General features: G+C 37.6%; 3 protein-coding genes and 2 long non-coding RNA genes across 7 annotated transcripts in view; 2 read left to right on the top strand and 3 right to left on the bottom strand.

Moving 5' to 3' along the window:
* The window catches only part of PARP4 (poly(ADP-ribose) polymerase family member 4), a 130169-nt gene extending 32161 nt beyond the window's left edge, over window positions 1–98008 (top strand). The window contains exons 13-29 of the mRNA XM_037799895.1: window positions 2155–2319; window positions 2970–3016; window positions 7438–7516; window positions 24953–25090; window positions 39278–39473; window positions 41697–41764; window positions 42382–42569; window positions 45855–45954; window positions 46507–46677; window positions 46954–47034; window positions 48861–48941; window positions 50625–50720; window positions 52991–53131; window positions 87226–88569; window positions 89626–89725; window positions 94944–95076; window positions 97621–98008. Coding sequence (XP_037655823.1) covers window positions 2155–2319; window positions 2970–3016; window positions 7438–7516; window positions 24953–25090; window positions 39278–39473; window positions 41697–41764; window positions 42382–42569; window positions 45855–45954; window positions 46507–46677; window positions 46954–47034; window positions 48861–48941; window positions 50625–50720; window positions 52991–53131; window positions 87226–88569; window positions 89626–89725; window positions 94944–95076; window positions 97621–97816 — 3324 coding nt within the window. The 3' untranslated portion in view covers window positions 97817–98008. The remainder of the gene's footprint in view (window positions 1–2154; window positions 2320–2969; window positions 3017–7437; window positions 7517–24952; window positions 25091–39277; window positions 39474–41696; window positions 41765–42381; window positions 42570–45854; window positions 45955–46506; window positions 46678–46953; window positions 47035–48860; window positions 48942–50624; window positions 50721–52990; window positions 53132–87225; window positions 88570–89625; window positions 89726–94943; window positions 95077–97620) is intronic.
* Window positions 98009–104772: 6764 nt separating this feature from the next.
* MPHOSPH8 (M-phase phosphoprotein 8) lies at window positions 104773–171124 on the top strand. 2 transcript variants are annotated; one of them, XM_037799952.1, is made up of 14 exons: window positions 104773–105101; window positions 133372–133527; window positions 145317–146162; window positions 147008–147107; window positions 148759–148968; window positions 157856–157981; window positions 158059–158147; window positions 160410–160550; window positions 161052–161138; window positions 164025–164179; window positions 165847–166001; window positions 167810–167937; window positions 168657–168740; window positions 169270–171124. In XM_037799952.1, exons 1-14 carry the CDS (start codon window positions 104880–104882, stop codon window positions 169309–169311), a joined length of 2541 nt encoding a protein of 846 aa, XP_037655880.1. In that variant the 5' UTR covers window positions 104773–104879; the 3' UTR covers window positions 169312–171124. The 2 variants fall into 2 exon arrangements, with proteins under 2 accessions (XP_037655880.1, XP_037655879.1); XM_037799951.1 differs by having other exon boundaries at window positions 148711–148968.
* On the bottom strand, window positions 140310–163090 carry LOC119506953. Of its 2 annotated transcripts, none has more exons than XR_005211079.1 (3): window positions 157388–163090; window positions 142669–142845; window positions 140310–141191 (listed from the first exon to the last, which is right to left on the bottom strand). It is a non-coding gene; the product is annotated as an uncharacterized LOC119506953 (long non-coding RNA). The 2 variants fall into 2 exon arrangements; XR_005211078.1 differs by lacking the exon at window positions 157388–163090 and adding an exon at window positions 148898–150373.
* On the bottom strand, window positions 165595–177541 carry LOC119506952. Its single transcript, XR_005211077.1, has 3 exons — window positions 173239–177541; window positions 172476–172592; window positions 165595–171271 (listed from the first exon to the last, which is right to left on the bottom strand). It is a non-coding gene; the product is annotated as an uncharacterized LOC119506952 (long non-coding RNA).
* A 13930-nt stretch (window positions 177542–191471) lies between these two features.
* Window positions 191472–261475, bottom strand: PSPC1 (paraspeckle component 1). The gene is made up of 9 exons (XM_037799953.1): window positions 260939–261475; window positions 254786–255087; window positions 236878–236973; window positions 233311–233507; window positions 230222–230306; window positions 217741–217846; window positions 201203–201260; window positions 197520–197689; window positions 191472–195572 (listed from the first exon to the last, which is right to left on the bottom strand). Exons 1-9 carry the CDS (start codon window positions 261308–261310, stop codon window positions 195387–195389), a joined length of 1572 nt encoding a protein of 523 aa, XP_037655881.1. The 5' UTR covers window positions 261311–261475; the 3' UTR covers window positions 191472–195386.
* Window positions 261476–288358: the final 26883 nt, after the last annotated feature.

Below are 288358 nucleotides of genomic sequence, written 5' to 3'. Positions count from 1 at the left end.
ACCAGGCCCCAAAATGCCCACTACAATTTCCTGCGATCTCCAAAATGCCAAAACAATAGCCACTCGCTGTCATTCTAGACCACCCATCTGCAGTATTGACACCACTAACTACCCCTTTCTTCATTTTAACAATTAAACCAATATTAGTACCTATGCCAGATGGTAGTGGTTTAAAAATAACATTATCCCACATTGTTTACACAATCTAGTATGGATACCAAACTAAATAAGTATGAGGTATGATGGAGTAATAGAGACATGAATTTAATGTAATAATGGCACAACAAGGCAATGGATAAGTCAGCTTTGCTGGGTCAGGGAGCCTTCCCAGGGACAAAGACACATGATCAGTAGGAATTCTTCAGGTAAAGTAAGAAGTAAGGGCATTGGAAACAGAGGGAACACACATACACAAGCTGTAGAAGACCTGAAACAGCACAGTTCCTTGGGAAAATGGAAGTATTTTGCGCTGGTACTCCATGGATAAGACTTGCCCTTGGGGTAGCAATAAAAGGTTGGAGCTGCCTAAGGGACAACATGGGCTGGGAAGGCCAGGTGGGTGACTGTGGAAATCTAGGCAGGAGATACAAGGAAGGCCTGAAGTAAGGTAGTGACACTGGAAATGGAGAGGTTGTAGCAGATGTGAAGGATGCTATGGAGATAGAATGTACAACTGGTTGAAAACTGGAGGATATGTGTAGCAGTGAGAAAGGAGTCAAGAATGATGCTTGGTTAGTTCTGGCTTGGGAAACCAGAGCTTGTTCACTGCTTCAAGGCAGGGATTTGGGAGGAGCAGATTCTATGTGGGCATGGAGGTCATGGAGTGGAAGGAGATAAGTAATCTGAGGTAGAACATTGTGGACATGTGGCCCTGAGGCAGCTGGCTGTATGGTCAGTAGCTCAAGAAAGAGATCAGAATAGGAGGTGGACATCTGGGAGTTACCGTGGGAGGCTCTGTGATGACCTGGTGACAGAGATCGGGCATGATCCAAAGATGCTATCCTGAAACCTTTAAGTTTTGGGTGGTAGAGGAGAAGTGAAAAAGGACCTGAGCTGCCATAGCTAGGGAAAGTTCCCTAACAATCGTATCACTTCTTTAAGGCTAATTAAAATAATTTTTTTTTCTCTAAGATTCCTTGGGTTAAGGCAAAATAAACAGTGTGTAATTGACTAGAATCAAATTTATATTATTCCACTTTGGGTATATACATTAATTAATCATTTAATTTATTGTGGAGTCATGTTGAAAAGAACAGGATGAGATGTTCATTAAAATAAATCAATAATTAAATATAAAAATATAAAAAATCAGACACAACTTATTACGTGCTATGTCTAAAACTGACCTCATTACCTTCTGCTCCAAACTGCTTCTTCCTCTTGTACTCCTTGTCTAGTAATGGCTTCACCATTTACCCAGTCAGCCAAGGGAGAAATCTGGGAGTCATCCTTCTCTTCTTCCTTTGCCTTCCTCCATTTTCCATATCCTGTTAATCAACTGTTAAATTTTTCTGCTAAATATCTTTGGAATCTGCCCAATGTCACCACCTCTCCATAGCCATTACTCTAATGTAGTAGCCATCAGCTAGTCCCTTGACTCACTGGAATGGAAGGCATGGAAGGCCCTCCAAGACCTGGCCCTGCTTAATTCTGCAGTCGTCTCACACCACTTTCTTCGTCTCAGTTAATATTCCAAAAAGCCCGAGAGATATTTATTTTTCTCCCAAACATATGCCATTTGCTATCTCTCTGCCCTTTGTTCCTCTGATTAGAATGCTCTAATCCATTTGTTTACTTGATTTTTTTAAATGTCTTTTATAAAATCAAGCTAAGATGAGCCATTTGTGTGGGGACTCTGCTGTCAACACTCACAGTCAGGGCAGATGGGAAGCCATTGGGGTGGGGCGTGCTTGGGTGTCACTCCCCAGTCAGGATGCGGTTCTGTACCAAGAGGCCTCTGCCTCCCTCTCCCGTAGATGTCAAGCCCTCCAGGGTCTCCTTTAGCACAAGAAACCTTTGTCTTCCAGATTCTGTTATCATGTTCTAAGGAAGAATTGGGAGATTGTGACTCAAGTAGTTTTTGTAATAGGAATGATAAGTGCATAGAATGAATGTGCTTTTGAGTTACAAGCTAACTAATAATGTTTGTTTCAGGACGTTTTCACTGTAAGTGTTGGAAACTTACCCCCTAAGGCTAAGGTTCTTATCAAAATTACCTACATCACTGAGCTCAGCATGCAAGGTCCTCTTGCTGTCTTCTTCATGCCAGGCACTGTCGCACCCTGGCAACAGGACAAAGCCCTGAATGAGAACATCCAGGTTAGTATGCCTAAGATCTGAGGAGGCCTTTCTTAGGATTTATGTATAGGGGAGAAAAAATACCTAAAATAATTTAATGTTCATGGCATAAAGTAAATTTTACTGATGTTTATAGTATTTAAATAGATTTAATGCTTGTAAAATGAATGGAATAAAAGACAGATACACTCAATAGGCCAATATTTTTATTCTATTCAGTCATAGAGTAAGAATTAAGAATTTAGGTAAGCAAAGAGAATGCTAACTAGTTAAAAGAAAAAAATAAAAGCCATCCTGAATTCCTTCACCCAGAGATAACTACTGGTTATCTTTCTAGAGTTCTTAATATTTATATATTTATAAAAAGTTTGTGCATATGTGTATTTTATATATATGTCTTATATGTATATATCTTACATATATACACAGATGTACACATGTGCACACACACATACATATATATATAGTTGAAAATCTTTGTCAAAATGGTCATAAATTATCCTCCATATCAGTTGTATTTTAGAAGTTAGTGTGTTTCTGAATGTATATCAACTGAAACCAGCTGTATTGTTGTGGCTGTCAGTTGGGGCTCTGGTTAGATTACATTCAGCATAGAGTCTCATTGTGAAACTTAATAAATTTTTACTTATATATATATTTTCTTTTAACAGGATATGGTAGAGAAGATATGTATAAAGGAAATAGGATCAAAGGAAAGGTTAGTATCTAAAATAGAAAACCTGTCAACTAATCATTCAGTGGACATTACCATCATGGTTTAAATTTTCATTTAAAACTATTTGAAAAAGCACAGGTAGAAATCTAAGACATTAGACTAAAAGATAATGTTCTCGAGAACCCAAGATACTGGCTAGGTAAAACCCGGGACCGACTGCGGATACAATAGTGAGAACCGCGCAGTGAAGCACGGCAGGAGCAGGCTCTCCCAACAACTTGGTATCTGGCATGGAGGATAGCACCACCCACACCCACTGCTGATTGTCTCAGGGCCAGGGGGACAGAGGGGAGCCAAAAGGAGAAAGAAACCGCGCCCCTTGCAGCCATCTCCCCGGCAGGCTGGGAACGCGCCTGCCTGGGGCTGGACCCACAACCCAGAGCCACACCAAGAAACCCAGTGTGACGGAGTGATTCCCGCAGCACTGAGCACATGCCACAATATTGGCCATGGACAGTGGCCTTTAGGGCACCCACAGCTAATTGTCCCAGAGCTGGGAAGGCGGAGCTGTGCAAAGAGGGGAAAATTAACACGCCCCATTCAACCATCTTTACAGAAGGCTGGGAACGCCACTGCACGGCCCGGTGGCCCAGGGCTTCCCTGGAGGGCTGGCACACACTTGTGATGTGGCACAGCCTTCCCTCGGCAGGGGTCCCGGAAGAGCAAGGCTCAGAGGGGGGACTTACTCAGAAATCCCAGGGTCCCTACGCCAGTGCCAGGGACTTGTGGGTCAGTGGCAGAGACGATCTGTGGTGGGACTGACTGAAGGCTTGTACTCTTGCAACAGCCTTAAATCTCTGGGAACACCTAGGAGGTTTGATTATTATTAAAGCTGCCCTGCCTCCCTAACCGCTCAGACACACGCCCCACATTCAGAGTGGACAGCACCAACAACACACCCAAACTTGGTGTACCAATTGAACCCCACAAGAATCTGACACCCACACACCACAAAGACAAAGCTGGGGAGAACTGACTTGAGGGGAATAGGTGACTTGTGGATGCCATCTGCTGGTTAGTTAGAGAAAGTGTGTGCCACCAAACTGTAGATCTGACAAATTAGAGATTGGTATTTTATAGACCCTGAAAGAACCCTATCAAGTGAAGCAAATGCCAAGAGGCCAAAAACAACAGAAAATCTTAAAGCATATGATAAAACCAGATGATATGAGACCCCAAACCCAAACACCCAAATCAAAAGATCAGAAGAGACACAATACTTGGTACAATTAATCAAAGAACTAAAGTCAAAAAATGAGAGCATGGCACGGGATATAAAGGACATAAAGAAGAACTTAGAAGAGCATAAAGTACCCCACCTCGATGGTTGCTAACATGACCACGGACATAGGGGACTGGTGGTTTGATGGGTTGAGCCCTCTACCATAGGTTTTACCCTTGGGAAGACGGTTGCTGCAAAGGAGAGGCTAGGCCTCCCTATAATTGTGCCTAAGAGCCTCCTCCCAAATGCCTCTTTGTTGCTCAGATGTGGCCCTCTGTCTCTAGCTAAGCCAACTTGAAAGGTGAAATCACTGCCCTCCGCCCTACGTGGGATCAGACACCCAGGGGAGTGAATCTCCCTGGCAACGTGGAATATGACTCCCGGGGAGGAATGTAGACCTGGCATCGTGGGACGGAGAACATCTTCTTGACCAAAAGGGGGATGTGAAAGGAAATGAAATAAGCTTCAGTGGCAGAGAGATTCCAAAAAGAGCCGAGAGGTCACTCTGGTGGGCACTCTTACGCACAATTTAGACAACCCTTTTTAGGTTCTAAAGAATTGGGGTGGCTGGTGGTGGATACCTGAAACTATCAAACTACAACCCAGAACCCATGAATCTAGAAGACAATTGTATAAAAATGTAGCTTATGAGGGGTGACAATGGGATTGGGAAAGCCATAAGGACCACACTCCCCTTTGTCTAGTTTATGGATGGATGAGTAGAAAAATACGGGAAGGAAACAAATAAACAAACAGACAAAGGTACCCAGTGTTCTTTTTTACTTCAATTGCTCTTTTTCACTTTAATTATTATTATTGTTATTTTTGTGTGTGTGCTAATGAAGGTGTCAGGGATTGATTTAGGTGATGAATGTACCACTATGTAATGATACTGTGAACAATCGAATGTACAATTTGTTTTGTATGACTGCGTGGTATGTGAATATATCTCAATAAAATGAAGATAAAAAAAGAAGAGCATGAAGAAATTGCAAGAGTAAATAAAAAAAATTGATCTATGGAAATAAAAGAAACTGTTGGGCAAATTAAAAAGACATTAGACACTCATAACACAAGATTAGAGAAAGTTGAACAACAACTCAGTGTCCTCGAGGACCACAGAACAGAAAATGAAAGAACAAAAGAAAGAATGGAGACAAAAATCGAAAAGGATCTCAGGGATACGATAGATAAAATAAAACGTCCAAATTTAAGACTCATCAGTGTCCCAGAAGGGGTAGAGAACGGTAAAGGTCTAGAAAGAGTATTCAAAGAAATTGTTGGGGAAAACTTCCCAAACCTTCTGCACAATGTAAATACACAAAGCATAAATGCCCAGCGAACTCCAAATAGAATAAATCCAAATAAACCCACTCCAAGCATATTCTGATCAGACTCTCAAATACTGAAAAGAAAGAGCAAGTTCTGAAAGCAGCAAGACAAAAGCAATTCACCACATAGAAAGGAAACAACATAAGACTAAGTAATGACTACTCAGCGGCCACCATGGAGGCGAGAAGGCAGTGGCATGATGTATTTAAAACTCTGAGAGAGAAAAATTTCCAACCAAGAATACTTTATTCAGCAAAAGTCTCCTTCAGATTTGAGAGAGAGCTTAAATTTTTCACAGACCAAAAAATGCTGAGATTTTGCTAATAAAAGACCTGCGCTACTTGAGATACTAAAGGGAGCCCTACCAACAGAGAAACAAAGAAAGGAGAGAGAGAGAGAAATTTGGCAGATGTGTGAAACATTGCATCTCGGGTCACAGGGGCTCACGTTCTTCTCTGGTGATTGCGGATCTTTCTCCGGAGTGGACCATGTGCTGGGACTTAAAACAAGACTCAATAAATTTTAAAAAAAAATTGAATTTATTCAGGGCACGTTCTCTGACCACAATGGAATACAATAGAGGTTGGTGGCCATCGGAGACTTGGAGGATTCACAGACACCTGGAGGGTAAAAATTAGGGGGAGATGAAGACACTCCCAGATAATCAAAAGCTGAGGGACTTCAACACCAGTAGATCAGTCGTATAAGAAATGCTAAAGGGAATTGAGCAGGCTGAAAGGAAGGGACACTAAACAATTGACTGAAACCACATGAAGAAGATTTCCAGTAAAGGTCGCATGGTAAATATAAATACCAATGCTACTGTATTTTTGATTTGTAACTCCACTGTTTACTTCCTACAGTATCTAAAGTACATAAACTGTAAAGATAAATCAGTGGTTTTGGACTCAATGTAAAATATGTAATTTTTGACAAGAACTACATAAAGGTGGGGGAATGGAGGAGTAAAGGAACATAGTTTATGTGTCCTGTTGAAGTTAAGTTGGTATCAAAGACAAACAAGACTTAAGAGGTTAAATTTAAGCCCCACAATAAACACAAAGAAAGTATCAGAGAATATGATCATAGAATGAAAAGTGTAGAATGGGTTACTAGAAGTGGGTGAAGGGGCAATGGGAAGTTAAGAAAGGAGTGTAGTGTTTCTGTTTGGGGTGAAGGGAAATTTCTAGTAATGGATGGTGGGAAGGTGATAGCATTTCAACATTCTAAATGTGATTAATCCCACTAATGGAATTCTAGGGAGGGGTTGGAATGGGAAGATTTAGGCTGTATATATGTTTCCACGAGTGAAAAAAAAAAAAAAAAAAGACTTCTAAATAGACAATGACAATTAAATGCCAAGGATGATCCTGGATGGGATCTGAGGATGGAGGAGAGGAGGCTCAAAGGGACACAGTTGGGACATAAGAAAAAAAAAAGGAAATATAGAATGTAAGCTTTGTATCAATGTTCAATTTCTTGAACTTCTTAGCTGCGCTTAATGGGAATGCATAAAAGAATGTTCTTGTTCATAGGAAATGTATATGTGAATTACATTGTTTGTTCAAGGATGCGTGCAGCCTGCTCTCATATGTTCAGAAGACAGAGCAATATGTGATGGGTGATAGATAGGGAGGAAGGGAGGGAGGGAGGAAGGGCAAGAAAGAAATGGTAGTGTGACAGGATGTTAAAGTTGGTGGATCGGAGTATCAGTGGAGGGGGGTCGGGGTATGCTGGAATTCTGTGTATGGGGTTTGTATTGTTTTTGCAACTGTTCCTGTAAGTTTGAATTTATTTCAAAATAAAATTTGAAAAAAAAAAAAGATAATGTTCTCTTCATTTTTTTTAGCTTCTCCTTGAGTCTGTCTATTGAGATGCCATATGTGATTGGATTCATTTCTAGTGATACACATAAACTGAAACAAAAGGTTAGTAAATCTTTTTATTTTTTCAGAACTCATTTAAAAATTAATTTTATTTTATCAAAGTCATACGTGCACGTGGTTTAAAAAGTCAACTAATCCTGACAACAGCTTCTAAAAAGGAGCAAGTTCTGCTGTGCCCCTGCCCATCCTCCTGACAAGCCCCCAGAGACACTGAACCACTGCAGAATATTTTAGTTGTTTTTTCTGATACTTGTTCCAGGTTTTAAATGAAGGTTGTACTGTCTCTTGATTCACCTGTTTCAGAAATTGTGTTTTGACTTCCTAGTACGGTGGATGAAAAGTTAGCTCTCTTACCCCCTCCATTCACCTCACTTGCCCTTTTTCTCTCCCCTTTGTTCCAAAAGAATTTTATCACAATTTTTAGTTAAATCAATAGTCAATGTTTAATTTATTATGACTATGTGAATACTGTTTACCACTGAGCTGAGAAATGTATTCTGATTACATTTTTTTTTTTACATCTTTATGTATTATTTCCTGATGGGGGCAGGAATGTTACTTTTTTCGATAGCTCAGTTTCTAAGAATCAGTCCATATTTCTTTTCTTTTCTTTTTTTTTTTTTAATCTTCATTTTATTGAGATATATTCACATACCACGCAGTCATACAAAACAAATCGTACTTTCGATTGTTTACAGTACCATTACATAGTGGTACATTCATCACCCAAATCAATCCCTGACACCTTCATTAGCACACACACAAAAATAACAAGAATAATAATTAGAGTGAAAAAGAGCAATTGAAGTAAAAAAGAACACTGGGTAACTTTGTCTGTTTGTTTCCTTCCCCTATTTTTCTACTCATCCATCCATAAACTAGACAAAGTGGAGTGTGGTCCTTATGGCTTTCCCAATCCCATTGTCACCCCTCATAAGCTACATTTTTATACAACTGTCTTCGAGATTCATGGGTTCTGGGTTGTAGTTTGATAGTTTCAGGTATCCACCACCAGCTACCCCAATTCTTTAGAACCTAAAAAGGGATGTCTAAAGGGTGCATAAGAGTGCCCACCAGAGTGACCTCTCGGCTCCTTTTGGAATCTCTCTGCCACTGAAGCTTATTTCATTTCCTTTCACATCCCCCTTTTGGTCAAGAAGATGTTCTCCGTCCCACGATGCCAGGTCTGCATTCCTCCCCGGGAGTCATATTCCACGTTGACAGGGAGATTCACTCCCCTGGGTGTCTGATCCCACGTAGGGGGGAGGGCAGTGATTTCACCTTTCAAGTTGGCTTAGCTAGAGAGACAGGGCCACATCTGAGCAACAAAGAGGCATTCGGGAGGAGGCTCTTAGGCACAACCATAGGGAGGCCTAGCCTCTCCTTTGCAGCAACCGTCTTCCCAAGGGTAAGACCTGTGGTAGAGGGCTCAACCCATCCAACCACCAGTCCCCTATGTCTGTGGTCATGTTAGCAACCATGGAGGTGGGGTAGGTGAATACCCCTGCATTCTCCACAGGCTCCTCAAGGGGGCACTACATCTTTTTTTTTTCCTTGTTTTTCTTTTTTTTTTTTTTTAACTTTCCCTTCTATTTTTTTTTTTTAATCATCATTTTATTGAGATATATTCACATACCACGCAGTCATACAAAACAAATTGTACTTTCGATTGTTTACAGTACCATTACATAGTTGTACATTCATCACCTAAATCAATCCCTGACACCTTCATTAGCACACACACAAAAATAACAAGAATAATAATTAGAGTGAAAAAGAGCAATTGAAGTAAAAAAGAACACTGGGTACCTTTTCCTGTTTGTTTCCTTCCCCTACTTTTCTACACATCCATCCATAAACTAGACAAAGTGGAGTTTGGTCCTTATGGCATTCCCAATCCCATTGTCACCCCTCATAAGCTACATTTTTATACAACTGTCTTCGAGATTCATGGGTTCTGGGTTGTAGTTTAATAGTTTCAGGTATCCACCACCAGCTACCCCAATTCTTTAGAACCTAAAAAAGGTTGTCTAAAGTGTGCGTAAGAGTGCCCACCAGAGTGATCTCTCGGCTCGTTTTGGAATCTCTCTGCCACTGAAGCTTATTTCATTTCCTTTCACATCCCCCTTTTGGTCAAGAAGATGTTCTCCATCCCACGATGCCGGGTCTACATTCCTCCCCGGAAGTCATATTCCACGTTGCCAGGGAGATTCACTCCCCTGGGTGTCTGATCCCACGTAGGGGGAAGGGCAGTGATTTCACCTTTCAAGTTGGCTTAGCCAGAGAGAGAGGGCCACATCTGAGCAACAAAGAGGCATTCAGGAGGAGACTCTTAGGCACAAATATAGGGAGGCCTAGCCTCTCCTTTGCAGCAACCGTCTTCCCAAGGGTAAAACTTATGGTACAGGGCTCAACCCATCAAACCACCAGTCCCCTATGTCTGTGGTCATGTTAGCAACCATGGAGGTGGGGTAGGCGAATACCCCTGCATTCTCCACAGGCTCCTCAAGGGGGCACTACATCTTTTTTTTTTTCCTTGTTTGTCTTTTTTCTTTTTTTTTTTTTAACTTTCCCTTCTTTTTTAAATCAACTGTATGAAAAAAAAGTTAAAAAGAAAACAAACATACAATAAAAGAACATTTCAAAGAGACCATAACAAGGGAGTAAGAAAGACAACTAACCTAAGATAACTGCTTAACTTCCAACATGTTCCTACTTTACCCCAAGAAAGTTACCTAATATAGCAACATTTCTGTGAACTTACTCCTACTATATCCATCAGAAATTAACAGACCATAGTCATTCCTGGGCATCCCCAGAACGTTAAATAGCTTATCTGTTCTTCTTGGATTATTGTTCCCCCTTCCTTAATTGCTCTCTATTGCTAGTTCCCCTACATTCTACATTATAAACCATTTGTTTTACATTTTTCAAAGTTCACATTAGTGGTAGCATATAATATTTCTCTTTTTGTGCCTGGCTTATTTCGCTCAGCATTATGTCTTCAAGGTTCATCCATGTTGTCATATGTTTCACGAGATCGTTCCTTCTTACTGCCGCGTTGTATTCCATCATGTGTATAGACCACATTTTATTTATCCACTCATCTGTTGAAGGACATTTGGGTTGTTTCCATCTCTTGGCAATTGTGAATAATGCTGCTATGAACATTGGCGTGCAGATATCTGTTCGTGTCACTGCTATCCGATCTTCCAGGTATATACCGAGAAGTGCAATCGCTGGATCGAATGGTAACTCTATATCTAGTTTTCTAAGGAACTGCCAGACTGACTTCCAGAGCGGCTGAACCATTATACAGTCCCACCAACAATGAATAAGAGTTCCAATTTCTCCACATCCCCTCCAGCATTTGTAGTTTCCTGTTTGTTTAATGGCAGCCACTCTAACCGGTGTTAGATGGTATCTCATTGTGGTCTTAATTTGCATCTCTCTAATAGCTAGTGAAGCTGAACATTTTTTCATGTGTTTCTTGGCCATTTGTATTTCCTCTTCAGGGAACTGTCTTTTCATATCTTTTGCCCATTTTATAATTGGGCCGACTGTACTATTGTCATTGAGTTGTAGGATTTCTTTATATATGCAAGATATCAGTCTTTTGTCAGATACATGGTTTCCAAAAATTTTTTCCCATTGAGTTGGCTGCCTCTTTACCTTTTTGAGAAATTCCTTTGAGGTGCAGAAACTTCTAAGCTTGAGGAGTTCCCATTTATCTATTTTCTCTTTTGTTGCTTGTGCTTTGGGTGTAAAGTCTAGGAAGTGGCCGCCTAATACAAGGTCTTGAAGATGTTTTCCTACATTATCTTCTAGGAGTTTTATGGTACTTTCTTTTATATTGAGATCTTTGGTCCATTTTGAGTTAATTTTTGTGTAGGGGGTGAGGTAGGGGTCCTCTTTCATTCTTTTGGATATGGATATCCAACTCTCCCAGCCCCATTTGTTGAAAAGACCATTATGACTCAGTTCAGTGACTTTGGGGGCCTTATCAGAGATCAGTCGGCCATAGATCTGAGGGTCTATCTCCGAATTCTCAATTCGATTCCATTGATCTATATGTCTATCTTTGTGCCAGTACCATGCTGTTTTGGCAACTGTGGCTTTATAATAAGCTTCAAAGTTAGGGAGTGTAAGTCCTCCCACTTCGTTTTTCTTTTTTAGAGTGTCTTTGGCAATTCGAGGCATCTTCCCTTTCCAAATAAATTTGATAACTAGCTTTTCCAAGTCTGCAAAGTAGGTTGTTGGAATTTTGATTGGGATTGCATTGAATCTGTAGATGAGTTTGGGTAGAATTGACATCTTAATGACATTTAGTCTTCCTATCCATGAACATGGAATATTTTTCCATCTTTTAAGGTCCCCTTCTATTTCTTTTAGTAGAGTTATGTAGTTTTCTTTGTATAGGTCTTTTACATCTTTGGTTAAGTTTATTCCTAGGTACTTGATTTTTTTAGTTGCTATTGAAAATGGTATCTTTTTCTTGAGTGTCTCTTCAGTTTGTTCATTTCCAGCATATAGAAACATTACTGACTTATGTGCATTAACCTTGTATCCCGCTACTTTGCTAAATTTGTTTATTAGCTCTAGTAGCTGTATCGTCGATTTCTCAGGGTTTTCTAGATATAAGATCATATCATCTGCAAACAATGACAGTTTTACTTCTTCTTTTCCAATTTGGATGCCTTTTATTTCTTTGTCTTGCCAGATTGCCCTGACTAGCACTTCCAGCACAATGTTGAATAACAGTGGTGATAGCGGGCATCCTTGTCTTGTTCCTGATCTAAGAGGGAAGGCTTTCAGTCTCTCACCATTGAGTACTATGCTGGCTGTGGGTTTTTCATATATGCTCTTTATCATGTTGAGGAAGTTTCCTTCAATTCCTACCTTTTGAAGTGTTTTTATCAAAAAGGGATGTTGGATTTTGTCAAATGCTTTTTCAGCATCTATTGAGATGATCAATTGATTTTTCCCTTTTGACTTGTTAATGTGTTGTAATACATTGATTGATTTTCTTATGTTGAACCATCCTTGCATGCCTGGAATGAACCCCACTTGGTCATGGTGTATGATTTTTTTAATGTGTCTTTGGATTCGATTTCCAAGTATTTTGTTGAGGATTTTTGCATCTATATTCATTAGGGAGATTGGCCGGTAGTTTTCCTTTTTTGTAGCATCTTTGCCTGGTTTGGGTATTAGATTGATGTTAGCTTCATAAAATGAGTTAGGTAGTGTTCCATTTTCTTCAATGTTTTGAAAGAGTTTGAGTAAGATTGGTGTCAGTTCTTTCTGGAAAGTTTGGTAGAATTCCCCTGTGAAGCCATCTGGCCCTGGGCATTTATTTGTGGGAAGATTTTGATGACTGATTGGATCTCTTTGCTTGTGATGGGTTGGTTGAGATCTTCTATTTCTTCTCTGGTCAGTCTAGGTTGTTCATATGTTTCCAGGAAATTGTCCATTTCCTCTACATTATCCAGTTTGTTGCCATACAGTTGTTCATAGTATCCTCTTATACTTTTTTTAATTTCTTCAGGGTCTGCAGTTATGTCACCTTTTTCATTCATTATTTTGTTGATATGGGTCTTCTCTCTTTTTGATTTTGTCAGTCTAGCTAGGGGCTTGTCAATCTTGTTGATCTTCTCAAAGAACCAACTTTTGGTGATATTTATCCTCTCTATTGTTTTTTTTGTTCTCTGTGTCATTTATTTCTGCTTTAATCCTTGTTATTTCTTTTCTTCTACTTGGTTTAGGATTGGTTTGCTGTTCATTTTCTAGCTTCTTCAGTTGATCCATTAGTTCTTTGATTTTGGCTCTTTCTTCCTTTTTAATATATGCATTTAGTGCTATAAATTTCCCCCTTAGCACTGCTTTTGCTGCATCCCATAGGTTTTGTTATGTTGTGTTCTCATTTTCATTCGTCTCTATATATTTAGCAATTTCTCTTGCTATTTCTTCTTTAACCCACTGATTGTTTAGGAGTGTGTTGTTTAACCTCCAGGTATTTGTGAATTTTCTAAGTCTCTGATGGTTATTGACTTCTAATTGTATTCCATTGTGGTCAGAGAATGTGCTTTGAATAATTTCAATCTTTTTAAATTTATTGAGGCTTGTTTTATGTCCCAGCATATGATCTATTCTGGAGTAAGTTCCATGAGCACTGGAAAAGTATGTGTATCCTGGTGATTTGGGATGTAATGTCCTGTATATGTCTGTTAAATCTAATTCATTTATCAGATTGTTTAGGTTTTCAATTTCCTTATTGGTCTTCTGTCTGGTTGATCTATCTATAGGAGAGAGTGATGTGTTGAAGTCTCCCACAATTATTGTGGAAACATCAATTGCTTCCTTTAGTTTTGGCAGTGTTTCTCTCATGTATTTTGTGGCACCTTGATTGGGTGCATAGACATTTACGATTGTTATTTCTTCTTGCTGAATTGCCCCTTTTATTAGTACGTAGTGGCCTTCTTTGTCTCTCAAAACACCCCTGCATTTGAAGTCTATTTTATCTGAGATTAATATTGCTACACCTGCTTTCTTTTGGCTGTAGCTTGCATGAAATATTTTTTTCCATCCTTTCACTTTCAGTTTCTTTGTGTCCCTGTGTCTAAGATGAGTCTCTTGTATGCAACATATTGATGGTTCATTTTTTTTTTTTTTTTTTAATGTGAACAATACAGGCATTTATATAAAGAGTTATATTAGGTTGCTTAAAGAATATTGAACATCACCTAAAAATCATTGTACAAAAAGAGAAAAAGGAACATAAAACTTAAAGAGTTGTTCTCTCTTTACATCACATCTAACAAAAGCCTATAAAGCAGACATAAACAATGGAAGATGAACCCAATCTATTTAAAATTGATAACTATTTCCCTAACTTCTTAGCATTCGAGCCCCATAGTTCTCTAAGATGTATTGTGGTTCAAGTTAATCAATAAAGTTTTTATTTTTTTTTTTTAAATCATCATTTTATTGAGATATATTCACATACCACGCAGTCATACAAAACAAATTGTACTTTCGATTGTTTACAGTACCATTACATAGTTGTACATTCATCACCTAAATCAATCCCTGACACCTTCATTAGCACACACACAAAAATAACAAGAATAATAATTAGAGTGAAAAAGAGCAATTGAAGTAAAAAAGAACACTGGGTACCTTTGTCTGTTTGTTTCCTTCCCCTACTTTTCTACACATCCATCCATAAACTAGACAAAGTGGTGTTTGGTCCTTATGGCTTTCCCAATCCCATTGTCACCCCTCATAAGCTACATTTTTATACAACTATCTTCGAGATTCATGGGTTCTGGGTTGTAGTTTGATAGTTTCAGGTATCCACCACCAGCTACCCCAATTCTTTAGAACCTAAAAAGGGTTGTCTAAAGTGTGCATAAGAGTGCCCACCAGAGTGACCTCTCGGCTCCTTTTGGAATCTCTCTGCCACTGAAGCTTATTTCATTTCCTTTCACATCCCCCTTTTGGTCAAGAAGATGTTCTCCGTCCCACGGTGCCAGGTCTACATTCCTCCCCGGGAGTCATATTCCACGTTGCCAGGGAGATTCACTCACCGGGGTGTCTGATCCCACGTAGGGGGGAGGGCAGTGATTTCACCAGAGAGAGAGGGCCACATCTGAGCAACAAAGAGGCATTCAGGAGGAGACTCTTAGGCACAAATACAGGGAGGCCTAGCCTCTCCTTTGCAGCAACCGTCTTCCCAAGGGTAAAACTTATGGTAGAGGGCTCAACCCATCAAACCACCAGTCCCCTATGTCTGTGGTCATGTTATGCAACATATTGATGGTTCATTTTTTTTGATCCATTCTGCGAATCTATATCTTTTAATTGGGGAGTTTAATCCATTTACATTCAACGTTATAACTGTGAAGGCATTTCTTGAATCAGCCATCTTATCCTTTGGTTTATGTTTGTCATATTTTTCCCCTCTGTCTATTAATATCCTTTATTGTACCCATACCGAATCTCTTTAGTACTGAACCTTTCTCCAAGTCTCTCTGTCCTTTCTTTGTTTCTCTGTCTGTAGGGCTCCCTTGAGTATCTCCAGTAGGGCAGGTCTCTTGTTAGCAAATTCTCTCAGCATTTGTTTGTCTGTGAAAAATTTAAGCTCTCCCTCAAATTTGAAGGAGAGCTTTGCTGGATAAAGTATTCTTGGCTGGAAATTTTTCTCACTCAGAATTTTAAATATATCGTGCCACTGCCTTCTTGCCTCCATGGTGGCTGCTGAGTAGTCACTACTTAGTCTTATGCTGTTTCCTTTGTATGTGGTGAATTGCTTTTCTCTTGCTGCTTTCAGAACTTGCTCCTTCTCTTCTGTGTTTGACAGTGTGATCAGTATATGTCTCGGTGTGGGTTTATTTGGATTTATTCTATTTGGGGTTCGCTGAGCATTTATGATTTGTGTATTTATGTTGTTTAGAAGATTTGGGAAGTTTTCCCCAACAATTTCTTTGAATACTCTTCCTAGACCTTTACCCTTTTCTTCCCCTTCTGGGACACCAATGAGTCTTATATTTGGACGTTTCATATTATCTATCATATCCCTGAGGTCCATTTAGATTTTTTCAATTTTTTTCCCCATTCTTTCTTTTATGCTTTCATTTTCCATTCTGTCATCTTCGAGGTCACTGATTCGTTCTTCAACTTCCTCTAGTCTTGTACTATGAGTGTCCAGAATCTTTTTAATTTGGTCAACAGTTTCTTTAATTTCCATAAGATCATCCATTTTTTTATTTAGTCTTGCAATGTCTTCTTTATGCTCTTCTAGGGTCTTCTTGATTTCCTTTGTCTCCCGTACTATGGTCTCATTGTTCATCTTTAGTTCTTTGAGTAGCTGCTCTAGGTGCTGTGTCTCTTCTGGTATTTTGATTTGGGTGCTTGGGCTTGGGTTATCCATATCGTCTGGTTTTTTCATATGCTTTATAATTTTCTGTTGTTTTTGGCCTCGTGGCATTTGCTGAACTTGATAGGGTTCTTTTAGGATTTGTAGGCCAATTGAAGTCCTTATCTCTAATTTATCAGGTCTACAGCTTCGTGGAGTACACTTTCTCTAACTAACCAGCAGGTGGCGTCCACGAGCCACCTGTTCTCCACAAGCCAGTTCTCCCCCGCTCAACCTTTTTGGTGAGTGGGGGAGTGAGTCTTGTGGGGTCCAATTGGTGTACCAAGCTTGCGTGTGTAGTTGGTGTTGCCTGCCCTGTATATGGGGCGTGTTTCTGGGCAGTCAGGGAGGGGGGGATGGCTCTAACAATCAAATCTCCCTGGTGATCCTAGAGTTTTAAAGCTGCTGCAATAGTCTAATCTTTCAGTTCAGTCTTGCCACAGTTTGTCTCTGCCACTGACCCACAAGTCCTTGGTATTGGCGTATGGCTCCTGAGACTTTCAAGTGGGCCCCTCTTCCAGGCCGTGCACCCCGGGTCCTCTGTTGAGGGATGACTGTGCTATGTCACAGGTGAGTGCTGTCCCCCCAGGGCAGTTCTGGGCTGCTGGGCTGTGTAGGGAGGCTCCCAGTCTGCTGAAATGATGGCTGAATGGGGCTTTGTTAATTCACACTGCTCTTCCTTCCCAACTCTGGGACAATCAGCTGAGGTTGCAGGGAAGGCTAATGTCCACGCCCAGTTTTGTGGTGTGTGCCTGTTATTTGAAGCACTTCCATCACACTGGGTTGTCTGGGGCAGTTCTGGGCTATGGGGCTGGCGATGGGCAGGAGTGTTTCCTATCCACCAGGATGATGGCTGTGAGCGGACACCTCCCTTTTCTTGGGAAGTTGTGGTGTTTAGTGAGTTTTCTCAGCCACTGGATTATTGCGTTTTGTCTCAGAGCTCTCCTAGTTCTGCTCTTGACTTGACCTGCCCAAATAGCAAGTCTTTGAAGCTTTCTGTATTGGGCTTCTTAGAGTAATTGTTTTAGAAAAAGAAAAAAGGTTTAAAAAAAAAAAAAAAACGGGCCCTCCTCAGAGATCTAATGGGTTATTGAAATGCTAAGAGACAAAGCAACCAGGGCCATTAAGGAAAGGTCCACAGGGCAGAGAGATCAGCTTTTCTTCGGGATTTGCATATGCGCCTCAGGGCCTGTGCTGGGGCCTGAGCTCTGCCCTTCCCCTTTCTATGTTCACCAGAACTCCAAAAATACTCCGCTTTTATTTTGGAGTTTTTCGTGTTGTTTTTTTTCTATGCCTGTCTCCTCTCTGCTGGGCTGGCTGCTCTCAGATTCTCTGGTGTCTGGTCTCCGTCTATCTATGGTTGGAGTTTGGATCAGCAGAATGAGTTTCCGATAAGGGCTGCCACTGCAGTTCTCCCTTCTCCTTCCCGGAGCTGACAGCCCCTCCTCCCACGGGACTGAGCCTGGCAGGGAGGGGCGCGGGTCCCCTGGCCGCAAAAACTTACAGATTTCGCTGATCTCAGCAGTTCCACGTTTTCATGAGTGTTGTATGAAGTATGCCCAACGTCAGATTGCTCTGTGGTGTCCAGTCCACGCAGTTCCTGGCTTTCTACCTACTTTCCTGGAGGAGTAACTAAAACGTACAGCTCACCAGTCTGCCATGTTGCCCCGCCTCCCATATTTCTTTTCATAAGCTCTAACACCTTGGTACAAACCCCTCCCAATACTATCCTTCACATTATCCATGACGGCTTTTTTCCGCAGTAGAACTCCCTCCCTTTTGCCTTTCTGCTCTAGCTTGGCCTGCTCACTGTATGGCTGGTTCTCCCAGGCACTCTCCACTGTTCTTTGTTGGGTTTGTGTGTGTACGTGTTTAACCCTTTCTTTTGTTTTATTCCCTCAAATTGACAGAGCACAGTTTCCATTAACTTCCCGAGTAAGAGTCCATGGGAGAAAATGTCTGAAAATATCTTTATTCTACATGCTACACTTGATCATTTGGTGGGGTATAGAATTCTGGTTTGGAAATTATTTTCTTGCAGGATATTCAAGCGTTGTCCTCCAGCTTCCAGTGTTACTTTTGAGAAATTCAATGATAATTTGTATCTCCCATTCTTTGTATGTGGTCTGTTTAGTTTTGTTTTGTTTCTTAAAGTTCTGTGAGAATTTCAGATCTTCTCTGTATCCCTGGTTTTCTGAAATTTCACAGTAATATGAAATTTGTTCACTGTGAATGATTTGTGGCCTTTAGTTCTGGGAAATTTTATTATATTTAAAAAAATAAGTTTCTTGCTTCTTTTTTATCTTTCTGCAGTCACTTTCAGTCAGATGCCCCCTGGATTGGGCCTCTTATTTTCTTATATTTTCTCTCCTATTGTGTATTTTATTGTCTTTTTCTTCTACATTCTGGGTGATTTTTCTTAAATTCTAACCATTCTATTGAAATTTTAATTTTAGTTCTCATGTTTTTTATTTGTAAGAGCTCTTTATTGTTCTAAAAGTATTACTCTTTATGGTGTGTTTTTGTGTTTTCCTGGGTGCAATAACTTCTTTCTTTTGTCTCTCTGAAAATAATAATAATTTATTTCTTCTGTTCCCTGCATTATGTCTTTTTCTTTGAATTCCTTTTTTCTGTTTTATTGTTTGTTTGTTTGTTTGTTTGTTTCATCTCCATATTTCATGTTAGAGGCTTTACTGCTAAATGTCTGGATGATCTTCTATGTGTTCATATTTAAGACTGAGGTGTGAAAAAGCCAATTAGGGGAGAACCTAAGATGGCGGCTAGGAGAGATAGGACAAAAAACACCTCTGTGAAAAATACTAGACAGAAGCAAGAAAGTGACCCAGAACACCAGTTCCAGCGATGCACCAGCTGGACAAGGTCTGCTAAATCCACAAGGACCGTGCATTTGGTGAAACCAGGAGGCTGCGTTCTGAAACGAGTGAGTGAGCCTGCTGAATGTCTGGCAGCCACACTGCAGTGTGGGGAAACCGTGGGTTGGTGTTTGGAGGTGGACTAGTTCTTTTTTTAAAAAAAAACAAAAGCAGCTGCAGATGTGGCAGCGAGAACCACACAGCGAAGCTCATCAGGAAAGGGCTGTGTGAACGCCTCAATAGCTGGCATGGAAGATAGCCCTTCGCACACCCACTGCTAGTTGTCTCAGAGCAAGGAGGGCAGAGGTTAGCCAAAAGGGGAAAAAAACCATGTACCTTGCAGCCATCTTTGTGGTGGGCTGGGAACGCTCCTGCCTGGTGCCAGAGCCACAGCCCAGAGCCGCACCAAGGGACCCAGTGTGACAGGAAGTGTTTCTAGCAACACTGTGCACATGCCACAATATCGTCTGTGGACAGTGGCCTTTAGGGCACCCACAGCTAATTGTCCCAGAGCTGGGAAGGCGGAGCTGTGCGAAAAGGGGGAAATTAACATGCCCCATTCAGCCATGTTTACAGAAGGCTGGGATCACCCCTGCATGGCCTGGCATCCCAGGACTTCCCTTGAGGGATGGCGCACACTTGTGATGTAGCACAGCCTTCCCTCAGCAGAGGGCCTAGAAGGGCACGGCTGAGAAGGGGGACCCACTCGTAAATCTCAGGGCCCCTACTCCAATGCCAAGGACTTGGGGTCAGCAGCAGAGACAATCTGTGGCGAGACTGAAATGAAGGTTTAAACTCTTGCAACAGCGTTAAATCTCCAGGAACACATGGGAGGTTTGATTATTAAAGCTGTCCTGTCTCCCTAACTGCTCAGACACACGCCCCACACTCAGGGCAGACAGCACCACAACACACCCAAAATTGGTGCACCAATTGAACCCCACAAGAACCAGACGCCCACACACCACAAAGACAAAGCTAGGGAGAACTGACTTGAGGGGAATAGGTGACTCACAGACTCCATCTCCTGGTTAGAGAAAGTGTATGACACCAAGCTGTAGATCTGACAAATTAGAGACTGGTGTCTGAATAATCCTTCATATCCTAAAAGAACCCTATCAAATAAAGCAAATGCCAAGAGGCCAAAAACAACAGAAAATTTTAAAGCATATGAAAAAACCAGATGATATGGATAATCCAAACCCAAACACCCAAATCAGAAGATCAGAGGAGAAACAGTACTTGGAGCAGTTAATCAAAGAACTAAAGACAACAGGAGCATAGCACAGGATATAAAGGACATGAAGAAGAGCATGGCACAGGGTATAAAGGACATGAAGAAGACCCTAGAAGAGCTTAAAAGAAGAAATTGCAAGAGTAAATAAAAAAAATAGATGATCTTATGGAAATAAAAGAAACTGTTGGCCAAATTAAAAAGATTCTGGATACTCATAGTACAAGACTAGAGGAAGCTGAACAATGACTCAGTAACCTCGAGAACTACAGAATGGAAAATGAAAGAACAAAAGAAAGAATGGGGAAAAAAATCAAAAAAATCAAAATGCATCTCAGGGATACGATAGATAAAATAAAACGTCCAAATTTAAGACTCATCGGTGTCCCAGAAGGGGAAGAGAAGGGTAAAGGTCTAGAAAGAGTATTCAAAGAAATTGTTGGGGAAAACTTCCCAAACCTTCTACACAATATAAATACACAAAGTATAAATGCCCAGCGAACTCCAAATAGAATAAATTCGAATAAACCCACTCCAAGACATATTCTAATCAGACTGTCAAGTACTGAAGAGAAGGAGCAAGTTCTGAAAGCAGCAAGAGAAAAGCAATTCACCACATAGAAAGGAAACAACATAAGACTAAGTAGTCACTACTCAGCAGCCACCATGGAGGGGAGAAGGCAGTGGCATGACATATTTAAAATTCTGAGAGAGAACAATTTCCAACCAAGAATACTTTATCCAGCAAAAGTCTCCTTCAGATTTGAGAGACAGCTTAAATTTTTCACAGACCAAAAAATGCTGAGAGATTTTGCTAATAAAAGACCTGCCCTACTTCAGACACTAAAGGGAGCCCTACCAACAGAGAAACAAAGAAGAGAGAGAAGGAAATTTGGCAGACGTGTGGAGCATTGCATGTCGGGTCACCGGGGCGCACGTTCTTCTCTGGTGATCGCGGATCTTTCTCCGGAGTGGACCATGTGCTGGGACATAAAACAAGCCTCAATAAATTAAAAAAAAATTTGTATTTATTCGGGGCACGTTCTCTGACCACAATGGAATACAAATAGAAGCTGGTGGCCATCGGAGACTTGGAGGATTCACAGACACCTGGAGGGTAAAAATTAGAGGGAGATGAAGACATTCCCAGATAATCAAAAGCTGAGGGACTTCAACACCAGTAGATCAGTCCTATAAGACATGCTAAAGGGAATTGAGCAGGCTGAAAGGAAAGGACACTAAACAATTGACTGAAACCACATGAAGAAATAAAGATTTCCAGTAAAGATCATATGGTAAATATAAATACCAATGCTACTGTATTTTTTATTTGTAACTCCACTATTTACTTCCTACATGATCTAAAATACATAAACTGTAATGATAAATCAGTGGTTTTGGACTCAATGTAAAATATGTAATTTTTGACAAGAACTACATAAAGGTGGGGGAATGGAGGAGTAAAGGAACATAGTTTATGTGTCCTATTGAAGTTAAGTTTGGTATCAAAGAAAAACAAGATTGTTACAGACTTAAGAGGTTAAATTTAAGCCCCACGATAAACACAAAGAAAGTATCAGAGAATATGATCATAGAGATGAAAAGTGTAGTATAGGTTACGAGAAGTGGGGGAAGGGGCAATGGGGAGTTAATAAGAAAGGAGTATAATGTTTCTGTTTGGGGTGAAGGGAAATTTCTAGTAATGGATGGTGGGAAGGTGATGGCATTGCAACATTGTGAATGTGATTAGTCCCACTAAATGGAATGCTTGGGAGGGGTTGGAATGGGAAGATTTATGCTGTATGTATGTTTCCACAATTGAAAAAAAGGCAGTCTAAATAGATAATGACAATTAAATGTCATAGATGATCCTGGATGAGATCTAAGAATAGAGGAGAAAAGGCTCAAAAGGACACAATTGGGACGTAAGAAAAAAATGAAATATAGAATGTAAGCTTTATATCAATGTTAAATTTCTTGAATTTCTTAACTACACTTAATGGAATTACATAAATCACTATTCTTGTTCATAGGAAATGTATATGTGAATTATATTATTTGTTCAAAGATGTATGCAACTTGCTCTCATATGTTCAGAAGACAGAGCAATAGATAATGGATGATAGGGAGGGAGGGATAGAAAGAAACAGTAAAGTAACAAAATATTAAAGTTGGTAGATCGGGGTATTGGTGGAGGGGGGTTGGGGTATGCTGGAGTTCTGTGTATGGGGTTTGTATTATTTTTGCAACTGTTACTGTAAGTCTGAATTTATTTCAAAATGAAAATTAAAAAAAAAAAGTGCCGATTAGAATCTCTGAAGTGGGATGACCAAAGGCCTACCCTAGGAGGTCACTAGGTTTCTTTGTGAGTATTGTATTGGTGTTTGATACCTTCTGTGGTTTTTCAGAACACTTCTACAGGTGTTATGAAACACAGCTGGGGAGGATGACTAAGGACCCCATGTTTTAGATGCCGCCTGTCACCAAGTTCCCTGTTTGCAGCCCTGTACTCTATTCTGCCCCGCATTCCTGAGTCTGCATCCTATTTTGTTGAAATTCTCTAAGTAACTAATCTCCCATTTGTTTTAGTGAGAGGACAGGGAATAAATAGTTCTAGCTGCTTGGCTGCTAAGGTGGGGAGGGGACCTAGGGGTTCTTACAGCCTATACATAGTTGATTAGCCAGTACCTCTGTCTTTTGCAGTATGGGTGCCTCCACTCTGTGAGGCTTCCCAGGTTGCTGCAGGGCCTGCTTGTGGCTATCCCCTCTACAGGTGCTCAGATAGTAGCTTCCTCCACTCTGGCCAAGTAAGTTACTATGCCTGTATCATCAACTTTCCATCTTCCTAAATTTTGTTGACATGTCTCATCTGCCATTGTTTTTTTCCCTGTTCTCAACATTTTTATGTATTCATACCTTTTTTTATTGCTTTCCTTTCACTATAGGGAGGTTTTGGATTTTTCTAGGAAGTGGAAATAAACACACGTGTTTAATCCATCCCCAAAAAGAAGCCCCAATATCAGTTAGCTTTTGCTGTATAACAAACAAGCTCAAAACTTTGTGGCTTAAAACAACATGCATTTGTTGTTTCTCATAGTTCCGTGGATTGGCTGGTCTGGGCCAGGTTGGCTGGGACTGGATGATCTAGGATAGCCTCACCTGCTCTTGGGCTGGTGTCAGCTGGGATGATGGCCAAATGCCTCACATCATCCTGCAGGTTAGCTCAGGTTCATTCATAAAGTGGTGGAAGAATTCCCAGTAGCAACAAGAAAGGACAAGCCTCATTACACAAACACACTTTTCAAGCCTCTGTTTCTATCATATTAGCTAATGGCCAAAGTAAGTCACATTGCCAACTCCATATTCAGGGGTAGAGAAATAGACACCACCTCTTGATGCGAAGAGCTGCAAAGTCTCATTGCAAAGGGGCAAGCATACTGGGATAAGAGAAATTTGTGGCCGTTCTGCAACCTGCCACATTCTCTTTATTATTTTCTAGCTTATCATCTACATTTTCAGTTACTCCAAATTATGAAAATAAAATTTAAAAAATATTTATTATGGTGATATGTATACACAACACAAAATTTTAACCACTTTCATGTGTACAATTCAGTGATATTAATTACAATCACAGTATTGCACTACTGTGTACTCATTAAGCAATGACTCCCCATTCCCCTAGGCCCATGGTAACCTAATCTATTTTCTGTCCCTATGAATTTGCTTGTTCTAGATATTTCATGTAAGTGGAATCATAGTAGTTGTCCTTTTGTTTCTGGCTTATTCACTTAGCACAATGTTTTCAAGGTTCATCCTGCTATAGCATGTATCAGAACTTCATTCTTTTTACAGCTGAATAGTATTCCAATTGTATATATCACATTTTGTATATCCATTCATCTGTTGATAGATACTTGGGTTGTTTCCACCTTTCAGCTTTTATGAATAGTGCTTCTATGAACATTGGAGTACAAGCATCTGTTTGTGTCCCTGTTTTCTGTTCTTTTGAGTATATACCTGCAAATGGAATTGCTGAATAAAAACATAATTTACAAATAGGATATACATAGTTCTAAGATTTATATTTAATTTTCTATTTTACTGTTGTAGGTTATGATTATATGGTGTGCTTTCTGCTATATTCAGATAAGTTTAAGTATACAGAGCTATATGTTTGGATCCAGCATTGGAGACTGTCTCAAACTGAGTCTTTCTTCCTAAATTTGGTTGTGTAACTCAACCTTAGAATTTCAGGAGGGTAACTGATGTGGTAGCACTTTTAAAGTTACATTTCATAATTTTGTAATTTATTTATGACTACACTGTTGATTGTTAAGGTAATTATGCAAAAAAAATAGGGTTTTCAACTTTGATAGGTAAGTGCAAATTGATAAAATAATATTATACCATTTATTTTATTGTCACTGATGTTGGTTTGTTTGTTTATTTTGTAGAGCACAGACTGCAAAGCTGTAATTAGCACTGTGGAAGGTAGTTCCATAGACAGCAGTGGATTTTCTCTGCACATCAGTTTGTTGGATGCGTATCTCCCAAGAATGTGGGTTGAAAAACATCCAGAAAAAGAAAGCGAGGTATGATGCTTTTTAAACTTAGAAGTAGGAGAGAGTGCTGAAAAACTGTTTCAGAATAAATAGGTTATTTAAATTTGGAACAATTGAGACTCCTGAAAAACTAGCATTACAGAATGAACTCTCATCACCCCAAGATTCAACAACTAAAAATACTTATGCTATCAAGTTAAACAAACTTCTGAGGTTTTTTTTTGTTTTTTTAATTCAATTTTATTGAGATATATTCACATACCATACATACCATGCAGTCATACAAATCATACAATGAGTTGTTCACAATACCATTATATAGTTGTGTGTTCATTACCAAAATTAATTTTTGAACATTTTCATTACCACACAAACAAAAATAAGAAGAATAAAAATTAAAAGCGAAAAAGAACAATTAAAGTAAAAAAGAACACTGGGTGCCTTTTTTTTTCCCCCATTTTTCTTTTTTTTTTTTTTTTTTTTTTTTTTTCAATTTGTATCTGTTGTGCTTTATTTCTTAAAAAAAAAGGGCTGAAGCAAATACAGCAAAATATTAAGATATTAATATTTTAAAAGACTGAGTATAGGTTTTAGGAAGTTTTTACATTATATGCTTTTCTGCATTTTTTTTTTTTTTTTAAATCATCATTTTATTGAGATATATTCACATACCACGCAGTCATACAAAACAAATTGTACTTTCGATTGTTTACAGTACCATTACATAGTTGTACATTCATCACCTAAATCAATCCCTGACACCTTCATTAGCACACACACAAAAATAACAAGAATAATAATTAGAGTGAAAAAGAGCAATTGAAGTAAAAAAGAACACTGGGTACCTTTGTCTGTCTGTTTCCCTCCCCTACTTTTCTACACATCCATCCATAAACTAGACAAAGTGGTGTTTGGTCCTTATGGCTTTCCCAATCCCATTGTCACCCCTCATAAGCTACATTTTTATACAACTGTCTTCGAGATTCATGGGTTCTGGGTTGTAGTTTGATAGTTTCAGGTATCCACCACCAGCTACCCCAATTCTTTAGAACCTAAAAAGGGTTGTCTAAAGTGTGCATAAGAGTGCCCACCAGAGTGACCTCTCGGCTCCTTTTGGAATCTCTCTGCCACTGAAGCTTATTTCATTTCCTTTCACATCCCCCTTTTGGTCAAGAAGATGTTCTCCGTCCCACGGTGCCAGGTCTACATTCCTCCCTGGGAGTCATATTCCACGTTGCCAGGGAGATTCACTTCCCTGGGTGTCTGATCCCACGTAGCGGGGAGGGCAGTGATTTCACCTTTCAAGTTGGCTTAGCCAGAGAGAGAGGGCCACATCTGAGCAACAAAGAGGCATTCAGGAGGAGACTCTTAGGCACAAATACAGGGAGGCTTAGCCTCTCCTTTGCAGCAACCGTCTTCCCAAGGGTAAAACTTATGGTAGAGGGCTCAACCCATCAAACCACCAGTCCCCTATGTCTGTGGTCATGTTAGCAACCATGGAGGTGGGGTAGGCGAATACCCCTGCATTCTCCACAGGCTCCTCAAGGGGGCACTACATCTTTTTTTTTTTTTTTTTCCCCTTTTTTTTCTTTTTTCTTTTTTTTTTTTTTTTTTTTTTTTTTAACTTTCCCTTCTTTTTTCAAATCACCTGTATGAAAAAAAAAGTTAAAAAGAAAACAAACATACAATAAAAGAGCATTTCAAAGAGACCATAGCAAGGGAGTAAGAAAAAGACAACTAACCTAAGATAACTGCTTAACTTCCAACATGTTCCTACTTTACCCCAAGAAAGTTACATAATATAGCAACATTTCAGTGAACTTGTTCCTACTACAACCATCAGAAATTAACAGACCATAGTCATTTCTAGGCATCCCCAGAACGTTAAATAGCTTATCTGTTCTTCCTGGATTATTGTTCCCCCTTCCTTAATTGCTCTCTACTGCTAGTTCCCCTACATTCTACATTATAAACCATTTGTTTTACATTTTTCAAAGTTCACATTAGTGGTAGCATATAATATTTCTCTTTTTGTGCCTGGCTTATTTCGCTCAGCATTATGTCTTCAAGGTTCATCCATGTTGTCATATGTTTCACCAGATCGTTCCTTCTTACTGCCGCGTAGTATTCCATCGTGTGTATATACCACATTTTATTTATCCACTCATCTGTTGAAGGACATTTGGGTTGTTTCCATCTCTTGGCAATTGTGAATAATGCTGCTATGAACATTGGCGTGCAGATATCTGTTCGTGTCACTGCTTTCCGATCTTCCGGGTATATACCGAGGAGTGCAATCGCTGGATCGAATGGTAGCTCTATATCTAGTTTTCTAAGGAACTGCCAGACTGACTTCCAGAGTGGCTGAACCATTATACAGTCCCACCAACAATGAATAAGAGTTCCAATTTCTCCACATCCTCTCCAGCATTTGTAGTTTCCTGTTTGTTTAATGGCAGCCATTCTAACCGGTGTTAGATGGTATCTCATTGTGGTCTTAATTTGCATCTCTCTAATAGCTAGTGAAGCTGAACATTTTTTCATGTGTTTCTTGGTCATTTGTATTTCCTCTTCAGAGAACTGTCTTTTCATATCTTTTGCCCATTTTATAATTGGGCTGTCTGTACTATTGTCATTGAGTTGTAGGATTTCTTTGTATATGCAAGATATCAGTCTTTTGTCAGATACATGGTTTCCAAAAATTTTTTCCCATTGAGTTGGCTGCCTCTTTACCTTTTTGAGAAATTCCTTTGAGGTGCAGAAACTTCTAAGCTTGAGGAGTTCCCATTTATCTATTTTCTCTTTTGTTGCTTGTGCTTTGGGTGTAAAGTCTAGGAAGTGGCCTCCTAATACAAGGTCTTGAAGATGTTTTCCTACATTATCTTCTAGGAGTTTTATGGTACTTTCTTTTATATTGAGATCTTTGGTCCATTTTGAGTTAATTTTTGTGTAGGGGGTGAGGTAGGGGTCCTCTTTCATTCTTTTGGATATGGATATCCAACTCTCCCAGCCCCATTTGTTGAAAAGACCATTATGGCTCAGTTCGGTGACTTTGGGGGCCTTATCAAAGATCAGTCGGCCATAGATCTGAGGGTCTATCTCTGAATTCTCAATTCGATTCCATTGATCTATATGTCTATCTTTGTGCCAGTACCATGCTGTCTTGGCAACTGTGGCTTTATAATAAGCTTCAAAGTCAGGGAGTGTAAGTCCTCCCACTTGGTTTTTCTTTTTTAGAGTGTCTTTAGCAATTCGAGGCATCTTCCCTTTCCAAATAAATTTGATAACTAGCTTTTCCAAGTCTGCAAAGTAGGTTGTTGGAATTTTGATTGGGATTGCATTGAATCTGTAGATGAGTTTGGGTAGAATTGACATCTTAATGACATTTAGCCTTCCTATCCATGAACATGGAATATTTTTCCATCTTTTAAGGTCCCCTTCTATTTCTTTTAGTAGAGTTATGTAGTTTTCTTTGTATAGGTCTTTTACATCTTTGGTTAAGTTGATTCCTAGGTACTTGATTTTTTTAGTTGCTATTGAAAATGGTATCTTTTTCTTGAGTGTCTCTTCAGTTTGTTCATTTCTAGCATATAGAAACATTACTGACTTATGTGCATTAATCTTGTATCCCGCTACTTTGCTAAATTTGTTTATTAGCTCTAGTAGGTGTATCGTTGATTTCTCAGGGTTTTCTACATATAAGATCATATCATCTGCAAACAATGACAGTTTTACTTCTTCTTTTCCAATTTGGATGCCTTTTATTTCTTTGTCTTGCCGGATTGCCCTGGCTAGCACTTCCAGCACAATGTTGAATAACAGTGGTGACAGCGGGCATCCTTGTCTTGTTCCTGATCTTAGAGGGAAGGCTTTCAGTCTCTCACCATTGAGTACTATGCTGGCTGTGGGTTTTTCATATATGCTCTTTATCATGTTGAGGAAGTTTCCTTCAATTCCTACCTTTTGAAGTGTTTTTATCAAAAAGGGATGTTGGATTTTGTCAAATGCTTTTTCAGCATCTATTGAGATGATCAATTGATTTTTCCCTTTCGAGTTTTTAATGTGTTGTAATACATTGATTGTTTTTCTGATGTTGAACCATCCTTGCACGCCTGGAATGAACCCCACTTGGTCATGGTGTATGATTTTTTTAATGTGTCTTTGGATTCGATTTGCAAGTATTTTGTTGAGGATTTTTGCATCTATATTCATTAGGGAGATTGGCCGGTAGTTTTCCTTTTTTGTAGCATCTTTGCCTGGTTTTGGTATTAGATTGATGTTAGCTTCATAAAATGAGTTAGGTAGTGTTCCATTTTTTTCAATGTTTTGAAAGAGTTTGAGTAAGATTGGTGTCAGTTCTTTCTGGAAAGTTTGGTAGAATTCCCCTGTGAAGCCATCTGGCCCTGGGCATTTATTTGTGGGAAGATTTTTGATGACTGATTGGATCTCTTTGCTTGTGATGGGTTGGTTGAGATCTTCTATTTCTTCTCTGGTCAGTCTAGGTTGTTCATATGTTTCCAGGAAATTGTCCATTTCCTCTACATTATCCAGTTTGTTGCCATACAGTTGTTCATAGTATCCTCTTATACTTTTTTTAATTTCTTCAGGGTCTGCAGTTATGTCACCTTTTTCATTCATTATTTTGTTGATATGGGTCTTCTCTCTTTTTGATTTTGTCAGTCTAGCTAGGGGCTTGTCAATCTTGTTGATCTTCTCAAAGAACCAACTTTTGGTGATATTTATCCTTTCTATTGTTTTTTTGTTCTCTATGTCATTTATTTCTGCTTTAATCTTTGTTATTTCTTTTCTTCTACTTGGTTTAGGATTGGTTTGCTGTTCATTTTCTAGCTTCTTCAGTTGATCCATTAGTTCTTTGATTTTGGCTCTTTCTTCCTTTTTAATATATGCGTTTAGTGCTATAAATTTCCCCCTTAGCACTGCTTTTGCTGCATCCCATAGGTTTTGGTATGTTGTGTTCTCATTTTCATTCGTCTCTATATATTTAGCAATTTCTCTTGCTATTTCTTCTTTAACCCACTGATTGTTTAGGAGTGTGTTGTTTAACCTCCAGGTATTTGTGAATTTTCTAAGTCTCTGATGGTTATTGACTTCTAATTGTATTCCATTGTGGTCAGTGAATGTGCTTTGAATGATTTCAATCTTTTTAAATTTATTGAGGCTTGTTTTATGTCCCAGCATATGATCTATTCTGGAGAAAGTTCCGTGAGCACTAGAAAAGTATGTGTATCCTGGTGATTTGGGATGTAATGTCCTGTAGATGTCTGTTAAATCTAATTCATTTATCAGATTGTTTAGGTTTTCAATTTCCTTATTGGTCTTCTGTCTGGTTGATCTATCTATAGGAGAGAGTGATGTGTTGAAGTCTCCCACAATTATTGTGGAAACATCAATTGCTTCCTTTAGTTTTGCCAATGTTTCTCTCATGTATTTTGTGGCACCTTGATTGGGTGCATAGACATTTACGATTGTTATTTCTTCTTGCTGAATTGCCCCTTTTATTAGTATGTAGTGGCCTTCTTTGTCTCTCAAAACATCCCTGCATTTGAAGTCTATTTTATCTGAGATTAATATTGCTACACCTGCTTTCTTTTGGCTGTAGCTTGCATGAAATATTTTTTTCCATCCTTTCACTTTCAATTTCTTTGTGTCCCTGTGTCTAAGATGAGTCTCTTGTATGCAACATATTGATGGTTCATTTTTTTTGATCCATTCTGCGAATCTATATCTTTTAATTGGGGAGTTTAATCCATTTACATTCAACGTTAAAACCGTGAAGGCATTTCTTGAATCGGCCATCTTATCCTTTGGATTATGTTTGCCATATTTTTCCCTCTCTCTATTAATATCCTTTATTGTACCCATACCGAATCTCTTTAGTACTGAACCTTTCTCCAAGTCTCTCTGTCCTGTCTTTGTTTCTCTGTCTGTAGGGCTCCCTTTAGTATCTCCAGTAGGGCAGGTCTCTTGTTAGCAAATTCTCTCAGCATTTGTTTGTCTGTGAAAAATTTAAGCTCTCCCTCAAATTTGAAGGAGAGCTTTGCTGGATAAAGTATTCTTGGCTGGAAATTCCTCTCTCTCAGAATTTTAAATATATCGTGCCACTGCCTTCTCGCCTCCATGGTGGCTGCTGAGTAGTCACTACTTAGTCTTATGCTGTTTCCTTTGTATGTGGTGAATTGCTTTTCTCTTGCTGCTTTCAGAACTTGCTCCTTCTCTTCTATGTTTGACAGTGTGATCAGTATATGTCTCGGAGTGGGTTTATTTGGATTTATTCTATTTGGAGTTCGCTGAGCTTTTATGATTTGTGTATTTATGTTGTTTAGAAGATTTGGGAAGTTTTCCCCAACAATTTCTTTGAATACTCTTCCTAGACCTTTACCCTTTTCTTCCCCTTCTGGGACACCAATGAGTCTTATATTCGGACGCTTCATATTATCTATCATATCCCTGAGGTCCATTTCGAGTTTTTCAATTTTTTTCCCCATTCTTTCTTTTATGCTTTCATTTTCCATTCTGTCATCTTCCAGGTCACTGATTCGTTGTTCAACTTCCTCTAGTCTTGTACTATGAGTGTCCAGAATCTTTTTAATTTGGTCAACAGTTTCTTTAATTTCCATAAGATCATCCATTTTTTTATTTAGTCTTGCAATGTCTTCTTTATGCTCTTCTAGGGTCTTCTTGATTTCCTTCATATCCCGTACTAGGGTCTCATTGTTCATCTTTAGTTCTTTGAGTAGCTGCTCTAGGTGTGTCTCTTCTGGTCTTTTGATTTGGGTGCTTGGGCTTGGGTTATCCATATCGTCTGGTTTTTTCATATGCTTTATAATTTTCTGTTGTTTTTGGCCTCGTGGCATTTGCTGTCCTTGATAGGGTTCTTTTAGGGATTTGTAGACCAGTTGAAGTCCTTATCTCTAATTTATCAGATCTACAGCTTCGTGGAGTACACTTTCTCTAACTAACCAGCAGGTGGCGTCCACGAGCCACCTGTTCTCCACAAGCCAGATCTCCCCTGCTTAGCCTTTTTGGTGAGTGGGGGAGTGAGTCTTGTGGGGCCCAATTGGTGTCCCAAGCTTGCGTGTGTAGTTGGTGTTGCCTGCCCTGTATGTGGGGCGTGTTTCTGGGCAGTCGGGGAGGGGGGGTGGCCCTAACAATCAAATCTCCCTGATGATCCTAGAGTTTTAAAGCTACTGCAATAGTCTAATCCTTCAGTTCAGTCCTGCCACAGTTTGTCTCTGCCACTGACCCACAAGTCTTTGGTATTGGCGTATGGCTCCTGAGACTTGCAAGTGGGCCCCTCTTCCAGGCTGTGCACCCCGGGTCCTCTGTTGAGGGATGACTGTGCTATGTCACAGGTGAGTGCCGTCCCCCCAGGGCAGTTCTGGGCTGCTGGGCTGTGTTGGGAGGCTCCCAGTCTGCTCAAATGATGGCTGAATGGGGCTCTGTTAATTCACACTGCTCCCCCTTCCCAGCTCTGGGACATTCAGCTGAGGTTGCAGGGAAGGCTAATGTCCACGCCCAGTTTTGTGGTGTGTGCCTGTTATTTGAAGCACTTCCGTCACACTGGGTTGTCTGGGGCAGCTCTGGGCTATGGGGCTGGCGATGGGCAGGAGTGTTTCCTGTCCACCAGGATGGTGGCTGTGAGCGGACACCCCCCTTTTCTTGGGAAGTTGTGTTGTTTAGTGAATTTTCTCAGCCACTGGATTATTGCCTTTTGTCTCAGAGCTCTCTTATTTCTGCTCTTGACTTGACGTGCCCAAATTTCAATTCTTTGAAGCTTTCTGTATTGAGCTTCTTAGAGTAATTGTTTTAGAAAAAGCAAAAAGGATTTAAAAAAAAAAAAAAAAAAAAAAAAAAAACGGCCCTCCTCAGAGATCTAATGGGTTATTGAAATGCTAATAGACAAAGCAACCAGGGCCATTAAGGAAAGGTGCCCTGGGCAGAGAGATCAGCCTTGCTTCGGGATTTGCATATGCGCCTCAAGGCCTGATCTCCGCCCTTCCCCTTTCTGTGTTCACCAGAACTCCAAAAATCCTCTGCTTTTACTTTGGAGCTTCTCGTGTTGTTTTCCTTCTATGCCCGTCTCCTCTCTGCTGGGCTGGCTGCTCTCAGAGTCTCTGGTGTCTGGCCTCAGTCTATCTATGGTTGGAGTTTGAATCAGTAGAATGAGTTTCCGATGAGAGCAGCCACTGCAATTCTCCCTTCTCCTTCCTGGAGCTGACAGCCCCTCCTCCCCCGGGACTGAGCCTGGCAGGGAGGGGCGCGGGTCCCCTGGCCGCAAAAACTTACAGATTTCGCTGATCTCAGCAGTTCCACGTTTTCATGAGTGTTGTATGAAGTATGCCCAAAGACAGATTGCTCTGTGGTGTCCAGTCCACGCAGTTCCTGGCTTTTTACCTACTTTCCTGGAGGAGTAACTAAAACATACAGCTCACCAGTCTGCCATCTTGCCCCGCCTCCCCCCCATTTTTCTACTCATCCATCCATACACTGGACAAAGGGGACTGTGATCCGTATGGCTTTCCCAATCACATTGTCACCCCTCATAAGCTACATTTTTATACAATCATCTTCAAGATTCAAGGGTTCTGGGTTGTAGTTTAATAGTGTAGGTATTTACTTCTAGCTATTCCAATTCATCAGAACCTAAAGTTGTCTATATTTTGCGTAAGAGTGCCCACCAGAGTGACCTCTCGGCTCCTTTTGGAATCTCTCAGCCACTGAAGCTTATTTCATTTCATTTCATTTCACATCTCCCTTTTGGTCAAGAAGATGTTCTCCATCCCACGATGCCAGGTCCAGATTCCTCCCTGGGAGTCATATTCCACATTGCTAGGAAGATTTACTCCACTGGGTGTCAGATCCCATGTAGGGTGGAGGGCAGTGATTTCACCTGCCAAGTTGGCTTAGCTAGAGAGAGAGCCACATCTGAGCAACAAAGAGGCATTCAGGAGGAGACTCTTTTTTTTTTTTTTTTTTTTTTTTTAATATTTATTTTATTGAGATATATTCACATAGCATGCAGTCATACAAAACAAATCGTACATTCGATTGTTCACGGTACCATTACATAATTGTGTATTCATCACCAAAATCAATCCCTGACACCTTCATTACCACACACACAAAAATAAGAAGAATAATAATTAAAGTGAAAAAGAGCAAGATAACTTATAATCATTTTATGTATAACTTCACATTAAATATGGTTATTTTGATATAATTTTCCTGAGGCACTGCCATTTTGTAGTTAAAACAAGGGTCTTTTGAGGATTTACTGAGACAATCTGATGAAAAGATATTTTGCTTGATCTTCAAAAGTAGGTATTCTTTTAAAATATAAAGCACAACATAGTTAACCACTAACTATTAAGATTTATTGTATTAAAAGAATAGAGATAACAGTTATAAATTAGACATTTCTACCATCTTATCAAAAAGAGGAAGGATAGAAATCTGGAGTTTGGTTAGTTCGTCTAACTTTCAAAAATCATGAGTTCCTCAATGTACCAGAAGTGGTGCTTTCCAACAACTTCTGCTCTTATAAATGTATCATTTTTTTTCACTCAGCTGTCTTCAAAAATGATATTTTCTTTATTCTTTTTTGTATTTTGTGATTTTTATTGCCAGAAAGATAATAGAAAGTTATGTTGACAAGTTTCTATAAATTGTTCTTTATTGATTGCATGAGCCTGTAATCTTTTTTAAATTTGCATTTGTTTTCCAATCCAAGCCTTCATCATTTTACATTCTATTCTTTCCTCCAATGCTCCCCTTGTCTACTTTTTACTAAGGTTAAAAGGTGTAGCCCTTTTTTTTCTCTGTGAAGTTTCCTATTTATAGCTCTCAACTGCTTTGTTGGCTCTGTTTTGTTTTTTTTTTTTTTAATCTTCATTTTATTGAGATATATTCACATACCACGCAGTCATACAAAACAAATCGTACTTTCGATTGTTTACAGTACCATTACATAGTGGTACATTCATCACCCAAATCAATCCCTGACACCTTCATTAGCACACACACAAAAATAACAAGAATAATAATTAGAGTGAAAAAGAGCAATTGAAGTAAAAAAGAACACTGGGTACCTTTGTCTGTTTGTTTCCTTCCCCTATTTTTCTACTCATCCATCCATAAACTAGACAAAGTGGAGTGTGGTCCTTATGGCTTTCCCAATCCCATTGTCACCCCTCATAAGCTACATTTTTATACAACTGTCTTCGAGATTCATGGGTTCTGGGTTGTAGTTTGATAGTTTCAGGTCTCCACCACCAGCTACCCCAATTCTTTAGAACCTAAAAAGGGATGTCTAAAGTGTGCGTAAGAGTGCCCACCAGAGTGACCTCTCGGCTCCTTTTGGAATCTCTCTGCCACTGAAGCTTATTTCATTTCCTTTCACATCCCCCTTTTGGTCAAGAAGATGTTCTCCATCCCACGATGCCAGGTCTACATTCCTCCCCGGGAGTCATATTCCACGTTGCCAGGGAGATTCACTCCCCTGGGTATCTGATCCCACGTAGGGGGGAGGGCAGTGATTTCACCTTTCAAGTTGGCTTAGCTAGAGAGACAGGGCCACATCTGAGCAACAAAGAGGCATTCGGGAGGAGGCTCTTGAGGCATAATTATAGGCAGGCCTAGCCTCTCCTTTGCAGCAACAGTCTTCCCAAGGGCAAGTCCTGTGGTAGAGGGTTCAGCCCATCAAACCACCAGACGCCTATGTCCGTAAGCAGATCAGCAACCATAGAGGTAGGGAAGCCCAACACCCCTGCATTCTCCCCCAGCTCCTCAGGGGGGGGGTCTGCATATTTTTTTCATTGTCTTTTTTTTTTTTAATTAACTCTTTTTTTTTAATTAACTATTAACTATATAAAAAAATTAAAAAAAAAAAACATACAATAAAAAAACATTTCAAACAAACCATAACAAGGGAGTAAGAAAAAGACCACTAACCTAAAATAACTACTTTACTTCCAACATATTCCTGCTCTACCCCAAGAAAATAACCTAACATAGCAACATTTCTGTGAACTTGTTCCTACCATACCCATCAGAAATTGACAAACCATAGTCATTGCCAGAACGTTAATTTTACCCATGATTGAAGCTGTTTCTTTATTCATTTTACTCTGAAGGACTACGTCTTAGGTGAAAGTTATGACTAACCAGATTAAAACTGTACCTACATCCTGTATTTTAAGGTCTAAGTTTAACTGGTCAATATTTAAATGGATTAGAGGTATGAGTGCATAAAGTGTGATGGGCTTTTATTCCCCACTCTTTTACATCTCCCCACCCTTTTAGCCTTTATTCTTTCAGCCCCTCTTTCTCTTTTCCATATTTTTTTGGTTTGTATGTGGTTTCTCAGTTAATACATAGCTAATAGCTCTTACTTTTCTTATGTTTTTAACTGTTTAGGTCTATCTGGATGTAAGGGTAAAAACTCATTTGATGGAAATACTTTTGTATATTTAAAGACCCAATTGCTCCTCTGGAGCTCATACGTTCAAGAATGATTAATCTGTGTAATAAACTGATTACTACAGTCGTTACAAAAAAAAAAAAAATGTCTCATGCAACTGTGGAGATGCATAAGACCAAGTTCCATAGGGCAGGATGCACAAATCCAAATTCTGTAGGGCAGGCCGCGAACTGGCAACTCTGATGAAGGTGTTCGATGAACTCCTTGGGAAATGCTTCACTGCTAGCCGAAGAGAAGTGAAGGTCCTCTCTCTTTCTCCCTTAAAAATCTTCCACTGATTGGATTAAATCCTGCTGATTGAATTCTCTCATTGTGGAAGACACCCCCTTGTTTGTTGATGTAATCAGTCACGGATACAGTCAATTGACTGATGATTTAATAAACCAGCCACAAATGTCCCTGTAGTAACAGGCCAGTTCCTGCTTGACCAAATACCTGGTCATCATCACCTTGCCAAGTTGACACATGAACCTAACCAGCACTTAAAGATCAATGTATTATATACTGTGTGCTTTTTAGATGTTAGTGCTGTGAAGGCAAAAATGCTTTCTACATTGGTGTTGCTAACTTACTGGACACCAATGAATGTGAGCTGTGTGCTGAATGTAGACTAAGAGGTATCCTTTACTTTTAGCGTGTTAAGTGTGTTTGTGCAGGTTTACTTGAAATCCTTTCTGTATAAATCAATTCATTAGGTTTTTCTGCTGCATTGGCTGTGATTTTAGTAAAAAACATGACTTTGCAAGCTCTGCAATTTCTTCTTCATGTCATATCTCTCCTACCGAGATGGTGTCCCACTGCTCTAGCTCAGTATGAGTAAGAGGTAGCAAACAGCTTTCATGGTCATCTGTCTGGCTTTGGTTTAGTAAAATGTTTGGTATAACATTACTGGCCAGAAAACATGTATGTCATATCTCTAGATAGAATAAAAAACTTAATTCCCAAGGTGTATCTTTGAAAAAAATTTTAAATCAAAATAAAAATCTGTACTGAGTTTCTAAAAAAAAATAAAAGGTGTGTAGGACCTTAGTCCCATCCCTAACATACTCTAGCAGCTTCTTGAGAATGGGTGGATGTACATTGGAAGCAAATAACTTGTTCTCTAGGTATCATAGGTCCACAGATCGAGGGGAATTGTGCTCCAGGACAGACCACACCCATACCGATTTTGATGACACTTTGTACTAAGCATTGTTTCTGAAAGGCTTTGGGGATATCATGATGGGATGAATATACGTTGCATATAGAAAGAACATGTTTTTGGGGGGTCCAGAGGGTGGAGTGTGGTGGTTTGAAGCTGTATGTACCCTAGAAAAACATGTTCTTAAGTTTAATCTATTCCTGTGGGTATGAACCCATCATAAGTAGGACTTTTTGATAAGGTTACTTTAGTTAAGGGGTGGCCCACTTCAATCAGGATGGACCTTAATAGGATTAAGGACTAATCCTTAGTCCTTTAAAGAGGAACAAAATTCAGACAGAGAAGAAGTCACAGAGGGAGTGGCCAGAAACTGGACATCAATGGAATCTGGAAGAAAAGGGAAAGATCCAGTGCCTTGTCTTGGGACAAACTAAGAACCAAGGATCGCGGGCAGCGAGTCCTAAAAGGCCACAGTCTTCGGGAAGAAAGCATAGCCTTGATGCCACCTTGACTTGTACTTTTTCCCAGCCTCAAACCGTGAGGGAATAAATTCCCATTGTTCAAGCCAAAAAAAAAAAAAAAAAAAAAAAAAAAAAAGGTGTGTAGGAGTATTTTAGTAATCACAATAGCATCTACATTCCTTTTAGTGTTGTGGGTGAGTGGATGAGTGGGTGGCTGTGTGTTGGAGGGACAGGCTATATAGTCAATTCTTCTTACAATGTTGGTACACATGCAGATTTTCAGACCATTCTGTTAATTCTTGACCTTTCAGGAGTTTATGATCTCCCCACTGGAAACTCCAGCTCTAACATTATATTTTTTATTTGAACTCTTAGTAGACCATGTTGTTGTTGAGTAAATCTTATACTTTTTGTTTTTATAGTATTGTTTTACCTTACTAGACAGCTTTTGAATTTTACGTATTTTACGAATAGATGTTTCCAATAAAAATTATACATTTTTGGCAAGTTCTGCAAATCTTACCTATATGTATATATATTTTTTGCTTTGTACCTTAGATGTATACGTGGGTATAAATTACATCATCTTTCAAATGCCACAGTGGAACACGGTATTTAAAGAATGTGAAAATTGATGGACCCTTTTTTGTAAAGCAAATAAGCACATTTTAATTTATCTTTCTGTAAACAAGGGTTTTCATATACTGGCTATGCTTTAATGAACTATATATGAGTATACATATATGTTTATGTATATGATATATATGTATACTCATACACATATATATACCCTGGTCTGCCTTCATTGAGGCTTATGGGCTTTTCTTTTCCAGCCATTACCACTGGCAGTGCACATTACTTATCAGAGTTTAAAATCGCAGCGACAGCATTTTGCCTATACCCAGGTGGCTCCTTACCAGTTTTTAGGAGGCCACTCTTTTCTTAATATCCCAATTACATCTCCTTAATTTTTGTCCACCATTGAGAAAGATTGTGGGGTAGGTTTTTAGATTGAAATTTTTTGGTTTCTTGATACATAATGTAGTACAAATCTAAACATGTCAGACCTGTTTAAAGTGATAAGCAGGATTAATGAGATTTTTTTCTCCTTTTAGGCTTGCATGCTTGTCTTTCAGCCAGATTTCAATGTCACCCTCCCTGAAATAGCTGCAAAGAGTGAAATGATCATTTGTCTTGATTGCTCCAATTCTATGGAGGGTGCAACATTCGTGCAAGCCAAGCAGATTGCCTTATATTCCCTGACCCTGGTGGATAAGAAGCAAAAAGTAAACATCATCAAATTTGGTACAGGTGGGTGCTCTGCAGCTCTAGGCCAAAGGGTGCTTCCTCCTTGATAGTATCACACTCACGTGTAGTGATACTGTGAGTGTTGGTAGACCAGAACTCACCTCTGGAGTGAGAGGTAGCAAAGGTGAGGTTTAAGAACAAGAACTCTGGAGCCAGATAGCCTGGGCCAACTCCCACCTCTCCTGCTTCCTGGTTATATGTGACACTGTGGGCAAGTTACTTGAACTTTTTGTGCCTTTTCTTCATCTGTAAAATGAGAATAATGATCCCTACCCCATAGGGTTATTGTGATGGTTGAGTTAATGTGTGTAAAGTGCTTTAAACAGTGCCTATGACATGGGAAGAACTACATAAATATTACTATTTTTATTTCTACTAGCTGAACCAATTATTATTATTACTGTTAACTGGACCAAAAGCAAGTATAAGGGTCTTAAGGATAAGAACAGAATATTTGAAATCAGTGTTGTCCCAGAAAGTCTATAAGGAATCATCTCAGGAAACATGAAGTCAGCACAATTAGGAGAAAGATAATCCCATCTTCCAGGCGGGGCCTCAGTGACATCCCAGCCAGCAGGTGAAGGCACTCCGGGAATGAGAGAAGGAACACAGAGTGGCATGCGGGGACACCCCATGTCCTATTGATTCTGGTATTCTGGGTCATTCAACAGAAGGTCTGTCCAACTTGATGACTGAGTGGGGGTCTACCTGCTGGTGGGGGGAGAGGTCAAATGAGCTAGAGCGAGAGGAGTACAGAGTACATGTGTGAAAGATGTGCCCTTTTTCAGTGATCATGCTGCCTGTGCTGTTTGGGACATGTCTGTACCTACTTTACGTAAGAGAGAGAGAGGTTCTGGAACTGAGGTCTACACATTTAATTTGACACATAACTTTTTTTTTCATCTAGAAGACAAAATTTTTTTAGTAAAACCTGTCATCACTTATTCTTTCATGAGTAAGTCTGCTTGATCAAACTTCCAGGCTTAATACACATGAACTTTGAAGTTACAAGGGAAAATTCCAGATTGCCAATTAATGGAATTTACCCTGTGTTCACCCAACATCCCTGCATCAAATGGAAGAATCACTGACTTGCTTTTAATCTAAATTAGTTTTTTAACCTTTTAAAGTAATCAACCAGATGGCAGGGGTGTTGGGGAAATAATTTTCTAACACTTATCATGTAAATTCAAATTTTGAGATTCCTTTTGTGGAGTAAATCAGCCTCTTCTCTATTTACAAGGTTATTTCTGAGTTACAAAATTATCCTCCCCCGCCACATGTTTTTTGTCTTTCCTGTATTCCCCCATTCAATCTTGACTGCCACATCAGACAAACAGAAAACTCCAAGATCTTTTTTCTTGCATCTATAGTAGAAACCTTAGAAGGAGAGACTCAAGATTTGCATAATAAAGTGTATATTTTGAATACACTAGAATTTTTAATTTATAAGAATACTGTAGGGAATTTTGTATTCGTTCAAGTTATCAAGCATAGTTAATTTTCTATAAAATAAGGTGTTCCTTAGAGTTGAGAGGTCATTCTGGAGGTTACTCTTATGAAAACTTCAGCCAGATATTACAAATTGCCATGGTATGTCAAGCCCCAACCAACAGTATTCCTGAAAACTCTAAAGAAAGCCCAGGGCTTTATCTAAGACTCTATAAAAATTTTACTTATTAAGCTTATTTTCCAGAAACTTAAAACCTCCAGATTGTTCCTATGCCAGATAAGCCCTGAAACTTAGAGGTGCCAGTCTCTCCCAGAACTTCAACCAGCTGCATTCCCCTACCCCATAATGTTGACACCCCTTTTCAACATGAAGAAGTTAGGATTGGCATTGTCCAAATATCCCTGAAGACTGAAAAAAAAACAATCAAATGAAAGGGAGGAGTTGTAACAGAGAAGTTAGGATTTAACAAATAATTATGACTACTGAATCATTATATAGATATTTCTTTTTAGTTTCTAGTGTATTTGAACAGCCAGAAAGAAACACCTGAAATTGTGGAACTATAACTTGTACTTAACTTTGAAATTTGCTCTATAACTACCTGTTAAGCCGTATTTTGAAATTTATCAAATTTATGTATATATGTTATATTTCATAATAAAAATTTAAAAAAAAACACGATAACAGTAAAAAAATAAGTACCAGTAGCATTTGTTAATGGTTAATATAGTGAATACTTCATGGCATCACCTCATGCCAATCTTATCACGCAGGTTACAAGGAATTATTTTCTCATCCTAAGTTCATCACAAGTAGTGACATGCCGAAAGAGTTCATTATGGTGAGTAACAAAGCCTTCCTTGTCTTCTGAGTCTTCTACCAAGTTTCCATGGTCCTGCCCAGGACATGTTTCCTGTGAGGCCACCATCAGAACAGCACTAATTCTTCAGTTTTCACATGTTTGTGGGCTCGTTCTGTTCATTAATAAAAGTAATATGCACTCATTAAAGAAAAATTAGAAATTAAAACGGGTACGAAGAAAATATCACCCACAGTCACAGCACCTAAATGCAACCACCATTCATAGTTTGGGGATGCTTTCTTTTTATCTTTTCTTCTTCTTCTTAAAATGGGGCAAGCTGAGAATAATCAGTCACTGCCTCAGTTTAGGCTGGTAAACTCAGTGGTGCTTTTTATATTATATATGTAGTAGTTCCTTAAAAACTATAAAGAAGTAATTAAGTGCAAAGTGATAATATTATAGTTACCATGTGACATGAAAGTAAACTAAAAGGATATAAGTATAGTTGTTCCACAAAGGTATAATTAGAAAAATAATCTTTTCATCGACAGTATCTCTAAACTAGCATTGGAAGACATGTGCTTTAGTAAATGACTTCCATTAATGGTGAACATACTCAAAAAGGAGTGAATAATCTTTTGCTTCCTTTCCTCCAGTCTGCTACACCTACCATGGGAAATACCGACTTCTGGAAAACACTCCGCTATTTAAATTTGCTATCCCCTTCTCAGGGGTTACGCAACATTCTCCTCGTATCTGATGGACATGTCCAGAATGAGGGCCTTACCCTCCAGCTTGTAAGCAGAAATGTTCAGCACACCAGGCTGTTCACCTGTGGGGTTGGGTAAGTGTCAGAGATTTAGTCACATGGGGAGACGATGGGCAAAAATGGCAGCCTGCAGGTAACTATTTTTTGTTGACCTGCATGGGATCTTTGCAAGTTTTGAGAGTGATACTATTTTATAGAAGATGTGTAGCACAGAGGTGATGAGCAAGGGCTTGGAGGCCATACTGTCTGGGTTTCAAAACCTGAATCAGTCACTTACTAGCTATGACCTTGGGCAGGTGGCATAACCTCTCATCTGTTAAATGAATATAATAATAGAAATACCTGCCCCCTGGGATTGTTGTGAGGATCAAGCGAGCTAAAATATGAAACACTTACAACAGAATTGGCACATGGTGAGTACCAAGTAAATGTTAGATGTTATTATTTTGCACCAAAATCTAAATTTCCAATTTGTCTTGAGAAATCAGTACATACCCCCTCACATGGCTGTTTCAACAGCAGCTCAGGGGAGGCAGCGCTGACCAGTGTGATGTAGTCCTCGTCCAGTTTGCCTGGCTCATTCCCATCACCGTCCTGGCTGCTGTGAGCATTTGAATTCTCATACTGATCAAAAGCAGTAGGTTCTCTGCCTGATGCACTCAAATGACCAATTCCCGAGACACTGGGGTTTCAAAAAGAGAAAGAATTTATTGCTACGCACAAAGCAAGAGATCTGATGGCCCATCGGCCTAAAAATCTGTGTCCCTGAACTGCAATAACTCCAATAGTTTTATAATACCAAAAGATGGGTAGGTTTTAAGATAATGAGCACAATGGCTAACAAAATAGTTTTGGAATTGGGATGGGTTAGTTCTGAGCTGACTCAGGGTCCTTCGTTAATAAACATTAGGAGCTGTCTTTTAGTGATTGTAAGACTCCGAAGTTGAAAAACAGGATAAGGGGTTATAAGTGAGGGTCAGTCACAAGATTTTTACAATCACAAGATAAAGGCAATACAATTGTACAATCATTATTAATGATCAAAACAGCTGGATTGCAGTTCAGTAATTTCAGGTTTTCCCCCCTGGCTGTTCTAATGTAGTAGAAAGTAAAGAGAAATATCTATATAATCACCTCCACAATTACAGTTTGCTTTTTTCTGATTGCATTGAGGAAGGTTGTACAAATATAAGGAAACCACTGAACAAAAGACTGATGTTTGCATAGAGCTTGCTGAACTGTGCTTGCCTGGGAACTGCCCTGAGTACTTCCTGTACACAGTTACTTTTCCATTGAATGAGTCCAGGTTCCTCTGTTGTGTTCTGAGGCACAGTACGGCAGCCATCTCATCCCTCCTGTGCCCTCCCCTCAGCACTTCCGTGTGGTAGGGATAGGAATTCCACAGGAATGACAGGGCAGCTGTACCATCCTGGGTTGAGTGGCCTTCTCTCAGCACCCTTGAACCTGACTCTAGGTTCTATCCCCCAGGACTCTGGGCACCCTCAGAGGCTCCTTGCTGCCTGCCCCAAGGGCCCTTTCTCTTTTGTCTTCTCCTCATCATCATTACAGCTCCAATTCCTGTTCTCGGTCATCCAAGATCTATGGAGCATTACAATTACAGACCAAGTGAAATGTCTCCAGCCTCGTGTAGGCTCCACCAGGAATCTTTAATGACAGGACTTTCCTTGTGAGCTTACGGTCCCTAGCCCTGGACAGGAATCGTCCTCTCCTTTTCATTAGCCTGAGCTGGTGCTCTAGTAAATCCTTCCTAAATGCCCTCCCTCCACCAGCAGTCCCGCTCCAGACTGCTCACTGCACATAAGCAACCTGCTTCAACTCCAGAGGGCCAAGCCCCTGCTCATGATCAAGGCTCAGGTGCCTTAGCCAGTCGATCACTGATTGAGTCCTTATTCCCTGAGTGCATATCACATGAAGGACACTGTGCTGGCTGATGGAGTACATTAAAGGTGATTCCATTTTCATCGGTGCCAGGAAATTAACAGGGTGTCATGACAGAGGGTAAATGGGGTTGGCGGGATGAGGTCCATTAGGACCCTGGCATCAGTCACCCTCCCCTGAGGGATTTGTGCTGGTTAACAAGACCAAGCCTGAGGGAGCTGTAATTGTCATTGATTTTCTGCAAAGTTTTTATGATCTTATAAATGTTGCTGCCTTGTTTTATACATACACATCTATATTTACAAATTCTAGATCTTCCGGAGTAGAGACTGTTCATTCTACCTCATTCCTTTTATAATAGCTTGTCCTCTGAAGTCACACAGTGGGAGCACAAAAGACATTCTAACCACGGTAGCACAGCATTGTGAATTGAATTAATGCCACTGAATTGTATACTTGAAGCTGGTTAAAATGGGAAATTTTGTGATGTATGTATGTCACCAGAATAAAATTTATTTTAAAAAGGGACAGAGGCTGAACCCGCCCTCAGAATCCTAAAAAAATAATAATGATAAAAAAAGAAGCCAGTGCTTCAAGTCCTATAACTGCAAGGAAATGAATTCTGCCAACAATAACAACAAAAAAAGACATTCTAACCAACCTGACTAACTGATCATATCTATAAAATGAAAATAAACTGTCTTGAGGATTTTCAGATCATTGCCAGTTACTTTTGAGTAGTAAAGACAAATCCAGCCTTTATCAATAGCCCAAAAAATAATTTCAGAAATAACTTTCTTAAACACTCTTCCTAAAAAGTAATATGTCATTCTTCAATATTTCAGGAGGAAATCCTCTATAAAATAGTTGTAGAATTATTATTGAAACTTAATAGGACCCTTGTCATTTAAACATAAAAGGTTTTCTTTGCTTGAGTGAGAGTTACTTCTTTTCTATCTTGTGCTATCTAGATGTGATGTAGCAGATTTTGAGATGTAGACTTTATTAGCTGAATTTGCTGGTTCTTGGCCTTTGGAATAGGGTAACTTTGACATTCCCCGGGAGAAGATTGATATCTTTATCAGCATTCTGATCCCTTTTGGGGGTATTTCAGTCATCCACTCCCTCCTTAGTAAATCCAAATTCAAAGATTTCTTCTGTTTTCTAGTATTTCTATCACCAGAGATAAATATGTCCTCTGATATGTGGGAGCTTATATTACCCAAACATTCAGATGTTTCACACTGTTAGGCATTTTCTCTCTTTAACCTCAGATACAGAAGAGTAAATTTGTCTTCATGTCATGTCTCCTTTGTTGAGTTGTTTTTTTCTTTAAGGTATTTTTTCATTTGTGTAACATATATATCCTCTATTGAGTTTTGAGCTTTGCCAACATTATTAACATACACTTCAGATTTTTTCCTAAAATTTCTTGAAAATTAAAACGTGAAATGCCATCAGTTCTACAGCAAATCGTCACATCTTAAGGACTTTGTCCCAGTGTGGTGCCGGAGTATTTGAATATTTTAACTTGAAATCCAAACATAGTTGGAGAAAGCAGGTATGTCTTTTAAACATCTTATCTCTATTCTTATGTTTATATGTAGAAACGTAGTCTTCTTACATGTCTAGTGACAGTAACCTCTGTGTTTTCATTAATGGAATAGGAAAACCTACCAAAGGTCTGTGCACCTGCCCTTCGTTACCCTTCCTCTTGCACCTAGCAGGAACACAGTAAACAATGAGTTCGTTCTAGCTAATAATTTTGATTTCCGATCTATAAAGTGTCATGGACTTCATAAAAAGTATTATGTATATATTTCGCTAGTATTAATTTTTGTAACTGGAATCTACCACATACCTAGAGTTGCATATTAGCTAGTGAAATAATTTTAGGATGCTTTATAAATTTAAATTATGTCATAGTGCTATTTTTTGAAAATTCTACTTAAAATGTTTTTTGAAAAGTATCCAGCAGCAGGAAGTGGAAAAAAACAAAAAACAACAAAATCTCAAATGATGGAATGTAAAATGAATTTTAAGTGGTGTGATATCACAAGAACTCTATTTTCTGAATGCAAAGATGGAAAGAGAAGTAATGCCTCTTTTATAGGTAGAGGATCAAGTGACTCGATCCCGATCTCCGAGTTGCCACTCTGTCTCCGTCAAATGGCAACAACTAAGTACAAACTCCCCTGAGCCCATGCAGGCCCCGGCCCAGGTGAGGTCCTTGTTCCACAATGACCGGCTCCTCGTCTACGGATTTATTCCTCACTGTACACAGGTAGGAACAACACAGGTTGTGTTACTGTGGGAAGAGTAATGTATTATGCTAATAATTTTCTTTCCCCCCTTTTTTTTTTCTTCTTTCTTCCTCCTACTCCTCCAAATCATAATTTACTGGCAAATTTTCTCCTTCTGGGAGCAAAGTTGGTGGTTCGCCAGGGATGCCTGAGAGCCTTTTCATTTCCATTTCAAAGGGGAGAGGAAATCACTGGTAAACTAATGCCTGCACCCTGGAATAGAACCATTAATAAGGAGTTACTTTTTCTCATTTCAGGCAACTCTGTGTGCATTAATTCAAGAGAAAGAATTTTGTACAATGGTGTCAACTACTGAACTTCAGAAGACAACTGGAACTGTAAGAGTCGAAACTTAAAATAGGGGTTCATTGTTCCAAAGTCATAATTTTATATATTAATATATAACCTTTCATGGACTTACTTCCTTTTTCATTGTTTTACTGTGTTGAAGTTTCAGTCTGCAATATGGAGGATTGTTATCTGTACAAATGAGGATACTGTCCCTCAGTTTCTAAAGTTGTTCACATGGGTTCTTGAGTCTGAGTGTATCCAAAGATGGGCTTCAGTAGGTGTGGCTTACTGCAATTAAATATGGCATTTTATGCATGAAAATTTTTTTAGGAAGATTCTCAAAGATGGCCATGTCTCAGTGGAAGTTAAGTGCCATTGGTCCACCTGTGTGTGTGTTTGGTCCACCTGTGTGTGTGTTTTTATTTTTTTAAATATTAAGTAGAACAGCACTGGATGAAGAGTAAAGCATTATCACATGCTGAGGATATGTTTGTTTTTCCATTTTTTGATTAAAATTAAATTATTGCCAAAAAGTTTGTGGTATTTGTATTGGTACTGACTCCACTATAGTTTGACTTTGAAAATTCTTAATCTACATATGCAGTGTATGTAGCATGCTATTAATAGGAGTATTTGTGTGACCAGATAAAACATTTCCCAGACATTGCTGAAGTTTTATTTTAGAAAATCATATGGCTTACTTTTTGACACTGAATCAATAATTGTTGACTTATTACTTGCTAATGATTTATATAGAGAACTTAAGGGAATTGCTATATTGCTTTGAAAATTGAATCTAAGGAGGAAATAGAGTAAAAAGATTTTATCTGAGAAGAAGTCTTTTTCCATAAGATCACGGTGCTTATAGTTGTGCTTCCTCTGTGAATTGTGGCCTTAGCAATAACAAAATTACAAGAGCTGGAATTATCATTGAAAGCAGGTATTGCCATTTAATATTAGGTCCGTTTCATCATCATTTGAGAGAAAACCCCTTGTCGTGTTTGCTGCTCTTGCCCTTCAGAGTGGATGACAGGTTAACATCAGGCATTACAGGGCCAAGCTGGTTCTTTCTACAGTAGTAAAATGGCTTTAAAATTTTGAAACAGATTGAATTGGCAAAATGGTCTTTTATAGAAATGGCAAAACTATAGGGACAGAAGACAGATAAGTAGTTGACAGAGGCTGGAGGTTGGGGAGAGGGTTTTGACTGCAGAGGAGTACAAGAGAACTTTTTAGGATAAAGGACATGTTCTGTTTCTGTATTTCATTAGTGGTCACACAATTGTATGTGTATTAGTCAGGGTTCTTCAGGGAAACAGGAGATTTTGGTAAACATGAGATTTTATGAAAGTGTCTCATGTAACTGTGGGGATGCACATGTCCAAATTATGTAGGACAGGCTGCAAGCTGGCAACTTCAATGAAGGTTTTCAATGAATTCCCCAGGAGAAGCTGGCTGGCTGAAGTAGAGATGAAAATTCTCTCTTCTGACTTCTGAAGTCATCATGTCTCCCTTTAAAGCTTTCAGCTGATTGGATGAAATGTCTCTCATTGCTGAAGACACTCTCCTTGGTTAATTGTAGATGTAATCAGCCATATGCAATCAATTTACTGATGATTTAAGTCTACAAAATGTCCTTACAGTAACAGTTAGGCCAGTGCTTACTTGACCAGACAATTGTGCACTATCACTTGGCCAATAGACACATGAACTTCACCATCACAGTATGTGTTTGTAAAACTCATCAAACTGTACACTTAAAAAGGATGAATTTTACTGTACATAAATTATATCTCAGATTTTAAACAGGTGTGTATGTGAGTCTTTCCTTGGAAGCCCTTTAACTCTTCTTTCCTTTGTTTCTTACACCCAGATGATTCACAAGCTGACAGCACGAGCTTTCATCAGGGACTATGAAGATGGCATTCTCCACAAAAATGAAACTAATCATGAGGTTTGTGCTTTCTGTAGTAAAGACCAGTATGCATTGTTCTCCATTATTCTTAAGTTGATTTGTCCCCGAAAATGGAAAGTTGGGACAGCTGGATGGAGATGATGAATGTGGCTGTCGGGGAGGACTCATGGTTGTGTCTGTGACACCCTATCTGGGTAGCAAGCTGCTCAATAAATGTTTGCTGAATGAATTAACTAAAGAAAGAATGTCAGTGGTTGCCTGAGGATTCTGTGTTAATTTCGTCCATCAGAAGAGGCCAGGGAGAGGAAAGAACAGTTACCAAGTGTCTTTAGTAGAAAGTGTTTCATTTGTACAATGTTGTGTCCTATGTTGTTGGTTTTAGTGTTCCTGCTTTACCAATGAAGAAACTCAGGGACAGAAGGGGCAGGTGACCCGCCTAAGGACACTCGGCAGAGCTAGAGCTCATCTTGTGCCTCCTCACTGTCCTAAGGAGGCCGTGTTGGAGGGTCCCTTTCAGCCCACCCATGCAACTCCCCACTCATCTCTCATGAGCTGTGATTTTCTTTTTAAAACTTTTATTGTGGTAACATACATATATAATAAAATTTCCCATTTTAACCACTTTTGAGTATAGAACTTAGTGGTATTAATTATATTCACAACATTCTGCTACCCTCCCCACCCTCCATTACCAAACTTTTTCATCACCCCAAATGGAAACTCTGTATCCATTAAGCAGTAACTCCTTATTTCCGCCTCTCCCAGCCCCTGGTAATCTCTAATCTACTTTCTGTATCCATGAATTTGCATATTCTAGTTATTTTATGTAAGTTCATATGACATTTGTCATTTTGTGTCTGACTCATTTCATTCAACATGATGTTTTCAGGGTTCATCCATGTAATCATATGCATCAGAACTTCATTTCTGTTTATGGTTGAATAGTGTTCCATTTTATAGATAGATCACATTCTGTTTATCCATTACTCTGTTGATGGACATCTGGGTTTGTTTCTACCTTTTGGCAATTATGAATAATTCTGCTGCAAGCATTGGCTTACAAGTATCTGTTCAAGTCCCTGCTTTCAAGTCTTTGGCTATGGGCTGTGGTATTAAATAAGGTGGGGAGCATAAGTACTTGATGCCATCCCAAAAGGAGGCATCAGTGTGCCATTTGGGGGGCCTGGATACCCTGCACACTGTCAGCCGAGTGATGAACTGCCTCATGCTTTTCACTGCACTCCTGAGTGCCCTGATTTGCAGTCTTGGTGTCCATCTTTCTGAAGGTCCCTTTTGTCTCTGAGAGCAACATAGCCCAGCACCAACTAATCCTGAATAGGCCCCTACATCGCAACAAGCCTTGGGTTCCTCACCTTTAAAGTGGGAATCAGAATGTCTACCCTCTGATGGTCTGTAAAAGAATGAGAAAGCTTACCATATCTGAGACTTCTTTGTGAACTACAAAGAGCTATATAAACATGAATTATTTTTCTTATGACTTAGCTAGTCGGTTGATCCCATTTTGCAGGAAATAGTCACCTACTTAAGATATTTAGACAGGACAATTGAGTCTATTTAATATGAAGTACTAATTATAAAATGATTTACTTGTCATAGAAAAAAGCTTTTTAGATTATCTGTTACTTTTTAAATTGACCATATATGGCTAAATAAAGTAAAAATTACATTGGGCATGATTTCATTTGTTTTTTTCTATCCTAGATGAAGAAGCAAATCTTGAAGTCTCTGATTATTAAGATCAGTAAAGAAAACTCTCTCATAACACAATTTACAAGCTTTGTGGCTGTTGAGAAAAGGGTATGTATTGTTAATCATGGTTAAATTATTGTATTTACTACACAATAATCTGTTCTGATTATTAATCTGCTCTTCACAGGAAAAAGAGTCTTAAACACAGGTTTTTCACATTGGTGTGTTGTAGCAAGTTGAGAGCACATGAGTTTTAGTGTCAATCAGACCTGAGCTTCAATCTGATTAAGCCTTAAATAGTAAAAGAAGTATAGCTTAGATTAAACCATTGCTCATTACTATTATTATGGCTTTAATATAGAATAACATTTAAAATGACAATTATAAAAGAATTGATGTTTTTTATAATGTTATAAAGTATAGTGTTTACAGAGCCCTACATTTATTTAATAGATGAATTTTTGTCAAGTTCATATCAATATCCCTGTTTATTTCCATTCTAAACTGTAAGTTTCATTATAAGGGGAGAAAAAAGACTTTGAGTAAACCTGTGAAAAACAAAAGTGGCCAGACTAGGGTCAGCCTTGCTGGGAATTGTAAAACTGCATACAAATAATTATATGCATAATAGGAATTTCAGTCCCCAAAGAAGATTCATTTTAATGCACTATCCCAATGCTAAGATATTTTTATCCAGTAGAAATTTCTCATAAGGACCAATTCTCTCATTCCACACTTAAAATCTGCAGAACTTTGCCTCCATTCCTGTGACCTTAGAATTTGGAAGTTGATAGAGTGGGATTGTACTAACGTACTTGCCAGGCAACTTCTTGTTCTAACTGTTCTCTGGGGTGGTATCGTGTTCTCTGAGTGAGGATTGTATTCTGTCCTAGCAGGACGAAGCACGTAACTCCTGCAAAACCAGTAGGCTGCCATGCACAGACAACTACCCACATCATCCTGCCTCCCCAACACCTTTTCCAGGGGTTCAGATAGGAACTAAACGTGCTAAAGTAGAAGTCAAACTGGTTGGTGGCCTTCACCATACCCAGTTCACAGATGTGTTTTATTTGTTCTGACAGTGTTTTAAAAAACTGTTTATAGTTACTTACATTTATGGAAGATTGTTCCCAAAGATCTAGATTTCTTAATCCTCTTGAAAAATCCAATGACCTGGTACTACTGCATCACCATTTTCATATGGCGGGACTGAGTAGCAGCTCCCTCTCCAACATCACAAGAGTTTGTTGGGTTACATATCCCTGGTCATTTCACTTCCATTTCACTTATTTTGCTCCTTGCCCGTAACTGAAGTCCTCTGAGTTTTTAATGCCTCTCAGGAGCTTATAGAACAGTGGTTGGACTACCCCAGAAGGAAGCTAGTGATACTTGCACTGGAAGCTGTTCCTCTTTCCACACAAGCCTGCAGTGCCCGTCCAATGAGGCCAGTCCCATGAGGTCAGCAGCTCCTTTTCCACCTTGTGACTCAGGCATCACAGTGGTTCCTGAAGGCAAGCAGCATTTTCACTATTCCATCTCAGAGAAATTCAATGCTTTGTTAGATAACTTCTCTCTTCAGTTATCTACAGTTCACAAGACTGAGCCCCAAACAAAGGATTCTTACTTTTTTTTACAATGTAGATGTAGTACAATGGTTAAGAACAAAGGCCTTGAAGTCAGATAGACCCAGACTTGAATCTAATTAGGCCAGTTACTGGCTTTGTGTAAGTCACATAGCCTCAGTTTTCTCCTCTGTAAAACAGGGCTAAAAACAGTGCCCATTTCCATGACTTGTGAGGAGTGGGGGTAGAGGAGATGCCAGAGGGTGCATCCACTGAGCCAGAGCCCATATTCACAAAGGGCTGCAGTGTTTGAATGTATGATGATCTCTCCAGGTGAGTGATCTATGTTGTTATTTTTGGTGTTAGAACTATTAATTAGTTACATGTGTATTTTTAAGATATACTACAATTTGGTCATTTCTCATCTTTTATTAATCCAAGATCCTCAAAAAATAGAAAAGACCTGTGCTTTCCTTACCTTCATGAGGCCCATCTTCCTTTGTATGGTTAAGAGGAAAATCCATATGAGGGTCTTAGCCATGCTTGGCACCCAGGAAGTTGCCAGCAAATAGGAAAGTCACCCTACTGAATGTATCTATATCCTCCCCCTCTTTCTCACTCATGCCCCGGACACACGTGAGATACACATGTGTACATACATGTATAGATACACACAAACATATTCCATGTACATATGTAACGTGTAGATACACACAAACATATTTCAACCGAACGCTTACAAGGCTTTACAATGTATAGTAATCATTTAAGTTAATAATGTCTGTTTTGGTTTAACCCAATTGTGGTTCAATATAGGATGGTTATGAATCGCCTTTTCCTAATAATCCAAACATCCTGGAACTTATTGCAAAAGAAGATGTGGATTTTCTGCCATACATGAGTTGGCAGGAGGAGCAACCAGATGCCAGCATAACACAGGCAGATGCTAATTACCAAGTAAGCTGATATTGTGTTTTCATATTTTCATGATGGTGAGGGGAACCCTTTGCCACAATAACACCGTATGACTTGTATATACAGAAATTGTTGTCACTCAAATGATGAAAAATATTTGCACATTTATAAAAATGCCATTGCATTACTAAGAAAACCACTATAATACATACATTTTGATAACCTTAGTGTAGCTGCAAGATATAACAAGAGAACGCGTGGTTATGCTTCATTCATAGATAGGAAGTTAAAGTAGTGTACTCTAGGTAATTTCATAAGTTTGTCATGAAATTAGTGATTAAAGTCCCATTTAATAATCTAAACTTAGCACAAATATTTCTTAAAGTTTATAATGCTTTATACTGAGGAACCTGAAGCCAGAATATAGTAGAGATTGAGAAATGTGATTTAAATGAAAATTGAAAAGCAAAGGAACAAAACAGTACAATAGTAGAGAAGTAAAATACCCCAAATTTTGGAATTTAGAATCTAAAGGAAAAATTTTCTGGAGAGGCATTTTAAGAAAATAAAATGCATGTGATACTCATTTTCCTTAAACCATCTTAAAGTTACTATGTTAGTTAAGAATATAAAAACACATTATATATCATTTGCTTTGCTCATAAAATCGGAGTTAGTATATTTTGAGATGATGTTTTAGTTTTCTAGGTTGCTGAAGCAAATACCATGAAATGTTGGGTTAAACAATGGGAATTTATTCTCCCATGGTTTTGAGACCAGGAAAATGTCCAATTCAAGGCATCATCAAGACAATGCTGATGCTTTCTCCCTGAAGACTGTGGCATTCTGGGGCTGGCTGCTGGCAGTCCTTGGTTCTGTCACATTTTAGGCACAACAGTGGCATGTCATGGTTTCTTCTTTCTCTTCCCCAAGAGTACATCTTGGGGATTGACAAAGGAAGGAAAGGGGTGTGGCTGAGTTCTGGGTTCCGTTTTGGTTTCTTGGTTCCTGTGGCTTTCTCTTGCTCTGCCTGAATTTCATTCTCTTATGAAAGACTTTGGTAATAATAGGATTAAGACCCATTCTGACTGAGGTTGGTTACAGCTTAATTGAAGTAACCTTATCAAAAGGTCCTACTTAAAATGGGTTCACATCCACAGGAATGGATTAAGCTTAAGAACATGTTTTTCTGTGGTACATACAGCTCCAAACCACCACAGATGGTAAATTAAAAATAAAGTTTCCTCAACCCTTTACTCAGGTATTTTGTGTTTTGTTTTGTTTTTTTTAATGTTATCGTTATTGTCTTTAAAGAAAGGGAGGAAATAATAACCTCAGAAAATCGTATTTCCTTGTATTTTCTGGACTCCCTCCCCTGGTCCCGTTGGATAGCAGAGAAGTCATAGCCATCGGAGAACAACTGCTGTACAGGGCTGGAGAGTATGCATGGCACAGCCAAACACCTTAAGTTATGCTTGGAGTGAGCCCAGGCATAAAGAAACCAAAACTACATTGCAAGGCTACCGGCAAAGAGGTCTTTGAATGGTGTTTCCAAAAGCTGAAAGAGATGTAGACATTCAATAAATTAAACCCAAAGACAATGATGAACTGGGAAAAAAAATTTGCAAAAGAGATAGGTTATTTATCCTTGTATATAATGAGCAAATTCTTAAGAAAAAAAACCCAGTAATTCAGTAAAAAACCTGGCAAATGGTTTGATCATTTGCAAGGAAATCATATGTCTTTTAAACACCTGAAAATATGCTGAACCTCACTGTGGCTAGAAGAAATGCAAATTGAAACTGTAGTGAAATTACTTTTTTTTTTTTAATCTGTCAGATTCATGAAGATTTAAAAAGGAAGGTAACTGAAAGGCAGTGAAATAGGGTGGTGAAGAACACAGGTGCTGCGACCAGAAGGCTGGAGTTTGAATCCTAGCTGTAACCTTCAGCCCTCAGTCCTCCAAGGCTTTATGCTCTAAAATGGGGATAATAATAAAACTTACTCGAGCGGGTCATTATGAAGAGTAAATGCATAAAATACTTAGAACATGCTTAGTTCTTGGTTAAGTATTCAGTAAATGGTAGCTATCATTAGTGACAGCAGGGGTGATGGGAGAATATGTCAGTACAGCCTCTGAAAGAGGGGCCTGGCACATCTCTGCAGCTATGGAAAGGAATGAGCTGGAGATGCAGGATAAGGGTGAAGATGAGAGTTACTGCTTAATGGATACAGAGTTTCAGTTGAGACTGATGAAAAGTTTGGGTAATGGATGGTGGTTATGGTAGCACAGCATTGTGAATGTAATTAATGCCACCAAATTTAATTTTTTGAAAAACAACATTTTTAAAAGAATGAGGTGTCCCTGTATGTACTTTTAATGGAAGATGCCAAAGATTTATTAAGCAAGAAAAGCAAGGTAGAATTAGAGGTTACCAGGGGTAGTGGGGGGAAAAAACAAAAATGAAAGGATATAATTTCCCTATTTATTCATGTCCTTATTTTTAAATTTCACTATGGATAGACTCCTTTGAGAAATACACTAGAAACTGAGAACAGTGGTTATCTCCTGGAAGGGCAACTGAGTGGCCAGAAGGTTTTGAGGGATGCTTGAGTTTTCACTGTGTACCCTTTCATATGTTTTGAATTCTCTACCATGTGCAAAAAAAAAAAACAAATAAACTTTAAAAAAACACAGGCAAAGAGTTTGGGGAAGTCAGGTAAGAGTAAGAGGTGCATGGTGCTCATGTTGGTAAGTTTAGCCAGTATCCAGGGTGGCCCAGCAGTCTTTGCCAAAGACAGTTGATGTGTTGAAGCATCAGTGGGAGGCTCCAGGTGTCAGTGTGAGTCTTCTGGGTCTGCCTGAGAGTACATCTTGGGGATTGACAAAGGAAGGAAAGGGGTATGGCTGAGGGGAGCTGGCCTGTGCCATGTTTGAAAAAGGAAAAAAAAAAAAAAACCTCTGATGTACAACTTTTAATCAACAGTTATCATTGAAACAAGAGCCTTGTTGTCCTCAAATATATATACATATATTTATTTTACATATGTGTTACAAACTATTTTGAATTAGTCAAGTTGGATTTCAAATTTGGGTCTGGGTGGGGGTCAAGCGAGACATATTGGGAAATGAAGACAGTAATGCATAAGGAAAGGGAGCTTATTACAGGTCCCAGAGAGGGGAGGGTGCCATGAGTGGTCAACAGGAAGCACGATCGGCGCAGATGGCTCAACCTGCAGCTGGGGAGCACACAAGCAGAGTGACAGGGACCCCTGGACTGGTGCCTTTATTGTAGTCAGGGATGGAGGTCACTAGATTTCCTGCAGGAGTCAAGGATTGGTCAGTTTAAAGCAAATGCACTTGAAAAGGAAAAGGGACTGGGGGCCAGACACAGTGGGGTTGGGGAGCCTATCATTTGGGACCAGGTGTGGTTTCGGGTGAGCTTATGTAGGTGGTGGCCACAAAGGCGGGTTTGAGCTCTGGGGGAGTTTATGCCCCATGGCTGGAAAGCTGTTCATTGACAAGGCCAAAGGTCAGTGTCTTAGCCTAAGTGGGAGATATGCTGAGCCAGTACACAAAAGTTTTGATAGTTGTGACACAAACACACACTTCCACAAATACACAGAAAAGGTCTGGAGCAATCTATGCCAGAGATTAGATAGGAGATTCTGTGTGATTTTTATTTTCCTCTTTATGCCTGACTGTATTTTCTAATTTTTTCATAGTGCCTAAGTATTTACATATAATTTTGAAGTCATTTTTAAAGTTCGTTCAAAAATCATTTGGGTTTGCCTATATTGCAATATCAAATTACTTCATACTATCTTTGCAAATATTTTGGACCCTAATACTTCCAGATCCAAACACAGCAGGTGAAAAATATTCATTACAAATTAATTTGATGACTTGATAGTTTATTTTAGCTAGAGTAATTTTTTGGAGGACCATCTAATTTAGCAAAACTATTACAGCATCCTGACCATCCTCAGGACTTAGTGTACTTACCAAATGTGGCAAGTAAAGAATTCCTCATGAAATTAGTTCAGTTCAGTAACAGATTTGGCAAGAGAGCACAGACAGAAGACTGGAGATCTGAGAGCCATCCTGGCTTTGCCCAACTCCCTTAAATGTGAGGAATCTCAGTTTTCTTATTTATGAAATGAAACCCTCATTGCTGTTCTCTTTCCCTCTGTGACCCACACATGATAGGTGATGTTCACATACTCAGCATTCTCTTAGGTCGAGTTCCTGGTACACTAAACTTCAATCCACTCCATTTTGTCCCACTCATGGAAGTGTATTCAAAACAAGTGAGACAAACATCAAGGACTGGCAGTTTGATGTGCTGAGCCCTCTATCATGGGATTTGCCCTTCTGAAGCTCATTACTGCAAAGGAGAGGCTAAACCTGCTTATAATTGTGCCGAAGAGTCTCCCCCTGAGTACCTCTTTGTTGCTCAGATGTGGCCCTCTCTCTCTCTAACTGAGCCACCTTGGCAGGTGAACTCACTACCCTCCCCACTATGTGGGGCCTGACTCCCAGGGGTGTAAATCTCCCTGGCAACGCAGGATATGACTCCCGGGGATGAACCTGGACTAGACATTATGGGATTGAGAACATCTTGACCAAAAGGGGGATGCAAAGTGAAACAAAGTTTCAGTGGCTGAGAGATTTCAAATAGAGTCGAGAGGTCACTCTGGTGGGCATTCTTATGCACTATATAGATAACCCTTTTTAGGTTTTAATGTACTGGAATAGCTAGAAGTAAATACCTGAAATTATCAAACTGCAACCCAGTAGCCTTGATTCTTGAAGATGATTGTATAGCAATGTAACTTACAAGGGGTGGCAATGTGATTGTGAAAGCCTTGTGGATCACACTCCCTTTATCCAGTGTATGGATGCATGAGTAGAAAAATGGAGACAAAAACCTAAACGAAAAATAGGGTGGCATGGATGATTTGGGTGTTCTTCTTTACTTTTATTTTTGTTCTTATTTTCACTTTTTCTGGTACAAGGAAAATGTTCAAAAAATAGATTGGGGTGATGAATGCACAACTATATGATGGTACTGTGAACAGTCAATTATATACTTTGGATGACTGTATGGTATGTGAATATATCTCAATAAAATTGAATTTAAAAAAAAGTGAGAGGCAGAGATTTTACAAAACTACTTCTGATCCAATTATTTTAATATATATATTTTTTACTGAGATCATTCACATACCATACAACTATCCAAAGATCCAAAGTATACAATCAATTGCCCGTGGTACCATCATACAGCTGTGCATCCATCAACACAGTTTTTTTTTTCCAACTTTTAGAACATTTTCATTACTCCAGAAAAGGAATAAAGACAAAAAAAGGAAACTCAAATCCTCCCATACCCCTAACCATGCCCCCCTCTATTATTGATTCATAGTATAGGTATAGTACATTTGTTACTATTGATGAAAGAATGTTAAAATACTACTAACTGTAGTATATAGTTTTCAATGGGTATGTATTTTTTCCTATATGCCTCTCTATTATTAACTTCTAGTTATAGTGTCATACGTTTGTTCTAGTTCATGAAAGAGATTTCTAATATTGTATAGTTAAACATGGACATTGTCCACCGCAAGATTCACTGTTTAAGACATTCCCGTCTTTTAACCTCCAACTTTCCTTCTGGTGACACACGTGACTCTGAGCTTACCATTTCCACCACCTTCACACACCTTTCAGCACTGTTTGTTATTCTCACAACCATGCTACCATTACCCCTGTCCATTTCCAAACATTTAAGTTCATCCTAGTTGAACATTCTGCTCATAATGAGCAACTGCTCCCTATTCTTTAGCCTCGTTCTATATCCTGGTAACTTATATTTCATGTCTATGAGTTTACATATTATAATTAGTTCATATCAGTGAGACCCTGCAATATTTACCTTTATGTGTCTGACTTATTTCACTCAGTATAGTGCCCTCAAGGTTTCTTCATCAACTCATTTCGTTTAGGATGGATTTGTTCACACACCATATATTCCGTCCTAAGTAAACAATTGTTGGTTCCCTGTATAGTCACGTCTTTATGTATTCAGCACCATGGCCACTATCTATATGAGGACATCTCCATTTCTTCCACAAAGCAGGAGAAGGGTCAAAGAAGGCAGCGAGACAAAAGAAAAAGAAAACAGAAAGAGAGCGAGAGAGAAAAAAAAAATTGACAACTAGAAAGCAACAAAAGGAAAGATAGCATTAACCTAAAGTAGAATAAGGAGTCTGACAACATCACCAATGCCAGGAGTCTCCTACCCTTCCCCTATTTCCCACCCTCCCATGTGCATTTAGCTTTGGTATATTGCCTTTGTTATATTAAAGGAAGCATAATACAATGGTTCCATAAATTATAGTCTCTAGTTTACATTGATTGTATTTTCCCCCAATCCCACCCTATTTTTAACACCTTGCAGTGTTGACATTCATTTTTTCTACCTCATGTAAAAACATATTTGTACCTTTTATTACAATCGTTGAGCACCCTAGGTTTCCCTGAGTTACGCAGTCCCAGTCTTTATCCTTCATCTTTTGTTCTGGTGTCCCACATGGTCCTAACCTTCCTCTTTCAACCATATTCACAGTCATCTTTGTGTGGTGTACTTACATTGCTGTGCTACTATCTCCCAAAATTGTTTTCCAAACCTCTCACTCCTATCTTTTCCTTTCTGTCTGCAGTGCTTCCTTTAGTGTTTCCTGTAGAGCAGATACCTTGTTCACAAACTCTCTCATTGTCTGTTTGTCAGAGAATATTTTAAGCTCTCCCTCATATTTGAAGGATGGTTTTGCCGGATATAGGATTCTTGGTTGGTGGTTTTTCTCTTACAGGATCTTAAATATATCACCCCACTTCCTTCTTTCCTCCATGGTTTCTATTGAGAAATCTATACATAGTCTTATCAAGCTTCCTTTGTATGTGATGAATCGCTTTTCTCTTGCTGCTTTCAGGATTCCCTCTTTATCTTTGACATTTGATAATCTGATTGTTAAGTGTCTTGGTGTAGACCTATTCAGATCTATTCTTTTTGGGGTATGCTGTGCTTCTTGGATCCGTAATTTTATGTCTTTCATAAGAGATGGGAAATTTTCATTGATTATTTCCTCTATTATTGCTTCTGCCCCGTTTTCCTTCTCTTCTTCTTCTGGGACACCAATGACACATACATTCTTGCTTTTTGTTTTGTCCTTAAGTTCCCAGAGACGTTGCTCATATTTTTCCATTCTTTTCTCTATCTGTTCTTTTGTGTGTAGGCTTTCAGGCGCCTTGTTCTCCAGTTCCTAAGTGTTTTCTTCTGCTTCTTGAGATCTGCTGTTGTATGTTTCCATTGTGTTTTTCATCTCTTGTGTTGTGCCTTTCATTTCCATAGATTCTGCCATTTGGATTTTTGAACTTTCAATTTCTACGTTATGTATGCCCAGTGTTTTCATTATACAGTTCATCTCTTTTGCCATATCTTCCCTAAACTTTTTGAATTGACTTATTATTAGTTGTTTCAATTCCTGTATCTCAGTTAAAGTGTAAGTTTGTTCCTCTGACTGGGCCATAACTTCATTTTTCTTAGTGTAGGTTGTCGTTTTCTGTTCTCTAGGCATGGTTTCCTTGGTTACCCCAATCAGGTTTTCCCAGACCAGAATGGGCTCAGGTCCAGAAGGAAGAAATATTCAGTATCCAGTTTCCCTGAGGGTATCTTAGAAAATTGATACACCCTGTGATGCCTCAGGTCACTGTGCTTTTCTGCCCAGCAGGTGGCACCTGTCAGCCTGTAACTTCAGACTGGTGTAGGGAGGTGTGGCCCGTGGCTGTTTTTCCCCAGGCTCTGGGGTCTGGTTCTGAATGGAGGGCAGATAGTAGAGCTCGGCCCCACCCCTTTCCTCTTAGGAACGATAACCCCCCTATGGAGAGATCATTAGCATTTGAATAGACTCTGCCTGTGCTGTCTCCACCCTTGTCTGGATCAGAGTACTGGGAACTGCAAATGGCTGAGGCTTTCTCCACTGAGCTGAAACAGGGACAGAAAGCCCCCTTCAGGGCCAGTCCGCATTCACCTTCCAGCTCTCCAAGGTCAGTTGTCACCCAAAGCCTCTGTTTGCTTGTTGCGGATTCATAGCTCATAGCAAGCAGTCCACGCTTGTTAATTAAAACCCCAGTTGGAGCTCAGCTGAGCTATATTCACTTGTTGGGAGAGAGCTTCTCTCTAGCACCACGAGGCTTTGCAGCTCGGGCTGTGGGGGGAGGGGGATCCCGGCTCGGATCCACAGTTTTTACTTACAAATTTTATGCTGTGATCTCGGGCATTCCTCCCAATTCAGGTTGATGTATGATGAGTGGATGGTCACGTTTGTCCCCCTGCAGTTATTCCAGATTATTTACTAGTTGTTCCTGGTAGTTTATTAGTTGTTCCAGGGGTACTAACTAGCTTCCACTCCTCTCTATGCCGCTATCTTAGATCCTTCCTCTCTGATCTAATTTTTATGTAAATTATTTGAAAATTTCAATATTTAACTGTTGTTAGGAGGAAATTGAGTGCCACAACCCCTCATACTGATGTACTGTGACACTGAGGTTGGAGCCCTTCTAGCACACTCATGTGTTTCCCTGTCTTGAGAGACTGCATTGTTCCTTAGTGGAGGATGATGGTGTAGGCATATGGCTAAACAAAATTAAAGAGTGTGAACTTGAAAGGAAAGATGAGGAAAATGAGTAATTTTGGTAAATAGAAGAAGCATGCTGGGAAGCATGGAGCATATTTTTGTTTATTTACTAAAATTCTTTCTTGAATAGTCACATGGTTCAAAACCCAAAGAGTATAAAAGGGGAGATGGTAAATCCTTGCCAACTTAGCCACCTAGTTCTACTCCCCAGAGAGAGATAAACTTAGAACTCAACTCTTGGGTTCAAAGAAACCAGAAGCTGATGGCTTGGAAAATTATGGGCTTCCAGGGGGTGGAATCCCAGAAGCTACAGCCCAATGTGAGGATGTAACCAAACATGGAACCCAGCCACCATTTCAGTACAAGCCAAGATTGGAGATGGAGTTATGCAGAAAGGATTTGTGGAAAGTCCTATTGTCTGACGGCTTTGACCCCTGTGTGCTTCATGCGAAGCCAACGGAATTTTTGCGAGATCTTTATAGACAGCGCCATTGCCAGTCTGGACTGGAGGAGACAGACAAGGAACAAATTGAAGGAAAAATTTCTTCAAAGACAGAGCCATGGAGGTTGAGGTCTGGAGTCAAGAGGTCTCGGGCTGGGAGAGCAGAGCAGCCCACATGCATGGAAAGGGTGAGTTTGCCCTGGAGGTCGAGGGCAGGACTTCCGCCTCGATGCTCAGGAAATGTTCTGCAACCCCAAGCCCCAAAGTGGGTGGAGCACATTCCCAGGGAGTTGAGGAGAGCCTGGCTGCCACCACACTGTTCTGAAGGGGTTGAGCGTGTGCCCCGGAGAAGGAAGGGAATCTAGGTGCTGCCCCAGTGTTTGAGGAGGATGGGGCCGAGAAGGTGGTCTCCCGAATGTGTGGATATGTTGGAGCACTCACCCAAGCATTTGGAGAGGAAAGGGCTGCCACAAAGGCCCTTAGGAAGGGTTATATTCCCGCTTTCTCAAGCCCCAAGGATGCAACGTCATTCTGTAAATGACTCTCAGACTTTGAAATCTAATGGAGTTTGTCCTGTGGGTTTTAGGAACTGTTTTGGTCCTTTTAACCCTGTTTTCCTTACTGTTTCTCCTTATGGCAATGGGAATGTTTATACTATGAATGTCCCTCCTTTGTGTATTGGAAGCACATAACTTGTTCACAGATCCACAGCTAAAGGAAAATTATGCTTAGGACCAACCACGCCTATAATTGATTTTGATGGGATCTTGTACTTAACTTTTGTTACTGAAATGATTTAAGTTTCTGTGATATTGTTGTGGGATGAATGTATTTTGTGTATGGAAAGATAATGTCATTTTGGGGTCAAGGGGGTGGAATGTGCCGGTTTGTATGTATTATGTCCCCCAAACGCCATTATCTTTGATGTAATCTTGTGTGGGCAGATCTATCAGTGTTGATTAGATTGTAATTCTTTGAGTGTTTCCATGGAATGTGCCCCACCCAACTGTGGGTGATAACTCTGATGAGATATTTCCATGGAGACATGGCCCCACCCATTCAGGGTGGGCCTTGATCAGTGGAGCCATATAAATGGGCTGACAAACAGAAGGAACTCAGTGCAGCTGTGAGTGACATTTTGAAGAGGAGCTATAGTCAAGAGGGACACTTTGAAGAAAGCACAGGAGACGTAGATGAGAGAGAGTTTGAAGACGGCCGTTGAAAGCAGATACTTGCTCCGGAGAAGCTGAGAGAGGACAAATATCCCAAGTGCAACTAAGAGTGACATTTTTGAGGAACTGCAGCCTAGAGAGGAACATCCTGGGAGAAAGCCATTTTGAAACCAGAACTTTGGAGCAGACGCCAGCCACGTGCCTTCCCAGCTAAGAGAGGTTTTCCGGACACCATTGGCCATCCTCCAGTGAAGGTACCTGATTGCTGATGTGTTACCTTGGACACTTTATGGCCTTAAGACTGTAACTGTGTAACCAAATAAACCCACTTTTATAAAAACCAATCCGTCTCTGGTGTTTTGCATTCCGGCAGCATTAGCAAACTAGAACACATCCATTATAACTGATTCCTTGTGTTATCTTTCCAGAGATAGCTTATACATATATGAGCTGAATGTATATTTTTCTCATCTGTACACAGATATTAATAGACTATACACTTCTTTATTGTATGGCTGAATAGCATTATATTATTTGGATGTACTAGAATTTATTTAACATAGCCCCTTATCTATGGACATTTGGTTTATTTCCTATCTATATCAAACAGGGCTATAGTGAGTAGCCTTGTATATTTATTTTCCATGTGTTAGTATATTTAAAGGATATATTTCTTAAGTTAGACTTAAAATGTCAGCGGGTGTGTGCGTAGTAAATTTTAAATGGCTGTTTTAGTTTGCTAAAGATGCTGAAATGCAATATAACATAAAATGGGCTGGCTTTTAACAATGGAGATTTATTGGTTTACAAGCTTACAGTTCTGAAGCCATGAAAATGTCCAAATCAAAGCATCATCAAGATGATACCTGAATTCCTCATCATTGGGCAAGGCACATGGCAGTGGCTACTGGTCTCTCCCTTCTCTTCCGGGTTTCCTTGCTTCCAGCTTCTAGATTCAGTGGCTTCCTCTGTTTCTGTGGCTTCCTCTCTCAGCTTCTGATGCATTTTTCTGTGTCTTTGTCTCTGTCTTTCATTCTTTTATAAAGGATTCCAATAAGAGGATTAAGACCACCTGGGGCACATCTCAACTGAAATAACCTAATCAAAAGGTCCCACCCACAATAGGACCACTGACAGGAATGGATTAGCTTTAAGAACATGACCTGGGGATCCGTAAAGCCTCCAAACCATCACAGTAGCTCAGGGCTTTCTGCTTCTGACCATAAAGGAGCATCATCATGCACTGTGGGATTGGATTTATGCTTTTGCCTTAGACAGTTAAAAAATATGTGACAAGAAATACTTGACTGAACAAAATATATGAAACAATGGTTTTTAGGTACTGGGCAACAGATAGCGCAGGAAAATGAGTCTGAGAGAAGAGAAACAAATGGGGTGAGCCCAAGGATTGCTCTGGCTTACTGCCTGGAAAGAAGGTGAACCCAAACAGAGCCTGGCATCTCTGAGTTAAGGACACAAGGTTTGGATCAGGGAGGAAAACATGTCTAAGTTTAGCAAGGCAGAGTATAGGAGTGGAGAGAGCTGCACAGCCAACAATGCTCCAGAGAGCTGCAGAGGGTTTCTTTCCAGTTTTCAGTTAAATACTGATCAGTGCATTTGTGTATGGAAACTACTGGAGGTCATAGAAAGAACTACCAGAAAGCAGCAAGTGGAACAGTTCTGGTCAGGAAGCATATTAGTTTTCTATTGCTACCAAAACAAATACTACAAACTTAGCAGCTTAAAATAATACAATTTTATCATCTCATGGTTGTGTACCTCAGAAGTCCACTGGGCTCAGCTGGTTTCTCTGCTCTATGTTTCACAATGCTGAAATCAAGTTATTGGTGGGTTGCATTCCTTTTGTTGTTGTTGTTGAGATTGTACACAAACCATACAATTACCCAAAGATCCAAAGTGTACAATCAATTGCCCACAGTACCATCATACAGCTGTGTATCCATCAACACAATTAATTTTTTTTCAATTTTTAGAACACTTTCATTACTCCTGAAAAGAAATAAAGACAAAAAAAGGAAACTCAAATCCTCCTATCACCCAAACTACACCCCCTCCATTATTGAGTCATAGTATTGGTATAGTACATTTGTTACTATTGATGAAAGAATGTTAAAATACTAGTAACTATAATACATAACTTGCAATAGGTATATATTTTTTCCTGTATGCCCCTCTATTATTAACTTCTAATCATATATTTGCTCTAGTTCATGAGAGAGATTTCTAATATTTGTACTGTTAATCACAGATATTGTCCACCATAAGATTCACTGTTTAAGACATTCCCATCTTTTAACCTCCAACTTTCCTTCTGGTGACATATGTGACTTTTGAGCTTAGCCTTTCCACCAAATTCACAGACCATTCAGCACTATCAGTTATTCTCACAACGTGCTACCATTACCTCTGTCCACTTCCAAATGTTTAAGTTCACCCTAGTTGAACATTCTGCTCGTAATAAGCAACTAGTCCCCATTCTCTAGCGCTGTTCTATATCCTGGTAACTTATATTTCATGTCATATCAGTGAGACCCTGCAATATTTGTCCTTGTGTGTCTGTCTTATTTCACTCAATATAGTGCCCTCAAAGGTTCTTCATCAACCCATTTTAAAAAAATCAATGTTGTTCACACAGGATACATTCTGTCCTAAGTAAACAATCAATGGTTCCCTGTATAGTCAAGTATTTATGTATTCACCACCATCACCACTATCTATATAAGGACATCTCCATTTCTTCCACAAAGAAGGAGGAAGAAACAAAGAAGGTAGAGAGACAAAAAAAAAAAAAGAGAGAGAGAGAGAGATTGAAAAACATGACAGCTAGGAAGCAACAAAAGGAAAAATAGCATTAAATCAAAGTAGAATAAAGAGTCAGACCAATTCCAAGAGTCCCATACCTGTCCCCTATGTCCCCCTCCCCCCATATGCATTTAGCTTTGATATATTGCCTTTGTTACATTAAAGGAAGCATAATACAACGTTTCTGTTAATTATAGTCTCTAGTTTCCATTGATTCTATTTTCTCCTCAATCCCACCCTAATTTTAACACCTTGCAATGTTGACATTCATTTGTTCTACCTCATGTAAAAACATATTTGTACCTTTTAACACAATCATTGAACACCCTAGGTTTCACTGAGTTATACAGTCCGTCTTTATCTTTCCTCTTTCCTTCTGGTGTCCCACATGCTCCTAACCTTCCCCTTTCAACCATACTCGCAGTCATCGTTGTTCAGTGTACTTGCATTGCTGTGCTACTATCTCCCAAAACTGTTTTCCAAACCTCTCACTCCTGTCTTTTCCTTTCTGTCTGCAGTGCTCCCTTTAGTGTTTCCTGTAGAGAAGATATCTTGTTCACAAACGCCGTCATTGTCTGTTTGTCAGAGAATATTTTAAGCTCTCCCTCATATTTGAAGGACATTTTGCTGGGTATAGGATTCTTGGTTGGTGGTTTTTCTCTTTCAGTATCTTAAATATGTCATACCACTTCCTTCTTGCCTCCATGGTTTCTATTGAGAAATCTGCATATAATCTTATCAAGCTTCCTTTGTATGTGATGGATCACTTTTCTCTTGCTGCTTTCAGGATTCTCTCTCTGTCTTTGATGTTTGATAATCTGGTTATGAAGTGTCTTGGCGTAGGCCTATTCAGATCTATTCTGTTTTGGGCACGCTGCACTTCTTGGTTCTGTCATTTTGTATCTTTTCTAAGAGATGGGAAATTTTCATTATTTCCTCTATTATTGCTTCTGCCCCTTTTCCCTTCTCTTCTTCTGGGACACCAGTGACATGTACGTTCATGTGCTTTGTGTTGTCATTCAATTCCCTGAGATGTTGCTCATATTTTTCCATTCTTCTCTCTATCTGTTCTTCTGTGTATAGGCTTTCAGTTGTCTTGTTCTCCAGTTCCTGGGTGTTTTCTTCTGCCTCTTGAGATCTGCTGTTGTGTGACTCCATTGTGTCTTTCATCTCTTGTGTTGTGCCTTTCATTTCCATAGATTCTGCCACTTGTTTTTTCAAACTTTCAATTTCTGCCTTATGTACTCTGAGTGTTTTCATTAGACGGTTCATCTCTTTTGCCATATCTCCCCTAAACTTTTTGAATTGACTTATTATTAGTTGTTTCAATTCCTGTATCTCAGTTGAAGTGTAAGTTTGTTCCTTTGACCGGGCCATAACTTCATTTTTCTTAGTGTAGGTTGTTGTTTTCTGTTGTCTAGGCATGGTTTCCTTGGTTACCCCAATCAGTTTTTCCCAGACCAGAATGAGCTCAGATTTCAGAAGGAAGAAATAGTATCAGGTCTCCCTGAGGGTGTGTCTTAGAAGATTGATACACACCTTGAGGCCTCAAGCCACTGTGCTTTTCTGTCCAGCAGGCGGCATCTGTCAGCCATTCACTCCAGACTGGTGTAGGGAGATGTGGCCTTACCTGTTTTTCCCCAGGTTCTGGGGTCTGGTTGTAATGGAAGGCAGGTAGTAGAGCTTGGCACTACCTCTTGACTCTTAGGGAGGATACCATGGGGAGGTATCATTTGCATTCGAGTAGTCTTTCTGACTCTGCTACCTCCATCCCTGTCTGGGTCAGAGTGCTGGGAAATGAAAATGGCTGAGGCTTTCTCCACTGAGCCTAAAAAGGGGCACAAAGACCCCCTTCGGGGCCAGTCCATGGCCACACTCAGGTTCACCCATTGGCCAGAGATGGCACCAGATCCTCTGGACTCCCCTTCCCTCCTGGAGAGGTCCTCCGGCTCTCCAAGGTCAGTTGTCAGCATAAGCCTCTGTCTGCTTCTTGGGGATTCATAGCTTGTATTGAGCAGTCAACATTTGTTAATTAAAACCTCAGTTGGAACTGAGTTGAGGTATATTCACTTGTTCAGAGAGTGCTGCTCTCTAGCACAGTGAGGCTTTGCAGTTTGGGCTGCCATGGGGGAGGGGCTCTCAGCTTGGGTCCACAGTTTTTAGTTACAGATTTTATGCTGTGATCTCGGGCATTCTTCCCAATCCAGGTTGGTGTATGATGTGTGGATGGTCAGTCACATTTGTCCCCCAGCAGTTATTCCAGATTATTTACCAGTTGTTCCTGGTTGTTTATTAGTTGTTCCAGGGGAACTAACTAGCTTCTACTCCTCTCTATGCCACTGTCTTCTAAAGTGTGCATTCCTTTTTGAAGGTTCAATGGATGAATCCACTTCCATGCTCATTTAGGTTGATGGCAGAATTCAGTTCCATGCAGTTATAAGACAATACTCCCTGTTTCTTTGCTGGGTGTCAGGCAGTGGTTATTCTCAACTCCCAAACCTCTTTCCTCCATCTTCAAAGCTAGCAGTAGCAGTTCAAATCCTTATCATTCTTTGAATCCTATCTTCCTCTTTTGTCTGTTCTCTCTTATGTTTCTTTCTTCTGTCACATCCCTCTGTCTTCCTCTTCTGCACTTAAGGGGTTATGAAATTACATTGGACCCACATGGATAATCCAGGATACTCTCACAATCTTAAATCAACTGATTAGTAACTTTAATTCCATCTGTAAAGTCCTTTCATTGCAGTACCTTGAGTAGTATTTGATTTAATAAATGGAACAAGAATCTTCTAATGCTAGCTTTAGAATTATGCCTATCATGAAAGGAATAAAAATAAGAGCAGAAATAATTTAAACAACTAGTCAGGAAAAAATAGAGAAAACATAAATTACCAATAGCAGAAATTAAAAGGGAGCATCACTACAGATCCTACATAAGTTATAAGAGTAATAAGGAAATATTATGAACAACTTTATGCCAATAAATTTGACAACTTAAGTGAAATAGACAAATTCTTTGAAAAACACAAACTACCAGAACTCACTTTAGAAAAATAGAAAATCTGAACATCCATATATTTGTTAAATAATGGAATTTGTAATTAAAACCCTTCCAATAAAAGAAAACACCAGTGAAGGCTTCCAAGATGGTGAATTAGGAGAGACAGAGCAGGATTTTCTGTCTCTCCTAATTTCTGTGAAAAACACTAAATAAAGGACAGAACATGCTCCAGAACAGCAGTTCCAGGGTCCTGCCACCTGAGCAATGACTTCTACACCCATACTGAATGCCTACTTGGAGAAATCGAGTGGCTGCATTCAAGATGGGTGATGTGCAGCCTGTAACACCACTGAGCCGGTTGACAGCATGGAGGGAAGTGAGTCTATTCTCAATAGCAATTGAAAAAATCAAGTACCTAGGAATAAACTTAACCAAGGCTGTAAAGGCCTCTATACATAAAATTACATAACTCTACTAAATTAAATAGAAGGTAACCTAAAGAGATGGGGAGATATTCCATGTTCATGGATAGGAAGGCAAAACATAGTTCAGATCTCAATTCTACCCAAACTGATTTACAGATTTAATGCAATTCACATCAAAATTCCAACAATCTACTTTGCAGACTTGGAAAAGCTAATCATGAAAATTTATTTGGAGGGGAAAGATGCTTCAAATTGCTAAAAATATTCTGAAAAAGAAAAACTAAGTGCAAGGACTTACACTGCCTGATTTGAAGCCTACTATAAAGCCACAGTAATCAAAACAGCATGATATTGGCACAAAGATAGAATTTGATCAATGGAATCAAATTGAGAATTCCAAAATAGACCCCAGATCTATGGTCGACTGATTTTTTTCTGTCATATTTTAAGTGATCAAATATAACATATATACATAAAAGTGATAACTCTCCAAGTGCAATTTAACAAGTAGTTAGCAAATTTCAAAGAATATTATAGGTTACAATTCCACAGTTTCAGTTATTTCCTTATTATGAAATCTAACATATATTCAAAAAAGTGATATCTTTCAAAGTATGTTTTAACTGGTAGATATATAGGATATTGCTAAAGTGATTATGAGTTATAGTACCTAGTTTCAGTTATTTCCTTATTGTGAAATCTAACATATATACACAAAGATATAGCTTTCAAATTACAATTTAACTACTAGCTATATAACAAATTGCAAAGGATACTATGGGGTACAGTTCCACCATTTCAATTTTTTCCTTCTAACTATTCTAATGCCCTAGCAACTAAGGAAAAATTCCATCTTGTCTGTTGCCACCCCTTCCTCTAGTTTAATCACTTTCCTGATCTTTAGGGATGTCTAGGCAGTGTCCACCCTAACCTGTTCATGTTGAAAAGGGGTGTCAACTTTATAAGCAAAGGGGACACATCTAGTTGATGTTCTTGAAGAGACTCTTCCTCTGGGTTTCGGGGCTTAGCTGGCGTAGGGGCATTCTGAAGAATTTAAGTTTCTGATGAATAAGCATAGTGAGTGAAACTTTTGTAGAGTATGGTATTCCTATTAATTATAGTCCCTAGTATGCAAAGTTTAGATTTTTCCCATGAACCTTCCATTGTCAACTCTCTGTGCCAATGCCATACCTTAGAACTATATCATGCAAGCACCTGTCTATATTTGTGGCACTGATCTGTGGGAAACATGCCTTTAAACAACCCCTTTCATTCCTGTTCGCCTTCAATACAGCTCTGATACTTATAATCCCATTAACAATCACCACCCCTATTTATTATTACACCTTTGAATTCACCATCATTAACATATCTGAACATATTAGACTATCATTCCCCTCACTAGCTTCTGTCTTTCACTAGGTCCCCATATTCATACATTATAGGACATTGATTTTACATTGTTCAGATAGTTCATAGAAGTGTTAACATATAATATCTCTCCTTTTGCATCTCAGTTATTTCACTCAGAATTATATCTTCGAGGTTCATCCATGTTGCCATGTTTCAAGACCTTGTTGCTTCTTACTGCTGCATAGTATTCCATCGTATGTGTGTACCACATTTTGTTTATCCACTCATCTGTTGAAGGACACTTGCGTTTGTTTCCCTCTCTTGGCAATTGTGAACAGTGCTGCTGTGAACATTGGTGTACAAATGTCTGTTCATGTCACTGCTTTCAAATCTTCTGGTTATATACCAAGAAGTAGAATTGCCGGATGATAGGGTAGTTCAATATCCAGTTTTCTGAGAAACAGCCAAACTTTCTTCCAGAGTGGCTGTAACGTTATACAGTCCCACCAGCAATGAATAAGAGTTCCAATTTCAAAACATCCTCCCCATCATTTGTAGTTTCTTGTTTCTTGGATGGCAGCCATTCTTATTGGTGTGAGATGATATTTCACTGTGGTCTTGATTTGCATCTCTGTAATAGCTAGTGAAGATGAACATTTTTTCATGTGACTTTTAACCACTTGTATTTCCTCTTTGGAGAAATGTCTTTTCATATATTTTTTTTGTTTGCCCATTTTATAATTGGGCTGTCTGTACTACTGTCATTCATTTGTAGGATTTCTTTATATATGCTAGGTATCAGCTTTTGTCAGATACATGGTTTTCAAAAATTTTTTACCATTGAGTTGGCTGCCTCTTCACCTTTTTGACAAATTCTTTTGAAGTACAGAAACTTCTAAGCTTGAGGAATTCCCATTTATCTATTTTTTCTTTTGTTGCTTGTGCTTTGGGTGCAAGGTCTAGGAAGTGGCCACCTAATACAAGCTCTTGAAGATGTTTCCCTACATTATTTTCTAGGAGTTTTATGGTACTGTCTTTGATATTGAGGTCTTTGATCCACTTCAAGTTAATTTTTGTGTAGGGTGTGAGGTAGGGGTCCTCTTTCATCATTTTGGATATGGATATCCAACTCTCCCAGCACCATTTGTTGAAAAGACTGTTAGGAACCAGTTCAGTGGCTTTGGGGGCCTTATCAAAGATCAGTCGGCCGTAGATCTGGAATCTATCTCCGAATTCTCAATTTGATTCCATTGATCACTATGTCTGTCTTGTGCCAATACCATGCTGTTTTGACAATTGTGGCTTTATAATAAGCTTCAAAGTCAGGGAGTGTAAGTCATCCCACTTCATTTTTCCTTTTTAGAGTATTTTTAGCAATTCAAGGCATCTCTCCTTTCCAAATAAATTTGATAACTAGCTTTTCCAAGTCTGCAAAGTAGGTTGTTGGAATTTTGATTGGGATTGCATTGAATCTGTGGATGAGTTTGGGTGAAATTGACATCTTAATGACATTTAGCCTTCCTATCCATGAACATTGAATATTTTTCCATCTTTTAAGGTCCCCTTCTATTTATTTCTGTAGAGTTGTGTAGTTTTCTTTGTATAGATCTTTCAATCTTTGGTTAAGTTTATTTGTAGGTACTTGATTTTTTTAGTTGCTATTGAAATGGTATCTTTTCCTTGAGTGTCTCTTCACTTTGTTCATTTCTAGCATATAGAAACATTACTGACTTATGTGGATTAACCTTGTATCCTGCTACTTTCTTAATTTGTTTATCAGCTCTAGTAGCTGTATCATTGATTTCTCAGGGTTTTCCAGATATAAGATCATATCATCTGAAAATAATGACAGTTTTACTTCTTCCTTTCCAATTTGGATGCCTTTTATTTCTTTGTCTTGCCGGATTGCCCTGGCTAGCACTTCTAGCACAATGTTGAATAACAGAGGTGACAGCAAGCATCCTTATCTTGTTCCTGATCTTAGAGGGAAGGCTTTCAGTCTCTCACCATTGAGTACTATGCTGGCTGTGGGTTTTTCATATATGCTCTTTATCATATCGAGGAACTTTCCTTCAATTTCTACCTTTTGAAGTATTTTTATCAAAAATGGATGTTGGATTTTGTCAAATGCTTTTTCACGTCTATTGAAATGATCATTTGATTTTTCTCTTTTTATTTGTTAATGTGCTGTAATACCTTAATTGATTTTCTTATGTTGAACCATCCTTGCATGCCTGGAATGAACTCCACTGGGTCATGGTGTATGATTTTTTAATGTGTCTTTCAATTCAATTTGCAAGTATTTTGTTGAGAATTTTTGCATCTATATTCATTAGGAGATTGGCCTGTAGTTTTCCTTTTTTTATAGCGTTTTTGCCTGGTTTTGGTATTAGATTGATGTTAGCTTCATAAAATGTGTTAGGTAGTGTTCCATTTTCTACGATGTTTTGAAAGAGGTTAAATAAGATTGGTGTCAGTTCTTTTTGGAAAGTTTGGTAGAATTCCCCTATGAAGCCATCTGGCCCTGGGGATTTATTTGTGGTAAGCTTTTTGATGACTGATTGGATCTCTTTGCTTGTGATGGGTTGATTGAGGTCTTCTATTTCTTCTCTGGTCAGTCTAGGTTGTTCATATGTTTCCAGGAAATTGTCCATTTCCTCTACATTATCCAGTTTGTTGGCATATGGTTCATAATTTTTTAAATTTCTTTGGGATCCACAGTAATGTCACCTTTCTCATTCATTTTTTTTTTATGGGTCTTCTCTCTTTTTGATTTTGTCAGTCTAGCTAGGGGCTTCTCAATCTTGTTGATCTTCTCAAAGAACCAACTTTTGATGTCATTTATTCTCTCTATTGTTTTTTTGTTCTCTATGTCATTTATTTCTGCTTTAATCCTTGTTATTTCTTTTCTTCTACTTCGTTTAGCATTGGTTTGCTGTTCATTTTCTAGCTTCTTCAGTTGATCCATTAGTTCTTTGATTTTGGCTCTTTCTTCCTTTTTAATGTATGCATTTAGTGCTATAAATATCCCCCTCAGTACCACTTTTGCTACATCCCATAGGTTTTGATATGTTGTGTTCTCATTTTCATTCTTCTCTATGTATTAACAATTTCTCTTGCTATTTCTTCTTTAAGCCACTGATTGTTTAGGAGCATATTGTTTAACCTCCAGTTATTTGTGAATTTTCTAAGTCTCTGACAGTTATTGACTTCTACTTGTATTCCATTGTGGTCAGAGAATGTGCTTTGAATAATTTCAATTTTTTTAAATGTATTGAGGCTTGTTTTATGTCCCAGCATATGATCGATTCTTGAGAAAGTTCTATGAGCACTAGAGAAGAATGTGTATCCTGGTGATTTGGGATGTAATGTTCTATATATGTCTGTTAAATCCAATTCATTTATCAGATTGTTTAGGCTTTCAGTTTCCTTATTGTTCTTCTGTCTGGTTGGTCTATCTATAGGAGAGAGTGATGTGTTGAAGTCTCCCACAGTTATTGAGGAAACATCAATTGCTTCCTTTAGTTTTGTCATTGTTTGTCTCATGTATTTTGTGGCACCTTAATTGGGTGCATAAACATTTATGATTATTATTTCTTCTTGTTGAATTGCCCCTTTTATTAGTATGTAGTGGCCTTCTTTGTCTCTCATAACATCCTTGCATTTAAAGTCTATTTTATCTGAGATTAATATTGCTACTCCTGCTTTCTTTTGACTGTAGCTTGCATGAAATATTTTTTTCCATCCTTGCACTTCCAATTTCTTTGTGTCCCCATGTCTAAGATGAGTGTCTTGTATGCAACATATTGATGGTTCTTCTTTTTTTTTTTTAATCCATTCTGCCAATCTATATCTTTTAATTGGGGAATTTAATCCATTTACATTCAGTGTTGTTACTGTGAAGGCATTTCTTGAATCAGCCATCTTATCCTTTGGTTTATGTTTGTCAGATATATTTTTCCCTCTCTTTCCTAATGTCCTCATTGTACCCATACTGAATCTCTTTAGTACTGAAACTTTCTCCATATCTCTCCTTTCTTTGTTTCTCTGTTGGTAGAGCTCCCTTTAGTATCTCAATAGTGCGGGTCTCTTGTTAGCAAATTCTCTCAGCATTTGTTTGCCTGTGAAAATTTTAAGCTGAAGAAGAGCTTTGCTGGATAAAGTATTCTTGGTTGGAAATTTTTCTCTCTCAGAATTGTAAATATGTCCTGCCACTGCCTTCTCACCTCCATGGTGGTTGCTGAGTAGTCACTACTTAGTCTTATGCTGTTTCCTTTGTTAAGTGGTGAATTGGTTTTCTCTTGCTGCTTTCAGAACTTGCTCCTTCTCTTCAGTATTTGACAATCTCATCAGAATATGTCTCAGAATGGGTTTATTTGGATTTATTCTATTTGGAGTTTGCTGTACTTTCATGATTTTTGCGTTTATGGTGTTTAGAAGATTTGGGAAGTTTTCCCCAACAATTTCTTTTAATATTCTTCCTAGACCTTTACCCTTCTCTTCCTCTTCTGGAACACCAATGAGTCTTATATTTGCACATTTTATATTATCTATCATATCCCTGAGGTCCGTTTTCATTTTTTCAATTTTTTCCCCATTCTTTCTTTTGTTCTCTCATTTCCATTCTGTCATCCTCAAGGTTACTGATTTGCTGTGCAGCTTCCTCTAGTCTTGTACTATGAGTAGCCAGAAATTTGGTTGACAGTTTCTTTTATTTCCATAAAATCATCTATTTTTTTATTTACTCTTGCAGTTTCTTATTTATGCTCTTCTAGGGTCTTCTTCATGTCCTTTATATCCTGTGCCATGCTCTCATTGTTTGTCTTTAGTTCTTTGATTAATTGCTCCAAGTACTGTGTCTCCTATGGTCTTTTGATTTGGGTGTTTGGGTTTGGGTTATCCATATTATCTGTTTTTTTTCATATACTTTAAAATTTTCTGTTGTTTTTGGCCTCTTGGCATTTGCTTAACTTGATAGGGTTCTTTTAGGATATGTAGGCCAATTCAAACAGTTTTCTCTAATTTGTCAGATCTACAACTTCATGGAGTACGCTTTAACTAACCAGCAGGTGGCATCCGCAAGCCACCTATTCCCTTCAAGCCAATTCTCTCCAACTTCGTCTTTGTGGTGAGTGGGAGTGGGAGTCTTGTGGGATCCAATTGGTGCACCAAGTTTGTGTGTGTAGTTGGTGCTGCCTGCCCTGAATATGTGGTGTGTGTCTGAGCAACTGGTTAGAGAGGGAGGGTGGCTTTAATAATCAAATCTCCCAGGTGTTCCTGGAAATTTAAAGCTGTTGCAATAGTCTAATCCTTCAGTTCAGTCTCGCCACATTTTGTCTCTGCCACTGAACCACATGTCCTTGGTATTGGCATATGATCCCTGGGAATTACGAGTGGGTCCCTCTTCCAAGCCATGCCCTCCTAGGTCCTCTGCTGAGGGAAGACTGTGCTACGTCACATTTTAGCGCTGTCCCCCAAGAAAAGTTCTGGGCCACAGGGCTGTGTAGTGGCTTTCCCAGTCTGTTGAAAGGATGGCTGAATGGGACATGTAATTTCCCCTTTTCACACAGCTCCACCTTCCCAGCTCCAGGACAATTAGCTGCAGCAAGCAAAGGGCTATTGTCCATGCCCAGCATTGTGGTGTGGGTGCGTGTTGTTGGAAACACTTCCAGTCACACTGGGTTGTTTGGAGAAGCTCTGGGCTGTGGCGCTGGCACTGGGCAGGAGTGTTCCCAGCCCTCTGGGATGATGTTGTAAGGGAACGCCTTCCTTTACTTGGGAAGTTGTGGTGTTTAGAGAATTATCTCAGCCACTGGACTTATTGCTTTGTCTCTCAGAGCTATCTTAGCTCTGCTAAGAAAAAGAAGGGCCCTCCTTGCATATCTAATGGGTATTGAAATGCTAAGAGACAAGGAGATTAGGGCCATTAAGGAACAATCAAGAAAGCAGAGACAAGGAACCTCACCCTCTGAATTTGCCTATGAGCCTGATTCTGTTTGAGCCCTGCCCTTCTCCGTTTTATGTTCACAAGAACTCCAAAAAGTCTCTGCTTTTTTTTTGTTTGTTTGTTTTTGGTTTTGGTTTTGGTTTTGCTATCCCTATCTCCTCTCCACCAGGCTGACTGCTCCCAGATTCTCTGGTGTCTGGTCTCAGTCTATCTATGTTTGGACTTTCATTTAGAAATATGAGTTTTCAATCAGAGCTGCAACTGCAGTTCTCCCTCCTCATTACCAGCACTGATGGCCCCTCCTCCCATAGGACTGAGCCTGGCAGGAAGGGGCATGGGTTCCCTGGCTGCAAGAACTTACAGATTTTGCTGATCTCAGCTGTTCCACACGTTCGTGAGTGTTGTATGAAGTATGCCCAAAGTCAAATTGCTCTGCGGTGTCCAGTTCACGCAGTTCCTGGCTTTCTATCTACTGCCCTGGAGGAGTAACTAAAACCTACACCTCACCACTCTGCCATCTTGCCCCTGTGTATAGACTTTTGATGACTGATTCTATCTCTTTGCTTGTGATTGGTTTGTTGAGGTCTTCTGTTTTTTCTTGGGTCCATCTAGATTGTTTATGTGTTTCCAGGAAATTTTCCATTTCCTCTAAATTGCCCATTTCCTCTAAATTGTCTAGGTTGTTGGCATACAGTTGTTCATAGTATGCTCTTAAGATATATATATTTTTAATTTCCATGGGATCTGTAGCAATTAACCCTTCTCATTTCTGATTCTGTTTATTTGGGTCTTCTCTCTTTTAAACTTTGTCAGTCTAGCTAAGGGTCTGTCCATCTTTTTGATCTTCTCAGAGAACCAACTTTTGGTTTTATTTATTCTCTATTGTTTTTTTGTTCTCCAGCTCATTTATTTCTGCTTTAATCTTTTTTATTTCTTTTTGTCTACTTGCTTTAGGGTTAGTTTGTTGATCATTCTCTAGCCTTTTCAGTTGTTCAGTTAGGTCTCTAGTTTTAGCTCTTTCTTGCTTTTTGATAGAGCTATAAATTTCCCTCCCAGCACTGCCTTCGCTGCATCACACAGGTTTTGATATGTTGTGTTCTCATTTTCATTTGTTTGTAGATATTTACCAATTTCTCTCGCAATTTCTTTTGACCCACTGGTTGTTTAGGAGTGTGTTGTTTAACCTCCATATATTTGTAAAAGATCTGGTTCCTTGGTGGTGGTTGATTTCCAGTTGCATTCCATTATGGTCAGAGAATGTGCTTTGAACAATTTCAGTCTTTTAAAATTTATTAAGACTTGTTTTGTGCCTCAACATATGATCTATCCTGGAAAACACTAGAGAAGAATGTGTGTTCTGATATTTTTGGATGTAACGATCTATATCAGTTAAGTCTAATTCATTTATCATGTTGTTTAGGTTCTCAGTTTCCTTATTGGTCCTCTGTCTAGTTGTTCTATCTATAGAAGATAGTGGTGTATTGGAATCTCCCACTATTGTTGTAGATGTGTCTAGCATGCAAGGTTTATTTTATCTGATATTAGTATAGCTACCCCAGCTTTCTTTTGATTGCAGTTTGTTTGGAATATTGTTTTCCATCCTTTCACTTTCTGTCTCTTTGTGTCACAGGGTCTGAGATGAGTCTCTTGTCAACAGCATATTGCTGGCTTATATTTTTAAAACCATTCTTCCAGTCTGTATACTTTAATTGGAGAGTTTAATCCATTCACATTCAAAGTTATTACTTTGAAGGCAGTTCTTGAACCAGCCATCTTATCCTTTGGTTTTTAGTTGTTAGATCTATTTTTCTTCCCCTCTCTGTGTTTTTCCTTTATTTTACCCTTACTAAAAACTCTTCACTGCTGTGCTCTTCTCCACACCTCCCTTTCTGTTCTTTTTTTCTCAGCTGGTAGAGCTCCTTTTAGTATTTCTTGCAGGGCACGTCTCTTGTTAACAGATTCTCTCAGCGTTTGTGAGAATTTTAAACTCTCCCTCAATTTTGAAAGAGAGCTTTGCTGGATAAAGAATTCTTGGTTGGCAATCTTTCTCTTTCAGAATCTGAAATACGTCATACCACTGCCTTCTTGCCTCCATTGTGACTGCCAAGTAGTCAGTACCTTATCTTATGTTGTTTCCCTTGTATGTGGTGAATTGCTTCTCTTGCTGCTTTCAGAAGTCTCTTCTTCTCTTCAGCATTTGACAATCTAAGCAGTATATGTCTTGGAGTAGGTTTATTTGGATTTATTCTTTTTGGAGTTTGTTGGGCATCTTTAATTTGGATATTTATGTCATTTAGAAGGGTTGGGAAATTTTCCCCAACAATTTCTTTGCATATACCTTGTGCAGTTTGAATATATTATGTCCCCCAGATGCCATTCTCTTTGATTTAATCTTGTGTGGGCAGATGTTATCAGTGTTGATTAGAATTCTTTGAGTGTTTCTTTGGAGATATGCCCCACCCAGCTGTGGGTGATGACTCTGATTGGATAATTTCCATGGAGGTGTTGCTCCACCCATTCAGGGTGGGTCTAAGTTGAGTCACTGGAGCCATATAAATGAGCTGATGGACAGAGGGAACTCAGTGCAGCTGTGAGTGATGTTTTGAAGAGGAGCTACAGCCAAGAGGGACACTTTGAAGAAATCACAGGAGCTGCAGATGAGAGATAGTTTGAAGATGGCTGTTGAAAGCAGACCCTTGCTCTGGAGAAGCTAAGAGAGGACAAATACCCCAAGTGCAACTAAGAGTGACATTTTTGAGGAACTGCAGCCTAGAGAGGAACGTCCTTGGAGAAAGCCATTTTGAAACCAGAACTTTGGAGCAGACGCCAGCCACATGCCTTCCCAGCTAACCAAATAAACCCCCTTTTATAAAAGCCAATCCATTTCTGGTGTTTTGCTTGCCAGCAGCATTAGCAAACTACAATGTACCTCCTAGCTCTTTACTCTTCTGTTCCCTTTCAGGAACACCAATGATTCTTGTATTTGTGTGCTTCACATTGTCCATGATTTCCCTGAGATCCATTTCAAATTTTTCAATCTTTTTCACCATTCATTCTTTTGCGCTTTCACTTCCCATCACCCTGTCTTCGAGATTGCTAATTCATTCCTCTGCTTCTTCAAATCTGGTGTACATGTCTCAAGAATATTTTTAATTTGATTAACACTATCTTTTATTTCCATAAGATCTGCTATTTTTTTATTTACTCTTGCAAATTCTTCTTTATCCTTTTCTAGGGTCTTTATATCCTTTACGTCCTGAGCCATTACATTGATATTTGTGAGTGCTTCTTTGATTAATACTCCCAAATTATGTGTCTCTTCTGGCTTTTTAATTTGTTGATTTCACTTGTCCATATCTTCTATATCCTTGAAGTGCTTGATAATATTCTGCTGGCTTTGGAGCATTTGCTTGTCTTGATAGAGTTATTTTGGGAAGTGAATATATATGAGTATATATGATTTGGTTTTCTGGAGTGTGGTTTCCCAAGTCTACCAGCAGGTGGCACTCTTGAGGCACAGCATGCTGGAGTGCAGTTTCCCTAGCCTGCCAGCAGGTGGCACTCTCAAGTAGGTCATTCCCCAACTTCTGTGCAGTGGGCAGAGTTTAAACTGAGTGGGGAACCAATCAGTGCACCGGATCTTCGTGTGCTCTGGTGAATCCAGGTCCTGGGGCTGCAAGGTGGGCCCCAAGCAGATACACAGAGAGCTTGATCATGGGCACACCGCAGCTGGGAAGTGGGCCCTGCCTGCTGGTTGTCGGCCTGCCCTGCACCCACGAGTGTCTGGGGTGTGGGGGGGCTCCCAATTGTCAATATGGCTCCTCTGCCTTCCCAGCTTCTCAGTGCTGCACCCTGCCCACCACCACCCATACTTTTGTTGAGCAAGAGCAATTGTAGCCCACTGGGTTCCCTCATGGGAGCTCCCCACTGTCAAGTTGTGGTGCTCACTCCCTTGGCGGGCAGCAGTTTTGCTGCTACCAGCCTGGGTGGGGGGGGTGCATTGGAGGAGGTGCTGTCTGTTTGGAAATGAACTCACCCTGTTCCTTGAGCTGCCTTCTCTCCTCCATTTTTGTCAGGTATCCCCTCCATGAACTGTGGGGAACCCTCTATGGCCAGTCACACCCTGGAACCACAGTCCCTGGTGTTTCCTCCAGCCCCTTTCTAGTTACTCTGTTGGAGGAGAAGCCCATCCACCCCACCTACTCCACCATCTTGCTGGAAGTCAACTGATTTTTGTTAAGGCCCCAAAACCCACTAAATTAGGACATAACAGCCTCTTCAACAAATGGGGCTGGGAGAATTGGATATCTATTTCTAAAAGAATGAAAAAGGACCCCTACCTCACACCCTATACAAAAATTAATCCAGCATGGATCAAAGACCTCAGAGACTGCACCATAAAACTCCTAGAAGATAATGTAGGGAAACATCTTCAAGACCTAGTATTAGGAAGTTGCTTCTTAGACCTTACACCTGAAGCACAAGCAACAAAGGAAAAATAGATAAATGGGAACTCCTCAGAATTAAAAGCTTCTGTACCTCAAAGGAATTTGTCAAAGAGACAGCCAATTCAATTGGAGAATACATTTGGAAGCCATCTATCTGATAAGAGACTGATATCTTGTATCTATAAAGAAATCTTACAACTCAACAACAGTAGTACAAACAGCCCAATTGTAAAATGGGCCAAAGATATGAAAAGACATATCTCTGAAGAGGAAATACAAATGACTAAAAAACACATGAAAAAATATTCAGCTTTGCCAGTTATTAGGGAGATGCAAATCAAGACCACAATGAGGTATCATTTCACACCAATAAGAATGGCTGCCATTAAACAAACAGGAAACTACAAATGCTGGAGAGGATGTGGAGAAATTGGAAATCTTATTCATTGCTGGTGGGACTGTATAATGGTTCAGCCACTCGGAATAGTTTGGCGGTTCCTAAGAAAACTAGGTATTGACTTACCCTATGATACAGCAGTTTCACTTCTTGGTATTTACCCAGAGGACCTGAAAGCAGTGACAAGAACAGATATCTGTACACCAATGTTCATAGCAGCATTACTCACAATTGCCAAGAGATGGAAGCAACCTAAATGTCCACTATCAGATGAGTGGATAAACAAAATATGGTAGGTACATTTGATGGAATACTATGCAGCAGTAAGAAGGAACGAGGTCATGAAGCATTTAACATGGATGAACCTTGAAGACATGATGTTGAGTGAAATAAGTCAGTTACAAAAGCAGAGACATTGTATGTTACCACTAATATGAAATCTGTGAAAAATGTTAAACAACAATATTATTTTAGGGATCTAGAGACAGACAGCAGCAAGTAAAGGGGGAATGATAATCTAATAAGAGCAGATAAGATATTGAGGGTAATCTTAATGATATGGGAATGCTCATGAATGACTATGATCATTTGTCCTGCATATTTTAGTGCAGTTAAATAACATTTTAGGTTTTTCTTTGGTTGGTTGGTTGTCGTGTTTAGATGTGCATTTCCTACTCAGAGATTATACTCTTTAAAATTTTCCCTTTATTTCTTTAAATAGTTGTGTGGTTTCATGTTTACATTTAAATTTTTCATCCATTTGGAATTTGTCCTGCTATAAGATAAGAAGTATGGAACCAACTTTATTAGTTTCCAGTTTGTTCCCCACTTTTCCCAACACCATTTATTGAATAATTCTTTTTTTCCTCCCATTGATTTGAAATGTAACATATATCATCTATTAAATTCCCACATGCTTTATGGTCTATTGCTGAACCTTCCATTGATCTGTTGGTTTTAATTATTACAGTTGTATAAAAATCTGATAGGTCTTGTGCATCAGTATTGCCCTTTTTCCAATATGCTTGTCTAATTCCAGAAGAAAATAATTTTTTGAATCAGGTAAGCATTATTTTAAAGATATTATTTCTTAATTTGTGTTTTGTCATATACCCTGCGAATGTTCACTATTTAAATGTATACTTGAAACTTGGCTGAGTTGGAAAAGGGCTACTCCTTTTTTTAACAGCTCATTTACTTTGGTATGATTAGGTTCTAATTATTTACAAAAGTATTAACCTGACTCTCAAGGACTTGTCATCCATTTAAGACTTTTTTTTTAGAAGGATTATAAGAGAATTTATTAATTTCTTTTTTTTTACATTTTATTTTGAAATAAATTCAAAGTTATAGAACAGTTGCAAAAACAATACAAACCCCAAACACAGAACTCCAGCATTCCCTGACCCCCCCAATACCCCAATCCACTAACTTTAACATGTTGTCACACCGCTATTTCTTTCCCTTCCTCCCTCCCTCCCTCCCTCTCTCCCTATCTATCATTCATCATCTATTGCTCTGTCTTCTGAACATGTAAGAGCTAGCTGCACACATCCTTGAACAAACACTATAATTCAGATATACAATTCCCATGAACAAGAACATTCTTTTATGCAATCCCATTAAGCACAGCTAAGAAGTACAAGAGATTCAACAATGATACAAAGCTTACATTCTATATTTCCTTTTCCTTATGTCTCAACTGTGTCCCTTTGAGCCTCCTGTCCTGCATTCTCAGATCCCATCCAGGGTCATCCTTGGCATTCAATTGTCATCTATTTAGACTGCCTTTTTTTTTTTTTCCTCAATTGTGGAAACATATATACAGCCTAAATCTTCCCATTCCACCCCCTCCCTAGCATTCCATTAGTGGGATTAATCACATTTAGAATGTTGTAATGCTATCACCTTCCCACCATCCATTACTAGAAATTTCCCTTCCCCTCAAACAGCAATCCTACACTCACTTCTTAACTCCCCATTGCCCCTTCCTCCATTTCTCTTGACCCATACTCTACTTTTCATCTCTATAGTCATATTCTCTGATAATTTCTTTGTGTTTACTGTGGGGCTTAAAATTAAACCCTTGAATCCATAACAATCTTGTGTTTTTTTTTTGATACCAACTTAATTTCAATAGGACACATAAACTATGTACCTATACTTCTCCATTCCCCCACCTTTATATAGTTCTTGTCAAAAATTACATGTTTTACATTGAGTTCAAAACCACTGATTTGTCATTAGAGTTTGTGTATTTTATATCCTGTAGGAAGTAAATAGTGGAGTTACAATTCAAAAATTATTGACTTCTATTTGTATTCCATTGTGGTCAGAGATTGTGCTTTGAATATGTTCAGTTGTGTTTTTGTTTTTGTTTCTGTTTTTGTTTTTTGATTTATTGATGCTTTTTTATGTCCCAGCATTTGGTCCATTCTGGAGAAAGATCCGTGATCACTAGAGAAAAATGAGTGTCCTGGTGCTTTGGGATGTAGGTTCTATATATGTCTGTTAAAATTCTATATGTCTCTCTCTCCTTTCTTTGTTTCTCTGTCGGTAGGGCCCCCTTTAGTATCTGAAGTAGGGCAGGACTTTTATTAGCAAAATCTCTCAGCATTTGTTTGTCTGTGAAAAATTTCAGCTCTCCCTCAATTTGAAGGAGAGTTTTGCTGGATAAAGTATTCTTGGTTGGAAATTTTTCTCTCTCAGAGTTTTAAATATGTTGTGCCACTGCCTTCTCGCTTCCATGGTGGCCGCTGAGTAGTCACAACTTAGTCTTATGTTGTTTCCTTTGTATGTGGTGAATTACTTTTCTCTTACTGCTTTCAGAACTTCCTTCTTCTCTTCAGTATTTGAGAGTCTGATCAGAATCTGTCTTGGAATAGGTTTATTTGGATTTATTCTATTTGGAGTTCACTAGGCATTTATGCTTTGTGTATTTATATTGTGTAGAAGGTTGGGGAAGTTTTCCCCAACAATTTCTTTGAATACTCTTTCTAGGCCTTTACCCTTCTCTTCCCCTTCTGGGACACCAATGAGTCTTAAATTTGGACGTTTTATTTTATCTATCATATCCCTGAGATCCTTTTCGATTTTTTTGATTTTTTTCTCCATTCTTTTTTTTGTTCTTTCATTTTCTGTTCTGTGGAGCTCTAGGACACTGAGTCGTTGTTCAGCTTCCTCTAATCTTGTATTATGAGTATCCAGAGTCTTTTTAATTTGGCCAAGAATTTCTTTTATTTCCATAAGATCTTCTTTTTTTATTTAATCTTGCAATTTCTTCTTTATGCTCTTCTAGGGTCCTCTTTATGTCTCTTTTATCCTGTTCCATGGTCTTCTTCATGTCTTTTATATCCTGTGCCATGTTTTCATTCCTCAATTGTGATTGCTTGATTAATTGTGCCAAGCACTGTGTCTCTTCTGATGTTTTGATTTGGGTGTTTGGGATCAGGTTCTCCATATTGTCTGGTTTTATCATATGCATTAAGATTTTCTGTTGTTTTTGGCCTCTTGGCATTTGCTTTACTTGATAGGGTTCTTTCAAGTTGTAAAAAAAAAAAAAAAAAAAAAAATCTAATTTTTCAGAAATACAAGTTGGTGGCGTACGCTTTCTCCAGCTAACCAGCAGATGGCATCTGCAAGTCACCTATACCCCTCAAGTCAGTTCTCCCCAACTCTGTCTCTGTGGTGTGTGGGGAGATGATTTTTGTGGGGTTCAGCTGGCGAACTCAGTTTGGGTTTGTTGTTGGAGCCATCCGCCCTGAATGTGGTGCGTGTGTCTGGGTGGTCAGGGAGGCAGGGCTGCTTTAATATTCAAACCTCCCAGGTGTTCCCGGAGATTCAAGGCTGTTGCAAGAGTCTAAGCCTTCATTTCAGTTTTGTCCCAGCTTTTCTCTGTCGCTGACCCACAAACCATCAGCATTGATGTAGCGTCCCTGGGTTTTCCAAGCGGGCCCCCTTTCTCAGCTGTGATCTTCCAGGACCTCTGCTGAGGGAAGGCTGTGCTATGTCACTAGTGTGCATTGTCCCTCAAGGGAAGCCCCGGGCTGCCGGGCCTTGCAGGGGCACTCTCTGCTTGATGCAAAGATTAGCCTACAATTCTTGACTGGTGTAAGTTCTGACTGAAAGGCAGGTAGTAGAGCTGGGCCCCACCCCTTTCCTCTTAAAGAAGATGGACTCTATAGGGGGAGGTTATTAGCATTTCAGTGGTCTCTCTCTGCCTGTGCCACACCCCTGTCTGGGTCACAGAACTGGGAACTGAGAATGGCCCAGGCTTTCTCCACTGAGTCAAGAAAGGAACAGAGCTAGTCCGAGGCAACCCTCCAGCTCTCCAAGGTCAGTTGTCACCCAAAGCCTCTGTCTACTTGTTGGGGATTCGTACCTTGTAGTGAGCAGTTCACACTCGCTAATTAAAACCCCAGTTGGAGCTCAGCTGAGCTATATTAGCTTGCTGGGAGAAAGCTTCTCTCTGGCAGCACGAGGCTTTGTAGCTCGGGCTGTGGGGGAGGGGTCTCCTGATTTGGATCCGCAGTTCTTACTTACAGATTTTATGCTGTGATCTCAGGCATTCCTCCCAATTCAAGTTGGTGTATGATGAGTGGACGGTCACGTCTGTCCCCCTGCAGTTATTCCGGTTTATTTACTAGTTGTTTCTGGTTTTCTTTAGTTGTTCCAGGGGGACTACTTAGCTTCCACTCCTCTCTATGCCGCCATCTTAGATCCTCTCCTCCCATTTAAAACTTTTATATGCAACTTTTATGAAACTTTTATATGCAGTTTTTTAAGGTTTACATGCAACTTTGAAAGGGACACTCTTTATATTTTGATTCAAATCATAGTAACATAAGCATCGTTTCCTTTTTGTTTTGCATATTGTTCATAATCTGGTTTAAATATATCTTCATTTAGTTACTTTAAAACTTTTGAAATGCCTTTTCCATTTTCTCATTTTCATAATACTTCTGTAAAGCAGTATAAAAGGCTAAAATAATTTATCTCAAATTATTAGTTTATTTTATGGCTAATTTACACTTTTGGTACTGCTAATTGTAAAATCTTGAGCCAGTCACTTTACTTGAATGGTCCTCATTTTCCTCATATGTGAAATGAAGGGGTGCTTAAAATTCTGTGATAATAAGAACAAAGAGAGATTATGATCTTTATGTACCAAGTACCTGATGGATTTATTGCTGATATTTTCTCTAGATCTCAGATTCCATGTCTATAAAATGAGGGAGTTATACTTAAATGAACTTAAAGGTCTCTCTGGTTTTATTTTCAATGTACCTACCCATGTTAATTATTTATTCTTGGGCTTATCCTCTGGAATAAACAGTTGCTTAATGATTGCGAAGTCTTAAGCATGTTTGTTTGATTATTAGTTTTATTCTGCATTTTTCCTTACATTATAATTTTCCTTTTTGGGCAGTCTGTTTCAGCATCCTCTGAATTGAGTGAAGAATTGCAACATAAACTTTTGTCTAAAAAAAAAAAATTGAAATCATCTAAGCTGGAGTTTCCTGAAATGGCGGAGTTGGATTCGCAACTACCAGTACAACCTTTAACATTCACTTATGGATTTGGAAATGTGGGAAAGCCATTGGATTTAAGTCAGATGGATCCATTTAAAGAAACAGAAATTAGACAACATAGTATATCCTTTTTACCAAAGAAGGCTGTTTCCAAGCATTCTCGTTTGTTTGGTGCTGCAGCCCCTTGTATACCCTGCCTAGTTGCCCCCCAGGTTGATTCTGATTCCTTCTTTCCTCCCCATTTACCTCCTCAGAGCACTCTTTCTGGTTCTCTTGCTACTCCCAAGCAGTTTGGTCCATCTAAATATGACCAAGACCTTGAGACGGGCAGTTGTATTGATGTCTCCCTTGAGTCGGATTCTCCTCTCAGGCTGCCTATCCAGAACCCAGTTGTTGGAGACGCTGGTGGTTTTGGTTCTTTAGCTGCCTCATTTGGCTCCAAACAGTCTAAAACAGCTGAAGACAAGGTCAGCCACAGTTGTGCTGGTTCCAATGTGTTGCACTCTTTTCCCAGTCTGTTCTCCCAGAGCCCACCTGTTGGACCTCTCCCTGGTTCTGCTTCTTTACCTGCGTCGTTTGGCTCGAGGCAGTCTGAAATTTGTCTGGAAGGAAAGGTCACCAGTTGTGCTGGTTCCCACGTGATGCACTCTCCTCCCATGTTCTTCTCCCAGAGTCCACCCATTGGATCCCTCCCTGGTTCTGCTTTTTCAGCTACCTTGTTTGGCTCCCAGGGGTCTGAAATTTGTCTAGAAGAAAAGGTCAGCAGTTGTGCTGATTCCCGTGTGTTGGCCTTTCCTCACAGGCAAATTCCTACAACTCTTCCTGCCAGGAGTTTTGGCTTTGCTCATCCTTCTGCTACCCCCTCATTTCATTTACAGAATTCCCCGGTTCCTTTAAGCACCAGTTACAAGCCGCAAATAGCTTTATTTGCGCTTGCCCACGATGACCCAGGAGATTCTTCCCCATCAAATATTTCTGTCAGAAGTGAATCATTAGATTCTCTCCAGCATGGTATTCGTACTGCCTTATATCATGAAAGCTCTTCTGAAACAGAAAGTGATGATGAGAGACAAGTATCTCTTGCAAGTCGTTTTTTAAAAAGGGAGGTGATTGAAGCTGACACAACAAGAAGTGACTTTCCCTCAAGCTTTCAGGCACAAAAAGATGAAGATGACATAGTCTGCAAACAAAGTTGGATGAACTTTGTGCCTTGGACTGAGCTCTTCAGTTTACAAACCGAGGTATTGATCTTTCTCTTTAAGTCTGTAGTTAGTTAGCTTCATAGTTTAGAACAGTTTGATTCAAAGTAGCTGGCCAGGGATCTGTTATTACCAGACCATGGTAAGGCCGAAACTTGCGCCAAAATGTAAAACACAGTGCTTCCTTCAATTGAAAAACTCTTGTACCAAAAAAAAAGTGTGGACCCCAGAGTGAGACTGTCGGAGTTTAAATCTTGGCTCTACTGCTTATTAGCTGTGTGATTTTGAATAAGTTACTTAACCTTTCTGTGCCCCAGTGTCCTCATCTGCAAAGTGGGTATAATAATAGACCCTAAGCAAAAAGTTGCTGAAAGAGTCAAAGAAGAGTACCTGGCACTAGTTCATTCAGGTTGGCACATATTATTACTGTTATTTTTTTAATTGTTGTTATAGATCCTTTAACCTGTGCACCTGCCTAAGTCTGCATCCTCCTTTCTGCTTCCTATCCTAGTTCCCCTAAGACCTGGAGTCTGTCTCTATCTGCTTCAAGGTTAGAGTTCTCATGTTCAGGCTTACCACATGATGAAGATCAGCCTTTAAAGCAGTGACTCCTAGCAGGGGTGGACAGGGGATGGTGGAAACAGGGAATGTGTCAATGTAGTTTTACAGAGCATGTTCAATATGACAATTTTATATTTCTTGAAACTGTCATTTTCAAGTTTCAGACTTGAAAGGGTAAAATGTTTATGTTAAACAAAAGGAATCATTATATTTAAGAAACATTGGTTCAAAGCATTGTTAGAACAAAAAAAAATGTGTAGTACCATTATTCAAACTCTCTATACATGAACTTCATTCAGCTTTTTTAAATAAACACTGCTAGGTACTTAGTGTGCAGCTTAGTGTTTACGAGATTCAAAACAATTCTGCATCATTACTCTATGAAGAACTTTGATTCCACAGTAATAAAAGTTTTAGAAATGCTTTAATTAACTGAATTGAAAAGAATGAAAACTTATTTTATTTCTTATGTAATGCAATCCCAATAATGGAACTTAAATTTGTTTTTTATTTTGTTTTGATTTTTTACTTTCATAGGATGGCTTCTGGAAACTTACGTCAGAACTGGGATTTATATTAAACCTTAATACAAAAATTTTAAATAGCTTTCTTGAAGCAAAAGGCATTCAGTCTCTAGGTAAGTCACTATCTTTCCAGCATGCATTGAATGGAATGCTCTAAATTGTTATAAATTAATTTATAAATAGTACTAATGTAATAACTATGTAGGTTATGTGTAAATGGAGTTGTATTTGTTAACCAACAAAGGAAACAAGGGATTAGTTTATAGTCATATCTTTACCGCTAATTAAGGTATTAACTGCACAAATTTATTAGCATTCCTAGTCCTAACTACTCTGAGAAACAACTCCCCAAATATCAGTAGCTTAACTCAATAAAAGATCATCTTCTTTGTCACATTACAAATATTAATCAACAGGGAAGCTGTACTCCATGAAAAATTTAGAAACCCAGGCTCATTCCATATTGTGTGTCTATGGTCTTCAACATGTGGCTTTAAAATTACCCTGGTGAAAAATAAAAGGAAGAAGAAGGAAAAAATATTACACTGACATCATCCACCTGGATGACAGGAAGAAAAGTGAGAAAATGTGGCAAGAACTAGTCACTTAGTCTCACTCGGATACAAAAGGGCTGGGAAATGTCGTTTAGCTTTGTGCTCAGGAAGAGAAAACAGGTTTGAAGAGTGCCTTAGTTTGCCAGAGCTTGTCTTAGAATGTTAAACACTTCAATTATTCAGGTATGGTAAAGTCAGGTTTAGAGACAAGGAGAGGAGAGGTTTTAAAACAGGTTAGATTTATTGGTTACAATTCCCAGAGAAGTACACTGCACACCATGCAGGGCCACCGGGAGTACAACCAGACACAGGGCAACTGCAAGGGGGAAGTGAGAGAACGAAGAGAGACTGTGGGCTGCAGGCTTTATTAGAGTCTAGGGTTGGTGTTAGCAGTTGGGCAATCAAGTATCTGATTGATGGCTGTTTGGATTTGAGACACTCGTGTAACTGGGCAGGGGCCTCTAGACACTGGAGTGAGGAGAACTTAGGGTACCTTATCCCAGGGGAGCAACTAGAGGGGGAGCCCTAAAAGTTGGGCTGATGTGGTGGCAAAACATCAAAAAGGTGTTTTGAACTTGAGAAGAGTAATACAGAGCTGCTGTAACAAAGTACAACAGACTGGTTGGCTTAAATAACAGGAATTTATTATCCCACAGTTTTGGAGGCTGGAAGTCCAAAATCAAGCTGTTGGCAGGATCATGCTTTCTCTGAAGTCTTTGGTGTTCTGGTGGTGGCTTGCCAGCGATCTGTAACTCAATCTCTCCCTCCCTCACATGGCCGACTCTCTCCCCATCTGTCTCCTCTTGACTGTGTTCAAATTTCCTCTGCTTGTACAGACTCCAGTCGTATTGGATTAAGGCCCACTCCAATTCAGTTTTGTCTCACCTTAACTAACAACATCTTCAAACATCCTGTTTACAGATGAGTTCACATCCACAGGACTTGGGGTTAGGACTTGAATATGTCCTTGTGCAGGGCATGATTCAATCCATAACAATGCACATCTTGCCAGCATCTGCCAGGGAAAGCCATTCAGCCTCTGTGGATCTTGGTTTCTTCTTAAGACTGTGAAGAGAATGGATGAGGGGGTCTTGGACATCCAACAAGTGGCCTGAAGTCCAAACACTGCCCCTGGATTAAGAGATTTTTTTAATAAAATAAACTTTCTTAAAAGACTACACAGTATTCATAGATGAATTGAATAGCAGAGTTTAACTACCCTGCCACCACATCTAAATTTTCACACTTTTCACATTCCGGGCTAGGTGGTTTAGCAGATTTTTAACCTGCCTGACCTGCACTAGACTAAAACGGAATGGTGAAAATATGGATGAGGAGAGGGTTCTTGTTCCTGGAATGGTGGAAGAGCTTGTACCTGACTAACTCTCCTGCTGATAACAGTTACAGACTCGGGACAAAATATTAAATAAACAATTGTTTGAAGACCTGGAGAGTAACCATAAATAGGCAAAAACTCAAGGGGACAAATCCTTGAAAGAAGGGAAGCAACCTAGGTGAGCTCCACATTTATCCAGCTGCTCGTGCAAAGACACATCTCGGTTCACAAAGAGAAACTGTCTTAATGGATTGAGGACAAGGGGTCAGAGTTCCAGGCTGCCAAAGTGACTGGAAATAGAGCATGGAAATCATAGAAAGGAGGGAGCCAGAGTGGGGTGCTCTGAAATCTGTATACAAATTCCCCTTAGATTTTTAGCTCACCCCTAACCTATGCATGCACAGACTGGGACTTAAAGAATTAAAGAAAAAAGCATCATAGGGGAAGCTAAAGAGCTGAGCAGAGATTTCCGCTGAACCTTGACTTCATGTTGAGTGAAATAAGCCAGACACATATCACATGATTTCTCTTATATGAAATACTTGGAATAAGCAAATTCAGAGAGACAGAAAGCATATTAGTGGTTACCAGAGGGTGGGAAGGGGAAGGGAATGGGGAGTTACTGTTATTGTATGAGTTTTGGTTTCAGATGATGGACATAATCTGGAAATAGATCATGGTGAAAGTTGCACAGTATTGTCAAAGTAATTAATGTCAATGAATTTTCCACTTAAAATGGTTAAGTGATTTTTATGTCATGTATATTTTACCCCAACTGAAAATAAAAAAATTATTTTTAAAAAAGCCAGGTATATACCATGGGAATGTAAATCCAAAAATTATAATGGTGTTTTCCCTTGAAGAGAGGGAGGGAATTGGATTGGAGTCACTGTACAGGGGAAGAGCTTCAACTTTATAACTCATTTCTTTTAAAGAAACAAGAGAAATTTGAAACAGATGTAGGAAAATGTTAAGAGTTGACAAGCTTGGTGATGGATAATTATATTCATCATGTTATCATCTCTACTTTTCTGTATGCTTAAAATATTTAATAATCAAGAAAATAAGATAAATTAGAAACCCGCTACTTAATAAGTCAAGCCCTCAATCTTAAGGCTTGCTCTTGTGAAACTTATGGCTGTAAAGGCTAAGCCCACCTACAATTATGCCTAGGAGTCACCTGCAGAGAACCTCTTTTGTTGTTCAGATGTGGACTTTCTCTCTCTAAGCCCAACTCTGCAAATAAATTCATCACCCTCTCCTACACTTGAGACACAGATCCCAGAAATGAGCCTGACCCTGGCATCAAGGGCTTGAGAGTGCCTTTTTGACCAAAAGGGGGAAAATAAAGGCAACAAAATAAGGTTCTGTGGCTAAGAGATTTCAAATAGAGTTGAGAGGCTATCCTGGAGGTTACTCCTATGCAGGCTTCAGCTAGATGTGCCAAATGGCCACAGTATGACAAGCACAAATCAACAGTAGTCCTGAAAACCCTAAAGAATACCCTGGTCCCTATCTAAATAAAAGTTTCACTCACTAAGTTTATTCTTCAGAAACTTAAATCCTCCAGAGTGTTCCTATAAGTCTCAAAACCCAGAGGCAACAGTGTCTTCTAGAATATTAACCAGATGTGTCCCCTTTCCCATAATGTCAACATCCCCTTTTCTACATGATCAAGTTAGAGTGGTCACTCCTAGACATCCCTGAAGATCAGGAAAGTGATTAGAGGAAGGCATAGCAACAGAAAAGATGGAATTTAACAAAGGATTACAAATACTGAATCTTTATATAATTTTACTTGTTAAATTGTACTTTGAAAGTTTTCACCTTTCTGTATATATATTTCATAGTAAGGAAATAACTGAAATTGTGGAACTGTAACCCATAACATTCTTTGAAATTTCCTATATAACTACTTGTTAAATCATACTTTGATACTTACCACCTTTCTATATACATGTTATATTTCACAATAAGGAAATAACTGGGAAGAAAAGAAAACAAGACATTAAGTGGTTATATTGTGGTGATACAAACAATGCTGCATATCTAGCATTTTACAAGGACATAAAAATGATTTATCTAGGAGACTGTCAGGTGGCTCTAATGATACTGAAGATAGGTATGAAAAGTTTGAATAAAATTAGTTTCAGTAGTTCAAAACTAATCTTTTATATAAAGTGATTTTTAATATGTGACTTGCATTATTTTTTAAAATATAAAATCACGTTAATTTCTAGGTTCAATATACCTAAACATTCATTTACAATTTTGGAATCTCATAATAGAGAATATACCTTCATTTGGATAAATAGCACTGGTTACCAGAGGTACTCATTAGAGATAATTTGATGCACTGGTATAATTGGCCCTATCTGTTGTTTATCTGTTGTATATGTAGAGTTTACTCTTCTGAGCTATTTGTAGCAGAAGCCTAGTGTTCCAGTTTGCTAATGCTGCCATTATGCAAAATACCAGAAATGGATTGGCTTTTATAAAGGGGGTTTATTTGGTTACAAATCTACAGTCCTAAGGCCATAAAAGTGTTCAAATTAAGGCATCAACAAGAGGATATCTTTACTGAAGAATGGCCAATGGCATCTGGAAAACCTCTGTTAGCTGGGAAGGCACGTGGCTGCCTTCAGCTGGCCTTTTCTCCCGGGTTGTGGTTCAAAATAGCTTTCTCCAAAATGTCACTGGGCTTCTATCTTCGCTCCTCTCTCTCAGCTCCTGTGCATCCTTGCTTCTTTCTCCTGGGGCATTTCTCTCTAAGTATCTAGGGGTCCTCTCTTAGCTTCTCTGGGGCAAACTCTTGGTTTTATCCCTTAGCTTAGCATCTTCAAATGTCCTTCTGTGCACATCTCCAAGCATCTCTAAGTATCTCTGTCACTCCCAAGCATCAGTGTCAGTGCCTGTTTTGGCTTCTGAGCTCTCTTAAGTACTCCAGTGAAGCAATCAAGACCCACCCTGAATGGGCAAGGTCCACACCTCCATGGAAATAACCCAATTAAAGGTTCCACTCTAATCAACAGACTAGAAAGTCTGCCCCCACAAGATTGCATTAAATAACATGGCTTTTGTGGAGGACATAATAGATTCAAACCAGCACACCTGGAAACTGAATTTTGTCCTCATACTTCATGCCCATCTGTTTATTGAAGATGGTAGGGACACAGCTCTGGAGATCGTTCTATTTGCTAACAACCATCAGGATAATATAAGGCACATGCTCCAATTTTCCTCATTTGTTATTTAAATAGCAGGACCTTGAAGAATATTATATAGAGTTTTATGTCTGCTAATGTATTATTTTCATAGTATTCTAATTCTTAAAATAGAACTTTTATAAATGGGTACAGTTTGAGATGCAGAGTTTCCAACAGACATAAAGGAGTTGTGGGTTTTTTTGTTTCTTTGTTTTTGTTTGTTTTTTCATTTTAGGTATAAAAGGAAGAGAACTTCTCCTGTGCCTGATTGCCACATTGCTGGTTCTACAGTTTTTTCGCACCAGGTTGGAACGAGAAGGAATAGTCTTCAAATCACTGATGAAATTGGATGACACTTCCAATTCCAGGTGGCTTTAACTGCTAGTGTTAAATAACCCAGTTATATTTCCAATCATTGCTTAAATAAATCTCTTTTAGTTTCCTAGCTGCTGAAGCAAATACCATTCAATGGGTTGGGTTAAACAACAGCTCACAGTTTTGAGGCTAGGAGAAGTCCAAACTCAAGGTGTCATCAAAGAGATGCCTCAAAAAGCTATGGCATTCTGGGACTGGCTGCTGGCAGCCCTTGGTTCTTGGCTTTATAAGTACAAAGAGAATTTTTTCACAAGTAACATCTTGACCACAATCTTCTGTGGTAGACAGGGCAGACACAGTGGTTGTGCATTTGGGGTTGTACAGGATCCTTGGGCTCAGGGAGTTGCAGTGTAGCTTATACTGGATCCCAGATCTTCTGGCTCCTGGTTTAGTAATCTTTTCACCATAGTGTGTTTATTTTGTGTGCTTCAGGAAGATCCACCATTAGATTGTTGGGACCAGCCTGCTTCCAACAATTGCAGGGCCTAGAACAGGAATATAAAGGGGGTGGGGAACAGTGATGGGAAGGAAGTTAATACATTATGAGTATGGGGTTTCTGTTTGGAGTGATGGGAAAGTTCTGGAAATGAGTGATGGTGAGGGCACTGCAACATTGTGAATGTGATTAATCCCACTGAATGGTATGCTTGGGAATGGTTGGGATGGGAAAATTTATGTTGTATATATGTTTCCACTATTTGAAAGAAAAAGAGTGACTAAAGAGACAATGACAAATAAATGCAATACATGATCCTAGACTGGATCTAATAATGGAGGAGAAAAGGCTCAAAAGGACATTATTGGGACATTTGAAAAACTGAAATATAGAATTCCTTGAACTTTATAATTGTACTTAAGGTGGTTACATAAGGGAATATCCTTGTTCTTAGGAAAAGTACAGGGAAATGTTATGTGTTCGAGGAGAATAATGTATAAAACCTACTCTCAAATGCTTAGTAAATAGATGATAATGATAGACTGATAATTATTTACAGTTTTTAAAAGTCTTTATTCCTTAGAGACACTCTCACATTTCAAGATGAAATGAAAATAAAAAAACACCTATTTTTACCTTTTCAAAAAAGGCTAAATTCTCCATTCCCAACAGCATCAAACATAGAATAGGTACACAGAAAATCCTTGATTGAGCATTTCACTATGTATAAATTATGCCTCAATTTTAAAAAGCAGCATTTTCTCTTTAATTTTCCAAAATAACTACTTGAGAAGGAATGAAATTTATTAAATTAATATTAACTTAAATACTTTGAGCAATCAGTGGATGGGACTGAAAAATTAGTATTTAATAGGCGCAATGGAAGAGGTACTGCTTCCATTTAGATCTTTTCCAACTCTGATAGCCTTTAGAACAAGTATCATATAAATTTAGCTTTGTACCAGTCTTTTGAATTTCAATACCACAAAGTATTAAACCAAGATTTTAAAAAATAATGAAATATATTCAATTACATTGCTTACCATTATTGTTTCTATTATTGTGAGAGCAAAATGGTTTCTTTGTTGTTTTAATAAATAAAATTATTTTAAATATTTTCATTTCCTCTTTATTGTATATTTTAAACGTTTACTTTTTTTTCTTTTATGCTCTAATACGTAACATTAAAGCAGTAGCACATGTGTATAATTTAAACGGGAGTGTATGACAAACTTTCCCCACTAATGGGATGGTCAACTGGATTAAAGCAAGGCCAGTTATTAGTGAGAATATTTAAAATCAGTTTGGGTTTCAGTAGTTACTAACTAAAAGAGATTAATAAAATCTCATACTATCATCATAATTGAGGAAATTGAGGCTCCCAGTGTTGAATGAAAGTTGTACAGTATCACACAGGCAGTATTTAGAATTAGGATTTGAACCCAGCTCTTAACTACCATACTACTCTGATGGCTTGTTCCCAGTTCACAAGGGGAAAAAGTTAGGAAGATGGAGAGAATTTTCAAAATTTTAGTTTCCTCCCACAGAATTTCCTTTAAAACTTTGGTGTATGTTACCATTTGTTCACTGACAATTTGTAGCAGATAACAAAACACATGAGGAAGCAGCAAATTAATATTAATGAAAAATCTCAGAAACAGTCAATCTAGAATATTTAACAGCATATTGTGGACACAGAGTCGAAGTTATGTTTTTATGTTGGTGCCCATTTTACTGGTTTTTCCTAATCTACATGATAAAATTAAATATATGTCAGTTTCATGGGTTACTTTCAGGTATTCTAGAAGTAACTAATCAAATTGAGAATTCCTGGTATAGGAATTCTAGAATGGATAGGATTGAGATTGAGAGGAGTGGGAAGCAGCCAATAAACAACTATATAGAAGCAAGAAACTAGAGTTGTTCCAGAGTGAGCAAGGAAGCCTGTGAAACAGTAGGTGCTGGGAAGTTAACGTGTCAACACAGTATTCTGGTGTCTTAATTTTGACAGAATCATTGCATCTGATAATGTGCTGGATTTGTTACATTTCATATGTAAATTATATTTGAAATTGATGGCAACTTTTATTTTTTAATCTAGGAATATTCCCTGGGCTTTTGAGAAAATACAGAAAGCAAGTGAATGGGTAAGAAGAACTGAAGGACAATACCCATCTATCTGTCAACGGTTTGAACTGGGGAAGGACTGGGACTCTGCTACTAAGCAGCTTTTGGGAATTCAACCCATAAACAGCACTTCTCCTCTTCACAGAGTTCCTAATTACAGTGAAGGCTGACTTGAATGAAATTATGCTTTAAACTTTTCTTCATGCTTTTATGTATAAAATAATCAAATCCTAACAGATATCTTCAATGAAATTTAACTGGTTTATCCAATGTATTAGTTACCTTAAAGTAAATAGACACAGAATGGATTATTTTGATGAACTAACCAGCAAAAATAAAAGACAAATAACAATATTCTAAAATTTTTGTGTTCGAATGTTTTAAGGTGGTTAGAGACACATCTGGATGGTCCTGGAGGTTTATTTCTTTCTCTTCCAGGAATCTAGCAGAGAGCTGGTCAGCTGCACTGAGCCAGCTGAGACAAGATCTTTGGCTGATGTCAGCATCCCTAGCAGCAAGCCTTTTCCCAGGCCCTGTGTATCCAGACCACCGCCCTCCCAAAACATCAGTTCTCCAGTCTTATTGGAACTTTTTTAGCCCTTATACTCCTCTAACTTTTCCCTCCCAGCCCCTCCCATTTGCACTTCCTGTCCCCTTATCTCCGATTCCACAATCAATCACTTCACTTTTGTTAGACACCTTAATTCTCTTTCACCTGTCTTTACATCCCACTTGCCAGTCAAAATCTCAGCTCTCATTGAATCCATCTGTGCATTTTACTCCATGCCTACAGGCAGGCTAAACAAATACTGTTAGAGAAAATCTTGCAAATAGGCAGATTGGTGACACCTGGCTTTACAGTCACCACCAACTTCAACTGGGTTCTCAAAGCTGCCTGCCAATCTGAAATTTCCCAAGTCAGCTCTCATTTTCAACCTCTACGGTAGTTACTGAACACATTCTTCTCTCTCTTTCTGCCTATAAGCCTCAACCTCCCCTCTCTCTTTCAGCAGATGATCTCACTTCCTTTTCATCAAGAAAACAGAAGACATCAGGTGAGCACACCCTTAGCCTCCACAAGAATGCAAACTGTGCCTGTGCAAACCCTGTGCTTCCCGGGCCTCTCTTACAGTGGGAGAGGTAGGCCTCCATCTAGCCTTCCATTTGTGTTCTGTGTCCCACCCATCTTCAGATAACTCAGGAAGTCAGTATTCTATCTCTCATTATCCCCCTCAATTTATCTCGAATGTCCTTCTTTTATACTAGCTTCTTCCCATTGACATTTAAACAGACTCCAGCACTCCCATCTGAAAAGCAAAAACAAACAAGGCTCCCTCAACCTCATCTTCCCTTTAGCTACCACTAAATTTCATTCATAACCTCTCCAAATGTCTCCATATTGGCTTATTTTACTGTCTCACTCCTCAATCTACTCTATCATTGTTTCACAATTCCATCTCTCCCCAGCAGTATTCCAAACTCGCATTCATCCAGTAAACATTTTTTCATCCTTCTATTTCCATACCTGTCAGTGGCGCTTTCCATATTGTTAATTACTTGTTCTTTTTAAAAAGTTTTATTAAAGTTTAATATACACACAGAAGTGTACATAGTGTGAGTATACAAACTGATGACTTTTCACAAATGGAACACATGCAATTGGCAACCAAGCCGAGAAATAGCATGCTACACCAGAAGGTCCACTCATGTTTCCTTCCAGCCACCCCCACTCCCCACCCCCATGCCCGTTTACTTTTGCCTGTTTTCGTACTTGATATTAGTGGAATCATATACTGTATACTCTTGTGTCTGGCATCTTTGGCTTAACATTATTTTTCTGACATTCGACCATATTGTTGTGTTGTAGATGACTCATCCAATGCAGTTATTCCACTGTGTGGATATGCCACAATTTATCCATTCTACTTTTGATGGACTTCTGGGTCATTTTCAGTTGGGATTATTGTGAATAGTACTATTAGTATTCTAGTGTAGAGAATGCATGTCTTTCGACGCACACATTTTTATACATGACTACATCCATCTTGGTGTCTGCTTATTTTCTTGCTGCCTGTTTAGTCACTCCTCTTCAAGTTCCTTTGCAGTTCCATCTTCCTCTGCCATTCCCAAGTCCTCTTCTAATTCCATATTCATTTCCTTGTATCCTCATTCCTTCATGGCTGTAATTATCATTTACAGGCTGATTGTTTTCTAGCCTGTACCTCAAGCTCAGATCTCACTCTTGAGATCCTCTTGAATCATTTTGGCCCTTTGTTGCTTCCTAAGTGCATCAAAACTGGGCTTGTGATCTCTTCCAAAACTGCTTTACTGACTTCTGGGAAGATAGTGGAATAGGTGAGGCAGAGCAAACTTCTCCTCCATGAAAAAACTAGAGAAAAGGCAGAAACCACCTGGATAATGATTAGTGTTAGCAATGGATGATGGACGCACAACTTGTGAATGTAATAAACACCATTGAACTGAGTATTTGAAAGTGGATAAAATGGGAAATTTCAGGTTGTGTATAAGTTACCAGAAAAAAGAAAAACACATAGGACTGTATGACACAAAATGTGAACCCCAATGTAAACTATGTGCTATGGTTAACAGTATAATTGTAATAATAATGTTTCACCCATTGTAACAAAGTTACTACACTAATGCAAACTGTTAATAATAGAGAAAACTGTGTGTGTCAGAGGGGGTGGTATACTTCTTGCATGATTTTTCTGTAAAACTTCAACAGCTCTAATAAGAAGAAGAAGAAGACGAAATTATCAAGAAAGTGAAAAGACAACCTATAGAAGAAAATATTTGGAAGCTATGTATCTGATAAGAATTTAATATCCAGAATCTATAAAGAACTCCTACAACTCAACAACAGAGAGACAAAAACCCAACTAAAAATGGGTCAAGGACTTGGACAGACATTTTCCAAAGATACATAAATGGCCGGTAAGCACTTGAAAAGATGCTCAACATCATTAGCCATTAGGGAAATGCAAATTAAAACCACAATGAGACACCAGTTCACATCCACGAGAATGACTATTAAAAAAAAAACAAAAAACAGAAAATAACAAGTGTTGGTGAAGAGAAATCAGAAGCTTCATGCATTTCTGGTGGGTATGCAAAATGGTACTAGCATTACCATATGATTGGGTTCTCCCACTTCTAAGTATATGCCCAAACAAACTGAGAGCAGGAACTCAAACAGATACCTACACACTGATGTTCAGAGCTGCATTATTCACAAGAGCTAAAAGGTGGAAACAACTCAAATGTCCATCAACAAATGAACCGATAAACAAAATGTAGCATGTCCATACAAGGAATATTATTCAACTATAAAAAGGAATGAAGTTCCCATACATGCCACAACATGGCTGAACCTTGAAGACATCATGTTGAGCAAAATAAGGCAGACAACAATGAACAAATAATGTATTATTTCATTTATGTGAAATACCTAGAATAAGCAAATTCATAGAAACAGCAAGTAGATTACAAGTACCTGTGTAAGGAGGGGAAATGGAATGGTTTTTCTTCATAGGTATAGAGTTTCTGTTTGGGATGATGGAATAGTTTTGGTAATGTACGGTAGTGATGGTAGCTCAACATTGTGAATGTAATTAATACCACTAAATTAGTGATATAATTTAAACTTTTTGCAGACTAGAGAAAGTTGAAGTATCTGCAGAGGGGAATGCCAAAAAGAGGTAATTCAACTTCAACAACAGAATTGGCTCAAAAATTGGAGATACTAAGTACCTTTGAAGAATAAATGAAGGTAGGGCTGAAAACCTGAAGATTGGTTCAAAGTATGTTTAAGAAGTAATTAGATCCCTCACTCCCTATCCATTCTTCTGATATACATGGCAGGAGATGGGAGTTTATTCTCTGGAGAAATTGAACCAGAGAAGCATAAGCATCAGAGACACAAGGCCCATTGGAAGCAAGGGGGCTGTTGCACCTTGAAAACAGGGACTAAGTCAAAGCACATGGAAAACAGACTCCAAGACCCCTTTCTCCTTTCAGCCCTCAGAATGTTGGCAACAAGGATAGACCTCCAGGCAGAAGACTAAAGGATTCCTCTGAAAAATTGGCACAGTGAAAATCCCTTTGAATACTGACCTTTTGAAGTCCCCCAATAAAAAAATCAGCTGGCCATCCACTCACTCTATAATGAAGACCACTAGCTGACACTTCCCACTCAACTCACTTGCCCAGAGCTTCCTGTTAGTACTTCCTTTGTCTTCTAATGTCTCACTTAAGAACTGATAGCCAGTAATTACCAAAGTTTTGATTGAAGCATCCAGTATACAAGATAGAAACCAAAACTAACAACAAAAAAAAAGAATTAAGAGGAAATGGAGACAATATAGGGAGCATAAGAAAATTTTTGAAAAACTATCATTAATATCATCAGAGGATATAAAGTTATACATAATAAAGGAAGTTATTGCATCCATGATACCAGAACAGAGAGCTATAAAAAGATCAACTGGTGCAAGAAGAGGCTCTTGGAAATTAAAGCTATGATGGCTTAAAAAAATTGTCAGTAAAAAAGGCTGGAAAATAAAATTAAAGAATTTTCTTAGAAGTGGGAACAAAAAGATAAAGAGAAGAAATAACAAAAGAGAAAATAAAATAAAATGATAAGAGTGAACTGAGTGGCCAAACATCTAAGGAGAGATTATATATATATGGAGAGGAGAAAATTACCACAGAAATAATATAAGAACATTTTTCATGATAGAAGGATGAGTTTCCAGATTGAAAGGGCCCATAGGCTGCTTAGAACAATGGAAAAAATGAAAAACACACACCAAAGAACGTCATTGTGAAATTTCAGACAGAGATAAACAGATGATCCTATGGAGAATCAGAATTATATCAGCACTGGAAACAAGAAGAAGAATGGAACAATGCCTTCAAAATTCCAAGGAATAAATTATTTCCAATCTAGAATTCTGCCCCGAATCAAAATATCTTAATGTACAACAAAGACATTTTTAGATATGCAAGATCTCAAAAATTTTGCTTCCCATGCTTCCTTTCTCAGGAAAGTTACTGTAACAATGGTTCTTCTCAGCTGAGTACATTTTTCCTCTCCTTAGGGAACAAATTTGGCAATGTCTGGAGACATTTTTGGTTATCACACTGGTGGGGGGGGAATGCTACTGGCATCCAGTGAGTGGGTAGAGCTAGGGAAACTGCTAAATATCCTACATTGCACAGTATAGCCCCCTACAATAGGGAATTATCTGGTCCAAAATGTCAATACTGCCTAGACTGAAAAACCCTGTCCTGGAAGATCGGTGCCACAAAATGGAGTAAGCCAAGAAAAAGAAGTGGAATGCAAGAAACAAGGGATCCAACATGAGAAAGATAAAAGAAATTCCCAGGATTTCTACCCTAAATTAAGGGCACTGACCATGGTGATCCTGCTGTTGACGTCTCAGGCCTGGGTCTTGGTAGCTTCCACATTAGCATGGTAGAGGTCTTCCCAACTCTAACATTCCTAATGAGTAGGCTATCCCTGTGCCTACTGTCATTTGTCAGAGATAGCCTGAAAATCATATTGTGGGATTTCCGACAGCTTTAACCCTGGAGCTAGTTCAGAAACAAATCTCATATGCTCTCAAAGCCAAAATGTGATGTAGTCAGATGAGACTTAGAATCTCTTACATAGAAAATTTGGTCCTGCTTAGAACCTGGGTTTAAAAAAACAAAAACAAAAACAAAAAAAAACTACGAACTTAAGTACTTGACTATTTGTGTTTCTGCCTCTGAACTCTTGCATTTCAGTCTCCTTGGCAGGAGGGTGGATTGGGAAATGCAATCCTGAACTCCAGACCAGTCTAGGAGTACTCCAATTTCAGAATTCATGAGTGCCTTGTTCACACCTTGGAGAATCATCAGGTTTTCTGTTAAGGCTAAACTGGTTCCTGCCCCTGATCTGCATCCAGGTCTGGGAGTAGAGTAGGACCTAGAACAGAGTACTTTTTTAAAAGTGGAGAGCTGGGGACAAACAGCACTACTCTGCCTATTCTGCCCCTACAACGATGAAAAGAAAAAAGCCAAGAATTTAACTGAAGGTGTTGGGGTCTAGAGAGAGAATGGCAAAACAAACCTTTAAAAAGTGATAAGGAATAATGAAGAGAAAAAATCCTAGGGCATTCCCCGTTCCAATCCGGTCTCGGCGGCAGGGGTCCCAAGGGGATTTCAGCAGTCTTCCGTCTCTTTCCTAAAAAGCCTTCCGGTCCGAGGCCCGCCAGGTGTGTCCACAAGAGCCGCTTCCGCGCCGGGGGCTTCCCTTCAGAGCGACCAACATCGCCTCCGGCAATTTTCCCGAGCGTCCCCGTCAAGTCTTCACTTGCTTGAATAGCTAGGCCATCCCTTCCCCTCCCGGGCATCAGTCACTCCACGTCTTATCCCTCGAACCCTAATAAGCAGCTCTCCCTCCCATCCCTCCCGCCCCAGACTGACCCTCGGAGGCTCCCCCCACACCCACGGACTCATCAGTTCTTCCCTATCCGCACCCCCCGACCCCTTTCCGACAGAAGCGCCCTCCACGGGAAGTCTCATCTGCTTCTCCCTCCCCACCACCGCTCCCCCCGGACCTACTTCCAGTCAGCCTCTCCTCAACTCACAGGGACTCATCAGCTGCCCCCTCAACTCCCACCCCCAGCCCCAAAAGAACTTTCTCCAGAGCGCTTTCCCCTCTACCCTGCTCCGTCGATCTCTTCATCTTCCCTTGTATTCCTCCCGCCCTCCCAAGACCCCTTCCGGAGAGAGTTTCTACTCCCCTTAGGGACTCTATCCACTCCTCCCTCAACCCCTAGACGGACCATTCCCCCGAGGACGCCTCCTGTGTCATCAGTTGAGAACTGCAGTAGCCCCTCCCACTCCCCCTCCCCTGGCGACTCCAGTACGCCCGTCCTCCCTCGGGCGCTGCAGGAGACCTGCGGAAACAGTTTCCTATGGCTCTCCTTACCAATCGAGAAGCCCCGCCCACTTCCGGGGTTCCACGCCTCTCGGGTGCGTCCGCTTCGACGGTAATTGGTTGCTGGTGCGCGTCACTCCGAGGCCCCGGGCCTCGCCATTGGTGAAAGCCACGCATGGCCCCGTCCCCTCGGCAAGGCGGAGGAGCGTCGACCAGGACCGCGAGGAACCTCTTGGGGTGGATGTGGCAGCCGGCTTTCCCCCGGCGCTTTAAGTGCTCTCGTGATGGCGACGGCTCCAGTCGCAGAAGAGGTAAGTGTCGCTCCGGTTCCTGTGTCCGAGGCCGAAGGCAGTGGCGAGTCTCCTGAAGTGGAAGGTGGAGGAGTCGGAACAACGGGAGAAGAGAAGGGCGCAGCCATTACGGGAGCGGAGGTCTTCGTGGACAGCGAGGAAGACGGCGAGGATGTGTTCGAGGTGGAGAGGATCATGGACATGAAGACCGAGGGGGTAAGTGCGCGGCCTGGGGAGCGGAACTCGCCGCTCCGTCACGCTCCGCAGGCTGAGGTGGCGCGAGCGGCCCCACTGGGCTGTGGAGGGGGTGGGGGGCGCGGTAAGATGCACAGGCCGTGGAGGGTCGCTATCCCTCGAAGACACGTTTTTGAGCTTCTCCCGCGTGGAGAGCTCTGTGGAGGGCTGCAGGGAATTCCTCCCGGAATTCGCAAGCTGGAAAAAGTATGTATAACGTGTATGTATAACATGTATAACGTAAGTAGGGAAAATGAATATTACGGTCTGGGCTAAACTGAAGCATGCGAATCGCTAGGGAAGTGGAATGGCATTTCTGAGTGGGCTCTTTGGGCTTTGTGTGTGAAGGTAGATTTCAGGAAGTTTTAAAGGAATGTTTTGGCTTAACAGGTGAAGGTTTGTGAGGTGAATGCAGACAATTGTTGAACAATTTATGTGGCCATCAATATTTGGATACGTGATTGGAGCCACGGTTATATTTTGGGAAGAGGTAAAGCGGAAATAATGCTTCTCTTCATAGTCCATTGTCCACACCATCGTTATATATTTTTTTCCAAATCATAATAAGTTCTCTGGGTCGAAATATTCAGGAATTCCCATTTGCCATCAGAATAAAATCCCAATCTCTTTTGTGGGGTTTAAAGGTCTTCAGTATCTAAGCAGTAGCATAACTCTCTCCCCTATGCATTATATATTTCTAGATATATGCTAAAACTTGCAGTTCTTCATCATACCATGTCTTGACATCGTTCTCCTGCCTGCACTATTCTCTTCACTCCTTCTGGGGATCTTATTCAGTTTTTCAAGGCAGCAGAATTGATTTCCCTTTAAAAACTTTTTTTTTTTAGTTTTGATTTTATTTTTTTATTTTTTTTAAATTGTAGATAACTTAAAAGTTACCGTTTTAAACATTGGGGGCAGTATTTTTATTCTTGTAACACATATACAGCCTAAAATTTCCCGTTTTATCCACTTTCAATTATACAATTGAGTGGTGTTAATTACATTCACACTGTTGTGTCACCGTCACCACCATCCATTACCAAAGCATTTTAACTGTTGTTAAGTGTACAAGTCAGTGGCATTAAGTGCACTCACAATGCTGTATAAATATGTTTCCAGCACATTTTCATCATCCCAAGCAGAAACTCTTGTACCCATTAAGCAATAACCATTATCCCCTCTCTCCCAATCGCCATCCTGTGGTTACCTCTGTTCTATCTTCTGACTCTGAATTTGTCTATTTTAGATACCTCTTATAAGTGGAATCATAAAAGATTTGCCCTTTTGTTCCTGGCTTATTTCACCCAACATGATGTTTTTAAGGGTCATTCATGTTGTAGCACATATCAGAAATTCATCCCTTTTACCACCGAATAATATTACATTGTGTGTGTGTGTGTATACAAAAAACATTTTTTGTTTTTGTCTCTTTTTTTTATTCAGTTTTAATGAGATATATACACATACCATACAGTCATCCATGATGCACAATCAGCTGTTCACAGTACCATTTATAGTTGTGCATTCATCATCCCAATCTATTTTTGAACATTTTCCTTACACCAGGAAGAATCAGAATCAGAATAAAAAATAAAAATAAAAAAGAAACACCCAAATCATACCCCCCCCCAGTCCCACCCCATTTTTCATTTAGGTTTTGTCCCCATTTTTACTACTCATCCATCCATACACTGGATAAAAGGAGTGCGATCAACAGGGTTTTCACAATCACACATCACCCCTTGTAAGCCTCATTGTTATACAGTCATCTTCAAGAGTCAAGGCTACTGGGTTGGAGTTTGGTAGTTTCAGGTATTTCCTTCTAGCTATTCCAATACACTAAAAACTAAAAAGGGGTATCTATATAACATATAAGAATAACCTCCAGAATGACCTCTCAACTCCATTTGAAATCTTCCAGCCATTGAAGATTTCTTTTCATTTCGCATCCCCCTTTTGGTCAAGAAGGTGTTCTCAATCCCACGATGCCGGGTCCAGATTCACCCCCGGGAGTCATATCCTGCATTGCCAGGGAGATTTACACCCCTGGGAGTCAGGTCCCATGTAGGGGGGAGGGCAGTGAGATCACCTGCCAAGGTGGCTTAGAGAGGGGGCCACATCTAAGCAACAAAGATGCACTCAAGGGGAGACTCCTAGGCACAGTTATAAGCAACAACAAGCTTCATAGGGGCCAGCCCCAAGACAGAGGGCTCAGCACATCAAGCCGTCAGTCCCCAGTGTTTGTGAGAACATCTGCAACAATCCAGGTGAGGAAGTCCAACACCTCTGCATCCTCCCCCAGCTCTTCAGGGGGGCCCCGGATATATATATTTTTATTCTCTACCCAAATTACTTTAGGATGTGTTGCTATTTCATTGTAATCTGTACAGACCTACCATAGCTCAGTGCCCATTCAAGGTTCCATGTAATTGTGACGTTTGAACAAACTGACTGTAGAAGTTATATTGTTTAGAAAATTTGGTTCCTACACCAAATCAACATCTCTTCCCTTGGTCTCACATGGAAGTTGAAGTTTTAACACACAGTCAGTTTCAGCCTTTACCCTTTGGCCCAATTTGCTCTAGTCTTAACCATATCTGCTTTATTCATATCTCTAATTGAAGTCTGGGCTCTATTTCAGCGTTTTTCTTTTTGTTTGTTTGTTTTTTAACAGTTACTGTATGCGTTAATACTGATATTCATATCTGCTGAACTCTAGCTCTGAGTTTCAGGTGTAACACAGATACCCAGTGTTCCAGAGACCAGTCAGGTTATACACTAAGGGATCAGCATCTCGGAGTTTGGAGATAGCCATTACGATTCAGGAATAGATTTGACTGCTGTAAGAGTTTACAATCTAGGGACCATACAGAAATCATTTCCCTGTTAGGTTATGCTCTAAGATTCAATTCTGAGTTTCCACATTGTAGTTAGTCCATACTGGTTAAGACATTATAGTGTTTGCCTTTGTTTCTGGCATACTTCACTCAACATGCTGTCTACAGGATCCATTCACCTCATTGCATGTCTCACAGCTTCACTCCTCATAGTTGCTCAGTATTCCATTGTATGCGTACACCACAGTTCACCATTCTGTTCCTCAGTGTACACTTAGGCCACCTCCACCTATTGCAAATCATGAATACTGCCTCCATAAATACCAGTGTGCAACTGTCCATTCATGACATTTAGTTTTTAACCACCTTTTGGTTATTATGAATAATGCTGCCACACAAGTGTCTGTTTGAGGGCCTGTTTTCAGTTCTTTTGTGTATATACCTAGGAGTGGAATTGCTGGGTGTGCCAGTTTGAATGTATTATGTCCCCCCAAACACCATTATCTTTGATGTAATCTTGTGTGGGCAGACCTATCAGTGTTAATTAGATTGTAATTCTTTAAGTGTTTTCATGGAGATGTGCCCCACCCAACTGTGGGTGATGACTCTGATTGGATAATTTCCATGGAGGTGTTACCCCACCCATTCTGGGTGGGTCTAAATTAAATCACTGGGGCCATATAAATGAGCTGGCAAACAGAAGGGACTCAGTGCAGCTGAGAGTGACATTTTGGAGAGGAGCTACGGCCAGAAGGACACTTGGAAGAATGCTCAGAAGCTGAGAAATTAGCTGCAGAAGAGAGACAGTTTGAAGACAGCTGTTGAAAGCAGACTCTTGCTCTGGAGAGGCTAAGAGAGGACAAACACCCCAAGAGCAACTGAGAGTGACATTTTTGAGGAACTGCAGCCTAGAGAGGAACGTCCTGGGAGAAACCCATTTGAAACCAGAACTTTGGAGCAGATGTCAACCACGTGCCTTCCCAGCTAACAGAGGTTTTCCAGACACCATTGGCCATCCTCCAGTGAAGGCACCCAGTTGTTGATGTCTTGCTTTGGACACTTTATGGCCTTAAGACTGTAGCTGTGTAACCAGATAAACCCCCTTTATATAAGCCAATCCATTTCTGGTGTTTTGCATTCTGGCAGCATTAGCAAACTAGAACACTGGGTCATATGGTAATTCTCTGTTTAACTTCCTGAGGAACGGGGCTACACCATTTTACATTCCTATCAGCAGTGCACTGGAGTGCGAATATTTATCAGAGAAATGGTTATCAGAGATATATGGTTAGCAGTTAATTTCTCCGATTCTGCATATTGTCGTCACTTTCTTGATAATGTCCTATATTGTCCCACAAAGGTTTTTAATTCGATGAAGTCTAATTTATCTGTTCTTTTTTTTTTGCGTCTGCTTTTGTTGTAAATTCTAAGAATCCATTGGCTAATACAAAATTGTGACGATATTTCCCCTACATTTTCTTCTAAAAATTTTATGGTTTTCACTCTTATATTTAAATAATTGTTCCATTTTGAGTTAATTTTTCTATATACTGTGAGAAAAGGGTGTACTTTAATTCTTTTGCATCCAGTTTTCCCAACACCATTTGTTGAAGAGAATATTCTTTCCCCGTTGTAAGTTTTGAAATCAGAACGTGTGAGTCCTCCAACTTTATTCTCTTTTCATGAGTGTTTTGGCTGTTTGGGGCCTCTTGCAATTCCATATGAGTTTGAAAATTGGTTTTACCATTTCTGCAAAAAAGTTTGCTGGAATTTTGATATGGATTGCAGTGAATCTGTAAATTGCTATAAGTAGTATTGACATCTTAACAATGTATTAAGATTCCATTTATTTCAGTCTTTTAAAATTTCTTTCAGTGTTTTGTGGTTTTCAGTGTACAAGTCTTTCACCTCCTTGGTTAAATTTATTCCTAGGCATTTTATTCTTCTAGATGTGATTGTAAATGGAATCATTCTCTTCATTTCTTTTTCAAATTGTTGCTGGTTTGTAGAAATACAACTGGTTTTTGCATTGGTTTTGTACCTCGCAAATTTACTGGATTAGTTTATTAGCACTAAGTTTTTTTATGTGAATTCCTTAGGGTTTTCTTATATTATATGACATAATATAAGATTATGTCATCTGTGAAAAGAGATAATTTGGTTCTTCCTTTCTAATTTGATGCCTTTTACTTCCTTTTTCTTGCCTAATTGCTTTGGCTAGGACTTCCAGATTGCATATTCAGCTTCCATGTTGTGCATTTCTGTCTTGTTCCTGATTAGGGCAAAGGCTTTCAGTCTTTAACCAATGAGTGTAATGTTAGCTGTGGGTTTATCATATATGACCTTTTTTGGATAGAGAAAATTTCTACTGCTGGTTTTCTGAGTTTTTATTATGAAATGCTCTTTTTGTATCAACTGAGATTTTTATATAGGTTTTTTCCTTCATTCTATTAATTTGTATTACATTGATTTCCTTAAGTTGAGCCACCCTTGAATTCTGGGGGGGAAACCCACTTGGTTATGGCTGCTGAATTTGATTTGCAAGTATCTTATTGAGGGTTTTTGCATCTATATTAATAGGGGATGTGAAAACCTTTTTTGACTCTGAGCCCTGTAGAGTGAGGTGCTTCCTCATTTATGCCCTTACAACACTTTGCATAGACCTCTGTTTTAGCATTGAAGGCATTATGGTTCTTTATATGTTAGACTCTTCTGCTAGATTGTGGACTCCTTTTATACAGGGAGTATGATTTTTATTAATCTTTGTATCACTGGTACTTAGTCCGGTGCATATCATGCAGTAACTGCTTAGTATATAAAAGATTATTAAATGAGTGAATGAACTGTTGGCTGGAGGCTGAAGTTAGGGGGAAGAGGATGGCAGGATAGCCAATAGAAAAGTACTCTGTTTTAGTAGATAGGTATTAAGTGACTGAAGGGCGCTACAGAGGTCTCTATATCCTATTCTTTTTATTGTCTGTTACTTTGCATTTGTCATCTACCTTGTGTTAAATTTTTTGTTTGTTTGTTCAGCAGGTATTTTTTGATCAACTGCTGTGTGGCAGGCACTGTGTCAGATCCTAATACATGACATGATCCCTATGTATATAAAGTCCCCAAAAATCTGCAACAAAGCTATTAAAGAGATTAATTTTAATAGTAGACATTCTCGTGGGTATGAAATTTCATAGTGGTTTTGTTTTGCATTTCCTTAATAGCTAATGATGTTGAGCATCTTTTCATATGCTTTTTAGCTATTTGTATATTCCCTTTGGAGAAATGTCTATTCAAGTCTTTTCCGCATTTTTAATTGGGTTGTCTTCTTACTGTTGAGTTGTATGGTTTGTTTATATAAACTGGATATTAGACCTTTATCAGATATGTGGTTTCCAAATATTTTCTCCCATTGAGTAGGTTGTCTTTTTCATGATAAAGTCCTTTTTTAAAAAAAAAAAAACTTTATTTTGAAATACTTCCAAACTTACGGGACCATTACAAAAATAATAGAAGCCCTATATAGAGAACTCCAACATAACCCTATCCCCCACCTAAATACTCAGATCACCAATTTTAACATTTTGTCCCATTTACCATATCATTTCACCTACCCACCTGTCAATCCATTTTCTGAGCACTTGACTGTGGGTTATATACATGTGATAAAGCCCTTTGAGGCACAAAAGCTTTTAATTTTGATGAGGTCTCATTTATCTGTTTTTTTTCTTTTGTTGTTTTCGGTGTTAACACTTAAGAACCCATTGCCTACGCAAGATCCTGAAGGTGCTTCCCTAAATTTTCTTCTTGGAGTTTTGTACTCCTGGTTCTTATATTTGGTCTTTGATCCATTTTGAGTTAACTTTTGTGTATGGTCTAATGGCGGAAATAGGGGCCTGCCATTCTTTTGCATGTGGATTCCGGTTTTCCAGCACCATTTGTTGAAGAGACTATTCTTTCCCAATGAGTGGACTTGGCAGCTTTGTCAAATATCATTTCGCCATAGATGGTCTACTTCTGAACTCTCAGATTCCATTGGCCTGTGTAGTTGTCGTTATGCCAGTACCATGCTGCTTTGACCACTGTAGCTGTGTAATAAGCTTTAAAGTCAGGAACTGTAAGTCTTCCGACTTTGTTCTTCTTTTTCAAGATGGTTTTGCTGTTTAGGGCCCCTTACCCTTCCAAATAAATTTGATGATTAGATTTTCCATTTCTGCCAAGTATGCCATTGGAATTTTAGTTGGGATTGTATTGAATCTGTAAATCATTTTGGGTAGAAATGACGTCTTAACAGTATTTAGTTTTCTAATCCATGAGCATGGGGTGGCCTTCCATTTATTTAGATCTTCTCTGATTTATTTTAGCAAAGTTTTATAGTCTTCCATGTAGAAGTCCTTGACATCCTGGGCTAAGTTTATTTCTAGACATTTGATTATTTTAGTTGCTATTATGAATGGAATTTTTTTCTTTATTTCCTCATATTGTTCAGTCCTAGTGTGTACAGAGAGTACTGATTTTTGTGTGTTAATCTGTACCCTGCCGCTTTGCTAAATTCGTTTATTAGCTTTAATAGCTTTGTTACAGATTTTTTGGGACTTTATATGCATAGGGATCATGTCATCTGCAAATAGGAAAGTTTTACTTCTTTCTTTCCAATTTGGATGCCTTTTTTTTTCCCCGCCTAACTGCTCTGGTTAGAACTTCCAGTACAATGTTGAATAACAGTGGTGACAGTGGGGAAAGCTTTCAGTCTTTCACCATTGAATATGATGTTAGCAGTGGGTTTTTTCGTTTATGCCATTTATCATTTTGAGGAAGTTTCCTTCTGTCCCTATTTTTCTAAGTGTTTTTATCAAGGAAGAATGCTGAATTTTGTCAAATGCCTTTTCTGTATCAATTCAGATGATTATGTGGTTTTTGTTCTTTGTTAGTGTGGTGTATTGCATTAATGGATTTTCTTATGTTGAACCACCCTTGCATACCAGGGATAAATCCCACTTGATCATGGTATATAATTCTTTTAACATATTGGTGGATTCAGTTTGCTAGTATTTTGTTGAGGTTTTTTGCATCTATATTCATAAGAGAAAATGGTGGGTAATTTTCTTTTCTTGTAGTATCTGTACCTGGCTTTGGTATGAGATTGATGTTGACCTCATAGAATAAATTGGGAAGTGTTCTTTCCTCTTCAATTTTTTGGAAGAGTTTGTCCCTTATATTAATATATAGTGTCCTTCTTTGTCTCTTGTAACAGCTTTTGACTTAAAGTCTGTTTTTTTCTGATATTAGTATAGCTACCCCAGCTCTCTTTTAGTTACTATTTGCATGGATTATCTTTTTCCATCCTTTTGCTTTGAGTTTAATTCTTCTTGGAGTGTTTGCTGTTCTTTTTATAGTTCTTCAGCTATAGTTCCTATAGCCAGGTCTTTGGTTTTTGCTTTTTTTTTTTTTTTTTTTTTTTTAAATAATGTAAGCATTTAGGGCTATAAATTTCCCTCCTGACACTGCCTTCCCTGCATTCCATAACTTTTGATATGTTGTGTTCTCATTTTCATTCATCTCAAGATATTTAGTGATTTCTCTTGTGATTTCTTCCTTGACCCACTGATTGTTTAAGAGCATGCTAACTTCCATGTATTTGTGGATTTTCCAGTTCGTTGCCTGTACTGATTTCTAGCTTCATTCCATTATGGTCAGAGATGATGCTTTATGTAATTTCAGCATTTTTAAATCTACTAAGACTTGTTTTGTGACCCAACACGTGGTCTGTCCCAGAGAAAGATCTGTGTGCACTTGAAGAATGTTTATTCTGCTGTTTGTGGGTGCAGTGTTCTGTATTTCTCTTTTAGATCTAGTTCATTTATCATATTATTTCAAGTTCTCTGCTTCCTTATTATCTTCTGTCTAAATGTTCTATATAATGATGTGTGCTGGTTTGAATGTATTATGTCCCTCAGAAAAAGCTATATGCTTCGATGCAATCTTGTGGGGCAGACATATTAGTGGGGATTAAGTTGGAACGTTTGGATTAGGTTGTTTGCATGGAAATGCACCTCACCCATCTGTAAGGAATAACTCTGATGAGATATTTGCATGGAAGTGTGGCCCCACCCATTCAGGGTGGGCCTTGATCGGTGGAGCCATATAAATGCACTGACAAACAGAAGGAACTCAGTGCAGTGCAGCTGAGAGTGGCATTTTGAAGAGGAGCTGCAGCCAAGAGGGACATTTGAAGAAAGCACATGAGCTGCAGATGAGAGACATTTTGAGGACAGCTGTTGAAAGCAGACTCTTGCTCCAGAGAAGCTTAGAAAGGACAAATACTCCAAGTGCAACTAAGAGTGACATTTTTGAGGAACTGCAGCCTAGAGAGGAACGTCCTGGGAGAAAGCCATTTTGAAACCAGAACTTTGGAGCACACACCAGCCACGTGCCTTCCTAGCTAACCGAGGTTTTACGGACACCATTGGCCATCCTCCAGTGAAGGTACCCGATTGTTGATGTGTTACCTTGGACACTTTATGGCCTTAAGACTGTAACTGTGTAACCAAATAAACCCCCTTTTATAAAAGCCAATCCATCTCTGGTGTTTTGCATTCTGGCAGCATTAGCAAACTAGAACATGATGAGACTGGTGTACTGAAGTCTCTAACTATTGTTGTAAAGGTGTCTATTTCTCCATTCAGTTTTGCCTGTATTTACCTCATGTACTTAGGGCACCGTGGTTAGGTGCTTAATATTTATGATTGTTATTTCTTCTTGGTGGGTTGTCCCTTATGTTAATCCATATTGTCCTTCTTTGTCTCTTGTAACAGCTTTTAACTTAAAGTCTATTTTTTCTGCTACTAGTATAGCTACCCCAGCTCACTTTTGATTACTATTTGCATGGATTATCTTTTTCCATCCTTTGACTTGCAACATATTTGTGTCCTTAGGTCAAAGGTGAGTCTCTTGTAACAAGCCTCAGTAAATTTAAAAAGATTGAAATTATTCAAAGCACATTCTCTGACCACAATGGAATACAATTAGAAGTCAATAACCGTCAGAGACTTAGAAAATTCACAAATACCTGGAGGTTAAACAACACACTCCTAAACAATCAGTGGGTTAAAGAAGAAATAGCAAGAGAAATTGCTAAATATATAGAGACGAATGAAAATGAGAACACAACATACCAAAACCTATGGGATGTAGCAAAAGCAGTGCTAAGGGGGAAATTTATAGCACTAAACGCATATATTAAAAAGGAAGAAAGAGCCAAAATCAAAGAACTAATGGATCAACTGAAGAAGCTAGAAAATGAACAGCAAACCAATCCTAAACCAAGTACAAGAAAAGAAATAACAAGGATTAAAGCAGAAATAAATGACATAGAGAACAAAAAAACAATAGACAGGATAAATATCACCAAAAGTTGGTTCTTTGAGAAGATCAACAAGATTGACAAGCCCCTAGCTAGACTGACAAAATCAAAAAGAGAGAAGACCCATATAAACAAAATAATGAATGAAAAAGGTGACATAACTGCAGATCCTGAAGAAATTAAATAAATTATGAGAGGATACTATGAACAACTGTATGGCAACAAACTGGATAATGTAGAGGAAATGGACAATTTCCTGGAAACATATGAACAACCTAGACTGACCAGAGAAGAAATAGAAGACCTCAATCAACCCATCACAAGCAGAGATGTCATCAAAAATCTTCCCACAAATAAATGCCCAGGGCCAGATGGCTTCACAGGGGAATTCTACCAAACTTTCCAGAAAGAACTGACACCAATCTTACTCAAACTCTTTCAAAACATTGAAGAAAATGGAACACTACCTAACTCATTTTATGAAGCTAACATCAATCTAGTACCAAAACCGGGCAAAGATGCTACAAAAAAGGAAAACTACCGGCCAGTCTCCCTAAGGAATATAGATGCAAAAATCCTCAACAAAATTCTTGCAAATCGAATCCAAAGACACATTAAAAAAATCATACACCATGACCAAGTGGGGTTCATTCCAGGCATGCAAGGATGGTTCAACATAAGAAAATCAATCAATGTATTACAACACATTAAAAATTCAAAAGGGAAAAATCAAATGATCATCTCAGTAGATGCTGAAAAAAGCATTTGACAAAATCCAACATCCGTTTTTGATAAAAACACTTCAAAAGGTAGGAATTGAAGGAAACTTCCTCAACATGATAAAGAGCATATATGAAAAACCCACAGCCAGCATAGTACTCAATGGTGAGAGACTGAAAGCCTCTCCTCTAAAATCAGGAACAAGACAAGGATGCCCACTGTCACCACTGTTATTCAACATTGTGCTGCAAGTGCTAGCCAGGGCAATCCGGCAAGACAAAGAAATAAAAGGCATCCAAATTGGAAAAGAAGAAGTAAAACTGTCATTGTTTGCAGATGATATGATCTTATATCTGGAAAACCCTGAGAAATTGACAATACAGCTACTAGAGCTAATAAACAAATTTAGCAAAGTAGCGGGATACAAGATTAATGCACATAAGTCAGTAATGTTTCTATATGCTAGAAATGAACAAATTGAAGAGACACTCAAGAAAAAGATACCATTTTCAATAGCAACTAAAAAAATCAAGTACCTAGGAATAAACTTAATCAAAGATATAAAAGACCTACACAAAGAAAACTACGTAACTCTACTAAAAGAAATAGAAGGGGACCTTAAAAGATGGAAAAATACTCCATGTTCATGGATAGGAAGGCTGAATGTCATTAAGATGTCAATTCTACCCAAACTCATCTACAGATTCAATGCACTCCCAGTCAAAATTCCGACAACCTACTTTGCACACTTGGAAAAGCTAGTTATCAAATTTATTTGGAAAGGGAAGATGCCTCAAATTGCTAAAGACACTCTAAAAAAGAAAAACGAAGTGGGAGGACTTACACTCCCTGACTTAGAAGCTTATTATAAAGCCACAGTTGTCAAAACAGCATGGTACTGGCACAAAGACAGACATATAGATCAATGGAATCGAATTGAGAATTCGGACATAGACCCTCAGATCTATGGCCGACTGATCTTTGATAAGGCCCCCAAAGTCACTGAACTGAGTCATAATGGTCTATTCAACAAATGGGGCTGGGAGAGTTGGATATCCATATCCAAAAGAATGAAGGAGGACCCCCTACCTCACACCCTACACAAAAATTAACTCAAAATGGACCAAAGATCTCAGTATAAAAGAAAGTACCATAAAACTCCTAGAAGATAATGTAGGAAAACATCTTCAAGACCTTGTATTAGGCGGCCACTTCCTAGACTTTATACCCAAAGCACAAGCAACAAAAGAGAAAATAGATAAATGGGAACTCCTCAAGCTTAGAAGTTTCTGCACCTCAAAGGAATTTCTCAAAAAGGTAAAGAGGCAGCCAACTCAATGGGAAAAAATTTTTGGAAACCATGTATCTGACAAAAGACTGATATCTTGCATATATAAAGAAATCCTACAACTCAATGACAGTAGTATGGACAGCCCAATTATAAAATGGGTAAAAGATATGAAAAGACAGTTCTCTGAAGAGGAAATACAAATGGCCAAGAAACACATGAAAAAATGTTCAGCTTCACTAGCTATTAGAGAGATGCAAATTAAGACCACAATGAGATACCATCTAACACCGATTAGAGCGGCTGCCATTAAACAAACAGGAAACTACAAATACTGGAGAGGATGTGGAGAAATTGGAACTCTTATTCATTATTGGTGGGACTGTATAATGGTTCAGCCACTCTGGAAGTCAGTCTGGCAGTTCCTTAGAAAACTAGAAATAGAGTTACCATTCAATCCAGCTATTGCACTTCTCGGTATATACCCGGAAGATCGGAAAGCAGTGACATGAACAGATATCTGCACGCCAGTGTTCATAGCAGCATTATTCACAATTGCCAAGAGATGGAAACAACCAAATGTCCTTCAACAGATGAGTGGATAAATAAAATGTGGTATATACACACAATGGAATACTACACGGCAGTAAGAAGGAACGACCTCGTGAAACATATGACAACATGGATGAACCTTGAAGACATAATGCTGAGCGAAATAAGCCAGGCACAGAAAGAGAAATATTATATGCTACCACTAACGTGAACTTTGAAAAATGTAAAACAAATGGTTTATAATGTAGAATGTAGGGGAACTAGCAATAGAGAACAATTAAGGAAGGGGGAACAGTAATCCAAGAAGAACAGATATGCTATTTAACGTTCTGGGGATGCCCAGGAATGACTATGGTCTGTTAATTTCTGATGGATATAGTAGGAACAAGTTCACAGAAATGTTGCTATATTATGTAACTTTCTTGGGGTAAAGTACGAACAGGTTGGAAGTAAAGCAGTTATCTTAGGTTAGTTGTCTTTTTCTTACTCCCTTGTTATGGTCTCTTTGAAATGTTCTTTTACTGTATGTTTTTCTTTTTTGTTTTTTGTTTTTTGTTTTTTTTTCCGTACAGTTGATTTAAAAAGGAAAAGAAGGTTAAAAAAAAAAAAAAAGGAAAAAAATATGTAGTACCCCCTTGAGGAGCCTGTGGAGAATGCAGGGGTATTGGCCTACCCCACCTCAATGGTTACTAACATGACCACAGACATAGGGGACTGCTGGTTTGATGGGTTGAGCCCTCTACCGTAGGTTCTACCCTTGGGAAGACGGTTGCTGCAAAGGAGAGGCTAGGCCTCCCTATAATTGTGCCTAAGAGCCTCCTCCCGAATGCCTCTTTGTTGCTCAGATGTGGCCCTCTCTCTCTACCTAAGCCAACTTGAAAGGTGAAATCACTGCCCTCCCCCCTACTTGGGATCAGACACCCAGGTGTGTGAATCTCCCTGGCAACGTGGAATATGACTCCTGGGGAGGAATGTAGACCTGGCATCGTGGGACGGAGAACATCTTCTTGACCAAAAGGGGGATGTGAAAGGAAATGATATAAGCTTCAGTGGCAGAGAGATTCCAAAAGGAGCCTAGAGGTCACTCTGGTGGGCACTCTTACACACAATTTAGACAACCCTTTTTAGGTTCTGAAGAATTGGGGTAGCTGGTGGTGGGTACCTGAAAGTATCAAACTACAACCCAGAACCCATGAATCTCGAAGACAATTGTATAAAAATGTAGCTTATGAGGGGTGACAGTGGGATTGGGAAAGCCATAAGGACCACACTCCACTTTGTCTAGTTGATGGATGGATGAGTAGAAAAATAGGGGAGGGAAACAAAGAAACAAACAGACAAAGGTACCCAGTGTTCTTTTTTACTTCAATTGCTCTTTTTCACTTTAATTATTATTCTTATTATTTTTGTGTGTGTGCTAATGAAGGTGTCAGGGATTGATTTAGGTGATGAATGTACAACTATGTAATGGTACTGTGAACAATCAATGTATGATTTGTTTTGTATGACTGCATGGTATGTGAATATATCTCAATAAAATGAAGATTAAAAAAAAAAAAAGGTGAGTCTCTTGTAAACAGCATATAGCTGGTTTGTGTTTTTTAATCCATTCTGCCAGTCTATGTCTTTTGATTGGGGAGCTTAATCCATTAACATTCAGTGTTACTCGTATAAAAGCAGTACTTAATTCAGCCATTTTGTCCTTGGTTTTATATGCTATATCTCTTTTGTCTTTCTCTTCCTTTATTGCAGCCTCCTTTTCTGTATAGTTGATCTTATGCTATATATCTGACTGATTCCTTTGTCATTTCTGTTTCTGTATATTTTAAATGCATTTTTTAAATTGTGAACTTGAACATATGTACATAACAGTGATAACTTTCAAAGTACGTTTTAACAAGTAATTAGAGAGCAAATTTCAAAGAATGTTGTGGATTACAGTTCCACAGTTTCAGTTCTTTCCTTTTTATCAAGTATAGGCTATATACAGAAAGGTGAAAACTTTCAAAGCACAATTCAATGAATAGCTATAGAGCAAATTTCAGAGAATGTTATAGTTTACAGTTCTGCCATTTCAGTTATTTCCTTCTAGTGTTCTAATACCCTAGCATCTAATATATATATATTTATATAAAGTTTCAGTATTCATTATCCTTTATTAAATACTATCTTGTCTGTTGCTACCCCTTCTCAATCTTCAGGGGTATCTAGCCAGTGACCAGCTTAGCTTGTTCATATTGAAAGGGGGTGTTGACAGTATGAGGAAGGGGGCTGCATCTGATTGTTGTTTTTAAAGAGGCTGTTGCCTCTGGGTTTTAGGACTTGTCTGGCATAGCAACACTCTGGTGGATTTAAGTTTCTGAAAGATAAACTTAGTGGGTGAAACTTTTATAGAATCTCAGATAGGGACTTAGGTATTTCGGGACTACTGATGGTAAGGGCATGGCATACTGTGGCCATTTTTGATATCTAGCTGGAGCTTACATAACAGAAACCTCCAGGATAGCCTCTCGACTATATGTGAGATCTCTTAGCCATTGCAACCTTATTTTGTTACCTTTGTTTTTCTCCTTTTGGTCAAGTAGGCATTTTCATTCCCTTGCTGCCAGGGCCAGGCTCATTCCTGGGAGTCATGTCCCAAATTCCCAGGGAGATTCACTCTCCTGAAGTCATGTCCCACATGTTTGTGTGTGTGTGTGGCGGGGGGGGGTGGGGGAGGCAATGAATTTCTTTGCCAAGTTGGGCTTAGAGAGAGAAAGTCACATCTGAGCAACAAAAGAGGTTCTCTGCGTGTGCCTCTTTGACATAATTATAGGAAGGCTTAGCCTCCCATTTACAGCCCTAAGTTTCGCAAGAGCAAGCCTGAAGTTGAGAGCCTGATTTATTAGTAGTGGATTCCTAATTTCATATAATATACATTCTGTCCCAAGATAAATGGTCTTTGTGGTTACCTTGGGGTTTGTATTACACAATCTATGTCTATAATATACTAATTTGAAAAGTTACCAACTTAACTTCAGTAGCATACATGTTCTCTGTTCCCGCTCTAGAGTTTTGTCCCACGTTACCTCTTTATATTGTGCTTGTTCATTATCAGGAAATATGACTTCTTACTCTTGTTGGAATTAAAGAATAGAGCTATATATTAAGGATACAATACTATTGGTTTTTGCATTTACCCATTTAGTTACCTTTACCGAAGGTCTTCATTTCTTCATGCTGTTCCAAGCCACTCTCTCCTGTCTTTTCCTTTCAATTCCAGAATTCCCTTCAGTAATTCTTGTAGGGCACGTGTTTTGGTAACAAACTCTCAGTTTGTGTTTATCTGTGAATGTTTTAAGCTCTCTTTTTTTCCCCCAACTATTGTGAATCTGTTTAGTAAAGACAGTTTGGATCATACAAAACAACAACCGTTTACAACAATCTGAGTGCTAGACAAACCATCAGAGACAAGGGAGGTGCCTCAGGCATTCTTTGTCCTTCTCCTGTGTCCAGAGAAGACCCTGGGTTCCCCTCACCACCCTGCCCTTGAAGAATATGAAAGCTAAAGTATTACTGCCATCCCCTCTCTCCAAAGGGAAGGGGGAACATGGGAGGGACCATAGCACAGAGAGCCTTCCCCCATGTGCCTTCTCATTCACTTGAGGGAGGGCCCACCTTCCTCACACTGGCCTGAACATGTGAAGCTGAGTTGTTGGGTTTGTTTGTTTGTTTGTTTGTTTGTTTAGGGGGTGGGCCATGAAGTTGCTAATGAGAAAGGCAAAGTCAGGACATCTTTGGTGAGAAGACACCCCACCCCCCCCACCCCACCCCCACCCTGGCCACACAATGGAAATCTGAGAGGGGAACCATAAAAGTGGTACTGCCTTTGTCCAATAGGGGTAGCTGGTGAATGTCTCCAGAGTCCAGGAGAGACCTAGGAAATGTAAAAAGCCCAGGCTCACCCAGGTAAGCTGAGAGGCAGCACATTGAGAAAGGCAAAAAATTTAAGAAAGATAAACAATGGGTTGATCATAATGGGAATTAGAGAGGTTTCCCAGTAGATCAGTACCTCAGGGGATGGAGGACCAACCCTAAGTGGATAGAAGTGGGGATCCGGTCTTCCAGATTATTGTGCCAGTGCCTAAGTCACTCCTCTGTACCTCTTGGAATCCAGCTAGCAGAGACAGGCCACAGAGGGCCTGGTTCAAAATCCGGATGGGCTTCCCAGGCACTTCTGCAGGCCCAACATGGGTAGGTCAGGCCTAAGGAAAGAAAAGGTTCTTGAGCCACAGCAGGGCCCCTCCTGCAGCCCTGCCTACCCCAGCTCCGCCTGCACGGCTCCAGGCACACACACACATACACACACATAAACATACACACTCCTGTCTGCTCGGCACACTGGTGATGTCTGAGGGTTCCAAGTGCAGGAGGTGGGCAGCATCCTAGCCCCTGCCCTCCATGGCCTTGAACTCCCGGAACACTTCAGCCAGCACCTCAGGCTGTAGTGGGGAAACAAGGAGGGCAGATATGACAACACAGGGTCATTCTCTGTAACAGTTTCCACAAACAACACCCTTTAACAAACCCCAAACCTTTGCAGTATCCTGGGAGAAAGGAGTTTGGGCAAAAGGAGGAGGAGTGGAAAAAAGGACAGTTAAAAGAGGTTTCATAAAAACTGGAAGTCACATTACTGATAAAACTGCAAAATGAGCACAAGCTCAAGAGCATCTTGGTTCCCTTCTCTCCTTACCTTCCCAACCCTGCAGCCTCTCCAGGGTTGGCCAGAACCAAGGCAAGTGATGGGCTCCATGCAGCTAAGGAGGAAGAGAAGCATAAGTGGACAGGTCTGTGTCTCTTCTTTTAAAAATTATATTCATGTAGAAAGTTACTGTTTTTCATCCAGTGGGACAGGAGGGTACTCAGTGGCTCAGTGAGCAAGGGTTGCAGTCTCTGGTGCCCGTTCAGGGGCAGAAGGTTGGATGCATCTTCAGTCTTTTTTATCTTGATTTGCTCATAGTCAACATTCATTTTGGCTAAGGCACTATTCTTCTCTTTGAAATCCTTGTCCTCCTGCAAGGCCCAGCTGATGTGCAGTGGGTTTAGGGGACATTCGTTGATTGTATAAGCCAGCAGTGGTTCGTAAACTCCGTGAAGGTCATTCTCTGAGTGGACTGTGTTTTCAGCAGGTTCCAGATGAGCATCTTCATTTCCTCTCCTGCTACTTCTGATCATTCTAGGTTGGGGAATTCATACTGGTCCATTCAGGTGCAGCTCTTCATGCCCAGAGAGATAGTGAGGTCATGGAGTAGAATGGGCCCCACAGAGCAAGATGTACGTGACGACACCCAGAGACCACATGTCATAGGATAATGTCATACTTCTCTGGGCACAGCACTTCCAGAGCCATGTAGAGTGGCATATAACAATGAGTGGTCACAGAGTTTTAGATAGTTGTTTCCTTGGCAAAGCCGGAATCGGTGGGTTTCAGAATGGTGTTGCACCTTTTAGAGGTGTATAAAAGATTCTCAGGCTTGACATCCTGATGAGCAGTGTTGATTGAGTGCAAATACTGGATGGCTCACCAATGCTCTTCAGGATTTCTAATGCCTCTCTTTCGGTGAACACTTGGTCTCATCCTAGATTCAGCTAAAGAGTTCTCTGCCATCCACACACTCCTTGACAATCTGCAGGCACTTCCTCCCAGCATACAGATTCTAGTAGATGTCCGCAATCTGTATGATGTATGGTCCCTGGGAGGCCTGCCAGTGCAGCTTCGCTTTCCTACAAGCCCTGGTGAAGTCCTGAAGCATTTTTAGGGGCAAAGTTCTCCTGCATCTTCTTCTTGAAAATCTACAAAACTTTGCCATTGATGCCCAGTGCCAGGACCTGGGTGTTGCCCTTGTAGTCATCATTGATGTTCTAGTTTGCTAATGCTTCTGGGATGCAAAACACCAGGGATACATTGGCTTTTATAAAAGGGGGTTTATTTGGTTACACAGTTAGAGTCTAAAGGCCATAAAGTGTCCAAGGTAACACATCAGCAGTTTGGGTACCTTCACTAGAGGATGACCAATAGTGTCCGGAAAACCTCTGTTAGCTGGGAAGGCACGTGGCTGGAAGGCATATCAGCTCCAAAGTTCTGGTTTCAAAATGGCTTTCTCCCAGGATGTTCCTCTCTAGGCTGCAGTTCCTCAAAAATGTCACTCTTAGTTGCACTTGTAGTATTTGTCCTCTCTCAGCTTCTGTGGAGCAAGAGTCTGCTTTCAATGGCCGTCTTCAAACTGTCTCTCGTCTGCAGCTCCTGTGCTTTCTTCAAAGTGTCCCTCTTGGCTGTAGCAAGCTTGCTCCTTCTGTCTGATCTTATATAGTGCGCCAGTAATTGAATTCAGACCCACCCAATGGGCAGGCCAACACCTCCTTGGAAATTATCCAGTCAGAGTCATCACCCACAGTTGGGTGGGGTGCATCTCCATGGAAACACTCAAAGAATTACAATCTAGTTAACACTGATAGGTCCACCCACACAAGATTACATCAAAGATAATGGCATTTGGGGGTACATAATACATTCAAACTGGCACAGTTGATGACATTCTTCTCAATCTGATCTACTTGACATGTGCCTGGGGAAACTGCTGCAGGAGCTGTGGCAATGGCCAGGCTAGAGGGTGAGGCTGGGCCGGGGGTGGTGGTGGGTGGCTGCAGTGGCAGTGGCAGCGGCAGGTTAACAACATTAGCTGGCTCTGGCCTTGGGAATTGGATGGCATGGTGCCAGAGATGCAGGAACAGAGGTGGGAGGGTCTGTGGCCACACCCACCTACTGCTCTGGACAGGGTCCCTGTCATGCCCTGCCAGGCTGGGAAGTTTGCTCTGGGCTGGAACTGGCTTCCCCACCCTGGCTCTAGGATCAGCAAATCACAGGGCTCTGTGACCCCTACTGGCACTCCCTGTCATCCTCCCTCCCTCCCCCTGGGGGCCTGGTGCTCTGTGAAATGTGGGACGGTGGGGGTTAGAGTGGGTGAAGCAGTGGCACAACATTGTATGCAGCCGTGTCACATCTCCCTCATTTTTGAAGGACAGTTTTGCCACATAATTTCTGTCTGGCAGTTTTTCTCTTTTGTTACCTTAAATATATCATACCTCTGCCTTCTTGCCTCCATGGTTTCTGATAAGGAATCAACACTTAGTCTTATTGAGGATCCCTTGTGTGTGACAAATTGCTTTTCTCTTGCTACTTTTCAGAATTCTCTCTCCGTCTTTGGGATTTGACATTCTGATTAGTATGTGTCTTGGTGTAGGTCTATTAGGGTTTATTCTGTTTGAAATGCATTGCACTTCTTGGGCATGTGTATTTATGTCCTTTCTTAAGTCTTGGGAAATTTTTGACGATTATTTCCTCAAATATTCTTTCTTCCTGTTTTCTCCTTCTGGGATACCCATAATGCATATTTTTGTGCACTTTGTTCTGGCATTCAATTCCCTGAGATCCAGCTTAACTTTTTCCTTTCTTTTCTCGATCTCTTTTTCTGTTGTATGATTTTGGATGTCCTGTGTTCAAGTTTGCTGATTGTTCTGGTTTGCTAATGCTGCCAGAATGCAAAATACCAGAAATGGATTGGCTTTTATAAAGGGGGTTTATTTGGTTACACAGTTACAGTCTTAAGGCCATTAAGTGTCCAAGGTAAGGCATCAGCAATAGGGTACCTTCATCGAAGGAAGGCCAGTGGCATCCAGGAAAATCTCTGTAAGCTAAGAACGCATGTGCTGGCTCTGTTGATCCCGGGTTGTGATCTAGCTCCTCTCTGTTCCTGTGGGCTCTTCAAAATGTTGCTCTTGGGGCGTTTGTCCTCTCTTATCTTCTCCAGAGCAAAAGTCTGTTTTCAGTGGCCGTCTTCAAAATGTCTCTCTAAGCAACAAGCTCCTTCTATCTGAGTTCTTATATGGGGCTCTAGTAAACTAATCAAGGCCCATGCTGAATGGGCTGGGCCAAACCTCCATGGAAATTGTCTAATCAGAGTTATCACCTACAGTTGGGTGGGTCACATCTCCATGGAAACAACCTAATCCAAAGGTTCCAACCTAATCAGCACTAATACCTCTGCCCCACAAGACTGGATTAAAAAATCATGGCTTTTTCTGGGGGACATAATATATCCAAGCTGGTATATTCCACCCCCTGGACCCCAGAAAACCATTATCTTTGCATATACAAAATACATTCATCCCATCATAATATACAGAAACTTAAATCATCTCAGTAACAATACTTAAGTACAAGAGCCCATCAAAATCAGTCACGTGTGGTCTTGTCTATACTGATTTTTCTTCTGCTTGTTCAAATCTGCTGTTATATACCTCTGATGTATCTTTAATCTCTTCTATTCTGCCTTTCCTTCCCATCAGTTCTGCGGGAAGAAGTAAAACTGTCATTATTTGCAGATGATATTGGAAAACATATTTGTAACATACAGAGTCTCTCCTTTAGTGTCTGGCTTATTTCACTCAGCATTATGTCTTCAAGGTTCATCCATGTTGTCATATGTTTCATGACCTTGTTCATTCTTACTGCCACATAGTATTCCTTCATGTATATATACCACATTTTGTTTATCCACTCATCTGTTGAAGGACATTTGGATTGTTTCCATCTCTTGGCAATTGTGAATAATGCTGCTGTGAACATCGGTGTGCAAATATCTGTTCATGTCACTGCTTTCAGATCTTCTGGGTATATACCGAGAAGTGAAATTGCTGGATTAAAGGGTAACTCTATATCTAGTTTTCTCAGGAACTGCCAGAATGTCTTCCAGAGCTGCTGTATCATTATACAGTCCCACCAGCAATGAATAAGAGCTCCGATTTCTCCACATCCTCTCCAGCATTTGCAGTTTCCTGTTTGTATAATGGCAGCCATTCTAATTGATATGAATTGATATCTCATTGTGGTTTTAGTTTGCATCTCTCTAATATCTAACGAAGATGAACATTTTTAAATCTGTTTTTTTAGCCATTTGTATTTCCTCTTCAGAGACATGTCTTTTCTTATCTTTTGCCTATTTTATAAGTGGGTTGCTTGTACTACTGTCATTAAGTGGTATGATTTTTTTTATATATGCAAGATATCACTCTTATCAGATACATGGTTTCCAAATATTTTTTCCCATTGAGTTGGCCGCCTTTTCTTCTTTTTGTCAAATTCCTTTGAGGTACAGAAGCTTAATTTTGATGAGTTCCCATTTGTCTATGTTTTCTTTGTTTTTTTGTGCTTTCAGTGTAAGGTCTAAGAAGCGACCTCCTAATACAAGGTCTTGATGTTTCCCTACATTATCTTCTAGGAGTTTTATGGTATTGTCTCATAATTGAGGTCTTTGATTCACTTTGAGTTAATTTTTGTGTAGGGTGCGAGGTAGGGGTCTTCTTTCATTCTTTTGGATGTGATTATCCAGTTCTCCCAGCTCCATTTGTTGGAGACTGTTCTGCCCAGTTTATTGGGTTTGGAGACCTTACCAAGATCAGTCGACCGTAGATCTGGGGGGTCTACTTCCAAATTCTCATTCAATTCCATTGATCAATATGTCTGTCTTTGTGCCAGTAGCATGCTGTTCTGACTGCTGTGACTATTTATGGTAAGCTTCAAAGTCAGGAAGTGTAAGTCCTCCTGCTTCGTTTTTCTTTTTTAGAATTTTTTTTTAGCAAATCAAGGCATCTTTCCTTTCCAAATAAATTTGATCACTAGCTTTTCCAAGTCTTCAAAGAAGGTTGTTGGAATTTTGATTGGAATTGCATTGAATCTGTAAGTGAGTTTAGGTAGAATTGACGTCTTAATGACATTTAGCCTTCCTATCCATGACAATGGAATATTTTTCCATCTTCTTAGGTCCCCTTGTGTTTATTTTAGTAAAGTTGTATAGCTTTCTATGTATAGGTCTTTTATATCCTTGGTTAAGTTTATTCCTAGGTACTTGATTTTTTTAGTTGCTGTTGAGAGTGGAATCTTTTTCATGGGTGTCTCTTTAGTTAGGTCATTTCTAGTGTATAGGACCATTACTGACTTAGGTGCATTAATCTTGTATCCTGCTACTTTGCTAAATTTATTACCTCAAGCAGATGTGTTGTCGATTTCTCAGGGTTTTCCAAATACAAGATCATATCATCTGCACATAATGACAGTTTTACTTCTTCCTTTCCAATTTGTATGCCTTTTATTTCTTTGTCTTGCCAGATTGCTCTGGCTAGCACTTCTAGCACAATGTTGAATAACAGTGGTGACTGTGGGAATCCTTGTCTCATTCCTGATCTTAGAGGGAAGGCTTTCAGTCTCTCCGCATTGAGTAGTATGCTGACTGTGGGTTTTTCATATATGCCCTTAATCATATTGAGGGTTTCCTTCAATTCCTACCTTTTGAAGTGTTTTTATCAGAAAAGGATGCTGGATTTTGCCAAATGCTTTTTCAGCTTCTATTGAGATGATCATTTGATTTTTTTTCCTTTTGATTTGTTAATGTGTTGTATTATGTTGATTGATTTTCTTATGTTGAACCATCCCTGCATGCCTGGAATGACCCCTGTTGATCATGGTGTATGATTTTTTAATGTGTCTTTGGATTTGATTTGCAAGTATTTTGTTGAGAATTTTTGCATCTATATTCATGTGGAAGATTGGCCTGTAGTTTTCCTTTCTTGTAGCATCTGCACCTTGTTTTGGTGTTAGAGTGATGTTAGCTTCATAAAATTAGTTAGATAGTGTTCCATTTTCTTTAGTTTTTTGAAACAGATTGGCCTGTAGTTTTCCTTTCTTGTAGCATCTTCACCTTGTTTTGGTATTAGAGTGATGTTAGCTTCATAAAATTAGTTAGATAGTGTTCCATTTTCTTTAGTTTTTTGAAACAGTTTAAGTAACATTGGTGTCAGTTGTTTTCAGAAAGTTTGGTAGAATTCCCCTGTGAAGCCTTTTGGCCCTGGGCATTTATTTGTGGGAAGCTTTTTGATGACTGATCGAAGCTCTTTGCTTCTATTTCTATTCTGTTTCCTCTCTAATCAGTCTAGGTTGTTCATGTGTTTCCAAGAAATTGTCCATTTCCTCTACATTGTCTATTTTGTTGGCATACAGTTGTTCCTGGTATACTCTTAAATTTCTTCGGAATCCGCAGTAATGTGCCCTCTCTCATTTATTATTTTTGTTTATTTGGGGCTTCTCTCTTTTTGATTTTGTGATTCTAGCTAATGGCTTGTCAATCTTGTTGATCTTCTCAAAGAACCAACTTTTGGTTTTATTTATTATCTCTGTTGTTTTTTTAGTCTCTGTCATTTATTTCTGCTTTAATCCTTGTTATTTCTTTTCTTCTACTTGGTTTAGGATTAGTTTGCTGTTCATTTTGCAGCTTCTTCAGTTGTGCCATTAGTTCTTTGATTTTAGCTGTTTCTTCCTTATTAATGTATGTATTTAAAGCTATAAATTTCCCCCTCAGTACTGCCTTCGCTATATCCCATAAGTTTTGATATGTTGTGTTCTCATTTTCATTTGTTTCTAGATATTTAGCATTTCTCTTACTATTCCTTCTTTAACCCACTGGTTGTTTAGGAGTGTGTTGTTTAGTCTCCAGATATTTGTGAATATTCGAAATCTTTGATGGTTATTGACTTCTAGTTGTATTCCACTGTGGTCAGAGAATGTGCTTTGAATAATTTCAATCTTTTTAAATTTATTGAGGCTTTTTTATGGCCCAGCATATGGTCTATTATAAAGTTCCATGAGCACTAGAGAAGAATGTATATCCTGGTGATTTGGGTGTAATGCTCTATATATGTCTGTTAACTGTTAAGTCACATTCATTTATGACATTGTTTAGGTTTTCAGTTTCCTTATTGGCCTCTGGTTGGTCTATCGATAGGAGAGAGTGATGTATTGCACTCTCCCACAATTATTTTGGAAACATCTATTGCTTCCTTCAGTTTTGCCAGTGTTTGTCTCATGTATTTTGAGAAACCTTGATTGGGTGCATAGACATTTATGATTATTTCTTCCTGTTGAGTTGTCCCTTTTATTACTATATAGTGACCTTCTTTGTCTCTTATGACATCCTTACAATTAAAATCTATTTTATCTGAGGTTAATATTTGCTACTCCAGCTTTCTTTTGGCTGTAGTTTGCATGGAATATTTTTTTTCCCATCCTTTCAGTTTCTATTTCTTTGGGTCTCTGGGCCTAAGATGAGTCTCTTGTAGGCAACATATTGATGGTTCATATTTTTAAATCCATTCTGCCAATCTATATCTTTTAATTGCGGAGTTTATTCACATTCAGTGTTATTGTGAAGGAAGTTCTTGAAACAGCCATCATATCCTTTGGTTTTTATTTGTCAGATATATTTTTCCCTTCTTTTTCTTTTTAACGTACGCTTACAAAAACTCTTTAGTTCTATGCCCTTCTCCAGACTTCTCTCTCCTTTCTTTTTTTCTCTGCTGATAGGGCTCCCTTTAGTATTTCTTGTAGAGGAGGTCTCTTGTTAGCAGATTCTCTCAGCATTTGTTTGTCTGTGAAGATTTTAAGCTCTCCCTCAAATTTGAAGGAGAGCTTTGCTGGATAAAGAATCCTTGTTTGGCAATTTTTCTCTTTCAGAATTTTAAATATGTCATACTACTGCATTCTCACCTCCCTGGTGGCCATTGAGTAGTCACTACTTAGTCTTATGTTGTTTCCCTTGTATGTGGTGAGTTGCTTCTCTTTTGCTGCTTTCAGAACTTGCTCCTTCTCTTCAGCAGTTGAGAATCTGATCAGGATATGTCTTGGAGAGGGTTTATTTGGATTTATTCTGTTTCGAGTTCATTAGACATGTATGATTTGCGCATTTATGTCGTTTAGAAGGGTTGGGAAGTTTTCCCCAACAATGTCTTTGAATACTCTTCCTACACCTTTACCTTTTTCTTCCCCTTCTGGAACACCAATGATTCTTATATTTGTGCACTTCATGTTGTCCATCATATCCCTGAGATCCATTTCAAATTATTTCCATAAGATCCTCTAATTTTTTATTTACTGTTGCAAATTCTTCTTTATGCTTTGTGGGGTCTTCTTGATGTCCTTTATATGCTTAGCCATGATATTGGTGTTTGTGTTACTTCTTTGATTAATTGTCCAAGTTCTGAGTCTCCTCTGGTTTTTAAATTTGGACGATTGAGTTATCCATATCTTCTGGTTTCTCCATACACTTTAAAATTTTGTTGTTTTTGGCCTCTTTCTGTTTGCTTATCTTGATAGAGTTCTTTTAGGATATGCAGGCTTATTTGAACAATTAACTATAAATTGACAGATCTACAGCTTTACTGAGTGCACTTTCCCTGGTCTACCAGCAGATAGCACCCCCAAGCTACCTCTTACCCTCAAGCCAGTTCTCCCCAATTTCATGTATGCAGTGAGTGGGGATCAAAACCTTGTGGAGGTCCAATCAGTGCACACATTTTCCGTGTGCAGTGGGGACCACCAGTCCTGTGGGGGGAGGGGGTGCCCTGGGTGCCCTGTGCAGTTTGGCAGGGAAGAAGTCTTTAAGACCCAGTACTCCCAGCTGTTCCTGGGCTGCGGCTGGAATACCCTGGGACTGCAGAAGTACCTAACCCTTCAGCTCAGATATCCTACAGTCTCTTTGTGCCGTGGGCCACAACTCCCTGGAATTTGTGTAAGTCTGCTGGCACTTCAGTGTGGCAGCTCTGCCTCTAGGTTGTGTACTCCGTGGGCTTCCACGGAGGAGGCATGTGTGCCGTCAAAAGCCAGCTGAATACCGAATTCCCTTAGGAAGCTCTTGGCCGCGGCGCTGCAAAGGGGTGTCTCCCAGTCCACTGCAAAAATGGCTGCACAGGGCATGGAAATTACCCACTTCCTCAATCGTCTGCCTGCTGCTGCGGCTCATCCCTGGCTCTGGGACTCTTAGCTGCGGGTTTGCAAAGGGCTGTCACCCACGCCAGATACTGAGGCGGGTGCTCGGGGTGTGGAAGGCAGTCCGCACCACGATTGACTGCGGCTTCCACTGCCAGCTCCTGGGCTGCTTCCGAACACAGTTTTTTGGTTTCTCTGCTCCGCGATGCAGCCCGGCGGCTTCTAAATCAAACACATGTGATTCCGAATGCAGTCTCTTGGTTTCTCCAAGTGCACAGTCACTCTGGCTGAAGAAGTTCCTGCCCAGCCAGGGAACCCTGGAACTGCTATTCTGGAGCACTTTCTGTCAGCTAGTGCTTTTCACAGAGGAGTGCTTTGCTCTCTCTCTCCTAATATGACATCTTGTCTCCGAGAATGTTTGTTTTTAAATCTCAAAACAAAACAAAAAACAACGGATCTCTGACTCCCTGCCTCTAAACCACAGGCCTCTGGCTCTCAGCACCACCGTGTGGATTGACGGCACTGCAAGGAATGTTGGTGCTGGGGAGCCGGAGTGTGAACCCCTACGGGGCTGAGCACGGAGCCCGGAGCCAAGCATTGCATTGGTCCTGGAACTTCCCTACCCCTCCATTCTTGTAGGGTTTTTTAGCAACCATGCTGTCTCACCTTTTAGTTTCTCAGTTTTAACCACAACTTCATATGAACTCTTATAAAATGGTATATAATGGTAATTTTCTTTTTGTACACTATTTTGTTTAAAAGGCTACACCTACATTCACAACTGATATAATCACTGTCCCCCACTGATTTGTGTAGCTGAACCATAAAGCTGTCTTGATGTAGAACTCTTAGTTATTATTGAATAATGTTAATGTTTTTGGGTTATCTTTAAAAGGTAAGAGCTTAAGGCTCTGCCTTAAACTCATATTTTATAAAGCAAGTAAATGAGTAATAGTACCTGCTTTACTGGGACGTTGAAAAGATTCAATGAGCTAATAAATGCAGAGGTTTGTGGAGAGTGTAACACATTGCAAAGAAGTTGGTATAAATGTAATTCTTCTTTTGATTTGTTTTCAACCATTTAAAACTGTAAAACCATTCTTAACTCACAGTATGTGTCAAGAACGGGGCAGGCCCCACTGTAGTTTAGTGACCCCCCCCCCCCCCCGTATAGAGATGGGCTCTTGTATCTGGTGGGAATGTAAATTGCATTATCTTTTGCAGAAGGCATTTTGTTGGTGTGTTTGAAGAATCTTGTAAATGGCTGTAATCTTTGACCGATAATGATCTCTTTTTTTAAGAATTTATTGTAGCACCGTAATCAGAGTTGCACAGCGTATATAGTTTTATTTATGAAAACAAAAAACCAGAAACAACCTAAACAGCCAAAGGTCTGTGAAGGGAAGGTTGTTATATTTTTTATTTATATAATGGTATGTTCTTCATTCACTAAAATTAATGCTTTTGAAAGATATTTAAACAAAAAATAACTTGATATATGTGAAAAAGCAATATGTATATTATTTTCCATTCAGAAGCAGTTTTCATGCTTTTTCTTATGTTTTCAGCCATGGTATGTTTTTGGAAATTTTTAATCAAGTCAGAAATATCCTTTATTTTGCCTTTTTTAATTTATACAACAGGGTAAAGTCCTTTACAAAGTTCGATGGAAAGGATATACATCAGATGATGACACCTGGGAGCCTGAGGTTCACCTTGAGGACTGTAAAGAAGTTCTGCTTGAATTTAGGAAGAAAGTTGCAGATATCAAAGCTAAACCAGTCAAGAAGGATATTCAGGTATGTTTTGTCTAATATTCTTATGTCTGATTTTTCTAGTAAAGTAAAACAATTCTTATAACACATTATAAAGTTCTAAACTTTTATCTAGTTCGGATTGTTCAAAGGTGGATTATCCAGGTCCTTTGTTTTTCTCTTCCTTTGCTACTTCAATTTTTAATCATTTCATTGTTTTATAGTAGCTCTTCCTGATGGTAGGCAAACATAAAGAGATCGGAGGTACTGTAAGTCAAACTGCTATCAAATGTTTGGGAAAAGATTTGATAGTGGACTGGAAGGGGGTAATGTTAAAACTAATGCACAAATTTGGTTTAGAAATTTTCTTCCATGGATTTATGTATTGTTTTACCCTTGATTCTCTTATTTAATGAATAACTGAGTTGGCTTTATTTATAAATCTTGTAAGAATTTTCCCTTAACTTTTCCATGGAAATTTTACATTTGTAACTTCTATTTTTAGATAGAACCAACTCTTACTTGCTTTTGCCTTTTGAGTTTTCTGTGTTCTTTTTCATTAGAGAAAGTATAGAAGTCTATATTTTATGGACTAAACATTGATCCTCTCTCTCCCTACATGAGTTTCAACCACTAACAATGTTGCCTTTTTTTTAAACATTTTTTATTTTGAAATATAACATACATGCATAAAAGTGATAAATTTCAAAATACAGTGTAACAGGTAGTTATAGAGCAAATTCCAAATTATACTATGCGCTACAATTCAACAATTTCAGGTTTTTCCTTCTGGCTGTTCCAATACACTAGAAACTAAAAAGAAATATCTATATGATGATTCAGTAGTCATAATCATTAGTTAAATCCTAACGTCTCAGTTACAACTCCTCCATCTCGTTTGATTATTCTCTCAATCTTCAGGGATGCTGAAGAGGGGTGTCGACATTGTGTGGTAGGGGAATGCGACTGGTTTTGTTCTTGGAGAGACTTGTACCTCTGGTTTTCAGGGCTTATTTGGCATAGGAACAATCTGGAGGTTTTGGGTTTCTGAAAAAATAAGCTTAAGTAAAACTTTTATAGAGCCTTAGATATTTATAGAGCCTTAGAGAACTGGGTATTCTTGAGGGTTTTCAGGAATACTGTTTCGGGGGGCTTGGCATACCATGGCAATTAGCAGTATCTGTCTGAAGCTTGCATAAGGGTAACCTCCAGAATGACCTCTCTGCTACATTTGAAGTCTCTTAGCCAGTGAACCTTTATTTTGTTTCATTTCTTTTGCCCCTCTTGGTCAAGAAGGCATTGTCAGTCCCACAATGCCAGACATTTACACCCCTGGAATCCATTGCCCATGTAGGGGGTGGGTATTGAGTTTATTTGCAGATCTTGGCTTAGAGAAAGAGGGGACACATCTGAGCAGCAAGAGGTTCTATGGGGGTGACTCTTACGCATAATTATAAATAGGCTTAGCTTTGCCATTACAGAGGTAAGTTTCATAAGGGAAAGCCTCAAGTTCAAGGGCTTGGCTTATTAAAATGGGAGTCCCTAATGCTTGAGAGAATATTAGGAATTTTCCAGGTGGGGGAGTTTCATAGGTCCATATTCTTTCTCCAGTACCTCAAGGGACTTTGCAAGTATTTTTTTTTTATTTTCTTCCCGAAATGCTCAGGGGTATTACATTAAGCTATACAGAATAACAAGCTCTCATTCCGTATTCTAGGCTCCATGTAATTAGGTTGTTTACATAAACTGACCAGACAGGTTAAGTTAGTGTGCGAAAAAAATTAAATTTTGGACAAAATAAACATCTCTTCCTTTGGTCTCACACAGAAGTTGAAGTTTTGAAATACAGACAATATCATCCTTTACCCTGTATTCTGATTTACCTTAATTCCAACCAGATCAGCTTCATTCATATTGCTTATTGAAGTCTGATCTCTTTTTCAGCTTCTTTAACAGTTGCTGTTTGGAGTAATGCTGACATTCACAGCTGCACAACTCTAACTCTGAGGCTTAGGTAACACACAGGTACCCAATGTTCCAGGGAACTGTCAGGTTGTACACAAGGAACGCAGCATCTCAGAATTTAGGAATAACAGTTAAGCTCAGGAATAGATGTGACTGTTCTAAGAGCTTACAATCTAGGAACCTTTACAATGAGCCTTATTTATACATTCTGTACTCCTTAATCATCAATTGCCCAATATCTGCCTATTTTCTATCCCGAAAACCTGTGTACTCAAATTCAGTTCTCAGAGTTTGCACATTGTAGTTAATTTTAGTGAGACCATACATTATTTGTCCTTTTGTTTCTGGCTTATTTCACTCAACATAATGTCTTCATAGTTCATTCACCTCGTTACATGCCTCGCAACTTCATTCCTTTCTGTAGCCATGCAAATTTGCATCATATATATACACCACAATTTGCCCTTCCACTCTTCAATCAGTGGACCCTTCGGCCACCTCCATCCATTGACAATCATAAATAATGCCGCTATAAACATTAGTGTGCCATTGTCTATTGATGTCCCTGCTTTCAGTTCTTCCAAGTGTTTTCCCAGTAATGGGATTGCATGATCATATATTGACCCTATGTTTGGCCTCCTGTGGATTCGCCACACTACCCTCCAGAATGGATGCATCATTCTGCTTCCCTACCAGCTTGAATAGGTATACCTGTCTCTCTGCCTCTTCTCTAGCTCTTGTATCTTTCTGTTTATTTATTTATTTTAATCTACAGATTTTATTGAGATGCATTCACATACCATATATTCCATCCGAAATATATAGTCAGTGTCTTATGGTATCCTCACTTAGTTATGCAGTAATCATCACTTTTAATTTTAGACAGTTTTCATTGCTTCAAAGAGAAAAATGACATAAACACTGCCTTTTGTTTAAGACATGTTTTTATTAATAAACATTTCATCCAACAAATGAATATGGTGTTAAAAAGTATGAAAACCCTGTGTATTCAGCTGAGAAATAGTTTTGGCTTTATTTTAAATTTTAAGATAGCTTTTTTTTTCCCCCCTTTAAGGACAGCTTTTTTGAAACATTTTTTGTTTTGTTGTTAAAGCTTTTGCTATAAAGTAGTAACAACAAATGGTTACCTAAACACCATCAAATGAGAGAGACAATAAAGCCAATCATTTTCAATATTTACCATTCTCGTATTTTCCGTCCACTGTCTCCCGTTCCCTTTTATTTACAGGAGTTTTTTTGTTATTGTTTGTTTTGTTGGCATTTTTTTTTTAATGGTTACACTAATTTTGGCATGTACTACTTCTCCATTTATGGCAACCATACACCTAATTTTATTATATTTTTAAATTTTATTTTATTGAGATTGTTCATATACCATACAATCATCCAAAGATCCAAAGTGCACAATCAGTTGTCCATGGTACCATCATCGAGCTGTGCATCCATCACCACAATTAATTTTTTTTCTCAATTTTTAGAACATTTTCATTATTCCAGAAAAGAATTAAAGACAAAAAAGAAAACTTGAAACCTCCCATACCCCTAACCACCCCCCCTCTATTATTGACTCAAAGTATTGGTATAGTACATTTGTTACTGTTGATGAAACAATATTAAAGTACTACTAACTGTAGTACATAGTTTGCAATAGGTATATTTTTTCCCTATATACCTGTCTGTTGTTGACTTCTAGTTATAGTGTTACCAATTTGTTCTGGTTCATGGAAGAGATTTCTAATATTTGTAAGTTAATCACAGACCTTGTCCACCACAAGATTCACTATTTTATACGTTCCCGTCTTTTAACCTCCAGCTTTCCTTGTGGTGACATACATGACTCGAAGCTTCCCCTTTCCACCACATTCACACACCATTCAGCACTGTTAGTTATTCTCACAGTAATGTGCTACCATCACCTCTGTCCATTTCCAAACACTTAAATTCAGCATAGCTAAACGTTCTGCTCATAATAAGCAACCACACCCCATTCTTTAGCCTTGTTCTGTATCCTGTTAACTTATATTTCATGTCTGTGAATTTACATATTATAATTAGTTCATATCAGTGAGACCATACAATATTCATCCTTATGTGTCTGACTTATTTTTCACTCAGTATAGTGCCCTCTAGGTTTCCTAATCAACCCATTTTTTTTTTTTAAGACGGTTTTGTTCACCCACCATACATTCCTTCCTAAGTAAACAATCAGTGGTTCCCTGTATAGTCAAGTATTTATGCATTCACCACTGTCATCACTATCTATATAAGGACATATCCATTTCTTCCACAAAGGAGGAGGAAGAGTCAAGGTACAGAGAAAAAAAGAAAAAGAAAAATTAAAAAATGACAGCTAAAAAGCAAGAAAAGGAAAGATGGAATTAAATTAAACTAGAATAAAAGAGTCAGACAACATCACCAATGCCAAGAGTCCCATACCCCTCCCTTATGTCCCCCTCTTATTGGTATATTGCCTTTGTTACATTAAAAGAAGCATAATACAATGTTTCTGTTATCTGTAGTTTCTAGTTTGCATTGATTGTATTTTTCCCCCAATACCACCCCATTTTTAACACCTTGCAAGGTTGACATTCATTTGTTCTCCCTTATATAAAAACATATTTGTACATTTTATCACAATTATTGAGCACTGTAGGTTTCACTGAGTTACACCATCCCAGTCTTTTCTCTTTCCTTCTGATGTTCCACATGCTCCTAACCTTCCTCTTTCAACCATACAGTCATCTTTGCTTAGTGTACTTACTTTGCTGTGCTACCCTCACCCAAAATTGTGTTCCAGACCTCTCACTCCTGTCTTTTCGTGTCTGTCTGTAGTGCTCCCTTTAGTGTTTCCTGTAGCACAGGTATCTTGTTCACAAACTCTCTCATTGTCTGTTTGTCATAGAATATTTTAAACTCTCCCTCCTATTTGAAGGGCAGTTTTGCCGTATATAGGATTCTTTTTTTTTTTTTATTAAATTCAGTTTTATTGAGATATATTCACATACCATACAGTCATCCATGGTGTACAATCAACCATTGAGATATATTCACATACCATACAGTCATCCATGGTGTACCATCACATAGTTATACATTCATCACCCCAATCTATTTTTGAACATTTTCCTTACATCAGAAAGAATCAGAAAAAGAATAAAAAACAAAAGTAAAAAATAACACCCAAATCATCCCACCCATCCCACCCTATTTTTCATTTAGTTTTTGTCCCCATTTTTCTACTCATCCATCCATACACTGGATAAAGGGAGTGTGATCCACAAAGTTTTCACAATCACACTGTCACCGTTTATAATCTACATTGTTATACAATAATCTTCAGGAGTCCAGACTACTGGGTTGGAGTTTGATAATTTCAGGTATTTACTTCTAACTATTCCAATACATTAAAACCTAAGAGGTGTTATCTATATAGTGCATAGGAATGTCCACCAGAGTGACCTCTCGACTCCATTTGAAGTCTCTCAGCCACTGAAGCTTTATTTCGTTTCATTTTGCATCCCCCTTTTGTCAAGAAGATAGTCTCAATTCCACAATGCCAGGTCCAGATTCATCCCCAGGAGTTATATCCTGCATTGCCAGGGAGATTTACACCCCTGGGAGTCGGGTCTCACATAGAAGGGAGGGCAGTGATTTCACCTGCAGAGGTGGCTTATTGAGGGGGGGGGGGTACACATCTGAGCAACAAAGAGGTACACAGGGAGAGACTCTTAGGTTCAATTATATGCAAGTTTAGCCTCTTCTTTGCAGTAACTATCTTCATAGGAGCAAGTCCCATGATAGAGGGCTTGGCACATCAAACCACCAGTCTAGGTATAGGATTCTTGATTGGTGGTTTTTCTCTTTCAGTATCTGAAATACATCACCACTTCCTTCTTGCTTCCGTGGTTTCTACTGAAAAATGCACACATAGTCTTATCAGGCTTCTTTTGTATGTGATGGATTGCTATTCTTTTGCTGCTTTCAGGCTTCTCTCTGTCTTTGATATTTGATAACCTGATTGTTAAGTGTCTTGATGTAGGTCTATTCAGATCTATTCTGTTTGGGGTACCCTGCACTTCTTGGATTTGTAATTTTGTCTTCCATAAGAGATGGGGAAATTTCATTGATCATTTTCTCTATTATTGCTTCTGCCCCTTTTCCCTTCTCTTCTCCTTCTGGGACACCCATGACATGTACATTTATGCGCTTCACGTTTTCATTAAATTCCCTGAGACGTTGCTCGTATTTTTCCATGTCTCTTCTTTTGTGAGTAGGATTTCAGGTGTCTTGTTGTCCAGTTCATGAGTGTTTTCTTCTGCCTCTTCAGATCTCCTGTTGTATGTCTCCATTGTGTTTTTCTCCTCTTGTGTTGTGCCTTTCATTTCCATAGATTCTGCCAGTCGTTTTTTCAAATTTTCGATTTCGGCCTTATGTTTGCCCAGTGTTTTCTTTGTATCCTTCATCTCTTTCGCCGTATCTTCCCTGAAGTCGTTGATTTGGTTTTTGAATTGATTTAGCATATTTCTTTGAAAATTTTAATTGAATTGTTTCATTAAAGTGAAACAGTATCTCAACTGTATGTTAATTGAGGTGTAAATTTCTTCCTTTGACTGGACCATGTCTTCGTTTTTCCTGGTGTAATTTGTAGTTTTCTTTCATCTAGGCATCTGGTTTCTTTGGTTACATCAATCAGATTTTCACAGACCAGAACAGATTCAGGTCTCAGAATGGGGTTATATTCAGTTTCAAGTTTCTCTGAGGGTGTATTTTAGAAGATCCACAGACTTTCCTGTGAGGCCTCTAGCCACTGTGCTTTTCCTAACCTGCCCAGCAGGTGGCATCTGTCAGCTTGTCACTCCTGACTGGTATAAGGAGGTGTGGCCCCTTTAGTTCTCAGCTTAGGTTTCTGGTTTGATTGTTTCCCCCCAGGCCCTGGTGTTTTGAGTTCTGAAGGGAAGGCCTGCACTAGAACTGGGCCCTACCTCCTTCTCCTAAGGGAAGATACACTCCCTAGGGAGTTAGCTTCTGCATTTCAATTGCTCCTTTGTCTCTCTGACTCTGTTATCTCCCCCGTCTGGGTCAGAGTGCTGTGAACTGAAAATGGCTGAGGCTCTCTCCACTGAGCCACTCAGATTGAGAGAGAGAATAAAGGAAAGAAAGCCTCCTTTCAGAGCTAGTCCACAGGCCCGCCAGTTTTGCCCATCAGTCAGAGAGAACACCTGGTCTTCTGGGCTCTCTTTCCTGGGGCACAGGTGTTTTGTGGCTCTTTAAGGTCTGTCATCATTAAAAGCCTCTGTCTGCTTGTTAGGGGTTTGTCTTTGTTTGTAGCTTGTATTCGGCAGTCCACATTTGTTAATTAAATGCCCTTTTAGGAGCTGGGCTGAGCTATATTCGCCTGCTCCAGGACTGCTGCTTTTTCCTACAGCGTAGTCTTGCAGCTCAGCCTGCCATGGGAGGAGAGGGCTCCCAGCGTAGTTCCACAGTTTTTACTTAAAGATTTTATGCTGCAGTCTCAGCCATTCCACCCAATCCAGGTTGATCATATGATGTGTGGATGGTCACCGTTGTCCCCCAGTGATTGTTCCAGATTATTTACTAGTTGTTTCTGGTTGTTTATTAGTTGCTTCAGGGGACTAACTAAATTCAAGTCCTCTTTATGCTGCCATCTTGCCCCTTCTACAGGAGTATTTTTAAGCAAATTTCACATGTCATATCACTCTTTCCTGTAATAGTTGAGAAGATAAAAGGAGGAATTTTTAAAACACAACCACTATACCATTATGAACCCCCCCTCAAAAAATTATCACTTATTTCTTAGTATTTTCCAATATCTAATAATGTGTTCAGTTTCTCACAGTCTCAAAAAAAAAAAAAAAAATCTTTTTTTATTGGTTTGGTTGAATTGGGATCCCGAAAAGGTCTAGACATTGCATATCATCGATAAGTCTCTAAAATCTCTTTTCACTATAATAGTTTCTTCCCCTACCTTCCATACTTTATCCCATGTTGTTTATGTGATGAAGAAACCAGGTCGTTTTTCTGCGAAATTTACCATATTCTGGGTTTGTCTGTTTGCGTGGTATCTTTTTAATAGTCCTTTATCCCCCATATCTCTTGTAAACTGGTAGCTAGATCTAGAATCTTGATTACATTCAGGTTCTTCCCCTTCCCCCATCCCCTCCCCCTAGGGATAGTCCTAAGTGGGGCTTTGCACTTCCTGTTGCAGCATATCAGAAAGCACAGTGTCTAGGTGACTCCCTTACAATGATGTTAATATGATCAGTGCATTAAGGTATTTTCAGTCTGATGTATTCCATTAGAAAGCATATAACCTTTCATGTAAATGTTTCAGAAGCCATTAATCCCCAGACCCTTTTTTTCATTGGAGACTAGAAACTGGTGATTTTTCCAATTCTGACATCAGTTTGCCTTTATTAGCAGGAAGATCATTCTTGAGACATTGTGGTCATGTCTTTGAAATGGGGAGAAAGTGGTGGCAGGGAAAGGCAAAGAACCGAATTAAGGTAATTAGGCAGTAGAGTTGGAGAATCTATTGCGGATTCCACAGGATTTAGTGACCAATCTGATGTGAAGGAAATAGTGGTGTTGAAAATGACCAAGATGATGGGTTTTAGAAAGTCAGTAAATATTAATGTTATTTGGGGAGCATGTTAGATTTCAGTTACTTATTTTCCATCCAGGTGAAGGTGTTCGGTTTCTAGTTGGAAATACTGATCCAAGTTGAGGAGAAAGAGTTGACCTGGAAATGTAGACTTGGAAGTTAACACAGAGTATGTAGGATAGTTTCTTATTGCTAGGGTCCAAGTGATAATCTCATAATCTGAATGACTAAGTATTTTGAAAAACAACTGAGTTTTATAACTCTTGTATTAAAAATTTTTTGTAGTAATTTTGTTTATATGTTTATATTGTTTTGTCCTGTTTTTTTCTCCCTTTTCCCTTTACCAGGGCTAAAAATTTAAGTAGGAATAGTCCACTCAGTTTGAAAATGAGGTCATCAGCAGTCATCATCAAAACCATTTTGAAGAGCGTGGGCATCAGTTGTAAACTCTTTCTCAGATTGTAAGAAAAGTGAGAAAGTGTAAATAATACATAATCATTTGTAGAAATTGCTTAAAGCAGAGAAACAGCTTTAGGGTAAGATGACAGAAGCTTTCGAGAGTAAGTTGTAAACTTTACCTTTGAATTGGTGAATGTATTTCATAACAGCAAAGACATTCCTCCTGCAGTATCACACTCAGGAAAATTTAACATGGCCATGTAACATATCGATACTATTAGATCAGTAATGCAGCTGCATTCAAATTCCCCAGTTGTCCTCACTGTCCTTTATTGCTTTCTGTTGGTTTTAGCCAGCTTCAATCAAAAATCATACAGGGCATTTAGTTTCATGTCTCATTAGTCTCCTTTAATCCAGAACAGTTCCTTAGCTTTTTTTTCTTTTCTGTCTTCCAATACATTAACAAACTTTAAATTTTATCACTTGGATAATGAGGATTGATCATATTGCTCCCTTTTCAAAGGTGTCTTTTGCCCTTTTAAAATAATGAATAGACCTAATAATAAATAATATGGTAATGAATAATCTTTGAGACTGTGGGAATATCTTATTTCCCATCAACCTCTCACTCCCTGGTTTTTAATATCCTTTGATGATTCTTCCTCGATTAGTAGCAAAATAGTGATTTTTCTCATTCTGTTATTCCATATTTTTCAGTTTGATTCTAGAAAAAAGAGCTCCTCCCTCCCCTTTAAAATCAGTCTTTAGTATCAGTACATGTTCATGGAATCTTTTTAGTCTATGTGTTATCTATTATTGTTATCATCTGTTCTTATGCCTGTTCCATTTTTGGCCAGTGGGAGCTTCTTCAGGCCAGCTCCTGTGTCCTTTTGATACATCCCTATCAGTGCTTGAGTACTTCTTTACATCCTGGCACCAAATGTTCCAAGATTACCTTGTGCTTTCCCTGTTCCAGCCTTAGTATCAACCATTTTTTCAAGGAATTCTAATTCTTTTTATGGGGGAACAATATTTAGAAACCAAGGTGCACTTATTGCTGCAGAGGTATTGTTGTTTCTAGGACCTTTAAGTGGATAGAGTTGGGGCAGGGAGAGTGTTTTAAATTCATAGTGATATTTGATTTCAGTCGGTCACCACAGAGTCATTCTCACTTGCCTTATTTCTGTCTCCCTTTTCTTACGATGAGAACTCTGGGTCTCAACAACATTATATTACTATATCCTATAGTACATGGAAATTCCTTTCAGATTTGCTACATCTCTTCCATTGTGAATAACAATGGAACAAGCCTGCTTGGTAAAGTTCCAAAATTATTTGCAGTTCTTTTTGTCCTTAGACTATATTCACTAAGTAGTGTTCCGAAGTTACTTAGATTAATAATTCTTTTTCCCCTCCTCATTGTGATTATGTTATCAATTTGATAGGTTCATTTGTATTCAGTTTTGGGATTTTCTCCCATCCACACTGATAAAATTTTATTTTTTGAGTACATGAAATGCTAACAGTTTAAAGGCTATAAAACTAGAAATTAAGTGGTACCTATCTTCTCTCTACCTTCCCTCTCCCTTCATATCTAATTTGAAGTACTGGCCTTTTACTCCCAATTAACTATGAGGCAATCGGCAAGCTTATGTTTTTAATATTTTCTCACCATTCCTTTCCTATTATTTTGATAGGTGCACAGCAAATCAGCCATTACATACTTCACACTTTCTCTTATAAACATTTATTTCTAGTTCTAGAAATAAAGATATATTTACTGCATATATATTTAATGCTTTCCACTAGTCTGTATGTTGATGTCTCTCCAGTCATTTTGGTTATCTTTAGTACAGTGGATGTATCTTATGGTGAAAGAATGTACTAAAGCTCATTCTGTAATAGACTGGTCTCAAAGCATGGACTCTGGACCCAGGAGCATTAGTTAACTGGGAATTTATTAGAACTGCAGGCTTAGGCCCCACCACAGACCTACCGAATTAGAAATTCCTGGTGTACGGCCTAGCAATTTGTTTTGTAAGGTGCCCTCCTGCATTCTGGTGCACACTAAAGTTTGAGAAGCACTGTTGTAATAAAAGTGATCAAGAGAACAATATTACCTGAGTGCTTATATTTCATGACAGTTTTTTGGCAGCCTTTATGCTTTAGAGTCAGTTTAACGGGATATAAATTCCTTGACTCACATTTTCTTGTGAAAATGTGACATCTGGCATAAAACATTGCCATCTGATGAATAATCTGAGTTTCTTTCTCAGACGTGGCCTTTTTCTGTGATGCCTCAGTGTTTTGTGATCTTGGTTTTTTTCCCCTCTGCTATGTTTGTAGTCATGTCTTTCTAGCTTGCTTTTAGATACTTGCTCTGTTCCTTAGTCTCATTTTTCTTATAACAGCTTAGCAAAGGATTCTGTCCTAATCATTTTCTGCTACTTAGTTTTACATGAACTTACTTTTTAATTGTATTTTTAGTAATTTTTAAAGTATATTTTCTTGTGTGTTTGGAAAATTTGAAGTTGAAATAATCTACAACCCACCATAGACTGTTCTTGTTCACTTGCGCTTTAGTTTGGGACACTCAGTGACATAGACATTTTCTGTGTTTATCTGCTTTTTTTAAATTGACACTTAGCACAACCACCAAGACTATTTGCTAAATCGATGATTCAAATAATATTATACAACTTCACATTAGGTAAGTAATTTAAGAAGTTGAGAAAACATTTCTACCAGATTTTATTAGTACTACTTTTCAAAACCTTTAAAATAATTATGTTAATATGAACATTTTAATCCTTTTTGTTTTTTATAGAGACTGTCCTTAAATAATGACATATTTGAGGCAAACTCTGATAGTGACCAGCAAAGTGAGACAAAAGAAGATACTTCCCCAAAGAAGAAAAAGAAAAAATTAAGGCACAGAGAGGAGAAAAGTCCAGATGATCTGAAAAAGAAAAAAACAAAGACTGGGAAACTAAAAGATAAATCCAAACCAGACCTGGAGTACTCTGAAAGCTTAGTTTTTGACTTAAGAACAAAGAAAAGAATTTCGGAAGCCAAAGAAGAATTACAGGAATCAAAAAAGCCCAAAAAGGATGATATAAAAGAAACTAAGGAGTTAAAAAAAGTTAAAAAGGGTGAAATAAGAGATTTAAAAACTAAAATAAGAGAAGATTCCAAAGAAAACAGAAAAACAAAAAAAGAGAAATGCACTGAATCTCAGTTGGAATCTGAATCAAGTGTGCTTAATGATTCCCTTTCTCAAGTTGATGAAAATGAAGATTTACATACTGACAACAGAGAAGAGAAACAAAAGATTAAAAATGCAAAAGATAAATCAGAGCAAGATGTACTTCAAGATACTGCTTTTGATAAATACCTAGATAGCACTGTAAGTGCTGATGAGGATGCTGATCCCAAAACAAAGAGGAAAAAAAAGAAACTACGGAAGATTGAGGAACAAAAAGAGAGCAAAAAGCTAGAAAACAAGAACATTTTATTAGAGAAGAGAAACATACATAAAAAGCAAAGGAATCAAGACAAAGGCAAAAGTAACACAGAGCTAGATAAATTGACACCTGTGTCTACCCAAACACAAAAAAGTTCAAAATTGAGTGGTGAAGAGAGAAGCCTTAGGTCCACTGATTCAACTGGGGAGGTAAGCCAGTGAGGGGGTGGAGGTGGGGTAAGTGAGAATAAAGAAAGACATAGCGCAAATCTTACAGATGATAGAAGTGTTTAAGCCACACCAATGCTCTTTGAGTGGTTAGGAAGTTTCAAGTATATAAGAAAGAGGAAACAGCAAAACCAACTATAAGAATAGTTTCTCTCTCAGCAGAGAGTTATTCCATGGTATGACTAGCTCTAAGCAGTTATGAATGCTGAAAATTATCCTGCATGTCTGTTAGTCTTTGACTTCTTTTTGTTTAGACTATAGATGACTAGAAATTTGAGGGCTAATTTGTGAATAGAAGTCAAGATTTGTGTTTTAGAAGTATTCAGTATGTAGCATCATAAGACTTATATAGTTTTGTTAGCTTTTCACATCCTACTTCACATTCTTAAGAATATGCCAAATTTTACTTAAATACCATACAGTAAGTCTATTCTTAAAAAAATAAGTTTGTTCCTTTATTACATTGTTACTTGGTTTTTCAAAATGGAATTATTTTCCAAATCATGAAAAGTATTTATATATGCAATGTTCATCAAAAAATAACAACAAGAATTAGAAGGGAGAGTAGGATTATAGGTGAATTTTTAAAAACAGAGTGAGAAAACTGGTGTTAGCTTTTTAATTTGACATTTTGTAATTTAGGTGGTTGAATGATAATCTTGATCAATAAAACAATTTATATGAAAAAAAGATTTAATAATCAGGGGCATGTACCATAGTATGTAAAGGCAATCATTGATGCCATGAACCTCTGTTTTCCAGTTTTGAAGTGTACAGCATCAGCTCTTTATCCATTCTTGTTTTGGGTCTTACTTTGTCTCTTTCAGGAGAAAGAGACCAAAAAAAGTGAACCCAAAGATAAATACCAGAAAAGGCATGATTCCGACAAGGAAGAAAAAGGCAGAAAAGAGACAAAAGGATTAAAGAGTGAGTGTAAATACTAGCATTTTACCATTTAACATTATCATCTATTATAGAAAGAATTAATTTATGGTGAAAACAGTCTCTTTTCTAACCTGCAATGGGAAGCTTTCATTTACAAGAGAATTTAAAGCCATAGGCTACTTCTGCATAACTAGTTACTTAAGTTTATTATATAACAATTTCTATCAAGTTTCTATAATTCATTTTTGCCCTTCTCTTTACTTGGTTCTTTTTCCTATTGAGTATGATGATGATGATGGTTAGAATTGCAGAGGGAGGAAATTAATTATAGCAGAAATATGCATGTCTCTTTGATAGTGGATGTCAAACAAGACAAACTCTTGTTTAATGCATTTGTTGCATTTAACTCTGTGATTTGTGTAAATATGGCATTGAATGCGTATTTTGGATCACTTCAACAAGATGTACTAGAATTGAAAATCCGTAACACGTTTAAATACTAGAAACAAATACCTAATTTTAAAAATGTTTGAATAATCTCTAGCTGATAAATAGTTATTGTACCAAAAATACTAGGAGCACATGTTCTCGTGGAAGCAGTAATTCTAAGAAATGGATGCTTTTCCCCAGGTTTTCTCCCAGACAACAGAAATGTAATTATATTCGGTACGTAACTGAAGTAATATAGTAAAAGTTGATTTTGGTTCTAAATGTAAATTGGAACTTAGAAGCAGGGAGAGGGTTCGGGTCATTGAGGCTAGGAAGGAGTAATTGTTCTTGCAATGAATCATGCGTAAAGTGACTGTAATTTAAAGGCTGTTTCTGTTCAAAATAATACAAAAATTTTAAGCACCTACTGTTCCTCAAAGGGTGATAGAGACTTAAAATATTGTATATTGGAAATGGTTCATTAGCTTTTTTTCTTCCTCATATCTTGTATGTCAATTTCAGGTACATTATTACTATGAAAGTAGTCTTAAATGAAACACTGATTTCTCCCATTCATAATGATATTTATTGGGAGTCCTGTTTTCAATACCTCCTGCTAACATGCTATCTGCTATGTACCTAGAATTTATAAGAGTTCTTCCTAGTTTTGTTCTGTACTACTCTTGTTATTTTTATGTCAGATCTAGTGCTTTGCCAGTCCTTTTTTGCTTTTGTCTTTAAACGCTGGATGGATTTTCACAGACATCAGATACAGTTTTACTAGTGGTCAATGTTCTGGCATCCTTCTGTTTCTGCCCGCTCACCAACAGAAACCGTTTTTGTACAGGCTAACTTCAGGATACATTGTAGAATGATTTGATATCTTTAGGGGTAGGAAAGTTGTCGATATGACTGTGATCATTCTTAGAGTCACTGTCTTTAAATATGCTTTTATCAAACTGGAATTGAGTAGTTGAGGACACCTGGTTAGCAGCCATTTGTTTTGGACAGCCTTTCTAAATATTGAGCAGTCAGTAGACAGACCAAGTGAAACTATTTTGTGGCTTTGATAGTAAATCTGCTCATGATTTATAGGCAAGTCATATTTTAGTAGAACTTAAGAGAATATTTATTTCTTAAACACTAACTAGATTTGCTTTTGATTACAACAGAAATTTGTGACTCATATTTGCCATCAATTTTATTTTTGCATTAGCATTTAAGGAAATTAGAAGTCCACTTGATTTATTTAAATTAATTCCAGAAGAAAAAAATGATTTTCCTGAGATTAATCGGAAAAGGGAAGAAATACCACAGGATTATAAAATCACAGAAGATCACAGAATCAAGGAAAACAAGCAGTTACTTAAAGAAAGAAGAAATACAAGAGATGAAACTGATACCTGGGCGTATATAGCTGCAGAAGGTGATCAGGAAGTTCTAGACAATGTGTGTCAAACAGAAGAGAATTCTGGTGAGTATGTTTGTCATCTTTTTGTAAAATTTTTTCAGGGTGGTGCATCATATTTATTTACTCTCCTTTACTCTTCTATAATTTTGATCTCAAGATCTTAAAATAATAGATTTTATTTGAATCTCCTGGAAAAATAAATTCATGTTAAGCATTTGGTCATTCTGTGATTTCTAAATTGATCAAATATTTTCTTTTCCTTGCACTGTGTTCAGTCGGCACTTCTAAAAATTTTAAGATTTCTGATTTTCTGCCTTACCTACTCTTGCCAAACACCATGATCATATATCTTATTAGGTTTCTTTCAGAAAATTGCAAATACAGACTCACTATATTTTGCCCTTTTGACATTGCAATAAATAACACTAAATACAGTTATGTTGTAAATGCTGCCCCAAGGACATTGAATTGGCTGAGAAGGAGAAGATGAATACAGTGTACAATAGCTTTGGTAAGGAATAATTTGAAAAGTGTCCATATATGTATTTATAACTGTGATAAAATGAACAGGAGGTTAATCTGATAAAACTTAATGTAATTTGCAAATCTTGAGAAAAGAATTGATGAGAATTTTAAAAATATTTCAGAATGTATGACAAGCTAGATAATCGGGGGGAGAACTTCATACTACAAAAACAATTAGATCCTGGATACCTAGGTAAAATGGCTTTTGATGCATTGTTGACCTTGCAAGAAACTGGGGCAATTTCCAGAACCAATGAGCAAGGGGCAAAAATGGGTTGCCCGAAGGACAAATGCCAAATAGCAGCACTACTTCTGGGATGCCAAGCATTAAAGAATAGATACAGTGGGAATATCAACAAAGCCAGAAGTTGACTGAAACGTCCAGCGCAGTTGGCTGGAAAAAAAAAAAGAATGAAGATCTAAATAATATTTCAAATGAAAAAAGACATAATTATAGGTTGTGAACAGATAAAATGATAAAGGAATTCTTTGAACAGTTTCTTACCTGTAGACTTGAAACTGAATAAAATGGACAAATTCCTGCAAGAATTTATTTTAATAAAATGAACCCTAGAAGAAATAGAAAGCCTGAATAGTTTTATTAAAGAACATGAATTAGTAATTTTAAGTGTTTTACACAGTTAATACTAGGCCCAGATGTTTTTTAATGCAAAAGCTGCCGCATGTATAAAACTATTCCTAAAAAATGAAGAACATTAACTCATTTTGTGAGATCATTATGATCTCAATACCAAAATCAGACAAAAACTGTACACGAAAGGAAAATTACAGGCCAAGCTCACTTGTGAACTCAGATGCAGAAATCCCAAACAAAACATTAGCAAATAGAATCTAGCCATGTGTAAAAAAGACAATCTCATGGTCAAGTTGGGTTTTCCTTAGAAATCCAGTAAGTAAAGGAGAAATTATTTTCATACATGTAGAAAAAACATTCTTAATTCAAAAAAAAAAAAAAAAACAAGAAAACCCTAGCAAACTATGAATGAAAGGGAACTTTCTCATCCTGATAAAAAACGTTACCAAAACCTCAGCACATTTCTTTTGTGATGGTGAAACATTAGAAATATTTCTTTTACGTAAGGAACAATGAAAGAATGCCTTTTGTGATCATCACTTTTCTTCAACTTTATACTGAGGTCTAGCCAACAAAGTGAGACAAAGAAAAATTAAAGGAAGCAAAAAAGGCATTCATTGTCAGATGGTATGATGTATGTAGAAGACCCAAAGGAATTTACAAGTAAATTATTAGACATAAAAGCTTAGCAAGGTTACTGGCTATAAAATCAATGTACAAAAATCAGCTACATTTCTATACAGCAACAACATATAAGTAGTAAATGTAATTTTAAAAAGATAATTTATAGTCACAAAAACTTGAAAAAATTGCTAGGGATATTGCTTATAAAAGACAGAAGGCCTTCATGGAGAAAATTGTAAAAATTTCTTGAGTGTTTTATGTATGGATATATCCATATATCACACTATTTTTATTAATGGAAGCACATTATATATTTTTCATTTCTCTTCACATTGGTCTGTAGAATCACTGCAGTGCTAATCAAACTCCCAGCATAGGTTTTCATGGAATTTTACATGTATTGAGTTTAGAATTCACATGGAAAACTAAAGAAAAGCCAAACCTGAAGACGGTTGGAGGACTTACCCAGTAGTAATCAAAACTTGACATATAAAGCTGTGGGAATTATTACAAAATTCAGTTGGGACAGGGAAGGTAATTAGTGCAATAGAATAGAGACCTCAGTCAGACTCATGCAGGTATGCAAATTTGATATATGATGGGAGTGGCATTGCAAATCTGCTGAGCTCTTTGATAGATGCATGACTGATTATCATTGTGGGAACAAACTAAAAATACACCCCTACCTTTAACCATAGATAAAAATCAAATCCTGATGGATTAAGGAAGAGGATATTTTGACATTTAAGATAATGTCTATAGTTACATGTTTAGATATTAGATAATTAGAGGATAAGGGATGTCTTTATGACCTTGGGATACGAAAGATTTCTTGAAGACACAAAAAAATACTAACCATAAGAAAAGTGAAAAAATTGACTATTCAAAGTAAACACTTCATCAAAGTTAAAGAGGGTGAGAGACAAAAGAATTAGTAACCAAAATATGTATAAGTAATTCCTGTAAATCACATAAAGAAAAATATGTGAAGAAGATTGTGAAGACTTATAATAAAAAGGGCTAAGATGATGTGGATCAATAGGATCTCTTAGATGCTGCTGATAGAAATGCAAGTTTTTATCTTTTTAACTTTTTATTTTGAAATAATTTCAGATACAAAATAAAATAATAAAAGAACAGTACATAGAACTCCAGTAATACCCCCTTGTGCAAATACCCAAATTTACCAACTTTTAGCATTTTGCAACATTTACTATATCAGTCTTTCTGTCTTTTGTTTTGTATTTAAGCATTTGAAAGTAGGTTGTTTACATCATGCTCCTTTAACACTTGAACACTTCTGGGTACATTTCCTGAGAACAAGGACACTAACGATGTAACCACCTTAGGAACAGTGATCAAGTTTACGAAATTTAACACTGATACAAAGCACATAGTCCATATTCCAATTTTTTCAGTTGTCCCTATCATGTCCTCTCTTTTCCTCCTGGGTTGGAAGATTTTTTGTTGTTGTTTAATTTTTCTTAGGAAAATACATGCAACCTAAAATTTTTCCCTTTAACCACATTCAGATATATAGTTCAGTGGTGTGAATTACATTCACAAGTAGAAGTATAGTACTTTGTAAAGTTAAACATTGATACACTTTCTAACCCAGCCATTCCATTACTAGCTCAAAAATCCCTAGGTTTAGAGAAGTTCTCATGAGCACCAGGAGAAACATGAAATAATGTTGATAGCTAAAAATCTGTAATAACCCAAATGTCCATTGATAGGAAAATAGAAAACTTTAACATACGGTAGCATATTAAACAACAGGAAAAGAAAATGAATCGTAGCTGCACATAACATGGATGAATCTTAGAATCATAATGTTGAGTAAGAAAAGCAAGCCCCGAGAACCTAAGGTGGCGGCTAGGAGAGACGGCAAAAAAAACACTTCTGTGAAAAATACTAGATAGAGGCCAGAAAGTGGCCCAGAACACCAATTCCAGTTATGCACCAGCTGGACAAGGTCTGCTAAATCCACAGGGACGGTGCACGTGGTGAAACCGGGAGTCTGTGTTCTGAAACGAGTGAGCAAGCCTGCTGAATGTCTGGCAGCCACGCTGCAGTGTGGGGAAACCGTGGGTTGGTGTTTGGAGGTGAACTAGTTCGTTTTTAAAAAAACCCAAAAGCGGCTGCAGATACAGCAGCAAGAACCACACAGTGAAGCACAGCAGGAAAGGGCTGTGCAAATACCTCAATATCTGGCGTGGAAGATGAGCCTTTCACGCATCCACTGCTAGTTGTCTCAGAGTGAGGAGGGCAGAGGTTAGCCAAAAAGGGGAAAAAAAACCACGCACCTTGCAGCCATCTTCCTGGCAGGCTGGGAACGCTCCTGCCGGGCCGGAGCCATAGCCCAGAGCCCCATCGAGGGACCCAGTGTGACGGGAAGTGTTTCCGGCAACACTGCGCACACGCCACATTATTGGGCATGGACAGTAGCCTTTTGTGCACCCACAGCTAATTGTCCCAGAGCTGGGAAGGCGGAGCTGTGCAGAAAGGGGGAAATTGACACGCTTCATTCAGCCATCTTTACAGCAGGCTGGGAATGCCCCTGCATGGCCTGGCGGCCCAGGACAGTGCACACTTGTGATGTAGCACAGCCTTCCTTCAGCAGAGACCCTAGAAGGGCACAGCTGGGAAGAGGAACCCACCCGGAAATCCCAGGGACCCTACGCCAGTACCAAGGACTTGTGGGTCAGCAGCAGAGACAATCTGTGGCGAGACTGAAATGAAGGTTTAGACTCTTGCAATAGCCTTAAGTCTCCATGAAAACCTGGGAGGTTTGATTATTAAAGCTGCCCTGCCTCCCTAACCACTCAGACACACGCCCCACATTCAGGGCGGACAGCACCAACAACACACCCAAACTTGGTGCACCAATTGGACCCCATAAGAACCAGACTCCCACACACCACAAAGACAAAGTTGGGGAGAACTGACTTGGGGGAATAGGTGGACTCGTGGATGCCATCTGCTGGTTAGTTAGAGAAACTGTACGCCACCAAGCTGTAGATCTGACAAATTAGAGATTGGTGTCTGAATAATCCTTCATATCCTAAAAGAACCCTATCAAGTAAAGCAAATGCCAAGAGGCCAAAAACAACAGAAAATTTTAAAACATATGAAAAAAACAGACAACATGGATAACCCAAACCCAAATACCCAAATCAGAAGAACAGAGGAGACACAGTACTTGGAGCAGTTAACCAAAGAACTAAAGACAAACAACAAGAGCATAGCACAGGATATAAAGGACATGAAGAAGACCCTAGAAGAGCATAAAGAAGAAATTGCAAGAGCAAATAAAAAATAGATCATCTTACGGAAATAGAAGAAGCTGTCAACCAAATTAAAAAGATTCTGCATAGTCATAGTACAAGACTAGAGGAAGCTGAACAACAACTCAGCAACCTCGAGAACCACAGAACAGAAAATGAGAGAACAAAAGACAGAATGGGGAAAAAATTTAAAAAATCGAAATGGATCTCAGGGGTATGATAGATAAAGTGTCCAAATATAAGACTCATTGGTGTCCCCAAAAGGGGAAGAGAAGGGTGAAGGTCTATAAAGAGTATTCAAAGAAATTGTTGGGGAAAACTTCCCAAACCTTCTACACAATATAAATATACAAAGCATAAATGCCCAGCGAACTCCAATTAGAATAAATCCAAATAAACCCACTCCAAGACATATTCTGATCAGACTGTCAAATACTGAAGAGAAGGAGCAAGTTCTGAAAGCAGCAAGAGAAAAGCAATTCACCACATACAAAGGAAACAACATAAGACTAAGTAGTGACTACTCAGTGGCCACCATGGAGGTGAGAAGGCAGTGGCGTGACATATTTAAAATTCTGAGAGAGAAAAATTTCCAACCAAGAATACTTGATCCAGCAAAACTCTCCTTCAGATTTGAGGGAGAGCTTCAATTTTTCACAGACAAACGAATGCTGAGAGATTTTGCTAATAAAAGACCTGCCCTACTTCAGATACTAAAGGGAGCCCTACCGACAGAGAAACAAAGAAAGAGAAAGATATAGAGAAATTTAGCAGACATATATAGAACATTACATCCCAGATCACCAGGATACACATTCCTCTCTAGTGATCATGGAACTTTCTCCAGAATAGACCATAGGCTGGGACATAAAACAAGCCTCAATAAATTTTACAAAACTGGAATTATTCAAAGCACATTCTCAGACCACAATGGAATACAAATAGAAGTCAATAACCATCAGAGACTTAGAAAATTCACAAACACCTGGAGGTTAAAAATGAAGGGGAGATGAAAACATTCCCAGATAATCAAAAGCTGAGGGACTTCATCACCAGTAATCAGTCCTATAAGAAATGCTAAAGGGAATTGTGCAGGCTGAAAGGAAAGGACACTAAACAATTGACTGAAACCACATGAAGAAATAAAGATTTCCAGTAAAGATCACATGGTAAATATAAATACCAATACTACTGTATTTTTGATTTGTAATTCCACTGTTTACTTCCTGCAGGATCTAAAATACATAAAGTGTAATGATAAATCAGTGGTTTTGGACTCAATGTAAAATATGTAATTTTTGACAAGAACTACATAAAGGTGGGGGAATGGAGGAGTATAGGGACATAGTTTATGTATCCTGTTGAAGTTAAGTTGGTTTCAAAGAAAACAAGATTGTTATAGACTTAAGATGTTAAATTTAAGCCCCATGGTAAACACAAAGAAAGTATCAGAAAACACGATCATAGAGATGAAAAGTGGAGTATGGGTTACGAGAAGTGGGGGAAGGGGTAGTGGGGAGTTAATAAGAAAGGAGTATAGAGTTTCTGTTTGGGGTGAAGAGAAATTTCTAGTAATGGATGGTGGGGAGGTGATGGCATTGCAACATTGTGAATGTGATAATCCCACTAAATGGAATGCTTGAGAGGGATTGGAATAGGAAGATTTATGCTGTAGATATGTTTCCACAATTGAAAAAAAAGACAGTCTAAATAGATAATGACAACTAAATGCCATAGATGGTCCTGGATGAGATCTAAGAATAGAGGAGAAAAGGTTCAAAAGGACACAATTGGGACATAAGAAAAAAATGAAATATAGAATGTAAGCTTTATGTCAATGTTAAATTTCTTGAACTTCTTAACTACACTTAATGTGATTACATGAATGAGTATTCTTGTTCATAGGAAGTGTGTATGTGAATTATATTACTTGCTCAAGGATGTGTGCAACTTGCTCTCATATGTTCAGAAAGAGCAATAGATGATGGATGATAGGGAAGGAGGGAGGGAAAGAAAGAAATGGTAAAGTGACAAAATATTAAAGTTGGTAGATCGTGGTATCGGTGGAGGGGGGTTGGGGTGTGCTGGAGTTCTGTATATGGAGTTTGTATTTTTGCAGCTGTAACTGTAAGTTTGAATTTGTTTCAAAATAAAAATTAAAAAAAAAAAAAGCAAGCCCCAGAAGACTACCCGTAGAATGGTGCCATTTTTTTAAAAAGCTCAGAAACAAGCAAAACCAACTGTATGTTTTTTGGGAATACATATAGTTATAGCAAAACTAAAAAAAAAGGTGGGGGGGAGGATAACAGACCCAAATTCAGTATGTGGGCAGATGGGAAGACACAGGTTTGAAGGGTGCATTGGAGTGGCTCTGGTTAGTGCTGGGCTCACAGATGACCTCTTTTATTATTTCACTTCATAACATACATTCTTTAGTATCTATCTAGTTTTTTATTAAAAGTGTAACTATCAGGTATAGAAGCAAGATCAAATACTGGGTAAGTATATAGAATTTGGAACCATTAGGCTTCATTAGTGACAAAAGGCCAAGTAGCAGCGTAATCCTTTCTGACAGTTCTAGTTCTGTATATGTTCTGTTATGTATAATAATTCTGTAAATTAGATAGTATTACCTCAATTTGTATGAACCCTCATCTTTCTTGCTTCCAAAATCTTGCAGTGGTTTGGTGCCTTAGCCCCTCTCTGTAGTGCTGGCCTGGTGGGATGCACTCCTGCTGTGGAGCCAGATACCTGTGGGTGCAAATCCGCTCTGCCGTTTACAGCTGTGTGTCCCCAGCAGATTATATAACTCTCTAGGCCTCTTTCGTCATCTGTGACATGTACCCCTTATAGGCCATTGTGTGTGGACTAAAGGAATTAATTCATGTAAAATAATGTGGCACATTTTAATGAACATTATCTACTTTTACTTTTACCACTACTATTGTTATTCAGAAATCAAGGGACAGGAAGTTTATATGTGATTTATTCAAAGCCACATGGCTAATGCTAATACAGAGCCAGATGTGTAGCTTCAAAGACGGCTATTACTATGATGTAGTTCTCCCAGTTAGCAATGAGAAGTGCTAGTTTAGTTGAGGGCTTTGGAAAATGTTCTTTCATTTATTTGCATATCTTTTACAAACTTCATTTCTGTGGCAGGATTACCTGCTTAACATCTGTGTAGTTTGAGGAATTAGTTTTAGGTGGAAATCCGTTTATTCTTACCATCAAATATTTCTGCTTCCATTCTTGCAAACAGCACAGTCATTTTAAATAAACCCCAAAGAACAGCACTCCAATCTAGTGTATTACACTGTTCATCCCTAGTGTTAATGAGCCCATGGATCCGACAGATGAGGGAGGAGAGTAGCACTTGCTCAAAGGTGTGATTGGTGGTGGAGCCCACGGTGCTGGGGGAGCAAGGAGAAAGGTGGGGTGGGGGGCTCACCCAGCAGGAAGGCTTCTAGAAGAAGTTTGAGTTGAGTCTGAAAGGATCAATAGGCAGTGAGTTTTATTTTCACATTTAGAGTGGTATCACCTATCTAAATAGTTCTAAGCAATGTATGTCAAAGAAAGAAGTCAGTCCAGTAAGAATTACTTGAAATTCCTCTTGGTTAATCCCTATGATTTCTCCCCCTTTGAGCTACTTTTTAGTCTTGTACTTAAAATTCTTATTTCATTCTTTCACAGTTATAGGTTACCTTTTTATCTTTATGCTTTTGAAACACTGTGACCTCTAAATGTGGGTAGTTTGTGTTACCTCCCAAAGAAAATCCAGATTTTATCAATTACAGAAAAGACTCAGTTATTTAATAACCCTTGTTAAAACATTATAGGGTTTTGGTTTAGACACCACAAATGTAATAAAGCAGCATGTCCAGGAAAATGGGTCTTACGAAGCTCCTCTGTGTTCCAGATGGCAAGCAGCAGATCTTGAGCTTAGGCATGGACTTGCAGCTGGAGTGGATGAAACTGGAAGATTTCCAAAAGCATCTTGCTGGGGAAGATGAGAGTTTTGCTACAGCAGACGCAATTCCAAATAGTGAGTAGTTTTAGAATTCTAGGAATCCCTTTTACAGATCTAGATAATAAAAAACCTCATTCATCTTTTCATTTCAGATTTATTGAGGGATGCTGTGAAAAATGGGGATTATATTACCGTAAAGGTTGCCCTGAATTCAAACGAAGACTATAACTTGGACCAAGAGGTAAGGTGTCTTGGAAAAAGCTCACTGCAGGAGGTTGAAAGAGTTTAGATTTTTCTTTCCTTTTGTTTTAATTGTAACAGTAATGCGTATTCACTTTACTAAAGTCCAACATTTTAGAAATACTGAATTTAGAAAAATACCGTGTCCGTAATTCCAAGCCTAAAAATGACCATTTGGTTAGCTTGCTATCTTTGTGATTTTATCTGTTGTTTACATCCCTGTCAGTTTGAGATGTTGTAAAAGGATACCTTGTTGTTTTAGTTTGACCATTTGTGTTTCTTTGGTGGTTGCTATTTATAGAAATTGCTCATGTTTCTATTGTCATTGTGGGGTTTTCATATTGATTTTTAGGAACTTGTTATGTAGACATGTTGCCCTTCCTAATTTTCAGTTTTGTTTTTTGTCTGTCATTGCATAGAGGGTTTATATTTTTAGGTAATTATAGCTGTCACTCGTTTTCCGTATGGCTTTGGGTATCTTCTTTAAAAAGTATTCTTGTATTCTATTACTTCTGGTTTAGCTGCAGTTTTTGTTTGTTCTTAGGTTTAATCCTTTCATATTATATTTCCAAAAAATATCATTGAGATTTTGATTAAAATTGTATGAAATACATAGATTTGGGCTGAGAATTGACATTTTTTACATGTTGACTCCTTCCATCTAGAAACACAGTAACACTCTACATTCATTCAGCTCTTCATTTATGCCATTAAGCAAAGTTTAATGTATTTATTTCTTTGTATAGGTGTAGCACATTTCTTTTAGATTTACTTCTACATAATTTTTAATTTTTATCTTACTATGATAATTATGGTCTTTGTTCCCCCACATTTTGCTTCCTAAATGGTTATTACTTGTGTATGATAAAGCTGTGGATGTCTGTGTGTGTGCGTGCAGGTGTGTCATATTGTCCAGTCACCTTATTCTGAACATTTTTAAGTTACTTGCCTTGGATTTCCCCAGAGAATTTAATCAATCTGAAAAAAAAAAAAAAAAAAAATTCTGATATTGCTTCTTTTTCTGGTCTTGTGAAATTGGTAACATTTTGGATAATGGTGGCAATACAGGTGATACTATCCTGTTCCGAACTGAATGAGAATTTTTCCTTTAGATTCAGTGTTAAGTATGCTATTTGTTATGCTATGTGTTCCTTGCAAGTTGCCTTTAATGTTTCTTCATTAGCTTCTTAAGTTTTTATCAGGGATGGATATTGGATTTTATCAGATGCTTTTTTTTCTTCTACTTTGATGCTTATGTAATTTGGTCTTTCTTAATATAGCATAGTAGCTCCAGGGAACTTTCTTTTTAAAATTGGAAAAAGTTTTTTCCATATAGATGTTTTTGTAATAATAGATGCTTTACAAATGAAAGGAAGTGATTACATGATTTATTTCAATTTTAGTGGATCTCAAGTCTATCTAAAGTGCTACTGCCAAAATTAATTTTTCTTATATTTGTGATATAGTAAACTCAGCTAAGCTTTTACATTATAACCAGATTAACTCATATTATTGGGATTTGGTTTTATCAAATGGTGCCATTGACTAGAGACTAGAAATATACTAGCTAAAAATTACCTTTTTTTATTTTTGTCAATTTTAGGTCATTTTTATCCCTATTCAAAGCACTTTTCTTCCATTTCTCTATTTTGTCCTGGCCTCTTAGGATCTAATCATATCAGTATCTTTTTTCTACTTCTTTTTCTTCTTTATTCTTAGAGTGTTCGGTCCCATGTCCCAATTTTATTTCTACAGGCCAGCATTTGTCTAGTACAAATAGCATTCATTTTAGCTTGTCATCAATAAAATGGATTTATGTGACTTCGTAAGGACTTATGTGGTCATTTCTAGCCTTACATCTTTGGGCCAACTTGAATGAATAAAATGAATGTATGAATTTCACCTGTTTTACCTAGAATACAATGGAGACTTGGACCTAAAACGTGATATAAAAATTAAGTGCCTTTGCCATTTATACAGCATCAAGATTCACTGTTCATTTTACATCACACAAACTGTCGATGTGCCTTCAGAACTTTACATGAAAATTGTGAAAATTTATGGTAACACTTACAGATGAAAAAAAAATTTAAGGTTACTATTGCCGAATGTTTATTAGGAGATTTTAGTGAAAAAAGTGGATGCTGAAATGAGTGTGTTTGGTAATTTCACATTGAAGCATCCTAGGTGAAAAGACTTAGTTCTAAAATTCTTCTGATTGAATATTAACATGTTTTTTCTATGACAAAAAAAAAAAATCAAGGATTCAAGTGGGATGACCCTTGTGATGCTCGCTGCGGCAGGGGGGCAAGATGACTTGCTTAGGCTCCTCATCAGAAAAGGAGCAAAAGTTAATGGCAGACAGAAGAACGGAACCACGGCACTAATCCATGCAGCGGAGAAGGTAACTTTTAATAGGCATCAATTTTGTAACCACAATGAAAATTCCTGCAGCAAACCTAGAAAGAATCAGTATCCTGATACTATATTGAAACATAAGGAGGAATGGAGATCTACAATCATGACTATAATTTCATATTTCAGTAGTCGTACTGTGTAATCGAATTTTCAAAACATGATCTATATTGTCGAAGAGTCTGTATGCGGAGGCCCTTACGTTGAAGCCAGTGGTGACACTTGAGGTTGAAATGGCTGGGAAAATGGTGTCTGCCTGTATTTGTGCCTAAGAGCACAGTGGGGAGGGGGCACAGTTCCCTGCAGCATCAGGTTCTCATGGGTAATTTCACATTGAAGCATCCTGGGTGTACAATAAAGAAATTGGAAAATGTTCGGCAGTCTGCTTAGGATAGAAACTCTTCTGTTTTTCCTGATGACTAAAAATTTCAAAACATTAATTCTTAAAGAATTTCTGGAATTTAATTTGCCTTTTATTCTTTTGTACTAGAACTTTTTAACTACAGTGGCTATCCTTTTGGAAGCAGGAGCTTTTGTCAATGTCCAGCAGAACAGTGGTGAGACAGCTTTAATGAAGGTAAATACTTTACGCAAGTCATCCATTCCTTCAGTCTCAGCAGATGCTGATTTGGAACAAGGTAGTCCCTGGACTCAGGCAGTTAGCAGACAAGTGGTAAGAGACTGTAAACAAGCAGTGAAAGCTTAGCATGGTCAAAAAAATTAAAGGAATAAGCCAGATTCTTGGGGGAGTACGTAAGCATGAGGCCAGGCCTCAGTCTTGTGGACTTGGGGATGCTTTATGGTGGGTGTGGGAAGTGGTTAAAGCAGTGTCTTGACGGCATGAAATGTGTAGGAGGAGGCTGGGGAGAGCAAGACTCTTGGCTTCACACATGTAAGACCTGGGGATGAAAGGGAACATGGGGTATTTTTATTATTATTGTATATTGTTGCATTTATCTTCTTAACCTCTTAGAGTTCTTCATGTATTTTGGAATTTTGGCTTGCAAGGTAGATTTTGTGGGGGAGGCAGTTGGTTCCTTCCTCCCACCCCCTTTTCCCCAACATACTTCCCTGTTACTACCCCTGCTTGCAGTTTTGCCTTTGCTTCTACTTGGACCCCAGTGCAGTCTCAGCTCCCTCATACATGGGCAATTCTAGGTTCTTGGCCCAAGATGCTGTTAGGAAATAGCAGATCCAGACAGTGAGCTTGAGTTAGTTCCCAGTGATGAGCTCTGTCCTCTTGCTCCTCCCTAGGCAAGCAGCTTTATGTAAGCTCTGGGGGCCAAAAGTGCCCCAGTTGAGAATCACTGGATTGAACCCTTTTGAAGCACTTTGTATCTGTCAGGAGTACAAAGGTTCCTGCCCTTTGACCTGTCAGTCACACCACTTAAAACCTAGTCTATAGAAATATCGATAGATATGCATGTAGATACGACCAGCTTGTTGTGCTGAAAAAAGTTGAGATTTAAGTTTCTCTCAATAAGGAAACAGTTAATTTATTGGGTCTCCATGCCATGGACGTACAGCTTAAAAACAATGCTGTTGACACTGTCAGTGTACCACCATAAGAGTTATCTATGATATACTTCTAAAGTAAAAAGCAAGTTGCTGACCTGCATTTGTGATCCCACCATTTTTTTAAGAAAATAACAAAATTGGTATCTATATGTGTACACACATCCCTAAACACAAAGGACCATTATTTGACTGTACTTATTCCTGAGGAGTGTGATCGAAGGGTTAGAGGAGGGTGAGGTGGGGAGCTTTCATTGTTACTCTATATGCTTCTGAAAGTTTTTTACAATGTAATTAGTTACATTTGTAATTTAAAGGAGGATCAGTAACAGTTAAGGAAGCTAAGTCTTAGAGATGTTAAATCTCACAGCAGCTAGTTTTAGATTTGGAAAAGACCTGGTGCTGTAAGTTCTTGCTCTGGTTTTTTAGTTAATTTGGGAATGTTCAAGTCTGAACCTCACAGTGCACAAAGCTTGAGAAGTCATCTTTTATTCAGATATTAAAGTATTTTGGAGACTAGGATAGGGCACAGATCAGCCAAGATCTGCAGGCTGTCACCTGTTTGCGAAGAGCTTGCACCAAGAAGTAAATTAGATATAGCACTAAGCTCACTGTCTGGCTCAGCTGACTTTTTTGGTAACAATTAACTGTGGGTATAGGAAGCAAGCTCCTTATTTTGCTGAGCGCCGGCACTCAAACACTGTATAAGGTGCCCGGATTGAGACCCACATGGTGTGCTTGTGGAAGAAGACGCCCGCCCACTGCCCACCGGCCTTTTACAGTACACTGAATTGCATCCTCACAGTGCTGAGACTTAAGTTTTCACAAATGAGAAAAAGTAAAACTGAAGAATTAAGAGACTTACTCGAAGTCACATGGCTAGTAAGTGAAAGAGACGAATAGAACCTAGGACCCAAGTCCATTTACTCCAGAAATGGTCTTTAGACTGGATCACAGCAGCATCTTAGCATTATGAATTCAAATGTAAATCTTTGGTTTAAGTAGCCCTGCTCCCTCTCCCCCCCCCCCCCACCCTCATATAAAAGCAGCTGCTAGGAAATTTTGAAATTATTTTGTTAACACTAAGAGGTGCTTTGGAGGTTCCCAATAGAAACCATCCCCCCTCGCCGCTCCCCATGCCTTTGCTGCAGTGCTCCTTGCCTGAAGCACCACATGGTGATTGTGCCACTCCTCCCTGGGGACAAAGGAGCTGAGTGTAGCACATGGTCCCTGGTCACTGAGTAAACAGAGCATACCATTCCAGCTTTATATGATGCTTCATGGTTTCTAAACATTATCATCTCTCTCACTTGATCTTTAAAACAATCCTAATACCTGAAACTATCAAACTACAATCCAGAACCCATGAATCTCGAAGACAGTTGTATAAAAATGTAGCTTATGAGGGGTGACAATGGGATTGGGAAGCCATAAGGACCACACTCCACTTTGTCTAGTTTATGGATGGATGTGTAGAAAAATAGGGGAAGGAAACAAACAGACAAAGGTACCCAGTGTTCTTTTTTACTTCAATTGCTCTTTTTCGCTCTAATTATTATTCTTGTTATTTTTGTGTGTGTGCTAATGAAGGTGTCAGGGATTGATTTAGGTGATGAATGTACAACTGTGTAATGGTACTGTAAACAATCGAAAGTACGATTTGTTTTGTATGACTGCGTGGTATGTGAATATATCTCAATAAAATGATGATTAAAAAAAAAAAAAGAAAAAATAAAACAATCCTAAGAAATGCAATGAAGGGCAAAGGTTTGATTTGCGAGCATGTTCAGGCTGAGGCCTGGCCCAGGTGTCCTCGCCCTTCTCCAGGGCTTTCTACTCCCTCTCTTGACCAACAGCTCCCCAGCTATTGTGTGGAGAATAGGACAAGTATTGATGGTACCGATAATATTTTACTGCTTGTAATTTACTCCTTTTCTTCCCAATTTAGGCTTGTAAAAGAGGAAATTCAGATATTGTCCGACTGGTCATTGAATGTGGAGCTGACTGTAATATTTTGTCAAAGCACCAGAATAGCGCACTGCATTTTGCTAAGCAGAGTAACAATGTGTTGGTGTATGATTTGCTTAAGAATCACTTAGAAACGTAAGTATGAAGTCATCGTACCATGTAATGTACAATGGCACATACCATGTAATTTATCAGTTTGTTTGGACACACTGCTCAGAAAGAGGCTGTCATGTATACAAGTCCTCATGGGTTTATATTTTATTGCACTGTAAGTTCATACTTCATAACACAAGTAATTCACTATTTTTCTTCTATCACTTAAGAATTCTTTTGGCAACCTGAAACAAACAGTAGCTACCACAAGCAAGGTGTTTATTTTTTCCCATAATAGGAAGTCCTTGGGCAAGGGCAGCCACTTTTCTTTTCCTCATCTACTGTATATAGGATATCACTTTGATCTTTATGCCTTCAATTTGGTTACACCAAAACGCTAAGGCACCCAGCGTGACCGTGCACTTTCCTTGATGGAAACCTCCCCTCTGTGTCCATCCTATCACACATGGTGCCATTTGTGTCTGATCTTTTGTCATATCTTTATTCACATGAGTCAGTAATTACAGATAGCCAACAAGAAGGGTGACCACCCATCCATCTTTGCCTGGTTCCTGACAGTAAGGATGGTCTTTCAGTGCTAAAACCAAAATGTCCCAGACAAACCAGATGAGTTACTTTACCAACAAGATAGTTTACTATTTTTCTGGATCAAATAGCATGAAGTATTATATTTGCTTTCCACTTGTGATAGGAATTTTTTGTGGCAGCTCTTGAATTTTATTTAAGAGTTGTCATTTCTGATTTTTCAGGTTCATCCTTCAGCGAATATGTATTGACTGCCATCTGTGTGCTAGGCCTGAGAACATGAATGAAGTGGGGCGTGGGGCGGGGTGGGTGGAGGCAGCTTTTGAAACTCTTGGAGTTCCAGTGAGAGGAGATAGAGAACATGACAGATATAGAGTGTGCCAGATGCTGAGGGCTAAGGGCTAAAAAGAAATCACAGGGTGAATCTCCCAGGCATCGTGGAATATGACTCCTGGGGAGGAATGTAGACCCAGCATCATGGGATGGAGAACATTTTCTTGACCAAAAGGGGGATGTGAAAGGAAATGAAATAAGCTTCAGTGGCAGAGAGAGTCCAAAAGGAGCCTAGAGGTCACTCTGGTGGGCAGTCTTACAGACAATATAGACAACCCTTTTTAGGTTCTAAAGAATTGGGGTAGCTGGTGGTGGATACCTGAAACTATCAAACTACGACCCAGAACCCATGAATCTCGAAGACAATTGTATAAAAATGTAGCTTATGAGGGGTGACAATGGGATTGGGAAAGCCATAAGGACCACACTCCCCTTTGTCTAGTTTATGGATAAATGAGTAGAAAAATAGGGGAAGGAAACAGACAGAGAGACAAAGGCACCCAGTGTTTTTACTTTAATTGCTCTTTTTCACTTTGTTGTTGTTATTTTTGTGTGTGCTAATGAAGGTGGCAGGGATTGATTTAGGTGATGAATGTACAACTGTAATAGTACTGTGAACAATCGAATGTACGATTTGTATGACTGCGTGGTATGTGAATATATCTCAATAAAATGAAGATTTAAAAAAAATCAGGTGAGCAGGATGAGGGCTGGGCTGCAGTTTTTATAAGATGTTTGTTCAGGTTAGATCTTACAGTAGTATAATAAATTTATGGCTCATGGTTATTTTCTCCATTAATATTCCCAACTTTTACTAATTTATATTAAAGACTTTCAAGAGTAACAGAACAGACGATAAAGGAGTACTTCGAAGAGCGTCTTACTCTGCTAGAACCAGTTTTTCCGATAGCTTGTCATCGTCTCTGTGAGGGGCCAGATTTTTCAACAGATTTCAATTATAAACCACCACAGAACATACCAGAAGGTAAATCTGCTTTCTCTCTGCTTTAAATGTAACACTGTAAATATTAACTGATATTTAGTCAGAACCCTTTCTTTGAACAAAACCTTAAGGATATTCCATTAGGTATAATGATTTAGATAGTTACCACCAAGAGACCCTCAGAGCCAACACCCAAGTGATTTTTGAGGCAGTTCATAAAGCACTTTTGTCAAAACTCACTAAAAATCAAGTGACAGTGAGGAAAGGATAGTATTTATGGATGTTCGTTTTGGGGCAAGAGAAGGCAACTTCAGTTCTGCTTCCTAGCCTCTGCTTAACAGCTTTTTAAGGCAAAATCATGCCACCTCTGGGACACATGCTGCAGATACCAAGTGGAGATAAACACTCCACCTCTGACTGAAGGCAGGAAGGTGGGCTCTGCCTTCTCTGTTTTGTTACAAAATCCCCACCCTCCAACTGGCTCGTAGCAATGCCAGGTAGGCAAGCAAGCAGTAGTACCTGGGACAGGCCACTTGTTTAATCTGTGCACATGCAACTCCATGTGCCTAGTAACTCGTTTACTCAAGTATTATATACTGTGCCTGGAGAGATTTGGAGTTACACAGCTTTTTCTGGGTCTGCAACCACCAAAACTTCTATTCTTTGCAGTCTCATCCCACAGAGATGCCTTGTCATCCTCAAATAGGAGATGCTGATACATTTCCTACTCTGCTTTTCATAGCAGGGCTCTGCAGATGAGCAACATCAGCAGCATTTGGGCACTTGTTAGAAATGTAGATTCTGAGATGCCAACCCCAGACCTCCTGAATCACGCCTTATACCATATAGCAAGACTTCCAGGTGATTTGTAAACACAAAGCTTAAGAAACACTGATGCTGACCAGTTGAGGGGGTTTGGCTGTTAAACTCATAAAAACTCTTAGAAGCTTTATTATATAAATAGTAATTTGTCAGTAAAACTGGCCAGTGAAACATCTCCCTTAGACTAACTTGTTTTGGTTGGTAGAAATATACATTTAACCTTGAGGGGACTTTGTAGCAGGGTCTCAGTGCTAACCCTCAGGTCCCATCTGGTCCCGGTGTTAGCCCCACCTGTCCTGTCTAGACCAGGAATATCAGGATCCTCAGTCTTTCAGCCTCGTGCAGCCTTGCATCCCATTGAGTGTTTCATAGTGGAGCTGAAAGGAAGGAGACTTGAGATTGTCCCAACATTTTTGCCTTTTCTAGCAGTGCTCTGGGCGGGGACGTTTGTTAGAGAACAAAAGCAGTGTCAAAGCCTGAATAGCTTGACAGAAGAGAGGTTAAAAGACATGGGTTCTAGTCTCCCCTTTTCCTGGGACAAGAACAAATAAAGCAAATGGTCTCCTTTTGCTGATCACTGGCCTATTGTTCAGAAAATGATATCCAATAAACACTTTAAGTCTCACACTAACAAACATTTGTTCAAAACAATTAACCAGAAAATTATCTAGAAGAGGCCAAACAATGGTAGAAGATGGAAATTGCATGATCCTGCCCAAGGATGACCACTGTAGAAGTGAATAAAACGTCCATGGACATTTTATTCAGCAACAGCATTTAAGTACCAGTTTTGTAAAAACAACAAAAGTAACTTTTAGAAAAGCATAGTTAAGTGAGTTGCATGAGCTATCGATAGCGATTCATTACTTCAGTGATTACTAAAGGGTGTTTTGTTACCCAGGCTTCTATCAGGCAACCCCTTCCCCTTTTATTAAATGCTCTTTCCTCCACAATCTTCTAGGAACACACTAGCCTGGGTATGATTGTTTCTTTGTAAGGAAACTTATGTTTGCATCTCCCTCATTCAGGCTCTGGTATCCTGCTGTTCATTTTTCACGCAAACTTTGTGGGTAAAGAAGTCATTGCCCGGCTCTGTGGACCATGCAGTGTACAAGCTGTAGTTTTAAATGACAAATTTCAACTTCCTGTTTTTCTGGTAAGATTTTCTGTAGTTGTTCAGTACTGAAAAATCAATTCTAATCAAAAGCATAGATCATTTATGATGCCTTTTTAAAAATTCCTGTTTTAATAAAAGTCATTAAATTCACTAAAACAGTGGTTGGGAGGGAAGAAATAACCCATAATCATAAAGTAAACTTACCCTACATTTTACATATAAAAATCTTGTGCCTTAAATTATGCTTGCCATAATGTCTTAGAACCAACATTATTTATTTTATTTTATTAAGTTTATTCATGCTTTCAATACCTAAGTACAATCACTATGCTTAGTTTCAGTACATAATTTTAAATAATTGTAATTTTGATTTTTAAAAGTTCATTGTAAAATAAAAATATGTAATAATCAAATTAGTGTGTAAAACTTCTGCCACATTTAAAATTCTTTCCTTATACTGAAGTACCTGTTAATATTTTTAATACTCTTAATGCATTCTAAGCCCAAAGATTTATCTTGGTATTGTTTTGCTAGATAAATCATTTGCCTGTTTGTCATTTGCATATTTTTAATAAATTGAGGAAAAGTTAAATCATAGCAAACCTTTATATGCAAACCAACAAAAAATTTGTATGACTGTATAAATTCTAAGTCATTTGTGTGAAAGGTTTCTGGTCTCCAACAAAACAAGGTTGTAACACTTTGTAGATGTAGAGATTTCTCTGAAGAAATACTGACTTTGTCTTTTTCTACCTTAGGATAGTCATTTTGTTTATTCGTTCAGTCCTGTTGCAGGCATCAATAAACTCTTTATGAGGTTGACAGAAGCACCCTCTGCTAAGGTGAAAATTTTTTCCTTCTAGTTAGTGTTACTACTCAAGTTGTTACACAGATTATTGTTAAAATTTTTTCAAGAATGTGCTCCTTAGTCTCTGTGGAAAGTAGTATGTACTAGAGACAGGTACTCCCTAGGGAGTAGCAAATCTAGTGCAACTGTTAGTCTGAATCTAGACTCTGTTAAACACAAGGAAGTGTTTCAAGACTGATGTTAAAAATTGAGAATGCATCCATAGAAAAGAGGTCTGTCAGAGGCTTTGGTATTTTTAACAACCATTACATTGGGTCATTCAGCTAACCTTCCTTTGTAAAACAAAGTTTAACTAATAATATATAATGGGCTAAAATCAAAATTATAAGTACTTGGAATTTCTTTTTATTAAAATATTGATTACCTAACAGTAGAAACACCACAAAGTTGAAATATTGCCAAGTAAGAGAAGTATGTCTTGGCTATGTTTTTTTAATTCTCCTTCCAGAAAAGGGAGTTATTTACTTCTGTACCTGATATATTTGTAATTTTTCTCTCCCTAGGTTAAGTTGCTAATTGGTGCATATAGAGTGCAGCTGCAGTGACCAAACAGGATTATGATGGAGTTATTTTCAGAGCAATTTCTAAGTACTCTTTTGGAAGCAGTTTGGCACATCTAACAGTCATATGGAAAGAGTCATGTGTAAGCCTCTTGAATTCTAAGGCCTGTCATTGTAGAATATAAAATGGTACAGAGTTCTGATATATTGTAAATATAGATGGACGTTTTTGTGCCAGTATTCTGAAATCTAATGTTTTGGTGTTCAGACTGCCTATTTCAGTTTTTCCACAATGTGGAAAGATTAAAAAGATTAAAGAGAATCTTTGTTTTGTATCTTGAAGTTTTCTACTGAAGTGTAAAGATTCTGTTTCCTTACAGCAAGGGAGGTATGTTACATTCAGATTACCAAGGTTGTAAACTTGCTGCTCTTGAAGTAGACTTAACTTGGGGAAGAAGAAGGTAATTATGATCTGTTTCTTATATACAGCTGCCACAGATCCTGAGCAAAAAAATTTGCCTATCCAAAGGTAGGCAGATAACAAAATTGCAGCAGTTTATTAATTGGAAACATTTATCCCTTGTTTTTGGACTCCATCAAGTAAAAGTGAAAAGGCAGATCCTGTGCCCTTACTTTGAAAAAAATCTGAAAGGCTTTTAACTCCAGCCATACCTTGCTGTGCTGGTTACTCTTGTCTCTGTGTGAAATTATTGCCCACAAGTGTATATAACTTCTTCATTCTTTTAAGAAATATTTTGCAAACACTTAAGATTTTTCCTACAGCTTACTCAATAAAACACCACAATGGTGATCTTTTTCTTCCCATTGTATCTGGAGTCTCATGACTTATAACAAGGTAGACACCTAAAAATATATTTTTCTATATAGATGGCAATTGGGATTGGGCTTTTTCAACTAATGTATCATGTACTAGTACTGAATCTGACTTCATTGCTTTCTGGAAGAAAAGAAGTTAAGAGACATGAGTTAGCAACAGTGCAGAGACAGGGGCACTAGGGGAGACAATAGTACCCCTGGTCAATTACACATAAAATTTGGTTTATCTCAGAATCATGCCCAGAATAGGACCAGCCTTACAGGAATGTGCTAAAGGATAACACACATTAGACAAGGAGCGATGATAAAGATATAAACCCGAGAGAGAGCCTAACCATTTCTTTAGGAGTATACTTTGAGAGATAGGAAATCAGCAAGTATGAGACTGGAGGAAGAAAGGTGAACAAAAAGGTGAACTTGTAAAAGTGTGCCAAGTTGGTTGGACTGAAGGAGAATTAGGAAAGAAAAATGTGAGAATATGTGATAACTTGGGGTAGAGCGGTCTAGAGCTCAACTTTTACCAGTTTTGTGCCAGGCGTGCTAGTAATCTTACATTTAGGTACCTTCCAGGATTACAGTTGTCAGCCACATCGCTCTAAACAACTTTATAGCCAGATAAAAGATACACCTGGATTCTCCACAGTCCTCACATGGATACTCATGTACCCCCTTTAATTAATTTCCTTGGGGCAAAAGTCATGTGATTTCTCTCACAACAATGACAAATTTCTATTATGAGTTCCTTACCAGAGTCCTAAAGGACTGACCCAAAATTGAGAGCTGCACAGAAATAATAAAAATCCCTCTAATGACTACCAGTTACAGGGAGTTGAAAAGGGTATTGTTCAGCTGAATTTGTGGGCTCCTAACATAATACCTTCCGACATTAACTAGCAAGAACACCACTGCACCAAGGGATGGCTAATATCATACTTCAAAAATTTACTTTTTAAAAAAAAAGGAAAATAGAAACTTAAATTTGCACTATTCCAGAAATTTTAATGACAAAAAATGCACCTGAGGCATATTTTTAAATGTAAACTGTTTTGATTTCTCATATAACGATAAACTGTTTATATGGAGTAATAAATTCACAAATAAAATACTTCCTTTCTGGATTGTTTCTCCTGTTATCATTAAAAGCATTTCTTCCACAAAATGATTCAACCTTTAAAAAAAAAAATTCTTTGTTAGTAAACAGGAATTAATTCTATAATGTATTTTTCTATAGAGAAAATAATTTTCTGGGCTAGTGTCACTGAACAGCAGACCTGAAAGATACTATATAATGGAATTAGTATATTTGACCTATGAAATAAAATCTCATTTTCTTCTCTAATTGTATTTAAGGCAGTTATTTTATTGTTGACCTGATGAACGTTCAATGTGGTAGTAACATAAAACAGTGGTTCTCCAGTGGGGTCTCTAGACCAGAGCAGCATCAGCCATCACCTGGGACTCTTTAGGAATACACGATTCTTAGGCCACACCCCAGGCCTTTAGGGTCAGAAATGGGGTGGGGGCCAGTGGTCTTTTAAAAAGCCCTTTTAAATAGTTTGAGAACTACTGGTTTATTTCAACTGCTCCATTAATAAAGGACAGCTAAAATGATAGTTGATGTTTTCATTATTGAAGTTTTTTGAGAGAAGGAAAACTGCTATAGAACTAGCAACGTCTTTATATAAAAACTATAGGACAACCTGAACGATGTATTTGGAGATTTTATTTTTAATTAAAACTTTCTTCATTGGAATGAATGTTTTTGACACTGACCAGAAAAATAAAAATCTATAATGAAAAGCAAAAATGGAAATAAATTGATAATTTCTCATTTTGTACCAAAACTGCAAAATCCCAATATAATCCACTTGACAAGCTATGGCAGATTTCTTTCTATGTGCCTTCCTTTCTCATTGATGGCCACACAATTCCACAGCTTTGGTATGCAAGTTAGATTTCTTCCCTACTCATAAATTTTGAGATTATTTCTTTAAATTTAAGAGACCCTACATATAGAAAGCAATTTGAAACTATAATCCCAACAAAATGTTCACAGTATATCTATTATCTGTAAAGGACCTCATATAATTCCCTAGGTCTAGTAGAATACAGAATCATCTGAAGGCTTTAAAAAAAAACACTGAAGGGCCCATCATTCAGAGGCCTCAGATGGCCTGAGACATGTCAAGAGATGGTTATTAACAAGCTCCCAAGTGCTAGGTCGGTACCAACACTTTGGTGATGCACAACTGAGTACAGTATTCAAAAGCAACTAACGCATTTTTCTGTTACATGGGGTGGTGTCAGAGACTTTGTTCAAAAGGTGAAATTTCTCCTTAAGGTACAGTATATATCAGTGCTACTCAACATACCAGTAAATCCTTGGGACCTTGTTAAATGCAGATTTTGATTCAGTAGATCTACTATATCCTGAGATTCCTTTTCAAAGAAGCTCCGGGTGACGCTGATGCTCCTTGGTTCCTATTACGCTTTTAGTAACAAGAATATGAAAGAATGTTTATCTTCACCAGTTTAGATGATTAAGTAAGTTCAGACTTAATACTTTCTGGATTTATTAGGATGACAATAAACTGGTCAAAATCTTGTCATAAAGATCACATTAATGTAAACGCTCACATGGATGCCTGACAAGACAAATTAGAGAAACTGTGGCCCTTCTAAAAAAGAGGGGAAAGAAGCGAGGGGGAAATGGAACAAGTACCCCTAGCATAGATCTCATTTTATGACACTATACCCTAATTTTCAGAATTACTGAAAACACTTTCAAAAGACCCATAAGAGTAAAATTTTTAGGTTTGAGATATACAGGGAATGTTGTTTTCTATAAAAATAAGATCTGCTTAAAATGTCGTTTCTACTATTAGTCCAAATTTACTAAGAACAAATGCATTACAGTACTAGCAAATGAGGAAGAAAATGGCAGTATGAAGCTAAAAAAACCTGCAGCCATGCTTGGAGGCAACATAAACAGTGATACTAGAGTCTCAGTAATAAGGCAGACAGAGCCCAACAGGTTTCAAATTCAGCTTTAAACTATTCCATATGCTCATTATATTAAAAAAAAAAGAATATCCCATGAGCCATTAAAAATTAATGAACACACACAGACTGGACCTGAAAAGAAACATGATTCCAACATTCCTGCTCTCTTCTGAGTTACACTGGAAACCAAATTTCAGTTAGCTTCATCCATGTTCTCTTTATCAACCTAGGAATAAAGTATCAAATATAGCCTTTAAAAACTGCAAATTTTAATAACCCAAAACAGAAGTGTTAACATCTTTTTCTTTCAAAAACTTTTGTCAAGAAATGTTGACAGCAACAAGCTAAAAAGGATACCATTTACCTCACTGGATTGTTTCCACTCAGTAAAAGAATTGTGCGTTTACTTCAAAAATGCCCCATATTTCCTCAAAGAACATCAACTGATGTAAAATTCAGCCAAGTTTTATCTTCTGGTATTAGAATCAACACTCGAAAATTTTTTGAATCTGCTAATTTTAAAAACTTTCTCTTAAAAGAGTCTACTTTGCTAAATGCTTTCCTCAATTCTCACCTAACAAGTCTCCCCGCCTTGAAGAGTGAAGGTACCCTTTCCACAGAGTACACAAGTCTACTATCATTAATATATTACATATGATGTGTATTATGCAAAAAATTATATAAATAAAAGTAGTACATTATAAGAAAGGAATGTATGCATCCTCCCCAACCTCCCTAGGGAGTCCCAGCTTGGGAGCTGACCCATTCGAAAATAGCTTGAGGGGGTGGGGAAGGATGGGTTACATACAGCTATTGTTTGACTGGAAATGGGGAGGGAACATGCCCTACTTTATGTCCCTCCCAGAAAAGGGGAGGGACACGCAGGATTGCACTGCTGTACTGCCCATTGAAGGCTGTCAGTCATCAGCTTGAGTTCATTCCCGCCAGAGGGGCGCGGCAGCTCCTCAATTATCTTAGAAATGAAAAAAAAAGACATGGAATATAGAAAACATAATATTCACTAGAGCAGGGGCTGAGCGATTTTAGGTAATTTTTAAATAAAATTACAATACAAATTTTGAAAACTCAAGATACAAGATTTTAATAACTCATGTCTTCAAAATGCCTTACTATAAATCTACCTAAAAGCAATTTCCTCTGAAGCCGAGTCCTGATGTGGAGCCATAAGAAATCGTATTTGAATAGTATGCCCATTATTACATAGCAGGGGTTCCCTTTCAAGAAACATGTTCTGAAGTATGCAAGGCGTAGATGGGGGGGGGGGGGGCAATTTCCACGTTATCAAACATTACCGACAAGGTAGGTCATCTACAGAACAGTGTTCACAACTTATTTTGACCCTCTGCCTTTGGGACAAAGGCACAGACCACAATACTGGCTGGGACAGCAATAAGTAAACCAAATGCTATTGCAGGCAATTCACAATAGAAGAAAATATGCGGGATAATCTTCACTGAAGTATTTTATTCCATTGTTGTTTACTATATTCCCTTTAAGTAAAAAAGAATACACCTTTAAAACAAAAGAACAGAATAGGGTGTGATTAAGCCAATGATATATCAGAAAACTCAAGTCCCAAAATTCAAAGGTAATCATTTTCGAAGGAAACTTGAGAAAATGCCCACAAAAACAACAAACCCTTTTACATACTCAACAAAATATCCTCAAGGTCATCCTGCTTTGTGATGTAATATGATTTCAACTAATCAACAAATGACATTTCATATCAGAATACAAGTTCAATTAATTGAACAATTAAGTGGACAATGTTATTACAAGGATAAAACAAAATTTTCTCTGAATGTTTATGAGAAATGTAAATCCGCTAGGGTGCTCCTATACCAGACAAGTCCTAAAACCAGAGGCAACACTCTTTTAAGATCAACTATTAGATGTGGCCCCCTTCCCCTACTGTCAACACCCCCTTTCATTATGAAAAAGTTAGGTGCTCACTGCCTAAACACCCCTGAAGAGGGAGAAAGACTGAGAGGAAGGGGTAGCAACGAGCAAGCTAAGATTTAACAAAGGACTATGAATACTGAAACTATATTTTTGGATGCTGGAGTATTGGAATGGCTGAAAGGAGGCAAATGACATGGTGCAACTACAGCCTAAACTAAATCCTTTGGGATTTGCTCTGTAACTGCTCATTGAATTGTGCGTTGAAGGTCTTCACCTTTCTGTATATGCCTTGCATTGCATAAGGGAAGAACTGAAATTGTGGAACTGCAATCCATAATAATTTTTGTAATACCCTATATTACTGCTTGTTGAGCTGCACATTGAGAGATGACACTTTTCTGTATATTTTACAACAGAAATGGCTGAAGTTGTGGAACTGTGACCACTGACATTCTTTGAAATTTGCTAACTACTCGTGAAATCGTACTTTGAAAGTTATCACTGTTATGTATATATGTTAAAGTTCACAATAAAAAAAAAATTTTCACATGACCCTGTTTGGGAATGAAAATAAAAGTAATAAAAAACACTAACAAAGGTTTTGATTTTCTATCAAATCCTTGGGTCTGCCACCCAAATGGGCCAAATAAGATACCATAATAAAAGTTCAGTTATTTAATAAATAATTTCCATCAATCTCAGCTGATATTTAGCAAGCAGCAAAAATCCATGATATGAACAATTCCAGATTCCTAACAACTGGTTTTTCAAAATTTAAATACTACGCATACTAAAATTCATTTTTATAATACAGGTTACAGTAAGTTTATCAGTGAGTTTTACATCAGATGGCAATGAAACCATACAACCCAGTGAAATAGCAATTATGGTGAGAAAGGGAAATGCAACAGTACTTCACAAAAGTAGGTATCTGAATGCCTAAAAAGTGTATACAAAGTTACACAACATCAGCAGTTTTTCAGGGAAATGCTAATTTTAAAAACACAACGCACATCTACATACTTAACAGAATGGCTTAACATTAACAAGACTGACAATACCATACGTTGACAAGGACATAGAGCAAAGAAATCTTATACCTTGCTCATGGGAGTATAAATAGTACAAATGCTTTGAAATATTTGGCAGTTCCTAAGAAGCTGATCAGCAATTCCACCCTTAAATATTTTCCCATGAGAGATGAACGTGTAAGTGACTACTCACAGCAACTTTATTCATAATAGCACCAACTGGAAACTGTCAAGACTAAATAAAATATAGTATATTCACATTAAACTACTCAGCAATAAAAGAGAACAAAACTACTGAAACATGGAACACAGATGAACCTCAAAAACACTATGCTCAGTAAAAGAAACCAGAAGCAAAAGAATATTCCCTTTATACAAAGTTCAAAGACACACAAAACTAATTTATAGTAATCAAAGCACAATAGTCAGTTGCTTGTAACGTAGGGTAGATTGAGTAGAATGGGGATAATAAAATGACTTCAAGCTGAGGCTGTCAAACCAAACTCAGAATTCTTGAATAAATGACAGGCCAGTCTAAATTAAAGAAAGTAGAAATTTTTTTTTTAATTAAAGAAACAAGTTATTTTCAAGTTCATGTAGCAACTCAAAATTCAGAAATAAGTTACTATAATAAGGCCATGATCAAGTAAATAGGCTAGAGTCATTTATAAATATTAAAAATAACATTGAAAATCTAGAAAAATATTAAGAGACAAATTTGAACATTACAACTAGAACATTAAGCTTTTCTTTTTCAAGAAAATAATTTGGTTATATATACACTGAATTTTTCTTAAGGAACAGAAGTAACATTTGCTGTAGTTCTCAAAAAAATGTAAAGTTCAACACAGACTCCCATGAATTTAATAAAGTACAAATTGTTTATTTTATCATTCAATTAATGATTTCTAAGAAAAATCTAAACTCAGTTTTTCAAGTGCCCAAGATTTGAAAAAAAGTCAAAGTCTAAAGAAAATGTTGAAATGAGTTTCCATAGAACACGTAACAGACATGCAACTAAGTGAATGGATGCTGAGGACAGCATTTTGGGTGAAGTATGCCAGAAACAAAAACATATTATAACGCCTCAGTAATACGTACTAACTACAATATGAAATGCTGAGAATTCGCTCTTCGAGCACAAGTTATCAGGGGAACACTTATTGTAATGGTCCCTAGATTTTAAGCTCTTACAGCAGTCACATCTATTCCTGAGTTGCAATGGTTATCTCCAAATTCTGAGATGCTGAGCTCTTTGTGTATAATTCAACTTGTACGGTCAGTTTATTCAAACACCATGATCACATGAATAGGAAGTGTAATCTGGTAGGTTTGTACAGGTTACAGTGAAATCACGACACATCCTAAACAATTTGGGCAGAGAATAAAAATATATTTCCAGGGCCCTCCTGAGGAACTGGGGAAAAACGCAGAAATGCGGGGATTCTCCACCTGGGTTATTACTATATTCGCACAAACATTGAGGACTAATTTAGAAAGCCAAACCTTCTATCTTGGGGCTTGCCCTTATGAAGCTTGTTGCTGCAAAGGAGAGGCTAAACCTATAACTGTGTCTAACAGTGTTCCCCAGAGAACCTCTTTGGTGCTCAGATGTGGCCTGTCTCTCTTTAAGCTCACTGAGCAAGTGAACTCACTAACCTCCCCCCTACGTGGAACCTGGCTCATTCCTGGATTGAAAAAATTTTGAACAAAAGGAGGAAGTGAAATGAAACAAAATAAAGTTTCAAATGGAGTTGAATGGTCACTCTTGTAGTTTTTAGTGTACTGGAACAGCTAGAAGGAAATACCTGAAACTGTTGAACTGCAACCCAGTAGTCATGATTCTCAGACTACATAGCTTATAAGGTGTGACCGTGTGATTGTGAAAACCCTGTGGCTCACACTCCCTTTTATCCAGTGTGTGGAGAGATGAGTAGAAAAATGGGGACACAAATTAAATGAAAAAGAGGGGGTGGGGTGGGGGTGGAATGCTTTAGGTGTTCTTTTTTACTTCTATTTATTTTTTTGGAGTAAGGAAAATGTTCAAAAATTGATTGTGGTGATGAATGCACAACTATAGATGGTACTGTGAAAAACTGTACACTGTGGATGACTATGGTATAGGAATACATCTCAATAAAACTGAGTTGAAAAACAAAACAAAAACCCATGTAATTCATGCCATATTTCCTTCCAAGAGAACTGTGCTGAGGCAAACAGTAGTTTGATAGTGAAATAACCCATGTACACACACACACACACACACACACACACACACACACACACACACAGTATCAGTCAGGAAAACTGACCCTTGGTCATTGCATAATCATTAAGGTTTTTAAAAAGTTGTTAGAATACAATAAATTGCATATTTAATTCAAGGTAACATAATAAAAACACTTACCTGAAAGCTGCTCTCTCCATATCTTTCTAAAGTTTAGCATTTCAAATAAATATAAGAATCCTCCAATTACTTACTGTATTAACCATTTTCATATATAATGAAAATGCAATGGAAAAATAATTACCAAATGATATTCCACAGTTTTATTTTTATCCCATTTTATTTTTCTTTCTACATTTAAAACCAGTTAAGAATTGCACTTCACTGTTCCTTTGAAGAAAACATACAAGAAAAAGATTTCTTGCAGAATCCAATACACATTCATATACAGAATATAAAATCAAAGTGTTGTACTGGGAAGAAATTACTCAACTATCAATCCAGTATAATCTACAGTGGTAGATGCTGACCATATATTTAAATCTATTTAAATGAAGGGGAAAAAACAGGGCTAAACTAAATCATTGCTGAGGCAAGACATCAGTCAGGACCCTCTTTCATTTAGTGCCCCATCTATTCTTGCCTCCTCACTGGGTTACACTGCTTCTGAATTAGTAAATGCATGTTAAGTATATTTATATGAAAACACATTGAGATGGTGAAATGTTTTGATGTTTTGTCCTGAACACAAGATCTCAACACATCATAAATAGTGAGTCTTCTGGGAAGTCTAAGCATAGAGGAAGAGTTTTAAAAAGAAAAATATCTGTCACATTTTAAAAATGTACAAAATTTCCTATGTATTGGTTACCTTGAATAGACAGACTGTACAAACCAGACTGATAAAGCTAAAAGAAGGCATGAGGAGTAAAAGTCATAAATCTAACTTCTCCAACTTTTTCCTGCCTCCATATAATGTGTAAATGACACTTACACCCATCAGCAAGAGCCCCCAAAACCTGCACTGCAGTGGGTCTCCTTAGAGCCCAAGGGGACTGCACACCTCCACTTGGCAAGGCATGACAGATAATCTAGGCAGTGTGTGAACGTTAAACACTTAAGTCCCTGCAATCACTTTATTAGAATACGTATGATACTTCCCATCGTTAGTCATACTCCAGGCTTATTAATTAATGCACTCCTATAATTTTGCATTGATCATACTCTTCTTTGGGTCAAAACTATGTGACATAAAGAAATCTCATTTCAATGCTGCTAGTAACTCCAGTGTGACTTTGGACACATTGCTTGTTTATTGATTCAACAAAAAACATAGTACACAACTATGCACGAGTCCCTATGTCTTAATGAATTCACAATAGAATCCCTTAATATCTCGGAGAGTCAGAGAACTGCATGTAACAATCACCTAATTCTAACGGAATTAGAATTTAACTGAAAATCTTCACATGCTAATGCATTATCACTACTACTGTAACAAAACAAGAGAGAAGGTTCTAACACAGGGAACCTATAAAAGGTCTGGACTGAAAAGACACTATCAAAATAGGGAGGCACATTCCTACTGAGGGGAATGTGTTGAAATAAATCTGGAATTCTGACCATTCTAAATTGTTTACTTTTATAACATGACAGAAACACAGGAAACTTAAAATGATCTCAAGGTAAAAACTCAAGAGTAGAGTTTCTCTTAATTACTCATTCCACAGAGGCTATTTCCATTCCTACAATTCAGTGGATTCCATAAACAAACTGCCTTTACCAGTATTGAAGGGCATTTTTCCTAGTTCTTTTGTCAATATTATAGACACCCTTTATTTTTTGACCACTAATGCTGTATCTGTATTATTCTCTATAAACTGATGTACCAACAAAGGAATGTCTGACGACCAAGGTGCCATGACCTCTCCCCGCTCCTAACTGGTCTTATTGGTCTCCCTGATTTTACTCTGGCACTCTTCCAGTCAATTCTCTAGAAGTAGCCAAATTAATCATTTCTTAATACAAACTAGATAACATCACCAACTTTCCAAAGACATCCCCTCTCACATGAGAAAAACGTTAACTTATTACATGGCATATGCTGCATTCTCAACAGAGCAATTCCTCCACTGAGGAGGAAGAAAATCCATTGGGGGAACAAACAAAAAATCACAATCATTTTAACATATAAACCAGGGATGTATAAAGCACATAAACAGCTATTTCTAGAGTTAACCTTTCTTGGGGGGGGGAGGGCAGTTTGATTAAGGAAAAGTGTCTAAAAACCCTTTTGGAGAGACCCTGACCATCCTAGCTAAAAAGGACATTCATTACTCCCCATCTACAATATTTATTCCCTGCTGTATCCCCAGCATCTTATACTGCCATAGTATGTGTTCAATAAATATTAATAAATGTAATAATTTCAATGTGATGAAACAAAACAATGATTTTTCTCTGGTCGTAGCTTGGAGAGAGATAACAAGTTATGATGAACACTGAAGTTATGAGATGGAATAACAGATCCTCACTCACCAAAGAAATTTGTTTTCAAATAGCAAACTGCACTCATTCAAGTGCTTGACTTAATTGTTCAAAGTCAACATTAACTGTAAAGTAAACATTGTTTAAAGTCAACATTTTAAAAGATACTAAATTTTGAATTAACAAAAATCTTATTTTGCTATGAAGTCTTCATAGTCATGTAATAACTCAGTAACAAAAAAACAGTTCTTTGATAATGAACACTAAGGTGTATTTTAATTATTTATTTCTAGGTAAAAGATAGTCTCTTACCTTACTTGATTTGTAAATGAGGTGTATTCCCCCGCCACCCCCAAAGTATTTCCAAAAGGAGATGACTTGAAATTCAGAGCAAAATTACAATATAAACATCAGAAGTAGGAATTCTGGAAGAGTGACTCTGTGGCCTTCCTATTCTTGATATTTAATGAATGCAATTTTAAAATTAGCTATAATAGCCATTATTGTCTCTGGAGAACTGCTAGAGAACTGTAGAATTTTTAAAATGGAAGAGATTAGAAATCAAGTCTAATGCCCTTTTATAAAAAATAAACTAAATCAGCTCAGTCCAATAACCCTCATAAAGCAAACTGTTAATGTTCATCACATTTTAAAAAACCTAAGATACTCTTAACTATTCTCTTAAAGGCATTAATACCATTTATTTAATAAAACTGTAGCAGCTACTTAATGTAACAATATTTAAATTACAAGACTTTAGATCTCTAACTTCTACAATTCTCATTAGCCAACTTTAGACTTCTACAAAGCTCTTATTTCAATTCCTAAACTTTTACTATTTGCAACAATCCCACTGATCTTTATTGACTCTCTGCATTTGGTTGGGGACTACAGAAAATAACATTGAAATCTCATTGTCTGTAGTTAGGAAGCCAACAAATGTTCAATTTCACTTTATGCAAAAAGTACAGCCAATAGGTCTTCTCAAAGATTTTTGGTGAGAGGGTAACTTGATGGCTTCATGGAATGAAAGAACTACTATAAAACACACGGTGACCAAGCAATTCCACTAGTATAATCTGAATTCTATAGACATATTCACATATGTGCTACATAACCCATGTCCAAAGAAATATTACAAAGAAAATAAAGGAAAACAGTGAAGGACTGGACAAAAAAAAGAAGTGGCCAAAGAATATATAAATGGCAAAAGAATGAGAAAACACTTTCTTTAATTCATTAGGAACACTCTCCCAAATAGAATGTTGTTGGGAAATAAGCAAAGATGTATAGCATGTGCTTTCATTTGCTTACTGTTAACTATATATATATATATATATATATATATATATATATATATATATATATATATATATGGCTGAAATACCCTGAACTTCTGGAAAGACAAACTAGTAACAGTAGTTACCCATGGATAGGGAAACTAGGTGGCTGGTGGGCAGCATAGATAAGTCACTTTTCACTACATACAACTCTGTATTTCAACTTTAGCGTACGAGATATATACTATTCAAAAACATATTGTTTATGCACAAGTATTTGAGTTGGTTGCTTTTCAGGTGTTAATGCTTTCTAAAGTACTATGGCATAAGGATTATTTCTATATCTCAAAGGCAAATTTAAATGATTATAATATAGACCCTCTGAGTAACTCCTGGTAAATATGAGGATTAAGAGACTAGGGTTAGCTAACTTCTGCTTTCCATGCTTCCTCATTCTGGCCATTGGCCAACTCAAATGAAGGACCACTTCTTTAGTGTGCTTGTTTTAGTAACTACTGAATGCAGGTGCAGCACTGTATGAAGCCCTAAGGATTTATTGATTCCAGTAGGAGACTCTAGTTCATCAAGCCCTGCAGGTCTCCCTAAATAATTCTGCACTGGGGAACTATACTCTGACTTATTAATTGTTGCTTACAACACTGATGACATCCAAAATTCCCCATCCAGTATTTTCCCTAAGCAGCAAGATTTTATGTGCTGAACACCCTTTCTAGATATCACAAGGGCTAAAAACTTTCAATCCTAGCCAGTTACTCCTTCCTCTCTTCTCTATTTGGTGGCACTAAGATTTCCTGTCATTTGAGTTACAAGCCTATCCTTGCCTTCTTTCTTCCATATCACCACCCCCATACACCCAATAGACCACCAGGTCCTGACCATTTCATAATCATTTCTGGATTTCTAAACTTGTTCTCCAACCCTGCTACCCCGTATCTCACTCTCACTGCCTGCAGTCTTCAAATGCATCCTTCCCACAATCACTAGTTATCTAAATTATAAATCTGACTCCCATCACTCCCTTGCCACAAAATTTTGAGTGGTTCCTTATCATGGAGTAAAATTCCTGACATTTCACTTCCATTGTGGGTTCCTACCAGCTAAGTGCACACTTTACCTGCTCTAAGTCTCTGTGGACAGTGGACCCTCTCTGACAGTATATGCTCCAAAAAATAAAAGCACTACTCATCTTAACCATACCTGAGCACCTCTACCTCCTGAAATCACTGGACAAACTTATTGAGGTAAACAATCCTCCACCTTTTGTTTTGAATAGTCCTCTAATCTTAGCAATAAAGTGCATGCTCCCTTTCACCTTCTATGCAAATCCCTACCAATTACTTTATCTTGTATTCATTCCTCTTCTCCAACCTCCCTGTGACATTTAGACAACAGGCGTCATATACAATATGTGAAGTCAACCATGTACATGTATATTCAGCTCTGCCACCAAGCTGTATGTGTAACAGGTGGTTTTCTAAAAATTAGTAGAGGGATACGAGATAAACCACCTCTTAACTGATGTGTTGTTCTAACAAGCCAATCACAGCAAAATGCATTCTTTATTAATACCAAGATTCTGAAAGATTGTGTTCCTCTGTGCTTTCTTGAATTTGTTGTTTGCCTCAATTCATACAAATGCTACAAAAGCCACAATTAAAAGCCCTTTAACAGAGTTGTTAAAAAGTGCTAAACCCATCCACCCCCAATTTGATATTTACCATTCTTTCATTATGTTAGGAACTTTTGACTTTATATTACAATTACTGTATTTTTTAACCTCTACCACTGGTCTGAAAGTTGCTGGAGGACAGCAGCACCTTGTATCCATTCCTAGGTTGGTACCCTTGTTTTTAAGCACAAATACCTGTTTAATTGAGCTGGCACTCCATGCCACCCTACTGCAGAATTAGTCATTCATAATCCATCTATGACCATTTGAAGGTCTACTAAGCAATATTAACCTAGTTCTTTCCAAACATAACACTGATACATAACCTCATACAAAAAAAGGTGTTCGTTTTTTTGACAAAATACACTTATGTTACTTAGCATTCTAATGCTTTAGTTTAAGGATGTGATATAATTCTTTGAGGAAAAAAAAACAAAACACACACTCTGAGTATGTATCACCTTTGCAATTATATATGGATATGCTGTACAAAGGAAAAATAACTTTATTAAAGGACAAACAGGTAAAACATTATAGTTAACTGTCACACGAATTGCCAAGTGTTCATTTAATGATATTCCAACAAAGAGTACATCCAATCCAGAAGAGCACTGAAGAATGTTCCAAAAGGTATGGTTTGCTGCGGCAGCAGTTCTAGATAAGAAACCAGTTCAGATTGGAGTAGAAAAAGAAAGACTTCTCCGGGGAGAAGTCTGGGGTGACAATAACAGTTAAATAAAATGATGATGGTGGAGACCATGGAAATTTAAGGAAATGCCCAAAATTCTGAATGCTAAGGAAAAAATACGAAAAATTTATACAAAGTAGTTGAAACAAATAATTAGTGGCTTTATTTTAAACCAGTTCTCTTCTCACACACCATTAAGTAATAGAACCATGGTTTTACTAAACACTTTAAAATACATTCATATTTCACATACTATTTATTAGTTACACAGAAATACTAGTTTTAGCTAGCTGGACTTGATTCTACTCCTTCTTGCCCCAAAAGAAGTTAGAAGATAGATACCACTGTAATATGTTATTAAGAAAACTATACTGTAATGTAAGTGTAGAAACTTTTAAAAATATTTTCCAAATGTTGAATTATAGATTTATCTCCCAGATTTTCATCAACTCTGAAGTCAAGGAGAGAAGAAAAGGCAAAACAGGAAACTGTTTCTTCCAGAGATCCCCAGGCTTGGTGGCATTCACATTCTTCGTAACTTGCACTTATTAATTTGCATAATTATAATAAATAGGATGCTTGTGAAAATATACCTACACTATTTAACAAATGAAAGACAAAAAACAAAATGCAGGAACTGAGTACCTTCAAAATGTAACTAAGAAAAATGTTAATCTAACCTCTCAGAGACATTTAAAATAACTATTTAACTAAGCAATCCAAAAGAGCAAACAGCCTGTTTTTATAATACCAAAATCCATTCTGTTGTCGACTTTTGAAATCCCAACTCATCCAATACTGAATTACCCAACCTTCATTAGGGACTATTGGCCACAAGGACGAAATCAGAGACAATTTCAGGGAAATAACATTTGTTCAAATTATGAATCATCTGCTTTTTCCCCTCCTAGTATTTATAAAGGGTAGTTTCAACCTCTTCATGGTACAATGCCCAATTTATTTAAAACATAGACAATAAGGTGTTTCCTTCATAAGCCATATACTTTATTATTTCTCCTAGAAATCTTAACCAATCTGTCATTTTAATCCTCAATTACTAAATGAACTTACGTAATTAGAACTTCACTATCTGCAGAAGTATGAGTATATAAATTTTGACTAATTATATTCTTAAGTTCAAGTTGCTGTATTATTTATTACTAAGTAGAATCTTAATATTTCATGATGAGATGCTTCTAGCAACCAACCTGTCCCACTTTTGTTGCTTCTAATCTTTTCTTCAATATATGCCAAAGTAAGAAAAAGATGCAACAAGAAAATAAATACGCAAACTTTTAAAACCAGTACCCTTCATTTGTCACTCAGTATGAATCAGATTTTGGACATTTCAGATAGGCCTTTTTAACTTACTTCCGGTCCTCTGGTCTTCTTAATGCTTGATGTTCCACCAAAACTAACCACCACTGTATTTGGTATAACAAATATACTGAGCATACAATGTGACTTTATTTATTAAAATTTACCTCAATTGTTAAAAAATGTTTTCTCCCACCTCCGCCAACCTCATCCACTCCCCAGTCTCAAGAAAGCAAGATGTTGTCTAGACTCCCATTCAAACGTGAATTACTCCTACATTTTCAATCTCTCTGAAGTGATAGTGCCTTAGGAGATACGTACTAGACCACCAAGTAAAAAGGATGGTATTCTACAGTTTAAAAAATCTGAATAAACCATACATAAAGACTCAAGTCAAATCTTCAAAAGTCCAATAAATTATACCTTCATCTTCCTTTAGAAGATGCATCCCCATCACCCCCTCAACCCCAAATGCTTAACTTCCTTGACTCAGTTAATAAAAATCAGCATAATCTCATTATTCAAACTAGAAACCTCTAGAATCATTTTCTATCTTACTTTCTCCCGCCAACACACTGGTCATAGTCAAATTCACTCTACCTCTGAATTATTTTATGTCTGGAATCCAAACAATCCTCATCTCCAACACCACAGAAGATCTTTTCAAATATCATGGGGGACAATCAATGATCTATGTGGCTACTCTGCTTTAGAAAATATTTCTGATCCAGTCACTCTTGTATACTTAAAACTGCCCTGATTACTAATTACCTAAAAGTAATGATCTATATACTCCCTTACCTTAGACCAATAACAATCTAATGCAAACTTTACTTTCTTCTCATCTCTAATCTCTACTCATCTTACTTCCTGCCCCTAGATAGCTCCTTATTACCTCCTCAGGATGTAGCCTAACATGCTCACTGCCATGTGTAGCCCTTTTGACCACACCATACCCCAAAACCCTCTGTACCCTCTCCTCTGCCAAGAACAAACCTTTTATCAACAAACAAGTACCTATTCACCTTCAAGTTCTGCTCAAAGACTGTCACCCAAAATCAATGGTTGCTTATAGGTTTTTATGTAACTTCCCATTCCCTTTATTATGACCACTGGATCCAACAGTTTGCATATAGCTTTACATATACCCATTAAAATTCAAATTCCAAAAAAGCAGGGAACATATTTTATTTTTTCATTATCACTAGGGAACACTGTGCCGGTCCAATAGTAGATTGCCATTCATTAAGTAAACATTGAAAACTGAGGAGAAACCACAAAAATGATAGATAAGTTGTCAAGTTGTTCTAAATATGCTTAATTCAATACCAGTAACTGAATTTAAAACACAATAAATTTTAAAATTCAGTTCCTCAATCTCAATCACACAAGATTAAGAACTCAGGAGCCACATGGGACTCATGGCCCTCACGATGGACAAGGCAGCTCCAGAGCATTGACTTACTGCATCCAGTAACATCCTAACTCAAGCAGCAGACTAAACCAGAGGGTTTTCCCTTTATCTCCTCAGAAAGGCACACTTTCTAGTCTCCTTACCCAAAATAGTAATTGTCATCTTCTCTACCCTTATAAATATCATAACGTATTTTGACTCTATTTGTCCATCTGTGTCTAGAACACAAGTGTCATGGGAAGAGAGGATCGCTCTATTTTGTCCTTAGCTCTGTGCCAGTGATTTCCAGTTAAAATGCAAGAAAACTATCGTTAATACAGCAACTGTAGGAAATCAGTATTTAACTACAAGAAAGTTTTAAATGCTGCTAAATTATTTAGTATGTACATTTAAGCCAAGTTTGTATGACCTATAAAAAAAAGAAATTGGTTGTCATCTCCCATATCATTCAAGTACTTCCAAAACAATTAAAATTATGACGTCTCTATTTTTAATCAACCTAGGAAATATTTTATTAATGGGTCTAAAAGTTTTTAATATGAACCATTACAGTTTACCTTACCTCTACTTTCTGTAGCACAAATAGCAGGACAAATTGAGCTTACTCTTCCTAAAAATAAAAGTACATTATCCTTCAAGGCAGAAACGAAGAATTTGGATGTATACCTTCTATATTGTACTTCCAATTTCAAAAAGTTGGGGGCATGTCTTTTCCAAACACTCCCGATCTTTTGCTGTGTGTGTGTGTTACCATATTTTTTTAATGTGACAACTCTGGGTAAAAGCCAATGCATAATAAACAGCTAAGAAACAAAAAACCAACAGGACTTTGTTAATTTTCCCAATTAACAACCGTGCCTGAATCTAAATAACAGCAACAGATAAAGTATAATCTAAAACTTTTATTGCTTCCAAGGAAAACAGTGGGATGAGGAAGGGGAGAACATCAAATTCTAAATCAGAAGATTTGGGTAATTTGTAGGATGAGAAACATTAGCAACAAAGGGCAATTTCCTTTTATAAAGTACATTAAAATACAGAAAAAAATAAAATACATTAATTTTTTTTTTGCATTCAGCTGTCTAAAAATAAAGTTGGGAACTGACAACTTTTGTAGACATATTCCTTATTTTAGTGTCCAAATATTGTCACAGAGTTAAAAATAATTTTCTATTTACTGAAGTTAGTAATAATTATTGAACAGGAAGAGTTAATGTCTCAAGAAATCTACCCATGTTAAAAGATTTTTTTAAGATGGGAGATGAAAAAAAGTTTCATTTTCATAATCCTGCAGGAGAATCCCTCAGTTGGAAAATACATTAATAAGTCACCTTGTGGTAAAAGTTTCCAAGAAACCAGGAATCTTATCACTTAATAGGAAAAAAAAAAGGGGGGGGGTAGGTTGGTGCAATATTAAAAGATAAAAAGGGGAGATGACTACCAAATGTGCTCTCCCCGAGCCATGAAACACTTGGTCAAAATGGATGTCCTGGAAAAACTGTGAAGACTATAAACTCTGTACTAGGTTAAGCCTTTGGGAAGCAGGGATAGAGCTGACCCCAAGTGACATTTTTATTACAATTAGAAAACAAGTCCCCAGACCTAAGTATTTCCTACACGCAGAAATTCTTATTTTATATACAACAAAGACAATGTCATAGAAAATACCTACTGACATTATTTAAAAGGCTCCACATCAGATTATTGTTTCTTTGCACTAATATAGTCACCACTTTGGGGAAGAAACAATTGCCAATATAACACAGTATGTTTTCCTTATGGACCAATTAACCTTTTTAAATTTACTATGCAATTATTAATAGATTATGAACAATATATACATGTAGCACAAATCTTGGTAACAAATCAAAAAGGTAGGCTTGAAATTTTTACCATAAAACTACTTTCAAAAACAATTAACAAAGAGTGAACCTGCAAAGCAAAGGCAATTATATTCTCAATAAATACACTCATGATCTATAGAAAATACATATGTCAAATCTTTATTTTCAATCTAGCACAGCAAACGATAAGCTCACAGAAAAGGTCAGCTGTCCTTTTAACCCATCCAAATGGTGTCCATCTATTCACATTTGTAAAGATGGTTTAAAAAAACAAAACAAAACAAAACAAAACCATCAAGGCAGTTTTCTACTACATTTATCCATCACATGCATGTTCAAACAGACACAAACTCAGATTATTAGACTGGCTCATTTCTCACATTGGGATGGATAACTGAGACTAGATTAAGTTAAAAACCTTACTTTACAAAAAATTTCAAAATGTGCTATTTCCTCTTCATTTGAATTAACTACGTTTGTGAACAAAGGAAATCTCAATTCATACACACGTAAGACTGTTACGAATGACCTGGCACTAAACTAACCACTAATAAAAAACAATGGTTGTCAGTTTTTTGAAAACCCTCAGTAAAACACTGAAGGCTTCTGCAGTGCTTGTCAACTGGAAATAACTGCAAATGTTTGGGGGCATTCTGGATTGTTTCAAAGATTGGCCAGGGATCCAACAATGTACCAGGACAGTCATATACAGCATCAAAAAATGATCACAGTTAAAAATGGTACCGTGTCCCTTTTCAGTTTTATGGAAGAGGTTCTCAAAGAGTCCCCAGACATCAACTTGCTACAACTACAAATTCTGCCACTTCCCCCACCACTACCCACTGAAACCATGAAGGAATCAAAAACTCTGGGAATGGGGTCCCAGTATCCTGTTATAAAAAGACCTCAAGGTGACTGAAATGCTGAAGTATGAGAACTACTGATTTAGAGGAATGTCCATGGCTGCTGTCCTTGAATTCAGGGCAGGGATTTTTATTTTCCACTGTTGTATCTCAGTCCTAGGAAATTGGGCCAGTACACAGTAGACCCATCAATACACAATGGTATAATAAATAAATGGATATAGTTAAAATGTCAATGACATGGCTCACATTTCTTAACTCAATGTGCTAAACTGGTGACTAAGTTATATTAAAGTTAAAATATTCTAAACAAGTCCAGAAACATATAAAATATTCTAAACAACCCAAAAAAAGAATTAAGAAACTAAATACTAACTAAATAACCACTGAGCAAGTGTAAGTGACTACTGTCTTCAATACCAAAAAGGTCAGAAATGATTGACAGAGAACCACAGTATGTGACACTGTTTACTTTTTCTCACCACATTAAAAAATCACCAGGCAACATTCATAAATCTTAGTAATGTCTGATGTTTGATGCTGATTTACATTACCTACTAATCTGAAAAATACCAAGAAAATTAATAATAAACTTATTCTGACAAAATGTACACTAAAATAAGATTTTCTCTATTTTCATGAGATGACTGAATGATTTGCAGAAAATAAATTATTTAAATAAGCGCATAAAATAAAAAAGTGTAACTAACTCACAGGCTGAACATGGTAAGGATATAGTCACAAAATTCTTTTAAAACCCCAAAACATACCCAAAATCTCACCACATTCACAAAATCCTGGTTGGTTGACAAAAATAGAATACCCATTTTGCACCAAAGCAGCTAGAACACAAGAGAATGTATCTTAGAGGCCCAGTGAGAGGTCTAACTATGAACATGACAGAGTACTGAGGCTACTCTAAGTGTTGACACTAGCTTACATAGGCATAATTTCTACCTTTTATTTCATTGTAGAAATGTACAATATGTAAAGCAAAATGTGCAACTGTCTCTATAATGACAATTAAAAGCCAAAAGCATCTTAGATATAAGCATAAATTCAAGTTTTCAATACTACCAACAGAGTATTTTAAGAAATATACAGTCCAGCCAGTTATCTTACCATCAATGCAATGCAGGACCCCTTGTATACCAGTTTAAGAACAATTTAATGAATACCTAAAGCACCGTTTGTTATTGACTAAATTTACTTTTTAAAAACCAGGAAAAAAAATCATGTATTACCAATTAAGCACACTTCAACTTAATTCCAATTTTAGACTAAGGTGCCTAACATAAAATTCGAGTGACTGTTATCAGATGAGACGGAACTGAAATTTTACTTACATGTGTTAAAATAGAATACTATCCCCTTTAAAATTCATTGCTTTAAACCAGAAAGCAAAATTGAAAAAAAAAAAAAAAAAAAATGCTGATTCTGGAAGGTTTTTCTAAAGCATGATCAACTAAATACATTATCTGTTGCACTGGAGAGGAGGCTGGTAATGAAAATGATTTTAGCCACAGAATAATATACTCGAAAAGCAATTTTGTGTGTACATACATATTCTGGCTACACTAATTTAAGAAATGCAGTCTCTATTCGAAAAACAACAGGCTTTTATTATTGCAAAGAAAAATAAAATGTCATAAAAGAACATACTGTTAATCTCATGAAGCAAATACAGAATCATTTAATAATTTTCAATCAAAAGGAATTCTTAAGAGATATTTATAATCAAAACATGGTTTTAGAGAAAAAGCCAAGAGATCAATATCCCCAAGATATCCCCTATATTCCCCCAGAGTTCTGATAAGATTCAAACTTCAATCATTAATGTTGTTGTTCATCACTTTTTCCACTGGGAAATATAATGTGAACATACTAAAATTCTTTCCAATGTTTAAAAAATCCCCTACTGGATACGGCTGAAAAGCAAGTAATACTTTTTAAAAATAGGAAACCACTATCAATTTATTGTAACATATTGATCTGCTTCAGATGAAATAAACCCACACTTATTTAACTTAGGACTTCTATATTTGATATCACAAAACTGTAATATTCTTAGGTATAAAACTGGCAATGTTAGCTTTTAGGAGATGTGTGTTTAAAAATAATGAATCTGCTCCTTACTTTGAAGTGGCACGTGCACCTCCCCAGCCACCCACGGAAAAAAAAGTCCCTGTTTACAAATGTCGAACTAACTAGGAAGTAAACACAGGAAAACATTAACAACTTAAATCTCGAGATAGGAGTATGTTCACCCTTATTCTTTCAGAGCTCTGACAGAGAATTTTGAAAATACATCTGCCTTTCTAAATCACTGCTGTCCCCTCAAATTTCAGGAATATATTTGAATATATTATTAGACGTCATAACAAAAGAAAATGTAAATGCCACCCTAGCCCCAGGAAACTTCCTCTATTTCAGCAAATTGACCTGTCCCATTAATTTCTAACTAGTCTCATCTGACATTAAATTTCAAACCTTTCAAACGGTTTTACCATTTATTCGGTAACATTCTTACACAAAACTAATTTCCTTACAATCACATTTAATGTCAGTTTTCTTATTTAGAATCTAGGCTATAACTAACACCCTAACCCCCATTTATTAATAAGTAATTACTACCATTCACATTAATATATAGTATTATTACAGACTTTACATATAAACACTAAGTTACAAAATGTTCCACAATTTCTGAATAAAAGGTAAAGGTATAGTTTCAATTATAATGTCTGAGAAATAGGAGCAAATATTTCCGTTGCTGGCTAGTTGCTAATTCTCATTTCTATATAAAATGGCAACTCCAGCTAAAAGAAATGTTTCTTTCCTAATACTGATATTTCAGGGTTAAAAACAAATATTTAATCTTTTCCACTGAATAGTAAATCGTGATTTTAGAAAGGAAATCCAATAAACTTGAGAAGCAACAAAAAACGGTACTTAAATACAAATGAACCAAAAGTTCTTCAAAAATTGCATCTGTAAAGAAAATCAATGCATTTATTTACAAAAACAAAGACAGCAGCAACAGTCTGACAAATACACAGCTAGAATAAAACAATTAAGACAAACGGGTGCTTCTTTATTTGATGCATGTTAATTACAAATAGAAATTACTGCAGACTTGAAATTTGCTATTTCAAATCATGACACAAAAGTAAACATAATATTGTGATACTATAATATTAAAATTTTTTATATCAGCTTTTTAGGAAAAGAATGATGTAGCATATATAACAAATCACACTTATTTAGAAAAACTAATACCAAATTTCTTTCTTTTTGTATCTACCACTGCTTTATGCAAATGGGATTCAAAAATCTACCTTGGCATACTAATGCACCAAAAAAAAAAAAAAGGAAAGAAAAATACTGACTGAACCATCCAGTTTTTTTTAGCTATACAAAAACACTAAAAAATAAATAAGTAGGAGTTCACAGATGTTCCACTTGACTGTCACTCAGAAGCTGACTGTCCCAGGATAAACTTGGTAAGAACTGGAACAAGAATTTTCTTGATGCAGGGAAAAAGCTGTGCAGAACTCTATTCTTGGAGCCAGAGTTGAGCCCGGACACTAGATGTTCAGGAGATTAAGACATCTCTTTCAAATGTTCTTGAATGAGTCAGACAGAATTTCACAAACTTGAGCCAGAAGTAGCCTGGCATTAACATCAAAAGATCAAATTCCTGGCAAACTTATTTTAACTTTAAAGTGAAATACAACACTAAAAATTACCTATTACATGAATAAAATATAGATGGCAGGAAAGGTAGATTTAAGTGCAATAGATAGCACTAAAAAATAATTGATATGAAATTACCCACACCTCAATTAGGGCCTCAAATAAATCCCATACTCATTCCCTTTACACTCATGAAAAATGTGATGAAAATATCTTTGACAATATTTTACAATTTCCAAAAAATAGTTTCAAAGAAATGCCAAAAACAAAAGCCCATGAATATAGCAAATTTTAGAAAATAATTTCATCCATACTGTTACATAAAAAAATACATGAAATAGTTCATAAGAAAATTTAATTGTAACAAAAAACTGGATCTTAACAATGCTTAACAACTAACTCTTTTTATGCAAGATTCTAAATAATTAACCTCATATATTTCTTCCCAAAATATGCCTTCCAGCAAAATAAGAAATCATGCAAAAACAGAAGGCACTATTTAAACCGTTGATTTACAAATAGCCTATTATTCTTCAGAAAACTGCTAAGCTAGATCTGTGGTAAAGCTTTATATATATATGATTCCTTAAAATTAATTTTAAATAAACATAGCTAACTGACACAGATTTTTAAATAGAGCTTTTGACTTAGTTTGGAATAAACATTACAATGTGACAAAATTAGTTTTTCTATAGTACTGAAAACCAAAGTTCACAACAGTTACTTGATTGCAGAGGGTTCTAATGAGATTCAACAAACCTAGTACACTGTCAAGGTTAATTCTTTGCTTTTTAAAATCACATGATCTGTAGTCCCTGGAAACAATACTCCTAAAGCCTTTTCAGACAAACTCACTATTTTATTGGAGAAACTTATACGACTATGGGAAAATATGTGAAACACTGCAAAGGCAAGCTATCCTTCATAAACTTAAAGAAACCAATATTCTCAAGAAATGCCCAATTTACCATGAATCATATAGCAAAGCCTCAGTTAACACCCAACCCAACAGTATGGTCTGATTTTGAAAAAAATTTAACAGTAAGTAAACATTGAGGACGTTTTAAAGAGTAAGATCTAGATATGGACCCTAAATAAATCATGGCAGGTAACATTAAAACTATACAATACTTTAAAAGTAGAAGAGATTTACCTTCAAACAGTTTTTTCAGGACTCAGAAGAAGATTTATTTGAAAAAAAATCAGTGCAGGACAAAGTTACCCTTACTATCCCTTTTCAGAATACGTGAATACTCAAGACTATATGAAATGTAGACAGCAACTATGATTTCACAGAACATTAATGGCTTATACAAATGCAAACTCCCATCAGCCTCCCCCATCCCAAAATGTACCCACGCTTTTTACCCCTTATTGACATTATTTATCTAAGTTTCTATGTACGGTGCTACTTGCACAAAAAGCAGAAAATCATTTTCAGTTTCAAATGGCTGAGAATAGTTAAAGCAACCAAAGTATTACTATTACAACAAAGTTTAGTAAAACCAGAGAATACCACTAATAACATTTTTAAATTATTCAAAATGATTTCTTTATTGAGATTAAGTGACTACATAGATTTCACAGTATTATGCAATACTTATATTTAGCTAACATCACAAATACATTTTAACATTCACAATGATGAGTATCATCACCATTCTAATCTACAAAGCTTATGAAGAAAAATACAAAAACCTCAAGTTTTACAAAACAAAAGTCTACATACATTAACAAACCATTTCTTCCAGTAACAGATAAAAGTGTAAAGGCATACCACTGAATTTTTTTTTTCTAACTAACCAAGAATGAAAGAATGCTTAATATCTACGACGCTTATTAGGGCCTTCAAAGTTGCCCCCTTGGCTTCCTCTACCAAAACCACCAGGACCACCACTCACAGGACCTACACCACTCATTGGTGCTTGAGGGGTTTCAGAACCTGTTCTACTACCCATAGGTGATCCCATCTGAGATGGTGGTCCTTGCGGAAATCTATCATTGTGCTATTATACCAGATAATAAATGAAGTCCATTTGGAACACGCCAAATATAAGTGACAAAAATTGGCAAAATCCCAAGTGGTGGTGTCATGAAGTTCAGCAGAAAGTCCAGCAGAATCAGGATCACACATAGAAGGAAGAAAGGAGCAATTTAATTAGTTACTATGCTTAAAAAAAAAAAAAAAAAAAGAAAAAAAATTTTTAAAGCATCTGAAGAATTACAAGTTGCTAATGCATTGCCCCAATTTCAGGAAAAAGGAATTGATTTTAATGATGTAAGTGAATGTCATCTATATTCTAATCAATATAAGTGTTCTGACCTCTTGGGGAAAAAAGTTTATTTTGCATGTAACTATGCTGCACAAGAAAAGTAATTGTTTCAAAATCAGAGATACAAAACCAGGCTGCAGCATCACATTCTGTTTTAGAAAGTAAGCTTGCTTCAATTAACATTCTAAAAATTCCAAAGGCAATGCATTTATAAGATACAAAGTATTACTATAAATACAAGCAAGAAGAAATATAATATAGAAACTTTTGAGATATTTCCCTTAAAAGAATACTATTGAGAAAAGTTTTTTTTTAAATGGGTAATTTATTAACATGTATTAAACATGTTCACAATTAAACATCTGAATCACATATTCCCAAAAACTTCACAATAACTGCACTAAAATATTCATCTCAAATGTTGAATAAAGATCCCTAACATAGTCAGTGGGAAAAAGATGAAGGTGATATTAAATAAAATTTACACTATTGGGGGAGACATAGAAAACTGGGATTGCCTCAGTGTTTCTACTGATGATTATATGCTACTCAAAAACATAAATAAAAAGAGTACAAGTTTTTACTAACTTTCAGACATCTTATAAAATAAAGCCTCCAGTAAGAAAACAAATTGACAGTTCCACTAGCTGTATTAGGAGCATCTGTAATAGTAGATATTATAGCACTGCCTTTTTATTTCTCTGTACAAACTATAATTAAAAAAAACAGGGAGGGTAGCAAGTTCAATTTTTCCAAATTTGCATTTGAAGTAAATAAACTAAAAAATGATAAACACTGTAATGATCAATTCTAAGACACACACTGCTTCACCTTTAACAGCATGAATTTACAACTGGTGGCAAGTTTAGTTTAACTGGCAGTGCTTTTCCTTTCTCAGCAGCAATGGTGCCTTAAGATTTGATATGCTAGTTCCAAAACTAAACTGCCTTTACAAAATATACTCAAGCAATTTCCCTTTCTAAATGTTATTTGGAACCATTAACAAAAACCAAATGAGAAAATGTGAAGCTTCTTTTAAATAGTGATACACTTTACGGGAAATGAAAAAAGGTATCAGTTTTGCTACAAATATAATAAATGGAAAAACATGTTTTTATAAAATTTAACCCAAAGATATCTTCACACTCTCAAAACAAGACACAAAATTGGGTACTTTAAATTTAGTTACAGCTGCTGTCAGTAATTCTGTAATATAGGAATGCTGTAATTTAATATAAGAATATATTAAAAACTTTAATGTAAACTACTTTACCATTCAACTATATTCTCTGAAATAAAGCATGACATGTGATCATTTTATTAAAAGTGTTTACCTGTTTTCATGCACTGCAGTTCTGCCCCCACCAAAGATAAGCAGTTCATACAGGGAAGTACACGACTGTAAAGTATTTGTCCATTATATTTAATGCTGGTAAAGGGCAGCTACAAATAAAATCACTAACAACAACTGTATTTAAGCAAATTATTTGCTGTATACTGCATTACAAAAACATGCCACAGACTATATTACTGCTGTTCATAAAATTATATTTATTCTTCATGGGATGTTCATCACTACCGCCAAAACAAATGATGCCAAATTATGTTAAGTGTGAAGTTATCTTTGTGGCAGAGTGTTTATTATTGAATATAATCAAAATAATGTTTATGATACATTACCACTGCTCCATTATCTGGCATCATTGAAGTTCCCATATTTGCAGCTCCTTCTGGTCCCATGGCAGGACCAGGACCCATAGGCGGGCCAGGTATACTTCCTCTGTTGTTCATATTCATACCCATCATTGGAGGAGGACCTTGGTTACCAGCAGGTGCTGGGCTAAACGCATCTACGCAAAACAATCTACACTTAGAGCTGTCCTATCTTAGTTGAGTAAACATAAAAAATTTAACAATAATTAAGAAATCTATACTGAAGGATTGTTATCAAGACCATTTTCTTTCCTGAGAATAAAATATTCAATTATCCATATGCTGCAAGAGCATTGTCTACATTATAAAATTTTCATCCCCAAAACAAATGTACATGAAATAAATGAAGCAACTATCAATTATTTTAGGAAATTTGATACTGTTAAAATCTGAAAGTTTTAAACATTAATATTATTGCTACAGTCTGCTTTACAACTAAATGCTCCTAACAACAGTGACTCCTCTACCAGTTTAAATTGAAAGCACAAGATTGGCACTTTTGAAAACTGTTAGGGCTAAAAATTTTTATTAGCATGTAAACTGAGTTAAGCTGAGGGAGGGGAGAGACTATTTTCTGCACTTCATGTAAGTTCACTGTAACTAAACTTACAACCTTTATAGTTACCGAAAATCCCCCCAAAATTATATGAAGTACAGTTTTATAACTTGATATAGAAATACACTGTGTGCTAATGAAGGTGTCAGGGATTGATTTAGGTGATGAATGTACAACTATGTAATGGTACTGTGAACAATCGAAAGTACGATTTGTTTTGTATGACTGCATGGTATGTGAATATATCTCAATAAAATGAAGATTAAAAAAAAAAGAAATACACTAAACAAAAAAACTGAAATACCATCATTAGAAAACTTAAAAAGTCACTTCAACCAAATACAGATAAAATATTAACATAGCTATATGATTTTTTTTTTGACATGACATTCTGGAAACGGGGACAATCAGATACACTTAAAATATGTTCATCAAAAAGCCATCTGTCTCACTGGAATTTAAATAGAGTTTGAGCTGTAATACCACATAAATGTGTATATACACCATTTACAGGTATTTTAATTTTTTTCCTTTTGTAAGAGCTCATAGGTATTTACCATTAAACCTTCACAACAAAGTCTCATTCCAACTTAGGGGTTTCTTCTAACATTTCCTTATATAAATCAATTTTCTAAGATTCAGAAACTCAGAACTCAATTCCTCATAAAGATACCGTAAAAGGAGTTTTCCCTCAAACCCACTGCTGTACACAATACCTAATCCAATGCCTATATGCTAGAATCTAAGGAGCAACTGAGAAGTAGTCTCCCTCTCCTTACCAATCCCTGTACTCTCTTCTCAACAGGAACCTACCAGCCTCAAAGGAAAGAATTATTTCCTTAATCCCAAAATATTGCTGCTGATAAATCTACACTTTAATTATCCAAGAATAATTTCATTCTCTCAGTACAGCCGTGAATAGCAATTTTTAAATAAATTTCCACAACACCTCCAAGGATGAAAACTGAGTGTGGAAAATCTTATCTATGAGGAATCTTACCTCAAATCTCTCTAAAAAGAAGCAACAAATTAAGAAATCAGTTTTCATCTCACTCCCTTTTCAAGGGAAAGTTACAACTAATCTGAACATCTATGAGTATTAAATAGTATCAATCAAAAATATTTCCAACTATCAGTATATGACGTAAGGTCTTATTTTCAGTATTTAATTCTTCTATCACATAGCTTTAACTACCGTAAATTTAAAGATCAAAGAAAATGTTACTATTATGTAGTTGACTGAAAAAGCAGTTTCATAATCTGTTTTACTTGGTACACTGGTAATAACACCAGAAAATGTACTACCACATTCCCTCAGTGTACATGACAGTTTATCTACTCAACAGCAACATCTGGCTGGATGATCAAGTCTAGTAAACCATTATGATAAACACTTTCACTGAAAAATATGAAGAGCAAAGAGGAGAAAATTAAATGGGTTAGACTTCAGGGGCGTTAAGTAAGTGCTAAAATACAAATATGGTTCTCTAATGATTAAAATGTTGTAAAATGTTAATTTCTCCTGAATTCCTAACTAAATAAGGAATCTAAAGGCAATTCTATTTCTTGATACACCTTGTTTTCAGGGTCTCCCACCATCAGAAATATTTCAAATTGGTCTGATGTTAATGACAATCTAATAACTATAATATCCAAAGCCTTTTCAACCTGCCTTTAATACATAACCACCTCACTTTAATGATCCCTAAAATCCACATGGATTAAACTATAAACCTCCCCAGAGAATACTTTGAGAAAGACATACATACTGGACTACTGGTACATTACTATGTGCTCAACTATGCTACACAATATAAGAACCTTCTTATATACTCATTGTTCAGTGATTATTTCATGTTACACATGTACTAAATCTACAAATCAAGTTCTTTATGGTGAGGGCTGTGTTTCATGCAGCTTTTGCTACCAGAAATGCTCAATCAGTAATATAGGAAAAACAGATTTAAAAAGCGACCAAATAAACAGCAATAAATGGTAGTAGATTACATGATTGGTAATGATTAAAAAAACTAGCATCAAATATAGAAACATTTAAGGAGAGGAAATGCTAATAATGGAAATAAATATGCCCATTCCACATTTTACTTGCCTTAAGGTTTTTATTCCATATACTATATGTTCTAAAAACACGCTGGATCCTGTACATGGGAGTATATGCTATGCCTATTGGACTGACACGGTAATCTACTTTTTAAGACATCATGTACATTTGGGTTATATAAAGATTTCACCTAAATGACTGCTTTTGTTGGACAATTTAATGTGAAATACACATCAAAAAATTTTAAACATCCAATTTTTAATTTATTTCATATTTAATACTACCAATGACACATTCATCCCACACTTACTTTCCCTGCAGTCTGTTTACTGATACTGTTTCTCTGACTTGATTATACAAGTCAATGAATATTAAATCTGCTAATGGATATACTTTCTTTAAAAAAAATTTTTACATCTACTCTAAAGCATTAATCTAAAAATGCAAGACATCGCTCATTTGTGTGACAAGTCACAGATGTTGCCAAATGGTGCCTTTCTAGAAAGTGCAAAATAATCTACAAGGAAAAAAGTTACATCTTCAGTAAAATGAATAAAAATAACTTCAAAGTTGCACAAAAGACCATCTTAAAATACAAATGTATAAAATACTCTCAAAAGTTTAAAAACACCAGAACTCAGAAATTACCACATACCAAGATAAAAAATACAATTTAAAGGCATGGAATCTAATTGTAAAAATGCAATGACTTAGCTGTATTACATCATGCAATAACTGAATTGAAGGTTGTATCAAAATCTATAGCAAAACAGGTTTCTTTCATTAAACCTACCAAAACATAACTCATCTTTTCACCTTCCATTATACAAAATGAAAATTTTCTTCCTAGGCATAAATATGTAATATGGTTATATTTTTATTTCAATTTAGTAAATGCAAGAGATTTCAAGTATATAAAGCTTGGTTCCATATTTTAGTTTGTTACTGATACACAGATAACCACAAACAACATGTAAAATCCTTCAAAGAATTACAAGTAAGTTACAGAAGCCTTTTGCTTCAAATCCCTACCTCCCATGTTTATTGCTCCACGGGGACCCATATCACCCATTCTCATTTCCTGTTCTCTCTGTAAGTAAACATAGTTGTCACAGTCAACCTATTGATCTTTTGCCTTTATATTTCCCATCTAAAATCAAAAAGAAAAGAGTAAATTGGGACATCACTTTCCAATAAAAAATTTTTCAATTTCTAACATCATTTACTAGTAAAAAGGCTGAAAAGAAACTTCAGTCTCCCAGGCTTAATATACAAGTGTTTAGTGCACCTGTTTGGACTACAAGAATAGATTATCAATTAATCTGATTGCACAGGATCTCAGGATGTTTTTTACTTTAATTTTAATTTCAACAGATCAAAGTAACTTGCCTATACTTCAAACAAAAATCCAGTAGTAATAAGCAACAAGGCTAATTATTTCCCAGGTTACTGAAGTCTTAAAATAGAAATGAATGTTAACATTTTTACATTCAAATGTATCCAAACATACAACACAAACTGCTTTAGGGCACTAAGCTAATCAGCATTGTCCAAATATTATAATTTAACTACTCAAGCATTACAATTCACCCGGGGCCCACAGGGTATAGAGTAAAAGTCTCATCTGCAAACAACCAACTATTGAAGGCTCAACATAAAATTGACTTCCTTTAATTGAGCCCAGGGTTTACTTGAAACCATAAATAGAAGCATTATACGGTTGGAAAATTCTCAAACAATATACTCTGACACAAAATGTAACAGAAATATTCAAAACACTGGAAATTTCAGTACAGAAACTTTCCTAAAAACTCATTTATTGACATTAGTTATACAGAATTAACTTCAATAAAATCTCTAGGTGAAATTACTCAACACTGAAATTCCAATTTCTATTTTTATATGATCATGTTTTCTAATCTTGAACAACTGTGTTAAATGCAGCAATCAGTAAAAGCATTCTAAATGAGACTAAAGCAACAATGTTATATCTAAGGAAAGCACAGTTATTTTATTTTTCAAAAGCTATTTTATTACAATTTAACTGGCCATTAAAATCTCCATTTAATAATATACAATACTGATGAAAAACACCTAAAAGGCTGGAAAAAATGAAATAAAATTCTACAATGGAAACAAATGTCATTAAGTACCAAATCAACAGCCCATGTACCCTTTCCTCCCTTCTATTTTACACAGTGAATATATGGAGTACTGCTTAAAAAAGAGAAATACAGAAATCATATTAACCATCTAATCTTCAAGGTTATCTTTATGCCTTAAAAGGTCACTTAAATGAAACTAACGTACAAAAACACCACTTACATTAGCATCATGAACCAAAATATTTTTAACAGTGAGAAAATTAAAATGCCGAATTCTTCAGCTATTTTCAAATACCCTAAATACAAACTTGTCTCATCTCATAAAACTGTTGACTGTTAATGGACACTATTTGTGACCTGTGAAAAACCTAGACTAAAAGTAAAATTGACAACTGATCAAGAATTACATGAAATCAACTGTAACAAAAGTACCACACTAATGCAAAACGTTAATAAGGAAAATTGGGTGTATGACAGGGAGGTATCTGTATTTCTACATGATTTTAATGTAAACCTACACTGCTCTAATAAAAATAAATTAAAATTATGTGAAAAATCTTATTTTATAATCACACTGATGACTACTATCAGCAAACCAAACCAAAACAAGGTGTCATTTCCTCAGTATCACTTGGAATCTACTGATAAAGCAAAGACTGTTTGAAATTACCCAAAGTTTTCAAGATATTAATTATAGTACATACTTGTTACAAAGTTGGTAGCACTCAAGCATGATAAAGTAAAATACATGGACTTTATGGGGGGAAAAGTGTTTAATCTCTATTTTTCCTTCTGGATTTAATTTCACTCTGAAAAGTTAAGAATGCAATATAATCACTAACAGTTTTGCTGACTGAGCCTTCAATTTCCAAATACAGTTTATATACTTTAAAAAAACAAATACAGCTTATATACTCTAAATAAAAAAACCTAAATGGATACCTATGATTAATTGGGGTAAAGGCAGGGGGGAAAAACCTTTATTATAGTCTCTATAATTTCAGCTCTACCTATGATTTTGTTATTGCAATGTTTAGCCTTATCATTCAAAAACAGAAGTACTTTTATTATTCTTAAGCTCACTTTCTTCCTTAACAAAATTTGATGGGAAATTTAATAACCTACTGAAGGGGACTATGGTTTTAAGGTGAACTAACCAACATTCAACACTCCAATATTCTATTTCTGATGCTACTAAAAATTGGTTTAAGTTCAGATATTTAAGATATCTTTCTATAGATGAGATACTCAGAATGTCTTATTGTATTCTATGAGTGGGCATATTATTTATATTGAACCATTACTTCATGTTGTATCATTAGCACTTTTCATTATACATATACTCACTATATATATATATATATATATATATATACACACATACATTCATTTAGTAATATTGACATTTTCTTACAGAAAAATACAGAATACTATTTTACATCGCTTTGTTCATAAGAGATAGTATAACAACATAGCAGATCATTTTGTAAAAGAAAGCAGCTTTCAGCATCCTAGTCTGTTTTCCAGTTGCTATTACTTTCTAAGTCCACTGCTATATACTTGTAAGAAAATGCAAGAGGCAAAGAATACTTCTCATTATAACTTGACATGTGAAATATCAGGAGAAATTACTTGAGGATATTCACTGCAATTGTATGCCCACTCAAAAAGCAATACACAACAAAGGCCTCCATCTCTCCTATAAATTACTTTTAATATACTTTAAATTACTACAAGAACATGAGTGACTTTAAAAATTGTAGTGATCTTTTACTCTTGCAAAAAAAATTAAGAATGTGGTTTAAACTGAAACTTAACGTATAATCACAATCTCAAGACCACAATGTAATAAAATGACGAAACTATAATGAAAACTGTTTTATATTATTGATTCAGTTAATCTAGCAATCCTGTGAGGTAAGTCTACTGTTACCCTCACTTTTAAGATGATAAAATTGAGGAACAGAATTGTCATATAACTTACTCAATGCCATTAATAACCTACTGAAGGGGACTATGGGTATTACGTATATGGCTGAACTACCCTTTAAAATTCTGCCAAAATAGAGTTCACAAAATTTCCACCTTCACAAGGTACTTCCAGTCTTCAAGAATTCCATCAATCGCAAAAGATTTTTAACTTTATCCTTACAGTTTTTAAGAAAGTGCATCTTTCCATTAACAGAATTTGCATGGGTAACCCTGAAATATTGTCACTTAGAATGTGCTTAAATTCACAGGGAACCAAAACAGTACACAAAGCATGACTGATTCCCAGAACCATTTATGTAAGTCAGGATTACAACAGTTCTCAAATTACGATCCACAAAACAAACAGTCAAAATGACTTCATGTCTTAACAATAAGATATACTTACTTATAAACCTAAGACCTTATTTGTCTTTCACTGAATTGGCATTATGGATGATGCAAAAGCAATGGAGGGCAAAACTCTTGGTTAAGGACAAATCAAGGCACTTAACACCAATTTTTTGCTAGAATCCACTGCATTCTTGACATCCATACACTTAACTGCAATTTTTAAAAAAAATTTCAATTATGAGTATCATTGATGAAGCACTAAAAAATATTAATTTAATCTGTATCCTTGGATACACATATTTTATTGTATGCGACAAAACAAGACGAATACAAACAAAGCACTTCTGCATTCTGAAGTAGGGGGATGGTTATTTCAAGAAAAAGCATTTGTGTGCTCAGGTTGAAAGCTGAATGAGACATTTTTTTCATGAAACGATTTTCATTTGAAACAGCATCAGAAAGACAAACTATTGCTCTTCAGACTTGTGTATGTGGCAGGCATTCCCTGCTGAGATCAATGATGATGTTAACAAATGTGATTTCTTTTAATTTTGTATAATAAAAGTCATATTTGGGAGATCTACTGAAATCAACAGATCAATTTTCAAATGAGCAATACATGACGTTATAAAAGTATGCATGAGTAAAGGAGAGGCTAGGCCTCCCTGTATTTGTGCCTAAGAGTCTCCTCCTGAATGCCTCTTTGTTGCTCAGATGTGGCCCTCTCTCTCTGGCTAAGCCAACTTGAAAGGTGAAATCACTGCCCTCCCCCCTACGTGGGATCAGACACCCAGGGAAGTGAATCTCCCTGGCAACGTGGAATATGACTCCCGGGGAGGAATGTAGACCCGGCATCGTGGGATGGAGAACATCTTCTTGACCAAAAGGGGGATGTGAAAGGAAATGAAATAAGCTTCAGTGGCAGAGAGATTCCAAAACGAGCCGAGAGATCACTCTGGTGGGCACTCTTACGCACACTTTAGACAACCTTTTTTAGGTTCTAAAGAATTGGGGTAGCTGGTGGTGGATACCTGAAACTATTAAACTACAACCCAGAACCCATGAATCTCGAAGACAGTTGTATAAAAATGTAGCTTATGAGGGGTGACAGTGGGATTGGGAATGCCATAAGGACCAAACTCCACTTTGTCTAGTTTATGGATGGATGTGTAGAAAAGTAGGGGAAGCAAACAAACAGACAAAGGTACCTAGTGTTCTTTTTTACTTCAATTGCTCTTTTTCACTCTAATTATTATTCTTGTTATTTTTGTGTGTGTGCTAATGAAGGTGTCAGGGATTGATTTAGGTGATGAATGTACAACTATGTAATGGTACTGTAAACAATCGAAAGTACAATTTGTTTTGTATGACTGCGTGGTATGTGAATATATCTCAATAAAATGATGATTAAAAAAAAAAAAAAAAAGTATGCATGAGTAAAAAGACCAACTCAAAGTTCATGAGAGACTAATTGATTTTAATGCACAAGAGTATCCTTAGAAAACTAGCATTTGTCAAGTTTTATGATATTATCAAATATCCAAAATTATCTGAAAATGTTATGAAAATACTCTTTCCTTTACTAATTCCTTATCTTTGTGAATCCAAAATCCAGCTTTACTAAGAACATTTTACAATAAACTGAAAGCAAAAACGAATGTGTGAAGCCCATTTTCTGTTTCTAAAGCAAAACATTAAATAAATTTACAAAACAGTAAAATAATGCCATTCCTACATTAAAATATTAAAAGAGACTTGCAAAAATATAAAATAATGTCACTCTTCCCATTACATTTTCTTCAAAATTTCTCTTTTACTTTCTAATAAGGTAAATACTGATATAACCTAAACAAAAGCTCTGTGGGGTCCTCCATCTTTAGTAGTGTAAAGGGATGTGGAAACCAAAAATTTTGAGAATCACTGTTTTAAGGGCCAGTCCATATTTTTTTCATGAAAATCCAAAATAGCAGAAAATTCGCACTAATGCAAATTAATTAGACCAGTCATCTCTCAAAGCATAGTAAATCTGCCACTACCGGCACTTGACATTATGTTAGGTAGAATATGTATTTTATCCCTTAATATCTAACACTTGGACAGATATCAATCTGTGATTGTGAATATATTTTGGTTCATTTTCTTGGGTAACCTGATTTCAAAAAAAGGTGGGGTACAACAAAGATAAAGTGTAATACAAATGTTTGGGAGACACATATCAAACACAACATTTTGCAATCCATGGCAAGATGTGTTCATCTAAAACTCTGATTAATACAAATGTCAGTTTGACTAAATGCAGTCTGAATGGCCAAAATCAATATTGTTCAATTGAAGAGATCTCTTTAAAAAATGTCTAGGGATTACCGCCAGCTATTTAGGTTCCATTTCTGAATACAGAAAATGTTAAAAATACTGATGTAAAAACAGTTACATTTAAATCCACTAACAAATATAATTTGAGAGAAATGTGTAATCAATTCTGGCAAGTAACAAAAGTCATCCCTTTCATCATTAAACTTTTTCTAAAAAAGAAAAAGATTACTTTTAGTTATTACATTTAAATAAATTACATTTAGCACTTGCAAATACTTTAGAATTAAACTACATTCTTTTATCTTTGCTTCACTACAGTAGTTTACATAAAAGAACAGTAAGATAAGTAAAATAGCTAGTCAAACTTTCTTGGGAGAAATTACGTAAAAACTTAGTATCCAGAGATACAAGAAAACAAACAATATTAATTATAAGAGTGAAACAAAACTCAATTAAATGAACTATTAAGAAAATAGGTATAAAGAAAAAACTCTCCAAAGAGATTAGGTCTCTCTGCCAACAAGTTATTCACTCATTTAAAAAGTGTTAATATACTGAAGGGTATGAATTAGTGAAGTGAAATTTTTCTATTAAGAGTAAATAAAATAATTTGTATACCAACATTTGTAACAGCATTTTTCACAATAGCCGAATAGTAAAAGCAATCTAAATGTCTACCATCCACAGATGAATGGATAAATAAAATGAGGTATATACATAAAATGGTATATTAAGCTTATAAAAGGGAATGAAGTTGATACAGGATATAATATTAATCTACCTTGAAGACACCAATTTGAAGTAAGTCAGATACAAAGGGACAGATATTCTATGATTCTACTATATGAAATGGCTACAATATGCAAACGCAGAAACAAACTCAAACAGGTTACCAGGGGCAGTAGAAAGAGACAAAATAAAGAGCAAGCAACTAACAAAAGACAATAACAATTAAATGCAACACATGATTCTGGACTGAATCTAAAGGAATAAAAAAACTCAAAGATTATTGGGACATATGAAAAAATGGAATAAACTGTAAGCTTTATATCAATGTTAAATTTCTTGAACTTGATAACTTTACTTAAGGCAGTTATGTAAGTGAATGTTCTTCTTGAGAAATATACAGGGAAGTATTATTTGTTCAAGAGCATGACACATACAACCCACTTGCAAATGTTTAGAAAACAGATAAATAGACATACAAATAGATGGACTGATGGATAGAATGATAAGGTGAATGTAGCAAAATGTTAAAATTGGTGGATCTGGGTAACTAGAGAGGGCAGTATATTGGGGTTCCCTGTATGAGTTTTTATTATTTTTCCAACTGTCCTGTAAATTTGAAATTATTTCAAAATAAAAAGGTTAGGGAAAATTTTTTAATTAAAAACAAAAAAGATATGTTCTTATTGACACAAATAACAGAATGTAAAAATTTCTAATCTAACCAATAAAGAAAGCTTGGAGGACTTAACATTTTTAATTTGGACAATTAAAAACAGTTTCCAATATTATATCAATCTCTTTTAGATAGGGAGGGGGACAATTTCTTGTTACATATAATCTAGGGCTCATTTTTCTTAATCTGAATACACACATTACAAAATATCTCTACCCATAAATACTGGGGACATGTTCCTCCATTTTGTATTTGTTGAAATGGAACTTCAAAATGTTTCATTTTGAATAATGAATCACATCTTAATTTGTATCATAATTTTTAGTCATGAAATGATAAATATCTGTTATTTGTTAAATGTCAAATCAGAAATAGAGGCAACAACAAATACAAGCAGGGGACTTATTCTTAGCTGTGTTCATTAACCTAAGGTGATATATTCATTCAACTAACAATGCATTTTTAAAGCTTGGTTCAGGTAACATTGGAATTCACTGTCAAATTCAACTAACCATGAGGTAAAATTACTAAGTGCTTTTTAATATATAGGGAGGCTTTCTAACAATAAAGATAAATTAAGTACAATCACATACAATCCAGCATGCATCAAGAAACAGACTAGGGATTTAAAAGAAATTAAATTTGTTATATTAATTTTCAGATAAAAATTGCATTCTTCATCCATTTACCTGAGGACATTTTCAAAATTATTCTCAATTATCATGGCCAATTCTCTCTGTAGAGGTATTTTTAAAAACTGATATTGATTGGGAACATTTAATTGTTCTGCCAATTTAGTTATTTTATCCAGAGCTCATAATGATATTAGCCATGAGGCAAACCTCATCTAATTTTTATACTCAGTTCAGCTAATACTGATAGCTAATTTACAATTCTTTATCTGTAATTTCTTATCCCGTACGTTTTTTCACCAAAGTAAAAACTACCATCACTGACTAGTCAGGTAAACATAGAAATAATAAGATGATACAAATAAACAAACAAAAACTATATAAACTGCATGAGAAGGAAGTCCAGTTGGTCCCATCAACAGAAGATAGCAGTAGAAGAATCAAACAGGCACATATGGTCCAATGAGTGAAGAATTAGGTACGGATTTTATAGAAGAGAATATTCTTTACTGTTTGTGATACAACAAATTACATTACAACAAATTATATTAATAGTTTACCAGATGCTTTAAATTCTGATTAAAGATTTTTCTAAGGAGTTAACACAAAGCAACAGATTTAGTCCATAGTTATTTTTTTAAGTAGTTAAGCAGTACCTAAACGAAATTCAGAAAGTTATTTAAAATTTTCAATTACAAAACAAACTACTGCAAAGAGCATATCAATCGTTTAAAAGTGGGATTTAGAAAAAGCAATGTAATGTGCCAATCAGGAAGTTATCTTATGAAAAATACGGTCAAATTACAACCAGAAAAGCCAGGATTTGAGATGCCATACACAATATAGTGGAGGTTATCATAAGACAAAGAAGCAAACTTATGCACCCACCCATATACTTTCGGTTATTTGAAATTTTTTAAACCTTTTGAAAATTTGTAACTTTAACATTAACAGTGTAATTTAAAAGGCACTTCATCAGCAGAGTATGTTTACAAAACCAAGTTCCTCACTGCTATCACCAGTAAATATTAGACACAGATATTGGCATTCACATTTATTTAGTTTAATCTGGTATGAAATTCTGACTTTTCAGGTGATACTTCAGCGATCCATGTCTCCTACATAGAGTAAAGAAGAAACCAGATCGACTTTAAAAGTTCTTTTTACATAATTACCACGTGTAACTGTTGTAAGGTGGCTCTAAATACACTAAATGAGTCACAAAACATAAGTAACAAATTTAACTTCAGGGTCTTCCTTGGGTCATTAATATTTCAAAATATTTAATAACAGAATTAAAATTCTAATTAATCATATTACACATACATATCAATATTTCAAAAACCATTTTTACTTTAGTTGACCACTTCTATCGCCAATTTCCCCTTCCCCAACCTCTCAAAATATGTAAAAATTAGATAAAGGTAAAGTCTTACCATTCTGAACAATAAAATACTATTAAAAGAACTTAACACTTTAAATGAAAATACATGAAAACCAATCTTATCAGTTAAAAAAAAAAAACACCCAAAATAACAGTTTCACAACACTACTGAGAATACTCATTGACATTCTTGACACGCCACAGTAGACAATTACTTTCTCTAAACTCTCAGAACTTTTTAGCTATATTTCTTAATATACTCTGTATAGGTACACTGTACCTAAAATATTCTGAAATCCTCAAAGACAAGACCCTGGGGTTGATTCACCTCTGTATCCTCTATGATGCTCAGCACTATGTTTTGAACACAGAAAACAGTGAGCAAATATTTCTTAATAAATGGAAATCTCCAAGTCTTCCTGTAAGTCTAACACTCTGAAGGGAAACTGAAGTAGGATCTGCACATTGAAAACTTAGCTGTGTTGAAAACCAAGCACAAAAAAATTGTTGGTTATTTGACTATTTTAAAAAACTTACCCTTCACTATGTGATTCCATTAAGAAGTCTATAAAAATATATCCAAAGTTATACCTCAATGCCACCTTTGTTTCAAAATTACCAAATGCTCACTATCTGAGATGTTAATGTTCAATAAATCCCAAGGTATGGGGACACATAAGTAAGGAACTCTGTAAACCATATGATTCAGCTGCACTAGAATTTGAAAAATAAGACAATTTTTCTCTTAGCCTGTATGTAAATAACTACAGTATGACAAATATAGTGACTATCAGTAACTAGCAGGCACTAAGGAAATAAAGTTTATAAAATTCCTGACCTAAAAAACTTCAGAGAACTAAATTAGTGGACAAGACAGTCAAATAATAATTAGAAGGCAATGGGATAAACAATTTTTAAAAATAAGAATTATATTTAAAATGATACAGGATCACAACTGGGTGAGAGTCAGAGGTAGTAACATACGAGTTGTCTGCATAAACATTCCTCAGGAGCAAAAAGGAGAGATGGAAACTTTTTTGGATTATGGACCTCTCTCTGAAACTAACGGAAGGTGAGACAAAACAATACACTGGAGTTGTGTAATATGGCACAGATATAATTAAGTATAATAAACTGTAGTCTATTAAAGAGTATGTAGAGTATAAGACCCAGTAATCATTTCCAGGTGGACTTATTCAGAAAAGACTTTAAAGAAAAAGAAACTGCTACTTATAATCATCATGTATAATTGGGGTGACCAAATATCCTGGTTTGGTCCCAAATCATACAGTCCCAAATCATACCTGCTGTAAAAAAGTAAGCTTAAATGGTGCCCCTATTCACTTGTCCAAGGTTGCACAATAAATTATAAGGTCTCTCTACATAAGAATAGATATTATTACAACCATTAAACAATCCCTTTGAGAAATGATCAAAAGTTAATTCAATAGCTGGTTAAAACTGACACATACCTTCAACCCTAATTCCTCAAGCAGTCAAAATCCTAAAGCTCATTTCAAGAATATGTGCAAATACTACACTTATGTATCTTTCTTTATTTTCATTTAACCACAAAAATTTAAGTCAAATTCCAATTATGTACCATCCCTAGTATTCACAATAGTCCTTGGTTCACTGTACACAATCAAATTATTTTAGTGTATAAATAAAAACACATACAACAAAAAACTGGTTGTGGTTAGAGCAATGTATGTGAGACCACTGCAATATTACCATTATTATCCGTTTTTCTTTTCACTATCATGCCCAAACCACTGAAACCAAGCCACCAACAACAGCTGGGGACTGGGCCAACAACAGGTCACACCTAAATCTGACACCATATACTAGAGCAAATAATTCTTCAGTTATTTCCATACGATAGTTATCAGGCCTTTAAAATACGTCCTTTCTTTGGATGCTTCAGGTGTTTAGACTTCCCAAAATTAATCTTCTGCTGTACCAGAATACAATCGCTTGTTATAGCTAAATTGTTTGTGGAAAAGGAGGAATGATGGCCACATGGAAACCACAAAATGGCAACTATCCCTTAAAAAATTAACAAGCCATTTCAGAAAATAAATTTATACCCACTTATTACTAAGTAAAAATAGATTATTTCTTTCTGCCAGCACCAATTAAATAAACTTTATAATTGGCTAGAGTTCTGAATTTTGTAGATGGCATACCAGATGAAGTTACAATTAAATCAAAGAGCAATGAGAGCATAAACTAGGATCATGAAGAAAGAAAGGAGACTGACATAAAGAGGTTGGTTAAATAGGGCAAATTTGGGAATGCTGATCAAGAGGGGGTAACATCTGAAAGAATAATGCCTCTACTGACTAATACTAAAAAGATATGAAAACTCCAAGGCATCCGTTGTGGGACATTGATGCTTTATCAGTTCTTCCCATAACATTTGTTATGATTTATAACCATGGCTACCAATGAACCATCTGGACACTAATTTGGATTCCTCAGGAACCTTGGTTCTAGGATATGAAGTGCTCTGCTCAGTGAGCCTTCTAAAAACACTGGAAAAGAACATATGAATTAATAAATTTGCAATATAATTCACAAACTCTTTATGAGTTTAGTTAATATGAGCCATTAATTTTAAATCTTTAATTTATCTATTAAGGATCACTAACTTCTGGATTGGCTCTAGATCAGGGGTCGGCAAACCTCTGTAAAAGACCAGATAGTAAATATTTTAGGCTTTTAGGCCACAGGCTCTCAATAGTTTCATATAGGTGTGTCAAAACTATTCAACTCAGTTGCTATAGTGCAAAAGTAACCATAAACAATACATAAACAAATTAGTATCCTGTGTTCCAATAAAACAAATACAAAAACAGGTGGTAGGTAGATTTGGCCTGGCCTGCCATGATCTGTCCTGTCAACCCCTGGTCTAGATGAAACAACTTTAATTTTGAGACTAAAATTTAATGCATCATTTGAGACAGATCCCCCCTTTTCATTTAAGTCTAAAAGCCCAATTCAAGATTGCCACAGTAAAATTTCACAGGGCACTACTCACATAGAGTTTCAGCTAGTATTTACATTGCATCCTCTGTGAATCTTGTCCCCCATGCTGTACAACACAGCCCTCTCTCCACTGAAGTCCTCAGGCCCCATAAAAAATTTAAGGTATTATAGCCAGTGGTTTTCATGCTTTCTTAACAAACAGAATTAATAACCTGTGGAGCTTTTAAAAATGCAGATCCCATGGACCCAATCCACACCTACTGAATCAAAAACTTTGGTGGATTACACCTCAGATATTTTTCTTTTTTTAAGCTCCACAAATGTGCTGCATTGAAAACCACATGATTTAACCAAAAAATATGATCAACGGATAACTTGTATCCAAATTTAATACGATCACAAAACAAATTAACCAATTTGTAGATGTATGAATTACGAATCCACGTATTTTAAAAGTTCTTCCTATATTATCTTTAACACTTTTGATTCACTATGATATAGTCTCAATAAGCTATAATGACAAAGGATTAAAATTACGTCACACTGTTGCCTTAGCACAAAATATACCTTAATTTTCAAGTTTATTTTGCAGCTATGTTCAGATATTGAGGGCCAATCCCACCTATTCAAATGGGACTAAAAATTCTTCAACAGCAAGTCATGTATATATTTAGTTCAATACAAAATATTTAAAACAGAACTACAGCACTAATGTTTCCTTAATGAAAAGCAAGTATTAACATTCACTGAACCAGAAAATGAAACTTCTTAGATTTTAGAATTAAGCATCCAATCTAAACACTGCCTCAATTTTCCTGAACAAAATATCTCATAACTACATGGTAAAACTATGAAAGTTAACATAAGATTGACATTTATATATTTTTATGACATTAACATTTTCTCAAGATATGCAACAAAAAATTATTTTGATTAAAATCTACCTTTTATTCAACACCAAAACTTTTCTGCAAATGAAGCCTGGTACCCTGCCATACCCAATTGTTCAAACTACTTAATCTACAACAAATGATGCAACCTAATTTTTAAAAAATCAAGACAATCTCATAAAATTCTTATTGCTTCCAGAATAATCTCTTGTAATGTGTCTAACAGTAGAAACTTTCAAGCTAGTAAATATTGCCTAGAAAAGTCAAATATACTCCACACAATGGTAAGAACCTAAATACAATTAAGACAGTATAAAAATGTATGCATTGTAAAGCTAATAAAAAGTATGATGTTCCACAGGAGAGAAAAATATTATGCTTACTGTATAATCACAATAACCATTATTTAAAAACTTTATCTGAAGAGAGTAATGACATTTTAAAAAATAACAATTAATGAAGTATTCACTTATATCCTTGAAACTGTTAAAAATATATTCATGTATATCATAAAATTATGATCAAGTTGAAGGCTGACAAAAAAAAATATGGTCAAACGTCTTCCCACATTACATCAAAAAATTTTATTGTACAAGATACAAAATATTTAAGTTAATAATTATCTTATTCTTCAAAGCCCATACTCTTAGTTCCATTAGGATATTTCTCTTAGGAATCTTCGAAAGAAATGGGAATTAGTATCTTAAAACTGCTCTAATCTTGAATTATTATTTGGACAAGCTCAACACTTACCATTTGGTTCCTCCCTTTAAACTGAACAGTGAAAAAAGAGAAAGCACATAAGAGGACCTAATTTCACAGCTTTTAAAAACAAAAACAAACATTAAAATTATTTAACAATTTTTCCCAAATCCAGTTTTCAAAGTAAATAAAGAGTAACTGACACAACTGACTCAGTATTTTTCCTATTAACACAACACAGTCCAGATTTGTAATAACCTTTCATTAGTATTTCATTTAGCACTTCATTAGTTTATATTAACAAGAAGTTTTAAGAAGCCAGGAACATAAAACTACATCTAAATGATGAAAAACTTGCTTATATTCATATCTCTAATCTTTTAAAACATCTAAAAATAGGTCAGACTGTATTTTCCCCTAAATAGTTAATTCCATTGTTATAGCCCATCATAGCTTATTTACAGTCTATCTTAAATATGGATGTCATTCAGAAAATTAAAACCATAAGAAGTTTGTGCCCTAACCAGTTTATTTAACAAAAAAAAAAATCAAATACTTTAGTCCAGGATTCAGCTAACTTTTTCTGTGAAGGTCCAAAGAGTATATCTTTTAGGTTTTATGGGTCACAAATGGTCTAATACTTTTTTTCATCAGTCCTTTAAAAATGTAAACACCATTCTTAGCTCTGTGGCAAGGCAGTACAAAGCCAGTCAAGAGCCTAGCTATAGTTTGCAGATCCTTGCTTAGCCAAATTAGTCTATTATGATGCTTCAAATATGCAACAACTTGAAAACTAATTATTTTGTTATTTGAATATATAATCACCTAATTTTTTAAAAGCATAATCTTGGGGAACAATAAATGGTCTATTTTTGAAATGACAAACCCAGGTTAAGTATTTTTAAATACTGTATTCATCTACTCTCAGAGTTCATTGGATTTTGGTAAAATTTTACCTACTGTTAAATTTTAAACACAAAAATGGTTTTAAAATAAGCTGAATTAATTCAATTTTCAAGTTGTAGCCATGTCTCAACACAAGATTTTTAGAAAGAAACAGTAAAATTAAGACTATCTGTTCTTAACTATACCTACATTAATTGCCATTAAGCATATTAAATAGTTTTTAAACTATTGCGAAATTTTCAAAGAGTTTTATGGCCATCACAAACAAGCTGAACAGTTAAGTAGAATTTACTTAATCATTTCCTAGAGAGTCCCCAAAATGATCATTAATGTATACGACATTGTTAGAAATACTACAAATTCACTCCAAAAATGTAAAGTTTATGCTGGAAAACTATAAAGAGAGCTAATTCCACCTATTTTAATATAAGCAAACACTTTAATAGAATAAATTTTCAGGTAAAATTTTAAACTAGGTAGAATATGCTAATCCTCAATGGAAAGAAAGTTTCCCTAAAAATATATCACATGGGTTGAAAGTAAAAACGCTAATTTATTTTTTGAAATACAGGTCTGCAATTTTTCTACTTTCTGCTTTCTTCTGTAATATCAGAATAAATTATCCTCATGTTGATAATTCCAATATATTTATGTTCAAATTTAACAACCAAAAAACTTCAGCATGCACCAAACAAGTGCTATGACTGTGTATCCAAAAAGGAAAACAGAATTGCAAAATGATGCCAGAAATTACTCAACAAAAGTGTACAATGCTTAAAAACCTTACTCAACAAATGTGGTCAAAATTTAAAAATCAAGTAAACTTCTACTATGACTTGAAATAAGAAACCTTTTCTAGTTGAATTTAAATGACATACTTTCATACAAAGAATTAGTTATTAAATGGAAGCTAAGATAAAATTTTTTTGTAACTATGCAAGTCAGGATTTTATGGTATAGAGTTGTTAGGCTGGCATTCTGTCAAGATGAGAATTATAGACTTTAACATATTTGAAAGTATTTTTATTTGACCCCGCCCCCCCCCAATCAGGCTCCCCACCAAAGCAAAAGAAAATAGAAGGGGAAAAAAAAAAATCAGATCAAGTCTTTAGTTCTAACTCCAGGCATAAAGTAATGGTAAATATTACCAAATGAATTCAATCAGCAAAAACCAAAAGGTGAAATATTCTATATAGGACTCTGTTTCTTGGAAAAACAAATAAACAAAAAAAGAGGCAGAGAGAACCTAGGCTAAAAGGGCTGGATATAGCTGTCAATTTCGAAGAAGCCAATTGTTTAAAAAAAAAAAAAAGGAGGGGTATGAAAAAGTGAGCTAATCTGGGCTATGACTAGTTAATATTGAGAAGCTGACAATTTTTAAGATATTATTATAAAGGCAGTTAATGAAGTCTTCATCTTTAGAGATACATACAGAAATATGAGTAAAATTATATGATTTCAGGGACTCAGAACAGTTCAGTAAGAGGAAGTAGGGATATTTAAAGATGCAAAAGATCAGCCATGTGTTGATAACTCTTATGGGTTAGGTGAAGAACATACACTAGCCTACATCTGAATGCGTCTGAAATCTTCCAAAGTAAAGAGTTATTAACAGCAGTTCAATAGTAAAAGGCGACAAGTGGAGATGATGTATTTATCAAGACTTCAAATTTAACAGTGTACACATAAAAATAAAAATAAAGGAAAATATAACATCCATTTCACAAATCATAACTATTAGCTCAAGGAACTTAATTTTACTACCTAGAAGAGGTTAAGAAAGGCATTAGTTTAACATAAACATGACAAATTCAGAAAAACTAGAAAATACACCACTACATAAACCAAGATCTAAAGAATTCTGAGTATTCATCATCCACTTAAAAAGATAAAATCATTTTAGTTAGGTAGTATTTTACTTACATTTTCCATATAGTTTGGCTTAAAGCCCTCTTGCTGTCGCCTAAGTTCTTCCTGTTCTCTGTGTCTTATCATTTCTTCCTCACGACGACGATGTTCTTCTTCATGTCTGAAAGTTTTAAATAAAAATTTCTGTGTTGTAAAATGTGTAAGCCATAATCAGATATTTGACTGCATTTCACTGAAAACAAAATCATTTATACAAATTAAATTATGCCAAATCAATTAACAGTAATTGGCCATGACTTACTATGTTTACCTGCATTCTTCTATTTTGCTCCAAGTCTTGAACAAATTAAACAAACCAAAGAAATAAAGTAATTTAAGTTAGCGTAAACTAAAAAAGGAAAAAAATAACATATAACCAAGGCACAGTTACATGTTTATAACTAAGAAATAAGAGTGCAAAAACTCTAACATTTACCATATACGGTAAAGACATAAAAGACTGGGATCTCTCACTCGTGGAGCAGAATTCTTAAGGCACTTAAAACCTATCCCAACATAAGCTATCACAAAGGGCCATGCTGCCAAGACAAAATTCCTAACTATGTGCAGAAGGCAGCCTTAAAATTTCCTACCCCCATTTTAATTAATGGAGGAAATTCCCTGGAGCAGTGACCAGGCCCCTACCTGTTTTTGTTTTATACAACGATCATTTACATTATTCTCTAGCCTACATTACTGCTAGAGGAGCTGAGACAGAGTCCATGTGGCCTACAAAGCTCAAAATGTATTTGATTCAGCCTTTTCCAGAAGTTTGCTGACCCCTGTCCTAGAAATATACTCAAGCATGAGAAAATCAAACTTAAATATATGAATAATATATATACACACTGAATTACCATTAAGTTAGTAATGTTTTTATAATGATTAATATTAAAAAACTATGAAACTATAGTGAACCAATGGAGTCACACATTGTAGTGGCACTTAAATCAACACAAGCTCAAATACATGTCCTCCACCAAAAAACAAAGTAAAAGTAATTTAAGTAAGTGAAGGCTATATAATGTTCCCTCATTATATCTTGCTGCTGCTGTTGTACAACACACCCTCTAAATAAAGACATTAAGTAAAAAATATGGTGATTTGTTCCAGTGTTAGCAGAAAAACTAGTCGATAGGATCTTGTCAGACCAGACAAGATTCTGAAGAGATTTTCTAGGAAAATGTTATTTTGAGATTTTTTTTTTTGTCTAATTCCCCAAAATACATCTCTGCTATATTCCTTTAAAAAACTTCAAGCAAACATTTCCCAGACAGAAATGCACTCATAAATTTTAGTTAAGAAAATACTTTCATCCTCATACACTACTAAAAATGTACAAATTAAAAAAAATGTTCAAAAACTCTAGGGCCGAGAGGTATGCAACTAGGTGAATGGACACTGAGAACAGTATGTTGAGTGAAATAAACCAGAAATGAAAAGACAAACATTACAATGCCTCAATAATATGGACTAATTATAAAATGCAAACTCCAGAAATTGAATCTGAGAACACAGGGTTATCAGGAGAAGGCTTACTGTAATAATTACATGGAACTTTGAATGGAGATTGAAATCTGGTTGGTTTGTACAGTTAATGTGAAGTCCCAATACCCCCCAGAGAATAAAAATGTGTGTGCAAAGCCCCCTTGAGGGACTGGGGGAAAATGTGGAAATACTGAACTTCCCCACCTGGGGAATTACTGTTATTCTCACAAGCACTGGGGACTATCAATTTAGAAGGCTGAGCCCTCAATCTTGGGGCTTGCCCTTAGGAAGCTTGTTACTGCAAAGGAGAAGTTAAGCCTACTTATAACTGTACGCCTAAGTGTCACCCCCAGAGAACCTCTTTTGTTGCTCAGATGAGGCCTCGCTCTCTAAGACAACTCTGCAGGTAAACTCACTGACCTCCCCACTAGGTGGGACATGACTCCCAGAGATTTAAATCTCCCTGGAAATATGGGATATGACTCCTGGGGATGAGCTTGGCTCTGGCATCATGGGATTGAGAAAGCCTTCTTGGACCAAAAGGGAGAAGAGAAAGGAAACAAAATAAAGTTTCAGTGTTGACAGATTTCGAATGGAGTCGAGAGGACATTCTGGAGGTTATTCTTACGCATTATATAGATATCCCTTGTTAGTTTTCAGTGTACTGGAACAGCTAGAAGAAAATACCTGAAACTGCTGAACTGCAACCCAGTAGCCTTGATTCTTGAAGACAAGTGTATAACTATAGAGCTCACACTGTGTGACCATGTGATTGTGAAAACCCTGTGGCTCACATTCCCTTTGTCCAGTATATGGACCAATGAGTAGAAACAAGGGGACAAAAAGTAAATGAATAATAGGGAGGAATGGGATGTGTTGGGTGTTCTTTAATTTTTATCCTTATTTGTGTGTGTGGTAATGAAAATGTTCAAAAACTGACTGTGATGATGAAAGCACAATTATATAATGTTACTGTGAACAACTGATTGTACACTGTGGATGACCATGTGATTTGTGAATATATCTCGGTAAAATTGTATTTTAAAAAAACTTACAGGATGCAGCAAAAATAAAACAAAACTCTAGGGCCACATGTCTTGAAATTGTTTTTGTTTTGTTTTGGTTTTGTACTCATATTGCTTATATCCCCAGTAGAATCTGAGGCAGCAGTCCATAATTAAACAGGCTAATATTTCAGTCATAAAATAAACATTCACACAGTGTGGAAAAAATATAGGCTTTACATGAGCACAACATGAGTTCTGGTTAGGCTTTGCCATCAAACAGGCTCAGGTCATATCCAGCCAGTAAATGATACACGAAAAAACTTGGTTTTAAAGCATTTTGTTTTTGCAATTGCACATAAACTATTATGGATACATGCAACCAGGTTTGAGTCCACTTTCTAACACAAAATATAATTTTAAACGTGCAAACCCATTTCCAGTAAACTAAACAGAAATAACTGCACAAGGGTGCAAGAATATATGTGCACGCAGATACACAGTGACATTACCTAGGAAAAGCAAAAAGTTGGAGACCAACCAACCATTTATAAATGGGGGAAAATTATGGTTCACTGGTGCCAATGAACACAACAGACCTAGAAAAGAGGAAGGTTTCATTTATTGATATCAAAGAATGTCTATAATACACTTGTCAGAAAAATGGCGAGACAAACAATGGTATTCCTATCTGCTGTTCAAAAGCATTTGTGTGAGCATAGAAGGAGTGTGAAAAAGTTTATATCGCACTGGGAATAATTTGGGGAACAGGAGCACTGATCTTTTTATTTTATACACATCTGTATTATTCCTTTTTTTAAAAAACACGTCCTGCTATCACATTGTCTTAGGTAAATAAAAACCAAACTAAGTATTTTTAAAAATAAATTTTATAATGTGTTTTTCCCAGTAGATTTACAAGTCAGAAAAGAAAAAAATATATAGCAAAAAAGTAAAACAGTCAGATTAAACAGCCACTGTTTTTTTTCTTTCATTCCTGTCTACAAATTCCAAAATTCTTATTTCTATTTTGAACTTATGATTATACTATACTGATGATCCACAACCTAAATTTACATATAGCATACAGGAACATTCCCTCTATTCTACAAGTTGCTTTAATGATCATGCTTATATTTATATTTAATGTCTCTTCAGATCAGGGTTTACTTCCCAGGTAACTAAAAAGTATGACAAACTAATATCCTGGTTATATTTAATTCAAAACTATTAAAATTGTAATTTTACAATTTCTTTTAATTTGAAGACCACTAAAGATTTTCAGATTTCAGACATTTCTGTAGGACTTAAAATTTATAGGCACCAAGCACTGTGCCTATGACGTCTAATGGATAAAAATACCCTGCTGTTCCTGTTCTGTACTATGCCTCCCATAGGAAGGGGCAAGATGGAGACACAGAGAGGAGTGGAAGCTAAGTAGTCCACCTGGAACAACTACAAAAAACCAGAAACAACTAGTAAATAATCCAGAATAACTGCGGGGGGACAAACGAGACCATCCACTCATCATACACCAACCTGATTTGGGAGGAATGCCCGAGAACACAGCATAAAATCTGTAAGTAAAACCTGCGGATCCAAGTCGTGAGACCCCCTCCCCCATAGCCCGAGCTGCAAAGCCTCATGGTGCCAGAGAGAAGCTTTCTCCCAGCAAGAGAATATAACTCAGCTGAGCTCCAACTGGGGTTTTAAGTAGGGAGTGTGAACTGCTCACTACAGGTACGAATCCCCAAAAAACAGACAGAGACTTTGGGTGACGACTGACCTTGGAGAGCTGGAGGGTCGCCTTGGACTGGGTCTGAAGGGGACTGTTTCTTTTTCAGCTCAGTGGAGAAAGCCCCAGTCATTTTCAGTTTCCAGGGCTGTGACTCAGGGAAGGGTGGAAACAGCACAAGCAGAGAGAGAGACCACTGAAATGCTAATGCCCTCCACCTGGGGGGTCTGTCTCCTCTAGGAGGAAAGGAGTGGGGCCCTTTCCATTCAGAACCAGACCCCAGAGCCTGGGGGGGGAACACAGCCACACCTCCTCACACCAGTCAAGAACCATAGGCTAACAGGCATCACCTGCTGGGCAGAAAAGCACAGTGACCTGAGGCATCACAGGGTGGAGCAATTTTCTAAGACACAACCTCAGGGAAACCAGATACTGAATATTTCTTCCCTCTGGGACCTGAGCCTGTTCTGGTCTGGGAAAACCTGACTCGGATAAACAAGGAAACCATGCCTAGACAACAGAAAATTACAACCTACACTAAGAAAAACAAAGTTATGGCTCAGTCAAAGGAACAAACGTACACTTCAACTGAGATACAGGAATTTACATAACTAATGCTAAATCAATTCAAAAAGTTTAGAGAAGATATTGCAAAAGAGATAGAGGCTGTAAAGGAATCACCGGGCATATATATGGCAGAAATCAAAAGTTCAAAAAAACAACTAGTAGAATCTATGGAAATGAAAGGCACAACACAAGAGATGAAAGACACAATGGAAACATACAACAGCAGATCTCAAGAGGCAGAAGAAAACACTCAGGAACTGGAGAACAAAACACCTGAAAGCCTACATGCAAAGGAGCAGATGGAGAAAAGAATGAAAAAATATGAGCAACGTCTCCGGGAACTCAAGGATGAAACAAAGTACAATAATGTACGTATCATTGGTGTCCCAGAAGGAGAAGAGAAGGGAAAAGGGGCAGAAGCAATAATAGAGGAAATAATTAATGAAAATTTCCCATCTCTTAGGAAAGACATAAAATTACAGATCCAAGAAGCACAGAGTACTCCAAACAGAAGAGACACGAATAGGCCTACGCCAAGACACTTAATAATCAGATTATCAAATGTCAAAGACAGAGAATCCTGAAAGCAGCAAGAGAGAAGCGATCCATTACATACAAAGGAAGCTTAATAAGACTATGTGCAGACCTCTCAGCAGAAACCATGGAGACAAGAAGGAAGTGGTGTGACATATTTAAGACATCGAAAGAGAAAAACTGCCAACCAGGAGCCGAGAGGTCACTCTGGTGGGCATTGTTACGCACAATTTAGACAACCGTTTTTTGTTCTAAAGAATTGGGGTAGCTGGTGGTGGATACCTGAAACTATCAAACTACAACCCAGAACCCATGAATCTCGAAGACAATTGTATAAAAATGTAGCTTATGAGGGGTGACAATGGGATTGGGAAAGCCATAAGGACCACACTCCACTTTGTCTAGTTTATGGATGGATGAGTAGAAAAATAGGGGAAGGAAACAAACAAACAGACAAAGGTACCCAGTGTTCTTTTTTACTTTGTTTTCATTTTAATTATTATTCTTGTTATTTTTGTGTGTGTGCTAATGAAGGTGTCAGGGATTGATTTAGGTGATGAATGTACAACTATGTAATGATACTGTGAACAATCGAATGTACAATTTGTTTTGTATGGCTGTGTGGTGTGTGGATATATCTCAACAGAATGAAGATTTTAAAAAAAAAAAAAAAATCAATTCAGCCAAGAAGCATCAACAGATGCTAAAATTAGTGAGTGAAAGTTTGATGAGGAATAGGATATTTACAAAGTCTAAAAGTACCTCCCCACAAAATACTTTTTAATTGCTGTAATGCACCAAATGGTGGCCCTAAAATGCTGTATCCTCATCTGAATCCCTGAAACCTAGGAAGGTGACTTTATTTGGAAGAACAGTCCTTACAGATGTAATTAAGTTAAGGATTTTGAGATAGGGCTATCATTCTTGATTACCTGGGTGAGTCCTAAATCCAAAGACAATAGCTCTTCCAAAAGTGGGTTTGAGGGAGATTTGACAGACAGAAGGGAAGAGGCAATGCGCCCACAGAGGCAGAGATTAGAGGGACACAGCCACAGATCAAGGAATTCCTACAGCCACCAGAAGACGGAAAAGGCCAAGAATGGATTTTCCCCTAGAGCCTCTGGAGGGAGCACAACTCTGCCTATACCTTGATCTTGGACTTCTGGCTTCCAGAACTGTGAGAGAATAAATTTCTGTTGCTTTAAGTCACTTCGCTTGTGGTTCTTTGTTGTAGCAGACACAGGAAACATACAACTGAGAAGGGGAAAAGAGCAATCCTACAGTCGAGAAATCTGCTAGACACTACCTTAATCAAGTGATCAAAGTGAACATCATCTGTAGCAGAGAAATTGAAATTGTGTGCCATCCAACAGCATGCGACAGAAAGGACCCAGCACTCCTCCTATGACATACCTGCCGAGATGCAGCACCTGAATCTCATCATGTGGAAAAGACACACAAACCAAACTGAGGGACAGTCTACAATTGTCATCTTCAACAAGATCAAGGAGATGAAAGTCAAGGCAAGACTGAGTAACTTTTTCGGAATGAAGGAGACTAAAGAAACATAACGACTGAATGCAACATGTCATCCTTGACTGGATCCTTTTCCTACAACAGACGTTATTGAGTCAATTGGTGCTAGTTAAATGGGGTTTGCAGATCAGATGGGGATAATATGTCAATGCTAATTTCCTGATTTTATGACTGTGTTATGGTTATGTAGGAAAATGTCTTTGTTGTAGGAGTTACATATTCAAGTTTTGGGGGGCTTGGAGATATCATTTCAGTAATTTACTCTCAAGCAGTTGAGGAAAAATGTTCTTTGTATTGTACTGACAACTTTTGTGTGAGTTTGAATTATTTCAAAGAAAACTAAACCACAAGGACAATTTTGGAATTCTTAACCTAAGTAAGTAACAACAATACCTAACACTGATTGAGTCGGGCTTGATTCTCACAGAAAACCTAAGTGAGTATGGTATATTGAATTATGTGCCTCTCAAAAGATATGTTCTTTTTTTTTTAAATTAAATTCAGTTTTGTTGGGATGTGTTCACATACCATACAATCATCCCTGGTGTACAGTCGGCTGCTCATAGTATATAAAAAATATGTTCTTAATTAAAAAAAAAAAAAAAAGTCATTTACACAAACATTAAAAATGTTAAATGCTTAAAAAAGAAAAAAAGAATCCTATATCCAGCAAAGCTGTCCTTCAAATATGAGGGAGAGCTCAAAATATTTTCTGAAAGACAGACAGACAATGAGAAACTTTGTGAACAAGACACCCGCCCTACAGGAAATACTAAAGGGAGCACTGCAGAGTGATGGAAGACAGGAGTGCGTGGGTTTGGAACACAATTTTGGGAGATGGTAGCACAACAATGTAAGTGCACTGAACAAAGATAACTATGAATATGGTTGAGAGAGGAAGGTGGGGAGCATGTGAAACACCACAGGAAAGGAGGAAAGATAAAGAATGGGACTGTGGAACTTGGTGAAATCTAGAGTATTCAACAATTGTGATAAAATGTACAAATATGTTCTTTTATGAGGGAGAACAAGCAAACGTCAACCTTGCAAGTTGTTAAAAATGGGGAAACATTGGGGGAGCGATGCAATCAGCATAAACTAGAGTCTGTAACTAATAGAATCACTGTATTATGCTTCCTTTAATGTAACAAAAGTGACATACCAAGGTAAATGCAGATGGGGGGATGGGGGGCATGTTGGATGCTTGACATTGGTGGTGTTGTCTGATTCTTTATTCTACTTTGATTTGGGGTTGTTTTTCCTTTTGCTGCTTCCTAGCTGTCATTTTTTTTTCCTCTTCCTTTTGCCTCTCTACCTTCTTTGACTCTCCCTCCTGCCTTGTGGAAGAAATGTAGATGCCCTTTATAGATAGTGGTGAAGGTGGTGAACACATAAATGTATGACCATGCAGAGAACCATCGATTATTTACTTGGGATGGAATGTATGGTGAGTGAACAAAACCATATTAAAAAAAAAAAAGGGGTTGATGACAAAGCCTCGAGGGCAATATACTGAGTGAAATAAGCCAGACACATAAGGACAATTATTGCAGGGTCTCACTGATAGGAACTAATTATAATATGTAAACTCACAGACATGAAATATAAGATACCAAGATATAGGACGAGGCTTAAGAATGGGGAGTGGTTGCTTAGTATGAGCAGAATGTTCAATTAGGATGAACTTAAATGTTTGGAAATGAACAGGGGTGTCTGTAGCAAGATGTGAGAATAACTAACAGCACTGAATGGTGCGTGAATGAGGTGGAAAGGGGATCAGAGTCATATATGTCACCAGAAGGAAAGTTGGGAATGTATAAAACTGAATCCTATGGTGGGCAATGTCCATGATCAACTGTACAAATACTAGAAATCGCTTCCACGAACCAGAACAAATGTATGCAATACAATTGGAAGTTAATAATAGAGGGGCATATAGGGAAGAAATATATACCTATTGCAAACTATATACTACAGTTAGTAGTATTTCAACATTTTTTCATAAACAGTAACAAATGTACTATACCAACACTATGAGTCAACATTTGAGGGGGGTTGGTTAGGGATAGGGGAGGACTAGAGTTTTCTGTTCTTTTTTTCTTTTTTCATCTTCCACTTTATTTCTTGTCTGGAGTAATGAAAAGTTTCTAAAAATTGAACAAAAATTAACTGTGGTGACGGATGCAGAATTGTACGACGGTACCCAGGGGCAAGTGATTGTACACTTTGGATCTTTGGATAATTGTAAGGTATCTGAACAATCTCAATAAAAAAAAAAAAAAAAAAAGGCAGAGTGCCGATTCTGTGGCTTGTTTGCAGCTAAGGCTGTCTTAAAGAGGCAGATGCTTTAGCCAGATATATAACTTGTTTAAGTGCTATTTATAGCGTTTGCTTTATCTTGCAATACCTATAGGATATATTTGACTATTATTAAAGTAAGTTTCTAGACACATTTTTTCCTTTCCTTCAAAATGCTATAAAAACCACTCAATTTTAAGTTCTTCACATTTTTAAAAACAATATTCTTAAACAGTAAATTTCAAAAGAAACTCCCCAGCAAAGGGTAAAGTTGTAATGGCTTTATTACTGGGTGCATTTGCTAGAACCTAAACAAGCATAAAGGTTATCCACCAAATTATCACCTCACTATTCAGGTATTGTTATTGTCAATACCTCAGTTATCTGCATTTAAATGAAATGTGATGCCCTTACATACTAAGATTACATAATGGAAAAATCATGTAATGAAAAATTACCATGTATACAGAATACTCATCTCATCAAGCAACCAAAGTTTGAATATGATTAGATTAGGGAAGCCATTAAAAAGTCCATGAATGCTCTATACTACTATGTGCATTTCACATCGTTTAATAATCTGATCATTCTAAACTAATGTGTGCCTCCTCCCTATATTACTCTAAGTTGTGTTTTTTGTTCCCCCCATATCCTCCAATACCTAGAGTGTTGTCATTTTTTCAACTTTATTTTGAACTAATTTTAGACTTACAGAAGTTGTAAAACTAGTATGAAGAGCTAGTTCCTGTATACTCCTGGTAAAATTATGAAAACCAGGAATTAAAACTAGTACAAGACTATCTATTAATTAAACTACAGACCTTATTTAAATTTCATCAGTTTCTCCACTAATATCCTTATCCTGTTCCACATTCCTATCCAAAATTCCACACTACATTTTATTAATTCTCAATAGTCTCCTCCAGTCTGTAATAGTTCAAATTTTCCTCTTCCTTGTCTTTCATAAGCTGGACACTTTTGAAAACTACTAATTATTTTGTAAAATGTCCTTCAATTTACATTTGATATTTTCTCCTGAATGGAATAAGGTAATGTATTTCTGGCCAGAATACACAAAAATGATGATATGTCCCTGCTCAGTGAATCTTACCAAGAGGTTCTTGATATCAATGTATTATTATTATTATGGGTAAATGATATCACTATTAACCTTAATCATTTGGTTAAGGTGGTGTCTACTGGGTTTCTCCACTTTAAATTCTATTGTATAAAGTCTTATACTATCATTATTTATTTGGTTACTGAAAATCTTCCATCTTCTATCAATGAGAGCTCCTTTAGCTTGGCTCCAATGTTTTTCCAAGATGCCATCCTCTTTGAGCACTATCTTACTTTCTGGCACATCTTATATTTTTCCCTGCCCCAGTCCCAGAATTAACCACTTCTCCAAAGTTCCTTAAGTTCCCTTTACTGGAGAATGGTGTTCAAAAACCAAGATTGCATGCTAAGTGACCTCATGGCTATCGGGGTGCCACTGTTTCTAGGCAATCTCTGTGGACAGGACTATGCAAAGTATGCACATACACTAACCCACACATATACACATGGTTATTTCTGCATCTATCTGCGTATATTAAATACCACTGAGTTCACACCGATAACTCTGGCTCCTATACAACATAGAATTCATTTAAAATTTTAGACTTATCCCTTTCCTTCTTTCTCCAACAATGAGAAATCTGGATTTCATTATCTGTAATGTATTTTGTTAGTCTGCTCACATAAAGAAGTATATACATAGTTTCAGAATTCCTAACCTATATTACTGAGAAAACATTCAATAACTAGATTATAGAATTTATGTACAGTTCTTGCCTTACTTTATCCAATAAAGATAACGTTATCCAGTTATTTAAGTTATTTATTTTCTTCCCCATCTCCTTTCATTCAGTGTGATGATGTTCTTCATCTGTAATACATTTAGGTTCAGCTGTTAAAATCTTTGTATCCCATTATGGGATTCACCCCTACCCTCCAAACTTGTTGGTTTCAAGTATTTATTTTTATGTATGTCAAGAGAAGGATACCATTTTTTTAAAGCTCATCTGTCAAGTCTATAAGAGGAGAAAGCTGGATTCACATAGGGCTTCAGGTTGGGGGGGAAGGGGTCCTTTACTTTGTAAAAGTGGAAGATTTCAACAGGCTTATCTAAAAAGGAGGGAAGCAAAAAAGTTGAAAAAAGGTCCCTGAAGTAGGCAGTTGATGTGGGAAAGTGTATGCAACAAAGGTTTCCCAAACTTCAGGGTACATGAGAATCACCTGAAGGGCTTATTAAAACGCAAGGTGGCTGGGCCTCCTCCCTAAAGTTTCTCAGTCAGTAGATCTGGGTGGGGCCCATTTCCTTGCATTTCTAACAACTAACAGCACCCCAGATGAGAGAAAGCTAATGCTGCTGGTCCAAGGACCATACACTGACAATGACTGAGGTAGAGAAAATCAGAGAAATCCCAAAACAAATACATATAAATATACACTTACATCATCACGTGCAAAGACAAAGTTGAAAAAGTAACACTGAAATTCTGAATACCACCTAATCTCTGGTCTGAGGAGACACTTCACTCACAGCTTTTCTTCTTTATACTTTTACTTTCTCATGAGCACCGAACTTTTTACTAGGAGCACTTACTACTTTTACCACACTTTGAAAAACAGAATTTCTAGGTTCACTTCATCTACCAAAGCTTTGCTCATAACATTTTCCTAATTATTATAATTTTTTAAACTTTGAAGAGTAATTATACCTCACTACTAAGACATAAGGAAAGCCATTAATTTTTTGTTAATGCATGCTGGATCATCCACTCTCCCAAAATTTCTTACCAAATTAAATGATTTTCAGTTCCATCACAGTTGCCTATTATGTACCAAGATATTTTTAAATGCCCAAATCAGGTTTTAAAATGTATTCCATTCCCAGAAATTTTTTAAACAAACCATCAAAAACACAAAGATTCACGAAAAAATTCCTAGTGATGCTATACTCATGAGTAACAAAAACTAAGAGCAATTCAAATACAATGACCTCTAAGAAAATGGACCAGAAAATTATGGCACAGTCTTTCAAAAACTTACATGCAATGATGCCCGTTCCTTATGTAACTTCGATGTTCATGCAAAGTGCCTTTAACAAGCTAAAGACACCTTAAGAATAACAAAGAATTTTGATCCTTTATGTGATCAAAAATGGGCAATATTCTTTATTTTTTTATTTTCCAACTTATTCATAATGGGCAATAGGGAATCTTCTTAATAAGACACATAATTAAAAACATGTATGTACTCTATCTATGTAACAATGATGTTCTTTTACCTCAGTTGTATTTGCTTGCGCTTTTGCAGCTCTTGATTTCTGAGTTCTTCCAGGCGTCTAAGTTCTTCTTGACGCCTCATCAGATCTATAAAATATTAATTGCACATTACTGTTTTCAGCTTCCCTTTCTGTATTTTTATACCCATAAGCATAGAGATTCTCTATTGCTTGCCAGATTCAGTAACTTACTCATGTTATACACTTAACTCCTCTCTTTTTGTCTATTAACCATTTCATAATAGAAGACTATCATAAAAGACTACAATCAAATCACTATCTTTGCTGGGTCTGTTTCTTCATGTGTATAAAAAGAAAAATAAAATCCATCCATATGTTAAGGAATTAAAATGGGTAGCAATTGTTTTACCATAGGGTCCAACACATACTAAAAACAATATATAATAACTCCTTTTCATTTACATTTATTGAACTAATTACAATATTTTTCAGCAGCTCAACTGCAAAGCCCAAAAAGGTTCCTTGGGAGAAACCAGCATAGGGCACCTAAGAATCAGACCAGATGAGAAAAACTACGTATTACTCAATAGAGAGTGGGCTAAATAAATTACAGCCTTTAACAGAAAAACATGCAGCCATTTTTTTAACATGAGGTAGATCTTCATGTACTCACTAGAAAATAAAAAAATAAGGTGCAAAATAAAGTATTCAAGTTTTTATCATAAATATACACCTACACAAACATCTACTGACAAATGCAAGGCTGTTTTACATGAAAGGATTCAAAAAGAACCTTTAATATACAGAAGAAATAGTGATTCCTACAAGACAACAGAAGATGGGGGCAGGAAGACCTTTTTCTGAACTGTTTGTACTATCTATTTACATGATATAATCAACTAGAGAACTTCTGTGGTTCTACAGAACCAGAGATCCGAGATTACCTATAGTCGCTCCCTCACCCTTAGAAATACATACTTAGAAATGGATGAAATATCAAACTGAAGAACAAAATGGAGAAAGTTGTAAATTTTTAAAAAATAATTAAGCCTGAAATGAATTTACTGCATGCAGACTTTTGCTGAAATAAATTTAAGATGTATTTCCAAAGTGAACTTAGAAGCAAAGTGTAGAATGCACTGATCAAATTTTATTTTCTAATATTATAAAACAAAATACTATTAATAACGGGTTATTAACAAACAAAAAGTAGCAAAATAAAAGCTCATGGGAAAGACATTTTGTAAAATAACTGCTTCAAAAGTCACAATGCCTTCATGTAAGGAAAAGATTTTGAACAGCTCTATGGGGTCTAAGGAAATATTGTTCTTTGTCATCACTACATTCTCAGTAACTCAATGTGTTCTATAACTACATCAGCTGCTGAAGTAATGGCTGTTATACTACTGTTTGTCAGTAGCAGTAACAAATCTTCAGTCCAGATGTGCTTACATCTTATCAATTATTTCCCAACTGTGACATGCACTGGGGAAAAAGTGAAAAGAGAAGTGCCTAAGGGCCAACAAGCAGAGAAATAATCATTCATATTGGAAAGTGCTAGGACAACTATGGAGTCTGGGAATCCAAACTTTCCTGGTTGATTCTCAAGTGTAACCTCAGTTCAAAACCACAGTTCTAAGCGTCAATGAGTCGTCATTTTTACTTTCGATAACAATTTTTAAATTGTCTTCAAACATACTATGTGATATGAATGAGTAGAATTTTGTTAGAAAATGAGTGAGCTTACAGACTGCCAGCTGCCAGGTTTAGAGTCCAAACGAAATCAGAAATGTGACTGGTTTCTATTATTTGTTTGGGGGGGGGTTGTTTTAACTTGTTTGGCATCAACACAGTCGGTGACTTCATCATAGCTGTTCACTGAACATTTACTGAATGGAGATGGGAGTTGGTGGGCCCCAGACTTTATCCTAAAGGAAATGAGAATCTACTAAAGGATTTAGCAACGATTGATCATTAATTTTTCATTCTTTAAAGTAACTGGCTCTAGTAGGCAGAATGGATTAGAGCAGCCCAAGATGAAGCAATAGGAAGTCCAGTAAAAAGGACATTACAGAAACCCAGAAAAGCATCTGTGGTGCATTAACATCCATTAGCACTCAACAGAGTACACCAAAAAAAAAAAAAGAAAAACAAAAAAAAATAAACCTTAACAAAACAGAAAGCAATCAGATGCTTACTACAAGAAATACAAAACTAAGATGTAAAGAGGGAAAGATAGGTGACACAATGATAAAGAATTAAAGAACAGGTAAGGGAAAGAAGAGATGAAAACAAAGATAAATGAGCATCAAAAGAAACCTAGATACGCTCTGCATGACTACATGGTATGTGAATACATCTCAATATAATTGAATTTAGGAAAAAAAAAGAAAAAGAAAAGAAGAAACCTAGAGTGAAGTGCACTTCATGTTAAGTATCTGACCAGTGGATATATGAGAGTAAATTATCACCAGCTATATGACTGCTCATAGAAATTCAATTAGCTCAGTGTCAAGTGGTTAAAATTTTCTTACCAATTATTAAAAATTTGCTCTTCCTGAAGCCCCATATCCACTTGTACACTTGAATCCTTTCCATCCCTGCCAAAGATTGCCCATCTGAAATCTTCCATGTGTAGTAATAATCCTTATTCTTCTTTCCAAATAAAATCTTGATGTGTGACTTGATGCCATATCTACCTACCAAAAATTACCCACTGTGCTTCTCTTGCTCTTTTTTTATAATTTTAATTTTGGTAACATATATACAACATAACATTTCCCATTTTAACCACTTTCAAGTATGCAATTCAGTGGTGTTAATTACATTTTTGCTTCTTTCTCCCAGTAGCATCACAGATTTGCTATGAGCAAAAGTTACCATCCTTGAACTGCTTCCAACAATACTAAAGATAGGTAAAACTTATTTCTAAATGATAAATAAGCTTTTGGATTTTATTAAAAGAATCACTAGATAAAGAGGTTATTTTTGTTTTTAATATGTTGAGTCTCAGATCTGTATCTGAATTCCTAAATGGCAAGTTAAAATTAATACATATCAGTGGATCATACAAATAAGCCTCAAGAAATAAAAAAAATCATACCACATCTATATGGAAAAACAATTTTTACCTTGCCTCATCAGCATTAATTGGTGTTCATGCCTAGCCGCTTCCATTTCTGCCTCTAGTTTCTCTTTGGCTTCTCTGATGTTTCTATCAACCTGCTCCCGCTGCTGCTTTTCCATTTCATCAAGAGCCTTCCATCGAGATGCATACTCAAATTCAAATGTCCCAGGTTGAGCAAAACGTGGAGGCTGTTCTCTTTCCCTAAATTAACATTTAAAAACATACAGAAATGTTTAAAACATTAAAACACGGCAAAAACAAATGACAGTATCAATTACCATTTATTTACAATGTTCAAGGCACTGTGGCAAGTATTTTACATGTATTATCTTGTAGCAATATTGTGATGTTGGCTTTACAGGCCTGCATTTGAGAAGCTGCCCAAAGATGCCTAACTAGCAAGTAATGGAACCAGGACTCAAATCTAAACAATCTAATACTACAACCTACACTCTCCTAATTATTTCCAATAAGGCCTTCCTGATGTTCACCCAAATGACAATTTTTCATAGGACATACAAATCAAGTGTGTCCTAAGACAACTGTATGGAATCAATTTCTTTTTCCCCTAAGGATGGCAATAAAAGCAGCTAGTGTTTTTTGAGTGTTATGTGTCAGCGTTTAATTTGCCAGGTCAAAAAATAAAGGCCTAAAAATGGACCTGACATTCCAAGAAATTCTTTGACTAATCTTGGCTACCATTGCTTTATTTAATAAGTATTTATTAAAAAAAAAAAAAAAAACCACAAACTATTTATAGGGACATAATCCCCATCACACCAGTGAAAGTATAGCTATTGTGTAATTTTAACTTTTATTTTGGGTTGGAAGGAGAATGGCCACGGGTGGGACAAATTTGGGAGATCAGGGGGGCAGGTTATCACAGACAGTGAAAGGTACAAGAAACAACTTCAGAGATCTAGAGGTATATGAGACAAATCAAAGTTAGTCATGATCTAAGTATCCTATACTTAAAAGACAATTTGGATTTTTTTTTTCTTTTTTTTCTTTTTAAACCACTACTGCCTGGGAAGAAGGAAGAAGTAAGTAAGGGGATCTAGCAACCACTAATTTTTCTGGAAAGACTGCCAATGAGGCAACAGTTTCTAAATTAAAGATCGACTATAATGATAAATATGAAAAATCCTTCCTTTTCTTCCAAGGGAATCACCACTGAAACAATATGCTTTTTGGAGCTAGATCTGAATTTGAATTTTTGCTCTTAGGCTTTGTGAACACTCCCTCGTAGCGTAATTCTTTAGTAGTACAATTGGGAATAGAATAAGATCTTCTAAGGTTTGCTGGGATAATTAAATCATTATATAAACAAATAATAACTGTAAATTTCACTTCTTGTAACATGTTTGTAACACCCTTGTAATTCCAGTCTTCTCTTTCTAAATCCAGAAACTTTCAATTTTGTAATGTTACGCTATGACCAGAAAAAAAGAGAAAGAAATTATATTGTCTTTGAAAAATGGCATTGTAAGAGAAATTAAAATGGTTATAAATCACAACTGATTACACCAATCCTCCTTTCCTTAGATATTTTCCTTCCTTGTTTCCAGGGCACATTCTCCTTGTTATCCCTCCCTAATTCCACTGATTGTTCCCTCTGAAGTCTTTGCTGATTCTATCTGATCTTCCCAAACTTATCTCTATATTGCAGTGTTCCAGGATTGAGTTCTTAAACCTGGTTTTCTTTACTATCTATATGTTGTTAACTCTAGCCTAGACGGCTCCCCAATTCAAATCCAACTACTTTTTAACACTTCCACTTGGATATCAACTAGCCATCTCAAGCTTAAAAGTCAAAATTAAACTCCCAATCCCCTCCCCCAAAATCCAATTCTATGGGAATCTCCAAATCAGTCACTAGCAATTTCCTTAAGTCCAGTTGCTGAGGGCTAAAAACTCTGTTGCCATCTTTTTAATTCTCTTACATCCATCCCCAAAGCCATTAGCATAATCTATAGACTATTTCAAACCATGTCCAGAATCTGACCACTTCTCTTTGCCTCCACAGTGACTATTTTATGTCCCCTTATATTCTACTCTTAACAGGCAGATGATCCTACTAAAATGAAATCACTACTCTGCTCCTTCCCTTTCTCACAATGAACAAAGATCAGCTTAATGACGTACAGAGACCAAAAACATGTACTTCTCCCAATATGTTCTACCTCTGCTTACTTCCCCCGCCTTTACCCATTCTGCTCCAGCTACACAGGCCTCTTTAATGTTCCTGGAACATGCCAGTCACATTTCTTCTACTGAGACCATTGCTCTCTACTCCACCCCCTCTTCTGAAATCTACTGGACTAGCTTCCTCTCTTTGAAGTTTTTACACTCAAATACCTTCTCAGGGAGGATTCCCTTACCATCTATATAAAACAGTCACACTTGTCTGTTCCCCAGCACTTATCTGCTGCGTCTTACTTTTCTTCATATCTGTTTTACCTATTTTATTATTTATCCTATCCCCACCAACCAGCACTTTTCTTCACTGATGTATCTCCAGTGCCTGGTACATAGTAAGCACTCATATGTCATGAAAATCAACTACAAGGAGAAACATTCAACTACACTAAAATTGAAAAATGCTAACTGAAATAATAGGCATAAAATACCACTGTGAACATACACAAATCATAAAATCATAACATCCTTCTTGTGATGAAGAAAAACAAATACCTTTATATATAACATCAAGAATCATAAACTGGTATAATCTTTCTGGAGCAAATAATAATCTGCCAGCAAATATTAATCAACTTTAAATACACATATCCTTTGATCTAAGCACTTATATCCTGCTTTAGTTTTATAGAACACTTTATTCCTTAATATGTCCTTTTCATTTTTTGGTTCATTTGTTTATTGTATGTCTCCACCACCAGAAATGTTAAGTATCAAGAGAGCAGAAACAGTTCAAAGCTGCATTGCCAGTAACCAGAACAGTCCCTAGCACAAAGACAATCCAACATTTGTTGAATTCATGGTTGAAAACATTTTACAGTTTTATTTTTAATAATAAACAAGTGATTGGTTAAAAGAAAACATGACGTATTCATGCAGGCAATTTACATAAAAATATTCCTAACATACTAAATGAAAACAGTAACTGGTAGAAGTATACACAGCATTTTAAAAAGTTTTTTTTTTTAATCTCTAAGAGTTCTTACCTTGTGCCAGGTTACTATGGTTATTCAACTAGGACCTCCCCACCCCAACCCTAAAAACCTTTTAACTCATAATGCACCAGAAGCATACTAATTAAAGAAACATTTCCATTATACCTAGATTTCACTGTTTCTCTCACATAAACATTACTGACAGTCTCCTCCTCCTCACCAGCCCCTACCTCAGTTATAAAACTAGACTTTTCTAAATAAAATATATTTTACCCGTATTAAAAAAGATAACTAGCATTCCAAACAGTAGGCCACTCTATTAACCAGATTGTAAGACTAAACAGAACATCCTATAATCCAACAATTCTTGATAAGAAATGTGATATAATACCCTTCATAGCACACATCTAAAAATGCCTTTATGAATTAAACCTTACTTGTGATATTGTTGAGTTTTTTGCATTAGCTTCTCCGGCAAACCATCTTCATCATCAAACTGCTCCATGGGCTCCACAATGACTGGACGAGGGGTCCTGGACAGGTATAAAAGCATTAATAAGAATTAACAGGGTGCCAAGCATTAACTCCTCCTAGAAATTTTTTATAATTCCAAGAGATACCTCAAAAAATGTCTGAGGTATCACATATAAAATCAGTCAATAAATATTTATGGAGCTAGACAGAGGTAGACACAAAGATGAATAACATAATGCTTGGTTTTAGAGCACAGTCTCTTCAAGATAACAGAAATGCAAATCGACAACTAACAACCAGCATAACTGCCATCATTAACGTTTACAACGTAGAATGAAAATGAATGAGTACCTAATTCATGTTGTATGGCCCTCCTCATTCCCATATTCAAGTACCTCAAAAAAAAAAAAAAAAAAAAAAAAAAAATCTGCCCCTGTGTGTCTATCAGACACACTCAGAAGTCTTTCTAAAAAAATGTTAAGCTTTAAAAAAGAGACCTAAAAGATGTCAGCCAAGCAAAAGCAGAGGGGAGCTAAAAGATAACAGCAGATTCAAAGAGGAAGTTGGTGGGTAGGGGGAGACAAGAAAAGTGACTGAAAGACAGGACTAGAAACCCATCTTGTTCACAATATCCTAAGTGCAATTGGGGAGAAAAGAAAAGAGAAATAAGTAGAGTAGATGATACACTGGTATTAAAAATTTTCCTCACCATGCAAGAAACAGTAAAATCTTTTTATACTACTTTCAGAACAGAGATGCTTCAGAGAGGAAAAAAGTGTGTCAACATCTGAGGTATTAATGTTAGAGGTGAAGGGGTTTTGGAGTTCAAAAACTTCCCTTTACACATAAAGATCCTGAGATTAACAGAGCCTTTAGATCTTCAACTGTAGGAAAAGCAAATATATAAAATTATTTTTAAAATTACTCCTGGGTTATTGGAGAGACATTTCACAGAAAAAGAGAATTAGAAGTACGTGTGGAATATCTTGAGCTAAGGGAGAGAAAAAAGATACAAATGTCAGATAAATTGAGTGGGAACCCAATAGAAAGGGGACTTGAGACTCAATTTCCAGGGCAAGACCTCATCTAAATTGTAACAACAGAATATAATACAGAACAAGTACATGCAACCCACCAAGGTGGTATGAGATAGCAGCTAAGAGCCCCTGAGCTTGACCAACCCAAGAGACAATGTGGTAGTTCAGGGCCAAAACAAAGAAAATGCAGTGTATGGACCACCCACCCAACGGAAGCCACAGCAGGATCCCAATCAGAATAGTAACAGGACCAGATAAGAAAAGCCACCCCTGAGCAAAGGCCAGAAAAGAGAAACAAGGAGATCCAGAAGTACCTTCTCAATACCAGAAGTATCTTCCTCCTCCAATCAGAGAAAAATCCGAAAGGGAGACTCAAGAGGGAAAATGTGCTAAGCAGATCATCTGTCACTCAGAACAAGACAGAACTACATTGAATTGATAAGATTAATTTTATGAAGCTAAAGGAACTGAACAAAATTAGAGAAAGCTAAAATGACAAGTCTATGACCTCATATGGGCCACTAGACATCCTTGTACATTTGTCAAGGAGGAATGCTAGAATGATACAGCCTTCTGAGAGGGAACTTAACACAAATTTACACTGTTTATCACATAACACATTCAATTCCAATTCTAAAGAGACACTTGAACAAGTAAGCAAAGATAGTCACAACCATGTTTATCACATTATAGTACACAAAAAGACAGGAATGTGCACTTCTGTGGTACAACATGGGATGTACTGAGGAACTGTGTCTTGTCCTACCTTCTTTATTGGGGCATACACTAAAATGTAAAAATTTACGGCTTCACTATAGCTGTCACTCCCTATAGAAGCTCCCTTTGTCCATTTTCTCACCCTTGTTTATTTCATTTTCATCATTAGGTGCTAACAAAAACTTTTAAAACCTAACAAATTCTGTAAATTATATGTAGAATTAACTAAATGTACTCTTTTTACAAATGTAAGTAAATATTATATAGAAAAAAAGACTGAAATGAAACAAATCAAAGCGTTCAATTATATGTTAAATCTGAAATAGCAGATCTGTAGTTTTTGCTATTTTTCTCCCTACTTTGTCCCAAAAATAAGTCATTAGTTTTGTTGCAAAAATGGTTAAATGTTCCACTGTGGAAAAATTTAATTATGCTAAGTTTTATAGACGAAAAAAATCCCCTGAAATCCTTTTGCTTGGAGAGGACCTCTAATCATATTTTCATGAACATCTCTTCTGACTTTCCTTTCTGCTAGATAACACATAATTTTACTAGCATGAATCATCTGTAGGAGCTTCTTTCATGTATCTTGTGTCACTTAATATAAAATGGAACCATTCCAGACATATACACATCTACACATGTACCATAATTTTTAAGCATAACAATTGTTGCACATTTAAGGTTTCCATATTTTCTGTAATGATACATACACTTGTCTGTAACTAATCTTTGCTCATCACTTGTCCAAATATCCCTTCAGAAGCGGAACTGCATGAACAAGTCCTAGTCTGAATCCTAGTTTTTGGGTCCTCTTCTACATTTTCTATGGTCGCTCTTCAGATCCCAGCAGCCAAAATGGTGAAGCAAATCAACAGCAAGGAAGATTTTCAGGCAGCCTTGAAAGATGCTGGAGATAAACTTGTAGCAGCTGGATTTCTCAGCCACATGGTGTGGGCCTTGCAAAATGATCAAGCCTTTATTCCATTCCCTCTCTGAAAAGTATAACAAGGTGGTGTTCCTTGAAGTAGATGTGGATGACCGTCGTGATGCTGCTGCAGAGTGTGACGTCAAATGCATGCCAACATTTCAGTTTTACAAAAAGGGACAAAATGTGAGTGAATTTTCTGGCACTATTAAGGAAAAAGTTTGAAGCCACCATTAAGAAATTAAACTAATTGTTTTCTGAAAATATAACCAGTGTCAGCTGTTTAAAACTTGCAGTTTTTTTTTTTTTTATTATTTACAAAAAAAGATCATGTTATGTCCTGTAGACAGCATTTTGAGTGAACTATGCCAGAAACAAAGGCAAGCACTATAATGCCTCACCAATATGGACTAACTACAATGTGTAAAGTCAGAACTGAATTTTAGAACACAGCTTATCAGAGGAATGCTTATTGTAACAGTTCCTAGATTGTAAGCTCTTACAGTAGTCACATCTATTCCTGAATTGTAATGGCTATTTCCAGATTCCGAGAAGCTGATCCCTTTGTGTATAACCTTATCAATCTCTGGAACTTTGGGTATCTGTGTTACACATGAAACTCAGATCTAGAACTCGGCAGATACGAATGCAGTATTTAGTGCTACAGCAATGGTTTAAAAAGCTGAACAAGAGTCCAGACTTTAATTAGAGATATGAATGAAGCATATGTGGTTAGGGCTAGGGCAAATCAGGCCAAAGGGTAAAGGATAATACTGTGTTTTAAAACTCCAAATTCCATGTGAGACCAAGAGAAAAAAATGTTTAATTGGTGCAGGACCATATTTCCTAAACAATTTAACTTGCACAGTTTGTTCAAATACCATAATTACATGGAACTTTGAACAGGAAGTGAGACCTGGTATAGGTTAGTGTGAAATAGCGATGTAACCCAAAGTAATTTGGGCAGAGAATAAAAATGCAGGGCTCCCCTGAGGAGCTGAGGAAAACACGGAGGTGTTGGGCTTCCTCACCTGGATTGTTACTGATGTTCTCACAAGCATTGAAGACTGGTGGTTTGGTATGCCGAGCCCTCTATCACGGGACTTGCCCTTATGAAGCTCGGTACTGCAAATGAGAGGCTAAACCTGTTTATAATTGTGCCTAAGAGTCTCCCCCAAGTACCTCTTTGTTGCTCAGATGTGGCCCTCTTTCTCTAGCTAAGCCAACTCAGCAGGTGAACTCACTGCCCTCCCCCCTACACGGGACCTGACTCCCAGGGGTATAAATCTCCCTGGCAACACAGGATGACTCCTAGCGATGAATCTGGACCCGACATTGTGGGATTGAGAACATCTTCTTGATCAAAAGGGGAATGCAAAATGAAACAAAGTTTCAGTGGCTGAGAGATTCCAAATGGAGTTGAGAAGTCACTCTGGTGGGCATTTTTACGCAATATATAGATAACCCTTTTAGGTTTTAATGCACTGGAATAGCTAGAAGTAAATACCTGCAGCTATCAAACTGCAACCCAGTAGCCTTGACTCTTGAAAATGATTGTATAGCAATGCAGCTTACAAGGGGTGACACTGTGATTGTGAAAGCCTGGTGGATCACACTCCCTTTATCCAGTGTATGGATGGATGAGTAGAAAAATGGGGACAGAAACTAAATGAAAAATAGGGTGGGAGAGGGCAGATGCTATGGGTGTTCTTTTTTACATTTATTTTATTCTTACTTTTACTTTTTCTGGTACAAGGAAAATGTTCAAAAAATAGACTGGGGTGATGAATGCACAACTATATGATGGTACTGTGAACAGCTGATTATACACCATGGATGACTGTACAATATGTGAATGTATCGCAATAAAACTGAATTTTTTTAAAAAAAGATCATGTACGACGACTACATATCTAACTGCCATCTGATTATAAATGACAATAAAATATTAATTCTACCTTTTAAAAAAAGAGTACTACAAATATGGTGACTTGAAAGATGATGCAATATTTTGCCCACACAATAAAAAAGCTGATAATGATACCGTGGTGGCAATTTATTCCATTACTGAATCATTCTTGTAGATATACACCATTCTGTACTGTATTTTTTAAATTTTAGCCCTTCTTAGCATTATTAAGAATAATTGAAGAGTAATGACAAAATAATTGCAGGATGACAAAATAACCAAATGTTTTACGACAGAGGAAAAATAAAATCACTAAGATCTGATGCTATCTTAGATTTATAAGATTTACCCAGTAGACCCAAATGGTAATTTTAAGGGGAAAAAAAAGAGTTTCTTCTATTTTTTAATAAGTAAATTTTCTTATGTTTGGAAGACCTCTAAAGAAGTAATGTCATAAAGCACAAAATATCAATCCTTACATATAAATAGGAGTGCTCAAAAACAAAACTAAAATTGGGTTAAATGGCAATGATGGTATGTAAACCGAGGGATAACAGTTTTCCTAGAATTAAAATAATTAACAATTAATTATTTTAACCACAAGCAGTTGTCTATAGACATACCTTATGTTTCCAATATGACAGGTCAAAAGAAGTATTACAAAGCTGTTTCTATTAAAGTTATGTTTCTCTTCTATATCTAAAAGTAACCCATTTTAGCGAAAAGATACGATGAAGCAAGTAAAATGCTGAAGTCAGTCTTTGTAAAAAATTATTAGTATAACAATCACCTGTGTGCAGAAAAGAGTTAAAGCAGGTCTGAGATTGCTATTCCATCACCCTAATGATAACAGTGGCTTATTGTGCCTAAAATGTTTGTACAAATAATGTAGTTTATGTCAAATACTTGCTTTTCGTTCTGCGAGTCTGAATTTTGACAAATGGTAGAGAGTAATCTAAGTACTGTCGTCAATAAACACTGGACTCCTAGACTCAGATGATGGTAGACCATACTTCACACGTCTCAATTCACTGCTGGAGGAATTAAGCAAGTCCTATTTACTGTATTCAGCAAGGTCTCTTAGACTCTTGTGCCTGGTTTCCTCTGGTCTTTGCACTGTACATCTTTTTCCCTTTGCCTATTTTGCTTTGTATCCTCTCTCAGAAACACATCTTAGCTTGAGGACAACCATATGTTGACGCCTGTGCATCCTTCCAATGAATCAACAAATCTGGGGAAGGTCTTAGGGACCAACAACACACCTGTATTGACATTTTCACATTTTCATTCTCATTCTTCCCTGTAATCAGTTTATTAACACAACATCTGTATCGCAGCATATCTAGTTTGATATCCTTCCCTTTACTTGCCAAATCAAAGTTTTATATATAGAAAAATAAAAAGGAGTTACAGCAGTTATTACAGAGCATATGCTGAACCATAAACAAATCCGAAGTTGTAATTTGTTTAGTTAATTTTAGTTTGTACTTTTAAGATATTATGCACATAAACTTGCATATAATTGTGCCTAAGAGTCTCCCCCTGAATACCTCTTTGTTGCTCAGATGTGGCCCTCTCGCTCTCTAACTGAGCCACCTTGACAGGTGAACTCGCTGCCCTCCCCCCTACGTGGGACACAACTCCCAGGGGTGTAAATCTCCCTGGCAATGCAGAATATGACTCCCGGGGATGAATCTGGACCTGGCATCGTGGGACTGAGAGTATCTTCTTGACCAAAAGGGGGATGCAAAATGAGGCGAAATAGTTTCAGTGGCTGAGAGATTTCAAGTGGAGTCCAGAGGTCACTCTCGTGGACATTCTTATGCACTATATAGATAACACCTCTTAGGTTTTACTGTATTGGAATAGCTACAAGGAAATACCTGAAACTACCAAACTTCAACCCAGTAGAGTCTGGACTCCTGAAGACAATTATATGATAATGTAGATTACAAGGGGTGACAGTGTGATTGTGAAGACCTTGTGGATCACACCCCCTTTATCTAGTGTATGGATGAGTAGAAAAATGGGGATAAAAACTAAAGGACAAATGGGGTGGGATGGGGGGATGATCTGGGTGTTCTTTTTTCACTTTTATTTTTTATTCTTGTTCTGGTTCTTTCTGATGTAAGGAAAATGTTCAGAGAGAGACTGTGGTGATGAACGCATAACTATGTTATCATACTGTGGACAGTTGACTGTATACCATGGATGACTGTATGGTATTTAAATGTATTTCAATAAAACTGAATTTAATAAAAAAAAAAGATATTATGCACATACTATAAAGTTCACACTTTTAAAACCATGCAATTCAGTGGCTTTTAGTGTATTCACAAAGTTGTGCAACTAGCACCGCTATCTAATTCCAGAACATTTTCATCACTCCTAAATTCCAAACCTATTAGCAGTCACTCCCCAGTCCCTGGAAACCACTAATCTACTTTCTATTTCTATGGTGTGTCCTTCCTTAAAAAAAAATATATATATATATATAAAAAATTAGAAATTACATATATGTATGTATATAAAATTTGTGCCGCATTGTCCAGCATCATGAAATACTTTTCAGGAAATAGTGACTACATACTAAACCATTTTAAGTAAACATTATTTAATCAATACTCTAATAAGAAATTTAAATTTGTCCAGTATTTTTTTATTAGAAAGTTATGAGCCAAAAAATAAATACGCCAAATCTTTTGAGTCAAATTATTTACTTAAAATCTCTAAATATTACAAGTAATCACAAGAATCTTTAGGTTTTTATACCTAGTGCCTAAATGCCTTCCAGAACAGAATGACCAATTTCTACTAGCACCAGGAGTATATAAACATACTCATGGCTCCACTGTGATTCACCAGGTATTCTTAAATTATTTAAAAAGCTTTAGTTTAGCTTTAATCATTTACGCTTTTTCTAAGAAAATTTTACAATAAATTTGCCCCATAAAAGTCTACACCTGGGATCTCCCTAATGAATATAGATGCAAAAATCCTCAACAAAATACTTGCAAATCGAATCCAAAGACACATTAAAAAAATCATACACCATGACCAAGTGGGGTTCATTCCAGGCATGCAAGGATGGTTCAACATAAGAAAAACAATCAATGTATTACAACACATTAAAAACTCGAAAGGGAAAAATCAATTGATCATCTCAATAGATGCTGAAAAAGCATCTGACAAAATCCAACATCCCTTTTTGATAAAAACACTTCAAAAGGTAGGAATTGAAGGAAACTTCCTCAACATGATAAAGAGCATATATGAAAAACCCACAGCCAGCATAGTACTCAATGGTGAGAGACTGAAAGCCTTCCCTCTAAGATCAGGAACAAGACAAGGATGCCCGCTGTCACCACTGTTATTCAACATTGTGCTGGAAGTGCTAGCCAGGGCAATCCGGCAAGACAAAGAAATAAAAGGCATCCAAATTGGAAAAGAAGAAGTAAAACTGTCATTGTTTGCAGATGATATGATCTTATATCTAGAAAACCCTGAGAAATCGACGATACACCTACTAGAGCTAATAAACAAATTTAGCAAAGTAGCGGGATACAAGATTAATGCACATAAGTCAGTAATGTTTCTATATGCTAGAAATGAACAAACTGAAGAGACACTCAAGAAAAAGATACCATTTTCAATAGCAACTAAAAAAATCAAGTACCTACGAATAAACTTAACCAAAGATGTAAAAGACCTATATAAAGAAAACTACATAACTCTACTAAAAGAAATAGAAGGGGACCTTAAAAGATGGAAAAATATTCCATGCTCATGGATAGGAAGGCTAAATGTCATTAAGATGTCAATTCTACCCAAACTCATCTACAGATTCAATGCAATCCCAATCAAAATTCCAACAACCTACTTTGCAGACTTGGAAAAGCTAGTTATCAAATTTATTTGGAAAGGGAAGATGCCTCGAATTGCTAAAGACACTCTAAAAAAGAAAAATCAAGTGGGAGGACTTACACTCCCTGACTTTGAAGCTTATTAGAAAGCCACAGTTGCCAAAACAGCATGGTACTGGCACAAAGATAGACATATAGATCAATGGAATCGAATTGAGAATTCAGAGATAGACCCTCAGATCTATGGCCGACTGATCTTTGATAAGGCCCCCAAAGTCACTGAACTGAGCCATAATGGTCTTTTCAACAAATGGGGCTGGGAGAGTTGGATATCCATATCCAAAAGAATGAAAGAGGACCCCTACCTCACCCCCTACACAAAAATTAACTCAAAATGGACCAAAGATCTCAATATAAAAGAAAGTACCATAAAACTCCTAGAAGATAATGTAGGAAAACATCTTCAAGACCTTGTATTAGGCGGCCACTTCCTAGACTTTACACCCAAAGCACAAGCAACAAAAGAGAAAATAGATAAATGGGAACTCCTCAAGCTTAGAAGTTTCTGCACCTCAAAGGAATTTCTCAAAAAGGTAAAGAGGCAGCCAACTCAATGGGAAAAAATTTTTGGAAACCATGTATCTGACAAAAGACTGATATCTTGCATATACAAAGAAATCCTACAACTCAATGACAATAGTACAGACAGCCCAATTATAAAATGGGCAAAAGATATGAAAAGACAGTTCTCTGAAGAGGAAATACAAATGGCCAAGAAACACATGAAAAAATGTTCGGCTTCACTAGCTATTAGAGAGATGCAAATTAAAACCACAATGAGATACCATCTAACACCGGTTAGAATGGCTGCCATTAAACAAACAGGAAACTACAAATGCTGGAGGGGATGTGGAGATATTGGAACTCTTATTCACTGTTGGTGGGACTGTATAATGGTTCAGCCGCTCTGGAAGTCAGTCTGGCAGTTCCTTAGAAAACTAGATATAGAGCTACCATTCGATCCAGCGATTGCACTTCTCGGTATATACCCGGAAGATCGGAAAGCAGTGACACGAACAGATATCTGCACACCAATGTTCATAGCAGCATTATTCACAATTGCCAAGAGATGGAAACAACCCAAATGTCCTTCAACAGATGAGTGGATAAATAAAATGTGGTATATACACACGATGGAATACTACGCGGCAGTAAGAAGGAACGATCTGGTGAAACATATGACAACATGGATGAACCTTGAAGACATAATGCTGAGCGAAATAAGCCAGGCACAAAAAGAGAAATATTATATGCTACCACTAATGTGAACTTTGAAAAATGTAAAACAAATGGTTTATAATGTAGAATGTAGGGGAACTAGCAGTAGAGAGCAATTAAGGAAGGGGGAACAATAATCCAAGAAGAACAGATAAGCTATTTAACGTTCTGGGGATGCCCAGAAATGACTATGGTCTGTTAATTTCTGATGGATATAGTAGGAACAAGTTCACAGAAATGTTGCTATATTATGTAACTTTCTTGGGGTAAAGTAGGAACATGTTGGAAGTTAAGCAGTTATCTTAGGTTAGTTGTCTTTTTCTTGCCCCCTTGTTATGGTCTCTTTGAAATGTTCTTTTATTGTATGTTTGTTTTCTTTTTAACTTTTTTTTTTCATACAGTTCATTTAAAAAAGAAGGGAAAGTTAAAAAAAAAAAAAAAAAAGAAAAACAAGGAAAAAAAAAAAAGATGTAGTGCCCCCTTGAGGAGCCTGTAGAGAATGCAGGGGTATTCGCCTACCCCACCTCCATGGTTGCTAACATCACCACAGACATAGGGGACTGGTGGTTTGATGGGTTGAGCCCTCTACCATAAGTTTCACCCTTGGGAAGACGGTTGCTGCAAAGGAGAGGCTAGGCCTCCCTATATCTGTGCCTAAGAGTCTCCTCCTGAATGCCTCTTTGTTGCTCAGATGTGGCCCTCTCTCTGGCTAAGCCAACTTGAAAGGAGAAATCACTGCCCTCCCCCCTACGTGGGATCAGACACCCAGGGGAGTGAATCTCCCTGGCAACATGGAATATGATTCCCAGGGAGGAATGTAGACCCGGCATCGTGGGACGGAGAACATCTTCTTGACCAAAAGGGGGATGTGAAAGGAAATGAAATAAGCTTCAGTGGCAGAGAGATTCCAAAACGAGCCGAGAGATCACTCTGGTGGGCACTCTTACGCACACTTTAGACAACCCTTTTTAGGTTCTAAAGAATTGGGGTAGCTGGTGGTGGATACCTGGAACTATCAAACTACAACCCAGAACCCATGAATCTCGAAGACAGTTGTATAAAAATGTAGCTTATGAGGGGTGACAATGGGAATGGGAAAGCCATAAGGACCACACTCCACTTTGTCTAGTTTATGGACGGATGTGTAGAAAAGTAGGGGAAGGAAACAAACAGACAAAGGTACCCAGTGTTCTTTTTTACTTCAATTGCTCTTTTTCACTGTAATTATTATTCTTATTATTTTTGTGTGTGTGCTAATGAAGGTGTCAGGGATTGATTTAGGTGATGAATGTACAACTATGTAATGGTACTATAAACAATCGAAAGTACGATTTGTTTTGTATGACTGCGTGGTATGTGAATATATCTCAATAAAATGATGATTAAAAAAAAAAAAAAAAAAAAGTCTACACCTGGGAAACAAAGAGTGACCAAACATTTATGTACCATAGTACTTATAACGTTTATCACAAGGTTACCTATTACAGCAAAAAAAAAAAAAGGGAAAAAAAATCTAAAAATCTACTAGCAGAGTCTTCTTTACCAGCAGAGGAACAGTTAAATCTAGATGACAGTAACGAAATACTGTAAACGTAAAATGGTGCAGTCACTATGGAAAGCAATATGGGCAGTTCCTCAAAAATTGTGATCAGGCAATTCCACTTCTAGGCATATACCTAAACTGACTGAAACAAGGGACTCAGATACTTGGACACCAACATTCACAGCAACAGTTATCTACAAAAGGCAAAAGGTAAACGCAATCCAAGTATCCATCAACAGATGAATAGATAAACAAAATGTACACACAATGGAACACCATTCCACCATAAGAAGAAATGAAGTTCTTAGACATGTTGCAACATGAATCTTGAAAACATGCTGAATGATATCAGCAAAAAACATAAGACACATAAAGACAAATACTGTAGGATTTCACTTATATGAAATACCTAGAAATAGCAAATTAATAGATACAGAAAGTTGATTAAAGGGTATCAGAGGATGGGAGAAGATAAAGGAGAAGTTGTTGCTTGGTGGGTTATACTGTTTGTAAAACAAAAAAATAGAAATACTGTGCAGAATTTTTAAGCACAGAAAAAACTCACACCAGAACAATAAGGTAGACTTCACTATATAAAACTATATAACTAACATATACTATATAAAACTACATCAAAAGGAGAAATTCTTGGGTTTATAAAATCCTAACTATATAAAAAAGGGAGAAAATCATCAAATCCCAAAATTAATAAAATAGTAATGTAAAGGAAAAGGACCATAAAGTTAAAATAAGTAACAGTAAGAACCTTCTAAAGTCTAAGAGGAAACAAATCCAAATTGAAAGACATTCTGCAAAACAACATTCTTGGACTCTTCATTTTTGGGGAACTATAACAGACTTTTTAAAAGAAATTAATCACATGAAAACTAAATTAAATGATTCTTGAATACTAGATTGTAGAGAAGAAACAAACACTAGGCAATGGGAGAAATTTAAATATGGACTGTATATTAGATAACAGTATTGAATAAATGTTAAATTCCCTCAGTGTGATGACTATTGTGGTTATGTAAGAATGTTTTTGAGAAAGACATGTCAAGTTTTGTATTCGCGGGTGAAATATGCAGCTAACTCTCAAATGGCTTAGCAAAAAAAGTGGCAAAAAGCTAACGATTATTGGACAAAGTTAGAGGGTATATGGGTGTTTCATGTCCTATTTTAACAACTTTCCAGGAGGTATGAACTCTTTCCAAATACAACATTATTTTCCAAAATGACCTTCAAGAAGTGAATGGATAAACTGTGTCACATCCATACAATGGGGTATTACTATTCAGCAATAAGAAGAAATAAGCTGCCAATAAAAGACATGGAGATGCCTTAAATGCATATTGTAAAGTGAAAGAAACCTACCTGAAAAGGCTATATACTGTATGATTCTATCTGTAAGACATGGTGGAAAAGGCGAAACTATAAAGACAGGAAAAGGATCGGTAGTTGCCATGGACTGAGGGTGGTGGTGGTGAATGAACAGGTGGAGCATAAGGCATTTTTAGAGCATTCTATATGATACTGTAATGGTGGATACTTGACATTACACATTTGTCAAAACCCACAGAACTGATATGCACACCGATGTTCATAGCAGCATTATTCAAAACTACCAAAAGGTGGAAGTAACCCAAATGTCCATCAAGAGATGAATGAATAAGCAAAATACAGTATATATATTATTCAGCTGTAAAAAGGAATGAAGTTCTGATACATGCTATTTACCTGGGTGAACCTTCAGGACATTATGTTGAATGAAATAAGCCAGACACAAAAGGACAAATACTGTATAATCTCACTTTTATGAAATAATTAGAATATGCAAATCATTGCCAGAAACTAGAATACAGGTTACAGGGGCCCATTAACCCTTAATTTGGTATGTTTGGGGTTACGGAAAAGTTTTGAAAATGGATGGTGTTGATGGTACACAACACTGTAATTAACAACACTGAACTGTATACTTGAAAGTGGTTAAAAATGGGACATTTTACGTTGTATATATGTTACCACAATAAACAAAAATTTTTAAAGCTCTAATAGAACTGTACAACACAAAGAGTGAACCCTAATGTAAACCACGGGCTTAGTTAATAGTATAATTGCAATAATACTAGTTTATCAGTTATAACACAGGTATCACAGTAATGCTAATATTACTAATAGGGAAAACTGGGGGAAAAGGTAGGGTATGGGAACTCTGCACCTTCCCCATAATTCTTCTGTAAACCTACAACTGTTCTAATTAAAAAAAAAAATAAAAAAAATAAAGGAAAAACAGAACTTTACAACACAAAGAGTGAACTCTAATGTAAGCTATTCATTTTAGTTACTAATAATGTTCAACATGGGTTAATCAATTGTAGCAAATGTATCACACAACTGCAAGATGTTCATGGAAACTGTGTGTGGGAGGTGTATATGGGAACACTGTATTTCTCTGTACAATTTTTCTGTAAACCTAAAACTGCTCTAAAAAAAGTTTATCATAGAAGTTGTATTTCAAAATCAGTGTTCCTCATGTTTACTCTCTAACCAATGACCCATTATTGAAATATATTAATCACTAAAACCAATCTGAAAACTGTATGATGGCCAAGAGGCTAAAAAGTTTCATGAGCAAGGTCCACTAGAAGCCATATACTCACTTGATAGACATACAAAGTCTTCATAATTATTCTGTATTAAAATATACCATTTACATTAACATCAAAGTACAAATTTCTTTTTCTACCTGAAATTGAAACAAGACACATTTTTCTGCTTCTCCAGAAGCAACTACACAAGATATCAGTAGGAAAATAAGAACATACCACTGATCTTCATTTAACTTAACCTGGAATTATATTAGGAAAAAAGAGGCTAGAGATAATAATTTAACTGGCGTGATCCCGTCATTATGCATACTCAATTCCTGTGTAGCTCCAAAGTGTGAGCACTTCTAAAGCACTAGGTATGAGTCTAATTATGTAAGGCTGTGGACATACCATTAACATTAGGTAAAACTGTTTAATTTTCCTTTTCCCTCTATTTTTCTGCCTTTTATTATTTAAAAATATTCAAATATAATGTATATATACTTTTGTATAATTTATGTTAATTTATTCACTGTAATGTATTGTCCAAGGCTGTTTACCCAAACCATATATAGTACACGGCATTTCATAGTAACTTAAAATTAGGTTAAAAAGAAAATTTAATTACACAATATGCTTAAATTCAGAACCTAAACTCCTATGATAAAACACCTGTAAGTCACTTGTATTAGTAATTCAGATACATGTTATTCAGCCAACCAATAAATATCTGATTGCCTGATAGGTACCAGGCCTGTACCCAGAACTAGGATATGAGGATCCACAAAACAGATCCATTCCCTAATGTCTTATGATAGACAAAATTGTGTCAGTAAACAAATAAAATAACATTTTAAGAGCTAGGAACAAAAATTAGGATGCAATCAGAGAGAATAACAGAGGGAAAATGCTTTAGACATCGCAGTCAGAAATCCTCTCCATGAGGTAACATTTCAGCTGAGACCAACTATGCAAAGAACAGGTAGAAGAGCATACTGACTTGCATGAAAGAGTACAACAAACAAGGCTCCTGAGCAAGCAATGTCTACCAAAAGAATAAACCACTCCACCTGGAGCACAATATAAACGGCAAGGGATTTTGCAGAAGACTAAGTTCCACTATTTATCAGCTAGGCAACCTGAAGCAAATTACTTAAGTCTCTGGGTCCATTTTCTTATCTGAAATAATGACCCAACAGACCACGATTAGGTCCATGTTCACCATCTTGTTCACCACCTTGTCCACTCCCTCAAAATTGTTTTTAAATTATTCTAAAAGCTATCTATGAAAATGGTTAAATATTCACCAATGCCTACTGTGCTGGTTTGAATCTATTATGTACCCCAGAAAAAGCTATGCTCTTTTAATCCAATCTTGTAGGTCAGACCTACTCTGAGCAGGATGTTTTGATTAGGTTGTTTCCATGGAGATGTGACCCTGCCTATTGAAGGTAGGTCTTAATAGCCTTGCTCAAGTCCTCTGAGATGATCAAAAGGCAGAGACATTTTGAAAAGAGCTCAGAGAAGCTAAGATATGTAATCCAGAGACTGCCCCCAGGAGAAGCTAAGAGAGACACCCGGAGACATTTTGCAGAAAGCCACTGAAACCAGAAGCTAAACCCGGGAGAGATGGTTCCACCAAGCCAGCCATATGCCTCCTCATATGACAGAGGAACCCCGGATGCCATCAGCCTTTCCGCAGAGAAGATATCAATCTCTCAATGCCTTAATTTGGACATTTTCATGGCCTTATAAGAGTAAATTTGCAACCTAATAAATCCCCATTGAAAAAGCCAATCCATTTCTGCTGTACTGCATTCTGGCAGCTTTAACAAATAAAACACCTAGTTATGATTTTTTTAAACACCAAGGTAATAAAGTTTACAATGGGGGAAAAAATACTAATCATATGCTTTGCCCATTGCTTTCATTCCTTCATTCATTAAACAAATTAATTACAGGCTTACTAAACAACCAGGAATTACTAGAGTACAAGTGATGGGATTATACTTTTGAACAAGTCAAAGTCCCTGCCCTCGTGAAGACTCAGCTGCAAAAGGGAACAAAATACACAACAACTTGATGAAATCTCATAAATGCTATGCTAAGCAAAATAAACCAGATCCAAAAGTACATACTACAAATATGTCTTTACATGAGGTAGAACAAATGTCAACATTGCAAGGTGTTAAAAACAGGGTGGATTGGGGGGAAAATACAATCAATGCAAACTAGAGGCTAGAATTAACAGAAACATTGTATTATGCTTCCTTTAACGTAACAAAAGCAATATACCAAAGCTTAATGCATACGGGGGGGTGGGGAATAGGGGAAGGGTATGGGACTCCAGGCATTGGAGATGTTGTCTGACTCTTTATTCTACTTTAGGTTAATGCTATCTTTCCTTTTGTCACCTTCTAGCTATCAAGTATTTTTGTTTTTCTCTCTTTCTCTTGCCTTCTTCTTTTGCCTCTCTACCTTCTTTGACTCTTCCTCCGTCTTTGTGGAAGAAACGTCATTATATAGAGTGGTGATGGTGCTCAATACATAAAGATGTGACTTTACAGGGAACCAATGACTGTTTACTTAGGACGGAATATACAGTGTTCGAACATAACCATCTTAAAAGAAATGGGTTGATGAAGAAACCTTGAGGGCACTATATCTTGTGAAATAAGACACTAATAAAGGCAAATATTGCAGGGTCTCACTGATAGGAACTAATTATAATATGTAAACTCATAGACATGAAATATAAGTTACCAGGATATAGAATGAGGCTAAAGAATGGGGAGCAGCTGCTTATTATGAGCAAAATGTTCAACTAGGGTGAACTTAAATATTTGGAAATGGACAGGGGTGATGGTAGCATGTAATGAGAATAACTAACAGTGCTAAGAGGCGTGTGAAGGTGGTGGAAAGGGTAAGCTCAGAGTTACACATGTCACCAGAAGGAAAGTTGGAGATTAAAAGATGGGAATGTCTTTAACAGTGAATCTTGTAGTGGACAATGTCCATGATTAACCATACAAATATTAGAAATCTCTCTCACGAACTAGAACAAATGTATGTCACTATAACTAGAGGTTAATAATAGAGAAGCATATAGGGAAAAAATATATACCTATTGCAAACTATATACTACAGTTAGTAGTATTTTAACATTCTTTCATCAACAGTAACAAATGTACTATACCAAAACTATGAATTAATAATGGAGGGGGGGTGTGGTTAGGGGTATGGGAGGATGTGAGTTTCCTTTTCTTGTCTTTGTTTCTTTTCTGGAGTAGTGAAAATGTTCTAAAAATTGAAAAAAAAAAAAAATTGTGTTGATGGATGCACAGCTGTATGGTGGCGTTGTGGGCAACTGATTGTACACTTTGGATCTTTGGATAGTTGTATGGTATCCGAACAATCTCAATAATTTAAAAAAAAAGCACATACTACATGATTTTCTTTATATGAAATATTTAAGAAAACTAATCTACAGAGAGAGAAAACAGATCAAGAGTTGTCTAATGCAGGCGTAAGGTTTAGGGAATAACTACAAAAGGGCACAAGGGAACTCCTGCAGAATGAAAATATTCTCTATCTTGACTGGTAGTGTTTACATGAGTACATACATTTGTCAAAACTCATGGAGCTCTACTTTTCAAATGGGATGCATTTTAACATATGTAAATTATAAAGCTGATTAAAATTTCTTAAAGGACTACTTTTTTTATATATAAAATTTTACTTTACATACAGTAGGTTCTCAGTAAGTCCTAAGAAACTCCTAATATATTAAAACATTCCTGAGATTCAACTATGAATCAATAAACTGAAAGTCGAGCAAAGTATGACTCCTGACTCCTAGGCAGTAAACAAAATTCCCATATATTCACCGCCTTTACAAAATCTACTTACCAAAAGCCAAGAACCAGAAGAACTGCAAAGAAAGAATTACAGAACAGAGAAAAGCCCATTTGCAACTTGATACAGAAGAATAAGAAGTTTAAAACTTACGTTGTTAGCAAGAATGCCCCATCACCACATCTTTCCAGAGCCTTTCGTGCAGGAGGTTTTGCCGCAAATTCTACAAAACCTTTTCCCGTAGCTCTACCACGATCGTCCACAACCACAACTGCTTTCTCTACTGGACCAAATTGAGAAAAGGCTTGCTCCAGCAGCTCATTGGAAACAACTGGAGAAAGATTCTTCACAGTCAGAGCTGCTCCATGTGTAGCAAAGCGAATTCGGAGAGGTCTGCTCTTCAAAATGGTGCCATCAAGCTCTGCTTTTGCAATTTCAGCCAGTGTTCTGGATTCCTTTTTAAGAGAAAAAAAATCATTTTTTAAAGTTGACAGTTACACAAGAAATTTACAATAGTAGCTTGCTTCTAGGCAGAACTGGGTAGCTTTACAAAATGGGTAGTAAGGTCACTTTGTTTGTGTCTTTCAATTTTGGTAACACATATATTTTATTAACTATTCCAAGATAAATAATTTCAAACATTTTAAATAGAAACTCCCAACCCCACTTTCTTGTTAAGAGGAATCATTTAAAATTTACTGCTTATAAACAAATTGCCAGGTATTAAATACTCAAAGCACTATCTTTTTAAAATCTCCAATAGAAAATCCTTAAATTTCCTGTATTAAGAGAGAGAGTTCTTTTAGAGACTAAGCACCAGTTACTAGAAACTATTATTGAAAACAAATAATTTCCTATACCTTCCATGATTTTCATATTTATATCTTAACAAAACCTTCCAGCTCCCATTGCCAGACAAATCCCCTCTTTTTGATTTCCAGAATTTCCATTTCTCTTTCATATAACCTATAAAAACTGATGTTAATTCATGTTAACCACTTCTCCCAAAATACTTTCACAGAATAAACAGTTCTCATCATTTTATATACAGAGAAGCAAATATACTCAGTGCTGAAAGCGAAGATAACAGAACTTCCTTCACCCTGAAGTATTCAAAGTCGGTTGTGGACTGTAGATATCTACAACAATAGATAACCAACTGGTAAACTTAACAGAGATATGTCCTTTTTCCTTGTTTTGAGGGAACTCTCCAGGTAGAATTAAAAGAGGCTTTATATGTGTATGTAAGAAGAGTACAAAAATACTGTATTATGAAAAAAATGTCTTAAGGTCACAATAGCTTTTTATTCAATCATTAAAATGTTTGTGGCAGCCTAAAGTCACTGCACTTATTCAAAAACGTATCTTCAGAACTATTTTTACAAATAAGAAAGAAGCTAACCTTCTTACGGATATTCAAAACAGCCATCTTATTTATTATCCTTAATCCAATTAATAGAAATAGTAGTAACAGCAAACATTTAATATCTAACAAGACACAGGCACTTTAAACCTAGTACCTCATTTTAATCCAGCTCCTGAGAAAGAGCTTCTAGGAATGGAGACTTAAAATACTGTCAGGGAGAACTGGGAAAGGTAAAGGACATGAGGAAACCTCATGGGGTGATAATAACGTTCTATACCTCGAAAGAGGTTTGAGTTAAACAGACGTATGCATTTATGAACTGATACACTGTATGAATAGTTCAAATGTCTAAAAAAATAATAATACTGGACTCTAAATGATAGGCATACTGGAGTGTTCAGGAGTCAGGGACTGATGGATGGAAAGACCGATGAATAGATATGTGAAAAAGTAAATATAGCAACATTTAACTGTAGAATCTTAGTGGCTGGTATTATGGACGTTCATTTCTGTTTGGAAATTTCCATAGTAAAATTTGGAAGTAGGGGGAGTGGAAGGAACCTAGAGAAAACCCTGAGGAACTGAAGCATGTTTCTATGTTCCAGGAGGCTATTAATATTTGGATATATTTACAATGTCATGTTATTTTCTTTTTTCAAAGGAAGCAAGAAATCTCAATTTTTACGTTAAATCAACTCATTTTTTATTGTTTGGCAACCAATTCAATTTTTAATGCAGTCGGGGCCAAATAAAATGTTTATCATAGGAAAACAAGATGCTGTCAGGAATTTTAATATTACAAATCCCTTTACAAAGCTTGTATTTTCAAAACGATTGTAAACTGGGGTTTCTCAATTTTGGCATTTCTGACATTATGGGCCAGAAAACTGTTGTGAAGGGCTGTTCTGTGCACTGTAAGATGTTTAGCAGTATCCCTGGCCTCCACTCACTAAATGCCAGTAGAACCACTCCCCAGTTTTGACAACCAAAATTGTCTCCAGACACTGCCGCATGTCCCCAAGAGAGCAAAAGAGTATGTTCCAAAGCACATGAACTTTTCCCTTACTGTTTAAAACCCCTCATTGCAAGGATACCAAGTAAAAAGTACAAGAAAATCCACTCATGCAAACTGAAAATAGTTTCAAATCAAATCCATAGAAAGGTAAATAACATGATTATGTCCATACTGTGAAACACAATATGGTCATTAAAAAGAATCTAAGACCAAGGGAAGAGATGTCTACTAGGTGCAGGATCTACATTTTCTAAACAGTATAACTCTACAGTCAGTTTGTTCAATCACCACAATTACACGAAACTTTGAATAAGAAGTGAGATATGGTACCTTAGTATAGGTTAGATGAAATAGTGACACATTCCAAAGTAATCTGGGCAGAGAATAAAAACGTATTTACAGGGCACCCCTGAGGAGCTGGGAGAAAATGCGGAAATATTGGACTTCCTCACCTGGACTGATGCTGATGTTGTCACAAACATTAGGACTGGTGGTTTGATGTGCTGAGCCCCCTATCATGGGACTTGCCCTTATGAAGTTACTGCAAAGGAGATGCTAAACTTGCATATCATTGTGCCTAAGAGTCTCCCCCTGAGTCCCCCTGAGTGCCTCTTTGTTGCTCAGATGTGGCCCTCTCTCTCTAACTAAGCCACCTCAGCAGGTGAACTCACTGCCCTCCCCTCTAAGTGGGACCCGACTTCCAGGGGCATAAATCTCCCTGGCAACACAGAATATGACTCCCGGGGATGAATCTGGACCCGGCATCATGGGATTGAGAACATCTTCTTCACCAAAAGGGGGATGTAAAATGAAATAAGATAAAGCTTCAGTGTCCCGAGAGATTTCAAATGGAATTGAGAGATCACTCTGGTGGACATTCTTATGCACTATATAGGTAACACCTCTCAGGTTTTAAAGCATTGGAATAGCTAGAAGTAAATACCTGAAACTATCAAACTCCAACCCAGCAGTCCGGACTCCTGAAGATGATTATATAACAATGTAGATTACAAGGGGTGACAATGTGATTGTGAAAAAGTTGTGGATAACACTCCCTTTATCTAGTGTATTGATGGATGAGTAGAAAAATGGGGACAAAAACTAAATGAAAAATAAGGTGGGATGGAGGGATGATTTGGTTGTCCTTTTTTACTTTTTTTTTCCCCCGATTCTTTCTGGTGTAAGGAAAATGTTCAAAAATAGATTGGGGTGATGAATGCATAACTATATGATGGTACTGTGAACAGCTGATTGTACACCATGGATGACTGTATGGTATGTGAATATATTTCAATAAAACTGAATTTTTAAAAAAAATTGCAAAAAAAAAAATCTAATGACAGAACAGAGGTCAAAGATATATGAAAAACCAAATCACCCTACTCTGTGTACAGTATGGTCTGATATTTCTGGAAAAATTATGCAGAGGTTAACAGTGCTCATGTTTATGGACTACAACCTTAGATGCAACCACCACCTAGTTCTTTCCCAACCCATGTATGTACTAGCAATGCTGACCCTACACCATATCAAAATTGTTCTCACCTCAAGTAACTGGCAAGCCAGAAGGATTTGATAAATATTATTTGCATTTTAAAGATTAATTACAAAACTAATAAAAAGTACTTCTAAACCAGATAAAATTACAACTTGTTCTATCCTAAAGCCACTATACCTCCACTTCACACCATAGTCAGTACACCAATACTTAATTCAGATTGAATAAACACTACATGATTTTTGTAAATAGAAAAAAATACATAACAATAGCTTGGAAATATTTAAAGCTTTCAAGTTTACCTGCTACTCAAGAGTTCAAATTAAACTGTATATTTTAATTCATAGTCAGATTTTGTAAACTAAGTCCTAACTTCTCACTGACAAACTTTCAACGTTCTTATGCAAAAACTAAAAGTGATAAGTTTGGAGAAGCATCTCCTAAAGGAGCAGATAACAGCAGCCCTCCTCACCTCTCAGTTCATAATAAACCCCATTTAAAAAAAAAGAGGGGGGTAGGAAAAGCAATGATCAGAGTAAGTCTCCCTATAACGGTTCACAGAGGTGTGCTATCCAATACAGTAGTCACTAGCCACTAGTAGCAATTTAAATCAAAATAAATGAAATTTAAAATCCAGTTCCTCAATCATGCTAACTACATTTCAAGTGCTCAACAGTCACATATAGCTCTAGTGGCACAGATATGTGCACTGTACCAGCACATAGCATTTCCATTGTTGCAGAAAGCTCTGTCAAGCCCATACACTAAAGAAAAAAGCAACTGTTAGTACCTTTAAAGACAAGTAGGAAAAGATTTTGCCATGTCGAAAGGATTATTGGCTTACTTCTAAATGTAAGGCTTCCAAAACAGAGGGAAATGCAGCTCCATCATTCTTCCTCCCCTGAAATGCCAACTTCAGAAGAGGGCAAGATGGTGCCAGAGGACAAGAACGTTGTAAATGTTACATAACACTCCTTTGGCAATTTCTAACAACAGTTGCTTATGTGACTTTATTGTCTTTTCTTTCTTTCTTTCTTTATTTATTTATTTATTGTACTTTATTTTATAACTTTTGCTTGTATCTTGAAAATGACTATAACGTAAGTAAATATAATAATTTTATGTTCAAAATGCACTGATTTCACTTGAGCTTTAAGAAACTTGCAGGTCTCACAATTATTAATCCCCTAGGAAGATTCAGCCTTCTCTTGAAACCACTGAGATGAGATGTTTAAACGTTCTCCTTAAAAAATACCATGTTACTCTAAATATTAAAATTTTGCATTATCCACTCATGGATAGAATCTGATTTAGCAAGTCCAAGTTCTAATAAGGAAGCTTCCACAATCTACAAAGAACATTAGATTCGAGAGCCTAACAATGGGAAAAAAACTAACTTGTTTGAGTACAAACAATCGCTGTAATAAAAAAAAAACATTTTGTTGGGGGGGGAGTCAACATCTAAATATGAATTACATTAATGCTGTATCTGAGATGGAATTCACTACAAAGAATTCAAGAAACCCTAATGAAGTAGATATTTTGTCCTGTCAAGTGTAAACCTTTACTGTTCAATTTTAACGTAAATAAGGCAATTTTGGCACAACTTATTGGAAAGCTTTTCAAGTTTCAGATTAAAAAAGGATAGAAAACATAACATGGTAATATTAGAATATTTAAGTACAACGTAGTCTATATTTCATCCTCCCCTCCAACAATGTGGAAACCTCCAGAACGTTGGAGGGAGGGGGGAGAGCACGTTACATTAGATACATAATTCAACACTATCCCTTTATCGCAAATTGAATAGTGAACAGTCTTACTGGAGTAAAATTCAGGCGATAAGGCAGATTAAGGTAAATAGCGGACTGCTCTAAAATAAGAAATAACATGGTTTACCGTTAAAAATGCAGATAGGATTGGGTGAAAATCCAGAGATTTTTTAAGAAGTAGATCTGCCCGCTGATCCTTCATGACCAGTGAAATGTCTGGTAATACAAACTTCCTTTCCCCAAGTCACAGTCAACTTTCTTCCTCGAAGAATGCTCGCCTCAACTGCTGCCCACTCCCCATCCTTCAACCCCTTTGGAGACCCCGGGGCAAAAGAGAACGCCGGTAACTATGACCGCTGGGCAGGTTTAAATATCTGGCGCGTGAAGCAGGCCGCAGACTACACAGCAAACCCCCGGAAAAAAGAAAACTGAAAACGCTGGCGACGACAGTTGGGGAGCGTCAGAAAACTCGGAAACAGCTAAGGCTATGTAGAAAAATAGGACAAAAAAAAGAGCCCTGAGATTTTACAGGCAACGGAAAGACGCAGTTTTCAGGGGCGGCAAAGCCAGGCGGCAGCGCGGGCTGCTGCTGGGAGGCCTCCCTCCCGCCGGGTCGGCGGTGACCTTTTGTTTCCTCCCGCCGGCCCAGACTCACCAGGCGGATGAAGCCGAAGCCGCGGTCGCGGTTGATGAAGACCTCGCTGGGCTCACCGTAGCGCTCGAAGAGCCGCTTGAAGTCCTCCTCGGTGATGTCCGTGGGCAAGTTTCCCACGAAGAGGCGGCAGCGCTGAGTATACGTCTTCTCGCCGGGCTTGAGAAAACTCTTAATGTCGATGGTGAAGCCCGCGTCCTCCTCTGGGTGGTCCTCAGGCGGCGCGGCGGGGAGCGACGCCTGCTCCCCGGCCATGGCCAGAGCCAGGGCCGCCGCGGCCGCAGGGTCACTCTCGCCGGCTGCTGACTCGAGCGCGCGGAGGCGGGCAGGGTTTTTCTCGATGCGTACTTGTTTCAGGTTTCCTCTCAACATCATCGTACGGCGTCCGCTTCGATGCAGAAGATCTGTATCTATACTGTGCGCCTATATGTATCTTGAAGATGCAGGAAGGAGAAAGTCAGAAAAGCGAGGTGGCCTGAGCAGCACCCTCTCTTTCTGAGACCAGGCAGCGGTGGACACACACTCAAAATGGCGCTGTGGAAGCTGCGGTTAGTAGAAAAGACGCCAAGCGCAAGCCCCGCCCCTCCGCAGGCGCAGGCGCAAACGGCAACGCGCCTGCGCATTTTGGGCACCAACGGCCAAACGGTTAACTTGCGGCTGTGCGTAACGCAGTCAGTGGGTCTCTTTCAGTCTGTTTCGTGGGTTAAGAAATATGCGGCCTCCCATGCTCGTAAAATATCAGACAATGTTGGTTGTTACTTATGGGGGAAAATTATGTGCTGTGTGGAGGAGTGTGTGAAAATACAGTAATTTCGGAAACATCTTGTGGGGATGCAGGGCCCGGGCCCCTTTGCCTCCATCGTGATTACACGTAGCTGCCGACTTGACCTGGACAGACCTTGCAAGTCGTCAGACCTCCCCGGGGCGGGGGGCGGAATGTGTTACCAAGCATTGAAATGGCCCTCCCCTGATCACTGTTGATAACAAATCTCTACGCCTTGTATTACAAGACCCTGCCGAAACTGCCCTCACACCCGCCTTGTCCTAACCCTTAGAAACCATCCCCTGCACCCACTGCTTTTGCGGAGGGCTAACTTCCATCTTTCCCGGCCTGCCGCTGCCATGGAACAAATCATCTGTGAGTAAATCCTATTAAACTCACGTCTAGCTCCATGCCTGGCATGTTCCTAGTCTGGGGACTAAGCAGGGTTGTAACACAGCCTTACTCTTGTAAACCTCTAGCTCAGTTTTCAGTGACTACAGGAAAATGAAAATTAGCAGATTTTATGCAAAGCATTGAATAACAAAATATTTTCCAGTAAGTTAAAGTAAAAACATCTTTATATCTGTTTCAAGAGCCAGGTTTTTATTATATTTCCTAATGAGACAACCCAATTTTATAAAATAATTGTACTATTGATTATTCACAAAGAAAACAAACTTTGTAAAGGATAGAAACCAAATATTTTAGGCTTTGTGAGCTATAAGGCATCTAGCAAGACTACTCAATTCGTCGATGAGTGTTGAAAAGAAATGAATTCACAGTCACTCAGTTTAGCAGTTTCACGTAAAGGTAAATATACACTTACTGTTAGGTTTTTTAATCAAGAAGACATGAGATGAAAACTCGATCAAAAGGAATTTTATTGTCTGGCAGTGTGCAGACGGTCTGAAGCCTAAGAAAATGGAGACAGCCCCGATCCAAGAGAATAGTAAGGCTTATAAAGGATGGCAGGAAGTTTGTTGTACAGGGGTGGGGAGGCTGGCGAGTTTAGATTTGCAGTCTTTCAGTGGCTACCTTTGGGAACGGGTAGTTGGCAGGTTTCCATTGGCTGGTTTGGGGGTGGGGCTTGGGAGCAGGAAAGTTTAAAATTTTTAAAACTTCAGGATTCCTAAGGGCAGGGACGGTGGTTTATTGCAGACCTGCAAGGTACTTAGGGTGGGGAAGTGGGGGTGGCTTTATCTCAAGCTTGTAGAATTCATAAGGGCAGGGATGGGGTGAGGGCCCAGGGCCTAAACCTAACACTTACAACAGAAACCCACTTCCAGACATTTGTCCCAGTGAAATGAAAACTAATGTTCACATAACAACCTGTATGCAACTGTTGTAGGGACTTAAAAACCGGAAACAAGCCAAATGTCCTTCATCTGAATGGATAAACTGATAAATTCATACTATAGAATAAACTCAGCAATAAAAAGGAATAAACTGATACAAGCAACAACATGACTGAAAAGGCTGCCTGTCCATTTTCATGGCCCAGGAGGGCTTTTGCAGTTGAAGAACTAAAGAAAGCACCAGACACATTCTGAGACATGAGCTTTTATTTTTGAGGCTTACCTGCAGGGTGGGAAGTAGGTCACATTGCCCTGAATTCAGGAGCTGCACGAATGGATTCAGGAGCTGCTTTGAATGGTGGCAGATTCAGAGCTCAACATGAAGATACTCTGCCCTTTGGGGGTCTGAACAAGCTGGTTATAAGGGCTCGACATTCCAATGGGTATGAGAGCATAAGGCGGGAGCAGGGGTCTTGCAACATTGGGAGGGATTGATTGTAATCAACAGGGAGGAGGAAAGGATTATAGATTATCTTGTAGATAACAGTACCTCAGGGAGTTTCAGAAAAGAGGTAGTTGTAGATTATATTTAGCACCAGAGGCCTGATTTTACAAGGAGAGTAGGTCAAACCTTAAATGTCCTAGGTCAAGCAAACTGCTGTGTGTAGTCTTCAAGGCACTTGGAGAAGGCCCTGGGCCCGGGGTTCCCGTATCCGTATTTGACATGCTGGAAAAAGCAAAACCATAAAGACAGAACATAGATCAATGGTTTCCAGGAGCTGGGAGAAAGAAAGGGACCTCAGAGAATTTTTTGGCGTGATGGAACTATATCTTGATTGTGGTGGGGACTACAGGACCGTAAAGCTTTGTCAAAACTCACAAAGCTGTGCACTGAAAGATGAATGTTACTTATATAAATTATACATTAAACAACAGAAAAAAATTTTAATATCCAAAAATAAAAAAAAGCAACATGATCAGGCCTAATCTCTATTTACCTGTCATCTGCCAAAACTTTAAAAGTACATCCGCTCCCAGATTTTAAGAATCTAATATACAACTCTGTACATTCCTTAATCTGACCTAATTCACTCCACCCCTCCTAGTTTCTCCAAAACCTGTTACATCCCCAGAAACTCATTCTGTCATCTGCAAAACCTCCTATCCTTATCTTTTAGACCTAATCTTCTTTCATCTTCCTACTTTAACTGTAACATGGTTATCTTCTGAGGACTGTTTCCCCTAGGCCCATTGGAGAGTTGACAGTTTTTCTCCTACATCCCCTGCCTGTATCACAGGGCTTAAGGATAGGACACATGACATTCTCCTTTTTCCCTTGCAACTTGGAGGCCATTTCTCCTCCCTCCTTCATCAAAAACCCCAGCTCCAAAAAACTTACACTAACACAATCTACCCCCCCTCCATGTCCCCCCTCTCTGCCCCCTCTCTCCCTCTCTTTCTCTCTCTCTCCCTCTTTCTAGCACTGTCTCACTCTGACAATCATGTTCTGACCCCCCTTTATATTTATGACCACAAATATCAGGTGGGACCTCACTGCCTAGTTATTTTCCTCTCCCAACTTCCCAGTTTACTTTTTTTCTCTCTCTCCTCAGACCAACATTCCTCCCCTGCTTCACATGTAAATATCATCATTTATTTATTTCACTGAAAAAAAAACAATCAGAATAAAATTGCCTCATTCTATTACCACCAAATCTAGCAATTTAATTCCATCTGTAGCCATATACCCTTCCTTTCCTCTTGTTACACTGAATAACTGCCATGCTCCACTCAAAGTTCAACACAGACACATGTACATGGAATTCTATTCCCTTTGCCAAGTACTTGACTTCTGCAGGTATCTAATCACCTTGCTGAATGGTCAGTTTCTTGATCTGTACTGGATTATTCTCACCTGCAAAACATACTATCCATATGTTTCATCTGAAAGAGAAAGGAGGGAAAGAGGGAGGCAGAGAGGGTAGGAGAGAAAAGAGAAGAGACCCTCCCTAGACTGAGGTGATGATAGTTTAGCTACTATCTCTTTTCCTCTTAGAGAGAAAAACATACTGACAAAAGAATTGTCCCTACTTTCTGTCTCTCCTTCCTCATCATTCCTTATCTCCTTAAACTACACTAAATAGACTTTCATCCTACCACTCCATTTCTGAAACCATTTCTGCCCTAGTGCACAAGTCTCCACTTTGTCACATCTAGTCAATCCCAGACCTTACTCTGTTCAAACTTTCAGCAGCATTTGGCCTTGTAGATGTGTGCCTCTGTTTCCAAATCTATAACATGGAGGTAATACCTACTGTACAGTTACTGTGTGTGTGTTAAGTTAATTAATGTAAAGTCTTTGGAAAATATTCTGACACCATAAATATTAGTATTATTATCGATCACTTCCTTCATCTCTTCTTGAAACACTTTTCTGTCTTCTGTGATATCATACTCTCCTGGCATTCCTTCCACCTCCCTGGCCACTCCTCAGTCTTTAGGACCTCTACAAGATTCTTCACATCAGTATGTTGGAGAGACACAAGACTCAGGTCTCCTCTCTTCTTTAGTTACTCTCATTTCCTAAGTCAGACCTTCCACACCAGTATGCCTCAGATGGGTTACAGTAAGTTTCCTAAATCTCAGCAGTATTGGCATTTTGAACAGAATAATTATCTGTTGTGAGGTAATGTTCAGAAGCATCTCTTGCCATTACCCACAAAATGCCAATACTTTATCCCACACCTTTGAGTTGTGACAACCTAAAATGTGCCAGGCATTATTCTAAATACTTTGCTTAACTCATTAATCTTCATAATAACATATATTTTTTGTTTAGAGCAGTTGTAGGTTTGCAGAAATATCATGCAGAAAGTACCGAGTTCCTATATTCTGCCACACCCATGGTTTTCCCTATTAGGAACATTTTACATTAGAATGGTACATTTGTTATAATTGATGAACTAATATTTATATAATTATATTATTAACTATAATCCATAGTTAACTTTAGGGTTCATACTTTGTGCTGTACAATTCTACATTTGTTTTTTATTATAGTAACATATATACAACATATTTCATATTTTAACCATTTTCAGGTAAGTTTCCTAAATCTCAGCACTATTGGCATTTTGAACAGAATAATTATCTGTTGTGAGGTAATGTTCAGAAGCATTCAGTGATGTTAATTAAATTCACAATGTTGTGCTACCTTCAACACCATCTATTACCAAAACTTTTCCATTATCTGAGATAGAAATATTACCAATTAAGGGTTAACTCCTCGTTCCCCATCTTCACCTCTATCTGTATTCTAGTTTATGGCACTGACTTTGTATAATCTAATTATTTCAGATAAGCAAAGTCATACAATATTTGTCCTTTTCATTCTGCCTCATGTCAACAATATGTCTTCAAGATCATCCATTTGTACTATGTATCATAACTCCATTCCTTTAGTAACTGAATAATATCCTGTTCTTCGTATACACATTTTCTTTATCCATTCTTCTTTCAATAGACATTTGGGTTGCTTCCACCTTTTGGCAATTGTGAATAACATTGCTGTGAACATTGATGTGCAGTTATCTTTTTGAGTCCTTGCTTTCAATTCTTTGGGGTATATACTAGAAGTAGAATTGGCAAGTCATATCATAATTCTATACTTAACTTTCCAAGGAACCACCAAACTGTTTTCCACAGTCAGACAAAGGTCTCCAACACTGCAACAACCCCAAGAAAGCCAATAGTTGGTCTTATAAAAGAAAGAAAGAGAGAGAGAGAAAAAAAATTCTCAGTCTAGTAAGGGTATTATTTTTAAATGCAAAGACAATTCCTTATTTTCCTATAAATAATGTTCCTGAAAAAATGTGTTTGAAAGTGAAACAAAAAAATAAGCTTGCATGCTATTAATTAAAGGTGTTCCTTTCCAGAATGCTAAAAAGCATTATAAAAGTCTTAATTTTGGTCATTGCAGGCAAGTGTTGAGGCTTTTACTTCCTGCCCAGAGCATTCTGCCAGGGAAGAAAGTATTGAAAAAGTTAGACCAAGTCAGAAAGTTAAACATAAGGACCTCCCACTCACAGGGGGCACAGAAAGGAAGACCAGACAGCTTCCAATCATAAAACTCCTGGCCAGTACTAAGTCTTTGGAATGAGGGAGGTGGGGGGAAATCCTGTTTGTTTACTTGTTTGTTTTTTAAACTCCAGATTGCATTGTGTAAGTCAAATGTGGTCACTGAGGGCAGGGCCAACTTCTCAGCTTTGTCCCAGTTGTCTGAGTCAAGGTTCAGTGCTAAAAGTTGATTAGAATTACTGGCCCTAAAACTTAATGAGAGTCTGAAGAAATAACCCTGACATCACAAGATTAATATATAATACACAATTATATAGTAGTTGTAGATCATCTATAGAAGGAGCTTCCATGATTAAATACTTTGGTTCGCTTTCGGTGACAATTGAAAGAAAAGAAAGGTCGCCATTGAAGCAGTCCACATTGCAGGAACGGAAATGTTCACATATGATCTTCGATCCAGGGAGTCAGCTGGGGCTCTGCCTCTAGGGGTGTAGTTTTAATCCGGGGCACTTGTCTGCAACACTTCGCCCCACCAGCCACAGGGTTCCAGTACTCTCTGGGACCTTGGGGTCACTGGCCAGACGCAGGCAGCCCTGGGAGTTTTCTGGCCACTCGCCTTGCCCACACCGCCCTGGGAGGCGCACCTAGCTGTCCAATGTGGGTGCCCCTCCGTGCGTTCTGGCCTGGGAACGGGGTCCTGGGCAACAGGGGCCAAGCCATGTTAGCAGACTCGGAACTTCAGTGGGGGAGGCGATGGAGAGAGTGGGAGGAGGCAAAGCCTAGCAAGAGAATCAGGCACCTTCCATCTTCAACTCTCTTTAGCAGGGCACGAATCCAGCTTCCTAATTAATCTGTGGCCGGAACCAAGGAGTTCCCTCCGTTGTGCCTCACCCCACCCTCCTCTTAGGGACCCAGTTCCCAGAGTGGATGTGGATTTATGCCAGGTATGCAAATATGGTTCAGCATAAGAAAATCAATTAATGTAATATAACACATTAACAGAGCAAGGAAAAAAAAACCGCATGATCCTCCCAATTGACACAGAAAAGGCATTTCTCAAACTCCAACAACCCTTTTTTCATAGAAACACTTAGAAAATGAGTAGAAGGAAACTTCCTCAACATGATATAGGCAAATATGAAAAATCCACTGCCAACATTATACTCAATGGTGAAAGACTGAAAGTTTTCCCCCTAAAATCTGGAACAAGACAAGGAATAATTGGCCAGGAAAAAAGAAATAAAAGGCATCCAAATTGGAAAGAAAAAAGTAAAACTTTACCTATTTGCAGATGACATCCTATATATAGAAAACCCCCCAAAACAACAAAGCTACTAGAACTAATTCAACAAAGTGGTAGGGTACAAGATCAACATGCAAAAAATCAGTCGTGTTTTTATACATTAGTAAAGAACAAGGAAAAGGAAATCAAGAAAATAATTCCACTTACAACAGCAATTAAAAGAATCAAATATCTAGGATAAATTTAACACTATGTAAAAGACACATACATGGAAATGGAAAACTACAAAACATTGCTGAAAGAAATAAGACCTAAATAAATGGAAGGACATTCCATGCTCATGGATTGGGAGACTAAATATTGTGAAGATTCCCATTCTACCCAATGTGACATACAGATTCAACACAATCCCAACCAAAATTCCAACAGCCTATTTTGCTAGAAATGGAAAATCCAATCATCAAATTTATATGGAAGGGTAAGGGACTATAAATAGACCTATAGTAGGCTATATTAGTTAGGGTTCTCTAGGGAAACAGAATCAATGAGAGATGTCTATAATATAAGATTTATAAAAGTGTCTCACACAACTGTGGTTATGCACAAGTCCAAATTCTGTAGGGCAGGCCACAAACTAGCAACTCCAATGAAGATGTTCAATGAACTCCTCAGGAAATGAACTGGCAACTTCAACAAACTCTTCAGGAAATGCTTCACTGGGCAGTCAAAGAAGAAGTGAAGGGCCTCTGTCTGTCTCGCTTAAAAGACTTCAACTGATTGATTGGATTACATCCAGCCAACTGTATTCTCTCATTGTGGAAGACACACCCTTCGTTGACATCATCAGTCCCAGCTGCAGCCAATCGACTGATGATTTAATAAACCAGCCTGTTGGTTTATTACCCAGCCACAAACGTCCTCGCAGCAACAGTTAGGCCAGTGCTTGCTTGACCAGACAGCTGGGTACCATCACCTGGCCAAGCTGACACATGAACCTAACCATCACACCATCTTAAAAAGAAGAACAATGTTGGACAACCCACAATTCCCAATTTTAAAACTTATTACAAAGCTACAGTGGTAAAAACAGCATGATATTGGCACAAGGACAGATATATAGACCAATGAAATCAAATGGAGACTTCAGAAATTGACTTCCCTATCTACGGCCAATCGATTTTTGACAGGGGTTTAGATGCAGCTTTATAGATCTTCTTAAGATAGTGTTACAGACAACCAGCCATTCATCATTGGCATACAAGATTTATTATCTTTCTTTGGTCTTTTGATATTATTGTTCCTCAATATTACATAATCATTCACCTTTGTTTACTTATAGATTTATTTCTTGTACTCAATTTTAGAATCCAAAGGGCAATTATTTTCATATATAGAATAGATGATAAATGGATATTATCTTGCATCTTGTTTTAGTGAAAAATAATTACATATTCTAAAACAAAAATAATTAGTGAACAGTGTCACTGTTTTACATATTTGCAATTATTTTTTAATAATTTATTTCTATATTGGGTTATATCTATCTATCTATACCATAAAATTTTCCATTTTAGTCATATTTAAGAGTATAATTTATTTAAGAGTGTAATTGCATTTACAACTTTGTGTTACTATCACCACCATCGCCAGAACATCACCCCAATTGGAAACTCTGTACTCCTTAAGCAATAACTCCACATTTCCCTTACCCCCATCCTCTGGTAACCTAAAACTTACTTTAATTAGCTTTTACAATTCTTTTTGATGTCTTACTATTAGGAAACTGCTGGATTGTCATTTCTACTTCTGCATTCAATCTGCTGAAAAATGATGTTATGGTTGAAGTGTATAAAGAAAATCTAGCCCATCCCCCCATATATATTTGTAAATAAAAGGGAGTAATTTAATAGCCTTCTTTGATCATTGGACACATTCTTCTTTCATGCTCTGCAAAAAACTTGACAAGTGATAGTTTCTTAAATATTAGTTCCAAGTGGAACCTGAATCCATATCAATGAACTTTTTATACTGTTAAATTAAAATCCATTGGTTTAACAAAGGAGAGTCTAAAGTTGTATGTAATGGTGCCTAAGAGTCTCCCCCTGAGTACCTCTTTGTTGCTCAGATGTGGCCCTCTCTCTAACTGAGCCATCTCGACAGGTGAACTCGCTGCCCTCCCCCCTACGTGGGACCCAACTCCCAGGGATGTTAATCTCCCTGGCAATGCAGAGTATGACTCCCTGGGATGAATGTGGACCCGGCATCGTGGGACTGAGAGTATCTTCTTGACCAAAAGGGGGATGCAAAATGAGACGAAATAGTTTCAGTGGCTGAGAGATTCCAAATGGAGTCGAGAGGTCACTCTGGTGGACATTCTTATGCACTATATAGATAACACCTCTTAGGCTTTAATGTACTGGAATAGCTAGAAGTAAATACCTGAAACTACCAAACTCCAACCCAGCAGTCTGGACTCCTGAAGACAATTATATGATAATGTAGATTACAAGGGGTGACAGTGCGATTGTGAAGACCTTGTGGATCACACCCCCTTTATCTAGTGTATGGATGAATGGAGGAATGGGGATAAAAACTAAAGGACAAATGGGGTGGGATGGGGGGATGATTTGGGTGTTCTTTTTTCACTTTTATTTTTTATTCTTGTTCTGGTTCTTTCTGATGTAAGGAAAATGTTCAGAGATAGATTGTGGTGATGAACGCATAACTGTTATCATACTGTGGACAGTGGATTGTATATCATGGATGATTGTATGGTGTGTGAATGTATTTCAATAAAACTGAATTTAAAAAAAAAATCCATTGGTTTACTGATCGATAACTGGAACTTTGGGTATCTGTGTGACACCTGAAACTCAGAGCTAGAACTCGGCAGATATGAATGTCAGTATTAGCACATAAGCAACTGTTAAAAAAAACCTGAAAAAGAATCCAGACTTCTAATACAGATATGAATGAAGCAGATGTGGTTAGGACTAGAGCAAATTGGGCCAAAGGGTAAGGGACAACACTGACTGTGTTTTAAAACTTCAAATTCCATGCAAGACCAAGGGAAGAGACATTTACTTGGTGGAAGATATATATTTTCTAAACCATTTAACTCACACAGTTTGTTCAAATACCATAATTACGTGACTTTTAATAGGAAGTGAGACCTGGTAGGTTTGCATAGGTTAGTGTGAAATAGCAATACATCCAGAGTAATTTAGACAGAGAATAAAAATATATACGCAGGGCCTCCCTGAGGAACTGGGGGAGAATGCAGAGGTCTTGGGCTTCCTCACCTGGATTGTTGCTGATGTTCTCACAAACATTGAAGACTGGTGGTTGGTATGCCAAGCCCTCTATCAAGGGACTTGCCCTTAATGAAGCTTGTTACTGCAAAGGAGAGGCTAAATCTGCTTATAATTGTGCCTAAGAATCTCCCTGTGAGTGCCCCTTTGTTGCTGAGATGTGGCCCTCTATCTCTAGCTAAGCCAACTCGGCAGGTGAAGTCACTGCCCTCCCCACTATGTCTGATCTGGCTCCGAGGGGTCTAAATCTTCCTGGCAACGAGGGATATGACTCCCGGGGATGAAACTGGACCCAACATTGTGGGATTGAGAATATCTTCTTGACCAAGAGAGGGATGTGAAATGAAACGAAATAAAGTTTCAGTGGCTGAGAGATTCCAAATGGAGTCGAGAGGTCACTCTGGTGGGCATTCTTATGCATTACATAGATACCCTTTTTAGGTTTTAATGTATTGGAATAACTATAAGTAAATACCTGAAACTATCAGACTGCAACCCAGTAGCCTTGACTTTTGAAGACGATTGTATAGCAATGTAGCTTACAAGGGGTGACAGTGTTACAGTGTGAAAGCCTTATGGATCACACTCCCTTTATCCAGTGTATGGATGGATGAGTAGAAAAATGGGGACAAGAAAGTAAGTGAAAAATAGGGTGGGGGGGTGTTTTGGGTGTTCTTTACTTTTATTTTTTATTCTTATTTTCACTTTTTCTGGTACAAGGGAAATGTTCAAAAATAGAATGGGGTGATGAATGCACAACTATATGATGGTACTGTGAACAATTGATTGTACACTTTGGATGATTGTATGGTGTGTGAATATATCTCAATAAAATTGAATAAAAAATGAAAAAAATCCATTGGTTTATTTTGCATTTTGAATAGATTTTTTTTATCCTTGAATGGTTTTATAACATTATGCATTGATCATTTGAAACTATTGGATGATTGAGTCATGCAGACCCTCCAAATGTTGAGATACTTATTATGCAATATATTTTTTGTTTTGTTTTGTTTTAATGTAATTTTATTGAAATATATTGACATGCCATACAATCATCCAAAGTGTACAATCAGTTGTTCACAGTACCATCATATAGTTGTGTATTCATCACCACAATTTTTGAACATTTCATTACTCCAAAAAATAAAAATGAAAATAAGAATAAAAAGAAAAATAAAAGTAAAAGAGAACATTCAAATCATCCCATAACCTCCTCCCCCCTCATTTACCTTTTTTAATTTTTTGATTGAAATATATTCACATACCATAGTATCATCCAAAGTGTAAAACGATTGTTCTCAGTATCATTATATAGTTGTGCATTCATCACCACAATCAATTTTTGAACATTTTCATTACTCCAAAAAGATAAAGAATAAGAATAAAAATAAAAGTAAAAAGAACACCCAAAATGTCCCATAACCCCCTCCTCCATATTATTCATTTACTTTTGGTCCCCATCTTTCCACCCATTTGTCCATATACTGGGTAAAGGGAGTGTGGGCTATAAGGTTTTCACATTCATATGGTCACACCATATGAGCTATATAGTTACATGATCGCCTTCAAGAATCAAGGGTACTGGATTGCAGTTCAACAGTTTCAGATATTTCCTTTTAACTATTCTAATAAACTGAAAACTAAAAAGGGATATCTATATAACGCATAAGAGTTATCTCCAGAATGAACTCTCAACTCAATTTTAAATCTCTCAGGCACTGAAACTTTATTTTGTTTCAATCTCTTCCCCCTTTTGGTCCAGAAGACTTTCTCAGTCACACAATGCAGGGTCCAGGCTCATCCCTGGAGTCACATTCCACATTGCCAGGGAGATTTATATCCCTGGGGGTCATGTCCCACATAAGGCGGAAGGCAATGAGTTTACCTGCCGAATTGGCTTAGAGAAAGAGGCCACATATGAGCAACAAAAGAGATCCTCTGGGGGTGACTCTTAGGTACAATTATGAGAAGGCTTAGCCTCTCCTTTGCAGTAACAAGCTTTATAAGGGCAAGCCCCAATATCGAGTGCTTGACCTACTAAGTTTGTGGTGCAATATATTTTTTAAATTCACCTTTGTTAATATCCCTACTGATATCATCAGAAAATTCTCAAAATATTGGGAAAACATCAAGCTAAAGGTAACAGATATAAGTTTTCCAAAATTCTAATTTTTGCTTGAAAGCTCAAATTTTGTCATTGGCAGCAAATACTATCAGTAGTTTTCCTTGAAGTGATAGCCTCTGGGATTATTTTCAAGAAAGTATCTACCAAATTGCCAAGTCTGTATAACCACAGTTTGTCTGCCAGCCATTCTTTCAAGTAAAATGGTGTTCTATCAAAAAAGCGACCAGTTCAGAATGCAATTCAAACTTACCTAGTTTCATCATTACCACAAAGGAAAGTCTAAAGTTGTATGTAATGGTGCCTGAGAGTCTCCCCCTGAGTGCCTCTTTGTTGCTCAGATGTGGCCCTCTCTCTCTCTAACTGAGCCATCTCGACAGGTGGACCCACTGCCCTCCCCCCTACGTGGGACCCGACTCCCAGGGTTGTGGATCTCCCTGGCAATGCAGAGTATGACTCCCGGGGATGAGTGTGGACCCGGCATCGTGGGACTGAGAGTATCTTCTTGACCAAAAGGGGGATGCAAAATGAGACAAAATAGTTTCAGTGGCTGAGAGGTTCCAAGTGGAGTCGAGGGGTCACTCTGGTGGACATTCTTATGCACTATATAGATAACACCTCTTATGCTTTAATGTATTGGAATAGCTAGAAGTAAATACCTGAAACTGCCAAACTCCAACCCAGCAGTCTGGACTCCTGAAGACAATTATATAATAATGTAGATTACAAGGGGTGACAGTGTGATTGTGAAGACCTTGTGGATCACACCCCCTTTATCTAGTGTATGGATGAGTGGAGGAATGGGGATAAAAACTAAAAGACAAATGGGGTGGGATGGGGGGATGATTTGGGTGTTTTTTTTCACTTTTATTTTTTATTCTTGTTCTGGTTCTTTCTGATGTAAGGAAAATGTTCAGAGATAGACTGTGGTGATGAACGCATAACTATGTTATCATACTGTGGACAGTGGATTGTATATCATGGATGATTGTATGGTGTGTGAATGTATTTCAATAAAACTGAATTTAATAAAAAAAAAAAAAAAAAAAAACTTACCTAGCTTCAAAGCCTCCATACTTTGGTATCCTGCTGAAGTGCTTCATGTGACCATCCCATTTCATCACACAATATTAAAAAAAAAAAAATTGTACTCACAGTTACAAAGACGTAATATTGGGAATTGACAAGTTTTAGGGCTTCATCAAAGACATTCTGACATTCTTAATTGAAAGTGGTCTTGTTTTTTGTTTTTTTTAAACTGTGATCATGTGTTGATGAAGAATGCAAGGCTATTATGGTTCTACTGCATGGATTCATGCTTCGCTGCCAGCAACTTTACATTGCTTTTATACCATCGGTGTAAATACCAACACAGTGAGAAAGGCAAATATCTTGGTACTATAATGAAAATACTTTTGACTGAGCAGACCTCCTGAAAGTGTCTCATGGACCCCCGAGGGGTCATGTGGCCACACTTTGAGAAACCACTGCTCTAGGGTTAACTGAGTCCTGAGACTAGGATACGGCACTTCTGGGATCTTTAGTGAATGCCTCGGGCTTATGTGAGGTTTGGGAATTATTCAGGTTTACAACGGAAACAGCTTTGTTTTTTGTGGATTCTTTTATTGCCTAGTGTTATGGAATTCCACTTTACACATTTGCAGCTTAGTATTCAGCCTAAGACTCAAGAAGACCCCTATCTAGATTTCTGCAGCGCTTTCATTGTGTAGCTCCCTCCTCTCTGGTGCTCTGCCCCAGAAATTCTAGCTCTCTCAGCATCTCTGAATCATATTCTTTTTAATCATATTTTTTATTGTTGAATAAAACATATATACATAGAAGTGATAACTTTCCAAGTGCAGTTTATCAAAGTATTAGCAAATTTCAAAGAATGTTATGGGTTACAGTTCCACAATTTCAGTTATTTCCTTATTGTGAAATATAACATATCTGCAAAAATTTAATAACTTTCAAAGTATGGTTTAACAAGTAGTTATATAGGAAGTTTCCAAAAATGTTATGCATTGCAGTACCATAGTTTATTTCCTTATTTTGAAGTATAACATATATACAAAAAGGTGATAACTTTCAACTTGCAATTTAACAAGTAGCTATAGAGAAAATTTCAAAGAATGCTATGGGTTACAGTTCTACCATTTAAATTTTTTCCTTTTAGCTATTCTAGTACCCTAGCAACTAAGAAAAAGAAAATCATATAGAGATTCAGTATTCATCATTCCCGTTAAATTCCATCTTGTCTGTTGCTACCCCTTCCTCTAGTTAATCACTTTACCGATCTTCAGGGATTTTTAGGCAGTGACCACCCTAACTTGTTCATGTTGAAAAGGGGTGTCGACATTATGGGAAAAGAGGACACATCTGGTTGATGTTCTTGAAGAGCATATTTCCTCTGGGTTTTGGGACTTAGCTGGCATAGGAGTTCTCTGGAGGACTGAAATTTCTGAAGAATAAACTAGTAAGTGCAGCTTTTATAGAGTCTCAGATAGGGATCCAGGTATTCTTTAGGGTTTTCAGCATTACTATTGACTTGGGTGTATCATACTCTGTCATTTGGCATATATAGCTGAAACTTGTGTAGGAGTAACTTCCATGACAGCTTCTTGACTCTATTTGAATTCTCTTAGCCTCTGAAACCTTATTTTGATGACTTTCTTTTCCCCCTTTTGGTCAAAAAGCCATTTTCAGTCCCTCAATGCCAGGGTCAGGCTCATTCCCAGAATCTATGTCCCACGTTGCCAGGGAGATTCATATACCTGGAGGGTCCTGCCCCACCTCTGGGGGAGGGTGATGAATTTATTTGCAGAGGTGGGCTTAGAGATAGTCCACATTTGAGCAACAAAAGAAGTTCTCTGGAGGTGACTCCTAGGCATAATTATAGGTGGGCTTAGCTCCTCTTTACAACCGTAAGCTTCACCAGAGTAAGCCTCAAGATCGAGGGCTTGACTTATGAAGTAGAAGGTTCCTAAGTTCACATAGCATATGTTATGTCCACAATAATCCATCCATATCTCACATTATCATCACTTAGTTGTACAAGCTCATCACTCTCCATTTTAAACAATTCTCATGACCCAAAACACCCTGTTCGGTTTGCTAATGCTGCCATTATGCAAAATACCAGAAATGGATTGGCTTTTATAAAGGGGGTTTATTAGGTTACAAATTTACAGTTCCAAGGCCATTAAATGTGTCCAAACTAAGGCATCTACAGGAGGATACCTTCAGTGAAGGCAGACCAATGGCATGGGGAACACCTCTGTCAGCTGGGAAGGTATGTGGCCAGCATCTGCTCTTCCTTTGCTCCCAGGTTGTTTCAAAATGGAAATCTCCAAAATGTCTCTGGATCTCTCTTAGCTTCTCCGGGGCAAACTCTGGGCTAACATCTCCAAACATCTCCAAGCATGTCTGTCATATCCAAAGCATCTCTCCAAAGGTCTCTCTCTGCAGCTCTCTCGGGCATTTTTTCCCTCTCTTAGCTTCTCCGGAGCAAATTCTAGGCCAGCATCTCAAATTGTCTGCAAGCATCTGGGTCTGCTCCTTTTAAAGGACTCCAGTAAACTAATCAAGATCCATGCTGAATGGGCAGGGCCACACCTCCATGGGAATAATCTAATAAAAAAGTGTCACCTACAGTTGGGTGAGTCACATCTCTATGGAAACAACCTAATCCAATCCACCCCCACGTAGCAGACTATGTTGACTACAGGACGGACATTGCATCCATAGACAACAGAACACTAGAAGTACACCCCCCACACACACACACGCACACAAACACAGATAACAAATTTACAAAGAAATGCTGCCATGGCCAAGAAATGGAATTAAACCATTTAAACAAGGGTTCAACTGGTAATTGCTGAATCTGCCAGGCCAGTAGGATATTTCACACAGTCCAATCTGCAGGGTTTACAGTCCAAGAAAGGCTAGTAGCACCTACAGGTGGCAAGTCCATACAAACCCAACATATCTGAAGAACAAAAGGGGACTCATGCATCACATCTGGTGTGGCAGTCCATGAGGTCGATGCAGGGAGCATGGAGGGCACTCTTTAGTGATGTCCACAAGCTGCTGGCAACAATTAACTTTCATCATTGGCAGAAGTCCCAGATGTCTTTCCACAATTCTTGTTATTTCAACAACTACCTCAGATGCAGCAACTTTAGCTGTTGAGTCCTCTTTACAGGGAACTGGTCTGAGAGTCTCCTGCATTTCTGCATGTGGAAGGTTGGTATTGAAAATGCTGTGCTGTAGCAGGTAGGCCCTCCACCTGGCCAGTGTGCTCAGCTTGGCACTGCCAGGGCGTGGCTTAGAAGCTTGTCAGTAATTCACCCCTAAATAGGGATGGCCATTTTTAAAGTGACTGGGCATCTTTGTGTCAGACCCTCCACTTGCAATAAGGCATTATATACACCACACAATTGCTTTTTTATGGGACTGTATCTCAGTTCTGCCCCTTTCCATAATGGGGACCAAAGCCAAGGGGCATTCGCTTAGAATGTTGCCTCTGCTAGAGAACCAAAGACAATATTAGTGCTGGCTACATCCAATTCACAGGGCAGGTCTGGATCTGTGTCCCCCAGTGTTTGTGCCTGTGTTATTGCCCGTTTTGCCTTTTTAAATGCAGCCTATTGGGAGGTGTTCCATTCCCAGGGATATCCTTTCCTAGTCAAGACATACAAAGATTTTTGTTTGTTTTTAATCTAATTTTATTGAAATATAGCCACATACCATACAATCATCCAGTGTACAATTGTTCACAGTTTCATCATATATTCGTGCATTCAACACCACAATCAAGTTTTGAACATTTTCATCACTCCAAAAAATAAAAATGAAAATAAGAATAAAAATAAAAGAGAACACTCAAAGCATCCCATACATTTTCTCCCCCCTCATTTACATTTTTAATTGAAATATATTCACATACTATACAATCATCCAAAGTGTAAAACAATTGTTCACAGTATCATCATATAGTTTTGCATTCATCACCACAATTTTTTAACATTTTCATTACTCCAAAAAATAAAAATAAGAATCAAAATAAAAGTAAAAAGAACACTCAAAATGTCCTATATCCCTCTCCTCCATGTTATTCATTTACTTTTTGTCCCCATTTTTTCTACTCATTTGTCTAAACACTGTCACACAGTCACACCATATAAGCCACATAGCTATACAATAGCATTCAAGAATCAAGGATACTGAATTGCAGTTCAAAAGTTTCAGATATTTCCTTCTAACTATTCTAATAAATTAAAAACTAAAAAGGGATATCTAAATAACGCATAAGAGTTACCTCCAGAATGATCTCTTGATGCAATGTTTTTGAATTTTTTAAAAATTAAATTCAGTTTTATTGAAATATATTCACATACCATACAGTCATCCACGGTGTACAATCAACTGTACACAGTACCATCATATAGTTATGCATTCATCACCCGAATCTATTTTTGAACATCTTCCTTACATCAGAATCAGAATAAAAATAAAAAAGTAGAAAGAACACCCAAATCATCCCCCCACCATCCCACCCTATTTTTCATCTAGTTTTTGTCCCCATTTTTCTACTCATCCATCCATACACTGGATAAAGGGAGGGCAATCCACAAGGTTTTCACAATCACACTGTTACCCCTTGTAAGCTACATTGCTATACAATCACCTTCAAGAGTCAAGGCTACTGGGTTGGAGTTTGATAGTTTCAGGTATTTACTTCTAGCTATTCCAATACATTAAAACTTAAAAGGTGTTATCCATATGGTGCATAAAATGTCCACCAGAGTGACTTCTCAACTCCATTTGAAAACTCTCAGCCACTGAAACTTTGTTTCATTTTGCATCCCCCTTTTGCTTAAGAAGATGTTCTCAATCCCATGTTGCTGGGTCCAGATTCATCCCTGGGAGTCATATCCTGCACTGCCAGGGAGATTTACACCCTGGGAGCTCGAGTCAATTTTAAATCTCTCAGCCATTGAAACTTTATTTTGTTTCAATTCTCCTCCCCCTTTTGGTCCAAAAGGCTTTCTCAATCATACAGTGTAGAGTCCAGGCTCATTCCTGGGAGTCATGTTCCCCATTGCTAGGGAGATTTATACCCCTGGGGGTCATGTCCCACTTAGGGTGGAGGGCTGTGGTTTTACCTGCTGAGTTGGCTTAGAGAGAGAGGCCACATCTGAGCAACAAAAGAGGCCCTCTGTCATGACTCCTAGGCCCAATTATGAGCAGGATTAGCCTTTCCTTTTCAGTATCAAGCTTTGTAAGGGCAAGCCCCAAGATCAAGGGCTTGGCCTATAAGCTGGTGATCCCCAATGCTTACAAGTTTATCAGGAATTTTCTAGCTAGGGAAGTTTAATATTTCCAAATTTTTCCACAGTCCCTCAAGAGGGCTTTGTAAATACTTCTTATTCTCTGCCCAAATTATTCTGGATTATATTGGGGCTCCATGCTAACCTGTACAAACAACAAGGCCTCACTCCTTAGTCAAGATTCCATGTAATTATGGCATTTGACTAAACTGACCATTGTTCTGGTTTGTTAATGCTGCCAGAATGCAAAACACCAGAAATGGATTGGCTTTTATAAAAAGAGGGTTAATTTGGTTACACAGTTACAGTCTTAAGGCCTTAAAGTGTCCAAGATAACGCATCAACAATTGGGTACCTTCACTGGAGGATGGCCAATGGCATCGGGAAAACCTCTGTTAGCTGGGAAGGCATGTGGCTGGCATCTGCTCCAAAGTTCTGGTTTCAAAATGGCTTTCTCTCAGGACGTTCCTCTCTAGGCTGCAGTTCCTCAAAAATGTCACTCTTAGTTGCACTTGGGATATCTGCCCTCTGTCAGCTTCTCTGGAGGAAGAGTCTGCTTTCAATGGCTGTTTTCAAACTGTCTCTCATCTGCAGCTCCTGTGCTTTCTTCAAAGCGTCCCTCTTGGCTGTAGCTCCTCTTCAAAACATCACTCACAGCTGCACTGAGTTCCTTCTGTTTGTCAGCCCATTTATATGGCTCCACTGATCAAGGCCCACCCTGAATGGGTGGGGCCACACCTCCATGAAAATTATCTCATCAGAGTTATCACCCACAGTTGGGTGGGGCACATTCCATGGAAACACTCAAAGAATTACAATCTAATCAACATCGATAGGTCCGCCCACACAAGATTACATCAAAGATAATGGCGTTTGGGGGACATAATACATTCAAACTGGCACAACCATACATGTTAAATTTTATAGTGTGCTACAGAAAATATAGATTTTGTACCATGTAACCATCTCTTCCTTTGGTCCCACACAGAAGTCAAAGTTTTAAAACATGGTTAGTAACATACTGTACCCTTTAGTCAGATCTACCCCAATCTCAACCAGGTCCATTTTGTTTATATCTCCACTCAAAGCGTGATCCCCTTTTCAGCCTCTTTAGCAGTTGATTCATGGGGCAATGCTAACACTCACAGCTGCTGAACTTTGTCTCTGAATTCCAGGTGCCACACACAAACTCGAAGCTCCAGGGACCAATCACATTACATAAAAATAGCCAAGAACCTCAAAAATTTAGAAATAACTGTTACAACTCATGAATAATTGTGACTGCTGTAGAAGCTTACAGTCTAGGAACCTCCACATAAGACTTCCCCTATAGCCTATGCTCCCGGTTTCAATTCTCTGTTACAACTGTTATAACTCATGAATAATTGTGACTGCTGTAGGATCTTACAATCCAGGAACCTCTACAAAAGCCCTCCCCTTATAGCTCATGCTCCCAGATTCAATTCTCAGAGTTTACACATGGTGTATTAGGTAGGGTTCTCTAGGGAAACAGAATCAATGAGAGGAGTCTCTATCAAATTGTAAAACTGACTCATGCAACTGTGGGTATGCACGAGCCCAAATTCTGTAGAGCAGTCAGCAAACTGTCAACTCCAAGGAAGAAGTCCAATGAACTCCTCAGGAAATGAACCAGCAACTTCGACGAACTTCTCAGGAAATGCTTCACTGGGCAGCCCAAGAAGAAGTGAAGGTCCTCTATCCGTCTTGCTTATAAGTCTTCAACTGATTAATTGGATTAAATCCAGCCAATTGCATTCTCTCATTGTGGAAGGCACGCCCTTTGGTGAGTCATCAGTCACAGCTGCAGTCAATTGACTGATGATTTAATAAACCAGCCTGTTGGTTTATTAACCAGCCTCAAAGTCCTCACAGCAATTGTTAGGCCAGTGTTTGCTTGACCAGACAGCTGGGTACTATCACCTGGCCAAGTTGACACATGAACCTAACCATCACACATGGTTATTAGTCTATATTATTGAGGCATTATAATGTTTGTCCTTTCATTTCTGGTTTAATTTCACTCAACCTACTGTCCTCATGGTCCATTCACTTTGTTGCATACTTTATAACTTCATTCTTTCTTGCTGCTCCCTCACGTGAAGACATTCTTGTGTTTGTACATTTAATCAAACACATTGACCACTGTGCCAGTTTAGATGTCTTATGTCCCCCCAAATGCCATTATCTTTGATATAATATTGTGGGGCAGACAAATTTGTGTTGATTAGATTGGAATTCTTTGATTGTTTCCATGGAGATCTGACTCAATCAACTGTGAGTGAAACATTAGATTGGTTAATTTCCATGGAGGTGATACCCCACCCATTCAGGGTGGGTGTTAACTGGATCACTGGAGTTGTATCAAGGAGTTCACAGACAAGCACCTCAGGGCAACTGACAGTGACATTTTGAAGAGGAGCTGCAGCTAAGAGGACAAAACGCCCCAAGAGCAACATTTTGGAGAATGTCATTTTGAAACGCAACCTGGGAGCAAGCAGATGCCAGCTACATTCCTTCCCAGCTAACAGAGGCTTTCCTGATGCCAATGGCCTTTCTCCAGTGAAGGTATACTTTGTTGATGCCTTACCTTGTAAACTTTATAGACTTAAGACTGTAACTTTGTAACCAAATAAACCCCCTTTATAAAAGCCAACCCATTTCTGCTGTTTTGTGAAAATGCATCACTAGCAAACTGGAACAACCACTAAGTTTCACTAAGTCATACAGCCCCAGTCTTTATCTTCTCTCTTTCCTTTTGGTGTCATACAGACCCCTAACCTTCCTCTTTTAACCGTATTCATGGTCATCTTTTTTCAGTGTACTTACCATATTGTGCTACCATCACACAGTTTTGTGCTATCCATTTCTAAATCTACACAATCTTCTAGAACATTCTATACTCCTTCAACATCACATGTTCAATCTCTACCCTCTAACTCCTGATATCTTCATTTCTATACTCTTCTCCAAAACTGTCTGTGACAGTTTGGATGTATTATGTCCCCCCAAACAACATGTTCTTTGATACAGACGTATTAGTATTGATTAGGTTGGAATCCTTTGAGTGTTTCCATGGAAATGTGACTCAATCATCTGTGGGTGAACCATTTGATTGGATTATTTCAATGGAGATATGGACCCTGCCCATTCATGGTGGGTCTTGATTTAATTCTGGAGTCCTATAAAAGAACTCACAAACAGAAGGACCTCAGAGCATCTGTGAGTGACATTTTGGAGAGCAACTGAGAGAGACATTTTGGAGATGGCCATTGAAAGCAGACTTATGCAAGCCCAGAGTTTGCTCCGGAGGAGCTAAGAGAGGACAAAACGCCCCAAGAACAACATTTTGAAGAACACATGGGAGCTGAGGGAGGAGCTGGGACACAATCTGGGATTAGCAGATGCCAGCCACATGCCTTCCCAGCTAACAGAGATTTTCTGGATGCCACTGGCCTTCCTTCAGTGAAGGTATACTTGTGATGATGCCTTCATTTGGACATTTTCATGTCCTTCAGACTGTAGCTTTGTAACTAAATAAACCCCCTTTATAAAAGCCAATCCATTTCTGGTATTTTGCATAATGGCAGCATTAGCAAACTGGAACACTTTCTCTCCCGTCTTTTCCTATCTGTCTGTAGAACTCCCTTTAGTATTTCCTGTAGAGGAGGTCTCCTATTCACGAACTCTCTCAGTGTCTGTTTATCTGTAAATATTTTAAACTCTCCCTCATTTTTGAAGGACAGTTTTGCTGGATATAGAATTCTTGGATGACAGTTTTTCTCTTTCAGTATCTTGAATTTGTCAGACCACTGCCTTTTCGCCTCCACGGTTTCTGCTGAGAGATCCGCACTTAGTCTTATCAAGCTTCCCTTGTATGTGATGGATGGCTTTTCTCTTGCTGCTTTCAGAATTCTTTGTCTCTGACATTTGAAAATCTGATTAGTAAGTGTCTTGGAGTAGTTCTATTTGGATCAATTCTGTTTGGGGTACGCTGTGCCTCTTGGACATGTAATTTTACGTCTTTCATAAGAGTTTGGAAATTTTCAGTGATTATTTCCTCTACTATTCCGTCTGCCACTTTTCCCTTCTCTTCTCCTTCTGGGACACCTATAAAAAGTATATTTGTATGCTTCATGTTGTCTCTCAGTTCCCTGAGACCCTGCTCATATTTTTCCATTCTTTTCCCTATCATTTCTTTTGTGTGCAGGATTTCAGATGTCCTGTCCTCCATCTCATTGATCTTTTCTTCTGCCTAAGTCTGCTGTTGCATGTCTCCATTGTGTTTTTCATCTCTTCTATTGTGCCTTTCATTCCCATAAGTTCTGCCATTTGTTTTTTCAAGCTTACAAATTCTTCCTTATTATCACCCAGTGTCTTCTTTATATCCTTTATCTCTTTTGTCACATTCTCTCTCATCTTGTTGATTCAATTTAAAATATTTGTTTGAACATCTATAATTAGTTGTTTCAACTCCTGAATCTCAGTCAAAATGTTAGTTTCTTCTTTGACTGGGCCATATCTTCCCATTTCCTGCTATGGCTTGTGATTATCTGTTTTCTTGTCATGTGGCTTTCTTGATTGATTTATTCTGGGGATTGTTTTCTCTCTTTTGCTTAAGATTTTCTTGTTGCTTGACCTTGATATCTATCTTTTCTTTGTTTCTCTCCCTGGCCAGTTGTCAGACTGGCTGTGCCCCTCAGTCTTCTCCCTAAAATTAGCCCACCATGGCCTGCCACAGGGATAGGAGGTAGGCACTGGGCACTCCAGCAAGTTCACTGTGTGTGGTAATACAAATCTGGCTTCCAGTGGTACTCTTTTCCACCGGCTAGCAAGACCTGTGTTTGATTTGGATCCTTGCTTTAACAGTTGGGGGTTCCCTATTTCTTAGCCCAAACAAGGCCATGTTTCTGTACAGGGCATATAGACCAACTCCTATGCTCCCAAGGAAGGGCTGTCCAGCAGATGGCTCTGTTCAGTAACTTAATCATCCTCAGATGCTGATCTGCCTTGAAGCACAGCCACCGCTTCCCCTAGGGGTGGGGTAAGGGCTTTTGGACCAGGGCTGAAAATGTGCCTCTGGCCACGTTTTCTGTCTTTGTCCCTAACTGATATCGGCCTTGAAATGTCCTCCCCTGTCCACCAGGTCTTCAAACAGTAGGGGTATTTTTCACTGCTGTGGGATTTTAAAATCTGTGTCCCCAGTGGGAGGGGTCCTATCTGCTGATTCTGTGCCTTTCCCACATGGAGACCGAGTGAGGGGGAGGGGAGAGAACTGGCTGGTTTGGGATGGAAAATCCCTACCTGATGTTTCTTCTCTTTCTTCAGTTCATATTTGCAGGGTCTTACTCCAGTCTATGTCCTCCTCCAGAGTTTAAAAACAATTCAGAATTGTCCTTTTTTTGGTTGAATCTCTGGAGAGTTTTCAGTAGCTGTTTACATCACCATGTTGATGATGTCACTTCCCCATACAAGGGTTTTAACATTTGGGCTAAGTGAGGAACAAAGGTCTCCTATATCCCAACAACCCCAAGAGAACCATTAGTTACTTAGGCATTTGTGGCATGGGGAAACATTGCACCTTAAAGAGTTACTGGTTAGTGAAATATAGTTACACTTACAGGACTTTTCCACTTAGCCAAGTCCTTTGCCACAAGGCTGTGGCAGATGTTTAGGCTATATATGTAGCCTTGGGGAAGCACGACAAAAGTCCATTGCTGGCCTGCCCAGAAGACAAATTCAGACTGGTTTTTCTAGGGAAATACTAAAAAAAGAAACACCACAAAGTGTTAGCAAGATCCAATTCAAAATGATATTGAACAAGCATGGCCTAACATGCAGCATTTTTTCTAGATCTACCATTTTTAATTTCCAGGGCTGGTAAAAAAAAAAAAAAAAAGGATTTTCAACTACACCTCCCCCATCTTTCTGTACCCAGCCCTTCCCCTAGAGCTGCCTTAGTTACTTAGGCCTTGGGGGCAGGGACAGGTGAGACAGAAAGAGACTTATCTTGTTGAACTTGAATTTAAAAGTTTTAAATCAAGGTGGTGGGATTTGGGAGTTTCTATGCCCTACTTTTAATTATTTCCAATTATTAGATCTATTTCACTTAGAGCTGTGATTGGAAAAGGTCTTTGCCTTTTCCAGGGGCAGCCCTCTGGCAGCTTTCTGCTGCCTTAGGGAAATGCCAGTGGTGGTTTCTTTTCAGTGTCCTAGTTTGTTTTACAGTAATTACAGAACTAAAGCTTTGAACCCTGCTGCAATGAGGGTTGTTTTGTTTTGTTTTTCCTCTTGGGACTTCAGGAGTGCTAATATACATATATCACATTTATTTTTAAGCAAGTCAAATAAAGCTTTTTAAGAATTTTTGTTAATTTATTATCATCCGGAAGTATAAGAATATACATTAAACAGGTAGACCAAGACAACACTATATTGAAAAGGCAGACAAGACACAAATAGAAAGTTAGTCACAAGAAACAGAAACACAAAAATACTTTTGAGAGGGGCAAATACAGGATTGAATATACATCATTTCATCCCATTTCTACCCTTTTTCAGAAAAATTCTAATATAATATTGTGTTCTCTACATAGAGCCATTTCTCTCCTGATTTCTAATAGGCACAGATCCATTTGATTTTTCTCCATATACACTCATGTAGATTACAAATGTTTTGTGCTTCCTTTCATTTAAGCCTTTTATTCCTTTTATCTTTCCTTATTCAAATAACTAGAACTTCATGAAAGGTTGAATAGAAGTGATAATAGTGAACATCTTTGTCTTTTTCCTGAACTCAAGAAGAAAATCATTATTTTATTACTAAGTATGATGTTAGCTGTAGGTTTTTTTTGTAGAATTGCTTTTCCCTAATAGTTTCCCTCTATTCTTAGTTTGCTAGGATGGTGTGTGTGTGTGTGAGTAGTTGTTGAATTTTATCAAATGATTTTCAAATATTAAATAAATCCTTTATTCCTCAAGTAACCCTACTTAGTTATGGAGTACCTTCTTTTTTATTCATCACTAAAATCAATTGCTAATATTTTGGTTAGAATTTTTTTAGTATGTTCTTGGAAGTAGCCTGTAATTTTCCTTTCTTGTATTGTTCTTGTCAGGTTTTATTATTAAGATATTACTGGCTTTGTAAAAAAAGTCAGGAAAGCTCCCTTCTTTCTATTCTTTGAGAGTATATGCACAAGAGTGGCATTTTTACTTCATTAACTGTTTGGTAGATTTCACAAGAGAAGCAGGCAGCTGGGCCTACAGTGTTCTTTGTGAAAAGGTTTGTAATTTCAGAGTCAATTTCTTCAATTGAGACAGGCTGTGCCGGTTTGGATGTATTATGTGCCCCAAAACACCATTCTCTGATGCAGTCTTATGCGGGCAAACATATTAGTGTTGATTAGTTTGGAATCCTTTGATTGTTTTTATGGAGATGTGACTCAATCAACTGTGAGTGAAATATCTGATCAGATAGTTTCCATGGAGGTGTTACCCCGCCCATTCAGGGTGGGTGTTAATTGGATCACTGGAGTTGTATAAAGGAACTCACAGACTGAAGGAACTCAGAGCAACTAAGAGTAACATTTTGAAGAGCGGCTGCAGCTAAGGGAGGACAAAATGCCCTAAAAGCAACTAAGAGCAACATTTTGGAGGAGCTGCAACTTACAGAGACATTTTGAAGACGGCCGTTGAAAGCAGAATTTTGCTGAGGCTTTGGAGGTACTAGCCCAGAGTGTGCCCAAGAAGTTGCAGCCTAGAGAGTAACATCCTGGGTGAAAGCCATTTTGAAACCAGAACTCTGGCGCAGACACCAGCCACGTGCCTTCCCAGCTAACAGAGATTTTCTGGATGCCACTGGCCATCCTCCAGTGAAGGTACCTGATTGTTGATGCGTTATCTTGGACACTTTATGGCCTTAAGACTGTAAATGTGTAACCAAATAAACCCCCTTTATAAAAGCCAATCCATTTCTGGTATTTTGCATTCTGGCAGCATTAGCAAATGAACACAGGCCTATGAAGAGTTTCTATTTCTTGTTGGGTTAGATTTGATAAATTTGTCAATTTCTTTGGCCTAAGTTGTTCATAATAGCCTTTCATGTTTTTAATGTTCTTAGGGTCTTTAGTGATGTCCCCCCAGCTCCTCAGGGGGCCCTGCGTTTATATTTTTATTCTATGCCCAAATTACTTTGGGATGTGTCACTTTTTCACACTAACCTATACAAACCTACCAGATCTCACTTCCTATTCAAAG

This window comes from Choloepus didactylus, chromosome 12, assembly GCF_015220235.1.
Source record: "Choloepus didactylus isolate mChoDid1 chromosome 12, mChoDid1.pri, whole genome shotgun sequence".
Lineage (NCBI taxonomy): Eukaryota > Metazoa > Chordata > Mammalia > Pilosa > Megalonychidae > Choloepus > Choloepus didactylus.
Note: the sequence above shows the minus strand (reverse complement) of the source record. Positions and strands in the feature narration are given on the sequence as shown.

Bases quoted from the DNA above. Each gene is read 5' to 3' on its own strand.
- MPHOSPH8 (XM_037799951.1), top strand. From the start codon at position 104,880: ATGGCGACGGCTCCAGTCGCAGAAGAGGTAAGTGTCGCTCCGGTTCCT. The intron at 105,102-133,371 runs GTAAGTGCGCGG...TTTATACAACAG, and splicing joins TGGACATGAAGACCGAGGGG to GGTAAAGTCCTTTACAAAGT. The intron at 147,108-148,710 runs GTGAGTGTAAAT...TTTTTGCATTAG, and splicing joins AGAGACAAAAGGATTAAAGA to CATTTAAGGAAATTAGAAGT.
- PSPC1 (XM_037799953.1), bottom strand. From the start codon at position 261,310: ATGATGTTGAGAGGAAACCTGAAACAAGTACGCATCGAGAAAAACCCT. The intron at 201,261-217,740 runs GTAAGTAAAATA...GTTTACTTACAG, and splicing joins AGCCAAACTATATGGAAAAT to AGAGAACAGGAAATGAGAAT. The intron at 195,573-197,519 runs GTAATGTATCAT...CTGGTATAATAG, and splicing joins TGCCAGATAATGGAGCAGTG to CACAATGATAGATTTCCGCA.